Source organism: Ascidiella aspersa, chromosome 2, assembly GCF_963924565.1.
Source record: "Ascidiella aspersa chromosome 2, kaAscAspe10.2, whole genome shotgun sequence".
In the NCBI taxonomy this organism is placed as follows: domain Eukaryota; kingdom Metazoa; phylum Chordata; class Ascidiacea; order Phlebobranchia; family Ascidiidae; genus Ascidiella; species Ascidiella aspersa.
The window spans coordinates 4,289,818-4,562,813 of record NC_139448.1 but is presented as its reverse complement, the minus strand read 5'-3'; the positions used below and the strand labels follow the sequence as shown (position 1 = coordinate 4,562,813).

The following is a 272,996-nucleotide window of genomic DNA, read 5'->3' as shown; positions in this document are numbered from 1 at the left end:
ACAGCTAAAAACGCACTTTTAATTTGTGTTGTATTATGCAATGGAGAGGTTTTTGTTGTTTCATTTCACCTGATACTTGCAATTTCAACCATGTTTGTCCTGTTACTTGTCAGTTTTCGGGCATATTCTGTCCAAGCTTATCTGTTGAATTGTCGAATTAAAAAAAAGAAATCAAATATGTGTTTAATCAGTGCAATTCGACATAGCTTCTGTTATCACAATTGAGATGAAGTCAGTCTGTTCTTGTTAGCAAATAATGTTTGTGTAAGTTAAACATCAAGTAATAGGGTTTAGTACTGTGGCCTAGTGTTCCGCCTAAGTGCACAGTCACTTAAATAAGCAGAAGCACCAAACCATTTGCGCAATTACGTTTAGTATGTGCATATCGCTAATTAAGAAAATATATATTTTAACAAGTAGGCTAAGAGGCCAAAACAATTGAGTTTCCGGCTGAATAGGAAATAAACATAATCTTTGCAACTTTTTGTGTGGCTATAAGTAAGGACTCGCCCCGAGCTTAGCGTTTATTTGTAGATAAATCCGTTTCTATACAAATTAATATATTAGGTCATTTGGTGTAATTTTATTATTCAATAGTAAATGTGCAAACATTCCTAGTCGGAAATCTAAATGAAAGGTTTTTTGGGTGACTGAAGCAATCATAAAACCCAAACAGGCCTATGATACTACCATGAACGGTAAAACCGCTTTATAAATAACGTGTAAGACAAGCGGGAACCAACGCTGACTATTGTGGAAGTTCGAAAATATCAGATCGGAGCCGATACCCGATGCCAAATGTAATTATCGATACCGTCCGATACTAGGGCGGTATCAGTGCCATCGGATACTAAATTAAAATAGCAATTTCAGCCACGATCTGCAATTCAGCGATTCTACCTTGAAAGTAAAGTTATGAAAAAATAGTAGTAGGCTCAAATTCAGAGGTACCGTAGCTCAACTTATTAACGCTAAAGCACATTGTGGCCTAATAACCTAGAAAATATTACCGTTTAATCTTTCAATTTCATTTCTTTGAGAATATAAATGACGTCATTTGGTATCGGATCGCGATACTTTTTGCCCAAAATATCGGGTATTGGTATCGGAACAAAATATCAAATACCGACTGGTGGCTATATGTGTAGGCCAGTGGTTCTTCTAAATTGCTATCAGCTAATTGAGGTGTGTTTATCACACTGGGGTTCCTCCCAGTGAAATGTTTCCATAGGGTTCCACTTCAGCAAAAAGGTTGAAAAGCACTGGTGTAGGCTAATAACTAGGACCTACTGGCTATACGTGTAATGTTGAAGGTGTTGGGACAGCTTGTCATTTTCCCACAACCTCTCTTAAATGACGTATGTTTAAATTGTATCGCAATCGGGTGATAAGAAGACCCGAGCTAATATTTGAACTAAGTTATACGACCGATAAAACGAGACTAGGTGCGGCCGTATGTGGGATCACACTTGTCCAAAGTAAAATAAATTAAGTATTGGGTTCGGTGTTAATAATATTTTGACGTGCTAGTCTCAAAAGTAAATCGAAGAAATTAAATCAAATTTCGAGTTCCTTGAACACATCAGGGATTAGTTATGGTTAAGAAAGCAAACCAAATTGGCAATTAAAAGGTGTATTTTGATGAAGGGAAAAGTGATTGACAGCATTTTTACTTGTTCCGCACACAAAACTCATAAAGTTAAAAACCTTGTAAATTGCAGGATCTTACTTTATTAACATATACGCCTAAACAGGATTTCGATTTTTTTTTAATTTTCAACTTATGTAAATTTAACTTAAATTCTAAAGCCAAAAAGGTCGAGTAAATGGACATTATATTGATTAAGACGTTTTAAAACCAACAGGTATTTTTGGCTTTTAAATTAATTTTCAAGCTACATTATATGGATCCGTGCATAGTGTACCTAATTTGAATTCATCTTCTATAATCTATAACCAAAACCAAAACCAAAACGAACGTCATCAAGAACTATTTATTTAAACTCCTTCATGAGCTCATTAAGCGCTCTCACAATACTGGGACCAAAAATCTTGAAATCATAACCGACCCCATCCCAGAAGCTGCAGTAATCCTTGAGGGGAACTTGCTCCATCGAGGGGTGTGGGGCGTCGAGGGAGGCGCTCACCCACTCACCAGGGGCGTACTGGGGCCAGTTTATGAAGGAACCCAGGGCCCCTTGGAGATCAGAGGGAATTCCCTGGTTGACGTTTCCACTGTGCACGAAGTTTCCTATGGAAAAAGATGTTAAAACCGTGTAAAATTTAATTGGCCGTAAATGTGTAAATAGTGTGGATCCAGTGATAAAATCAATTCAATCCTGGTCTTTTAAGTCTTTCAAACCATGAAAATTAATCCAAACTTTGGAATTAACTAAAAAAAAGTTAAATAAACTTGAAAGGTAATGTTCTGAAAGGATCAATGCTTATCCTGCATTTATTGCACCAAAATCCGGTGTTTGAGTTACTCACAGGTTGCACGATAACAATTTAAAGTGCTTGAGTTACCATTAGGCCTAGCATATCTGTTGGGTTATATTTATTCCCTTGCCACGAAAGGCAGCATGAAAATTTTGGTTAAGGAGGTCAAAAGCTACTGGTTTCCCAAGGACAGAACCGACATATATCATTGCTTTAGTTGACTTACTACAGTGGTTCTCAACAATTCATTAAGGCATTCTGTGGGAAACTTTACTCCGAAAAATCCCTGTTTCAAAAGATAGAAAATCAGTTGTAAACTCCAGTAAAAAATAGTAATGAAAACACGATTAGAATGTGGTAAAAAGCATTTGCTGGTATGTTAGAGGCTTTTCTATTTTGCTAGAACCGTATTCAGATCTTGCATCGCAGTTTGAAAAATATCTCACTAATTAATCGTAACTGTATTACCGATGTAGTGGGTCCAGGAGTTGACGTAAGTTACTTCTTCGTCGGTGTAAGTTTGTCCCACATGAGGCCCAGACCTCCACGAGTAAGACAACTCGGCTCCGTGGAACGAATAACCGCAGAGAGCCTAAAGTTGGAAACAAATTAAGAATACTGGGATTATATGAGAGGGCTGAAACATTCATACACAAAAGTTAAGTGTGTACAACTCTACCCTGCGTTTTTGACGTAAATAAGAATGTCTGGGACCTACTGTGGTATACGCGATGCGTCTTTAGCTTAGATTTAGAGTTACGTTTTTAGCAGTAGTGCGTCTTGCGCGCCAAATTCGCGATGCCTTTGTTTGTCAGTTGTATCTAAATTGTTTTACGTCGAACAAATCTTCCGGAAATATGTGCAGCCTATACTTTAGTTGAGTTATTGGTCATATTTGGAGAAATATTTCAATTTCATTAAGTATTATAATTTTATGTCAATGACCTCACTTGAAATTTACTTTCTTACTAGAATTTGACTTGGGCAACTGATGGCTTACAACGGGACGTGACGTAACAACTGGTTTTACCTTAAGAGGTCCCATTAAGGTGGGGCAGTCGGGTCCACTGAGTGGGTGATAGTTGGTGAAGTAGTAGACGTTGGTCGGGGCGTCCTTGGTGTTGGCTGCTGAGCGCGCAACCGAGCGTGACGAACAGGTAAAAGCGTAGTGGGAAAGCATATCACCATAAGCATCTCTGGGAGTAGATAACAAACGTAACTTTCGATATTTTTAACCTGTTTTTTTTTTTGCTGTTGTTCTGCTTCGTTGTTGTTTTGGTAATTCTTGCCGTATTTTGTTTATTCAAAGACTGCAGAAACCGTGTGAGGAAATAAATAGCGTAAAATGTTTTAAAAGGCCCATTGTTTAAGAATAATTTTAATAACCCATTTTTAAGTATGATTTTTGCCTACTCAACTGTTCATATGCATTGTTGTTTTGTCTTCAAGTATCAAATTTTTTATTATTTTTGGCAAAAGTGATTTATTAGGAAGTGACGAAGAAGTTCGTTGTGTTTTCAAAAAAATGTTGTTGCCGTTTCAACGTCAGCATAAAAAAACATTTTCACAAAAAGTAGCAACTTTTTCTACTTGTTTTAATATTTTTGAAGCGATGTTTTTATCAGTGCGAACTGACCTGAAATCAGTGACTGTTGGATCCGGGGCGTAAAGCTTGATGACGTCAGGTGATATCCCAGGCCACATCATGTCGCACAAACCAACGAAGCGCTGTGGAACGACACAAGTGTTTGTGCTTTGTTTAAAACGTGTCTAATTTCTGAACAGCCGGAAAGTGAATTAAAGCTTCTTTTTCTTTGATGATTAATATTGTTTGCGTCGAAAAGGTAAAAGGCGGTAAAAACATATTTCATTAGGTTAGGTATGCCCAAGACAAACATTTTATTATCCGACAACCAGGGGTGAACGCAAGTCGGGGTGGCAGTTAAGATATTTTTTGGGGGGCAGTTACGCCGTACCCCTAAAAATAGTTCTTTTTACCAGATTATGTCCCTGTTTCACCAATCCATTGCGCCATTTTCTTAAACGTATTTCAACTAAGATTTCAGTTGCATATTTGTGCACTAAATAGAACGATAACCTAAGTTTTCCAAAGGTTACTTGTTTCAGACGTCCCGTTATTTGTGACGTCATCTTTAAAAATTTTATGCGTTTCAAAAAGAAAATTCTCCGGCCTGCCGGTAATACACAATTATAAGATGTTTACCGTTGGTTTGCTACAACGCAGGAGGAAGTTTACAGGTCAAATTTTTTTGAAAGTTCTCGACCATGAACAAACATAAACCGACGTCATACACTTACGTCATAGTTGATTGGGATTGGAATCATTCCGGACACTAGGTAGAGCTCTTGAGCGTTTGTTCCGATCATAACATTCTTTTCAGTTTGCCATTGGCCAGCCTAGATTAATATTAAATTTTACAATCAAACAACAGAAAATGTTTTGTTTCTTCTCCGAGTATAAGGTTTGGAGGTTGTATAAGACGTGGTAAGAATATCAAAATCCATTTAAAAAAGCTAGATTTACTTAGTTTCATTTGTGTCACTATACTTCATTTTACACGAATAATGGGTTGGGAAGGAATTGAGAAGAAATGTTAATTTATTGTTCAGCCGCAGGTATCTCACTAACACATGGTTCAATAAAAAAACTGTTTTTAAAATATATTCTGTTGTTTGGTTGCAAACCTAATTTACCGTTTTGTTTTTCAAAAAAATGTATTGGGCCACATAATTCTTGTACAATGAAAATGAGCCACGAAAGAAAAAAGGTTGAGAACCGTTGGTCTAATATCATTCAACATTAAGTTGAGATTTATATCGTACAGCCAGTTATATACCGCGTAAGCGTCGGCTTGTTGCTGCGTAAACTCAACACCGTCGATGACTGGAGCAAAGGGTTCGATGAAACCGTAGAAGTCCCCGCTCGCCATGTTGCCCAGCATTACCATAACGAAAGCTCGCACGATTTCATCACTACTCTTCTGGCTGCCGGTTTAAAACAGGAATAACTTTAATAATTTTTTAAACAAAATTTATTTCAAAATATTTTTTTCTAAACAAGAAATTCTTGAGTTTGAATATTTTCAGGTTAAAAATATATAAAGATTTATTTAACCGTATGACGGCTACCTTTGTATGCGGTGTAATATTTATTAAACACCAAACACAGTCTCAATTCACTATGCTTCAAACAATGCTTCAAACAAACGGGGAGGAATTATGTAGGCATAAATATAACTTTTCATTTAAATTTATATGAGGGCTGCCAGAATCGGTTGAAAATAACAAGAGTGCGACTCCAACCAAATGAGAAATTTCGTCGAGTATCGATTCCGGCTCCGATTAGTATCGATTTCCGGCTCAGAGTCCCGAGTCAAGACTATAACACAAACTCCGTCCCGAGTCCGACTTCGACATCGCAGCCTTGGTTTATATTATACCAACTCACGCGCGGCAGTTGTAGCTTCCAGTGAGGCAGGCTGCTCTAACATTTATACAAGCGTGTACAACCGCGATTTAACCTTCAGAGGCTCTACTTCTTAAACGTATTTCATCAATGATAACGGCATATATACCTTTGTTCACCGGGAGTCATCGGAGACAAATGACTCGACTTGACAAGTCTTTTGAACAAATGACTTGGGTTGAAATAAAGCATTTCTTTAAGTATTTTTTTTTATAAAAGTGAGCTATTTGTCCAAATTTTTGCACAAATAACAAATTACTTGCTATATGTTTTCCCTATTTTTTAGTTCAGTTATTGTTCATATTCATGCGAGTTTAAAAATTCTAATAGTTGAACGTTTTATTTTTATGACAAGGATATGACTTGAAGTTGACTTGCTCTAATTATGACTTGAATGTGACTTGACTTGCGCAACTGATGACTTGGACTGGGACTTGAGTTGTTATTTATTCTAAAATACTTGACTTGGACTTAAGTTATTTTACAAATTACTTGACTGGGACTTAAGTCATTTTAAAATGACTTGTTTACAACACTGCCGTATTATATTTTGTATGACTGTAAACTGTTTAATGAAAGTTATAACGGACCCAAGCAAATTTTAAACTTTCGCAAATGGACCTTTGCTAAAAATAATTGAGTAGCCCTGCCCTGCCCTATACCTATACCTTCAAAACAAAGTCATGCCGCTAAGTAAATGAAAATCAATTATTTTAATTTTACTAAGGGTCATCTCAAATGGATTTGGTTTATTAATCACAAACAACTCACACTAGGCAGTTGTAGCTTCCAGTGAGGCATCCTGCCCTTCTTGCAAGTGTGGTTCCCTGTTCGCGTGCTTCTTCGATGCTTTTAAAGGTGAAGGCCACCGGGTTGCTTTGCATTATTCCTTGGCTGAAGAGAGGAGCACTCACACTCGACATTAGATGGAGACCGACCGATTGGGCTCCAGCGCTCTCGCCAAAGATCGTGACCTGGTGGAAATTTAATTAGTCGTTAAAAGTAATTTACCTAAAGAAGTGTAAACAAGCCAGTTGACGTTGGAGCTGATGTTTTTTTGAGTAGCGCAAATACTTTTTAAAAGGTTTTAACCACAAACTAGATAAAAGACATCTTTTTAAGGTCTTCATGTTGATACCGTGCGGATTTAAATGTTAAAGCATACAAACACTTTTACCAAGTCTAGGAGCGATTTCTAAACCATTAATAAGCTATTTATTTAGCACTTGTAGGTGTTTCAAAACGGTGGATAACTCTGTTCAAATTAATCTTTGTCGCATAAAAGTTGTTTTTTTTTAAAGCAAATAATATAATTTGCATTGTTGTGGCAGGCTCTTTGCTCTAAATTCATCATAGACGACTCTCCTTCAATTTGAAATAAATCATGGCATCTTGCACGTATTTATAGGAATGTTGTAAGTTTTTTGGGGGATTTTAAAAGTTTTTTAGAGTTCCTGGGTATATTTAGACTTTGATGTGGTCATTATTTCTTAAACTTACCCTGCTTGGGTCACCACCGAACATTGCGATGTTTTCCTGCACCCAACGCATCGCAAGCTGCTGATCCTTTAACCCCATGTTACCTGGGGCTTGGTCACCCATGGCGAGAAAACCAAATGGCACTAGACAAGACAAACTATAATATTTTCCAGTTTTCAAAACATGGTTCGATTTTTCAGCTGGGACCGTTTGATGTTTAATAAACTGAACCAAAATGTATAAAGAGTTTAATATTGGTGCCTCTGCCGGTGGCTATATATGCGTCCGGGATTCGTTCTTTTTTAAATTTAACCCTATTTTTGATCAAAACTTCTTTTAACAGAATCTAGGCCCAGGGCAGTGGTTCTCAACCTTTCGTGGCTTGCGACCCACCCTCAAAAATAAGAAATAAATTGTGGCACCCCTACATCATTTTTACGTAAGTAAATTGCTATAGAATGTCACAGAAAATAGAACTGGAACAACACACATCAACTCTACACAACATAGGAAGTTACAATTAGACTTATTCCAATTTCATCCTACATAAAATTTGTAGTTGAGCATAAATCGGATTCTTAAAAATTCTCAAATATCTTGTGGCACCCTTGGGCATTAGAAATAACACCCCAGGGTGCCGCGGCACCCCGGTTGAGAACCACTTCCCTAGGGGCTAACTTGGCTACAAACCTATCACTTTTACAATTTATTTGGCAAAACCTATAACGCCGAATATACAACAATTAAAGAAGGATGACGCCATACACTAATTTACTTAAAAGCGGTCGATTTTAATATTTTACCACAAAATGAAGAAAAATTAACAAAACAGAACAATTCTCACTGTATCTGTAGTTGAGAGTAACCACGATGGCGTCGGTGGCGCCAGAGAGGTACCTTCCTTCGTAAATAGGGGAAAGCCCGCTACCGAACCAGAATGCCCCTCCGTGAAACCAAATGATCACAGGGTGGTCAGCACTTGGGGGATTGCTGGGGTCAGTGAGGTCAACATCATTGGGGACGTAAACGTTCAAGTAAAGGCAATCTTCGCTTTCCTGTTATGAATTTGTTTGACATTAAATTGAATTTAAGCTTTAAATATTGGGAATTCCACAAACCATGCCAAGACCAAAACCACGTTTTGTAAAGCCAAAGCTAAACCTTAAAAAATAATTTAAAACAATACTAAAAAATCCAAAACTTTCGTTGAAAACAAAAACACCCAAATTAAATACAGAAAAAGCTACTAAAAATTAAACAACCTAAACACTAAAATTAAAACAGCGAGACTCTTTAAAGAAGTAAAACGACTAAAATTTAAACAATAAAACCCCACACGTATTAAATCGAAACAGCCAAAAAAACAGAAAAAAACAAAAAAAAATGGAACAACAACAACCAAAAATAATGAAATCATGAATAACCGAAATAAATTAAATGTTTGAAAAAAAATCAAAGCAATATTTAATCAAAACTATACGAAGCACCAGAGAACCAAAGCAACGGAATTAAAAAAACGTAACAAGAACGCACAAATTCTGCGCAGAGTCCTAGGGAGCACATCAGCCGCATCCCAATACATCCGACCATCGTGTTGTTGGTGGCGAAACGGTCGCCATGGAAACCAATCGGCTCCGGGTTCTGGAATCTTAGGTTTCCGACAGGAGGCTTGGCGAATGGAACGCTGGATAGAAATGTTTCGAAACGTTACGGTAAGAGTGAAGTAAAGCATAATGGTTGGAGGTTGTAGTAAGACGTAGTAAGAATATCAAAACCCTTAAAGAAAGATATCATTTTAAACACTTTATTCATATTACACCTTCATCTGCATGAGGTTTGATGTTCTTAGTACGCATTGTAAGAATATTTCAGGTTGTGCAAACTGGGGCCCATGGACATCTTAAGGGTACGTGAACTAGTTTTACGGTGTCCATAATGACCTAATTAAAATATTTGTAAATTATTTGAAAAGTTTTAAAAAAGAGTTAAAAAAAACGTTTTAGCACCGAATAAATTCTTTGGACTGAAAACCGTAGGTTTCCCAGGTCTACTATTTTTATAACGTCAATTAATAACGTCAGCTTTAAAAAGTTGTGTCGGTCCTGGTCCACGAAAAATAATTTAGGTTAAAACGTTTAAGAACCCCTGGTCTAATTGAATTTCAAGTTTAATTAACAAATTTACCACTTCAGAGTCAAGTCTTGGCGTATCATTTGTACACGAAATAACTAAAAATCGAAAACATAATTTCACCTTGTCAACTCATTTGTTAATATCTGACAGCAAACCTTTATTAACTTTCATGCGCATGACGCTTTTTCAGTCATTTACCTTCAACTGATACAAACCGCTGTTAGTTAAAGGCTGGCCAACTAAGTGAAACACTCTGCGGCAAAAAAATGCGCTTGCACTAGCAATTCATTTTCGGCGCCTAAAACGTTGAGTGAAGCACCGGCAAAAGCAATTAGGTTGTTTTTATTTGTCCGATGCAGCGTTGCGCCACTTTATTACTGAAGCAAGGAACTCCAACGTGTTTGCATTTTACGTGATCAAGTTCATTCGACAAATACACCCGCTGGAAATACTGATGGGCTTCCAGAAAGTGATAACAAACTTAAAAGTTAAAAAAAAATATATATAAAGTTATTTTACAAACTTTCAAAATCCATCTGTCATAAAACAAAATTTTTTTTCTTGGCCGGAGATACATATTTTTGTTATATTGAGGATTCGCGTAACATTCCAGGTTTTGGGTACGTACACCAGATTTAGAAAAGTGGTTCACATTACTAACTTTACGTATCGCGAATAGGCCTACGCCAATTTTGCACGAAATGTTACATCTATATAAATTCTACTTGACATATTTGTTATCTACCGCACGGTTTCCCAAACGTTTTTGGACCACGGACCACTATTTGTAAATCTGTTTTTTCGCGGACCGCAATATAAAGCCAAAAAATAAATAAAACCAAATTTTATATATTTCCAAAGCTGACAGCATGTTACAACAACTGTAAATCAGGCGGGCTTCGGATATGTTTTTGCACTTGAAATAATGTTTAGTTACTTTTAAGGAGGCAGTAAAGTTTTGGCGCAAAGCGAGACAAAAAGCGTTTGTTAGGTTTAAAATTCGAGTCCACACGTCGTTATTTATATTAAAAAGTGTAATATAACCACTTGGAGAAAACGCGATAACCTTAATGGTTAATCTAGTTCAGTGTTTGTCCACCTGGCGAGCTAAGCGAGCGCAAATTTTTCGGGGGTATACTGGCATTTCTTTCAAAGTTTTTACTACATTTCAAAAATAAAAATGTATGTCCGATATTTTTGAACACCTTTTCCGTTTGTTCGCGACGCATTTTGGCACTTGTCAGTCTTCCACAGCGCAAAAAGCGCTAATCTAGTTCAAATGACAGCATTATAACGTAAACAAACCTGATGTATGAAGATCGTTAACGCAAAGCGCGAACATTTTTCGCATTTACATAGTTAAAATAGTCAAAAATGGACTCGTGTCATAGTTCGTCAAAGAGACTGCGGGCCGGATAAATTCCATTCGCCGGTCGTAGGTTATCGACCCCTGCTGTACAACGTATACAGTATGTGTAACATTTTAATTTGTTGTCATATCGCCACGGACCACCGGTGCAGTCGTCGCGGACCACCAATGGTCCGCGGACCACAGTTTGGGAAACCCTGATCTACCGTATGTAAACTGTCTTAAAACTAAAGCAATACATAATCTCTTGGAGTTGCGCCTTAGTTCAACAAATCGTACCAAAAGACTACGAGAAATGTTCTCTTTATGATTGCAAAAAGTTTTAACAAATAATTAGGGTTCGCAGACCGAAAAATAGCCGTGATTCGATAAAGGATTGTTGAGTGTTTCTCATCTTATCGCAGCAACCCAAATTAAGAGTGCAAATATAACATTGAAGCTTTGTGACCCAATTCTCTTCACTGAACTTTTGTAAGTAAAAGAAACATATGAAATTAGTAAATATAAGTTCGAATTTAATTAATAAGAGCCATTTTAGTCTTGTTTTTAGTTCGGAGTCACGTCCAGGCACTTTGTCAGCTTAAGAGGTAAGTTGTTGTCACCAAGCTCTATTCGTATTTCTTCGAAATTTTCTCAAATTTTGTAGCAATCTTGCTTAGAACCGATTTATCAATAAATCGAACCATTCGAAATACCGCAGTCGGCGACCAAACCAAGTCAAACGGCGACACAAGTTTAGATCGCGACCCATAGGTTGAGATAAACTGAGATAGGTTTTCGAAACTTAATTCCAACAAAATGACCCACCTGTAAAAGACCTGGCTCTCAGCTTCTTGGAGTCCGGTCAGTTGTCCATTGTTGGTCTTCACAATAGGCTGGGCTGCCTGTGAGGCCGCGAGGACCGCTAGAAATATTGTCGCCACAAAAACTTGCTTCATACCTTCTCGCTTAATTGCCTTGTATAGTATGGTTCGTAAAATGTCGACCCGTATCTATTATAAGGGCGACTGTCCAGGGCCTTCTGTGTTGACTTTTAAGGGGCGTTTTTTTACAAAGCAGGTAAGTTGCATAACGCTCGTGAAACGAAAACGGGGCAAATAAACCATGCATTTGCGATGCTTTCCAAATTTCACAATATTCTTGATCAGAACTAATCTTAATCAATTAACCATTTGAAATACTGCGACGTCAGAAAATTACGCCAAAAGGTGACGTCATAATGAAGTTAAGAACGCCACACAGTTGGTTTAATTTTTATTAGGGTTAATATTGGAAGTTTCAGAATGAAGGCTATATAGATGTTTCCTTTAACAAACAAAAGTCAGATTACGCAAATTGAAAAAACATTTGTATCGTTTGAGATGCCAAAACTTTGTAATATTGATGGTTGAATAAGACGCATGATGTCTTTGGGCATAAGCGATTTTATCAAAATGGCCTAAAGACATTCTCTTAACATATAGTTTTTTGCATTCACTCAGTTAAAAAATAGGCAAATTATTGCATTTAAGTAATAAAAATGGACCAAAAATGCAGTTTGACGGGGCCACGTCCCCCTCAACCCGCCGTTATATAAGAAGCCGCCCCTGACCACGTTATATAAGAAGTCGCCCCTGACCACGTTATATAAGAAGTCGCCCCTGACCACGTTATATAAGAAGTCATCCCTGGTCACAGTATATAAGAATGTAATACCTTGAAGCGGTTATTTCTGTGTGTTTTTGAAACGTATAAGATAACACCCTTCTCCTACCCTCATCCTAATTTATGCCCCTGTGTGGCTAGTTATTTGTCCCACATTGTTTAAAGCGAATCGCGTGATCCTCTAATGTTTGAGTACCGATATAGAAGCAGTGTCGCGCCACGTCTATATTAGCTCTAGGAGCTTGTCGATTACTGTAAAAAGTTACCCAATATTTGGCTGTGGTTGCTGCCAGCTGTCGCGCGTTACGCACTTGGCCTTAAACTAAGTAAAGTTACCATTTTGGTGTTAGTGAGTCGATAGGGATGTCCAATACTCGACATTTTATTCTGATAACTATACCCGATATAAATACGTATATATATATATATACATATATAGCCGATATTTTATTGTTACTGCTACGCTCAAATAGGAAAAATTGATAAAAGCGAAACATTCAAAGGTAACTTTTGTTTGGTTATTAAAGCGAAATCTTCTTCAGTTTAAAGTGTAGCTGCCTTCAGTTCGTAAACTACAGTTTTTAGTAATTTTACTTTGTAAGTTAAAAATTATGCGTTTGCAAATCATGGTTAAAATTCCCATTAAAATGTTATTGCCCCAGATGCCACCGCTTGGCGTCGGGTATCGGCTTCAATCCGTTATTAATGGACATTTATACCCTGAATGTTTTCATAGCTATATTTAAATAGATTTATTAGAAAAAAGATGTGGTTCATTAAGAAACAAATACTGCTCCGGTACACCACCTAACGGAAAAGTATGCGTAACAACAGGTAGTGGTATTTTACTCCACAGTTTGGTAGGAAGCTAATTATAAATAATCGTAAGACTATTAATTCTCGCAAGATTCGCGACAAAGCTTTTTGGAAACAAATACCATTATTACGAGATGAGTGATTCCGCCAGGCGAATCAATTTTGGGCCAATGGACTAAAACAGGGGTCGGCAACCTACGGCCCGCGGGCCGGATCCGGCCCGCCGATGGAATTCATCCGGCCCGCCGCCTCTTTGACAAATTAGACACAAGTCTATTTCACAAACTTTTCTATTTCACAAACGACTATTTAAACTACCTAATTGCGAAAAATTTTCGCGCTTCGCGCGAGTGCTTATTCTACGTCCGGTTTGTTTACGCTTAGATGCTGCCTTTGTAACTAGACCAGCGATTTTTACCGTGTCGCGAAAAACCGAAAACGTATTAAAAAATATTGGACATTTTTAAACATTTTCTTATTTTTATTTTCTGCATTGTAATAAAAACTTGCTAGAAATTAAAAGAAATACCGGTGTAACCACCCAAAAAAATCGCGCTCGCTTCGCTCGCCAGGTTTGCCTAGACTTGAAAAGGTTAACAAACCCTGAGCTAAATTAACTTTAAATGTAATCGCGTTCCTCAAAATAGTTTTATTACACTTTTTATTAGTAGTATGGATGACGAACGTGTGAACTCAAATTTTAAACCAAACAAACGCTTTTTTCGCGCTTTGCGTCAACGCTTTACGGCCCCTGTAAATGTAATTAAGCACGTTTTTAAATACAAAAAACCCGAGCCCCACCTGATTCACAGTTGTTTTAACATTTCAATAATACAATTCTTAGTTATCATTTTGTGCGGCCCGCAAAGACCTTTCTGAGTTTAGTTTGGGCCCGCGACTAGAATAAGGTTGCCGACTCCTGGACTAAAACGAGGTTTTGCGATTCGTGCTCGAGTATTATGAAGGGTTTGCGTTAGAACCAATTTGATTAACAATCATAACGTAAATCAGGGCTATAAGACAATTCGAAACCGGCGGACGCAGTACCAAGATTTAAACCTAGAGGACGCAGCAAACTGTAAATTTGGAACAGCATATGGTGGAATACTTTCCATTCAATGTATTGTTGGCTGGTAAGTGAAAGACGCCTTCTTTGAGTGAATTGCTGTATATTTATAATAACCTTATTTTTAATAATAGTTCAAAGCCAAACTTTTTTGCAAAATGGCCTTTAAGTGTCAGTTATTACACACGCTGGTTTTCAAAAGTCCTAATACAACAACAGAGAGATGAGGGTTGAAATTTTATTGGCAATCAAACGAATCAACATTGCTCATCTTGGAGTTGCTGCTGTTTCATGCTTTTGCCTGCGACTTGCTTTGTCTTGGCTTGGGGGTCTGTCCCTCACGGAATCCGTTGCTGCAAATAATACATTTGAACATCACACAAAGACATAAAGAGAGAATATATATATTCTACTAAATTGCTCTAGACCAGGGGTTGTTAAAATTATTTTAACGCAGCTGCAATTAACATTTTTGTTGGTTCGCATGACTGTGGATCAGTGTTTGGAGATGACATAATTAAACGGGTAGACTAAAAAACTGCTGTTTTTAGTCCAACAAAAGAGAAATGAAGTAGTCTAAACTCTAAATACATCAAGGCGCCATAGAACTGTCAATTTGTTTTTTCTTGAAAATCAAATTACATTTTTCAATTTACACATTAAACGTTTTAATTGGTCCTTCATAGACCCTAATTAAACTTGTCCATGTACCCCAAAGGGTCTAGACCAGTGTTCTACATTTGAGCCAGACAAATTTTAGCTTTGGAGTTTTTGGAAAGCAGTCTTTTTGTCAACTGCGCAATTGTAAAACAGTTTACGATTAGGGAAATTTAATCTGCCGCTGTAAGACTTGCTATACTTGTAAGATAATGTGTTCCAAATTGCTATACCAAAAAAAATTAAAGGTAAGAAAAACATTGGAAATTGTAATATTTAATATTTAAGTAATAAATGTAATTTTTTTGCAGGGTTGAAGTACATAAGATAGTTACGCAATAGGAGAAAAATTGATTAAATAAATTCAATAGCAAGCTGCTACTTACTGGAATCGCCTGTTAACAAGTTTAAGATGACGCATTCTTCCGGTTCCAGTTGTACGTCTCCTCTTTGCCTTGCGAGACCAATTGACTGAAACAAGATTACAAGATTGTAGTGTATTGGTCAGACCTTTTAAATTCTAAACTATATTTTTTTCAATCTAACAGACGTACCCAACACATCTGCCAGTGCCACAAACTAACATACAAATGCATTATACAACCTGCAGCCGCTAGAGATTTGTGCCAACTTTTTTTTTGTCAAAATCCTACTTTTGTTTGGCCAAATATTCTACTAAACTTGATTGAAAAAGTCCTAAAATAGGACTACATATACATGCAAAAGACTGCTTATTTTTTATTGTAAATGCACATTTCCTGCCAAATGGTCTTAATGGCATAGTTTTGGGCAATCATTCCACTCCAAGATATATTTGGCAAAAGGGCTGTGGAATGCGATCCAAATCCCAAGCTACATTCAAAATGTGACTAGCATAGTTGAATATGCATTCCCAGTTTCTTCCCGTTAAATGTCTTGGTGTGGTTATCGCCTATGACCAAATTGGCGTAAAATATTGATGGAATGGCCTATTGAATTTACAATACTATTTTTGGAGTATACAATGGAACTACGAGCCACTTGCTACAAATAATGCCAATGAGCGCAACCACGATATCACAAGCCCTGTTGTATAAATTTGAACAAATGAACAGAATAACTTACATTCACTCATCTTGGCAGACTTTTTCTTTTGGATGTGGTAGTTTGATCTACCGGTGCGGCGACACAAGGTATGTGTCTTGTTATGCCGCTTTCCAAAACTCGATGTTCCCTTAGTCTGCACAAAAATGCATAACAAAGTTAAATGTGTGTTCACTTTGTAAAACAATATGTTTCGGCAATAATTTTAAAACTTATCATTTAAAAATAGTTCAGTGTATATTTATTGTTATAGCAACTTAGCTTCAGTTTTTGTAACTAAATAGGCAGAAACTCTAGCCAATACCCATTTTTATGACATATTTATATTACTTTAGTTTCACTACAGTATGCTATTTGTTAAAGCAAACAGCTATAAGTATTGCTTTTTACTCAACAATGTTTCCACATGCTATTTAGGTCTGCATTGCTTGTAACACCGCTCAACTCTTCTTAGAAATTAATACGTGACGTGACGGAATTGAAGTTTACTGTTTCTAGCCCTTTGTTTACATTTAAATAAATTTAATCTAAACTTTTTACCAATAATTACTGTAAATCTTTCTTTTGAGTATTAACTATGCATACAATATTTCAACAACATATCTAACAGTTGTGTTATTGTAAATCGAGCTACGAAGACATTTTTTTCGAATTGTCGATTTACAAACTAATACCTTTTAGATAAATTTTGTACGACTAGAACAAAAATTACTGCTACAACATATTGCTGAATAGCCTTACGAACTAAAAAACATAATAACGAACACACATCCGCCAACAATATTGGCTGAATCTTAGCTTATCGTAACGTAAAAAGCTGACACTTCCAAATAAAATTTCTCTACTTTTGCAAATATCCCTTCTGCTAATTTTCAACATTACTATCTTCCTTAATGCTTATGAACCAATTCTAAAGCATTTAAATACAGTTTTATCGTAATATAAGTAGGATTATTGCAGATTTTGTCCGAAATTACACAACGTACCATGTTTACTGGCCAGGATGAGAAAAAAAGAGAACAGAGAAGCAAGATTTCTATTTCTCGTCACCGGTTTACTGGTAACCGGTCTTAATACTAAATGTCATTTTTCTTGCACTCAAAAAACATATATTGGTTTACAGAAGTAAATTTAAGGCGCTTCTGTGTTTTGATATATTTATATTTAGCTATAAAACTTCTTCATAGTATTTATGTAGATAACTTTTATTACTGATAATATGTAAATCGGTTTCAGGTCATGTGTAGACCCATGATTTTTATTTGGCAAGAAGCCTTAAAGAAATACCGTCGCAAAATTAAGTCGTAACGAGTCGTCATACAGCATGTTAGTTTGCAACCTTAAAACCTTGTTGTTTTAGTTGAATTAATACAACACCATTGCAACTAAAACCGAGTATAAATACTTCCGGTAGATAGCGACAAAGAACAATTTTTTTTAGGTTTTAAATGACCAACTTTCAATTTACATGCAAACCCAACAGACAAAAAAAATTGCGCATTGCTTGATATATTGGAATATATAAACATGAGGATATTTGATAATAATTAAAACAAGTTTTCAGGGCGATAAAAAGCTGTTTTAGGTTGACAGGAACCACGTTAAACAATTCACGTAAACGAAAACGACATTCATTGCATTCATCTTGGTTTTCCTTCAAATATAATAGCCATGTTTCAAACAGTCTAGCCTACTGATTGCAAATAAATTAGATCAATTGATGTCTTTTAAAATAAGCAGGTAGGCCAGGATCGCAAGTAACGCAAGAATCAATCTCATAGATAGTTTTGCGCCAACCTAAGAATAAGCGAAAATGTTAGAAAAACAACACTTAAAATATTTGAAAAGGTGTTTTTAAAGTACTTTTAAAAAACAAAACAGTCATACAAAGAGTTTGTATTTATAGTGAATAAGCCCTTCTAAAGTCCTATGACTGAATTTAAGAGATCTCAATGTGCCAGCCCAAATATAAGAAAAGGTTTTTCAAATATAAAATTAGGATCGTCGAAAAGGTGCAAATAAACTACTTTAAAAAACCGAAATAACTTTACACAGAATGTGTATATTTGTGATCAACTTCCTCTGATGTCGTACAAATAAACGATAACGGTAGGCAGTAGGCTACACATTACGTCAGATGCCTTCCGAAAGGCTCATCGAAATCAATCAGCCTGGTCAGGATTATAGTGCAAGCAAAGCCAAGATCGGAAAAAAAACTAGCCTGCTGTGTAGTTCGAATTCACGTCCTCGGCCATCGCGGGACTTCGCTTTACCGACCCAAGTATGCAGGGTCTGTGTGAGTTGGCCGGGAAACGACAATACCACCGTTGCCTACTGCACCCTGTTCGTACACACAACATTATTTGAATAGCCGTATTTAGCAAAAATTCATATACACAATGTGTATATTCTGTGATTAAATCCCGGTAATCCTACAGTCTAAAAAAGATATGACGCTAGGCTACGCATTGTATAGTACGTCGAATGCCTTCGGAAAGGTTAACTAATCAGTCTATTTTTAAGAACCGCGATAAATTTTATCGTTTTTTAAATTAAGGTTGGGCAATTTTTAATTTTAGATGGTGCCCTGTACCGGTTTGCGCTTTAGGTTGAACGATTTTCAAAACGGAGTGATGCATGTCGTATTCAAAATGAACTATAAATCGCCCAAGGCGTAAAAAGTTGTGTAAAATTGCGCCGGGTTATGTAAAATTATCTTTTATTAGTTTTGATTTGTTGTATAAGTTGTTTTGATTTAGAAAAAACAGTGAATTCTTATGTGGTGGAAAGTTTTTTTTCTTTTAACTTGATATATTCCAGCTATGATTTAAATACATAGAAACTTTTACAAGTGAAAGTGGTGGGAATCTCGGTTGCTGTAGAAACGTATTCAAGGAGCGCAAGGATTGGTTTAAATTGTCACGTGACCACATAGTGGACACGCTTGATGAACTTTCACTACAAAATAAAATTGAATATGTGGCCTAAAAAATACAGTTCTTCTATCGATTTCTTGTTGAGTCAATTTGCGGATGAGTAGAGAATGTTATTGAGTTGAGAGCAAGTGAGATCGAATGATGAATTCCAGGTAAGTTAAATCAAAAAAACTAAATTTAGTGCAGTAAGAAGTTTAAAAAAAATTGGCTTGCGCGTTTGCGAAAAATTTAAAAAACGTATTAGCCTATTTTAAAATAGCTTTGCATTCAAGTCAGTTCGGCCGGTTTGTTTGAGATAAGAATTTCGTTTTTTTTTAAATGCAAGTGCAATTAATTCATTTATAACGTTTAAAATTGTCCCGTTTATTACAATCAGCACATTGCAAAAATACGTATTAAACCGGAGTTCGGAGTAAATATACATTTTCGTTCTGCGTTTAAAAAATTGCTACAGCATTTCACGCAGTTTCATGGTTGTGGTAACACTAGCGTCCCCCCACAGACTTGAGTTAGTGTAGTATCAGCATCAGGAGAGGTATTATTTAATTTTTAGTTCCTTATTTGTATTAAATTCCTGATTTAATCCCAGTCGACTTATGAAAGAGCAGGACAAAAAAATCCACCATGGCTAAGGCTAACAGAACAGAATTCCGCTTGGCAAATTAAATGTAAGCAAATTTCAAAATAAGTGACTTTTAAGGCTACTTTTTTATTTCAATCGACAAATATAGGTGTGGCCTGCTGCTGGTGCTATAGACATTTTACTTGTGCAATTTTTGGTTTTGTCCTGTCAAGCCACACACACACACACACACAGTCGCGTTTAATAGTCTAATAACCGAGAGCCTTCACCCGTTAGCAAGGCCCTGTGAATCCGATGTATTTGGCTTCTGCCCTGAAGCATATGCACATCGCCGATCAACAGCAGCCTACTGCAACCGAACTGTCGAATGCAAAGTACTCAATGAAGAGGGACGCCTTGGAAACCATCACCTCTGCCGCGCTCGCCAGAAGGGACAACCATACCTTCGGCAGCGATGACAGCGACTTAGTCAGCGCCGCTGAAGTTATTAAAGGTTGACATATATTGATGATTTTTCTGTTGGTTAATTCTTTATCTTTGAATTAAAATTAAAATTTTAGGTTATCTATGAAAGTGGTTTTAGCTTTATTTAAATAACTGTTAAAATATTTTTATAAGGGTATCAAAGCGTATGTGACGGTTGTACGAACACACATTTTTGTATATTTGGACTTGCTCTTTAGTTGTTGTCGAACTTAATACTTCTAGTTGGATAATTGGTTACATTTCAGCCAAATCCGGGGTTTGGAAATTTTATCTAAACTGCGTTTGAATCTATAGTAAAAGTGTGCAATTTTTAGCATAAAATTTCTGTTACCATGAAACCATTGTATTCTTCACCACACCATTTAGACATTTTAATAAGGGCTAAAGTTGTTTTTATAAATTTAAAGAAACAAGTGTTGTATGTAAATGTATGTACTTATTAAGCAATATTACTTGATTGCTAGATATGTATGATGTCACTTCTTTGCTTGGTTTATATGGCTAATCACTTGGTAATAAGATTATGATATTATACATTACATCATTAAGGTCATCTAAGGGTAGTCTGTGTTCAACTATATGATATCACATTATTATTATTATTATTGAACCATTAAGTACTCGGCTCAGATTGTTCACTCAAGTTCTTGATTGTTGTATTAAAATATTTTTAGTTGGGATTATGACTTTTAATTGTGCTTGTAAAATATTAGAAGCTGAGGAAATTTTTAGGCTCAATGAAAATTTTGATATGGCATTTTTAAATTTGTTTTTACTTGGATGAAATGTAAAAGTCTATCTGACAAAAGTTACAATTGTGGAAAGTTCAGTATAAATGAATACAATACTTTTCAGATCAATTTTACCTGGCCACCCTGAGAAACAAACCAAAGAGCACAACTCACACTCACTACTTCTCAGTCGATGATGAGCTCATTTATGAAAAGTAAGCTGCTGTATTGATCGTATACACTGTATGTGTGGAACTGTTATTGTACAAATTCTATAGGGTTGCCACAAAGTTTGGTTTGTGTATTTAAAAGTCTATAAAAAAACATATGTTCTGTGAATTTATTTTATGTTTAGCTTAAAGTTATGTATTCAGTAATTGTAGTTGAAAAAACAATGATAACTATTTTTTATTGTGTTGACCATGGTATTTTACTCTATTGTTTTCAAATTATATTAAAGATCCTTGCAAAATCTATAAATTTTCTTTAAAAAATCTTTTTTTTTAATGTCTTTTGATATTTTTCATAAAACTGTGTGACAACCCAGTTCCAACAGAATGTCTTCATTACATTGATCCCCTTGTTTAAGTCAATATTTTTCAAAATTCATTTTTTGTGTTAGTACCCAAAGTCATTATTTCACTATGGAAGCTTATCATTTTTTGTCACCAATGTTCTTCGGATCATTTTATGAGATTATGCAAATTTGGTTTATTAATTGTTTTAGCTTTTATGCTGACTTTGGACCTCTAAACCTTGCCCAATTACATCGATACTGCAGCAAAGTGAACCGAAAGTTGAAGGTAAGTATTATCTATAAATGTTCAAATTCATTTTTTTTTTATATGTAAGATTAGCAACAAATGCTAATCCTACATTTTGGTGGAATTTTTTCATTATGCTAACCTCAGAATTTGGTGTCATTTATAATTCACTGTGAAGTAAAGCAGCGAACTCTAAACAAAGTGATAAATGGAAGGACTCATGAATATTTAAACCCAAAATCAATTGTGCCAAGATTACTTTAAAAGTATCGATTTTGTCTTGCGCCGGCATTGTTCGGCAACTATATCACACACACACATACATACCAAAGTAATGCGCTAAACCCTGTTACAATTACTTCAAAACCAGTGGTAATTTTTTTTCCAGTGCCCCTTAACTCTACTTGTAGGCCCTCAGACCAGTCAGTTTGGCATTTAAAGTGCCTGTGGCCCTGAATTTTGTGGCTTTTGTGCTGATCAAAAGTGGATAAGACCTGCCCGGTTTTGTCCCATGTTAAGTGGTCTTGAGTTTGTAGTTGGAAGCAGGAGATCGATAACACACAAACTTCCTTCCCCTTTTTATGTTTAAAGGAAATCTAGGTTGTTTATCTTTCACTATTGGTAGTTTACTGGGAAACCTTTTTATACCCCCTCATTTATTTACGTTTATTATGTTTTTTAAAACAAGAAAAGTTTTTATTTATTCTTTGTCTACAAGTTTGGTGCAATGTTTATATAGCAAATTATATTGCTTTAGTTTATTTTTTTTGTTTTTATTTATAACAAAGCTGTTTTTGCTTAGAACAATCTAGATATATTTTAATTCCTTTAGTAAAAACTTATTCAACATAGCATGCTTAATTACAAATTTATCCAACATGGTACTATTCTGAAAATAAATTCGAAGAGGTGTTGTTTTCTTCAACTATAGTTTATGAGTTGCTTTCGAACAGAAATTCAGAAAAACAGCTTAGAGTAAAATTAATTATTGTTGTCATAGGGATAGGGATATGTATTTTTTACATCAATTGCAATTTAAATAAACCGGAGATAGATTTATAAAGTAATGATTTTCTTTAAAAAAATTTTAATAATGGTGTAACTGAATTTAAAATCTGTTTGGAAATGCTGGTTTGTTAAATTGCCCTGAAGTTTTTTTTAATCAAATACGAAGCAAGGTTTCCATATTAAGATTTGGACTATTTGCAGCCATGGCTATTTTCGGAGCATCGGTGGCATGCCAGAAACCATCTGTGGAGAATGCCTGGTATTGACGAAACAAAAGCAAATCAGATTGGATTTCATTTAAACATCGCGCCTGGTAGTTTGGCATATCATAGCCAATTTCGACTAGTGTTACAACAAAGCCGCAAATTGTTTCACTTCAGAACCGGGCAAATGAGCCGCCCATTCGTTTGTGAATGATGCCGACGGCTGGGGTTGTAACCTTGCCAAGTGTGCTGCCTTTGTTCGGTCCCAGTTTGTGCTTTGTTGGCCGACCAGGAGCGGGCTTTTGTTTGTTCTGTGTTCAGTTTGAGTGGAGGCTTTATTAGCGCCGCTAAAGGCAAGCAAACACACCAACCCGGCTCTCTCATGTTTCCCTGATTTTTTTATTTGCCCGACAACTCGATATGTGTATATGTGTGCAGAATATTGAGTTGTTACATTTTATATAATTCTGATACTCGCCGTCATACTTCTTTCTTTGACCCTTTGTGACAATATTTGTCACCGGAAAGTGACATTGCTGCCTTCAATGTAGCACCTGGTAATTGTGGACGCTCACACTTTCGCTCAATTATGTACCAACAAATGTACCACCCTCCTTACAACCTGACCATGTTGCATTGTCACTTGATTGTTTGATTTTGTTACATGGGGTTTACTATTTCATTTTTCAGTCAATATCGCTGGCCAAGAAGAAGATTGTTCACTACACGTCGTTTGATGCCAGGAAAAGGGCAAATGCTGCATTTCTTGTTGGCGCTTTCCAGGTTTGTTCAAGTTTTTTTACACAATGGTTGCTTAGTCCTGCTCTGGTATTGGACCACTTTATAACAATGTAAAACCACATTACTTTACTAATCTGATTTAATCAGGAATTTTTAATGTAAATCACATACTAAGACTCATGCTTTTAAATCATTTCAGTGCCTTATCAGTAGTTTTTTAGTCCGTTTAAGATGTGTTGCTCATATCACAGAAGTTGGTCAAGTATTTCTAATCTTCATATAAAATAAAATACAATTTTATTGGATATTCCAAATTTAAACTAAAATATTCTTCTATTTTCCTTGACACAAACATACATAAATTTGTTGTCCTTGATTTTACAACTGCAAAAGCTTATTGTTGAAATCTTGTTTTCTTCCAACAGATAATCCACTTAAAACGGACTCCGGAGGAGGCATATCGCCCTCTAGTGGCAGGGAGCAGTCCTCCGTACCTTCCGTTCAGGTTTGTAAAATAAGTAATAAATATTTATGAAAATAAACGTAAAACCCTGTAAACTTTGTTTTTGTTTAATTTTGTATTGTAATGTAACTAAATCTCCCTGACCGTTTGTACTAAAACTTAATGAATTAAAATATCCTTGACCTATTTAAATAAGTATTATTTTGGCTAAGCTTGGTTAATACACAACCTTAACATTTATTATCTAATTGGGGTATAGGGTTTGTTCACCATAGCATTCTTATGGTTTAGGGATGCATCGTTTGGCCCCTGCACCTACAACCTCACCCTGCTCGATTGTCTTCATGCGGTCGACCGGGCCCTGACCCATCGCTTCTACGACCCCGACACCTTTGACCCCGAGGAGTACGAGCATTATGAAAGGGTCGAAAATGGGGACTTTAACTGGATTTTGCCGAAAAAGTTTCTCGCCTTCAGCGGACCCCATCCCAAAAGCAAAATCGAAAACGGTAATTTGCCCAAAACCTTGTTGCTGATTGCCTGTTAAATTACAAGTAGTTGGGTCGTCGGTTCGAATCCCACCGTAGGACTTGTGCCTTATTTATCTTTTTTAATGTCAAAAGCAAAGCTAGAAGTTGTTTATTTCTTGATAAGTAACTTTCAGGGGACCCCCAAGTGCAAAATCGAAAACTGTAATTTGCACGCCGAGGCCTTGTGGGATTCGTTGCTAATTGCCTGTTGAATAATTCAAGCCCCAAGTTAGTTCAGTGACTCAACTCATTTTGCTGTCATGATATAAATAATTAGCTTCCTTGTAAAGGTAGCTCGCGAGTGACACCATTTATGCAAACATTTTTTTTACAATTTCTGTTTTCTCAAAAGTTTAACTTAATCTTGTGGCAAGGTTGTCTAAAGGTTGTGTTTATGGTGCTCGTTAAAATACGAACTAAAGCCTGTCTTAAATTTTTCACATTTTCCACTCCACTTCCCGGCTCAATGTGGATTTAAACTAATAAGGGTTTGTGTCCTTTTTAACAAGCACAGGCCGATGTAAACCTTTACGTGTATGATGGTTTGGCTTATTAGGCTTAAATGTATTTTGACAAATTAAAAATATGAAACCGGTTTGCACTACCAGGTTAAAATTGGTTCTTACCAAAATAGGCACACACATCTATTATATGAACGTCCATAGAGTATTTGGGCAAATATTAAACTTATTTGAGGGAAAAGTTTCATTTGTATGCAGAGGAAACCAACAAAACGGTTCCTGTGCGTAGCCCTTCTAACTAAAAAGGTGACAACTTTCCTAGAAATGGACACAACGTGAACTTTAACCGTAGAATTACCGTTTAAAGCCCAGTCATCCTGCCTTTTTAGAAACGATGTAATTTATCCATCAGCGCAGAAAACCCCGTTTGCGTCGCTATGACGTCACAATAAAAAACGTCAAACTTTTTGTAATCCCTTCAAATAGATTTTTAATGAGGTTCGCCTGAGAACAATTGATCTATTAATTTCCTATTATTAATTAAAACGTTTATTTTCACGGAACATTTACAGCAATGGCGGCGAAGTTGCACAAAGTACCTTAACCAGGTTTTAAGTTTTGCTCATTGCTATATAACTTAGTTGGAGAGCGCTAATCACTGATATGTAAAAACCTTTAGTACAAAAAAAGCCTAAACATATAACTATAAAAACCTGATAGTGAAACGTGTACAAACAAAAGCTTTACAACGACGCAGTAACAAAATGATACTTTCATTACTAAAAGCAAAAAATGATACTTTTATTTACGAAATGACGTCATTACTATAGTCAAAGAGACGAACTTGATAAAAAGTTTTCTCGTTAATTATAAATAAAAAAATGCTTTTGCGTTAAGCAATTTAGTGGCCTACGAATATTGATTCACAATTTTATGAGAAATTTACCTTTCAAGGTAGAAAAGCGTTCTGTTGAATCGCAAGTCATGATTTAAATGCCTTTATCAGTTTGGGATCCTACTATCGTACGAGTACTGACATTTTTTATAAGTATCGGCGCCGATCTGATATTATTGGACACCCCTAGTTTAACTTCACCCCTTTGTTGCCCCACCAGGTTACCCCCTGCACGCCCCAGAAGCATACTTTCCCTACTTTCGCAAACACGGGATCGGATGCATTGTGCGACTCAACAAGAAGATGTATGACGCGAGGAGGTTTCAGGTAAGAAGGGACAGACAACACTGCAACTATAGTTGTTGCTTTATGGGAAGATTTTTTCAATGAACATGCCCACACATATGTGTGTTTACAACTGTGACCTGGCCCTTCTGAAGCTGCTTTTTGACCAACGATTACGGCTTACGTATAATTAGTACACCGAAAGCCATCGCAGACTCACCGAATTTGTTGATCAATGATGCAAGCAGTGCGGGCTAGAAATACAATAGCCTGCAGTGAGGTTAGAACTCACGGCCTCCGGTCACACCGGGACCGTCGCTCTACCAACTGAGCTACACGGGCTCAGAGTGCTTGCATCATGATCAACAGATTCGGTGAGTCTGCGATGGCTTTCGGTGTACGAGATTTTTTCATTTATGTGTTTAATCTGCTACTAATGAATCATGATACATCTTTGACATAAGGAGCCAATACTTTGAAAATAAACGTCAAGCCAAATAGGTCGAGTATATGGACGTTCCAATACGCACTTGTATCATCATCACTTAAAGTACAAGCGCGTACCAAAACGTATTTTTAAAGATCATGTCGATTTACCGGACCTATTTGGCTTTGAAATTCATTTTTTACCTACAATACAGATCCGCGCATGGTCGCCATTGCCTACACAAAAAGCTTGTGAACGTGCAACCCAAATGCAATTGTCACATAACGCGCTTTATGTGGCTTGTACGACTTTTTATCGCTTGTATATCTGGCTTTTACTCAACGGCATTCAAGCAAAGCAGTAAATATGTTGAAAACTAGTGCTTAAACTGGACTCTTGCATTAGTCAGTTAGAAAGAAAATGCGGTCATGTGCAAACGATTATAAGCTTAGATATGAAAAAAATTCTCAGATGCTTATACTCTACAATGACCACACCACACAAAATACCTTGTCAATGGTAATCGCTGGCCAAATTAATACAACAAAACAAAGTATATATTATAAAGCCTACTATTTGAAACCTCTCTAAAGAGTGTTTTACGGGCCTGATAATGACTCTAAAATGTGCCTATTCAATAGCACTTGTTAGTTATATAACAGAAAAGCCTTTTCATTTAAAACGATTGCAAGTTCCAATATCCAAGGGTGAGTAAAAAAAATCACCTAAGAATTACAGTGTTCACACCACTAGACCAAATAAACAATAATCACCGATCAAACAAGATAAAATAGCCAAGTATTCATTTAATATGACCTGTGACTTTAAATCCAGCTAAAGTGTTTTTTTAGGGCAGATAACCACCCTGAAATGTGCCTATTTAATGGTACAGTCAACACTAAACGGAATAAACGTGCCGTAATATTGCAAACGCCGACCAAAATCAGGAAAGCAATGCAAAGTATCCCCATATTGTAAGTGATGTGGTTTCATATCGCCTTCAAGATTAAAGCAGTCCTCGTGCTATCACAACAAAGCCCTAAGTAGGGCGCCTTCGTACAACCTGGTTAATATTTACCTTGCCTGGTGCCGACTACGGGCGAATATTTAAAAGGCAACGGATTTAGGCGAGAATGCAATCCACGTTTTATGTTTGCTTTGTTGGGAACATGCGTTTCTGCGATTCAGTTGTTGACACCAACTCGTTTGCGATGAGATAATTATTTTAACGCTGTTTCTAGCTTAAATTTTTTTTTTTATATTTAAGCTATTTGCCTTGTTTTCATTTTTCGCCTATATAGTCCGTATACGATCAATTGAAGTTGAGAACAAAACTTATTTATTCACCGCAGTTTCATTATTAAGTTTTATTTCTATAAATAAGCAAGGAAAAAAGGAATAAAAGTCAAAATCAGGTTACACTCTTAAACGACAAACTGTAAAATTAACAAGATTTATTCTTTTACCTCATTAAGTATACGATTGTGTGAAATCTTGTCACCATTACAATACAATGGGTCGTTTAACAGTGCCACCTGACTTAACATAAACAGTGTCCAAGACTCCAAGGCCAACACCTTTTTGACCAGCAACAGCCAAGCCTTGTATTTACTCGCCTAACCCCGTATTTTCTTCCTCGACCAGGATGCGGGGTTCGACCACCACGACCTCTTTTTCGTGGACGGGAGCACTCCATCAGATGCCATCCTCAAACGCTTCCTGGACATTTGCGAGAGTAACGACTGCGGTGTAGCCGTGCATTGCAAAGGTACGTTTAGTCCAAGTCTATGCTAGAGTATTTACTGAGTTTTGTAAGCCAACTAATACGTAAAAAGTCCTGCTGTATGTTTTAGTAAACCCATGCATTGCGAAGGTACGTTTCTTTTAAGTTTAAGGCAAAACTTTTGCAAACCGTTGGTGACTAGAAAAAGTACAGTTCCCGATTAAAAAAAATTGACCCAGCTTATAAAAATAGATATAATTCATTCAACAATACCACACGTAGTTTTTGTGCATGATTGAAATTTAAAGTTGTGCTACACTCAGATTCTTATACAGAGCGAAGTGGTGTGGACATACCTTTTCAATTCGCACCCGCAACTGTTTGTCCACTTCTAATAGTAGAAAAAACGCCCTTTGAAATGTCACGTTCCTCTATTTCCGCTTTCATCCCACGCACTTAGTTACAATTGTTTAATTCCAGTGAAACTTTTCTTGCGCCGTTTTTTCAATAGTGCGAGCCTTGAGTATATTTGTTGATCCCCAACTCAGAAGCCTTTGTATCAGTTCCTTTAATTTTACTGTGTGTGTGTGCTTGTGTTCGTGTACTCAGTTTAACGCAACAAAACTAACAGATTTCAATAGCCTTAATAAGAGCGATGGGTTAGCTGTTGTATGCACATGATGTTAAATTCACTGTTAAAAATATGTGTTTTTCAAATTGTTTTAACATGGCTTAATATATTTGCACATAATAAATATGACACACTGACCACTAAAAGAATATATTTTTTCGTATATTTAACGTTGTATAGCCTTTGTAATATTTATACAATGCGGTATTAAATAATAGAGAAAATTAAACCAGCTTTCCTTAACCTTAGAAGAAACGTATTATCAATGTCTTATTTGTAAAACCATACAATCCAAAAGCTAGTCCGCACTTCAATTTAAAATCAAAGAAATAGTCGAAAAAGGTCATAATTTTGTTTTAATGATGATTGCGTGGGCCTTATGCAAGCCTGATTTAACAAAAATAAACCGCAATCTTTTTCCAAGTTTAATACTGAAGGGAGGCACATATACAATGATAAATACATCCTACTATTGTTTGAAATGGAAAAAAATTTAACAGTATAAAGCATCGTCGTTTACATTTTACTGCTTAACCGCCAAAACAATTGGCAAGGGCATTTCTAACGGTCTAAAACGCACGAACCGAAATGAATTTTTTACTCAAAGTGCCGATACGAGGTACAGGTTTAATAGAGCAGCGGTTTGGTTTTGTACGCCACAAATTGCATCTTTCGATTTCCTATCGTAACCCCGTCATTTAAAGCGATAGCGGCATGAGCTTAACGAACAAAAGCCGAAACGCGCCATATAATCCCCATGTTTTCGGGAATATACGGGGAGACTTACGCTCTGCATCTTAACCGTTTTTTAGTCGCGACTTACTTTACAGACTGTTTAACCTAGCAGCCCAGTTTTAATCTGAACTAAACTAACGAATGCTATTTTATCCGATATGGAAAACCGTTTCATGTTTAGCATGGACAATGTATGCGGTGTTCAGGAATTAGCAAAAACGTCAACTCCTGTACCAATCACTTTGCAGCTTAATTGTTGGAGATTGTAGTAAAGTAATACGTAGTAAGAATATCAAAAGCCTAAAAGTTAAAAGTTTAAACCAACTTCTCTATAGGCTTTGATATTTTTACTTCGTTATACCAATTCACGTAAATCAAAATTGTACTTTCAAACAGGTTATGGCTTCGAAACAAATGGTGCTTAGTTGCCACTTGAGAAGCGCTGGCCTAGCGCAGGTGACAACGTAAAATCGACCTCAACACATACTCCAGTATTCCAGATAGAGGCGCCGCAAAATCCTGATTTGTTTGGCTTTAAAACGCGCCGATACTCGCGTTAATAATTGCCATCGCCGACGCCGCGTCGCTTTTGTCACACTAGCACCGCTGTGACGTCACCAAGGCGATTGTTGCGCGCGCTTAAACAAACAGAGGGGCTTTGAAGGCCAGGGGGACAGGTTAGGGCACGGCGGGACCGGCTCCGGGCCGCCAACCCCTGGCGAAACACCGATAATCACTTTCTCAAAATCGCCAATATATGACGATGTTTTCACCACAGGGCGCCTAGAGTTTTGTAGGAAGGGAATAATAATTGGTCATTTCTCGGCCCCTTTAAAATCAGCAGGGTTCCTATTTTACAACCTGTTTGTGCTAGTTTGGCAACAGTAAACTGCAAATTGTATAGGAGGGAATTAGTTCTGTTTCAGTGACTTATCATCTTAAAATATATACTGTTTTCTGCTCAGCACAACAAGTGTAAATCCCACCCTAACGGTTGATATACGTGGTTGTAGTTTACCCTTGTTATTCCACCCTAACAATAAAGTGTTTTCTTTGTGGTTTGTCCACGCCATTATTTAAGCAATCCCGAATTCGTTCGAGATCTACCCTAAGATAATAATGTAACCTAAAGCCTTCCAAGGTTTAACAAAAAAAGTTAAGTAAGGATTGCTGTGTAAGAATGACAAGGCGAGTAAAAATGTAGTCGATTTTTACATGCGTTTAATCATTTTGTTTTACCTGAACGAGTTTTACTGCAGTAAAGCAAACTAATAATGCAATAGCCTACGGATGAAAAAGAACTTATAAGGACACAGTAAATAAACGGGCCATGCGGTTGTTGAAATGGGCCAATAAAGGCATTTTCTTTCGACCTATGTTTGCACGCTCATTACTCTGTGACGCGTGTTTTTGGACGAGGAGTAATATTTTGGCTTGTACGAACGTGTAACTACATCCGTTCTGACGTCACACTTGCCGCTTGTTGTTTATTGGCACAGCGGGTGCATTTCTGGTGCCCATGGCAACCGCATCTGAGGTTGGAAATGTGACGCAAAACGAACAAAATTGTGCTTTGTAAAGCGAAAGATATCCCCGTGTAAATCGTACTTTGGGAAAATTGGTGGAAGAAGATAGACCCTATAAAAACAACCGGCCTACTTTTTTTCCACTTTCACAATTTGGAAATCAATTTATTTATCAGCAAATCACGATTAGATATTTGTTTTTTAATGTGTGTTTATTTCGCCCTATTTTTTCGTCTTCATTACATTTTCCCTTACTTTGGAAAAATAGGAGATTTTTTAAAAACACATCAATTTTAAAGCCCATACGGAAGAAGGTATCATTTTGAACGTTTCGGAGATCTTTTTATGAACTTTCAACATAGTAAGAATTTTATATTGTTACTACGTCTTACTACAACCTACAACCATTATGCTCCACATCAATTTGAGTATTCTAGGTTTTCCCTTAGTTTTTAAAAAGATTTTAAATTTCACGAAAATAAAATTGTACTTTCGTTTTTTACCTGAATTTCTCTCATTATCGCAATAGAGAGATGTAAAAACGAAGTAAAATTGCCTTTGATGAGCTGGTCGAAAATTCCGCCGAGCGTTGCTTATTCGCAAAGGCACGCTCGTATTGTTGTAGCCCTCCCCAAAATCGTGATGTGTGTTTGTACGAGAGCTGATGGCAACGCTGTGAAAGTTTCAGCGCGATAAGACCGCATTGGGTTGTTATCTATTTGACGTTCCATTGTATTGCTGAGTGACCAAGCGTCACTGGAATTCCAAAAACTTTATTTATTTTTTGCGTTGAAAAATTTCGTCAACTTTGAACACATTCCTAGAATGCTAAACATTTTACAAATGGTTTTTCGTGTAATTGAAATATCTGGAAAAGTGGTTGAAAGTTTGTGTGTGTGTGTGTTTTACATGAGTATTCGCAGTGGATGATATCACGTAAAAGTTCTGTTTATATAATCCCTAAACTAGCATAATAATTGATGAATTTGGCTTTTTTTGCAGGCTGCTTTGTTATGGGACTTTATGTATTATTGGCGGAAAAGATGAAACATTTTGACCCTTTTTTCTCCTTTACATAAATAATTTATCTTTATTCAGTATAAAAAGAAATATTAGCTTCATAGAAAAATATATAATTTCATCAAACAATCAATGTGGTATGGTTCCACTTTTAAATACGAAACAATGCATTGAATCGATTTAACTATAGTCCCCGTAATGCTGTCCAAGCTCAAGATATGCTCAGTTGTGACAGACACAGTAGGGTGATTGTTATTAAAACACACCTATCTCATATATCGAGGTGCAGTGAGATTAACTTCCATGCCAAACCCTTCCTTGGCGAAATGCGGTTTCGAATCCTTGAAAGTAAATGCGACCCACCAAGGCTGTTTGGGTTTGTCCAACACTAGGCGATGTTTTTTATACATAAAACCTGTCTAGTTCCCAAAACATTTAGTGTTTGTTTTTTCAAGTTTCGTTACCTTTGAGATGGACTTTTTCACCCTTTAAAAAGCAAATTTTATCGGCTACGATCAACAATACATATAAATATTAAAATTGAAAATGAATTAATTAGCTGCATTTTTCAACGAATAATGCAAAACCGTAGGGCTTCTACTACCTTTTTCTGGTCTTAACGTCACAGTCACTTCCCTAAAAACGCCAAATTATCCTTTTGTTGATATTATTAACCACAATTTACAAACTACTGCACTAGATAATAATTTGAAGTCCTATAAAAATAGCTTTGTTTCGAGTCAATTCGTGGTGTTTTATTTTAGTTAAATGTATTAAACGGAAATATAAAATGACTTGATTTTTGTAAGCCATCGACCATCGTGCTATAGTGGGCAATCGGCGTATTAGGGCATTTAATCAAATAGGGTTTACTATCGTGTAAGATAGCACCTGCTGTTGTGCCAGCTGTAAGAGATATTTTAGCTTGCTACCCGCTGTTTAACGTTTCCTTGTGTTCTGTGTTCAGCTTCGCCTAAAGCATTCTTCTTTGATTATATTTGAATTTTACGATGTTTTATGGATCCACAATGTCAAAAAAGCTTGCAATAAATATGCTGACGTACCAGACAGACATGGTATGCTAAAAAATAAAGCTATTCCGGCACTTTATTGTTTAATCCAACGTTTTGGCTAGCTAAACAGGTTGCCTTCATCAGGGAATGCAACAGCACCACGTTAAATAGTTTGCTAGTGGTTGTTTATTTGACCGTGGTGTTGTTGCATTCCCTAAGTTTATACAGCCCTTTCAAACTGAGAACCGCGTTTTTGACGAGGTTTTGGTATCTTCCCCCCCCCTACTTTAGGCAATGCATAGCACTTTAAAAAAAATACAGTTAACCATGAAATTATGATCAATTCTCGATTTTTTTAACGCCACTTTATTATTTGTAAACTTCTGTGTGATACCGAAATGATCGCTTAAAGACAGCAGGCGTTTTTTACCATGTTTACGTCTTTTTACTGCCCATCAGCCGGATAAAATACCCAGTAAACACCAGTCTGTTGTTGCTGTTTTTGTCTATTGACCACAGTCAAAGGCGAATACAGTGTTAACTATTTTGCCATATACATGAGTATATATCTCGCCACACCAGTAAACAACGTCTTACATTTGTAGCGCTTGTATTACACACCTAAGTTCAAATACGTTTACAAAAGTTTCAAAAATTTCACAAGAACAGGAAGGAACAAGGTTAAACGACCTGAACGTGTTGATCTAGATTTCTCCAGACCAGGCGTCATCTAACTTTTTACAAAAGGCTGAATAACTGTAAGGATTGACAATAGCGGGCTGGATATACATTTTATTGTACCAGTAAAGGGCCTATTCAGAAACCTGCATCTAGACTGCAAAAAAAAGAAACTGTTTATAACAACCACTTGCTCCGTTGACAAGTAACTAAGTGGATAGTAAAAAAAAACAGCATAAAAGTTATCGCTTTCTCAATAACGAAAAAATATGTCAACCGCCTTTGGTTGCCACATCTATTTATGGTTTAGTTAAACGCCATAAATATTATCGATTATCAAAAACGAAAATAATACTTAATAAATTTTCCTGTGGCCTCCGTTAAAATGTTATCATTTTTGAGAAAGCTTTAACAACTATGGGTTGCGACCTAAGTATGCCAATAGTATAGTCGCTAAAACCGTGTGTTAACGCTTGTTTCCATCCACAGCTGGCCTGGGTCGCACCGGTACCTTGATAGCTTGCTACATGATGAAGCACTACCGCTTCACGGCAGCAGAGTGCATCGCATGGATTCGCATCTCAAGACCAGGTTCCATCATCGGACCTCAGCAGCACTACCTCGAAGAGTAAGTGGCAGTTTTTGTTGTTGGTGTGGTAAGCTTTGCTGTTTACTAATTTTGTATTTATACTTGATACTCTGCGTTTCGTTGTGCCAATTCAATGCTTACACCCACACCCCCCCGAAAAATAACCGATTTGGTCCCCCTAAATCCATCAAACATTTGCTTGCACTCCCTAAACCCGATTTTCCCCGTGCGATTTATTTCTAGTTTTATTTCAGAGTGATTTTTTTCATCTATCAACAAGTTACGTTGGACTTGCTTTAAAAACCTATAAAGCAGATGTCTGACGAATTGCTTTCAAGCTTCCAACGCTCTTTACCTCACAATTGCCTGCTTATTTCTTGCACCCCCAAAATTTACTATTTTCTCCCCTCTCTCCCCCTATAAACAGGAAGCAGCACAGCATGTGGGTTCAGGGCGACATCCAGCGGGCCGAACTCAACCAGAACCGTATCCGTGGCAACGGGCACCGCTCGTCGGCCATGCGACGCGTGACGTCAGACATCGATGACATCACGATCCGCGATCGCAACAATAACAGTGATGACGTAGGTGCCGGTGACGACAGAACCGAGAATGGATCCACTTTGTTTTCGATTGTTGACAAACAAAAGGTAACAATGGTGGTTGATTTAAATTTGTAAAAATATTTTTTTTCAGAAAATCCGAACTGTTTGGTTAACGAACGTTTTGTGGTGTAAGAAATTAAAAAAATATATATATATAAAAAAACTTTTAAATAAATTCTTATCGTGGCGTCTTTCGTAGTCGCGGATAGTTTTTTTTTTTTTTAATTGACCTTGGTGACTGCCAAGAAATTTTTAAGACCAAAACTATTTTCATAAGTGTGTAAGAATAACAATAGCTGTTTAATATAGATGGGTGAATTTTTGAGAGACCACTAAAATGTTAAGACCATTTTAGTCACTGGTTGAAAGTATTTTCAAAAATTGGGACTATTGCTTTTATTTTGCGGCCTACTCTTGGTATTTTGATTGAGAAGCACTCTTGCAAGACGATTGTACTTTTTTCTGATACCGCAGTGTTGTCAAAGTCCCATTGTGTTGGCCTTTAAATTTTCTTATGTCGATATTTCAACGTGACATCAAGTTAAAATGTAGCTCAAGTCCAGTAGCACATGCCAGGCTTTTGTCATCATTACAAGGCGTTGTAGGTATGCGACCTTTTCAGATCGCAGCACAAATGTCCTTTTATAAACAGCGCTTGTAGCAACAATTCACGATGAACTGCTGCCTTTAAACTTGCCAAATGGCCCACAGAAAGCTTTGTATACTTAAGCGTTTTGATTGACGCCTAATTCCGCCTTAACCGTGACCTGTTGTCGACGGGTTTAAATGGGCTTCGTTAGTCCTATACATTTATGGAAGTTAAGGGAATAAACGAGCATACTAAGAGTTTAGAATATCGCGTTTTTATCGTTGGTGTTTTTTGATTATTTTTTTCATTAAAGCTGCACATAGCACAAGTTCACCACATTTCAATAATGTTTTTATGACACCGATAAATATTCACGCTTAGTATATTCGCCATATTGGTCTTCTTAAGTTGGATGTCGATTCGAAAATAACTGTGTACCAAAACTCATTTTCCAGGTTAAGCATTTTAAACGTTGGAACTAATAGTTTTTAAACAAGTAATAGTAAAACTAGACTAATACGGCCACCACCAAAACGTAATGTTCTATTTTAATTGACAGGATCATGGAGTAACAACTCGTAGTCGATCTGGGACTACTGGTTTGTCGCAAGGAGACCGACTAAGGATGGCCAAAGCAAGAAGGCACCCCAGGTCGGCTACTACAGGAGTGCTAAAGTAAGTGAACATGGAGTTGTGTCCCGTTTTATATTTTAATTTCACAAAAACCTTAAAAACATCTGCTGGTAAAATGTGTATATAACAAATCTCTAGTGTCACTCGTAATTTAAAAGATAATTTTTTGGCTTGATGATAAGTGTAGAACTGTAAATTGTTATACCGTCATACTATTTACCTCGCTGTGTAATTATTTTACATCGTCATTGAAAAAAAGTTTATATACCTTGTCGTTAATATGCTGAGTTTCATTTCCTACTCTCTAAACTACGTTCCCGAATAATAAAAAAAAACCTTGGCAGTTTTTGGTTACAGAGTCGCTATTTTCGTCCTCTAATAGTTTTAATTCCTTTTAAAAGTGTAACAATTTAAAAGAAGTTTAAAATATTTAAATAATTAAATGGCAAAATTTTAATTAACATTAAAAAAAAGTTGAAATCTCATAATTGTCGAACAAAAACAAAATTAATATTTTTACTGCCAGACATAAATGCCAAATTTCTAATATTTTCCAGAAACATTTTTTTTTTGAGAAATAAACGTTCAATATTAGAAAAGAGGAAATAATTCTGGTGTTTTTTACTAAAAAAATTAGGCTCGTATTAACGACAAAGCACCAACACACAATCATCGAATATAACCGATAACATTCAATCATTATGACGTAAACAATCGATATTTCCCCCCAGGGTTGACGACCCCCGAGCCCACTCTCGCTCACCCTCCCAACCCGCGACGCGCACCAACAGATATTCATCCGCGTCCAACTACACCAGCGGAGCTCTCCGCGCATCGCACGACGCCCTGGCTGACCCACAGGGGATGGCGGCCCCCCTTAAAACCTCAAAGTACGCGACGACCCACGGGGGGAGCGGTCAGGGGGTGCAGACCCGCAGTAGGACTAGGTCGAACAGCGCAAGCCTGAACGCCAAGAGGTGAGTTTTTTAAGGTTTAAATCCGTTATTTTGGAAAAAATAGGTTAAAAATGGCACTTGGGTGCTCAATTACAAAGTACATTGTGTACATGTCGTTTATACTTGTTTTGCATGTTTTAACACGTTCCTTGTTAACCTAACTTATATGCACGTATTTACCTAACTTATATGCACGTATTTACCTAACTTATATGCACGTATTTACTGCGCACGATAAACGCATGTTTGCATGTTGATTTATGCCGTAGATTGCACGTTTTTACGTCAAAAATGGGCAAAAAGCCCAACAGCTCCTTTTACGATAACTTTATAGGTTTTATTAAACCTTTAAACAGTGGAGCATCTTTTAGATAACGTTTTATGGTTTTGCTACCACACAGTATATACTGAAAATAAGTTTGTTGAAAAATAAATACCAGAATAACTCATTTTCAGTAATAATGTTTTATTCGTAGCTTCTCAGCTTTAATTTGATTTTTTTAACCCGGGCATTTCAAATCCATCAACTTAGGTCGGAAATAGGTTGCACTTCCATGTAGTACACCACCATCCAGTAGCTCAACATTAAAACCTTTTGCTTGTTTGCAAATCACACACCTAAAAACTATATCCAAGTTCAATTTGGACCGATCTCAACCATTCAAATTTAATCCTTTACCGAAATATTGTCACGTAAAACTAATTGGAGCCAGTGTGGAAATCTAGTGTACCGTAATACCTTGGTTTCCACCACTGTTATTACACGTTTGATTTGCACTGAATAGTTTTTGTTCACAAATCACAAACACAGGCTAATTCAACACTCAAAGTGTAAAACCGGTAGAGACACACAAACCTAATCGTTAGCTAAATAAATAAAACGCAAAACTTACATCTTAATTGCTTTATTCGAACCCAAGCGTTATTCAATATCTTTAAAACAACCTACTTGCAGTTAAAATCAAGCATAAAAAGTAAAATCCCTTCACCGTTTAACCCTGTGTCTATAGGCCTTATCCTTGGCCACTTAAAAGTCTGGTAGCTATAGAAGCTAAACTCGGCGAGAAAGCGCGGTCGGATAATTATAAATTTTTACAACAAAAAATTACAAAGCTTTCAATAATTAACCAAACGTACGTCGAATCCTTTCACATTTCACCATAACCCAATAAGTCCTTAATAGCCATCATTCGAATTCCCTTTTCAAAGTATGCTCAGTCGCCAAATACTAAACGACAGAAGCGTCTCTCTATTCATCCAAATCCAACGCTTAAACCCACAATTACCTTAAAAAAACGACCCTACTCTGACCCTGGCGCCTTCCCAGCTACCCAACGCTCAACAGCTTGCTCGACTCTTCCTCCTCCGAAAGGAGCAGCGGAGTGGGAGGCTCCTCGGCGCGCCACGACCGACATAACATTCCCGCCGGCTCGTCGGCGTACTCCTTCCGGCAGCGCGCCCGCGACAACAACGAGTACACTGTTACGTCATACTCGGCCAAGTCACGCCCCGGTGAGCAGCGTGACGTCACTGCGGGTCACTTTGCGTACCGGCACGAGGAGAGACCGAGGTACCAAGCTGTTGGCGCGTCCGCGAGGGAACAGCTCAGCTTGCAGGGATCAAGTCTCAAGTACATGACGCGGTCGCAGCCTGTGAGTCCCACCGCTAGACGGCGCCGTGAAGTGTAGTTACATATTTTATCGTCTTTTATTGCGTTTGACTTTTGAACTTTTTACAGACAGGTGGGATTTGTGTTTTTTTGCCTAAGTTTTGATTTTTTTGAGCTGTTAGTAGGTTAAGAGTTGTGGGTTTTTCTTAGCGATTTTTTTGTTTTGCAAAGGAAAGTAGTTCTGTCAAACTGAAGAATACAGTTTCTAGTTGGAAAAATCGCAGTCAATGTGTGAGTGCTTCAGTGGGTTAAAGTTTTCTAGTGTGTTTTACTAAAAGAGGTTTAAATAACTCCGTTGAAAATGCGTAAAAGTTTTGCCGTTTCCTTTTTAAAACTACCATTTAAGGTATAAAACCGATCGAAAGATGTGCCTGTAGAAAGACCCAAAGCAAGGTTTAGAGGCGTGTATTATTTTACACGAACTCGTACAACACATACTGAGATGCTCGTTCAGGGATTTGTCAGTTTGCTCATTGTACTGTTTGGTTATTCCACAGAATTATTGTTTGCTTTTGCTGCATGCTTTTTATTTTGCTTGGTTTGGTTTGGATGTAGCTTTATTTTTACGTGATTTGTTGATTTTTGCATGACGACTTTAACCGTTATTGGTGTGATTGAAATTCCAAGCTTATAGAAATCAATGTTGAATTTTTTTTTGATTTTTGACTGATAACGAACCCAACTGTTTTGTTATTAACTAATAACCGAACCTTATTCCGCACAAAACCCAAAGGTCCACGTTTATCTATAAAAATAAATGTCTGCGTTTCTCGCAGAAGAGTTGTGCAAAAACAATCCTGGTTGCCATTACCTTATTGTCAATTAAAATTATTACAAGGCAAAATTATTTATCTTATTTAGTTAGTTTTAAACCGTGACAAACTTTTAAAAGTAGTAATATTTGTCAGCATTCCAGACAGCATCGACAATCCTTAACGCTTTGATTTTTGATTTTTTTCAGTCACTCTAGCCCCAGAGTGTACGGAACCCGCTCCAGCCCAAAGAACTACACCTGAGATGGCGTTAAGAGCGGGAAACTCCCCAGGGGAACCACCATTTCCGCGACCCCGCCTCCAAAAAAAGTAGTGAAGTAGAAAAAAAAAAGACAAACGGTTTCGTTTTGTTTCTTCCCGTGGATTTTCAAGTGCTCGTCGGTTGATTTTACCCTTTGAATCCAGCTCTGTGATGGCCAACTGTTTTATACGCATATCGTATTTTATTAATCTGGTTTAGCAGCAAAATTGTGCGATTTTCGCTTTACGGACCAACATACTGATAAAAGTCCGCGTACTTTGTTGAGATTAACGGCGTTTTTTTGCTTTTTTATCTCGGTGTTTTCTCCACCAGTATTTTACTTCGAACTCTGCCCCGCGCTCCGATTGAGGGCGCTATGTAGCGTATATTTTTGCTGAAATTGGGGAGCGAGAAAGATCGAATATTTTTCGAAAGTCTTATTGCGAATTTTTTTCACACGCCTAAATGGCATTAGAGCTTTAAAAAAATAAAATCTATTTTTGAATTGTCTTGTACGTTTTTCTGTCGTTTCCGCGAAAATTCCAATTTGCATGTGAACGATTTGCACTATATAGCTCTGTTACAGGGCTGCTATACTTTGAACCACCAATCCCACATTGTTTTTTACACCCTTGTTTAAAATGTGTACTATAACGTGTAGTGCCTTGGCGAAAAAATTCGTGACAAGTAACTGTTTGTGTTATGACCGGTTTAACAACGGTCTGTTGTTTTGCCAAATCTGTTTGTTTTTTTCGAAAGTACTCGATACATTTGGTGCACTCTTTAGAGCTAAAAACCTTGTCTCGTCGTGTTTAATTAGCTCGAAAAACTTTCGTATCCGAAACCTATTCATTGTTTGTCGCCGCACATTTTACGTTCTGCGCGTGTTTAGACTATTATTGTTCAATTTTTTTTCCGCTGGTTGACGCGCGATTTTTTTAAACCACGCTTGAAAGCGGCAGAGCTTTTACTTTTATGATTTTGTACGTTTTGTCTGCTGTATATTCCTATGGTGCCAGATAATCCGGTCTTTGCGTTTTTATTTGCCCCGGCGCTTTTGTTTTTACATTTTTCACCCGGTGGCAGAAACAAGATTTTACAAGTTTTAAGTTTTAGCTTTCAATTTTTCCACAAGGATTGTGTCAACATAGAAAACGGGTTCTGTGTGTCTAAAATGACAGTGATTCGTGAGTTACCACGTGTGTCTCCGGCTACATTTCCATACGTTTAATTTGCTACTGCCAGAGCCGTGTAATTTGCGGCGCTGATATGCGACTATTGCGTGGTTCTATTTTAATGCGGTGACGTTTTTTATGTTTAGAATGCTTTTACGGTTGAAAAAAAATGGCAGCACAAACGATTTGTTATCTTTTTTTTTTTCTTTTTTTTTCGACAGCATCCATATTAAAGTTTAGAAAAAAGCTACCTGGTGGTATAATGCGCAGTGCGTTTATATCTGATAGTTTAATTACTATTTGTGGAACGCCTACCCCTAACAGCAACTTAGTCGTCACTAGCGTGTATTTTTGAATTTCCCTTCATTTCTACTCCTCAAATTGCAGCAAAAAAGAAATTGTGATTATTGCGCGCCAAACTTCTGCGGAAAGACCAAAGTGATTGTTGTATTTATTCATGCGGCGTTCACTCCCATACCCGCGATTTGTAAATTTACTTTGTCGTGCGGGAATCCTACACAAACATGTATCTTATATAGTACAGCGGTTATTATGCTGTGGTAGAACTGTAGACGCAATCACACAAGGCCAACGAAAATACTACAACACACTCATAAATTTTTGAACAATGATTGTTTACGCCTTTTTTATGTTTAAATTGAAATATATTTTAAATTTGAGACAGCATTTCACTTCACTGCTGAACCAAAGTAAGATTGAATTGTTCGTTCACTGATTTTGATTCCAGTCGTTTTTTTAGTGCATCCTGATATAGCGTTTAATTGTGCGCTTTCGTTTCTCACCAACTTACGTCGAATACAATATATACAACAAATCGGCTTTGCACTATTTGTGTCAGGTTATTGTTAGAAAAGATGTTATACAATCGCCCTTCTTTGTCAATATGAAATATGGCTTTTGCTGATATAGGCGACGGCCGGGAGAGTGCCGAAATTTGGACAGACTTTTAATCATTTGTCGAGCAATACTGAGATTGTTTTCGAAGTTAATTAGCCGTACATTTTCATAAAGAAATACAAAACTATTGCCGTTATTCATGGCAAATAAGTTAATATGAGTTTTTCACCTACCGGTACTGTACTTTTGTCCAAAATCTGTGTAGTAATTTCTATGAACTTTGGTAACGTCGATATTCTTGCGCCAATTACATCATCATTTACGGGATATGAAACTCTTCTAATTTTTTTAATTTGACCAGGTATTGATTTGTTGTTAACGGTGACGTTACCTATTATATTTATATTAAAACAAGTACAGACAAAAACTCATAATTTTATCTATTTTATTGTTATTTTTAAGAAGAAAAAAAATAAAAGCAAACCTTTGCGCCTGACGTTCTTAAGTTATAGTAAAATCACAAGAAGCTGACTTCGCACATTTTGCTTTTCAACAAGCGGTGAGTATATCCAAGCTTAAATTAAGTATCCAAGCTTAAACAAAACTATGGAATCAGAAACTGTAACCACAACTACAAGGCAACCCGTTGAAGATGACAAAACCCGACCTTACAAACTCTTCAGGTAAACTTTAGAAACTTATACCTTGAATGTCTAACGCTTTTAGTAAATAATATTGAGACTATATGCAGTGTGTTTGTATGACTCCGATTTTATTTTAATTCTCGCAATAAACGAATGATACAGACCGTATAAAGTTAGTTTTATGCTAAATATTGTGAACAATTGGATTTACCTGCTGCCGAAAGTCGATCAATCACTTTCACACCAAAAGACGAGTTCCATCTATTTCTCAGCAGTGTTTAATATTTCGTTAAACAATATTTTGTTAAACACTTTCGTATATTTATTTTATGTTTGATTGCTAACTTACTAACCCTAAGTTCTAAAGGTGCAATAAATAACTTTAATATGTAAACAAACCAGATTGGAAACCTAAATGGGGCGGGGGAGATGTTTAGGTATATAGCCTAAATTACCGCAGGAGTAATAAAGTTTCTGCTAAAATTTGTTAGGCTATAATAATGTTTTTCTATATGTTCACTGTTAAAAATGAAGTATTGAACTGAAAATCATATGCGCAATGGAACTTTTGTGCACCTTTATTTGACTTTTCGCGGCTTAAGAGTTTTTACAGATATGCAGTGTTACTGGCACCGATGTGAGTTTCAACTGGTCAAATTTTTCCAACCTCGCACAAAACTTCATCTTCAAAAAATTGGCAATAATAATACCTGGACAAAAGTTTGCATGACATGCAGACCAGGCAAAAAAATCTTATGTTTCATAATTTATTTTATTTTTATTTAGATACAAGCCAAAGCAAGTTAGTGGAGGCGAAGACCCAGTTCCAGATTACATGAATTTACTGGCCATGATATTCAGCATGTGTGGACTTATGCTGAAGGTTAGGATATATAATAGTAACTTATGTTGTTGCAGTAAATTATGTGTGTTTAAGAATTGTGTTGTGTTGTAGCAAAATAATTATTGATCTACATAAATTTTCCTGATATACGCATAGAATTATTATGTTAAATTTATTTCTAGGGTTGAGCAGGAGTTCAATCAATAAAAAAGAAGTAAATTTTAGCAGTTAGTGATCAACCAAATAGAGTTTTTTTGCCATGCAATAAACTCATATGACAAACAAATTATATAATTAGTTCAAGCATATATGTATAATTCTTGTGACTGAACTTTTGTTCATAGATCAAATGGTGCGCTTGGGGAGCTGTGTTCTGTTCTCTGGTCAGTTTTGCTAATTCCCGATCATCTGAAGACAGTCGCCAAGTTTTAAGCAGCTTTATGTAAGTGTAAAATCTTTTTTTCATAGTGTAAATACAATTTACTGCAAAAATACAACTATTTTTTTAAAAAAACATTATTTTGTTATAACAAGTTCCACTTAAATATCTGCACTTCGATCATTAAAACCAAAGGTGTAAATGAGGTTTGTGGAGTCAGTTAAAAAAACATTCAGAGCCCTTCATCTTAGCTTGTATTTCACCCAATAAAGTTTTAAAAATAAAGTGGATCTACAGGATCGTAAAACACACAATATGTGGTTGGAAAAAATTCTACTATGTGCTATTTCAGCTGTACAATTTACAGTTTAAAATCTTATCGGTTTCAAATTTGGTACTGCGCATGTTGGATTCGGGACATCAATAGTTTTACTGACAACAGTGAAATGAAGTGACTCTATTGAGTTCTGACTACGCAGCCCAGCGAGAAGTGCATATTTTGTTGCATATTACTTAATTCATTTTGTTTTCCAGGTTATCTGTTTCTGCGGTTGTGATGACCTACCTTCAAAATCCTGCACCCATGCCTACACCTTGGTAGCACCGGCTTACGCTAAACAGCAAAACACAATTTCTTTGCATTGGTGCAATTCTATTATCTTGCTCGGGCAATTGTTTGAGGACAAGCAGAAGTTTTAGCTTTTATTAATGTGTTACAGAATTTTTGTTGTATTTGTCGTATTGTGATATTTTACGATTGCAACCATATTAACTAATTTGCGTGTTAGCTACTCAGCTAGCCAATTTATTGAAGTAGATTTTTTTTGTTAAAGTAGTAAATTGCCTCATCAATTTGTTTTGTGTTATGATTTTCTTGTTTGTCGAGTACCAATAAAAAACCAAGATGAAATTTTAGATGGTATGTTTTCTGCATAGGTTAGTTTTGAAAAACAAACCGAAAAAATAATTTAAAAATTGAACCAAATAAACGTTTAAGTTGTCAAATCGACATGTGATGTACTGAAAAGCAGTGCTCCGCATATAGTTCGCTATAACACACACAATGCTTAAAAAAAACAATTAATATATTGTTAAAGTCAGGGAGTCGAACCGGAACTTTATGAAATTGCTCAAAACCGAATCCAGAACTGAACCGGATTCCGAAAAAATCCTTGAACCCGAACCGAACCTGAACCGAAAAAGTCAAACGGTTCGACTCTCTGGTTAAAGTACTGCCATGTAACAAAAACAACCATCTTTCCACTAACGCTCAGGATATTTTGAAGAGTACTACTCTGGTGCTGCGGAACAAGCTTACATGTTTTCGTAGTAAAAACGTAAATAGTCGAATTTGTAAAATTTCGGAAAGCTAAAATGGTGAGTTTAGACATTTTTATTCGGCCGTAGAACCCACAGAACTGTTAGAACAGGTTCTTTGTATTAACTTTAAGTATGTTTGTTTTTAGCTTCCCCTTTCGCTTTTGAAAACGGCGGTCAACCATCCTATGGTAAGTTTCAAATTTTCGTACTTAGATTGTTTATCTTGACAATTTCATTTTATAACTTGGCATATTGGTAAAACGTAGTAGCATTATTATTAAAAAAGGTAGCATAGATTAGACAGTGTTGCCTATTTAAATGTTTTAGATTAAATACATTTCTATGAAATTAAAAAAAATCAATTCTAATAGTTTTATGTCTGTGTCTTTCGCTAACTAACCAGGTTTATCAGGCTAAATTGTTTCGTTTTGGGCCCTGTCTTATGTCTATGAAAATGTTATTACTCACAGCTGGTGGAATTGAAGAATGGTGAAACATACAATGGACATTTAGTTAGTTGTGACAACTGGATGAACATAAACCTGCGTGAAGTCATTTGCACATCTAGGGTAAGCTCCTGTGCTGATTTTTCAGTGGTTGCTTCAAGATGTTCTTTGTTGTTGTTAAATTATGACGCTTTAGAATTAAAATTGACATCAACCATTCACATTTGTTGCATTTTTATACTACTTGATTTTTAAACCAAAAATGACTAAGTGTAAATCAAATGGCTAGATTGTAAAAGCGAATGTATTAGAAAAACTTTGTATGTTGGTAACCACTTCACAGAATTTTATATGTATAGCTTTTAATCATTCTTCATTTAAGTTTACCTATATTTTTATAGATATAGAATTCCTTTTTATTTAGTCAATGCACAAATATAACTTCATTGGATTTTTCATTCTCAATATATTAAGTTTCAACTTTTACTGAATAACATATGTTCACTCAGGATGGCGACCACTTTTGGAGGATGCCTGAGTGTTACATCAGGGGAAGCACCATCAAGTACCTTCGCATCCCCGATGAGGTGATCGATATGGTCAAGGAGGATTCCAGGGATAAAGGTCGGGGAAGGGGCGGACCTGGACGTGGCAGGGGAAAAGGTGAGGCACTATTGGCAAAAACTCCACTTTATGGGGTTTTCCACCCATGTGTCACAACCCCAAAAGTGGGTTGACAGTAGGAATGTCTGATGCTTGACTTTTTGTTATGATACCGATGACTGATATTTTTGGACAAAAAGTAATATGATACCGAATGACGTAGTTACTAAGTCCAATTCGAGAGGAATATGGACTTGATTAAATTGTCAACTTACCGCGTTGGATTTCAAATCATGGCAGAAATTCTTATTTTAATGTGGTCTTGATTCAAGACTCTTGAATTAGCACCGATTACCACTTGGCATCGGGTATCGGCTTAGATCCGATATTATCGGACATCCCTAGTTGACAGCTAAAATGATTGGGTTACCAGACTGTTGAACATCACATGGGTAGACTAATTATTTGAGATTGGTTCTGACTTCTGACCAAAAGAAAATTAATGAAGCAATGCAAACACATGAATTATACTAACTCAATTTAAACTTGGTAATGCAAAAGTTTTCTTGCAAAAAGTTTAAGATAACTCGGTTGTCTAAGCTTTGCTGGGTCGTTATTCAAAACGGTTAAAAGCACAGGCTCTGAGATATAATAGGGGAAATAATTGAACAGCAGATTTTTTTGTGTCCAAAATTTAATATTGTGACAATTGGTCAGCGGGTGGTCCTAGTTTTATTGTATTGGGTAACTTTTTTCTTGTCGCAGGCCAAAACCAAACTCAAAGAGGCCACCGCCCGCCGTCAAATTTTAACTGTGTAGACTTTACCCATCTTATTATAACAACTGCAACGACTAAAAGGATATAACTACATGTTTCAATCAATGCAGGAACACGATTTGCACAAAGTAGAAAACAAAAATTGCCTGGTTCTGGTTGGCTGGCTGTAGGTTGCCCAGTGCCCACCCATGTATTATAACCTAGGGCGAATATTTTTTAACTTGTCAAAAAAAGTCAAAATTTTGTCAAAATTTTTTAAGTCGAAATCGAATAAAATTGCACATAAATCGCTTACAAAATTAAAAAAAACTATAGTCACTTTTGAAATTGGTCGTTCGGTTATTTTGAAATTTATCTTTCATGTTATCAAAAAAAAATTAGTTTTGATATAAGTTCAATTTTAACCATATTATATCTTTATTAGAGCAACTTACGGTATAAAAAACGCGTGATTAACGACGCCTAGGTAATTTAAATCAATGTATTACTAACAGGTCAAGATTTTATCAAAATAAATTATTTTCAGGCCAAAAAATATTCGCCCTAATTATAACATTTTCGATATAATGTGTGGTATACTGAGCTCTACCCAAGAATAAGTCATTAAAAAGTTGCTCAATTAACAACTTTTGTTTTTCAGGTGTGTTCGGAGCGAGGGGTCGAGGAGCTCATGGAGGTGGTGATGGTGGAAGAGGAAAAGGTCCTCCGGGCAAAAAGTCCGGGAGAGGTAGACCCAGGGAGTGAGATGCTGCAGTTGATGCGCTGCTTTGGCGCTATTGCAACATTTGTAGCTCCACGGAGGTTGAACATCAATGGCTCGCTTGAAAAACCCAACAGCTCTCTTTTAGTTTATAGAAGCCTATTCTTGTTTCTGTTAAAAATTGTAAAACTTAATTGCCATAAAGTTTATTGGACCCAGGTTTGGTTTAATATTGTGTTAACATAAAAGTTTCAATTTTGAGCCGATTGTGTCAGCGTATTCAGTTCATTCGCATTTTCTTTTATATTTCGTAATAAATTGTCCGTAATAGCCGGATTCGCAAGTGCTTTTAATTATTAAAAACTTGGCGCTTGATAAGCAGACACAAAACTCCACCAAAACGTGCATTTGGAAACTAAATGAAAAACAGAAGTCGAAGCACTTGAAAACCACACGTTTTTTTACATTTCACGCAATAAAAACCTAAATGGCAGTCTGCTTTGCCATAGTATATACAGCCACACAAATAAAGTCCACACATTGACGTAGTTAAGATTTTGTTTTAGCCTATAATGCTATTTGTTTATTAGGGTACACAAACAGCGTAAATGAAGAAAGAAAATGATCTAGTAGACATTTACAATATAACACGTTTTAAATACATCACATTCGGGTTTAGAAGGAAACGTCTGCAAAGCACCTTATGATAACAAAAGTGGCACAACCACTAGTTGCAGTGGGTTTTCCATAACATTACCAATCATACAGAATGAGAAGAATTTTGAACAAACCAGTAATTGTTCGACCATGTATCTTATGTTTATTCAACAAGAAAGCAATATGTTGTATGTTAAAGCAAACTGCAACAGCACATTGCAATTTCCCTATATAAAAGCAAATTTGTTTTTAAAAGGCGTTTTTTGGGATTATATACCATTTTTGCTGAGTTTGGTGTTGTGCAACACAGTACAGTATCTTTGTAAGGTGTAATTAGTTCACTGTAAACATGTAAACAAACAAATCAAAATGGAGTATTTCAATACCAAAAATGTTTCCTAGGAATCATTTTGCTCAAATCGTTGTAAAATTATACACGATAAAATTTGTGGAGTAAACAGCGAATTAGCTGTCAACGTAAATGTACAGGTCTTGACAAAAATCGACTTTAATAAAGTGTTCGAGTATATATCCGTAACTGTATTTGAAAATATATTTTCATACCTTTCCGCAGACATGACATTAAATTGGCAACAAGCAATGCTACCTTCCCATACACAATATGTCAAAGTGTGAAGCAGTTTTGTTTCACATAACGATTCTATAAACACGCATACATTTTTACTAAGGGAAACAGAAAAGAAAGATTAAAATATTGCACGCAGAACTAAATTTGGTCTTTAGCTACAAACTAACGTATATTCATAACAAGGCCAGCTCATACGGCGAGCATTAGACCAGAATAAATTTGATTTCTGGGAATGTTTTTAAAGTTGAAGACAAAGCTTTTTACCTAAATGCTTTAGTTGAAGGGCTTACCAAATTTAATCAATTCACACAAAGTCTCCCCTTATTTAAAACTAGTTTAACACAATTCCCTTCATATTACTTTAACCAATGCGAGTAAACATCAGATTTTTTTTGTTTGACAGTCAAGGGTCGCGGAAAGCGTTATTTTTAGCAAAATACAATTAGGTTTACAAAAATACATTTTAAAACAGCAAGCCAGCGCAATTAGTCGAAGTAAATGATCCAAACAGGAGAAGTTACACTTACAGGTATGCGTGCATTGTAGGGATAAGCGCGTTGCTAAAATTGAATTGAGCGATTTTTCGTGTGTTTGGAGAGCTCCAGTTGACCAAACGTTGATAAAGCATATAGATTGACCTAGCTTTCTCGCTAAATGTTTAACCCACCAAGAATAACATAAAATGTTGCCTGATAGTTTAGCTTAGGGATTGCGTAAAAAGTAAATTTTTTTAGACATGTTATCGTAGCTCAATTAATTGTTTCCTTCGATGTACATCATACCAAAACCAAAGTTGTACAACACACCAACTTGGTGTTGGATTCCATAAAGATACGCCCTTTTATGTATATTAAAGTAGAACACTAACATGCCTTTCGGCCGGTCGGACGCAACGACTAAACTAAAGTGCACAGAGCATAGCAGGACTAGAACTAACGAAACGCCTCATTAAAGAACAAGCATTCCTAGCTAATAAATAGAGAATTATAATTTAAAAGAAACGAGTGAAAACAGCATTAAAACATGCATAACATCACCCTGGAAAACAATGTTTCATTTGTTTGGAGGGAGGGGGTCTGGCAGAAATTCTAGTTAAGTAACTGTAAAAAAATAGACTTGTATCATTCGTGGAATTTTTTCTTTTTGAAAACCTAGTGCCCCAATGGTTTAAAAAGAAGGAAATGCTTTCTTCCGTTAAAAATAAAGAAAAACCTTAGGGCGCTGGACATTAAATTTCAAGAGGAGAAAAGCTGAAATAAGACTCACACTTTTATCTAAAAAATCAGCGGAATATAGCAAAAACGACTCTCAAGTCGCAAAAGAGGAGGAGAGATGAGGAGATAGTTGGAAGATCAGGATGAAGATTAATCAGAAGAGCGCCTGGCTGCCTTTCTCCTCAAACTCTGCCCAAGCGTCACTGAGCTCCATGAAGATGAGTTTGGCGTATTCCTCGTGCGGTTTGCCGGTCGCTTTGTCAGGATGGACGACCAGGCACGCCTTGCGGTAGTACTTCTTCACCTATCAGCAAGAAAACTTTTAAGGTATTTACGGCCTTTATAAAGATACAGTCTTTTATATACAAAAAACCTTATTTATATGAAAGTACAAAAAATATGGATATATATTTAACTATTTTTATATAAAAAATTAATAGCCTTAATAAATCCCAATTTATATAGTCCTGGTAAATGAGCGTGGTACATTTTGGAGCCTGATAAACATCCGTGACGGTGCCCAACACGTTTTAAGCCCTATTTAAAAAATAAACTAGTTAGGCCAGGTATATTTCGATACTTGTGCAAAAAGACACGTACGGAGGCGGTGTAACACTCGCATCGCTTTTTTTTAAGCTATAAGTCTTAATCGCCGTCGCAACAGCACAGTACTCACATCGTTGGGTTGAATGAGCTGGTGCATTCCACAGGGTTGCCATTTATTCTCTCCTTCCCATAGAACTGTGTGTAGAGTCGATATGAGAGCTCGTACATTACGTTCCTTGCCTTCGATCCAGTCTAAAATCTAAACCACAAACCAAACAACAATATTTAAAAGTGTTTTTACATCAGAATTTTGATCTGTCGATTCAGTAGTCCAGAAACTTTTAAAAGCAATTACCTCAATCTTAAAACCAATACCTTTGAACTAGCCACACAATTTTACACTCGTAATTCAGTAATTTTTTTATTTAAAGGTGAAGTAGTGTTTTTTAACACAGCAGCTAGAACTACTAGTAAGAACCAAAGATATTCTGCTTCAAGTTCATTTATATTTATAGCAAACTCAGATTCCGAATCGAAATGGTTTCGCTGTTAAGATTTTATAAAAAAAAACATTCTTCGGAAACCTTGTCACTCACAGTACAGAGGAGCGCCTATACGTTGTATCATTTAAACAAATATGTTTCGATTTTCAAGCTAAGAACTTGGAAAGGGAAATAGAGTGAGGATATTACCTTTAGTTTCTCAGGATCTACTTCGGAGGTTTGCGCCTCCCTCTTGAGATCCGCCATCTTCCTCCTCGCATCATCCTTGGTGGCTGTGAATCCGCTTCCGGCCAGAAGATCGTCAAACGCTCCCTCCTTCATCTGAGGCTTCACATCTGCGAATAAAGAAGGTCCGGGTGACTCATTCAAACTAATACGAGCTTCGCGGGAACGAAACTTGGAGAACGGCGAAAAAAGATAACAATAATATATATTTCGCCCGACAATTTGCCACTTCATTTGAGGTTTAACATCTGAGTAGTTAGAAAAAACACCGAAAGTTACGTGAGGAACTTGGCGCAAAAGATAAGCATTGATTATGCGAGAATTCTGCAAGAAGTCAGAAAAAAAGATTTCGGAGCTAGATTCGAACTCATATCCGTTGGAAAACGTGACCACTACTCCATTATAGGGTCGCCATTACCCACCAATTCCTGCAGTATTAGTGATTTATTTGCGCCTGTGCTTTAAACGAGCGCAATGAGTATATAAAAAAGCTAAAACAAATGAAACATAATCTGGAATTGTGTATAATTTAAGCATAATAAATCGCTTGTGTTACGTAATTTAAACATAACTTATCTAAAAACAAACCGGGGTCGCATGTAAATTTTGATTTCAGTTTAATTAAATTGGGGTCGGATAATAAACAGGTTGGAGACCAAGAGCTTCACGGAAACGAAATTTAAAGAAGGGCAAAAAAAGATGACAAGAGTATGTATTATGTATGTCGTCCGACAACTGAGCAACCAGTCATAAAAAGTGCTGAGGGGATGGATTCGAACTCATGGCCAGGGGGAAACGCGACCATTGCTCTAACGACTAACCTATCAAGCACAAACTTAGTTGTTGCATTGTCCAACAAATATATTAGTAACATATTGTCAGTGAGCAATTATTCGCAAAGAAAATTGCGCAAAAAGTGATGAGACTGGAATTGAATACAGCAGGTAAATGTACTATTTCTAGTGTCCATGTTAATAAAGCGGACGCATTTTACAGAAATCACTTACTTGCTTTCCAGTTCTGTCCGCTCGACGCAAAGTTGCCGCCGAAATAGTTGGGCTGGGATTTCTGAGGCGCAACATTTGGGGGTGCTTTGGCCGCGTGGGCGCCTCCTCTGGCCATTCCGGCGCCGCTGGGGCGCGCGTGGTTCGTTTGGCCGCCCATGGGGGCCTTGGCGCCGGCGTACTGGCCCTGGTTGAGCGTTTTAGGCGGTGCTTTACCGAAATTGGCCAGGCCAGCAAAAGGGTCAGCGGTGGTCGGTTGCTTTTGTCCGTTTGTCATCGGCGAATGGCGACCTTGGCCCGTCATGGGTGACTGGCGACCTCCAACGACGCTAGACGCTGATTGGCTGCCACGGGCGGCGGCTCCACCGGTCGGAGCGAAGGGATCAAAGAGGTCTTGTTGTGGTGCTGGTTTTGGTTCGGGTTTGGCTTTAAGCGGCTCCTGAGCTTTGCTGGAAGCACTGGGGTTGCCAAAAGGATCAAAACTTGCAAAATCGCCAAAAGTGCTGGAAGCTGCTGCTGGAGCTGCTGTTTTTGGAGGTACAGTTGAAGGCTGGCGACTCTGCCGTGTGAAAGACGAAAACGGGTCAAAACTGCCACCGTCTTTTTCGCTTTTCGGCGTTTCGTCATCAAGACCCCCCAACAAGTCAGGGGTCTGGCCCTGTGGCTGCGACGCCCCTTGGGGAACCCCCGATAGCAGGTTGAAGTTGGAACCGCCCGAGGGGGCCACGTTGGCGGGTTGTTTGGGGGGTGGGGAGGAGGAAAGGCCAAGGAGGTCAACATCTGCCGGGGGATCTGGTTGACTGGGAAGGTTTTCTTCGAAGTTGGCTTTGAAAGACGGGGTTTCGGCTGGAGAAAAAGTTTGTGTTACAGTGTTGTAATGAATTAGGTTAATCAGTGCACTTAAGTCACTGTTTTCAAATTACTTAGCTTGACGTAGGTCTTTTCGTCAAAATGACTTGACTTAAGTTGTTTGGCAAATAACTTTACTTAGACTTAGGTCATTGTGTCAAATAACAAGGGTTTAAATGAAGTGATGGAATCGACTGTTGGGTCTATAGATACGGAGCCACAGGCAGTCAGGCAGCTTAACAACACATTTTTTGTTGCAATTTAGTATTGGATTAAAATCCTAATAATTTCCTAATCAAAACAACCGGCAATAAACCATCCGTCATATGAAATTTGAGCTTAAATATATTCTGCCCCAATATAACAGGTTAGAAATTGACAAGCGACAGTGCAAATAACAGTATTTTTAGAATAAAAACTTAATTTAAAGTAAGTGTAAAATGTCATTCGTCGAGGTGTTTCAATAAATATGGGATTGTGGCTTGAATTGTTCATAGAGGCAAACTTTTTTTTATAGACATTCAATTGTCCGAAAGCGCATAAAAGTACCTTAATTACATGTTTATTGTTTATTTAGCACTATAATCATCATAGTTGTAGTAATGGAAAGATACACACACATATGTGTTTAACAACTGTGATCTAGCCCTTCCAGTCTGCGGTGGCTTTCGGGTAATTATAATAAAATTTCAAAAAAAGAGAAACTTGTGAAGTTGTGATATGTGTTATTGTGATATTTGAATAAAATCGGGAAAAATAAACTCACTTTTGGTTGCTGGTGCATTGGATTGTGGTGGTTTATTGTTGGTGTCTTCCCAATCCAAGGTGGAAAAGAAATTGCCCTCCGGAACCGCGGGCTCAGAGGCTGGTTCTGCTGCCGGCCGACCGGGGGCCACAGCGGGCGGGTCAGGGCGTTTTGGTGCCGACCTGGCGCCTCCCTTGACCTTGTATGAGATGGAGGGTTTGGCGTGATCCTCGGCGTGGCCTGAAACGCGAAATTATGTGAAAATAAAATTATATTAAAATCGCATAGAAGTACGTATTTAGGTATTTAGAAAATAAAATAAGTATATGGAAATGCGAGTCTAACTTATACTGGAACAGTGGTCCCAACCGCGGCTCCGAGAGCCACATGTGAATCCTAACTCTCTTTTTAGTGGCTCTTAGGGTTCAAAAAATAAAATGATTTTCCAGAAGCTCATTTTCGCACGAGTTCGCCCGACAACAGCAGGTGTTTTTAGATTGGTTGTTTGATCACGTAACTTTGTGACGTTATACCTAAAACTTTTCATGCCCCCTGAACAAAAATACTGGATCCACCCATGAACATAACATAACGCCATGTCAAAACAACTTTCGAAGAAAGCTTGTCTTCTTTAGTAAGAAAATAGGACGTTTTAGAGTAAATGAGAAGAGAAAAACTTTGCCTTCTTTGATATATTTTCTGTTATTAATTTAAGTTTATTTTTAATAAATTGCTTGCTCTTTGGTTCTTTTTTTAAAATCGATGGTTCAAATTTGGCTCACATGCTTTCAAAGGTCAAGAAACACGGTACTGGGAGCTATAAAGTCTACAGCCTCATGCTCTAGAAACAGTGTTATATTGGCCAAAGTATTTTGGGCAAATGACTTGGGTTGAAATGAATTGTTTTCATTAAGCACTTTTCACTGCCATCATCCATGTGCAATTTCATTCACTATGCTTTGTGTAAAAATAACACCTCCCAAAAAATGACTTAAAAAATGTTTATTATTATAACACAATTATTAAGAAAACCCTAAATTTCATTAGAGAATAGCTTTCGGCTGATTTAGAAAAATAAAACGGTTTGAAATACCAATCGTCGCCCAAACCAGAACATGGCTCAGTAAATGTACAGAAAGAAAAATAACGTCGCATTTTTGTCACGAACTAATTTCCCCACTCACCGAACTTGTTGAGTATCTCCTGTTGTTCCTCTCTGCTACTGAACAATAGCTTGGGATTGAGTCCCTTGGTGTTGAACCCGGACCAAAGGTCAACCGGGTTCGACTGGCGCTCGTCGCTGTGAACCTCAACACTCAAGGTCACCTTGAAACCGTCCGGGTACTTTTCCTGGATATCACGTGCGTCAAGGTCGTAGCTGGAGAAGAACAGAATGTTTTTTTTTCTTTTAAAAGGATCGTCTTATAATCGTATGTGATCATCTAATAAATGTATGAATACGACGTTACCACCAGTGGATTAAGTAAGCCGAAACGGCGGAAACAGTGTTCCGTAAAAAGGTCTTTTTTCACAAAGCCATGTCCTCCATTTATGTTTGCTTACTTTAGTTGCAATTTGATCATTCTACTTTCGTCCCTGGATGGTAGGATCATCTCTAACAAATTTACGTTTTTGTCCTGGTTTTATCTTAAATCACAATTTTAGATAGGAAGTGAGTTAGTCGTTGCCCGAGTCAAGGTTTGGTTTCACGAGAGTTAAGGTAACATTTTACTTTTTTATTCGAATAATTTAGAATTGTTTAGTTACTTAACTCTTTGTCGACCTAGTAACATCTCTATTTCTACAGTAATCTTTAAAACGTAAAATTTAACTTTTTTAAAGGCTCACATGGTGATCTGACCAGAATATAAAACAAATGCTCTTAACACAGCCCCCAATTCTAGACAGGTCTTAAAATTCAAAACGTAAAATTTAACAATTTTTAGTTGTTATCAACATTTTTGCTCAAATTTTATCAAAAAGTTTTAAATTTTTCACACTTTACTCTAAATTCAAAACACTTAAAACTTAAAACGAGGAATTCTTATTTGTCTTAAAACGTAAAAAATTTAGTCTCTGGCATGTTAAATTGTACTTTTGTTAATTTGTTTAAAATTATTACTAATTACACTTTACCGTAAATTCAAAACACTTTAAACTCAAAACGAGAAATACTCATTCAAAACGTATATTTAACTATGTTTATTCCCTTACATGTTAAACTGCACGGCTGTGGCATTGGGCGGCACAAAGCTGGTGTTGAACTGCAGCTGGAACATCCTGATGCCACTCTGCTTGCCTTGAAGCTGTAGCTTGCCTCCCAGGATCTGACGAGCGTGGAATAGTGTGACGGCGACGTCGGCCGACGAATCGCCGCCGACGCGGGCGTTAACGTCGATGATAGCGCGGTCGTCTTCAACTGTGAAAGGCCTGGAAATAGGAAAAGTTGTGCTGGTTTAGTACAAATTTTAACAGATTCTCGGGTCTGCATCTCGGTGGATTTGATTTTGTAGAAGTTCTAATGGATTTTTTGTCTGAAGTAAAGTGCCAAGTTGTTTAGAATTAGATATTAGTTTTTTATGGTTTGACTTTAATTGTTTTTATAAAAATACGCCGCGTATACTGCTCTCCTCGTAATAAAATGAGTAAAAGACAGACGACATTTAGTTCTTACGACAAAAGACTCTCTTCAAACGAAATAAGTTTGGAAATTGTAAAACTAATACAATCAAACTTAATTATTAAAAATCATAATAAAAGAGGTTATGGGAGTTTGTGTTTAATTGCAGCTAACGATTTGGCAATTCATCGCCTTACCTTCAAATGGGCGATAGATACGTACGGTCGTTTAAAATACCGAGAAACACCATTAGAAAAAAATAAAATGACAAAAAATGAAACAATTAAAAGGGGTACTTTAAAGTAATAATTTGTCTTAACTATTATTGAATAAGTTACTTATTGATAATATTTAACAGTAAACTATGCACGGATCTGTAATATAGCTTGATAATGAATTGCAAAGCCAATCCATTTTTGCAATTCATCATCAATTTTAACTTTCCAACAAAAAAGCCCCATACAAAAATCATTGGGTTATACTGCTCGTAGTACGAAATGAGTACTGATAATACGGGCCTGGTAAACTGTATTAAGTGTTCACTGTTCACCCAACATTTATCAGCCAGTTACGTCACAATGGGTCGCGATGCACAATCACCTCATCGCCTTTACATTTTTTTAATTTTATCTATTTTGCTTGTAAGACCATTAACACCACAATCGTCGGACAGTAGTATTTTTGTCTGAAACATCGACTTTCGGTATCGCAATAAAACGCCAAGCATCGGACATCGCTCCTAATGACGTCACAATGATTGCGTCACGATCGACAATCACCTCATCGCCTCGTAGTCGGCCGATGTTGAAGTCACACGCGTATCTCCGACGTGGACCTCGCAGAAAGGTCGACAACCGTTCCTCTGTCGGTTGAACAGCGGCACAGGGGACATTTCGATCTGCTTGATTGTGACGTGATAATGGTGCGGGGTCCGGGGGGCAGCGGCGCCGGGGGCCAGGGGCTTCTCGGGCCCGGTCAGGTCGCAGATGTACTCGATGTACCTGGAAAGAAACGACGTTTAAGTGTTTTTTTAAGGCGGAGACCACTTAATAATTCTGATTGTCTGTCTAATTCAGGGGTTCTTAAACTTTTTTTATCGCGGACCCCTAAAATTTCTTTTTGATTCGCGTGGACCACGGTAGGCAACAAATTTTCAAGGTTGACGTCATAAATTGACGTCACAATCATATATACTTTTAAAAATATGCTCATGATTTAAGTATAATAGAATCTAAATACATTCAATTCTAAAGCGTTTTATTTTTAATTGAAGACTGATTTACTTTTTAAATATAGACCTACACTAATACTTCTATTTGGCCTTGATGGACCCCTTAAATTAGTTCACGGGCCCCTAAGGGGTGCATGGGCCCCAGTTTAAGAACAGCTGGTTTAATTAGACGAATTAGTACATTTTTTTTAAGTACAAATAACTTTAAGCCATGTAGCTGAACTTTATAGGCAGAAAGTGCCAATCTTGGTGTACGAATATTCAGCATTCACATATTTAGAAGAAAAAATACAATTTCATTTAAATTGATTGTTATTGATTTAAGCAAATTCTTGTTCGGATTTTAGATTAATTTCGTTTTCGCAAATTCGGAAATCTAATTATAATCTATTAGGTGAAATTGAAAAGCTTGATTTCTAATCTAACTTGAAGCCGGTTTCAATTCATGGGGGTCACAATTAAAAATTCACTGTTTCAGTTTAAAAAATAGACATTGCCTTCAATAATAACTTTTTGCTTGTCAAGTTCAACTTTAACAAAGATTCGCTATTAACACAGATTAGCTAGAACATTGATCGCTATTTAATCAACATAATCTTTGAAAAAAGCAGAATTGGGTTCTGTTATAAACAGGGTAGTTTAAGAGTGGCTTATAGTAGGTACTCGACCTAATTTAATATCACTTAAACGCAAATATAAGTAATATGGTACAAGTATGGGTAATATGCTAGGTACTGTACCATGTGTACCACGGGCATATATTTTAGGCACTGCACTTGTTGTAAATTTGTTTATATTCTGGGTAGTGTACCTTCTGTACGACGGACTTATTCCGGGAGGACCTCTCTTGATGCTGAACATGAACAACGCCGACTCAGCAGTGGTGAAAAGTCCACAAAGCACGAGAACCGAGCACAACACAACGGCACTCTGGGACTTGCCGTCCTATCAATTTATAAAGTAGTTGCTTATAACAAGATTTTGACGAAAAGTAAGTCAAAACAGCTTTAACACAGTATTATAATCAATAGTAATATATGGAAGTTCGCAAATATTGAAGAATAAAACTATGCTATATCGTAGTATCGATTCTTGTATTATACTACGGTTGTATCATTGTAGATTAGATAGCTAGTTTAGTTTTAAGACGAACGTTTTATATCTAAGATAGTTTTCTCTTTTTTAATGGAAGTAAATAAAAATGGCGGCATACACGAGTCGAAAAAAGCATGTCGTTTTTCTGGAAGGAAAAATGGAATGACTAAAAATCAGAGAGTTATAATTTTGCCTAAAATTTTTGGTATATAGGAATTGCAATAAAATACACAATGCCGGATATCCATAGCCAGTAAGCAGGGACATGGTTCCCAAACTGTTAAAAAAAATGGCTGTTCTCATTATTTTTCTTGTTAAATTTCTGAACACGAATTGAACACAGCCAGGGGGCAGCTGACTAGATGGCTTAACGGTCTTTTGCCGCCCCCTGGAAACTACGACGCTTCTTTTTCATTCCAATTTTTTGCATGTATAAAACCCTTGTTCCGAAACAAATTTAAATCTACCTGGTGGATTCATTGCACTTAAAAATAGATCAAAAAAGAGCAACGTCACTACATAATAGTAATTTAATTAATTGACATTTGTTTAGCTCCAATCAAACTTTTTATTCTGGGTCAGGTTTAGGGCTAAGATTTATTAATTGCGGTCAATTGCGGCTCTTTTTTAAGATTTATTATTTGCGTACCACTATTTCCTTGGTGATCATTAGGGAACCACTGACCTAATCAACCATGGAACGGCCAGAACGTTGCACTCCCTAAGTCCTAATTATCTCTACACTCACAACGCAGTGTATGACGGCGATGTTGTTGGCATCTTTCCGCAGCCACTGAACGATGTGCTTGCAAGCTGTGATGAGGACCTTGAGCGATGGAGCGGAACGAGAGTTCCAACCGACGTTCACCACTCGGTGGTGGAACCTGAACAAGTATAAAATAATGACAACTGTCTGATAACATACCAATTTAAGATGCAGGGTGTTTACCGTTAATAGTGACACGCCTTATAGAATATTTGTCTGGCCTAACAAAAAAAATCTTATTTGGTGTTGACTTTTTAAAACGGATGAATATAATTTTTTTCCATTTTCTGAAAGATTTCACCAGAGGTACAAGGTTACTGAGTTCAAATTAAATATCGAATTCATATTTTTACTGAAATTACCCTTGATATTAAACTCTACCAATGTATGTAAAAACAGAGCAAAAAATAATTTATTTGTATTTTTTTTTAACTTGTATGCTACTTGCTGGCTCAGGATATTTTTGAGTACCCAAATCAAACCTAAGTCATAAATGTAAAAAACAATTTAGCCAAACAAAGGCAGCAGCCAATTTTCGCTGCCTCTCCATACTAGGTGTTTAACACATAAGCAATGAGAAAATGATTTATAGTAGTGAACATTTTTCAAATTGTTCCTTTCCCAGGTATGACAAAGGCACACATGCACAAAAAAGCCCTGAATTTAAATCCATTCATACTTTTATTGAATGCGTACATACTTGGCAGAATTGTATTGCCGAGTTGACAAGTTGAACACTGCATAATGATCTTTGTGTCTTGCATCGAAGTAAGCACAAACATCGTCAATGTTGTTCTTGTATGTTGCCTCCATACCATCAGCAGGGAACGACATAACTGCAAAGTAAGCATATTAGAAGTGAAGGCACGAAGAAAATTAAGGGATTTTAAAAGCAAATGTTGTTTAAATTTCTAAACACGGGCCTATGTTTAATCACAGGCTGACAACAAAACATTTTTGAGGGGTAAGAAACACTTAAATAGAAACTAGTAACACTTATATCACTTAGAAAAACACCAAAACAGTTTTCAGTTAAAAAAATACAAAAATGGTTTCAACACTTAAAAGAAAGTGGTTTCAACTAAAATACAACAATCTGTCATGTGAAATAGTTAAAATGCTTATTTATGGCCACTATCTCATTCAAAATGGCAGACATGTTCGATAATGGTCATGAATAATTTATCAAGTCTTCCACGGATTTCAAAAAACATGTGTTGTTGTCATGTTAAGATTGTGGCAGCTTACCGGCCAGTTTTGATGTGACATAAGTAACGTCTAGATCTCCTTTGGTGTAGTTGGCAACGGTGTCACGAAGGTTGGTAAAGAGCTTGCCCGCTCCACCTTTAACCATACTGAAGATGCCTGCTGCATCTGCATTGCTGCCTGCAAAATAACAGCATTGTAAATTGTTTACATAGCTTCAAAGCCATTATTTTAGGGTAGCTTAAAAATAAATATGTGTAATAGGCATAGTTAAAAAGTTGCCTTAAATATTTCATTGAGTCTATTAGTAAAAAAACTATTAGGGGACCTGTATAAAACAAAAAGGTTTCATATTAATAGTATGACTCTCTTTAAAATTAAGAAGCATATTATGCATTAATATTACTATTGAACTTCCCAACAAACACATTAAACCCGGCAAATCGAAAAATTCTCCCAAAAAATAAAAACTTAAAAGATTTGAAACAAGCATTAAAACCAACTAAACGATAACCACCATATTCATCATTTGGCGAGTTTAAAATGCATTCATCGTCATCATTTGCATCAATAACATCTTGTGACGTTTCCACAGCATTATTAACATCCGACGATTCCCACAAGTTCATTGATTCTTCCTCATCGCTCGGAGCACACTTGTTGTACTTGCACTGGCCGAAAGACCAGCTCGGCTTTTGTATGCTCATTTCATTCCATGGCCTTGACACGTTCAAGTCCAAAATGAATTTTTTTCCTTTCACTTCTCGGATGTTGGACTTCTTCGGCGAGGGCGACGAACCAACAGAACTGGCGTACTGCGAAGAGGCTTGATTTTGGATCTGATTCTGGTTTATAACGGCCTTGTTGATAAAGCTGGTGAACATTATTATGTCCTGGTTGATTGTGTGAAGATTCACAAAAGATATTCCATGTCAAATTTTGCTTTGAGATAAAGCCTTGGCTTACACAGATTTCTATCGGATGATGCTTTTGTATTTTTTAAGTTACAGCTAAAACAGTAAATTTTCGTACACGTCTGTAACTAAATAAACTTAATAAACAAATAGTTCTTAAACTGTGTGTTGCTACACCATGGTGGCTCGTTTTAGTTTTGAAGAGTGTCGGACAATGTTTCCTTTTTGTTTAAACTCAATTGCTATAATAAAATCCTTTAAAAAAATGTTTTACACCAACAAGTGCCTTTTAAATATTTGTTAAGAAAAACTGCAGCAATTAATTTTTATTTTGTGTTATTACCAAACAACTAAATAAAAATTATTTCCTATTACTCAGTTATTCAGAAGCCCAACAAATTCTTCTAAAGTTGTCGCACGGAAACAGCATTATAAACAGTTTAAATGCCTATATAAATACAAGCCTCAGACAAACCTCGTTTACATGTCTGAGATCATATTCAAATAAAGTTATCAACAACACTGCACTGTAGACGCATCAGAAACAAACTTAGCGCAAACAGTTATGAAACAACATTTCCTGTAATTTACCTTTTCAGAAAAAGAGCGACACACACAAGTTGTGCAATGCTGGTGGCAAAACCGCTAAAACACTCTCACTAATACAAAGCCCAAAGCAGCAACTCAGTGCTATTTTAACTACTCAGGGTAAAATTACCAGGATTTTCTGTTAATAACTCTCAGAGCTTTGGTTTAAACAGTTTTATATTTGTGGTAAAAGGTTCTAAATTACTTCAAAACACCTTCTGAAAGAGATTGCTAAGGTAGACAATTGTAAGATATGGCAAATCGCGGACAACTTAATTCAATTCAATTCAATCCAAAACGCAGAACAACTAGTTGGCATCACTATTCACCAGAAAAAATTAAATGATGTAACAACTTATTTCTTTGCCGCAGTGATATTTAGTTTTTGGGTTCGAATAGAACAATCAACGACTATCAACCAATCAGTGCTTTCCAACTATGTTTAAAATGATAACTACTTCTGCATGGGCTTTGAAATTCTTACTAACTACGGCCATCAACCAAGTTTATAAAAAATCAAGTGCGTCGTGTGTCAACAGCATGTGCCAATCGTTTGCAGCTGTAAAAAACGTCGAACTACTTATCAAGCAACGCTAACACCCCTCTACGCGATTGCGACTGTGTACTACTGCCTTTCTGTAGCGCCGATAGTTTAAGAAAAGTGTTTAAAATCAATGCGAGCGCAAAATAAGCCCGTTCCAGTTACGAAGCGGGTCGATAAAACGTCGGAATCGAATTGGAGCTGTACAAGTGGACGAATCTCTCTGCCTTCTGAGTGCCAATTGAGACGCGTGCAAAATACACGGGCCTTTAGTGGCTTCTGCTTTTTTTTGTTCTTGACTTCCAACTGGGTGGAACTATGGAGCAACTTGGCATTCGTTCAGCGGGTCGTAAAAAGTGAGTCTGGATACGGCAACACTACAAGTCTGGGTTTCCAACAGTTTTCAGTCTGCGACGTATTTTAGTTTGAACTAAAAAAACGCGACCTTTTAGGTTCAATTGCAAAAAAACAGAACATTAGCCGTTATCTACTTCTGAAAGCATTTGTTAAATCAGTGTTTCTCAACTTTTTTCGCGGTGACTTAAACTAAATCTAAATACTGAGCTTAAGTTTAAGAGCGAAACTTTAACGACCCCATTCTCTTAACTGAACTTTTTGTAACTTAAAGTGAACTTAATTATTATTTGCTAATACTTCCGCAATTTCCGTAAATTGTGGAGAGTCTTGCTAAAAACTTGGTTTGCAAATTAACAGTAAATTTGCGTTTTGAAAGGTAGAAAACCTCTCAAAATCTGACACTTGCCAAACTTTTCAGTCTGCGACGCAGTGCAGTTTATTTAATTTTTTCTCAACGCTTTTTAGGGTAAAAAATGTTAAGGTTAACTTATAATCCAATACATAAAAAAATACCAAGAACGTTTTTTTTCTTTTATCATCCCTAGTAAAATTTACAAGTCACTTCTTATTTAAAGTTACTCATTATTTCAGCTGCAAAACTTTTTTTTACTAGGACAAAAACAATAAGAGGACTATTTTTATAGGACACAAACCGGTTTATGATAGACAGCGAAGAATTTTTTTCGTTTCTTTCGACTTGGGCGAAAGGCCGGCGTAGTTTGAGAGCACGTGGCATTAAAAATTCACTAGTTCGGTCGTTGTCTGTCTGGCAGCTGGCATGCTTAAGGTGGACCAACAAGTACAAAGTATACATGAGAGAAAGTGTTTAAAACTTTCTCTGGGGTTTAAAACTTTCTAAGGGGTGGATTGCCAATGAAACCAATGTGGAAGGTAAATCAAATTATTTAAAGTCCAATAGCCACCAAATGGACTTTTTTAATTAGCACAATTTTTTTATTTTTTTTTTCTGTTTAGTGTCATGTTACTGATCCACAAGTACAAAGTATGCATGGCCCATGGGATAGAAGGCGTTTAGCAAGAGTAATTTGCTGAACAAACTTTCAGTAGCAGAAATTTTAAAAAGCACAATTAATTTATTAGCAGAGCGCGATTTAATATAACCTACAATTGTATCTTCGACAAATGTTTTGTTTTTTTGTAGACTTGCTACTAAGATTGTGAGTCTACATGTTTCAGCATATTATTCTGATCGTAACCCCGTTTTAATATAAGCTCTCAGGTTTTAATTTCCCTGTGGGGTCTGTTAAAATGTAACGCAAGGTACAGATACAGTAGTAGTTCGTATATGCTAAGCCAATAGCTACGCTAATCAATTATAAGTTTTAACATCTAGCCATTTAGACTAAGTAACACCTTTCTATAGTAAAAAATCGAAACGCTAATTAAAGTCGAAGCTCTGTTTTCATCCCAGTTTTATTGGCCGACGAACAGCAATAACTGTGTGTGTGGCGCACTTAATGTGATTGTTCCCAAACGCTTCCTGACAAGTATAAAAGTTTGTTTCCGCCCCGGCAATAAACAAGACAAAACACTGTATCTTCGGTCGGTAACAATAGGCTAAAGATGTTACGAAAGCTGGCGTATTTTCACGACTGTTTTACGCAATTAAAAGATTTTTGCTTGACCGTAAGAAAAACACGCGGGACGGTAAAGTTTGCTGACGAGATTAATTCGCAACATATTGTTGGAATTACTGCGATAACTGCTTTTCTTCGACGCCAAAAGCCGACTAATTTCCTCCAAAGAAAGTTCACGCAAGTTCAGTCCGCTATGAGAAGTGCTTGTCGTCGTCGTGCACGCTTATTGAGTGAGTTAGGCTTAGGTCTTAATGCACGTTAAATTGCGAGTTGGTGTGAATTAAATGAATATATGATTAGCTACAACAAGAACTAATACAGAATGAAAATCGAAATAAAAAAGTGATTGGAATTCGATCTTGCGTGATAATTTACTAAACACAAAACACAATCTGATTTGCACATTACCTAAACCAATTGGTTGAGAAGCACACAAACCGAGGTGTTTATCATTGCTAAACCTGTAGAGTCGCAAAAAGTTTTTTAGAAATTAAAAGCGACGAACAAGTAAAAGTTTGGAGATGCCATGTGTACGTCATAATAGTAGGTCCGCAATGCAAATTTAAACCCTCAACTAAGTAACATTGCACACAGTTATAAACACAGCGACCGTCACTCGTAAAATAGTACAGCTGGTCAGTGTTTTTTTGACCAACAATATACCTGCGGGACGAGGCAATAAATCACTGAAAGTCGTAAACCGGTTGAACTAATTGGAAATAAACCCGAGGGAAATCATACGAGGCGACACATTTTCGCGCAGAGATAAAACGTCAATAGTAAGGGATGTCCGATAATGATTCCCGATACCTGATATTTTAAAAATATAAACAATCGCTCATCCGACACCAACTTAATGACGTCATTATTTACGTGAAATAAAAAACTGATTAAATTAAAGGGTGTAAACGCAATGTTTTAAGAGTTGTGAGATAATAATTTGCTTAAGCGCTCAAAAACTTGATACTTTTACTGGTAATATCCTATTTTACAAAACAATTATCTCTTAAAATGGAAATCGCTCAGTTAGATCCCAAATTATTACCGAAAAGCTTAAATTAATTATGGGCAGCGATACTACTCTGGTATCCTATCACTCGCCATTAGGTATCCCCTTCGATAAGATTTTAATTTTCGCACATCTTTAAAGTCAACACACTAAAACGACTTTTCAACATCAAGTGTTCAAAATATAAGGATAAAACCACTTGACTTTGAAGTACTTCAACAAGTTTTGAGCACACACACTTAAATATAAAGCGATCGACGAATTCACGAGTACGTTACGTAAACTGGTTCAAGAGCTACGCAAGTCCCTAATTTGTCTGGAGTGATGACCTAAGGCTTCCTGTTAATAATGACGTCATAAACTGTGTGACGCGAGTAATGTTTGTCCCGAATCACCCCTAAAACATAGATTGTTAAAAAACTGATACATCAATGGTAGAAACAGCATTATTTTATCTAAATAGAGAAAAATTTAATAAGTGAATTTCAATTGGGTCAAATTAGGACTTTAGAGACTTACGGAGAGTTAGAAGTTAAAAATCTTGTCGCTAATAGGTTTCTGGACTCGATAATTACTAGGCGGTCACCATTAGTCGCAACTACCTAGATTACCGCCATGTTACATCACAATTACAGGTTTGGTGATGTCACAAAGAACGGTAAACAGTGGCGAGTTTTTAATCAGGTTATATAGTTCTTTGCTACAAAAGTTGCACTGAAATACACTTTAACTGTAAGTGTAATTCGCATAGCACCAGAAAATCTGCTCGTTCATTTCGTTATTGAAACTACGATTGGTTTTACTGCGAAATTAGCACGATCCTTTTTCAGTATTTTGCGTTGATGCTATGGAACAACTTTCTGTTTTATTTATTCATTCTTACGAATGTGTGTATTTGTGGCGATAAATAAAACGTAACTAGTCGTAATACTTGCAATTTTTTCACGTAGTAGAAATATTAAAGCCCATTCAGAAGTAGGCAGCATTTTGAACGTTTTGATTATCTCTTTATTCATTTTCAACATCCGACATAAAAGATGTTTCCACTTCGTTGTCTATTTTAATAATTTTATACGTCTCACTATAACAACATGGTTCAAAAGAACAGACATGGCATTCTACAGATTCAGCAGCTTTAGACGATGTTAAATTGTCTGGCAGATTTAACAGCTTGCATCAAACGAAAGAACGAACAAATCTTTACAGTGTCGCCGTTTTGCGCGTGTGACTCACATAGGCGTATCCTGTCTATTTCTGAATACTGTAACACTGGGGTGAAACACAACGCAACAGACACCTCGTAAAAAATCATTTTAACAAATGACTTCCCCCAATGGCAGCAACTCTTATCAACAGCGTCTAAATAAACAGGAAAAAATCCAAACCTTGCGAAGTATAATTGAAAGGTTTAGGCAACTAGGACTTTTGAACAGTGGAAAAAAACCTTAGGCCAAGAAAAACTCAAAACACGGGACAGACCTGGTAAAGATACTGATGGATGTACAAAATTGACAAAGTTCATTGTAGCTCTAGCCATTGTCAAAACGTAGTAAGGAGGTCGGTCGTTTATCAATTTATAATGTCGATTCAATCTTAAATTTACATATCCTTGAACCATCTTTTACGTATGTCAAAACAGCATACAACCGGCCATCATATTTTGAATGAAAATAATTGAGTTCTACTTGCGTCAAAAAATTAATTGATATTGTAAACCTCGAAACACTTATAATGCCTTTGCATCTCTTTAGAAACCTTATCTTGCACTCAACTAACAACATAAAAAACTGTATCACTGAAATTTAACACAGCTATCTTTCCACTGTGTTACACTTTACAGTACAGTCTTACAACTAAGACTACTGTAGACATTTTACTATTGAAAAAGCCAAATCCGCTAAGATAAGTTCATTCTGTGGTCGAAGCCTTCTCTTCTTTCTTCGAGAGAAAAAGAAAAAGGCGCGAAGCTCTTTTCCGCCACGCAGCGGACACGTTTCGACGTCTTAATTTCCGACACTAAACAACTCCCTATTGGGAATTTTTCTGTTTACAAAATCTTTCGAGTGTTTGGAGTCAACAACTTTGTGTAGATGACAACAACCAATATGGAAAGCTGAAATCTCATACGACGTTTGGTAAAACTGTTTTGTTTTTTCTTTTTCATTCCATAAGAAGTTCACTGATGATGATACAATCGCGTGTCGAAACGTCTTATTTATGATGATGTCGATTTAGTTGACCTATATTGGGCTTTGACAATCATTTTCAGGTGGTTAAATTATTTTATTGAAAAATAATAATATTTTGCCAGTTAAAGCCATTATACAACAGATATGCCATAAACACTAAAATATATAAAAATCAGTTTAATTGCTAGGTTAAAAGTTTTTAAAAAACATGTTCGTTGTGAAGTTGACATTTGTGTCCTTTCAATAAGGGTTTAAACCACCACAAAGGGCAGTGCTTGTTTACTGAAATTGTTAACCTGGTTATCAGGTTATCGCCGGAATGCAAAAAGCAAACAAGGTAATTATCCGCAACAGACAATCTTCGCTTGGCAAATATTTAAAATAGGTTCGTCTGTCATATATTTCTTCAACCAACGTTTCGGCTTACTATACGGCAAGCCTTCGTCAGGGACTAACACACACAGCCAACAGGACGCAAAATAAAATGACACAAAGAAAAAAGGAAATTTATCGCTTGACTAATGTCTAGCACTATAAACACTTGGAAGTTCAGAAAGCCCATGCTGAGAATATGCATTCAAGTCAAAAGTGACCGGAGAAAAAAATGCGTTTGCCAACCATAGATAAGAAAATAAATAAACTGAATTGATCGCAAACTGAAAACAATTCGCCTTCGACGTACCGTACAATTGAAACTATCACTAACCATTAAGAAAAGGGGCCAGAAAAACGAAAAGCAGAGTGGTAACACTTTCTTACCGTTAGAGTTGGCGCTGTGCTGTGCTGGCGCAGATTCAGGGACTGCTTGTGCTTTTGGGGCTGCAACTTGACCAGAGGAAGACCGGCACTAAACAACAACACAGAAATTATAGGTTTGTGAGCAGGGATAACAAAGTTTCGCGTCGGAAATTAAGTGGGGAGGGGGATTTCAGTTAAAAGCGAGACAAATTTAAACCAGTTTACGTTCTACATGTGTTGGCGTGTCTTTTGGAGTTTATCTTGTTTCACTGAAACTTTCATCCATCTATAACCAGGGTCACCACATTACGTTCGGGCCATATCCGGCATGCAGAATTAACTGTGGCGGGCGTATATTTCCTCATGAAGATAAAGTTAAAAATGTTGCCGCATGGAATTTCAAAAAAAATCGTCGAAATTTTAAAATACACGATCAAATCACTCTAGTTTTCGATGAATAGTTATTTATATCTGACTGCAACTTATGGCTGGTCTGGCACTTGACCTGTTATTTTTTGCTTGGGGCCATTTGACTTTAAGTTCAGTAATTTTACAAATGACTTGACTCTGACTTGGATCATTTCAAAATGGCTTGTTTACAACACTGGTTTAATAGTTATTTACCAATAACCAAGGTAATAATAAGCTCGAAACAAATTATTATAACCGGCCCCCGATTACCAGGCCTTAAGAAAAAGAGTTTGTAACCACAGCTTTATATAGGTTAAGGCGTCATTGCCATTTAAAAACAAACGTTTTGGATACTTGAGTTCGAAACTAGGTCTGTCTAAAAAATTACAGAGCAAGGCGCTGATACTTCTGTCGATTAATCAATGTACTTCAAGAACAGTCCAGTAAAGTAAGTTCCAATCTCTTTGTGTCAAAATCAAACGATGACAGACTAGGGCGTGATGCACAAAGCGGGACAGCCAAACAGCATAATACACTTGTGGGGGTCACCAAACTTTTTCTTTAAGGGTCTGAATAACTGTAGGGACCGACGATTGCGGACAGGAAATTAACTTTGTGTTGAACAAAATTGACTTGATTAATGGCACTAAACAAAGAAAAAGAAAAATTACATTATAAAGTATAATAGTGAAATTTTTAAAATTTTCGTTCATTTGAAATGTCGACAAAAATACCTTTTTTTACTTTTGACAAGTTTAATTTAGCTGCTTAAAGGAAATATGCTGTTAGCCGAAATAATTACCCACGCGGTTTGTAGTTTGGTTAAAAAACAAAGTTTGGATCTGGAGTTAAAACTAAACCTAGTTCTAAAATATAGAAATTGTTTGAACCAAATACATTTTTTTTCCTTGCGGAATCCGTTATTGGATTTTTTTAAATCGGTGCAACTGTGTCAACGATAAAAAAAGAAAATCCCCCCATCTGCAGCAAAAAGTATTACGCACTCGCTAATTGACTGGCCCATAATTTAGCAGGTATTTATCAATTTAGGAAATAAATTGATGCCCCATTAGCAAATATTTGGATTTTGGCGAAAAACGGTGTTCGTAATATTTAGGGGGCAATTTTTAAAATGTGTGTTCTCTTTTTTTAGCCTCTTGTCACAAAAATATAGTATCAGACTTTCTATTATGCACAATTTTTTCTCCAACCAAATCGTTATCTCTAACCAACCAAATGGTTAAGTCAACTGGTCCACTTTCACTGAAGTTCACATTCGTGGTAATATTGTAGTCATAAAAGTGGGAAAGCAAAACGAATACATTTTACACCTAGAAATTTTCGAGGTATTTTTAATCTAGTTTATAATTTCGAATAAACTGTTTTGTGGTTTGGCCTTTACCTAGCAAAAAAACAAATGACATTAAAACACAAAATACACAAAACAAAGCTCTATAAGGCAAGTAAATTTTGTTGCCTCATTGACCGTGCTAGTCGTGTTAATGAGGGCAAGTCTCGATGCTGATTGGACAATCGATGTACAACACAGCACGAATTGCACAAATGGCGATCATGTAGAGCCCTGTAGCACTCATACAAGCACTCAATCAAGCAATTAGCATTGCAATATGCATCCAATTGATTGGCTGCCGTAAATTTTCACTACTGCAAGGACGTTTATAATTGTACACACAGCGTCCAATGTAAATGGTATGACTGCTACTAAAATTCATTATCAATCTGAATTTTTTTTAACTTCTTTAAATCGTGATAATATATAAATGTGAGCATTTGGTACGACTCCTATATTTTGTTGGTCTGGAAATAACAAACTGAATGTTTGACAATTATTGCCTATAAATAAGCTCTACTTTTACGTGTTTAACAGATATTTCTGCTACTCTGAAAGCAAAAACTTTTATTTGCAGTTCATTTAAAAAATCATGATAAATCAAAGAGAGCATTTCCTACCGAATCAATTCCTGTTCTCGGGTTAATATTTTTCGAGACAGCGAACTCTGAGACTTGCTCGCAAATCACAGCTGCAGGTGGACGATGGTTCGGGTTTATCTGAAGAATCGCCCCTTCAAAAAATAATTTAAAGTTTGAAAAACATCTTCAGAAATAAACAAACTTTATTGTAAACAAAATGGCCCAGGGTAAAGGGTTTAGCAAATTCAGTATGCCAATGAACATTTGAAAAGAACATGACTTTCACATTCTTAATATAATTTTGTTGTTTAAACCAGCATTTCTCGACTGTCACCTAGAAGTCCGAGGAACAGTCTTTGTACAAACATATAATATTTTAATTATTATAAACCTAGTAAAACTCAAATTTGTAGTTTTTATTGACAAAACACACAACAATTGTATAAAACGTTTACTCATGAACTTACTAATCAGTGGATGAAAGATCGTGTAGATCTTGTCGTTTGTCGGAATGTTAAAGTTTGCATTGACGATTGCCAGCCTCGCCGAATCCTCAAACGGGTGTTTCATAAAACACAACAAGTACAGAATGCAGCCGAGTGCCTAGGAATGGGAAAGTACTGGTAAACTTTGTAATGCACATTGGTTTCATGGTAATAATACTTGAGACAAATATACACAATATTTTTTTTAGATTTTATGACAAATTCCATCAAAAATTTAATACAATTTGACTTACGTGGTGCCATCTGATTTTAAAATTTAGAACTAAACAACTACAGTAACCAAAAAAGATTGTAATACTATACACCAACTTGAGACAAAAATACACCAATTTGTAAACACGATAAGCTGATTTGAAAGTCACAATGCATAATTATACAGGCTCCATATCATTAAAGTCATTAATAGCTGTTGAAAAAATTCCTGTTTAGGCATACATACAATCGATCTTAGTAATATTATATAACTGATTTGGTGTATTTCCTGATTGAATTTTATTTGTGCATTGGTATTTGTGTCGCCGAAATGTCACGGATAAAATCAATTGACCAAGTCAAAAATGTGTTAAGTGATACATCTTTAAAATAAATACAGTAAGAAATTACATACAAGTGCAGTGTTTTTTTTAAGGTGTTTTGGGGGATTTCTCCAGCGGTTTCCCAAAATTTGGACTTGCAACTACAGTGGCTATTTTTTGGTATTTAAATGAAACACTTGCGGTCTTTTAAAACTAATTAGCGGTCACCCAAACCGAACCTTAAAAAAAAAACCTGTACAAGTGTCTTACCCACACATCCTGCATCTCATTAATAGGGTAGTTGCTGTACATATCAATCATCTCAGGCGTCCTGTACATTGGCGTTGTGTTACGCAAAATCTCATCTTCAACCTGTGACAAAAAAAGTTTAAATCAGATTTTGAGAGGACAAACCATAAAATATTATATCAGAATAGTAGTGAAACTGAATAAATTAGGCATTTGACAAAAATTTAAAACTTTTAACCTAGAAATGATACATTTTGTTTTCTTATGAGCAATGACAGTTCCCATATAAATACATTATATTTGAAAACACTGTTAAAACCTTTTTTTATTACAAACAACAAAACTACAACATCAAGATTGTTGGAAGGTTTAAATATATACAGAGTGGGCCAAAAAAGTAGGTTTACAGTTATAAAAAGTAGGGTTTGGGTCGAAAAGTAAATTTATTGTTTTGGGGTTTTTCCCATACACCTTGTTCTTTGCAACACCCCAAAAAGAAATCCATTGGTGTCAGGTGAGCGTGGTGGCCATTTAATGCTACCTCTTCTTCCAAGCCAACGCTGTGGAATAACTGTAAGCCTACTTTTGGCCCACCTGGTATATATACATATATATACTGGAAAATCCTAAAATTATAGTTCCAAAAAAATATATATATATTCAACAATGTGATTTGAACACAGTCACTTCAATGATAAAATACAAATTTACCTCAGCTCTCATAGCTGCTGTCCAGCTGTGATCAGGGCAATGAGTCTGTGTTGTGGCACTTCCAAAATCACACAACTTCACAATCCCCTCCATCGTTATAAGCAAGTTTTCAACCTGATAACAAGATAAATATTGCTGGCTAGTTGTACAGCAATTGTATGCTTAAAATTGATGTAACTTAGAGATATAAAAGCCGAAAGGTTTTGTAACTGATTATTATTAATTGAAAATTGTTACCCATAACTGTATACATCTCAATATAGCTATGCTTAAATAAGAAAAAAACAGTGGTTTTCATTTCTATCAAACTAATGTTAGGCCAAAAAAATCAAACTTTGAAATAAGCACAAACCTTTAAATCCCTGTGGATGACAGGGGGCTGTTGTTTGTGCAAATGTTGAACTGCTGAGCAGGTTTGGTAGTAAGCTCGCATAATGTCGTTCAATGGCATGGGGCCTCCCCTTCTCCGCATTACATCGACAAGCTGACCACCTGAACATAAAACTTTAAGGTTTACACAAGGGGTTCTTGAACTGGGGGATAAAGGCCCCTTGGGGGTACGCGGACTAGTTTTAGGGGGTACATGAATGCCCAGTTAAACTATTAGCGTAAAGTTTATAAAATGATTTTTCTTAGAAAACAGATACATTTGAAAACGGTTTGGCGACTTTGTTTTAAGTGTATTTAGACCGGATGCACTGTTATATTTAGGCAGGAGTTTGACCGAAAATTGAAGTTTTTTTCTTATTGGTTGGAATTTTATATTGCCATCTAGAAAAGGTTTATGATGAACATAATCCATGCGGACCAAACATTTTTTAAGTCCGCATTAAGAAACGTTTAAGAACCTGTGGTTGAAACAAGAAAAAGTTATTAAATGTAAATATTGCTGTTTACAGTATTTAAAGTTACTTGCTAAGATAGGAAAATGGCTTGTGACAACAAATCCAGATGTCTTTTGAATACCACCCTGCTATTAGCTACTAACATATTTATTAGTAAATTTAATCTATTTCAAAATTTATTTTAAAGAATATGAAATAAAATTTTTAAAAATATTTCCCACACAAGACCAATTATAAACACGTCAAAGGTAAAATCATTTTTTTTAAAACTACATAAAATTTAGTCGTAATGTTTCAAACATAATTCTGTTGGTTAAAAAATATATTTTGTCAAAAACAATCAGAATTTTTTAAAACCTTTTAGCTGTATAGATGTACCTACTATTACAAAGGTATTTAAGATTAACAACGTAACCAAATTTGCTAAATTATTCATGTACAACCTTGACAAAGCTCTGTACATAAGAGATATTCCTCCTGGCCATGACCCGATTCCGCCTTTGATATCGAGGCAGCGGAAATGTACTTGACGATGTTTGGATGACCCGATAGTTTCTTGAAGAACTGAATCTCGCGAATTATTTCTTTACTCTTGCTATCTTCGTGGGATAGTAAACGCTGCACAACAATAAATGATTTCTAAATACAGGTATTTGTTTTAGATTTGCTTTAAACTTAAAAGCCAGCAAATTATATATTTTATTATTAGCACAGTGTAAGCATAATTAAGGGTTGCGAACAATTTGACAATAAAGTAAGACAAAGCAATTAATGTTAAACTTAACTTGGTCATACAAAAGTATGCATTATTTGATGCCTATTGATTAATCTGAACCTCTAGTTAAATCTTTTTTTATGCAATTAAATTAACAAAACCTTTAGAGCAAATGACTTTCCACTTGAATCACTTGCTTCATAAACAACAGCGAATCCACCTGAAATAAAAAAGGCAATTTAAATTTGTATGACATTACACAACAACAACACACAATAAAAATTAAAACAAGTATATACATACTAAACATGAACTATAGACATATACCTTCTGCAATAATTCGGTTCACATAGAGTTTGTATTTTCCGAGCTCAACATTTGACCCGACAAAGTCATTATCTGACGAACCCCCAACACCAACCAAGTCCAAGGCTGCTTGGAAGAATGACATTTTAAAAATAATTTAAACCTGAATTCAGAAAACAAAGAGGTTAAGTATCTACGAGGAATTAGAAGTAAACTAGACATTTTAAAACAAGTGTCATTGACCTTAACATTTGTTTAAAAACCTGTATAACAACAGACTAAAGCTTTTGTATAGAACATGTTGAAATAGTTAAGTAAGGTTAAACAGAAAGTATATTTATTTCTGGCGCTAGTCCAGAATCCTACCACAGTTCTAAAATCAAGGCACAAAATTTGAGTTAAAATGCGGGTTAGCGGTAGGGTTTGGGTGGAGCAAGTATTATTATATTCTTTATTTAATAATAATACTTGACCCACCTTAACCCAAACGCTAACCCGCACCCTAACCCAAATGGTGTTTTGTTGTGGTAGGATTGTAGACCAGCGCCTTATTTCTTGGTATTTTATATAATTAAATCACTTAAAATAGATTATAACATAGGCCTTTAAAACCCAAAATTGTTTAAAAAAGGGTTTAATATGCCGTTAACAACCTATATTTCTTTCTAAAACTTTTATTCATAATGTCATATTACAAAAGCACAACAAAAATAAAAATTGAGAAATAAAATGTTTGATCAAAGTAGTAACATCAGTCATTAAAGTATACAAATCATTTTCCTTTCCCGTGCTACACTGACTGATACGTCAACTATAGGACGGCAAAGCGAATCCTATGATACCGGAACTGGAAATTCGATACTATGGCAGTTGAAATGCACATGGCGAAACTCTCGTTGCGACACGCAACATGAATACAAACATCTCACACGTTTTAGTCCTATTATTTTTAGGCTTGGGCGTTGAGCGAACGAGTTTTCACACTTTCATGTTCATTTGTCATACCTCAAATTTTTTCAATGACGTTCACTTTTTACGAACGTCATGTATCAAATGCAATGATGCGTGTCGTAACGTCACCAGACCGTAACAGGTACAATGAAGGTACGGTATCATTTATAAATTTCAATAAAAATACTGTTTTATTGTCTTTTATATACTTCAATGGAAGCATCTATTGAATGTCTTGGTTCGTTTACAAATGCTCTATGTTGTATTTGGGTTCGTTAGACTTTTAAGAAGAAGCAAGTTTTTTAGAAGATTGTATTTGATTTATACAGTACCTGCAGTTTTTCTTGAAAAGGCGTCAAGAAAGAAAAAAGTAAACCTTCTGTTTTTTTCTTATCACTTCCAGTTGAAGTTTAACGTTGCGTGTAAAAACGAAATACGGGTTAAAAGGGTTTGTTTATGAAAAACTAAAACTACCGTAATAGGAAAAAGCAAATCTCTTACCCTGCAATAATAATACTACTTTGTGTGATGCGTTTATTGCGTAATATTTTGTTTCAATTGATAAAAAGTGTCTTATCTGGCTTATCTGTGTTTTGTTTTGCAACGAATGCCAATTTGTAGAGCTAAACCTTCATATATACTGTTTTCCTTGGATTACTTAGCATATATTGTTTGTCCTGAAATTCAAATCCTAAAAAGCTATAACCATACAAACTAAATGGGAATTTAAAAAATATCACCCAGCTTTGAAGCTGTGTGTAGGGGTATGATAAAGCAGCCTGTTATAAAGTTCCATCTTGCTTTTGTGCATTGGTTAAAGTAGTACTACTATAAATGGCCCTAATCTACAATCCTCCCACAACACACGTTATTTGGGTTAGCGTTTGGCTTAGGTTGGGTCAAGTAATATTAATTAAAAAGGAATATAATAATACTTGACCCACCCTCATCCAAACTCGCATCCTATTCCAAGTACTGTGCGTTGATTTAATAATTGTGGTAGGATTCCAGACCAGCGTCCTATAAACAACTGAAATTTTGCCTGTTAGATTTTTAGTCTCTTTTCCACAATCATACGACCTTGTTTTGCAAAATACAGTTAGGAAATCAGTCAGTCACCAAAATTGAAAACTGGGGGAATAAATATAATAATACTTGACCCACCTTAACTCAAACGCTAACCTGCACCCCAACCCAAATAATGTGCAGCGATTTAATAATTGAAACGTTTTAGTAAGATTCTAGACCAGCCCTATTGTTTTCAAAAGTTTTGTACGTTTTATTGACATTTCGAGGTTAAGCAAATTTTAAAACTTTCCAATCTGGTTTCAGATGGCTTTAAGATCAAAACTACACCCTGTGTTAATGAAAAATATTCAACATGCTATTCCACCTTTATAGCTTTTTCATATTACTAATTACAAAATTTTAAATTAAAAATGGTTGAATAAGGTGTTTATTCAGTTGTGATGTTATTCAGTGATTTTTGCATCCTAACGTTTCCCATTTAGAACCAAACGCCGTCAACCAAACAATTGCAACAATGTTTCTTTTAAATTCTCACTTGAATGTTTGTAGCTAACTTTAAAAGTAGGGTAAATGATGTTGTGTGTGGCTGTTATGAACTTGATGTCTCCTCTTAAAATGTTGGACCAGTCCCATCATGTTTAACCTTTCTCCATATTTTGTGGCATGAAGAACTATAAGCGACAAAACTCAACGGATACAATTGTTGTGTACAGACACGATTCTATTACTAAGACGAAGCAAAAAATGAAAGATCCGGTAATAAATTTGATGTAACAGGCCCACATTTTGTACACTGCAGCTTTTTGCTCGACCTGTAGGGTTTTTAAGTTGGTTTGTGCAGTTTACATTGTTTAGGTACACTATGCACAGATCTGTAATGTACCTCAATATATAATGAAGTTACAAAGCAAAAGAGATTGAGTAAACTCATCTTGATGAAGACGTTTTAATACTCTATTGTATCATTAACTGATGATGATACATACAAATGCGTATTGAAACATCTTTATTAAAATGATGTCAAGTTTACTCAGCCATTTTGGCTTTGACATTTATTATTAAGCTATATTGTTGAAATTATTTAACTTGATTTATTCACAACAAAAGTATTTTTTTCAGATGCCTGGATTTGGCAAACCGAGTGTGTATCATGCGGTTATCGTCATATTTCTCGAGTTCTTTGCTTGGGGTTTGCTCACGACTCCTATGATGGATGTAAGTCAATTGTTTTCACTTTGTTAACTGTATCCAAAATTAAAATTTAATGTGTTAAGAATAGTTGTAGTAAAATCTACATAATTAAAAGTTTATCTGTGAGAGTAAGCATTTAATAGTAAAATTTTTTTATTTTTTAACAATATGAATTTTACTGTTTAGTTTTTGTAATGAACTGTGTTGTATTTCTAATAAATTAATATCTTGTTTTTGCTCAGGTGTTACGAGATACTTTTCAAGAGCAAACTTTTCTTATCAATGGATTAATTCAAGGAATCAAGGTGATTGTGCAATACTTATATACTTCTAGTTCTGTGTAAAATTATAATAATATTGATACTATAACATATGTCAAACTCAACAGTATCAGACCTATGGCCAAAGTGTTTCTCTAGTGTTTCATTCATACCCTCATTTGTTTTTTCAGGGTATTCTTTCCTTCTTGAGTGCCCCACTTTTGGGGGCGCTATCTGATGTGTGGGGTCGCAAGTCATTTCTTCTTGTCACTGTTTTATTTACCTGTTGTCCCATACCACTCATGTTAATTAGTCCATGGTAAGTTTTACTTACATCTGATGTCAATTATAACCTATTACTGGAGACACCACAGATGCAATAAATATAAACTATAGATAATAAGAATGTCACGCCAAGTCCTTTAACCTCTAACATGAAATTTGTAAGCCCTGTTGGAGCTCACTGTGTCCTAATGTAAACCAGTGGTTTGTTTTTTAGTGGTATGTATCTCAGGTATTTTGTTTAATTTGTATATCCTTGTGTTTCAAATGTATGATGTGTAATGACTAAAACTCAACTGAAATTTTGAGTTAAGATTTTTAAATTCAGGTGGTTCTTTGCTATGATATCCATATCAGGAGCTTTTGCAGTCACCTTTTCAATTGTGTTCGCGTATGTGGCCGACATTACAGATGAAGCAAATAGAAGCACAGCTTACGGACTTGTAAGTAGTACTTCTAATGCTAAAATGCAATAAAAGAAAAACATAAATGTCGCTTCTAAAGTTTTTCTTGATTTGCTTTTGCACACCATTATCTAGTGGATAAAAAGATTGCTAAAGCATCAAAAAAGAATAGAAATGTTGTTTACAGAGGCAGATATGTGTAATAATGTTGAAACTTTTAGATTGCAGAATTTATTTAATCACTATCATGTTTTTTACTCACTTTAACATGTTTTTATCAAACTTAAAAACTGATTGTTTTACAAATTTGTGTACACACTTATTAGCTGTTCTAATCAATATTTTGTTCAGTAGGCTTGCTAATTTTAGCTGGCTACTGATTATAAATGTGGCCTAATTTTAGAAAACGTATTGATTACAATGTAATTTGGCCAACTGCCATATTGTTTTCTAATTGGTTTCAAGGTGGTTTTTCAAACACCAATTTTTATCGAATAAGTAAAAGGCCTTATCTTCGCAACAAAATAAATCAGCTATTACTTTTACAGCAGATCATTTTGTCTTTGTGAGATGAAACAAGTGTTTTAGTCATTAGTGGTTACTTTGCCTACTAAGGCAAACTTTTAAACCTAGATAGAGAAAACCAGTACAACACAGACAGTGAAACCTAACACCTAAATATAGCTCAAAATCTTTTGCGACACAAACTGAAAAGCCTTTATCAAACATGTGTCATTTTCTGGCAGGTTTCTGCCACTTTTGCCGCCAGTTTGGTTACGAGCCCGGCAATCGGAGCTTACATCAACCACGTCTACGGGCCCGGAGCAGTTGTCATCCTTGCAACTGCCATAGCTGCCCTGGATGTGTGCTTCATTCTGGTTGCTGTTCCTGAGTCGCTACCCAGCCCCAAAATGGGACCCCTGTCTTGGGAGCATGCAGACCCTTTTGCTGTAAGTTATTTCAAAATAACAGCTTTATAACTTATTTGTGTTCTGTAGGTTTTGACATTTGAGATGATTTAGCAACAACTTAACACTAGTTATTTTCTGTAAGTGTATTTCAAGTTATACCTTTTAACCTTAACTCTCTTCTGTGATTTCTGCGTTCAAAATGATACCTACTTTTTTTGTAAAGTACTGCTTTTTTTACATTTTACTAATCAAGTAAAAAAACCTTACCTTTTTTCTCTCAATAGTCTTGTCCTCAAGTGGAAATTTAAAAGTACAGGTAGTTTTGGACGCGTTAATAATCAACTGGTAGATGTTTTAAACCAATTTTTTGTTTTCTTTAAGATTATATTCAATTTTATGCAGAAAAATGTTTAAAAAACAAACAACAAAAAGTGTTGCTCTTTTTTAGCACTTAATGCTCTTTTTAGGCAATTTAAAGAAATCCTATTTGATTTGGCCCACGTTTTGAAAAATGTTCCTCATTGACAGCCATTGTTTGCAGATCAGCTAATATAATGACTGTACTTCCTTCCCGTTATTAATGCGAGCAGTACATATGCATTGCGGGAAAAATTACAATTTAAAAAATTATATTCGCCATGTTGAATTGACCATATTGAACAAAATAATAAAGAATTGTTTAAAATTTCACAAAATGCCACCCACTTCAGTGTGGGATTTTATAATATTTAAAAAAAAAAATATTCACATATGAAACAAATAAAAATTACAACATAAATAATTGAATTTGTTTAAATAAAACTTATATATTCAGTCAGATAACTTAATAAATAACCTACTTTGACATACACACATACCCATGTAAATTAATATCTAGTAGTTTTTTTAAGAAAAAAAAACATATCAATTATTTTTTTTAAGAAAAAAAACAGAATTAAATTTAAAATCCGAAATAAGCTGTTAAACTAAAATGAGAAAAACAGCTCAATGTTTTTTCCATTTAACCCTTCACCATTATAAAAAATATAAAATAACTATTGAAAAAACTAGTACAACGAAAGTAGTCGGCCCGTCACTCCACTAACTGAACTACATAGACTCAGAGAGGAGTGAGTTGAGTAACAACCACACCCCAATGCTTGCTACATTCTGTTAGTACAAGCAACCTCACATTGAAGGGGATCTACAGTATCATATCATTATTCAATGAAACATGCACACACAATTTCAACAACTGTGATTTAGCACTTTTCCTCCTTGAAAGAACTATATACAATTCATCTCAGCCCCTTTACCCATTAAAAAATAAAAAAAAAAGACGTTTTAAAGAAAATATTTGCAACCTATCAAAGGCCTCAACTGTGACCAATTAATATATGAAAAACTAAAGGAAGTAAACCAGATCTAAGCCCTCTTAATAACATTCCTAAATTAACAAAAAACTCCACAAAAATTCTAAAATTAGTTTGTTGCAAAGACCTTTTTTATTGAAGTAATAATTTTGCTTTGCTTTTTCCGCAGGCTCTCAAGAAACTTGGCCAGGAGGATACCCTCTTGCTCCTTTGTGTCACTGTGTTCCTCTCCTATCTTCCAGAAGCAGGAGAATATTCCTGCATCTTCGTCTACCTTCGTCACGTAAGTAAAAAAACATTTCTTGTCACTAGTAGAAAAATACGTTGAAAGGTATTTAAGTCTTGTGCCCCAGTAAAAACTTTAAACAACTTTTAAGCAGGAAATAATATTTTTTTTAGGTTTGGGCTTCATTGTTTGATAGATGTGTAGAACAACTAGTGCTGCATATATTTATTTATAAATGGTGGTTATGTAATAGTACGGACAATAATACATTTCCTATGTCTATTTTTGTATACATTAACTAAACCAGTCTCGTATCATGCTTGGCTAGATCCTAACGTTACATTTTTCCAATTCAGCTGTGCTAAACATATAACAACACTAACACAGCAATTATGTTTGAAAGGAAGCATAATAATTGTGTGATTGGTCTTTAGGCTATAAAACACCCACTGTTAGTTTTCTTAATATATATTATACACCTACTGTTTGCAAAACTGAACAAGAGCTACATTTAAGGAATCATTTACTAATGGTGGGCTGTTTAATTGTCAAGTATTTAGGTATTGTGTTTTTAACTCAATTGATCCAAGATTTAGATAAATGTTCTGATCGTTAAAAGCCAATATCATTTTATGCATGTGGTAAATCGCACGAGCTAGCATTATATACCTAAGCTAAGCTGACGCATATACTGATTTCCTTCCATTGTTAAATTGTGGGTACCGTCGCCTGTAACAGTAAACAAAAACAGCTGTTGCTGGTAAGGGTTTAAGAAAATTGGCACTAATGGCCGATGACAAATGACTTCATAATAACACCCTTGGCTGTTTTGTGTGATGTTCAAGTGATTTAATTGTCCAACTAATTTGGCCCTTAAATTGGTAAAACTTATACAGATTGATAAAACACGTACCAGTAGGTAATAACCTATGCCCTGATTTTGTTTAAATTCACATCATCTATAATAAAATTTTAAAATTTGCTTTTTTATATTAATATCATTGTTTGCTGCTGTGAAACAGCCTTTTTTCTCTGTCTGCAATAGCGAACCTAGGACTGATGGTTGCTGACATGATTTAGATAATTTAAACATTACAGTCTTTATTTGGCATAAAACTCTTGTGTTTTCTAAAAAAAAGTTTTTTTTTAGAAAGTACCAATCAAACAATCATGGTGAAAAATATCGGATACTGTCGTAAAAACCAAGTATGGGATATCATCCCCCTAGCATTCCAAGTTTAAATATTGTTATTTCAAAGCTATGGCTTAGATCTGTGCAAGCATGACAGCAGTATAATTTCATTATTTTTCGTTTTACATTTTTAGGTAATCGGTTTTGGTGATGAAAAAGTGGCCACCTACATTGCAGTGGTCGGTATACTTTCCATAGTGGCGCAAACGGCCATTCTAACCCTACTATTTCAAGCAGTAGGAAACAGGAACACAATTCTGATCGGGCTGACCGCACAAATTGGACAACTTTTATGCTTTGGCTTCGGAAAAATGGAATGGTGAGTAGGAAAGTTGTAGTTTGTTTTTTATCGTTTGGCTTTGGTGACAAATGAGAAATTTGAAGAGACCGCCAGTCTTGTAAACCGCCAGTCTTTGTAAAAGTCATTTTTAAATTACTTATAATTCCCAGTTAAGCCATTTGTGAAGCAAGTTAAGTTCAAGTCTTAAGTCAAAGGCAGGGTATTTAAAAAATAACTTACAGTATAATTAAACCGATCAATAACTAAGAATAGTGTAACTGTATTTGTAACCAACTCAACTGTTATGTTAACCCGTTAAGCAAGAAATCCTAATTTAGTTTTGAGTCAAATTGATGTTTTTTGTGTTTTCAAGTCCTAACATAACAATTTTTTCAAAGTTTCAAGTTATAACATGTGTTGACGACCTAAACCAAACTCGTTTCTTTTATGTGTTTGTTTGTGCATTGTGACGTGTGCTGTGTGCACATTGGCCACACTAACACACACAGAGTGGCACAGACAAGAGATAACTCCCTTATGTTGGCAAATGATTGACCTATGAACATCATGACTTGTAAAATACCATGTGGGGTTACTATATTTCATTGACACTTTGCTGCCTTTCAACATGAATATGATTTCAGTTTCCAAAGAAAAATATTAGTTAAATTTGCCACATTCGTTGTGTCGAGATTAACAACTTGAATTTGTTATTTTTTTAGTCGCTACCAAATGCTTTCTGTTTAATTAAACTGTAAATATATCACATTTTGTAAGCCAAAATCTTTATCCATCAAATATCACTTAACTTTAAGTCTTGTTTTTTTAAATCCACTTACAAAAAATATGGTTTTCTGTAAATTAATGAGTTGAATTTTAAATTTTATTAGTCATTGTCCCAATTAAGTGCTATTTTTTGGTTAAAATGTAAATTTATCAGATTTTTGCCTCTAAATCTATATCCATCTAAATACCCTCTTTTTATTTGATCCATCTAACAGCACTTATTTTTAGGCTTAATTGGAAAAATGTAAAACCAAAAATAAGGTGGTCAAAATTGTTTTTATTGTTAACAGTTCACTGGTTGTTTTTTTTTCTTCTCAGTCTGTCAGTAAAACATCAGGTGATAGACAAAGGCAAGACACTAATGCAGTACTTCATGAAAAACAATATTTTTAGGTCAAAAAAATAGTCGCCATAGTTATCAGTTGATGAATATAAAAGATGTTGAGCAGACACCTTATAACTACCTCTTCTAGTGGTTTTTGAAAACCACTAGGTTGGAACTTACAGAAGTTTTTCAAATAATATATTATTGTCTTCTCAGGACGATGTGGCTTGCAGGTCTACTAGCCGCCTTATCCAGTATAAACTACCCTTCTCTCAATGCCTTAGTATCGAAACTTTCCAGTCGGGACCAACAAGGTAAACTACTGACCTTATTTAAAAATAAAGTGTAGATCATTTTTATTTAAAAAAAAAAACTTTATAAAAAAATGCAAATGCATCTTGAGAGAACTTATTGTTTTTAAACCAAAATTTCATTTCAGAACCCAGTACAACATAATCAGTTTTAAATAGAAAAAACCCTTGTTCCGAGAAGGGACTTCTATCATAATTGTTTTTCCAGGTGTTGTGCAAGGAATGGTGACCGGAATAAGGGGTCTTTGCAATGGGCTGGGACCAGCCTTGTTTGGAATCACATTCCATATTTTCAACGTTAAACTCGACAAGGAAGAAACCAACCCACCTCCTGTGACGGGAAACAAATCGACGGCTGATAACCTCTTGTCTGTAAATGAGGCAAGCAAAGTTTTAAGCTTCTGTTTTACTTGAAATCTGTTTGGTGACAAATTTTTGTAAAAGCTTGATAAGCATTTGTACAATCATATTTCATTAGGTTTTTTTTTTTATTGATTTAACGACAATCAGGTGGCAGTCTTACGACTGAAGAAAACCTTTTGTCGCGACACCAATTACAGCGAGTAACAAACAATTTTAAGGAACAACACGTAATAAATTAATACTGGACACTGGAAAGAAATTGTATCAAAATCTACGAGAAGCTAACAAAAAGTCATGTACAGCGTTAAATAAAATGAGAGATTCAGAGCAAATTAAATCAGGATGTCCAAACAGAATGTAATTCAACAAAGTAGTATTAGACAAGGAAAACAACGCAGTCGGTGACTTCATTAGGTTCTGATTGTCGTTACACAGTGCCATCTGATAAGCAGCCTGTGTTATTATCAAGTCATTTTAAAATCACTAAAGTCCCAGTCATGTCATTTTTTTGTGAATGAGGGCAAGTTGATTTTTTTTCAAAAATTTTAAGTCAAAGTACTAGTCCAAAGTCATGAGTAGCCCAAATGTGAAATACCAGTCAAGTCATTATTAAACCCAACTCCAAGTCAAATCACTTCATATAAAAATAAAGTCCAGTTATTTTCCCGAAATGACTTAAGTTCACTTTAGTCAAGTCATTTAGCACTGTAAGCAACCTTAGAGATTACTTTGAAAAACCTGACTATTTCATCATTATTTCATTGTTTAAATGTATGCAATGAAAATCTATACAAAATAAACTTTGCATTTTGTGTGATTGATTTAACTCACAATTAGTTTTCTACATGCGTAAAACAAGATCCATTTATTTTGCCTTATTTTAATTATTTTTTATCTCATGTAGATTGTAGTTCCAGGGCCTCCATTTCTATTCGGAGCTTTTGCTGTCATCCTGGCAATGATGATAGCTCTGTTTATCCCCAAGCATTTCCAGAATGTGTACAGGGGTCTTCCCACCAGGGACCCCAAGAAAGACTCCAGCTCTTCGCTGAACTCTCATTTTAAAACTTCTCAATTGACTGCGCGTAGTTTTAATCACAAGAAAGATCCGGGCAAAGCGTCCGATTCCGAAGATCAAGTCTCTTTGCTTCCGGCAAACGAAGACAACATTTTATAGCTCATTTTTATTTTTCGAATGCTTCAAAAGTTTTGTTTTTGTTGGGTTTTTGCGCTTTACAGTCAATGGCAAGTCTACTTCTAGTTCAGACAACCACAAAATTATGCGACACTAAAACATTTTTCACCTAAGCATTCCATGGGGATTACAATGAAGGCCAGCAAACCTGATCTTTTAACATAATCACACTTCTAAGATCTGTTTTAACATATTAACCATACTTCTAGTAATTGGGGCATAAATTAGTTTAAATTGCTGTGTTATCAACAATTGTAAACTTAAAAAAAACTCGTTGGGCTACCTAAACACCCCCCAAGTTGCACATTTAAGCTAATTTCCCCTGCTGTGTTGTATACCCGGGTGTTGTCTGCTGCTATGGGTGGTTAAAAAGGAGTTGGCAAATCTGATGATATTTAATTATGCAAGTCTGTGCATTCTGGCTGTCAGCAAGCTAGACCTGTGCTGCCTATATTTGCCATATTACTAGGTTGACAAAAGGAGGTTGTTGAAATTAAATTTCAAAGAACAAGGAAATAATATTTATTATGCATTACGATTATGTTTATTGGAATAAAATTAAATCTTCACAAAACATTGCAAATTGCATCGCTATGTTTTTTTCATTAATCCAATTTAGCAACATACAAATTTGGTTTCCTTTGTAAAAGCATATGTTATCTGGCATATTCAGAAGACATTCAAGGTGCTTACAAAACCTCAAATAGCCAGTCTACTGTAGATTCTTTGGACTTAATTGTGTTTTTGCACTGTTGTCGGTGGCCCTGGAATGAATGTTGATTCTCTGATGTTAAAAACTGTTATTGCTGATTGCTTTTTCTGTTTCAATGTTCTGATTGCTTTTTGTTTTTTTTGTTTCAGTCAACATTAACAATGTTCCCTGACGGAAATGTTCTATCGTGAATTAATATACGGATTATTAAACTTATTTTTTTCAATAAACATCCCATTATATTTTCCAAAGTTGCCAACGCCTAACTACCATGATTTGTTATCTTTTTCAAATAGCTTCATTATTTCAAGAATTAATTTCTTGATTATAAGTGGTGGAATTTATTTTCCTGGTGTTCCTATTACTTCTGAATAGTATTTTGCATTTTTGTTTTGTTTAGACAAACTACCTTCCTTCAGCTTTCTTAGGATTTTCTTTGAAAGTGTTGTTATCAAGTTATTTCTGGTACGTTTTGTTTATTTCAATGTAAACCGCAAAGGGAAAATTCGAACCAACACTGTCACTGTTTCATTCGACCAAACATAGGTGTAAAATAACAAGTTTCAAACATTGAAATTCTTCCCTATTAAACTTAATTGGGTTACAGTTTTAACAATGTCATGTTAATGTGGTGTCCAAGAACTCACTTCACTTTTATGCCATGGCCACGTTTTCAGCATGGTATTAGGCTTAAGAAAGCATTTTTTGTGTGTTTTAAGTGTTGGAAGGAACCCTGGTATTTTAAATTGTGTTCTTGTGCAATAAAACTGAATAACACACCTCGCTGTGACTTACTCAGAAAGATATAAATAAATTTATTCACAGTTTTAACACAACAACATTAAGTGAACCAAGTAGAAAAAAATATGAGATAAAATCAAAATATTTAGTTGGGAACACATGAAGACCTGCAAAGTTACAATATGTTCAGCAGAATAATCTATTAAATCATAGTATTAAGACCATTGACATTATAAAGACTTTTCATGGATGGGGTTACAACTTACAAATTGAGTTAGGGTTGAAATTTTCAGGAGAGTCAGTAATGAAGTTAGTTTGGGATACGGTAACGATTGTATAAGCCTGATTCTAGACAGGTCTTGTTTCAATTCAGACACTAGTACGACTGTTCGGTATTACTCATTCCGAACTGTGTTTTATTCTAACATTGATTTTGGTATTTTGGCCAGAGTCCATCAAGTTGTCATTTATAGTATTTTGTTCAGGCAGAAATACTTTTTAGTGAATCCAGTTGTTACACGAGTGCAGCAACCACTCATTTTTTGAACAGTTATTCCTTTATACTTTTTAGCTCACTTCATCCAATGGAATAGGAATGGTTTTAAATATACTCTTGGGGTCGTCTTCAGCTGCATCTGGTACAGTTCTTGTTAAAATAGAAATTCTTCTTGTCTTTGGAACATGTTGTTGATTTATAAACGAATCTTCGGTTTTCATTATTTCATGTGTGAACTTGTAACGGACGCTAGCAAAAATAATGCAAGTTAAAGATATGCAATTGGGAAAGTGGAGCCTTGGTTTTTAAACAAACCTGTCTTTCATGACGTATAATGATCTTGCTGGCAACAGTAGCTTAAACCAACTTTCCGGATTACTTTCATCTACAAACTTCATCACAGAAGAAGAAAGCAAGCTTAATCCTGCAATGCTGTCCCCACAAAACTGTCGAAAAATATTAAATCAAAGGTTTTCAAACAAATCGTTATTTAGACAACATATGTTAATTTGTTAAACATGAAAATATACAGCAAAAAAATAAAATTCCAGTTGGAATTATTCCATTCCATTTATTTAGACAATTGTAAAAATAAAGTTCACCTTGACAGAATCAACATGTGGCTTTATAAAACCATCCTCAGCCAAATCAAGGATGTGGATTATGTTTCTTACAGCTTGGTTTGGAGCAAACGCTTGTGACTTGATTCGTTCGAGAACATCCAAGTTGGCTTCAGACCAAGAAGAAATTTCAATTTCCCGGTAGTTTTGTATTGCCTACCAAACATTATGGCCAAAATATTATAGCTTTAAATGGTTATCTTGCATAAAAAATACTAATCATAGTATAGCCAAATCTACTGCCAAAAAAAGTTTTAATATTCAATATTCACACCTACAACAAAAATTAAAATGCAACATTTGCAATTTACAAATCAAGAAGGATATTTTCGACCCTGGTCTAGAATCCCACCTCATTTTCGTCCGGGGTTTTATATTGCTAACTTTGTTCAAGTTAGGGTACAAGTTAGCATTTGGCTTAAGGTGGGCCACGTATTGTTATTATTATACTTATTACCCCATATGTATTTGCTTTTTGCAGTTTTATTTTTGACAAGTCGGTTCGTAACTTTAAAATAAAAGTGGTATAGGATTCAGACTAGCGCGGTATTTTTTCTAATGCTAGTTAAAACCTTATAAAATGTAAAAACACACCTACATTATCCCAATGCCCCTGTTGATAACGGAGTCTTCCCCATTTTGTATCAATTTCCTGCAGCAAGGCTTGCTCTTCTGTCTTGCTTATAAAGTTAGGGGTCACCACAAATCCTTTCCTGGCGATGGCTTTTGTTTCGGGGGAGGAATATTCCGATTGCAAGCTGTTAACGTCTTGGGGTACGTTGCTGAATTCTTTAGCGTGACAAATAGTCACAAAATCTCTCAACTTCAAACGCAACAAACGAACTAGTGGACAAAACAATACATTTGCTCCGGCAACCATAATTTAAAAATCCGCACTAAAATATTTTCTTTAAACTTTTATAAAATTTACTAAGTGTAAAGCAGACGCAGAATGGGTAAATAACCTAAGCTGGCCTTCCAATAATTGTCAGCAAGCAAATATAAAACTTTAAAATCCTATCAGAAAAAGTTTAAAGCAAATTGCTTGCAATAGAAGCAAATTTATATTTCTTTCGAAATACATGTCGATATTTACGTATATTTTCTTTTACAATTTGTCCCTTAATGAAATATATTTCGCGCCATATGGAAATTATACGCATGATTTGATATGGAAACCAAAGCCTTCGACCGTGAAAAAATATTTTTTTATTGTTTGCCAAAAAAAAATTTGAAGCTTTTTCGTTCAATTTTTTTCTGATTAATACAGTTGTAGAACAGATAAAATATGTAAACAACGTTTTAAGCAAACGCAGTTCAAGATGGAGGTTAAGGTATGTATAACGCCACAGACAACAGCGTAAACCCAAATATTTTGTTAAAACCATTCATTTATACTTCAATTGCCATAAGATATTGTTTGAACAAACGCCTCAGACAACTAAAATTCTTTCTTTTAAAGAACCTTTAGTCAGACCAAAATATCCTTTATTTACAGTAAGGGTACAAATTGTATTAAAGGATAGTTTTATCAAAAAGAAAATTGAATCTAGAGTTTTAAAAACATTATAAACATATATATAAATGTTGAACAACTACAACATTTGGCACTGGTCAAGAATCCTACCAGCGTTGAAACTATTGTTAAAGCGACATATGATATTTGGGTTACAGTGTGGGTAATTTTATTATTATATTTATTCTCCCAGTTCGCAAATCAATTTTTACCACAGGTTGTATGTGGTATGATTCTAGACCAGCGCCAAAATAAGTTGTCACCAATATTGATATATTTTTTAATATTGCTTCGACTTTTATGCACAGATGATGTAAATGTATCGGCATGTCGTTCTTGTAATCTTTCCACAATGAAGAAACTTTCGTTCGGACAACAAGCATCTTCTGAATCCGAACAAAACGGAAGAGTCTTTGTGTGTCCCAGTTGTAATGCTCAGTTTGATTCCTTCGCAAAATTTAACGTCCACAGAAAAGGTTAATTACTAATTTTGATGTTTGTCTGTTCATGAAAAAAGCTAGTTTTTAATTTGTCTTGAAATAAGGTTTTTTTAGACAATTTTTATTTATCATCTCACAACACCCAATTGATTGATCTTGGTAAAGTTATGATAATGTTTGTCTAAACTGGATAACCAAAATCCTAATTTCTAAAGCTTGTTTTAATATTTCTAGGTTTGCTAAACAATGTGACTTTACACTAACAAAATAAATATTTGATTAAAATCAGCAAATCTTTAAATGATTCCATGAATGAATAAACTTTACCTCAAATATTTTTTGGATTTTTAAGTGTTTGTTTGTATTTTTCAGCTCCGTGTAAATCTCCCGATGAGAGTTTAGGTCTGCGAGTCATTCCACCTGGCAACAGCAAGCTTAGTGGAGGGGCAGCAAGTTTCACTATAACCGTTGAAGATTTTTATTATGGAAACAAGGCAGGAAGAAGGTAAATGCTAAACTTTAGCTCTTAACCAGATATCTAGAAATTGATGAGAAACTGTGTTTGGAAAATATTATCCAAAGTTAAGTTTTTATGTAAGCGAAACGTAGATAGATTAAGTGCTGTTTAAAAACAATTTGTATTTTATGCTTGGACACCTTCACTTACAAATTAGATTTGTGTATAATATGGCCATCATGTTCTAACGCTTTTAATTTACAGTCATTTTGTTTTAGACTAAAAGAAAAAAAGACAAATAAGCGAATGAAATGCTACAGTTGTTCCAAGGTCCTACACAACAATATCAGGTTTTTATTGTGTTCTTATTTATTTAGTTACATTGGTTACAAACATTTTTGCTATTGCTGTTAAAGAATTGCCATAGACAATTTATAAACAGCAACCAGATAGTTAATACTGGTGATGAATTGAACTCATGCCTACATAACCACTGCTGTTCCGTCCAATACAAAAATCTAGCGTTGTTTTTTTGCCACCACTAATTTTATTCTTAGATTTATGGGCCACGTTCGGCATAAAATAGAGAACAGTTGGAAACAAAACGACAGCGTCAACGACTTCAACATCTGCAGTCACTGTTACCGTCACTATGAATCTCCATTCCATTTGCAATGTCACTTAGAAACTGTTCATACTGCTGTACCTGCTGATTGTAAGTATAGATTAACCTTGTTACATTAGGCTTACCTGGGCATAACTGACAAACAACAAAAGTATTTACATACACTATGCACGGATCTGTAATGTAGCTATGAATTGCAAAAAGTTGAATAAATCAACATCATCTTGATTAAGACATTTCAGTACAGAATTGTTAATGTCATTACCTGAAGATTATACAAGCTCTTATCGAAACGTCTTAATCAACATGATGTCGATCTATTCAAACTTTTTGGTATTGCAATTCAGAATCAAGCAACAAAGACATTTTAGTAGCAATCCAAATTTCTGAAAAGAATGGCATTGCATTGACCGTATATTATCAACATTAAAAATATGTCTATTGAGTTTTATTTTCTTTTTAAATTAAAGTTTTTTTTTAAAGTAAGTGATCCGGGTTTTTTTAAGGTTTGGTTTGGGTGACCGCTAAGTAGTTTTAAGAGACCGCAAGTGTTTCATTCAAATACCAAAAAGTTGCAAGTCCAAATTTTGGTGGACCGTTTCGGTCCACCAAAACACCTTAAAAAAACACTGTAAGTAATTATGAAGCTCAGTTTTACAAATCCTGATTGTAAACTTTAAAAAATTGTAGTTTTGTTCTCAAAGATCTATTCTTTCATCTAATTCCAACTTTTATGATTGTAGCGTCTTGCCGAATCTGCGAATTAAATTTTGAGAACGAACTGATGCTCTTAAATCACATGCGAAGTGAACATCATCGCAATGAGATGCCATACGTTTGCAAACTCTGCAATTTCCGTTCGTCGTTTCACGCCAGTTTGATGCTGCACTTCAGGTCGGATAGTTTGTATAAATATAAGCTTTTTAATTGATAAATAGGTGTACCAAAATCAGTAAACGAGTAAACTACTGATTTTAACTACTGTTAAATACTGTATTTTAATATTATAACTTCCAGACATCTTTATAACTTTCAAAAAAAACTTCAAATAGTTGTACATTACCAAGAAGAAAACGATTGATTGATTACAGAACTTTTTAAAATATTGCAGAAACATTTGCTTTATAAATCTCTAGACTTTAATTAATGCTGAGTACTGAGCATAATTTTTCGGTTTGCTTTTCTTACTTTTAAGCAATATATATATATATTGCACAATTTTTGACACATTGTTTGATTGGAGGGGTCTGATTGTTTTTTATTCTATGTTTACAGACAAACGCACGACAATGGAAATTCTTTACTTTGTCCATTTTGTCTTCATGTTGTTAACTCGTCAAATGCTTATCTGAAGCATGTTTTATTCCACAGGGTAAATTCATATATGTGTGTTTTAATTTAATTTTTTATTGTTTCACGTGCAAACTACATGTTATTTCTGTATAAAACTTAAATCAATTAGTTTTTTCCATTATCTCAAAGGTTTTACCAGACAGGTAATTCACTAAATTTGAAATTTAAATGTTTGTATATGTTTTAAAAGTATTATTGACATTTGTTTTCTGCTTCTAAATTTAGTCTGCATTAAAAGAATAATTCTTACTTTAAAAATATAATAACAAAATAAATTGTAAGTAGCCTACTTAAGTAACACTTCTTTTTTTTGCTGTTCAGAAGAAAAAAATTCGCTGCACAAAATGTCGACTTCAATTTTTGTCGGCCAGCGATCGCAATAAACATTTATCTGAAGACCATGTGACTATCTCATCGCCTGACAACAAAAAACATCAACCCAAGAACATCGACGAATGCCAAGTGAGACAAAAGTTGTCACCAATGCTTTCGATTTCATTATATTCTTATTCTTGTAAATTTTTTTATATGGCATATCTCGGTATTTTACACCACTAATTATTTGCTTTTTTGCTGAAATTTATCCTAAACGCAGTTTTAAGTGTTGTCTTTTTTTGCATTTAAAAAAATGGTTTTGAGTATATTTTTAAAGTTGCCTATTTTTGGTTGTTGTTGTTAATTGTATAACTATTGCATATTATCATTTTTCATTTACAATAGACTAGTGAACGGCCGATTCCGTTTTTTTACGATTCTGTCAATCGTTACCGATTTTTTTATATACCTGGTAAATGTTCAAAACCTGAATTAATGGAAAATAAAATTCAAATAAAGTTTGAGTTTGTATACTTTTATTAATTCTTAAACTATTATTTTGCACATAACTTGGCGTGATGCTAAACCCAATTTTTTTTTTTTAAAGCAAAAATGTTATCATATTTTCAAAATAAAATATCGGCCAATATTATCGGTAAACCGATATATCAGTCTATCTCCACAATAGACACCTTATTGTAATAATCAGTTATGAAAGTATGGCAATAGATAGTCATTTTAATAATTTAAATTTTGAACAGTAGTTATTTGATAAGACAGATTTTTTCAAACGTGGCAAATAGTGTTATTCTTCGTGTACTTTCATTGTAAAACGTTTTTTTTTTACTTTCATTGTAAATCCTTTTTCATTTAAAATAAATCAGCTATATTTCACAAATGTGCACTGGGAAGGAATATACCCGAGCACTGCATCAAAAAATTCAACTTCATATCTTTAAGCTTACACTTTTGTTGCCAGGTGGTTATAAACTTTCCCCGGCCACAAACTCCAAAAAAAGAAAGATCCAGTCCAGCGTTGTCAAAATCTCCTAATGTGGTTTTGAGCGCCAGTCTCCCAGATCATCAGTCACCATCAGCTAGCAACTCAAACCATCTTGGTAATAATTATTAACATACCAGGACATTTAATTTTGAAAGACGCATGAAAAACACTCTTGAGTGGTTTCTAAGCTTATGTGTTTTAGCAAGTAACAATATTTTTTTGATTTGTTTGTGAACTAAAAATGGTAAAATGTCTCTGTTTATTTTAAAGGAAATAAGGGTTTATCAAATAAATAGCAAGCTCTATTTACCTATATACTTTTTGGCAACTGTTATCAGAATTTTTTTACCCATTTTTAACCATGAAGTTTTTTAAACACTGTTTGTCATTACTTTTTCCACTTTTCTACCATTTTTAACTCATAAATCTTATTTTAAACACTGTTTAGGTGGTTCCACAGCAACCGTGAACGACATGATTCAGTTTCACAACTTAGGAGATTTACTGCGGCCGATTGTCAAAGAACTTACCATCTACGTGAGGTTTCTATGCATTTATACTTTGCAAACACTTTCTTTATTGATTCTCACCTCGGGCATGTTTTCTGCATGCATGGTAATTTTAAAAAAAACTGGCAAATTCCTTAGTGTCATAAATGTTCTGTAACAATGGTCACGAACTATGGCCTGTGGGCCAGACCTGGCCTAATTTTTTACATGCCACGCACTGGGCTGCAGAGTCCGACATGCGCAGACGCAGTACCGAATTTTAAAATTGATATGGCCGCCAAATGGAAATTGTATAGGTGAAATATTATGTGTCGGAATATTTTCTAACCATGTATTGTGAGTGAATGAATTATACAACACCCCTGTAAGTGGTTTGCTGAATATCTGCATCATTTTAGTTACGTAAATTGGCAAAATATAGGCTGAGTCAGGGCAGGACTCAAGACTCGACAAAATCTCACATTTGACCGGAGTCGCACTCCGGACTCGGACTCTGGTTATTTTTAACCGACTCCACAGCACTGGCCCCGCAGCAGATTTCCCTAATAATGATAAAGCACAGTTGAAATGTTGTCTGATGCAATTCCACACTAATTTTTTTTTAAATGTTTAACTAAACGACAGTTTATTGAGGCTCACTACTGTTTTAGTTGCATAGTTATTTGTATTTTTTCGTTTAACAATTTTCAGGGTAATAAAGTTCGAAACAAATTGTAATCCCAACAGTAATCCGGCTCATGGTTGGTTTTCTTTATAGCTATCCAAACCTTTATGGAAAAAGTTTGGTGACTTCTTGTTAGAAGTTCTTATTGTTCTGTGCAACTTTAGAAGATTAATCAAAGTTATACTGATGTCTCTTCCAAAATATAATTTTGATTGCAAAATGTGGTAATTGTAAATTTACTGAAATATTTTCAGTTCTCTGACTAATTCGTTTAACAAAGCTGTTTTGAATTGTTTACATCTTAAACCTCATTCTCATTGGTGCCTAAAGCTTTTTTTGCAAAATAGTGTTCATAACATGAGAAAAAAACATACTACTTTATTTTCATATTTTTTACCCACACTAGTGTATTTCTTTAATTGTATTTTTTTTCAATTTTGGATACCTTTGATGAAGAATTTATTCGCAAGATACATTTTTTTAGAGGATTACTTAACTTTTTGGTAAATTTGAAATTGTAAATTTGTAATTATTTGTTAACGACATTCTACTTGATGCTAAATATGTCACTTTTTTCAGGCTTACACAAGACTGTAACAATTCCAAGTGCATCGAATGCGGTCAAGTCTTGGGCTTCTACGCTTTTAACTACAACAAACACTTCCGCAAGGAATACAAATGCAGGTTTTGCAACTTTGTGTCGCATTGCCTCAGCGCCTCAGTAAAGCACATTCTCAAGTAAGTAAATATAATTTATAGCAAAAATGTAGGATGTCCAAAATTTGACAGTTTTTTTTGCGGTACAATACAAATATTTCCAAAACTTTGGAAAAAAAAGTTCTGATATCAGATCTGATGGCAAATGGCTCTTGTTGCTCAAACATGCAAAATAGATGACATTAGAGAGTTCAAAGGTTTTTAGGAATTTAGCCACCTAACATTTAAAAAAAAAATCTTTTAAGGTGTAAATCGCTGTGTTAGAAAATCATGGTAAAAATAGTTATATTAGTTTGGTATCTGTGCCCAACCTAGTAACGGATTAGTATCGATATTATCAGACATCCATAAAAAAATAAATAAATATCTGTTTATTACCTTGTGAACATTAAGTTCTTAGCACAGTCATGTCAATATAATGGTTGCGTGTCTAATTTGGAGGTTATGACTGTATTGTATGTCCTACTTAAAAAATGTTGGGTTCTTTTCATAAAATGTACAAAGGGGTAATATAAATGTTAAACCAGGAAAATTTTCTTATATTAATATCAAACTCAAATTACAACTATACCAATATATAACGGTTGCATGTATAATTTGAAGATGGTGTGTATATCTTACTTTAAAAATGGCGTCAGTTCATAAACTATACATTGATTACAAATTACAATCAAAGAAAAAGTGTGAGTATGGTAAAACACTTGTTTGATATAAGAGTAACCTGAGATCAAGTAAAATAATTGGGGGACCACTTTTATCAGTCTTTTTAATCTTTTTTCTGAAATTTTTAGATGGCTCATTTTTATCTAAAGTAAAAAAAAACTATATTACTTTGAAAGTTGAATTACTGGCAAACTATGGGCATAGAGTGCTTTGCATTTTTTATTGTTTTTGTCACAAGAACGTTAATATGTTTCTATTCTTAACGTGCTTTGTGCAAAGGTTTCATGACAATACAAAAAAAGAGTTAACGAAATCTCCTGCCAACACCACCAATCAAAAATCTCCTGCCAACACCACCAATCAACAATCTCCTGCTAACACGGCCACCGGAAAATCATCTTCTAACAACGCAAACCGAAAATCACCTGTCAACAGCCCAACGACAGTGGAGGTGGCCCCCGTTCCATCCAAATATGCGATGCTTGCACCAAGAAAGCATATGGGAAAAGTTAAACCAAGTACACCCAAACTACCTCAGCACACAGCACCACGAAAACACACTGGGAAAATTGTCGCGGTATGTATTTTGCTTAGAAAAGTAGTGTATTTTTTGACCAATTTATCATAACAGTTGTAAATACTTAACATTTTATTCCGATACCGATATTTTTGCACAAAATATCACAGATACCACACTTTTCATGTAAAGACATTAATACAAATGATGAACAAACGCAAGTAACAAACAATTTATGTTTGTATGATTGTAAAACATTTCATTCTTTGACCTATTATTAGTTATGCTGAATTATTGTTTCGTGAAAAACAGTACATAAATTCTCAGCACACACATACACATGTTGCTGTTTAATGACTTCATTTAACTTAAGTTCTGGTCACTTTACTTGACTTAAGTCATTTGAACAAATGCTTGACTTCGCTTAGAGTCAATGTATTAAATCAATTGGGTTGAAATTTAACTGGTTTCATTAATTGAGCTTTTTATCCTAATTTTTGCAATAAAACTATTAGATTGCTACATGTTGACTTATACATAAGTTATTTTACAAATGACTTATTGTTTACATCACTGCAAAATAGAGATAATCCTGGAAATGGTTAATAAAAGTGAAAATTTGAACCCATAAAAAATGATTGTAAATACATACAAAGCTTCTTCTTGGTTACACTATGCACGGATCTGTAATGTGTAGCTTGATAATGAATTTCAAAGCCAAAATGAAAAAAAAGCTGCTTGATAATGGACATCATCCTGAGTATGTCAAAACTACTCAACCTTTTTGATTTTTTTAATTCATAATCAGGCAGTTTCTTGTTATCAGAAATCGACATCAAGGCCTCATTCACCAGCCAAGCACAGTTCTAGGATATCAGCAAGAAAGAGGTAAGCAATAGGTTTGCACATCAAGAAGATATAGGTCACATATCAACGCTGTGATACCTAAATCCTGCCGTTAGATAAACGGGCGGTAAAACTTTTGGTGGGCCAAAATATCTTCGCGATTCCTCCCTGGGAAAGTCATCGATTTCTCTTTTTGTGTCATCTGTTTTTAAAATTTTCCCTTTTGAGATTGTTTTTGAAGTCTTTGCTCTGCTAGACTCCACTTGTATTGAAGCGAGCGTTTCTTTGGTTTCGTCCGTGAGCATTTTTAGTTTGTTTTTGATCCTTTTCATTTCTTTGCCTTGGCCAATGTCTGAATTTTCCTCTGTAAGATCAGGCAAACTTATCGACATCCTTCTGCCCCTGTTGAGGTTGGTTGGTGTTTCCATACCTTTTTTTGTTTTTTCTACAAACAACCTGAAGTTTGGGCTATTTTTATTATATCTAAAAAAAGAAATCATGAAATACACAAGCTTTTAAATACAAAAGTTAAGTTCTAACAAACTTCAATATACTATTCTTAATTCTGGCGGTATATTTTTTTAAATCTCACCCTGGATTAGTTCATTTTAATATATTTTGCGTCTTACACTGTTGTAGAGCTAGGTGGACTGTTTCTGTGTATAAATATATTTGCTATGCAAAATTTTATAATTAAACGCACAACTTGACTAGATCTTTGTGAAGTCTAATACTGAAAGTGTGTCAGTCGATACAGAACTAATTGGTAAACTGTCCTTCCTTTACTCGCAAGGTATAAAAGCGTGTATTGAAATGTGATATGGGGCACAATGTTCTGTGTGAACCCTTTAACCGCATCGCCTATGTTTATCTATAATCTAGAAACAAGACACCATTCTGTCAAAACTGTTATGCCAATTGTGAATAGTACGTTTCAAAGCATTTCACCCAAACTGTTGCTCAAAAATTCCCATAAAAAATACAAATGTCTGTTCATCTGTTGTTATTAATCAAAATAGATCCTCTTATAATTAATTTTTTGTTTAACTTTTGGTGTCATTGTCACTGAAGAAGGCCATTAAAAAGGTTATAAAATAATTACAAGGGCGGCTATTTTCAATATTTTATGCCTGGAAGCTTCCGTTTGTTTCTATGTTTAAAAATAAACGTATGCCAACGAAAATAAAATTGTACTCAAAAGCTGAACCACGCATCCTGTTGTTTAAAATTTATTTTTCGCTTAAAATAATTGTCAGATCCAAATAAATCAAGTAAATCGACATCATCTTAAAAAATACATTTATATACGAACTTGTACATTAACTGATGATCTTACAAGTGCTTATCAAAACGTATTTTTTTAAGATGCTGTCGATTTACTCGACCGTTTTGGCTTTGACAATTAATTTCAAGCTACATTACAGATCCGTGCATAGCGTGCCCTCTTTATGTAAAACCTTTTAACTTTAGGTCGATACGAAGTTTGTCACCTAACAATAATGAAGAAGACAAACCGCCTGCCTCTCGTCGACCCAAACTCGACATAAACTCCATGTTGGAAAAAGCCACGCAAATGGTGTCTCCAGATAACTACAACATGTAAATTCTTTTTATAATACTTTTCTAGTTGATATCACTCAGTTAGTTACTTTACATGAGGCTGTTTAAGGCCTTCTTGTAAAATAGATCCCAAAACGAAAATTTGTTGATACTATTTGCAATGTGTTAAAAAATAAGAACAAAATAGTTTTTTAATAACAAAATCCTTCAATTTTGGATGATTGTCTTACAGCACTGCCCTTTTTCTTTCCTACAGTTCATTTTGAATACCGTTATAAACAGCTCTTTCAAGCCAAAAATCAAAAGGAAATGATTCAATATTTATCATAACGAACGCAAACCAGGAATTTAAATCAAAGTTTACTTTTTGAATTATGCAGACTGTTTGATTTATGCAGACTAAAGCTGCAGGAAAACGGAACGATCAAACATTCTCGCAAACAGTCTGCCCCGAAAAAGCTGGACGTTAACTTTGACAGCATCGCAACTGGTAAGAAGAATTAGATTTAAACAATTAACAGATTCGAAAGGCAGTAATGTCAATTCTAAAATAAAACTAACTTTTATATAAATGAACGAATATATTTTTCACCGGTTGCCTTTGGAAGGCTCACCGGAATCAGGAAGCATGATCAGTGTTATAGTGCAAGCAATTATAGTCTAGAAAAGCAACTAGCCTGTGGTGAGGTTCGATCTCACGACCTCCAGCATACCGAGACCCTCGCTCTACCAACTGAGCTACACAGGATCAGAGGGAAGCGAGTCGAGAAACAACCACAAATTAAATATCAAACTTCCGCAGCAACAAAAAGTAGCTGTTAACACTAACAAAGTAACGTTTGAAATGAAGAACACGAAGGAGACATGTTTTTGCTCGAATCAAAGCGCACCACTAGGAGCAGTGTTTACTAAAATAGAACACTAGGTTAACCCTTACCATTGTTGGCCCTTCCTCCGTGGCGGCACCTGCCCCCTAGTGGAGACAGGTTGTCAGAGGACTGGGCTCAGACCTCCGACCATTACTGACTTTGCTCAGAAATTCCCGGCCTCTTGGCCAATAGGAAGCCCTTTCCTACTTTCGTTATTTTTTCTTATTTTCTTTTAGATAAAAAAACACTAACGATTGATTTTTTTTAACCAACAACGCAGGCACTTCGCAAACCAAAGAGTTGGCTTACAGCACGGCCGGTTCTTCAGCGGTCCAAGCTCCTTCTCCGATTCTCAAGGGCTGCAGCGTGGAAGCCGACGAAACGAAATCGGAAGCCAAGGGCAGACAAGCCTTGCGGCAATCCCGTCGTCGAAAAAACGCGCGGAAAACGACCTCGCCAAGAGCGGAGCGGCTCTCGGAAGACGACCAAAGCGAAGAGAGCAGAAACAGTCGCTTCACCACCGCGCTCGGCCTTCGACCGGTCAAAGGGGGCGTGTTCAAGAAGAGCACACACCCCCCGTCCATGTTCAACCCGTACATCTTCTCGCCGCTTAACAAAGACAAGCTTCCATCGTCGTCGAACGAAGACCTCAAATCCGTTAAAAAGGCGACTGGCAAAAACCTGAAATCAAGCGAAAAAACGAAAACTTTACCTGCCACGAAGCCACCGCCATTAAAAAACACATCTCCGCAAGCTAAAAAGGCAGAAATCGAACCTAAGGCCGTACCTAAGGAACCAGCGACGCTGCCGACTGAAAGCCCGGCTTCTCCGAGTGTTAATTCCCCAGCTACGGAACCAGCCGTGCCTAGTCCTGTTAAGGATCTCGCTTTGGGTAAAACTGCGTCGCCCAAGAAACCCGTAAGAAGGAAATTGTCATCGCCAACTCGTGAGTAAAATTAAAAAAACTTGCAAACCAAGTAAAATGAATAAAAATTCATTCGCAAATTCTTCGTATTCCGACGTTTTTGTAAAAGTAGTGCGAAAACTCTATTGTGTGAATCGTTCTGTAATATTTTGCCAATGCAATATATTAGTGGTTGTCACATTTTTTTACCTGATGGACTCATTTTCGTCCCTCGGAATAAATTATTATCCTACCAATCTTTAAAGCTAGATTGAAAAAATCCTGTTTAAATTAGTACTCGTGCGAACTACTTAGTCTGTACAAGCTAACAAATTATTTATTATCACTGAAACTCAATAAAGATGTAAGCTAAAGGTAATAAGATTGATCAGTCAATCAATTTTCAAGATGTGACGCGTTCAACTTTTTCGTGTACCCCAGCAACCAATGATATATAATTGTAAAATTGTTCTTACGATAAAATTTTAATTACTAACGTTACGACCACCTATTTTGTACTTAAAAACATCTAGCCGGAAGAAAAATTTTACAATTGAAACAAAGCCTGGAAGCAACAGTATATTCAACCAATAGTATCACTAATTGAATTGCCTAATGATCTTTTTTTTTGTTTATTTTTTCAGCGCCAAAAGAGCACCCAGTGGCGGAAGACCTTTGTTTCGTAACAAACGACAAAGGAAGTGTAAGCCTCGTCCCGAAAAAATCTAGAAAATGTAAGCTTCCGTGTTTAGTGAACTTTTAACTTCATCAAATTTAGCAATTCAAAGCAGTAATCATGATTGTTTTAAACGCAAAAAAACGAATTATTTACTAGATTATTTGTTCAAACTTTGTAGCGCGTCCTGAAGAACCGAAAAACCTTTGGTTCACTGACGTCACAAGCAGTTCTTTTATTGTTCACTGGAAAGCCCCTAAAGTCCCGGTGTCGCATTACAAGCTTTCCTTCCAGGGTAAGTTAAACAGCTGTAGCTATATATTACTAAGTAGTATAATTTGTATCTTTTTCTGGGTATACTTTTCGGTAAAATATGAAAACAGTCAGGAAAATTAGATTTTTGATTGAAACGTAGTTAGAATATCAAAGCTCATACTGAATTAGGTAGCATTTTGATTCAAAAATGATGTTGAAAATTAATAAAGAAAGCGTTCACAAAAATGCTACCTACTTTAATACGAGCTTTAATATTCTTATTACGTCTTACTACAACCTCCAATCATTATGCTCCATATAAATTTATTATTTTTTATCATTCATCCTAAAAGGCCCTAGGTCAAGGTATTAAATTGGTAAGGCTGAGCACGCAAAAAAATGTTTCTTAACTGACGGTAAAGTAAAAAAAACGTGTCAAGTTTTGCAATTTTGTATCCATCTTTAAAAATTCCGGAAATTAAATTTTTTTTTAAAACGTTTTTGTTTTCATCGAACATAAGGCCTACAATTCCAGTGTTTATTCTGTTTAATAGAAAAATGTTTTTCATTTTTTTAATCTATCTATTTTTAATGTTTTTTTAATTGTAGCTGCTTAATAATCAATTTTAAAGTCGAAAAAGGTCGAGTAGATCGACATCATCTTGATAAAGGCATTTCTATACGCATTTATATCATCATCCGGTAATGTGACTTAACCCCTTACCTGATGATGATACAAATGCTTATAAAACGTCATTATAAAAAAGATGTCGATTTACTCGACCTTATTTCTATCCACATTAAAAATATCTGAATTTTTTTTTCATTGCAGGCAGTGGACTTCCGACCACCCAGGAGCTTCCATCTGAGCAGACCTCGGTTCGACTTGTGGGTCTCCGCTCCAGCACGGATTACGTGGTTCGTGTGTCGGCTCTTTACGCCAACAAGCAGAGCCTTGAAATCACAGGAAAGCAGATGACGCGTAAGCCGTGCTTGAAAAATGTGTGGAAATCAGTTGATTCCCCATTTGCTTAAAACATGGGTCGTCAAGTGTTTTTGGGAAGGATCGTTTATTTTTTAATTGGAACGACTAGCGACGTTTGGCCGAATACAGTATTTTCATGTGTGATTTTATTGACTTTAAGATTATGTTTTAATAAAAAAACATATGATTATGTTTCAATTTAAGATCCGCAAACAATTGGCCTCAACCTACTTTAACTTTTTTATACCATCCATTTTTACTTGTAACTCGGTGTAAAAGCTTGGAAACCACTACGTTGTTTTTAATCTATCTTTAGTGAGGCAAAGTACCAAAATTGTTTTTTACCGATCTATATATTTAACACAAAAAACGTGGACATTGGAGAGAAACTAAATTGCTTTCAGAATATGGCGTCGGGGCTTTTTATTCTATCAAACACCGGTGATTTTATCATAATAGATTCAATTAAATAAAAAAAAACCGATGTGCGTATTGATTTTGTGTTAACACTGACAACTGTTAGTATTAAATTTAACAAGCTTTTTTTTCTTTTTCAGTGACCTTGAGACAGCCAAACAAGACATCCAAGGTAATCGAGGTCATTGACCTTTCCGACGATGATGATGACGACACCGATGACGAGGACTGTACCCTTGTCGACGTCACAAAGCCACCAGAAGGCGACACGTCAAAGTTCGGCGTACCCACCCAAGAAATAGACCTCCTCCAAAAAGCGCCCAGCGACAGTTTAAAGAAAAAGGTTTCAGTCCCGGGAAGCACATCGATTGAAATGAACGCGTTCGACGGCGATACTGATCAGAAGCTAAACCTTCACAAGATTCCGGTTAAAAGCAACATCAACCCTATTGTCTTGCAGCAGAGTCCCTTGCCAAGCGGTCCGTCGCATTTAAGGCCGCTAGCAAAACGCCCTTTGAGCTCTAACGAAGCCGTTCAGCTGCAACGGACCAAGGAAGCGATTTTAAGTCGCGTTTCAATTTCGGCCAAAGCGAGATCGGTCGGGTCTGTGCAATCCAAACAACCCGTGATCGGTTCACCTTTGGGATCCAAAGCTAAAGCACCCCCGCTTAATTTGAAGAGGCCTTTGAAACAGACGGGGGCAAAATCAAGCCCGAAAGCTCAAGACAAGGACCCTGTTTTGAACGCCTTTCTCCGATTAAAAGACGACATTTTGAGCAAGGTTTTGAGCAATTCGTTAAACAAAAAGGAGGCCAAATTAAACGATAAAGTATCTGGCGAAGTCACAGCTGTGGAAAACGACATTTCTTCGCAGGAGGAAATACTCCCGGAAGCGACAGCTGTTACAAAGAACAAGGCGAGTCAGGAGGAGACTGCTGTTTCCAGCAAGAAAGATCTTCCAGGGGAGAAAACCACCTCTAAGGATAAAGTCCATGAGAAGGTACCTCTTCCAGATGAAAACTCTCTTCAGAAGGATAAGGTTCAACTGGAGGATAACATTCTTACTCAAGAGGGAGATTCTCTTCAGGATCAAGTTCATTTTGAAAGTGAGGATTCTCTCACTAAAGATGACCATCTTCTCGATGAAAGATCTAAAGATGACAGTTTCCTCTCTAACGGGAAAAATTCGACTGATGGATTGGATTCCCCTGTCAACGAGGATTCACTCTTGGAATCGCAACCTAATTCAGAAGAACTTGATCTTCCTGCAAACAGCGACTCTCATTCACCTGAGAAATCTCTTCCAGTGGATGTTGGTTCTCTTGTAAACAAAGTATCGATTCCAGATGAATTCAATCCTCCTACAAATGAGCAATCTCTTCCGATGGAAATTGATCCTCAAACAAACGAAGAATCTCTTCAAATGGAGGTGGATTCATTGTCAAACGAAGATTCTACTCAAATGGAGGTGGATTCGCTTCCAATAGAAGAATCTCTTCCATTTGATAAATCTCCTCCTCCTGGTATCGATCTTACTTCGGACAGCGACGAAGTTGACATCTCGCAATTTGCTCCAACCTCCGCAGGACGCCAAGACCTTCCCGAACCTCCCTTCAGCGACGTCACAAACGCTTGTCTGTCGCCCAACAATGACGCCATCGTGTCAGAGGCAAATTCAAAAGACGCGCCAGAGACATTTACCGGGGATTTGGCCCACCTCATATCTCTGACGTCAGTTGGTGACGCGTCAGACACCGACAACGAAAGTAATCTTTCCTGCGCCGATAAAAGTCTCAGTGAGGAAATTGAGCTTCCGTCGATCGAAAAAAGGACAAACTTGAAACACGATGTTAGCTTGAGAATCCCTGCCGAAACATCTGTCGGTGATGATTCAGCTGATGCGCAAAACTTAAAAGTTTTTTCTAGTCCTGGTGGCTCAGTTTTAGGGGGCTTGACTGCTGCTGGCTCCCGCGGGTCTGGTTTAGCCAAATTGCCGACTGACTCTATCATCATAAACACTGGCAAGGTTTCAGCAGTTAGCGGGGCAACCAGTTCAAATTCACCTTCAACAATAAAAGGCAATAACTTACAGGGTGCGACTGAAAAAGTGAATTCTTTATCAGCAGCTTGCACACATAGCTCCACCTCACACGATACAAACAGTGTCGGTATGAAAATCCAGCCGCAAAAAGACTGCGCAAAACCCGCAATAGCAAAAGATTCAAGCAGAAACACAGGCGTTACGGAAAACGCCGCAAAAACTGTCGCAAAGTCCGGCCAGAGTGCTCCGGTGGCCGAAATAAACCCAGATGAAAGCGTTCCAGTCGAGATAATAATCCTGGATTCAGAGGAACCGCTATCATCAATGGAAACCATCGAAAAAACGCTGCAATCGGACTTCACTGACCCTTCGCTTTCGACTGCCGACAGCCTTTTGGCCGCCGAAGATTTCTTTAACGAGCTAGACCAGCGGGGAAGCACCGTTACCACGAACTCGCAGCAATCGCTTGACGAGAGCCTCCGAGACTTGGAACAGGTGCTTTCCCTGCTGAGCGATTCGGAATAACGTAAGGTAGATATTTCGAACTGCTGTTGTCAAACTGCTCGTTCGGATACTACACAATTTTTTTGTTTTTTGGAATAGTAGCACTAAAAATGCCCCTATTCCGATTTTCTATTTCCAGGGGATTTTCCGAAATGTGCCAATTTATTTTAAACTTTTACCTGAAAGTTGTAAATCAATTAGCCCAGTTTTATATATTAGGACAGTGGTTCTTAGCCAGTAGACCTGCCACTAAGAGTATGCGGGCAGCATTTTGGTCTCATGCCGAGTTTTGAAAATAATTGTTTTTTTTATTATTTTTCAAGCTACCATTATATCAAAAAATTCACCTATTAATTAAAACAGTGTTTCTCGACCCATGCAGTCGTTTTATATAGTTAGATTTATTGGAATTGACTTTGGGCTTCAAGATTTCTTCAATATTTGTTAGAATTGCGGAAACAATACGAAGGCATGGATCATATTAATTAAATTCTTATTTATGTTAATGTCATTTATTTTTCTTGAGAAAGCGTTCCTGATATGCTTACTCTTAGTATTTGGATGGCCACAAAAAAAGTTTTAGAAACACTGATTTAAAATCTGCTCCTGAGACTAGGATACAGGATTTTTAAATAAACTTTTGGCTTTAATAAACATACCTGTAATAAGTGAATTTTGGCAGATGTGTTTTTAAAAGGTGTTATGCAACGACAGTCAAAAAGCCGCCAAGCCTTACGCGGTCAGAATAGGTCGAGAACCTTATAGTACAGAAAATGGCCCTGATGTCTTTTTGCCGACTTTTTTGCAAGTGCAAAAATTGGCGAGTGCAAAATGCATCGATTCGTCGCAAACTTTTACCCGAAGACTGTTTATCATTGACGCCATTTTCATTTATTACACGAAATCCGTTACGTGTTTTTATCGCTATTGAAGATTTTAAACTTTTGGTCGTTTTGTGATGTATTTCTTGTGCGATAAGGTTTACAAAAATCCCTTTATCTTTCTTGCTGCCATTGGGTATTGACCAGTGTCTATAAGCGTATGTTCGGCACACATTCTATCGACCCAATACCGGTGGAATTATTGCTAAAGTCCATTGTATTAAGAGTTATGAAATTAAATTACACCCATACAGAAGTAGGTTGCATTTTGAACGTTTCAAATATCTCTTTATTCATTTTTAACATGATTTTAAAAATAAATAGAGATATTCGAAACGTTCAAAGCGCTACCTTTGCACTGTGTTGTAGCACCAACAAAAAAATTCAAACGATAAAACTTTCCTGAATTACCTATATTACTTTTTGGTGGTATCGCATCGTTATTAAAAGCTGTTATTGTATTAGCCGAGTACTATACGGCTTAGAATATACACAGTATAACACTGCTATCAACCCAATGTATGTATGGATGTCATCGTACGTTAAGCATTGTAGTTAACCTTGAAACATGGATTGTGGTTGCGGAAAGTTTAACTATTTTTATTTTTCCTTCACTTCGGCACTGTTTTCGACGCAAAGTCTAGGCCATTAATCGTTTTTTATTTAAATACTATGCTGCTTTTACGAGTGGGAGACGTTTACTGCGACAGTATACAATTTATTTTCGTTAAGGTGCTGACAGGTTGTACTTTAAACAAACATAGTAGTAGCAATATACGTGACGCTCCTCCACTTTTTGTACTATATCAGGGGTTCTTAACTTGGGTCCGTAGAAGTACGTGGACTAACTTTAGGGGTCCATAAAGGCCTAATTGAAATCTTGCTGTATAACTTGAAAAATGGAATAAATTTTAAAAAAGAAAGTAGTTTTGTAAAACAAAAGTGCTTTACCGCCTTGCTTTTGGACCTCATTTCAGTTTCACATTTGTCGGCCTGAATACAGCCGCTTTCTTCAGTCCAGTCTACTTCTACATGTTTTATGATTTCATCCGAAGATTCCTTTATGACCATGGTCCAAGCAAATCAAAAATAGTTTTTAGGGAAATCCTAAAAATCCCTGTACCACATGCTGTCAAATATTCAAAAAATAGACCCAGGACAAAATTGTGTACTAAAACTGCACTGCGCCGTAGGACCTAAAGCTATTGTTGTCGTTGTTGTTATTATATGTTGTTCAGTTTCTGGTCTCGTTTAAACCTATTTGCGTTCCCTTATTACATTTCGCGGCGTGCTTGGGAAAATGCCGCAGTCCTCACCGTTGTTTTTTCGCCAGTTTGACGTTATTTGCGTTTCTATTAAATTCCTGCCACTCAAGGTCGGCCGCTTGTGTTTGCTTTTGTCAGGCAATGAGTTCTACAGATAAGCATGTCGGCCTGATATTAGCGAATTGCTAAGTCGTGCAAAGCACGCTGTATCCAAAGTCAGTCATGTTTTTAAATTAGTTCAATACTCCGGTGTTTGTTTGTTTCTAATTTTATTTGTCTGCTTCCACAAACGTTTGCTGAAGTAATATTCAACTCGCAGTAGGAAAATCAAAGCTCATAAGGAAGTAGGTAGCCCTTTGACGTTTTAGTTGAAATCGATGTAACCCTACTCGTCACTCGCAGAGTCATGATTGGTGGCCCACAGTTCATGAAGCTTCAGTCTAGGCTCTAGGGCCTAGAGCCAGGGCTACTCAACTGACGGACCGCGGTCCGAATGCGGACCTTTTCAATGTTGAATCCGGACCTTATCTGTCTCAGTATTTACTTGGCAATGTGATTTGATTAATTTTTTTCTTACCAAACAATTGCTGCTTGTCATCGAAAACCCCTTTCTAGTGACGGACAATCAATAATTCTCAGTTGAAGCGAAGGACATATGTAAATTATACCGTATTACATTTTGTATGACTGAAAATTATTTCATGGGAGTTATAACGGACCTAAGCAAACTTTAAACTTTCGCAACTGGACCTTTGCTAAAAATAGAGTAGCCCTGCTCTAGGGTAAATGACATCCAAGAATGCCATCTGGTTCTGCATCGATTGACTGGAGTGTCTTATCTCTCTTCTGGCAAAACTATTTACCGCAAAGTGGGTAAGGTAGGGGGGCTGGTTACATAGTGTGTTTTAACTTGCAAAACACAATGTCAATGTTGCCATCGTTATCAACACCGGTTAAGAGTATTATAGCCATTCCTGATTTTGTGAAATATTTTCCGAGGCATAAATAATGTGTGCTGTTATTGTCGGTTAGCACTACTTCTAAAGGGCTAAGATCGCAGTATATATACCAATACGCATAGCGAATGTTTGGGCCACAGAAATTTATGAAATACACATAGATTTTGCAGGGCCACGAAATAGCATTTCCTTACAAGCCACTGTGCCACTTGACAAACAGCCTCGTCCGCGTGAAATTTAACGACTTCCTACTTAATTTAAGGAAATGAATAAACAGCAGTCTGCTCTACGTGTTCAAGCGTCTACGTCTAAAGACACTTGTTCTACAAATGGCGCGTTTGTGTTTTCTTTTTATAACCAGCTCACCACCGAATGGCTGGCGCATTGTCTAAATCTGAAAACTATTAAAATAAGCACGGTTGAGTTTTATGTTTTGACGCCGTTTAGGTATGGGGAAAATGTGAGGAAATATTTGTTAGAATCTTATCCTACGGTAATCGATCCATTGAACCATAAGGATACCCGTTCTTAGTAGTTGAACGACTGATTGTCGTCCCTTTGTAATTAGCCTAATGCTTAAATCAGCTGCTCTATTCTATTTCTATTGCAAACGAAATCAGGCATGAAAATTAGAGGTTGTCGAATTTTACTTTTTCGGATCTGGAATTTGGTCCACGAATTTTTGTAACTGGTATATAAAGGTCCAATAAAATTACAACATATTTGAGGTCCTATTTTCGGATAACAGTTCTGTTTCGAAATTAATCAGATTTATAACGTTTTGCATAACGACAGTGTTACTTAAGGGTCGCGATCAAAAATTGTGTCGCCATATGATTTGGGTGGGTCGCAGACTGCAGTAGTCCACAATTCACATGGTAAGATTGGTTCTCGGCAAGATTTCTTCATAACTTTCAAAAGCAAAACGATGACACGGCTCATAATAATTAATTTAAATTTAGCTTAATAATAAATTTTGACCTTTTTGGCTTTGAAATTTATTATTAAGCTGCATTACAGATCCGTGCATAGTGTACCTAATTTAAATTTATTTTTGCTAATATCTTCTTTTTCACAAAGTTCAGTAAAAATATTTAGGTCGCCAAAGCTTAACTGTTACACTAACGCCTGGTCTTTCAGTCACACCGAAATAGATTGAGAAGCAACATTGCACTACCGGAAAATGACAACTGACGTACAACTTTAAAACGATAGGTGTTGGTTTTCTTTTATTATCAACATTACTACAACATCGCCCACACACTTTACAACATGTTTAATTGCACACACGCACAAGTTCAGTACCAAAATAAAGGCAAGCGTTTGAACGGCGTATAGTATCTTTAAATTAGAACGGCAAAGCAGAATAGGTACCCCTAATAAACAAAGTTTATCTCAACTAGAATATATTTTTCAAAGACCTAAAAATTATAAAATTAATTTATGAATTGAGGTAAGTTTTAAATTTAACGTTAGTAACTACCACTGCCAACCATGTGAACACAGTTTAATAGAATAATTGAGTTACAAAACCGGCTATTTATAAACAGTCAGTTGCATAACATCGAAAAGCAATATCATTGTCAACATGAGCCAAAATGGAAGCACTTGTATCATTTGCAAAACTCTCGAAATGTTCTGCGTTTTGCTTCTAAATTACCCTCGCACAAAATAGACACATTCGGAAATAAGATTTCAAATAAATATATACATCTTTTTGCATCACTACAAACACTCAAAAGAAAAGAAACAGTAAAACCACTCCAGCACCCCTGGCATATTTAACTAGTGGCGGCTGAAAAATACAAGAGTTTTTTTTATGTGGGAAGAGAAAACTTAGAACTGAAGTGTGGCGATACATTCCACCGCTTGCAAGCAAAGTTGAGAAGTTCACGCTTGAAATATGACACAAATGAATAGGTGGAACAGCAGGATGCAACACTTGAACTTAATTGGTTCGTCACAGCAATTGCGGCGAATGACAACACAGCTACAATAAATTTATGCTATCTATGAATTTCAATAATAAATAATGGACATGGAACAAACAGTTTCAATTTTCGCACACTAAGCTTATGAAACCAGAACTCGTAAAGTTTTACTTTGATAAATTATGTGTATAGAATTCCATTTAGTTGTAGTAGCACAAATTCCATTATCACAGTGACAAATTGTCAGCTAGTCATGGTGCAACACCGATTCCTTTCAAATTAAACCACCTAGTAGATGTCGTTGCCAGTCCAAGCAAACTGACAACACCTTGCAAATTGCATCAGTTTCGGTGCAAGGAAATATATAAATTACTCTTAAAATAGTTAAACTTGCATTATTTATAATATGAACTGGAATGGCAATGCATCAAGATTTGTAAAAGTTTAGTTTGTCTTAGCTTTGGTGATATGCCGCAGGGCCTGCTGGCCAAGCTGCTGAGTGCCCTGATCAATTGCTTCTTTATAGGAACTCTCCATGAAACTTTTGAGCAGCAGGTCGGCTGCGACGTCGATTGACTGGCCGAGCTGCTGATGCTCACCAGTGAAGCGCACATAACCCCAAACGCTGATGGCGATGAAGCATCCGATGAGGCCGAGGTTAAAGATTTGTGCCACCGCTGTGAGGTACAGGAACCCGAAGAGCCCGGAAAGCAGGTAGCACAAGAGCATAAGTCCGACAAACACTCCGGGCGTTTTAAAGTTGCGGAAGATGTTCTTCGCCTCGTTGGTTTTCTTAAAGTTTTCAAAGGCGTCGGTGATTGAAACTTCCAGATCGGTTCGGTAGCTTGCGCTGAAATCAATCCCTCCCATTTTTCTTGTGTTGTCAAATGTTTCCAGGGCCTTTTCTTGCAATTCAAGGTGCTTGTCTTGTAGCGTGGTTGGGTTGAGGAACGCAGATGAACCGCCGCAAAGTTCCTCCATTGGTATCATGTAAGCATCCTTAGATTTAGCAACAGCGGCCAAATTGTTGGCTTCGGCGGTTGCCTGCAACATTGACTTTGGCTCTGGCAGTTTTTCTCCACAGTAGATCTTGATATAGGAGCGGAAATACTCGACTAGCTCAGAGCAAGTGATTTCAACGCCGTTAATTTTCTTCACTTGGAGGTTTTCCACAGAGAGCAGTCGTGGCGCCAACATCAGCATGCAATCTTTAAACTCAGGAGTTATGTCTTTGAGGGAACCCTTAAAGTGGGGGTTTGTAGCCACAGAAAGACCAGGGTGCGGCATAAGAAAACAGGACAAGTCGGTGAAGCAAGATCGGATGTGGCCTCTGACTCTTTGTAGCTCCTCGTGCTGCTTTTCGTTGATCTCTAGTCTTTTGTTCAGCAGATTGATTCCGCCTTCTTCTCCGTATTGGTGTTCATATGGAAAGCTCCAGTCCCGAATCAAAAACTGCAACGACTGGAATGGCTTTTCAGTGAACTCTTCCATCGCCAGTCTTCCGTACTCGGTGAAGAGCTCAAGATGCTGCAAGTCATCTTCCTGGATGTTTTGCGAGATGTTGTAGATCTGCAAGGAGCTGGTCATGGTGCTCAGGGCAAAGATGGTGGCGCAATCCTTCACCGTTGAAGTAGAGTCGAAAGCCCCCTGCGTGTCCATCAAGACAACTGCGGTTTCTCTCCCATCCTTGATTTTAACATGGAAGACTTTGCTCCACATCATTATGCCAGTTGTGTCACGGTCTGAACCCCCTCTCCACGAGAATCCCGATAAAACATCCCCCGAGTTCCCGATCCAGTTTTCTTCACCCCCAGTCGAAAGGTAACGAAGCAGAAAATTTAGGAGAAACGATTTTCCTTTGCGGAAAGCTCCAGCAACGGAGATCACAGTCACCGGAAGATTAGCGATGTCTTTTTCCACCAGGATCTTTGATATCGCTTCCTCATCCAGGCGGAAGCTGTGGTCCTCTCCGACCACTACAATTGGAACCGGGTGACCCAAGTCTGGTGCACCTTGGTCGTCTGATTCAGACATTATTGTCACAATGAAAAAGGAATATTTAACTTAAAATTTGCGCTAAAATTAAAAACCATCCAAATAGAAATAATAATGAAAATTGGTGGTTTTATTTTTAAACCCTATATGCTATATATATGTCAGTTACAAAGTTAAACTAGTAAGTTTTAGAGAAGCATTTACCATTTTAGTAGAAAATATTCTTAACGATGCATAGCATGAAAACTTTTACTTGTTTTTATGAACAATGTTTTGTGCCCGATACAAAAATACACATGTCTTTGCAGGCATGTGCTTGTGGATAAGTTATACTTCATCGTTCTTATCGTGTTTTACTCTCACTTATACTTCATGCTTTTTAATTGCTTTAATTTCTACTTTGACCTGATGAAGCACAGTTGTGCATAAGCTTGTCGAGAATAGAATACAATTTGTCATTTTATAGGGCCACCTGATAACCCCATTTAGAACTAAATACATATGGTCATTTACAAAGATTAAATTATAAACAGTGTTTTTATTGTCCTGTTCGTATTTTACATTTGTAAAGTCATTCTGGTCCAATAATAAAACAGTAGAAAACATTAAGAAACACAATTTGCCACTAATAATCCACCCGCCACACTTCTAAGGTATACTAAGGGCATAAATGATTTGACCAGTATCAGTAATTTTTGAAGCAAACTTATTCACACTGAGAATCATTTTTAGAGTTTTGGTTAAAAAAAAAAAAACATAAAATCAAAAGGCGACAACAGTTATTTAGGAAGAGCATCTATAAATTCATAAATGAATACACATTTATCATGTAAAGCAGGGGTGTCCAACTCAAATCTTCCTGTGCCAAAGTTTCGTAACCGAACCAATTCTTTTTAATCATAAAAGCGCTTTTTTACCAAAAATAAGAACGTTTATTTAAACTTGAAAAAAACTGTGTAGCACAAATGCGCATCACTACATCAAAGTGTCTCTCGGTGAGCTGACTTTTGTTTGTTCACACCAATCTATATAATATTATGTGAATGCTAGCCTCCACACAGTTACTATATCAGAAGTAATTGTTGGTTGTCGTGATTGCAGCGATTGTTTTATATTGTGAACAAACAATGACAATTGGCTGTATACCAAACTTAGTATTTTTTGACAATTGGTTGAACAACAAATTGAGCTTTTTTGGCAATTGACTAAATAACAATTTTAGGGTTTTTTGGAGGGCTTGCGTGCCATTTTTTATTATGTCGCGTGCCACATTTGGCACGCGTGCCGCTTGTTGGACACCCCTGATGTAGTGGTTGAAGCAACGTTAAAATATACCAAAAAGCAGTTTTCGTTTTAAACCTATTTTCAGTCCTTCACTGTATTTTGCTATGCTTGTTTGATGCTGTTTAATATAGTTTAATATAATTTAATATAGCAAACACAAATAATTTGGCACACTTAGGATACAAAAATAGAAAAAACGTGCCGTAATTTACGTGACAATTTCTACGACTGTCCAGAAATTTTCAATTTTTGCAGAGTAAAAAAATTATTACACACACACTGAAATGAACACAAAGCAATTTATTTTGAAAATCTATTGCAATTTTTGTGATTTTTATACGAAGAACCGAATACAATCACGAATTTACAGTCTGTAAAGTTTTTATATATAACATTAAAATAAATTAGCGTCAGAGATTAAGAAATTCAGGACTGAGTCATACAATCAATGTCATTTAAATTCCAGCGGTATGTGTAGTTACTGTGTAGGATTTTTAAATTTTGCGCTTACCTTGCTTTGTTGAGCAATTTCTGCTTAGTTCTTAGTCAATTATTTCGCCCCCATAATCAACACCATAATATACTACGGGGACGTACTTGCGCCATTAATTGCACTTTAATTGGTAACTTATTTTGTAAGTCCAATTTTTACCAAAAACAATCTCGCCCGCACTCACTATGACATGGAGTAAAACTGTCCGATAATGTTATATGGTATAACTATTACGCAAGCTTTAGTGACGTCATACAAGGTAGTCGAAATAAACCACGTGATCAACATCATAGCGTGATTGTTTTTATTTGTGATCGACGTTTGTTTGTCTGTTGTAGTCGTTCTAAAAAGTGCAGTCGCGCTGTAATTTGTACGGGAATTTAGGCAAACTTGTTTGATCCGTACTTGCCTGCAACATGTCTGCCTACAAATACGAAGAAAGATAAACGCAAAGAAGATGTTTAAGCTGTACAAAGGATTTGCAAGTAAGTACCTATTTTTTTTAGAGCCAATTTCTTTGGTATTTAGTCTAAAATGTTTTAGTTCTGACAGTTGCGAAAACATAGGTCTAGAATCACACCATTTATTTTTCATAAGGTCTAGAATCACACCATTTATCTTTCACAGTAACGAATAGAGTAGAAGTAGAGTTTCCACAATTGAAATTGCAAGGAAGAAACAAATATGTGAAAATAAAAATATTAGGCGCTGGTCTAGAATCCTACCACAGTTCTAAAATCAACGCACAAAATTTGAGTTAGCATGCGGGTTAGCGTTTGGGTGTGGGTGGGTCAAGTATTATTATATTCTTTATTTAATAATAATACTTGACCCACCTTTACCCAAACGCTAACCTGTACCCTAACCCAAATGGTGTTTCGTTGTGGTAGGATTCTAGACCAGCGCCAAATATTAATTTAATACTTGACCCACCCTAACCCAAAGGCTAACTTGCACCCTAATCCAAATATTTAACATACTTTTGTGTTCAGGGTTCACCACCCGGACTCCTGTGGCTCAAGCCCAGAATGCAATTAAGGATGAAAATGAACAAGCTGTGCATGAAATTCTTGAGGCCACTCCTTTTGAATCAGGCTTGGGTCATAATGAAGCTAAGCCTGCAAAGTGAGTTGTTGTTATGTATTAGTTACAAAAGCTTTTCTTTAAATATAAAATATGTTCATAGTATAAGATGTGGTAGCCTCATAAATTGCAAAAAGCACAGATTGATCTATTTCAAAAAGGTTAAATGTTTATGAAATAATTTATTGTTTAAAGAGTTCCTACATGAAACCCCAAATGTCTTTAAAGTTAAAACATAATAAGACTGGCTGTTATGTTCAACGACAGAGTTGCATATGACATTATTAATATTATAAACAGCCAAAACATTAAGCTCTTGAATATCTATTCAAGAGTAATGCATTTTAACTGCATTGAATACTTCATTTATGTGACACTTGTTTTTAAAAAAGTATCCCTGAATTGCTAAATAAAAACTTTTTTTCAATTGTTGGTTCAGTTTAGTATGGTTTCATAATTCCATTTTGGTCTGCTACTTAGTGGTATTAAGTTAAGTGAGTTGTTGTAATTGTTCCCTTGTCCCATCCTGCATGTATGTTCGACTGTTTTATTGCAAACTTGATTATTCTAGGAACACTGTTTTCTGTACATTGAAATTGCCAAAGAATGATCAAGAACATAATCATGGCAACTACAGAGATTACCAATTTGATCCAAAAGTATATCGCCGTTCAATGTGGGAAAACCTTGTGTTTGTAAGTATCAAATGTCTTTGACTTTCTATCAACAAAATATACAAACAAGTATATGGGAGTTTATAGCTTATTTTCAATGTGTGGTCTATCAAAAATACATACATGATGTTATATTCTCAAATGCCATCAAACTTTGCCCACTTTGGTTTATGTTTGTTAATGTTTTAATTTACTTAAAATCACAAATATGGTTATTGGTTTCACTGTCGGCATAGTTCTAGGAATAACCATGGTTGCCAGTTAGGATTTTTTAAAGCCAAATTTGAAAATTTAGGCTTTTTTCGTTTTATTCCAAAATGTCATGAGTGTTATGTTAAGAAGAGATCAAACTAACACAAAAAGAGAAAAATTGCTAAGAAAAATTTGCAAAAACAAAAAAAATTGCCAATAAAAAATTCCAAAAAGAGAAAAAAATTAAGAAAATTTGCCAAAAAAAGAGAAATTCAATGTACCAGCATGGCCATTTATTGCATTTTTTATTTAATTAAGGAAAAACATAAGGTTGTTAGAGTGTGTAGTAGATTTGGCTTTTTTTGGCCTTTTTTAGAGTAAGTTTGGCTTTTTTTATTTTTTTCATCTGGCAACCCTAGGAATAACAGTATTGGTGTCTTAAATATATTTTTGTAATGATTTTTGAAATGTGTGCTACCAAACAGGATTGGTGTTTTAAATATATTTTTGTAATGATTTTTTAAATGTGTGCTACCAAAAAAGGTTAATTCAATATTATCCTATGTTGTTAAGGGTTCTGCTTCAGTGTTGGCCATCGCCCGTTACCTAAACCTTCGACTTGACGAACGCCGCAGAAGGGCTGCGTTGGGTCAGAAGCCGCCATCCTATTGCATTTGGACTTACCTGAAGCAGCATTCTCTGTCCTCGGTAAATATTAACTTTAATGCCAAACAGAATATTTTACTAATTTATTATTGCCCCAGGAATACAATACTTGAACAATAATCTGTAAAAAACAATTTTTTTTAAGTCTTAACTTTAACTGCCAAACAGAATATTTTCCTAGTTTACAATTTCTAAAGAAATACAATTCTCAAACAAAATTCTGCCGAAAATAAAATTTGTCAATAAAAAAAAAAACAGAGCATAATTGGATATATTTTTTTATACAAACTTCTATTGCCAACATTTGGGTACTATTTAGTACTATAAATGCATTGCAGAGAATAAATGGTTTGTGTTCTTCTGTGAGTTCATTGGCAATTCTTCCAATCAACAGCGCTCTGCCTCGACTTTCTGGGTAAATATTCTCGTAAAAATGAGTACAACTTTTTGATTTTTGTTATTATGCCCATTTTCTAGCTTTGCAATATAGTGAAGCAATCTTGAAGCCAATTTTGTCCGAAATTTAAAAAATATAAATGTTTAAATATTTAAGGAGTTTGTTGTTAAATCATGTTGTAATACTTGGTGCTTAGATGCTGTAACACGGCACTGGCTGCTGGATTTGATGAAGACAGTCAACAATCCAATCTAAGTTCTTCAAACTCTTCTGCTTTCAACGAAGAAAAACCTCTCGGAACCAAACCTGCATTAAAGGTATCTATTTTTTGATGGAGGTATTATTTCAAAATTAAACACATTCAGAATTTTATAGGCTTAATTTTTTTTTACTTTTTAGTTCAGATTAGTTGCCAAAAACCTTGCCAGTGATGTCAACTGGTGTGAAATATAGGTGACATAATGCCAATAAAATGAAATATTCCTTTCTAAGATGTAAAAGAAATAAGATTAAAAATATGATTTTTTTTCAATATATTTAATTCTTAGTTTAGTATAAACCAGTGCAAATAGATTAAACGAAATATAATATGTATAGTAGTTTATATATTTCCGTGTTTTATTTGCAGAAACGTGTTTCTATCGATCCAAAGTTTATCAAAGAGGAATCATCAACTTCTTCATCAGAATCAACACTCAATGTGTCGAGTGAAGATTTGGATAAATTTGTTTCCTCCACCCAACAATGCATTGGCAGAACATTTGCTATTAAAGGTGACTACTACAAAAAATTTAATTTGCCTAAAAATGGTAGCATTGCAAAAGCTAAAAAATTCTATATTTTTAAATAGTTAGCCTATACAGTTCAATATCTATTTTGTATTCAACATCTAGCCAGTTAATCGTTTAAAAGTTGACAACCTGTAAAATTTGTTACTTTGAAATTTAATCATATAATTTGATAAAAACCAGAAAAAAAATTGTTTTATAGACCTTTGTATAAATAAGTGTAAACTTTTGGGTCCAATTTCCCTAAAAAGAATTGCACTTTTAATCGCAGGTTTGGCAGAGTATGAAGCGGGCAAACTTCGACAAGCAGTTGAGAGCTTTACTCTTGCCAGTAACGAAGGATACTCACAGGCGCAATACAACCTCGCGCTGTGCTATGAATCTGGGCAGGGAACGCAAGTCAACATTGAACGGGTAAATATAGATTTGTGAGATTATAATACCCTGGTAATGCTTTACTACTCTTAATGCAATTGAGAGCCGGCCATGATTGTATCCATTTTTCTTCCAGCTAAACTTTTCATCACACATTTATTAGATTGAAAAACCTGCCATTTTCTCAACCAAAAATGACTTTTTAGAAGTTGTTTTATGTTATTTATTTTGAAATACGTAGAAGCATTGGCCTTATTTAACCATGTTTGACCTAAATGGTTCCATTTATGCTACCACATATGTTTATTTCATTTCTTTTCTTTTATAAATCAAACTATAATTGTTATCTTTTAAACTGTTTTTTTTTTCAAGCCTCAATATTTGTCTCATTTAATTGTTTTCTTTTAAATTTTTAAAGGCAAAATTGGAGTACAAGAAAGCAAGTTTACAAGGCCACAAGGAGGCGCAATACAACTTGGCGCTGCTTTATCTCGACGAGGAAAGTGAAGTTTCGACCATACACGCTCTCTATCTCCTCGAGCGAGCAGCCCTTCAGGGAATGGTCGAGGTAAAAACCTATGTTCATTGATGTGTGTTTTGTTGGCTGCTAATGTACACTTGTGTACCTCAAAAATGTAGTAATGTACACTTTGACTTATGTACCTCAAAAAATTGGAGAATGATATGTACACATGATAGTTAAGATTGCAATGTGGTCTTTCAATGTCTAACCTTATAAAAAAAAAATTTTTCTCCGTATTAACATTTTTTTATTTAAATGGTTGTTGTGAAACTTTTAATATTAAATTTAAAATAAAATTATGAGGTTTTTTACTGCCTCCAAGATGGTTGTACATTTGTACAATGTACATGATTGCCTTATGCTGTATTTTGATTAAGATTTGTATGACAATACGAATCATAAAAAAACATTATTTAAAAATTATTCTGCTTTGTGATCACTAGTTCAGAAACATTGTGCAACAGCCAACATGCCTGGATTTTTTAAATGGTCTGCAATCTCATCACCTTTGTATTGCAGGCCCAGTCTTTACTTGGCAGCCGGCTTGCCCAACCCAATGAACATCAAAACATGAAGAAGGCTGTTGAGATGTTCACCTTGGCTGCTGAGCAAGAGGTGGGTAAACTTCGCTTCACTTCAATAAATAGTACCATAAATAGTATGTTTCTTAATACACGATGCATACCTGTCATGTAGCATGTTAGTGAGTCGTGAAGCCAAAAAAGTTAAGAAAATTGACACCATCTTGATAAAGACGATTCAATTTACACTTGTATCACCATCAGTTAATGGTTTTGGAACTGATGATGATGCAAGTACGTACGTCTATTAAGATTGAATAGATTTACTTCCTTTTTAGCTTTGAGATTCTTTATCGAGCTGCGTGGTTTCTCCTCTTTTAGGGTAAATATGTTTTAGAAAAATATTGCATAGTTTCTTAAAATCATTCCAATATACTGCAATTTTAATGCTTTTTATATTTGAATTTTGACTGTCGAAAAACTGTTACTTATTTTATATTGTAAGCTGCTCCAAAAACACTGGATGTTATATTGGCCGCTAAATGTGCTTTCACAAGATTAGCCTTTTGTTATGTAAAAAAAACTATTTTTTATTATTTCAACTCATTATAACATTTTTCCTAAGGACACCCTATCAACATATCACCTGGCTGAATGTTACGAGCATGGATTAGGAGGGCTTACAGTTGACTCCAGTCATGCATATCAACTTTACGCTTCAGCTGCTCATCAAGGTCACCTTGAAGCCCAATTCAAGATGGCGTCCATATTATTAAATGGATGTGAAGGTTAGTTAATTGTTTGTGCTAATTATGTAGTTTACTTTTTTGTGCAGTTGATGTAATACAGGTATAGTTACTGCGCAGACTACTTTGAACAGATATTAGCTTAAAAGTTATTTTTTTTTACCTTTTCAGTCATCCTTAAACAAGTCATTTTCTGTCATATATATATATCCAGAAAACTCACAAAATTTGTATACTATTTTGTCACATCATTCAATTTTATTTACATCCTGTAACAAACTGTATTTTGTGGTGCTAAGGATACTAGAATTGCATAACGGCAGATCTTGAAAGAATTTAAAATTCATTCCATCGGATTCTAACCACATTATACCTGATAAAATCTAAAATATTTACGGATTTTTTTGTAAAGTTGAACGTTTTCTCTGATTTGCGACAGACTAATGAATACCTTTGCCTTTATAATGTTTTATCAGAAATCATACTTTATTGAGTCTAACATCTATTTACCCCTTTTATATAGTTCCTGTCCTTAAACACAATGATGTAAATTTACACACAAATTGTGATTTATTGAACAATGTTACATAACAGCAATTAGGGATGCCCAATACTTGACATTTCATTTCAATACAAATACCTTACATTTATTACTATGCACAAACAAGCAATAAATATATAAAACATCCCTCACAGCAAGGAACTTTAAACAAACAGACACAGTAAGTTAAAAATCACAGCGTAATACACACTACATGCTATTTACTTTGTTGTGAAGAAACAAAATTGCAGTTGTATTTACTGGATGGACATGTTCCTATTAACAATGATCTAAATCAGAAATCACCAAACTTTGGTTCATAAAAATTATGGTTAGATAACTATAAGGCCAATTACTGTTATGGATTGCGATAGCATGCAGGATTTTAAAATTTGTGTCTAGCTTTAATAACTTGAATATGGGCAATGAAGGAATTATAAACTACTCTGCAACAAAAACTGTAGTGAGCTTTAGTAATTGGTTGTTCATTTTAACTGTTCTTTATTTTAGTTTAAAAAAATGATCGCACCGGTAAAATTAACTTGGTAGACCGAGTTTGGCAGCCCCTGGTCTAAATAAGAAATCATAAAATATCTCAATCATTCATAATTGAGCCAGTAATTTTTAAAATGTCTTAGCTGGTTGCCCTGGCCTCCTTCAAAATAGTTTATGACCTTATAAATTTTGTACTCAACGAAAAAATGTTCCACCGACAGTTATCACAGACCACCTATTGTACCTGGGCTCTAGTTTGGGAACCATTAAAAGTTGTTGTTTTCATTGACACCCATATTTAATGTTTGTCTTTTTGTCATTAGTTTTTTGGAAACTCTTAACCGTCACTCTCAATGCATTCACGCCCAACAAACTGCTATTAGGTTGGAAATCTTTTTCAGATTTAACTGGAAAAAATGCGAAGTTCTAAATGCTTTCAGAGGTCGCTTATCAACTAAATTGTCAGATCGTTTTTTTATAGCAATTCACTGATCACGAATTTTAAACAGTTGTATTTTCATGGCAATCCTCTGGTTTGTAAGTTGGGTTCACTCTATCAAGAGTTTGAACTCCACTTGTCTGGCCTCCAGGCGTCATCGTTTTGTTTCTTGTGTGAAGCGACGTTAGCTTTGTTGTGTTTTGTGTGCGGGCGCTCTGTTGTTCCATTAGCATTGACCTGAATGCATAAAACAGAGAGATTTAAAGCAGGGCTGGGTCCAGGAGTTTCGGAGCCAAACAATTTTGCCCAGAGCCATATATATAAAGCTGGAGTAATTTTTAAATTTTATGAGCTGGAGCCGGAACGATTTTTTTTAATTTGAGAGCTGACGCTATAAAATTTTTATCCCAAAGAGATTTTAAACTGCACAAATGAAAAATACTAAACAGTTTAGTGTTGCAAATATAACTTAACTCAGCCTGTGTTAATGAAACTTAAACAAAAATTACTGCTATGGTTCCGGAGAACTTTGAAACCGCAGCTATTGAATATGTGTTTGTCGGCTTTAGGATCTGGAACCAGGGCCAATTCTGTTTTACTGTAGCTCTCTAGCCCTTGTTTAAAGGTGTTAGTACTTGTGTTGCATTGCTTTAATCAATAACTATTTTCTTCTCAAATTTTGTATTTATTTGTGAAAATTTTGGAAAAGGTTGGTAGAACAATTTTTTTTCCAGAAACGTTTGTCATCTAATCCAGTTTTGATTAACAATACACTAAAAATACATAAAAAATATTTTCAGACACAAAATTATTGATTGCAATTTTGGCCACCTAACAAAACTGCTTCTTTCCAAATACAACCTGTTTAAATCAATTTTCTCTAAATTTTCTGCATGAAAATGCAAGCCTAATGTATGGATCAAGTACGGTAGTGCTTTATTGCCCAGTACCGATAGACAAAAAAGAGAAGCGCGGAGAAAAAGTGGGAGGAGTAGGAGAAAGAGCGGAGCGGTTTACCAGGCGGCTGAAGTCTCGGTTTTTTGTGGAGGTCTCGGCATGCTTTTACGCCCGGGCGATTTGGATAAATTGATCGTGCGCCTTATGTATGAACAAAAATCAAATCACAGCAATTTATTGACAGTGCGCCTTATGGTCCGTAAAATATGGTAACAGTAATTTAGTTGACTTACCGCTGGTAGCCAAATCTCATGTATCGCCAACACTTGACCGCTTTGTGTCTGAAACGCTGACTGGACAGCGAATAAAGTATCGGGTTAAGGGCGCTGTTTGACCAGGCCATTAACTCCGTAACCGACCGCACAACGTCGCATTCACCCCAATAGTTTGGCTGCAAAATTAAAGTTGGTTTAGAATCTTTACCAAAAAATTAATTTTTTGAATCTTAAAAAAAAATTATTTTTATTGTCATCTCGCAATAAAGTGTGTTCAGAGTCCTCAACAAGATATTGAAATATACAATTGCACCTTAACAAAATTGCTGCTTGTATAATTATTAAATATCTGCGTAAGGCATCAAACAATTACCGAATAGGGGGCACTGTAAAATAATCATTAAGAACCACTGTTTCAATGGTTAATTGCCCAAATTTTTGGCATATGGCTGTTAATTTTTAACATGACAAAAAGTGCTGTTTGGTTGCTTAAAATTTTCACAGTCGTATACTCTTTATAATGCAGCATTTTCTGCTTTATACAAGATTGTTTTAACATGAAGTTTCAGTGTTATTTCCAAAAATGTTCTGGGCCTCATTCCAATTTGCTTTAAAGGTTACTTACCTCTATTCTGGAAAGTTTTATTAGCTGCCAAACTTGAAAAGGAGTCCAACATATCACAAAAGCCAAAACTAGAATCCCAACCATTACTGCCACGTGATATTGCTTGGCTGAAAAATACATAATGTTGAAATATTGTATTTAAGGATTTAAACAATTTATAAAATAGTTGTATGTTTAAAGTAATTGTGCAAAAAGCAGAAGGTCTTAAAGTAAACTTTTTATTTCTCATACAACAAAATCTAAGTTTGGTATGGAACATTACATGAAGTATTTTAGCTCAAACTTGAAATTGATACCCGGTGTTTATTTAAACCAGTGGTTCTCAACCTTCTGAGTGGTTTACCTTTTTCTCTTAATAATTTGTCCCCCCACCCTTGCTTAAAATCTATGTCAAGGAATGTCAGATCCCCTAAGTCAGTGGTTCTCAAACTGGGGTCCGCGAGACAATTTTCTGGGACCGCGAAGCACCGAATAAAAATCAACACGATGCTCCTGAAGAAGAAAATTTTTTGTGCAATAAAGCTTTCAGGCAACTTGCTTTTCCAAATCAAGTACATTAGTTGTTTATTCACATGATTGCACGCTTGAAGTTGAATTGTCCACTGTGACGTCATAGTGTTGCGTTGTGCTATTGAGAATTACGTTTTTGCAGCTTGCTGCGCTGCCACTGTGGTCTATACAGACACGGTTTTAAAACTTATCGCGATTGCTTCACTTTTTTATTTGTGTATATTTTTTAAGGACCGTGAGCAATTAAAAAAATTGCTGTGGGACCGTCCGTATTTTTTAGAAAATTTTGAGAACCACTGCCCTAAGTCATAATAAAACAGCAAATTTCAGTTTTACTGACAATTGGTTTATTGCTCTTAAAAGTTTGTGCCCGTCTCCCCAAAAATCTACTTCAAAAAATGTCATATACCATAGTAATAATGAATACAGAGAACTTAAGCTTTACTGGCAAATAGTTAAAATATCTTATGCTCATGACCCCTTTAAGACGCTCTGTGGGGGTCAGAGGGTCACAGTTGAGAAACCCTGGTTTAAGCCGTCTACTTGCAAATTTGCCTGAATATTCTATGTTTTTACCACTATTTCCTACATTTTTATTAATTTGTTTACACTTACTCTTTGAGTTAGAGTCGATTTGTCTTGAGATTGTCACCTTGACAATTGAAATGTAACAAAAGAGGGTTATCAAGACAGGAACCACAAAAAACAAAGAAAATGTTGAATAAACCCATGCTGTATTGGCAGTTGAGTTGGCAGTATTTTCCGAAAAACAAGTGTATGCTTATAAGAAAACAAATATTTTGTTACATGAGTATTGTTCTGTTTTACATTAAAATTAAGTTTAAACCTGAATTTGCTGTACATTAGGCTTACAATCACAAAAAGAACAAATTTTGTTTTTAAACTAAAGATGTAATATATCTTTGTATAAAATTACCAAGAAATAATGATGAAATTTACCACCAGGCAACATATCGAGTGATATAAAACACCAACGAACAAATTAAACTTTAAGGTGTACTTACGTTTAATAGTATTGTTTTCTGGTGTGGAATCTCCATTGTAAGTAATTCCTTCCAAATCCAAGGCTTCACCACTGCCAAGATCGTAAATAAAATCATACAAAACGTCCGCTTTGACTACGTCGTTTTGGTAACCCGGAAACATCACCGTACATTTGGGAGAGAGCTCCTCATTTTCGATATCGGCATATATAACAACTGGAACTGATGATGCTACACTGAGTAGCCACAGCGCAACACAGATTTTTATTGTTGCTCTTCTTGTTCTGAACATTCGCGATTCCAGCGTGTAAACAATGGCAAGGTAGCGGTCCATACTCATTGTCAATAAAAACAGAATCGAAGCTCTGAAGTTGATGTACTTTATAGCTGAACACAAAAAAATTAAACGCATAACAAGTTTTAATTTTGCACTGAAAGATGTTTTATACACTTAAAATTCTCCTTTTTTTAAGAAATTGTTGTAGTACCTTAAAAAAATTTCGGGGTTTCTTTTCTAATGCTAACCAAAATTTTCTAATGGTAAACACCCAGAGTTTCTATTCCCCATGAACTTCTCATAAAAATATTATCATTAGTTGATTCAATACCAAATTATACAGATAGAATTGAAATGTTGAAAGGTTATTTTTTTCTCTTTATTCATCCAGAATTTGCCATAGCATTACAAAGTTAGGTTACCTCCAGTTTTAACCTTACTATTATTTGTTAAAATTACCTTCCAAAGTAAAATCACAGCGTTGGATTACAAGGATAAAATTCCTATATAATTAGGTATAGCATTGGCACCAATACCACCCTAGTATCATACTAGTACCGGTACAGCGATTCTCCCTCTAGGCATCAAGTATTGGCTACGATTTGATCCGTTATTATCATACATACACAATCCCAACAATGCATAACATAGCCAATTAAAAAATATTTTCCTTAAAATAATAAGGCCTACCTTGCATAAGTTTGCACATCACTGGTCCAAGAGTCCATCCATTTGTGTCGAGCATAGCCGGCATATTAAGGGGAAGTATGACCAGAAAAATTAAATCTGCTACTGCCAAGTTTGCTGTAAAAAGGTTTGCAACTGTGCGATTCGCACGATACCTTTCCCATATTGTGATGACAAGAAAAACAATTATATTTGCAATGATTCCGATACCTTTCATAAACATTCATTAGATGTTTTTTTGTTAATAAATATATATATGTTATAAAGGGGTAAAAAGTATGTTCAAAAAGCTGTGTTGCCTTTTTTTACACTTTTTGTAATCAACACTTGAATTTATTTTATTGCAAAATATTTATTTTGGAAAACTTACCAGATATGAGGGAATATAAAACATTCTCAACTTGGGCTAGGGTTAACAATAGTTGTTCAGCAGACATTCCAACTTTCAAGTTGTTGACAAAATGTATTTAGTTTTGTAAACAGACTAGACAAAGATTTCAACTTTTTCCATTTTAAAACAAATATTTTAATCTTTGTTAAAATCTAATAAAAAGTGATTTAAATAAATTAACTTAATTTAGGTATCTATTACACGATTCTTATAAAGATAGTAAAACCATTTTGCCTTATCTCATGCTACATTTTCCATGGATTAAATGATTATATCTTAATTCTGAATTTATTTTTAACATTAAAAATAAAATTAGGATATCAAAAAATGTTATCTAATTTTGTATGAACTTTGATGTTCCTACTTCGTCTAACTAAAACCTACAACCTACATGCTTTAAAGTTTCTGGATGTTAATAAGGAATGTTTTATTATTTGCAGTCAAACTTATATAAATCTGCTTATTTCTGTGCTATTTCTTTTCCAAAACTGTTTTTTTTTATTTATTATTTCACTTTCTATTTAGGTTATATCAAAATAACCCTTGTATTATTCATACAAGTTTATTTTTCTTGAAAAAAACCTCTAATCTTTCTTGAAAAAGTCTAAATTCGCAATTACCATTGGTGCAGCACTGTCGTCTGTAGCCACTTTTGACATGCATAAATATACAATTGATGGAAGCTACGTAAGCAATTCGTCTACCCATTCATGCTCATGTTAGTCAGGATACTACTGCTCTTCGTACAATGTGGCCACAGACTTCGCCACTTGCACTTAAAGGGCTGTCATTTCTAGACGCTCTTGTGGTTTGGTATTTTGGCCTTGGGTGTTAACCTCTTCTTATTCATTACGGGGTTGTAATTTGTAAAGGTAACAATTTGTTGTGATTGTTCACTATATCTTGACTCTCACACTCAAAAAAATTATAACAAATTTTTTTTTTGGATCATAATGTTAATCATATAAATTTAAATAGACAAACTGCTATGTGTATTAAAAATTAAATAGGGCAAGTAGTTTCACCTTTAACATTTAAATTTACTAATTTTATGTCAAAAGTTTAATTATGCTGCAAAATAAATGTATTATTATTGTGGTAAAAAATTATTCTGTCACTTCTTTTGTTACATCTGGATTTTTTCTCATTTACATTCCTTCCATAATACTGTCAACATGTGGCATTTCACTCCTAACCACTGTGTGCCTAAGGACCTCTGTAAAACCTTCCTAAGCGAGTATCTTGGATCACTTCCAACTCACTTATGCTGTCATATGCTGTGCATGTAAATTTAGATTCAACATCAATGCTTACCAATGTCTCTAAAGGTTGCAGTTGGCCACACACTTTGGGTCCCTAGAGCATTGCATTAAAATGCTGTCGTTTAAGATTGAATGTCAAAATGTGTAAATGTTGTGTCAATGTTCCAAGCGGTGTACGATTTTTTCCACTAGATTGAATATAACTAAAGGATTTTTTTAATATTTTTCTGGCCAAACATGTTTTATTAGTTCATTTGATGATAATAAAACACTGTTCCAATAACTTTTCAAATAACCAATATTTATAGTATTTTTGTTGATGAAGAAATCAGTCTGAAATCAGTTCTGTTAAAGGTGCCTTTCCAATCTTTTATACCATCTTAATAAGATTATGCTCAGTATCATTTTTAAAGTGTGTTAAAGAGATCAAGCTATTGCTGCATAAAATAAAGTAGGCTGAATGTTCTCAAACTGCTGTTGAGATTTAAAAAAACTATTTGTGTTGCTGTTACGGTTAATCTTGACCCTTTTTATTGTCAAATCTTTATATTCAGTTAAATATTGATACCACCTAGGAGCCTTCGTATTTTTTTAACACTAAGTAGTATTGCCTGACCTATACATTTCCAATGGTATTTGTTTCTTTGTGTTTTATTGCTTTTATCTTTTTCCACTGATGATGCCATGAGGTATTATCAAAACGTGTTTGAACAACAAAATGTCAATTTATCGAACTATAAGGCTTAGATATTTTTATTAGAACTGCATATTCAGTTTTACACCATCTTCATAGATGAGCATACGTTAGCATGAAACTTGTGTATAACTAAAAGTAGAAAACCTAAAGTATTCAACTCCAAAGTGTGTCGAGGCATAAAATTAAGTGATTTAATGGTTAAATGTTTACTAATCTGATATAACTTGCTAGCTTGTGATGTAATTTCTATCTTTTTATTGCTTTTTACATTGTGTTTTTTTCAGGTGTTGAACGAAACGAGAAGCAGGCATTGCAACTTTTTGAGAAAGGTGCCGACCTTGGGCACAAAGCTTCCGCCAAAAAGTATGCAGAACTCATCAAGAAGCAAAGATCCAAGAGGAGACTCCTCATCAATCCACAAGCGGAAGAGGATAAAAGAGAAAACGAGATGAAACTCACCTCCAGCACATCCGAGCTCCTAAAACTCCTGATGCCGGAGATCATGCAGAACATCCGGATGGATTTGATGAGTGAGAACTTCATCGCTCCTCCTTCTATTAAACCTGATCTTTTTTCTCCTCCGCTCATCGACGGATTTTCTTCGCTGTCCATTGTTCCGAGCCTCCATAGAGTCACAACCTGGCCGGGATCTTTAGCTGGGCGAAAGTGATTTGGAAAGTGGTGATTCTGCTCTTGCAGTTTAAACGTTTTGTATTAATAGTTCCACTAATTGCAGATGTGCATTTTACTTAAGGTGTGTATTGCAAAAAATATTTTTTATTTCAGATCAAAACGGGTTCATTAAGCCATAAATTTTATAAATTCTTATCACACTCACCACCTGTCAATTTTCTTTCGTTGACAGTAAAATTTACGATGATTTTAGAATACTTAGTTGAAAAACGTCTGTTTTCAAATTATTTATGTTCAGGTAAAACAAATGATAGCCGAATGTAAATATATGCAAAATGCCTGCGGAAATATATGCAAAATGCCTGCGGAACATTTATTATCGTTCTCTGTCGCAAGTTAATTCATTCAGTTTTAAAAAAACATTTATAGATGTGGTATATAAAAATATAAAACATCAAACGAAACTTTTAATTTCTAGGGCCGCCTATAAACAATACTATTTCTTCTTTGTTACATTAGCATCCTATGCTTTGAAACAATCAAGCTTTTTTCAAACAACCTTTTTGCAAACCTTTCAACCTTTTTTCATCTTACTTGCACCACACACAACTTACTGCCTGATTATTGCCACTTTGTCATAATTTTTCTGTAAAACTTCTTGCAAACGTATAACCGTTAAGTGAAACCTCAATATAACATCGGTGATTTATTTCTTGCTGTATGTCAACGCTTATCTTCCCAACAGATACTTTAAACTTTACCAATCGCATTTATTTTACTCTGTGTTAGCTTCTCATTATAAAATGCAAACTTGAGATTGTATCGGGAAAACCACCTTGCTCAGTCTTAAACCCCATACAACTTTTAAAAAGACTAGTTTTTGATCTATCCAGTAATTCAATAACAATTGATTGCCCCGAAAGTAATGTACTCTACTGTGGGTTTAAGTGTAGGTTGATCAATAATTCACTTAACTACACTCTGGCTTTAAAAACAAAAAAGTTTTCTTGTTCGGGTAATTCCAATTTCACCCGTACAAAATATTTGAAGGACGTTTATGTGTTTATTGCCATATTGAACATGCGTTTGTCATTAGACTACTTTCTCTATTTCATACCGTCATAAACTCAAAAACCACGAAAGTTTGTGAAATTGGTGTTTTAGCGTTCCCCTTTGTTTGGGAGTAGAATAGTGCGTTTTTTTATTTGTTTCTTTACCTGTGGAACAAAACTCTTGCGAAAAAATAGAACCAAAATCATGATCAAGTTTCGTCAAAATAAAATATGGTTCGTTTTGATTATTTTGTGCATTTTTCCCCCGCATTTCATTGTCTTGAATTTTGTATGCTGTTATATTATTTATTTTATGAAATTCAAAATCAGATAAAACGAGGTTCCAGCAACGAAAAAAATTCGCAATAGGTAAATAAAAAGTTCCACTTTAATGTTTCGCTTAGTATGTTTGTTGTTTTTTATTTTATTGCTGTAAAATAAAGCTTGCAAGTTTGCACATGTTGGTCTTATCTATTTAAAACTAGTCGGTAAACTGTTTCTGCAGCTGTAACTTTTTTAATTTCACTTTACGGCCAATAATAATTAAACGGCAAGGTTTTATTCAATGATTTTATTAGACAGTTTTTAGATTTGTAATTGAGTTACTCCAGCAATTTTTATATAATGGTAGAGGTAACCACCGAATAAGCTTAGCAGTCGCTCTTGTGCTTCAGGAGTTTAGCGGCTGCTGGAAATATATCCTACTCAGCCAGACACAACTTTTATGTTGCAACACTTTCAAGGCGTGTTTTGCTGAGATGCAAACTGTAGTGAAGGCGCAGTTATGCTGGGTTTTCCGAATGTGAAAGACATTTGTAGTTTGACGATTTGTTAGTTTCGATGCAATGGAGTCCTATAGTACGGTGGTCATTGTTTTCCCTTGTTGAAAGTTTTAGTTACCCCCGACTTGGTATGAACACGCGATAAACCCTTCTAAATTGCATTTAATGCATATTGTCAAACTTCGCTTAGCAGAAAAGGAGACTTTCCATCACTGATTTCTACGAAAGGTTTTATACTAATCAGGTTTTCCGAATGCCGTTTTAAAGCCCCCGCTGTCAATAGTGACTCTCTATCGCAAGGGAGTAGGCCTACATAGATAATAGATATGTTAGGAGGACCGAAAACCGCAAATATAAAAGATAAATGATTGTTATAGGTAATTGTTTTTAAATTATTACATGCTGTCGCTATATTATTTGTTCATGTGTCTTTCGTAGATTGATATATTTTGTTGGTGTTCCGCCAACTTTTCCTAGCTCAGTTAGTGTGCCGCAAGTGAATAAGGTTGCTGAACACTGATTTAAAGGAAGCTTCTGTTTAAAATCATTCTTCCACGTTTTTTCCTGTAGGTTTATGTGTCCTGCTTGTCATAGTCGGTAGCAAGCCAGCTAATCCGAAACGCAGTCGTTTCTCGTTATAGTATGTTTACTCCGCGTGATACTTTTACAAAGTGTTTTGCTTCGCAGTGAGCTGTATTTATTGTAAGCGCAGTAATATTGGATTTTTGAATGTTAAATAAACCTTGCAGGCTGACAATGTGCACTTTAAAATGCCGTGGCAGACTAGCAACGAATTTTTGTTCACTATTTTGTTCAATTAATTTATATTAGTAGAGTTTGATAGTACGGTTTTCAATCTCCTCTTGTTGGAATATACACAACATCCATTTATCTCTGGTTAATAACAAGGTTGTTGTTGTTTGTTAGGAATTAAACGCCTTACAAAGACGCTGTTGAGGTTTTTAATCTGCAACGTAAAACATACTAAATAGTTTTCGCGTGCGTGTGTAAAAGTCGTCAAGAGGCTAAATACGCTTGACTAGTTTCGCGCGAAAAAAAATCTCACGCGCAAAATCACGTTTTGTATAATCTGTTAATTTTAAGACAAGGTTTTGTATATTTTGCCTCGTTTTTTGTGTCATCTTAAAGTTGCTACGATGCCGTGTGTAGAAAACTGGAAATCTAACCCACTGCATGTCATTGAAAACATTTACGGTAAGGCACTCAACCTAGGTATTTTACAATTTTCGGCGCTCTTTCACTATTGTACGTAAAAATTAACAAAAAATTTTTTTTCTTTAAATGCCGCATACCACAACACATATTGTTTGGGTTAGGGTGCGGGTTAGCGTTTGGTTGAGGGTGGGTCAAGTTATTATTAATAATAAACATAATATTACTTGACCTACCCTCACCCAAACGCTAACCCGCACCCTAACCCAAACAATATGCGTTGTGGTATGCGGTATTATTATTAATTTTTTTTTGCATAACTTTTCACGTACAATAGTGAAAGAGCGCCCAATTTTCTTATTTGTACTATTAATTACATAACAATGCTTATTATAAGCCAAGCTAACGTTTTATATCACTCTATATCAGTGGTTTTCAACCAGGGTTCCGCGATACCTTAGGGTTCCGCTAGTACAGTCCAAGGGTTCAGCAATTTTTAAATTGTTTAGCTAAAATGAGGTGTGTTTATTACACTGGGGTTCCTCGAGCCAGTGGAATGTTTCCATAGTGTTCCAATCCAGCAAAAAGGTTGAAAAGCACTGCTCTATATTTTTGAATGAATTGATTTGAAAATATGTCTGTTCTCGAAATTGCAGTTCATGGGTTAAGTGTTTCTAGTTTTAGCTTTTTATTTTAAACATATCTTTGGGTTTTTGTTGTTGTTTAACTTGGGGTAGCAATATTAAATCTTTCTAAGTTGTATTATTTTATGCTTTAACCGCTTACGTCGTACATGTGTTCTTCAATGACAATACCGGTGTGCTACTTTTATGTACAAAATAATTACAAATAAAGAACTAGTTATTTTAAGGTTTTGTTGTTAGATGAATCTTTTTGAATGGTATATATATATATTTGCCTTCTTGGTTTATCTTACTATGTTATTATTCCTTGATTTGTATTATTATTCAGAAAATCGCAAGGAGGGAAGAAATTGGAAAGATGATGTCGCAAAATACTTCAGTGATAAGTTTAGCAAGCTACCAATTCTGAAATCTGTGAGTGTTAACACATTCTTACCGACACTGGCATTTCAGAATAGTTGGTGCCGCTCTAGAATCCTACCACAACGCACATTATTTGGGTTAGGGTCTGGTGAAGTATTTTTATTAACTTATGAATATAATAATAATTGACCCACCCACACCCAAACGCTAACTCGCACCCTAACCCAAATATTGTGCGTTGATTTAATAACTGTGGTGGGATTCTAGACAAGTGCCGAATAATTTTATGTGGATGAAAACAAATATCCTTTAAGTAGTTTAGCAGTTTTATTTAAAGTATTCCATTTTGATTTATGTATTTTCAGCGGTATAAGAGACATGACTTTTTTTGAGGTGTTTATTCTCTGGGTAATTTACTGTTTTAGACATATTCAGTAAATATTTAATATTTTAGACCTGTAAAAATTGCTTAATAATTTTGTTTACCGGTTTTAAATTGGTATTTGATCAGAACGTTTTAAAAGTTTTGAAAAAAATGTGTTTTTTTATTCAACTCTTTAGATTCCTTCTTTAAACGATGATCCATTACATGAGTTACATTCCGGTTGCCTTGTGCGATTTCGTTGCATGATTCAAGATACTTATGAACCAGAATATTTCCTTGAAACTTATGAGGTGGTCAACAAAACAAGCAAAAAGCAGGTTGTTGTTTAATTTTGTGTTTTCGTTTTAAATTACTTTGTATTTTAGTGTTTTATGTGTATGTAACCTATACCTAATCTTACTTTTGAAAAAAGTAATAAATAAAGTTTAAAAAGTGAAATTAAAAAACTGCAACTTTTCTGCTATTCAACCTATTTATATTGATAAAATATATAAAAGAACCTTACAATTTTATTAATTTATTATATTTATTTTTATTTATCTATTTTATTTTTGTAGTGGGTGCAGACAAGCAGATACAGGGATATTGTCCATTGCCCGGTAAGCTATTTAAAAAATTATATTTTGTTGACAAATTCATGCCATTACTGTATAATTTTTTACCTTATAACTTAGTTTGTGATTTTTATGTCTGTTGATATGGTTTTTGAAACGCTGTTCTTATTGTCATTACAAAGGTTTATTTACTTTTTTACAGGAAAACTGCGAGGTGGTTATTGATTCTCCGAAGAGCGAAACTGGATGCAGACAAGTTGTTTATTGTGTCAGAATCCCAGGAGAAACACAATGGGTAAAAGAGGTAAGTTTTAAATAAATTTTATCCTGGTTGTTTAAAATATTAAATATTTGTTTATTTATAACTGTCAAGTTTTGTAAAAGGAATATTTTTTTCAAATGTATCGATTAGTCTTTTAATTTATTTTAATGCAACTTCAAGTTATCGGTTAAGAAAGTGTGAAAAAACCTTTTTTTTTCAGCTATTTTAGAATGTGTTGACCGTGACTTTTTTACTCTTTTGTTTTCAAATTATATTACAAAAACATTATGCATTACAATTTTAAGTCTTTAAAACGCTATTAATTTTCTGTAAAAAATCATGAAATGTGTTTTCACAAAACTATGTTGTAACCCTGTTCTTATAACTGTCAAATTTTAAAAAACTAATATATGTTTGGTTTACAACATATAAATTATAATAAGCTAAAACAGAAATTATCTAGTTTTTCTTATTGCACCATATTTTTTAGTTTGATCTGGTTCACAATGCACATTTTGTATTTACAGAAATTCCGTACAGTTAATAGCCAACCAAGCAGTAGTACTGCCTCCAGTGGTCAAAAACGCTCGCTTGAGGATGAAGGAATTGAAGAATCAATGGAAGCCGGTTAGTGAAAATATATTTTTTCAAAAAATTAGTTTCCTAAGAAAACATTGTACAAGAAAAGAATGTTGAATTTTTTCTTAGTGGAGGATTTTTTAGGGTAGCGCAACATAAGGCTTCTACTGTAAAGTAGATTGTTTCACTATATGGTGCAAGTGTTCATTCATGCAATATGGTTGACCATTAGTTTTTTCAAACTTTAAGTTTTTCTCTCATAATTTAAGATGATTTTATTTTTGTTAGACACTTCAGATGCCGGTAGCCAAGCTTCGTCAAAGCGTATCAGGCAATCCAACAACAATCTAGGTAACTTTAACCATAAACAGTATATAAATGAATATGCTGTGATAAAAACTTAAGTTTGAATCTGTAAAGTATGCCATCTTACTGAGAACCTCAATTGTACTAACAATCTTGGTTGTATGTTTTACTGTTTTGTTGCAACCAATTTTAGTCTGATCATAGCTAATTTTATACAAGACTTTGGGACAAGCAACTTCATATTCATAAGTTCAAAATATTGAAACTAATATAGTTTTTGGAGTAAGCCTCAGTATTTGGGTGATAAGCATCTTATTATTTTGTTAATTTTTCCATGTATTTTAAGGATCCAAACAATCCAAGGAACCATTAAAGAAGAATCATCCATTACCTGGTGAAGATGGTCCAGTGTGTATCGTGAAAATATATGACGAATCTGTTGAACTCAAGGTGTGTTCTTCTGCATTTGAAATTTTAAACTACTTGAATTTTAAACTGTAACTTAACTCAATCGCGGTAAAAACCGCTCAAAAATAACTTTTAAGATTATACTACACATAAGGTCGTTTAACTATAGCCTGCATATTCTTTTTGATGCTATACTTTTTTTAATGTGTTTGATTAAACTTTTGAAGGTAAATGAAATGTACGAATTTGTTGGTGTCCTGTCAGCGGATCCAGAATTGTCTGCCACATTTGATGCCACAATGGATGAAAATAAAGCAGGTTTATGATAGTAAAACATCTAAATATTATACCGCTTGCTAAATGCTATTATTTATGTGTTGGAAATTTAAAAGGAAAAATTCAATTCTTCTTTTGTCAATATAACATTTATGACTGAAATATTTTATCAATGGATATATCGCCTATGGAAATACAACTATTAAGAATAACAACCATATCTGCAAAGCTGTGGATTGAGTGTCAGTCTGTAGAACAGTGATCACATGTACTGTTGTGCCTTACACATTATTCAGCCTTTTTGTGTTAATAGATGTTTTGTTTTTTAATATCATATGTTTAATTGTGAAATGTGTATGTTATGTAATATTCAGGATTTTTTCATTAATGGACTATTTGTTTTTTTTAAAAGATATGTGCTCCTGATTATTATTCAAGTGCCACATCAAAGCCTCACTTGTACTGTTCTGCCTTCCACATTATTCCGTCTCTTTCCGTTCAATGGACGTTTTGTTTTTAATATCATATGTGTGCCTTGCATAATGTTCAGTCTTTTTCCATTGATGGACAATTGTTTTTTTAATAATTTGATATATGATCCTAATTATAAATTAGGTGCCTCATCAAAGCAATAAGCTTTGTTTCATTTGTTTCAGTAAATGGAAACGGCATCGGTCAGGAGGCAATGGAAGAACAGAAAGCTCATTCCCCTCCCGCCTCGCTCGTTCCACGATTACACTGCGTGGAAATGTTTAAACTACAGCACAACAATCCCCTACTGCCCTTCAATCAACCTGTCAAGTCAGGTAAAAAATTTTACCATAAAAGTGATGTCAGATACGTAGTGACTTATTCTGTTACCTGATATTTTGGGCAAAAGTCTGTCTGTCTCTATAACAAATCTCTTCATTATTATAGTTAAATAAGTAAAACTGATTAAATCCCTCTACTGCCCTTTAACCAACTCCACAAGTCAGGTAATTGAAAGTTGATCATATTAATAAAAGTAAAACTTGTAAGTATGTCAAATACAGCAATTTATTCTGAAACCCCATATTTTACGCAAAAGTTGATGTGCGTCTGATCCCACGAGCCAAAATTTGCTCAAGTTCTAGGAAACTTAGTTGGCCATTTGTTTAACAATCATTTTAACAACATAAAGTACAATTTTTTTGTCAGTATTTTTAATATAATTTTTTGTATTAAAGTTCAAGAAGATTTCTGTCAAAATGCTGCCACTATCAGAAATGAATTGCTGCAGTTTTTCAAGCAAGTTACCTTTGGTGACGAGTTTGCGGCAGAGTATTTGCTATCGCATCTTGTGTCCAGGTTGGTTTTGAATAGAAACAACTTGGTTATATGTTATTTTAACAGCAACAGCTGGAAATATTGCTTTAATTTTTATATTTTATGTACATAATGACGGTTAAAAATAATCCTTTTTATAAGTAACAGGGTAACCTAATACTTGTGTATAAATAAATGTGCCCTTGTTTGTCTTGCAAACAAGAGCCTAATTTTTTGATTAGGTAATCAGAGTCGTATCATCCTATATGTATATTAATAAGCTGTACTTCTGTATAAACAGTTTTGGTATACTCTGTGTTTATTTAAAACTTTTGTTTTAAATTTGATTTTTAGGGTCTATACCAGAACTGGTGTTCTTGCTGTAGGCAAAATGTCCTTAAACATTTCTAAAATTGCTCCAAACTCCAAATATCCAAAACTTTTGGCAGAATTACTTGGCAATTTGCTAACAAAGGTAAAATATAACAAAACTTTGTAATTTTGTACAAAATTTAAAATATCTGCATTTGTAAAAATCCCCAAATTTTGACAGAAGTTATTTGTTATTAATTAATTTTCTTTTTAACAAATATTTTCCTCTTTAATTAAATATCTCAGTACAATAACTGTTTATTTTCTATTAGGCCATGTTCTCTAACACCTACTTATTCTTCCTAAACAAGTATTAACTATTCCATCATCAAAATACCATTTTATGAAAAGTGTATCAATATCTAGGCACATTTTCTTCCGATGACCTTGGAAAACATGAACAAGCTTTCGTTTATTCCGACAAAAAATTATGCGACAAATCGTTTGGACACTGGTCTTTTACAACTTCCAACTGGACTTGAACTTACAATTGACGAAAGTGCACTTCAGCCTGGACAGTTGGACCAAAACGGGGTGAAAAATATTCAGGTAACTGAGAAAGATTTTTTTGTTCATTAGGTCTTAGGGGTATTTATTAACGCTAGATTCAAATAACAAAGTGTGAATTTTAAGTGTAATTACGAACTTCTGTTGAAATTAAGTGTTGTCATTACAATTAGTTCATTATCTTAAATTGTGTACAACAATTAGCTTAAAATATGCTTTTTTGTTATTTTTAGTTGAAGCATTGTGCATATCGGAAGACTATACCAATTTTAATAGAAACGTTTTATTTTTGTATCAAATGCTTGACTTGAAGTTGCTCTAATAATGACTTGACTGGAAATTGTAAAAATAAACTACTTAAAATTGCCAATTAGGTTAAACCACATTTAATGCAACTTCATTTTGGCAACGAATTACAGCGCGGTTTTCACCCTAGGGTTTAAACACACTCCCATAGGCAGCGACAAAGGAAAATTGAATGTAGTCCTATTTGTCCAATTTTACGATGGACACTCGGCGCTAACCATCAAAGGTAGATTCAACTAATTGCTTGCAGCCAGACTTGGACAACTGGATTTATTTTAGCTTTTTAAAATTAGATTAGAGTTAAAATTAGAGCATTTTAGTTTTTCTAAATTAGATTAGAATTAGATTGTTTTAAGTTTTTTCAAATTAGATTAGAATTAGAATTAACGAATTCCTAAAAAAACAATTTCAACCAATTTAATTTAATCGCAAAGTATTCTTATAAGAATGTGAATGGTAAATATGTGTGTGCTAATTTTTAAGCCTTTTTAGACTGTAAAAATTACATACAAGCCGTTCCAACCAAAGAGTTTTAATTGAAATTCTGTGTTTTAACTGAGTCACTAAAAATGCCGTTGGACAAAGTAGCAGTTTTGGAAAAATCCGAATTAGATTAGAACTAGTATTAGAGCACACAAGCAATTCACAAATTAGATTAGAATTAGAATTAGCCTCATTTTGCTCTAATTCAATTAATTAGAAAACTAGAATTATCTAGTTGCCCAAGTCTGCTTGAAAGCGGGAGGGGTTTTACATGGTTATAGTTTTTCAATTTAATAATTTGGAGAAAATGGAGGCAATTTTAATTCTAACCTAATAAATTGTTTGTGTGGTTAAATTCTAGTTCTAGTCTAATTCAGATTCTACCAAATGTGCTACTTCGTCCAACGGCAGTTTTAGTCTGGGAAAACATGACTTAAAAAGCTAAAATACTTGTTTTTGCAATCTGAACCCTAGAATTAAAAAAAAATAGAGCTAAAATAATTAAAAAAAAAAATAAGTCATGAATGAAAACTACAAAAACAGTGAATCAAATTTATAATTTTGATAAAAATATTTGAATTTGATTTAAAAAAAAAATATTTGCTTTGTAGGCACTTGCAACTCTGCTCAACTTACAGAAAGTTGATTACAACTTCCAGTTTCATCCAGTGATTTTCCATCACGACACTTCGGTGCTTGTGCTCTCTGAAGGAAAGTCTATTCTGCCCTGTGATTGTCAGGTGAGCTATAAAAAATAATGAGATTTAAAAATCAATTCTCTAATTAATCCCATGTTTTTCTAATTTTGTTTGGAACTATGTTAATAAATTAGTAGATATAACTCGGTTAAGAAGGCTTGCTATGTGAAAAATGATTTTTTTGTTTTATTAGTAGAATCTATGTTCTACAATATATTTATCCAAAAGCAAAACAGTAGCAGATAGTATTTTATCCTAAATTTAAAGCAATAAAGGTTTTTATATTTGTGTTTCTCCGAGTTATTTCATACTAAGGAAAATGAATTGTTTAAAAATTCAATTTTGAGAAATATATATATTTAATATACATATTTTTCTATCAAGTTCATCAAGTTTTATTTTTTTTTTAGATCCCCCTAAAGCCGGAATTGGCAGTTCCGTCAGATCTTGAATCATACTTCAACAAGCTTTCATTACCGACCCATCTAATCGAAAAGTTCCGATCGTACTTGACTGTGGCGAGACTTGGTGACTATGAACTGGACCAAGATATCATGAAGGTTAAAAACAAGCTGCTAACTAAAAGCCCGCTATCCCATTTTTGCACTTTGTTGATATTTGTTTTTTTACTTCAAATTGTCATTTATTTTTTACCATAAAGAGTAAAATGATTTTGACACTAAAATTTAGAGCCTAAGGGTTGGAGGTTGTAGTTAGAATGATTATTAGCCCATACAGAAGTAGTTAGCATTTTGAACGTTTCCATTTTCATTTTTCATTTTTAATAGCTTCAAGAAAGCATGAAAGATTTGTTTAGGTTTTTCATATTTTGCCATTTCTAAATTTGAGGTACGATTCTTTTTATTCAATTCCACACAACCTGGCATATTTTGTAAATTAGTTTGATATTATTTTTACAACTACATGATCATTTAAACTTAAATCTTTTTTACAGACGATTGAAAACGACTTCGTGAGCGCACGTCAAGAAAACGCCGACAACATGACCGCCGATGACCTTCACGCCCACCTCGTGCTTGCAAGGTCAATGTGCATCAGTATGGGTGAAAATAAGCTTTCCCTCGAACTGTGGAACAGAGTGCGAAGACTTGAAGAGGAGCGAAAAGCAAGGCTGCGTTCTTGAACAAGATTTGTTGAATAAACTTTAAAATAAAGTTGTAAAGAAGCTGCTGGCCCAGAATAAAATGTAAACTTGGGGTCGTTTTGCGGCGTTTTAAAATGACTCTATAGTATAAGGCGAAATACACGATTTCATGGACAACCGACAAGGGCGGAAATGGTCTGGAAATATTTGGTGTAACTTGTAAATTATTGCTACACTGCCAATGTTCCTTTTAATGTTATTTTATTTAGTTGCTTCGTTAAACTACAGATTGTAAACCGTTATTTTTGTTGAAATAGTCTACTCTGAAAAAGACAATCAAATGGAAAATTCGTGGTGGCAGATCCGCGTTCATACACAACTATTTACGGATGGTGATATTTACCCTTACCCCTCAAAAGTGTAATTTCTAAACAAGACCTATGCGAGGTTACACCTTCACTGAACCAGTGACCAAATTTGTTTTGAGTTGATTTAGAAATGGTTGATATTGTCTTGTTATGATAAAAGTATGTTTAAACTTTATTGGTCAAGTGTCCTGTTTATTGTTGCAATTCTCAAGTAAATTAGCCTGTTTTTTGTTTGTTGTGCAGGTTAAAAGTTACAAAGCGCCATTTGTGTTTAGAATAACGATTTTACTAAAATTGTCATTATCAGTTCATTTTTGCGGGACCTGTCTCCATGTTGCTTGTTTGGTTGACACACAGTTATTTTGTTCCAAGTCGTACAGCTGAGGTAAAGTAGAAGATGCTTGTGTGGAAAGATATGTCTTCTTAAAGGTACAGCTAACAGATCATGACCAGACTTCTCCACACTTAAAGCCTGTCCCAGCTATGTTGAAAATGAATAAGAGTTATTCGAACGTACTTCTGTATGGGCTTTGATATTCTTATTACGTCTTACTACAACCTCCAACCATTATGCTCCAAAGCCTGTTTGTTTGGCGAATATCAATCACATGTAAAATAAATTGGTAATCGTTTTCCTAGTAGGCGTACAACATTCGCATCTTTCGATTAAATGTTATATAAGTGCCCATATTGATACCAATAAGGACCACAGTCTAAAAATCTGCCTTGGCAATCGTAGACGACAATTATGAAAGAAGTGAATTCAAAAGTAAGTTCTATGGAGCGGAAACAAAACTTTCAACTTCTAAAAAAAATAGGCGTAGCATTTTAGTACCATAAGCCGGCGAGTTTAAAACATAAGATTGATACAGCTAACTACCATCTACAAATTAATACAGCTACTTATTTACCGACGCGTATCCTTCAAAATTCCTGCCTTGATGACGTAATACGGGCAAGCCCCGCAAAACGGTTCTCGTTTTTCGAGAGAGGCGCGAGATTCATTCGCCCTGAACTCAAAGTGTCGCGGCAGCAGGGTTCAGGTTAAATCCGGTTTGCGCTGGTTCTTGCTCTATCAACAACCTAGGCCCGTGATTTTCGCGACAACATAGGTTAAATACGACAGTCGCGTAGCTTTAAAACTTCTGAGAAAAGTAATGGGTGCTAGTAGTGCAGCTTTAAAACTAACGAGTTAGTTTGTTTTTGCTTTTACGATAAACGCAAAGTTTGCTTTCTGAAGTAACACAACAGCTACAAGCGTTGCTTACGCTTCACCGTCAGAATAATAAACAACACACTGTTTTTATTGAGAAGAAAATACGTAGTTCAGCGTTACTTTTGCTACTATTACAGACAGGCGATTTAATTAAACTGGTGATATATATTGCTGTTACTTCTCCTAAACCAATCCAAATTATAACCTGTGTTTAGGCAGTACCCGCACTTAAAGTTAATTACCCTATTTAGGACTAAACTACCCCTTTCAAAATTTGTGGTAAAAATTGGTCAAAGACTCTGTCCACAGCCCACTGAAAAATGTTTAGTAAGTTACTATAAAGCAGCAGGGGTGGAGAATGTTGTCAGCATATACATGTGTCACGGCTGTTTGCGAACAACTTAAGAGGCAACAAGGTTTTGTCGCCTTCTCATTGAATGTATTTATGCTAGATTTCTGTTGCATATTTGTGTACCAGACTAATTTTGTTTACGATTTCACCGTCCCCCCAAAACAAAAAATTGTGGGATCCACCTGTACTAAGATCCTATTCCAGTTTGTCAAGTCAACAGACTTTAGAAACTTAGATATACAGTGCAAAGGTTTTTATATAAGTCCTGCAGTGTGAATATAAAATTCGCCTAAAAGTTTCCTACAAAATATTTTTAATGTGCAATATCTAGAATAAATCTAGCTACGTAAAGGTATGTGTGGAAGAGAGAAAGAGACAGGGAGGTATTTATCACTGGCCATGTTTAAGGTGTGGCTCTTTGCGGTCAACCAAGTAAGAAATGTGGCTCTTTGTTTCTGACTGATGGCCATGTCTGCTATACAGAGTTACTCTCAACATTAAATCACCCACACTTTGTGTTTGTTTGCATAGTTTATTGTGGTAGTTTAGACTGTGTGCTTATAAAAATGGTAGTTGTTGCATTTACCGAAAGCAATAGTGTCATAGTTGTTTCTCGACTCACTACCTTCTGTGCCTTTATAGAACAGTCCTGGTATGACCTAAGGTCTTACATTTGAACAGTTGTTTTTCTAGCCTGCTTTGCTTCATCATTGTTCGAAAGATTTGATTAGTCTGTAATGGCTTCTGGTGTAAGGTTGGCTAATATTACTTCCAACTATCTTTGTACTTTTTGCAGCAAAACATTTTAGCCCTATTTCCAATATAAGGTTACATTCCCTCATAAAAGTGATTACATTCCAGGCTTAATGTTAGGTAATTAACTAACTTATTGTCTTGCAGACATATTAAATTTATAGCTGCTTTATGAACTGTTATGGAAGAAACTTAGTAGCGCTGATTTTGACATCCATGAAAAAGTGGTATGTCTGAGAGCGTCGAATTGGACGCAATGCTTGAAGACAAACGCAACGAGGATTCCGAAAGCAACGAATACATGGGCCAGCTGAAAACCAAAGTGCAGAAGCTGTCAAAACTTGCCAGGAGGAAAATCGACGACTTCTCCGATGTCACGACAACCAAACACGAACACGATGACATGTGCGGAGTAGTTGAGGGATTTTACGGGAGACCATGGACTTTTGAACAGAGGAAAGAACTATTTGGAAGGTAATTTTTTTAAAATAAATTTGGAACTTTAAAATTTTCAAAGAAAGAATTAAATCATTCTGACGTTTTTCTTAATTGTTACGTAATGTTTAGTCTATTCTCCTTTTTCATATAACAGCTTTTATTCTGTTTTATAGAATGCAAGATATAGGCCTGAACACTTACTTGTACGCTCCCAAGGACGACTACAAACACCGACTGTTCTGGAGAGAAAAGTATTCTCCAGATGAAGCAGGTAAAAATGCTTTTTCATAAATCTTTGAATACACATATTTTTTTTGTTATCTATTTATTTTCTTATATAAATTCCTCATGTATTTTCCTGTTAAATTGCATTTAATCTGTTATGTATACAACAACACAACAAAATATGTGTTGTTGATGTTCTTTATGTCTGTAGTAAAATTTCTTACACATAGCAGGGTTGATATTAAATCACAGTTGTCTGCTAATTTCTGTCAAAGCTAATTGTTTTTCACAAGTAATTTAACATTTTTTTTCTTTAATTTGATTACATAGTTAAGTATGGCCTGCCTAGTTTGTTTACTTCGTCATAGTTGCGCAAACGTGTATCATAAGCGATTTATGTAATATTTTACCTTCACTCTTGGCATTTAAAACAATTAGTCCAGTAGGTCTGCTAAGAACAACCAATTTTTGCTTAACGACACCCAGTCAAGCGGGTTGTTATCAATCAGCACTCTCCGGTGGTGAATTGTTCTCAAAATTTGGTGAGCGGACGAGTGTACAATCCCAATCCTGGATATAATACGTCATTTTGCTGAGATGCTACAACTGTAAATGTAGTGCATACAACAATCAATTATATAAACTCCACTCTTTTTACTACAGAGCTGTTGAAAGGCCTCATAGATGCTGCAGCAGAGCACGACGTCACTTTTGTTTACGCAATTTCACCCGGCCTGGATATGGTCTATGGAGCAGAAAAAGAAGTCAATTGTTTAAAAAACAAGCTGCTACAGGTTAAAATGAAAGTAATATTGTAGTATTTAGCACTGTTTGCTTATTTTGGACCAAATTTTATTGTTCTTAAAATCTGAGCAAAATTGATATGAAGAAAGTTATTGCTATTTGCCTTATAATTTGTTCACTTACAAAAAGTTCAGTAAGGGGTGGCCAAATCTTTGTTGTTATACTCACGCTTAATATTTAATTTATTGCAAAACAGGTTGACAAACATTTTTAATATATTTAGAACTTGGAGACTTGTACCCAGTGTTATTTTTATTTATCTGACCATAAATGTTTAAAAAAGCTCTTTCATATAACGATTTTTTTGTTGTGTACTGACTCCAGGTTAAATCCCTTGGTTGCAAGGCATTTGCAATTTTATTCGACGACATCGACCCAGTGCTAACCACCTCCGATCTGGATGAATTTGAATCATCTGCACACGCTCAATCCTCTATTACTAACATGATGTTTAGGGCATTAGACCAACCACGATTCCTCTTCTGCCCTACAGGTAGGTTAATAATTTGAATACTCATGCAAAAAACATAAATACACATATGTGTTCATACACTGTGATGTAGCGATCCAGAAGTCGTTTTTTGATCAACAAGCTTACGTTTCCTTATTCAATGACTCTTGCACTAAATATACTCTTGATGTAGGTGTTTTATTTATAATTTACTAGTGAATAACTACTTGGCTGAGGCAAAGTTTTAAACCTTTTATTGTAAACTATATATATATATTACATATGTGATTAATAATCTTATTATTGGTTGGTTCATTCTGTACAACTCTTTATTCTATAAAAAACATTAGTGCTATTTTACAGATGTACAAGTTTATCATGGTTATTGGTTAAGCCTCCCTCAAAAAATTAATATATTTGTCCTGATACTGGAATGTAAGATTTCAGCAATATCCCTATTCTTTTTTATGCAGAGTACTGTTCCAACATGGCCATACCAAGTGTGAGCAGTTCCACATATCTGAGAACTTTGGGTAAAGCTCTCCACCCTCACATATCAATCATGTGGACAGGTTTGTTGCCTGTATATTTTCACAAGATTTAGCTGGCATTACAAAAACATCAGAATTGCTGTTTTCCAATTTTTGCCACCACCAGAGTTAAGTGTTTTCATACAGTTGGTTTATGCCTGACATATGACATATGCTTTTGCTGTATATTTTTTTTAAGTCCAAAACCGATTGTTGGTAGTTTTTTTAAAGAAACGTTTTTGCTGTTATAATACACTAAACAATAATGTTTTGATTATAAGCTACAGTCATTGCAGCTGATTATTTTTAACGACAATTCAAGATGGAATGACTTTCCCAATACAATATAAAGCATAATGCAGTGAATATATTTTTAAGTAAGTACTACTTTTTGTTTTATTATGAAGGGCCAAAAGTTGTGTCGAACGTCATCTCCGTTGAATCAATCCAACTCCTGACTTCGGTACTTCAAAGAAAAGTTGTGATTTGGGACAACATCCACGCTAATGACTATGACCCAAAACGAGTCTTTCTTGGACCCTATAAGGGTATTTTAAATCTATTTTTATGTTTATAAATCAGCTTACAGTAAAATTGCTCTTGCTGATATATTTTATGATTGTTTTTAGTTGTAACCTGTTACATATTATTATGCATTTTAACAACAAGCTTATCAGTTTTGAGTTTGTTTGGCCACAAATGTAAGGAAGATCATGCATCTTAAGCTAAATGTGTCCAATTTGTAGTACGTGATTTGCTTTATGTAAATTTGAAAATAATTGAGATCTGAATTTTCTTTCAGTATATGTGTTGCGTTGTTTTTAACTAGGCATGGCAACTTTAAAACAGGCCAGAATTTTGTCAAAATTTACAGGCCAGTTAAAATATGAAAAATTGTTTTCAAGTCAAAATGGCTTACAAAATGAAAACAATTACAATTATAAAGTTAAAAAAGGACTGTAGTGAGATTTTTTAATATTGTTAGTCAGTTTAAAATATATAAACAGTTTCAAATTACATGTGACAACATATTAATTAAATGATATCCTCTATAAAGCAATGTATACACTAGCCGGCAGAATTAACCATACATATCAAATTTATTTTTGCTTTAGATAGTTGTGTAACGATAGTTGTGTAACTATATGTCTTCGTTAATTTTTCGCAATTATTTTTACCTTGTGTTTTAACTAGACTTTTTTTTTCTTTTTTGAAATGTCAAAAATATAAACTAAGCATTTTAAGAGCTTTGCATAAACCCGAAAAAATAACTGATTCGTGTTCAACTGGTCATTAGTATAAATAAACTATAAGTGACTGACAAGGCGACAATAAGACACTTTTGCGGTACTTCAAACAGCAATGCGTTGTTTAAATCAGTGTTTCCCTGCTAGGTCAAAATAATTTTTTTTAGGTAAAAAAATAATCACCCTGCTATGACACTTTTCTCGTTTAGCCATTGTTGGTGTTTCTACAAATTGATTTTCCTTATTATTCCCTTTAAACTGTATCTGTTGTGTAGGTCGTTCAAGCAACCTGGTTCCCCACTTGGCCGGCGCACTGACAAACCCCAACTGTGAGTTTGAAGCCAACTTTATTGCAATGCACACGCTCGCCACCTGGTGGAAGAGCTTCAAGAAACTTGACGAACCGAATACCACAGCGGCCGAAAGCAATAGCACAGGTAAAAACACAAGATAAAATGGATTATCAGCAGTTTTATGTGAGATTTAATCATTCTATACTTACTTAAAGGTGGTCCTGTGCTATTGCTTCCTTCTATTCGCTATCATTCTATCTTTCCCTTGGCTAACACCGTTTTTATTGGCAGTCAATACTCAAAATTGGGTGACATTTATACTGAAACTGAAAGTCACCAGCACCTAAAAGTTAACTGATTGTCTGAGTAATGTGTCCAAACAAATACTGACATTTCAGATATTCCTGCCTTTTGGCCAATGGGAAGACTGCCACTTAACATTCACTCCTTTGTATTTTACTTTCTTTAAGTTAGTGAAAACAAATCTTTTGCGAGCTGATTTCATGTTCAAAATTAGCGATTTTTTGTAATTAGTGTGTTTTAACCCACTTTATTACAACTCACAACACACAGTAAATTGAATATAATTGTGGGAAAAGTGTTTTACGTTTGTCAGTTGCTATTTGGTTTAGGAGCAGAAACCAGCCTAAAAAAGAAAAAAATACTAAATTTTTTTGTTCCAGAACACTCAGCTTCTAGGGAAAGTCCCCCACCCCCAAATCCTCCGACGACCCCTGTACGAAACTCACCCTCCTCTGTCAGTAGCAGTATCAGCAGCGGACGTGCCAGTGACGACAGTGACACAGACAGCGATTACTCGTCACATGATGGCAGCATCTATCCACGGATTGCAAATTTTGACCATGGGATGTACAACCCTGACGAAGCACTAATGCTGGTTAGATGTTTGAACAAAATAATTTGTAGTCTGATATTCTAAAGCTAATTAATCATAAAGATATATAATGGCTGTTAATGTGTTGCTAATCCCATTTTAGCATATTTAACACCTAATGGTTGTAGAAAAAAGGACCAGGACTCATAATATTGTTTTTGAACACAATTGGAAATATTAGGGCAATTCTTATTAAAAGGAGCAGCTTATCTTTAAAACTATTATAGACTTTGAATGTGTTAGCTGCAGCTACCATTAATAGATATACTGTATACATGTTTTTTTTATTAGTTGCAACTGGAACATGATTTATAAAATGTGAATAACTATGTGAAAAGGTTATTTAATGATTTAAAAATGTTAATCTTTTTCCAGTTATACATATGTTGTTCTATTAAATAATAGCTGACATAAATATAATTTGTATAGGCCATCCAAGACTGGCTCCCTGTTTTCTCCTGCGTTCGTTACCCGGTGCGCAAGCCTATCCCCCGAAGCGGGACAGCCCCTTCCTTACCCATGTTGCCCGTTCACCCAATCATCACAAAGCCCCCATCAACATCAACCTGCGTAACAAGTACAGTTGTTGTCGAACCCATGATAAGCGCCCGACTCAGTGTGGGGTCGCGACCTCAATCTCCCTTCATACCCGAAGCCGAATCAAAATTAGACCCTGCGGATTTGGCGTCGAGTTTGGAATCGCAAACGAATGACCCTAAACCGACCACGGACTCTTTGGTTAACGACGTTGACATGTCGTCCTCTAAAGATCCAGACTCTGTCGATAAGGATGCTTCCGATAAAGTTACGACTGATTCTTCGAGCACAGGTGAAATGAGTGTCGAGATAACTCCGTGTCCCGTCGAAGCGGGTGAATCGCTTGGAAAAGATGATGTGGAAATGAAAGAGTCCGGAGGGGAGGAAAAAAGCAGTGAAGTGATGCAGACCGACACAAATCCGTCGCCGAAACCTCTTTCAGCATCACTGCAGGTAAAACAGAAATGTAACACAGTTACAGACGTTGTTACCTGTTTTAACAAATTATAAAAAAAATATTACTATCGGTTTTGATAAAGAAAAAATCGCTGAGAGCACTGGCTCTCATCTTTTTTAGTAAAGACCTATTATAAAACTTTGTTAAGCTTTTGGGGTCCTTTTTTAATTCTTGTCCTATCCAATATTTTTTGGAAAGCCAATAAATTACATTTTTTATTACAAGTGGAAATGACAATGAAATGTTTTAGTTGAATTATATAAAAATGCCCCCTAGTTAAAAATAAAATTGCGTTTAAAAAACATTTCCCATAACTGCAATTAGTTTTATGTGTATCCCAGTTAATTTAAAAAATAAAAAATAAAAAAATGGTTTAAATAAAGTATATGTAATTTGTAGAAATAAAAGCTTTTGGGCAAAATAGAACCTATTTTAGGCCATGAAGATACATACACAAACGTCTGCAACAACTGTGATCTAGCACTTGTGACGTCGCTTGTTGACCCAACGATAAATGCTTACATATCATAAGTACACCTGGGGCCTTCAATAGACTAACCGAATCTGTCAATCAATGATGTGTGTCCTTGTAGTGTACACCATGTTCGAATTAAGTATGTTGCTACCATTATGGCTTCTATAAATCCAGATGGAAACTGAAGAAGCTCAGATCCTCATGCAAACCGACGAGGTGGACAGCGACGTTTCCATGGCAACCGCCCAGAGCGGAAGCGTAATTCCGCTGGACATTGACGATCTCGGAAGTCCGTACGTAGCACCAGAAGAAGAAGAAGGCAAATCAGAGGAAAAGTCGAAAACCGACAACGATAGCTCCTTGGTTACTCCGACAATGACGACCGCAGAAAAATCCGCCGAAGTAAAAGAAGAAGTTGGTGTTTTTGAGCCGCTTACGGTGGAGGCCTTGCACATCTTGGTCCAGTGCTTTTACCTCCCTTACGAACACGGACTGGTTGGGAGGGAAATGGTGGCAAAGTTCAGGTGGCTAAAAGAAAACGCCTTCAAACTGTCGAAGATCGATGACAAAAAGTCGGAAAAGTATTTAGACAAGGTGAGGCATTGCTGACAATAGCAATGGTGCTTTTTATATCTCTGTTATGTTTTAGAATAACACGCGGTAGACTTTCAGCTTTAACTAATTTCCTAGAGCTAATGTCAATTGTGGATTAAAAAGCCTGAAAACGTCACGTTTGCTATTTAAGTTTCGCTTCTTTAATGATATTAATGGTGTTATTTGGTGGCGGAAGAGATCCCTAGTTGCTGGTGTTATCTGTTATTCGTACGTGAAAATGTAACCAACTGGACTTAAAAAAAAAAAAAAATTGTATCACGCTTTTGTTAAAAAAAACTTGCAGCATTTATTCAGCTGTACCGATTACAAATTTGCGCCTTAAAAACACCGACCTTAAAGTAAAAAAGTCAATATGAACTTGAGTATTTTTTTATAAGGCCTTGGTCTGGTCGGAAAAGGCCCTCGCTTTTGAAGAGAGCAGTCGAAGCATCCTGAAAGTCTTCAACCAGATCTGCGCTTGTCCCAACCGAGCCCTACTCTTCGATTTGTTCCCGTACTTGTGGGACATGAAGGGAGTTGTTACCATGCTGAGGTCATACGTCAAATGGCTGGGTGAGGAAGATTTACTTGAGTTGTTTAAAGCTTTTAGGTCCATTGTTAAATGGAGAAACACTATAATGTTTAAATTGCAGTACATAGAATAAAATTGCAGAATTTTGTTTGAACGACAACGAAAATAGCATTATATAGGTAAAGTAAAAGTAACATATTTTGTTTCACACAAACTTCTCCAAAATGGAAAAAATACCTCTCGTTGAGAGAATTTTTCTTATCATATCAAGAAGTAGTGATCTAGAAATAAAATAGAATAAAACATTTTTGGGACCATTTTTATGTGCAAGATTTGAAATCCACACCATTCAAGTTTGTGATTCACAGAATTAGTGCAATTTGTATGCCTCGAAAGTCATCTTAACTTGCTACTGCTAAAATAATGTGTTGCTGATACCGCCCAAAAAACTACAAATACATAGACGACACAGTTACACTTCAGCAACAGGTTTATGCAATGTTTTTTCGTTAAACCAATATATCTCCTTTTCTTTGTAGGAATGATTGAAGTTCGTCCAGATTCCGAAAAACACGACGGCGACAAAAGTGCTTCATCTTCGTCACCTACTGCTTCAATACCACGTTCGTTACGAACTTGTGATTTCACTTTGAAACAGAATTTAGTCACTATTAGGTCGTGTGGACTTTTGTTGACCATTTACAGTCTTCGGTAAAACTTAATGCCAACCATCTGTCCCGTTTTTTTATCTGTAAAAACAAAATTAAGGATTTGGAATTTTTAAATTAGCTGAATCATGGTCCTAAATATTGAACTAAATTTTAACAAGGGTGAACACTGAACAGCTATTTAAAAAAATCGAAGGCCTACAAAGTTGTTTTCTACACGTAATTTTGGACAAAACAGATGTTTAACACTGCTTTTTTCACACCTTGGAAACATTAAATATATACGTTTGTGTCCTTTTTAACGTATTTTCGCAATGTTTTGCAGCATTCAAATGTGGTTGGATCGGTGCAGACCCGGAACCCTGGGTTTTCCGCGGTGGTTTATCCGGAGAATTTCAGGTATTACATTTTGCTCACAGTCGTAATCACTTGATGTCGTATTCTGCAAAATTGGCTCTTAAAATTACATATAGAATAAATTTATGGGGCCCGAAATGAATATATAGTAAATTGTTAACCTTTTGTTTAGAGAAAGACCGATATATCGATTTGCAGATATAATGTACGCCGTTATTTCACTTCTAACGATATATTGATTGGGTAAATTAGAACCGATGTTTTACTTACAAAATATTACACAGCGCTTTCTTTAAAATAAACAAATTTCCCAATTTTTGGAACTTCCTAAATTGTCATTTGGTTTGCCATAATATTCGGTTAACTGCACATCATGGAAAGTCAATATCCCAAAACAGAGTTGTATAATTATTGAATAGGTAGATAAACCGAATGTAATTTGTATTATATGTTCGATTAAATAAAGTTACTACTGTATCTCAGGTATATCATGCATAGGGTTTTTACATCTAAGTAAGTTATCATTTCTCCGTAACCTCGAAGTACTAACAGCTCGCAACAGTTTCGCTTAGGTAAACTGAATTGGAGAACAGCATTGTCGAAAGCCACTTTTTCCACAATATGTTCGACAGTTAGTCAATTATTTTTTATAATTTAAAGTACAACGGCCAACGTATCGATTAGTAGAAAACAAATGAAAAGGTGATATCGGTCGACCCCAACTTTCGTTTGTAATATCTAACAACAAAACCAAAATGCTTTCATGGCCTTTTAAAGACACGCTATGACTTTTGTACTTAACTGATAACATTGGAGGTTGTTTATTTGTAAATTTTCGTCTTCATTCCAGCGTCTTCTTCCCGTTGCTTCGTCGTTTGATTTGTTTTGTCAAACTCTTCCCCTTACCCCTGAAGTTTGCACCTACATTGTCAGGCCTTACACTCCGACAGATGAGGTAATTACCTGCTTGTAAATCGGCGAAATGGATATAGGCACTAATGATGTAATTTACATAACACAAAAAATATTTCGTATAAACATATATTTATGTTTCTGGTAGCAATTTTTCACTATTTTAATTTAAGAAATATTTTTCAAGATTGATGATAGTTTCTTAAAACGTTTTTCTTTCTTGGCTTTTATGTGCGTCTTTTCATGCGTATAATGGAGTCTCAGTTGCACCTAATTATATTTTTGTACAGGCGGCGGTTTTCAACATCTGCTACACAACGCATAATGACGGAATGGAATGCTCGAATACTTTCGAACAACATAAAGACCTTCCAGCAGACAAGTACAAGATTGTTCTTTTAAACCAGTGGTTCTCAAACTTTTGCTAAAAAATTACGCAACGGTCACCCAGCATTTTTTTTAATTGCTCACGGTCCTTAAAAATATACACAAATAAACTCAAAATAACACGTTGTTTTTAATTGTATCAATGGGACGGTTGCACTTGCTTCTTTGCTATCAGTTATGTTAACCTCTAATTAACGAATCACTTTATGTTAGTCTAGCAATCACGAACAGTTTTAAATCCGTGCCCACAGTGGCAGCGCAGCAAGCTGTAAAAACGTAATTCTCACTAGCACAACGCAACACTATGACGTCACAATGGACAATTTAACTTCAAGCATGCAATATCGGTAACAAACAACTAATGAGCTTGGTTCGAAAAAGTATGTTGCCTGAAAATTTTATTGCACAAAAAATTATCTTCTTTAGGAGAGTCGTGTTGATTTTTTTGGTAGGTGCTTCGCGGTCCCAGAAAATTGTCTCGCGGACCCCAAATGGACACAAACAAATTTATTGTTAGCCATTTTCGAGTTGTGCCGGTCTTCGCTATTGTCACACCTAGCATTGTTTGTTTTAGGTTGGTGGGAGCGCTGCTGACCTTAAGCCCCGACTACTGCTTTGTTGTGGAGGACGAGGACGGATTGTGTGGTTACCTGGCTGCTTGCTTGAACGCAAAGGACTTCTGGACCAAGTACGAGCTGGCCTACTTGCCCGAGATGAGGGAAAAATACGATAGACCGTCGGGCGAGGGAAGCAGTATGTCAGAAGTCGAGGTGAATTTTAAGTTTTCGGTTTACATTGGAAATAGATGCTTTACTTGATATTGCTGTTTTTTTACTCGCTGTTATTTTCCTTAAATTGTAAACGAAAATTTCAGCTTGCAGTCTTACGATGTAAAATTAAAAAAAAATTACTATGTAAATTTAAAAAAAGATTTGTGTTTTACTAAAATAAATGAACTACTCAATAATTTTCGAAACCTTTTTAAGCGGAAAAATAATAATTAATTTCTGTTTTGTGGATTAAATAAATATTATCAGTTGATGAGTTTAAAAGATGTTGTGCAGCCACTTGAAACTTTCTCACAGGCCTTTGAGGTTTACGGACACCATTTTAGAATTACTGATTTTAAAGTATCAATCATTTTTGTTGCATCAGCCAACCACACACAAAAAAATTAGTTTAAAAAATAATTTTCAGCTAAATTCGACTGTAATATCCATAGAAAATGATCGTGGATTTGCACAGCGCCGAGGACCGGTTCAACTACGCTGACAGCGACCTGTCGTCGTCCTATCCTTCAATGATGTGCATCGCAGTCAAGCAATCAACCAACACCAGCATCGCCAAAAGCATGACTGTTTGTCTCTTGTCTGCCCTAAAGTCCCATAGTAAGTCAAGAATATTCTGGAGAGTCAAATGACTGCCAGGCGGTTAGCCTGTGCATCGCGCTAATATTGTAAAAGTGCGTCGTAAAACGACAAGTAAGGTAAATTGCAATCCTTTATCGTTGTATTTCATTATTACTGATTTGTTCTTCAAGCTTAAATAACGTATTGGTATTTAGGTGGGTAAGCCAGTAAACAAAAAAATTAAAAAATAAATATTCAATTTGAATACTGATATTTATAACACTGACATCTGCGTGGGTGACGCCGTTTGGTTTGTTTGGTTGGCCGACTGCAATGGTTCTCAATAGATTTTTAAAGATTGGTTCTGGTGAAGATTACTACTGAATTTGAGAAAAGTGAAGAAGCAATTTAAAGACAAGGCATATTAATTAAATTCCAACTTATTTATTGGAATTGCCTTAATTGTGTTTTGTCTACCCCTGGCAAAGAATTCATTGAAGAGAATTAGGTCACCAAAGCTTCGCAGGAGTATCACTCTTTAAGTATTTGGGTTGCCGCGCAAAAAAATAAGGCACTGCTCTATGTAAACACTGTGATACACTATTGCATTAAATTAAAGACACAGCTTCGTGACTTTAGATTTGATGGTAATTATTTTTGCTAGATTCTTGTGGAGTCCATGCTTTGATATCTGAGGACTCCATACAGCTTCTTGACCTTTACACACAACTTGGATTTTCTCCAATCGTTGCTAACGAAGCCCTGGAACAAGACACTTACAAAATAGTTGGAAGGACATTTTGATCGGATCCGACCTTCACCACTTTTTGCCATTCTTGTAAACCTTAAGGATGAAAATGTTAATGGAATTTAATTCCAAACAACCTCCAACTTCTAATTTCTAGTTTTCCTAAAAAATACTTGCATCTACATAAATTGTCATAGAGAGGCCAACAGTATAACAAACCATTTTTTCTAACGTTATCAAGTGAGGTTTAACTTTTCTTATGAGCTTGTTGTAAGTTGAAATGTTTTATTGTATTACACCTAAAGAAATTGCAGAAAAGTCTAAATACTAAGTGTTTGTGTTGAATGGAACAAAATCCTAAACATGTTTATGTGACCAATCGTTTTTTTGGCAATTGCACTATTGGTGAAATTGCAGAAATGTTGTTCTGTGCAATGTGCCAGCAATAACATTATATTTAAATATTTATCTTGCTTGTGGGCAAAAAAAGCAATTCACTTACTGCAACTTTTCAAATGATAAATATACGTGTGTATACTTCAGGGTGCCACAAATAAGAACAGATGCTAATTCTTCAACTGTTTGTTTTAAAATTGTATAAACTTTATAACTGGACAAAAAAATTACATGGTTTACCACTTTATATCCTGAATGCTAGACCTTTATAGCAGAAGAATTTCGTTTATTCATGTTCGTTATTCCTGTGCTTTAAAAACAAACAAATATCTTTATGAAAATTATTTTGTTTCTGCTAGTTTCTCATCATGCAAACTGCATTTTTACAATGGCGATAACATATTGACTTTATTTTGTAATGATGTTTTATTTCTATATGTTACTTTATCGCCCAACACTGTCCCAAATAAAGCCAAGGGTTCCAACTTAAGTGAATATGCATATTATACAAGTACTATTGTAATTATAAAACTCTTACAAAGTTTGAAAACATATTTAAATAGTAATTTAAGGTTTAAAACTTTGAGTTTGATCAGATAAAATATTTGCAAGGTACGATTTTTACTAGGTACTGCAGTTATTGAAATAAAGGTAGAATAAGAGATTAATGTTCGCAAAGTTTGGATAAACATCATTTAAATATCAGTCAAAATAGCTAAGAAATCCAACAAAGGTGTGCAGTATGCTGTCAAACATCGTAGTTAACAATTGACCTCGTTTTATATTTCATTGGTATATCAAAACAAGATCTCAGGAAACGCGAGCCCAGCACGTATTGACAATGAAACTATTGTTTCCAAGCGAGTTCTTCACGTGAAAAAGCTGCCGTAGGTAGCCAGAGTTCAGTTAAAACATAACGCTAATAACATTTTACGGAAATACTTTGCAAGTTAGAACGAGGCCCGCGTTTTCGGCACACATTTTACTTTTTCACAATTTGGCTTCGTGCAAAACCCGAGTCCAACGTCAAATGACTGCCAGTCGGTTAGCCTATGCATCGCGTTAATATCATAAAAGTGCGCCGTAAAACGCTGACTGAGATAATTTTCAGTCCTTAATTACTGTATTGCCGTATTACAGGTTTGTTTTTTAAGCCTAAATTACGTTTTGATATTTCGGTGGTTTCCCCTTTTTTTCTATATTAAAGATATATTGAATTGTTTTGTTGGGCATTGATTTTTAGTTTTTCAGTTTTAAATACCAATATGTCCCATATTTAATTGTAAATCAAATGGCAATCCATTATTTCACATGTATTTCTGACTGAAACAAGCCGAAACACTTTTATAGTTTCTAACAAAGGCTTCTGACAAAAAAACTGAAAATAGCCAATAATATTCATGTAAAAACACAATTAAGAAGCCTTCAAAAACATAACAAATATATTTGTTTTTGAAAAATATTAATTGTTAGTCAAAATCACACTGATTAAATTATTTTGTTTAAAAGTCTTTGTTGCCTAATAAAAAGTGTTTTTCCCAACAAAAAGTTAACTCTTTGCAATTTTTAAATAAAGAAAATGTAGGGAAAAATTAGTTGATCTTTTATCTTTCATGCAAGCCAATTTTTAATTTTTTGTTATGTAAATAAACTTAAGTATATTTTGCTTTCCCATTTTAAAGACAAAATGTATATTATATTATTTATAGATATGGCATATATTAACGCAAGCATTCTTTAATTAAGTAAGAAACAGTAAACCAAATCCAAGCAAAATATATTTAGTGTTATGTTTAGCACTAAAGATGCCTGCGAAACGTAAAACACGACAAAACTTGAAAAAAGGTGATAATGTTGTTGCCAATATTGAAGATATTATCAATGACTGTCTTATTGTATCGTTCATCTACCAAAACCGTAAATTTTGTGGGGCTCTCATGGATACAACCAAAAGGTATTTTAAATAAATATATGTGAATTGTGCAAATTCAGTAAAAAAAATTAGCAAATTTTTTGTTTTTAGCATTGGACCATTTGGAATTCCATCACCACCAGAAGTAAAAGCGGAAAATGAAAATGAAGAGCTTTCAGAAAAATATCAAGCCAAAGCACCCTTTCCTGCCCCATTAACTTTAAGACAGACCTACAACTTGGATGTCCCGCAACCCCCTTTGAATAATATTTTCCGACGGATGAGGCGTTCAAGAAGGCGTGTTAAACTACAAAGAAACTTGGCAGCGAAAGATAAAACAAACTCAAGTCATGCTACTTCTTGTGCATGTAAGCAATGTTCAAAACCCTCAACCTCAACCCTTGCTAAACGCAAACACAAAGAACTAACGCCAGCAGAAATCATAGACAATAAATTAAAAAGGGTTAAATTTAATGACGACACACCCTCTACCAGTTCAGATGAAGAACAGCGAAGTAAAATTCACGAAGAAATTGCTTCACCGATAAAATCTTTAATGCCAAGAACAATCCAATCCCGAACAAAAGAAGTTCAGTCTCAAAAAGAAGAAATTCAGCGAAGTCCTATTATCAAAATTACCTTTAACACACCAGGTGGTAAAGGTAAGATTTTAAAAATTCCTTCGCGTTTACATGGTTCGCCTGTAAAGTCAAATTCTGACACTGTGTCCGGTCAGCCTGTTGAAACGCCAGATCCTGTGGTTGCACCAATACGAAAAAAGCGCCCGTACATCCGCAGAAAATATCTGGTGCCTGAAACAGACCCTGGTATACATGATTCAAGCGAGAAGATCAAATTAATCAAGAAAAGGCAATATATGAGCAGAAAGACTGGCGGTCAAAATTTCCCTGTCATGCCTGAGAGTATGCCATATTCAACTAAGATGTACCTAAAACAAGATCAGGCAATGAAGGTTTTAAAAAGAGTAAAACTATCATCAGTGAATGGCAGCCCTTCTGCACTACACAAAACTAAGAAATTTAATCATTTCCCTAATTCAAAACTCTCAAAAACTAATAGCAGTTTAGCTGCAATGGGTGCCACATTAAAACTGCCCTCCCCACAAAGAAAAAGTGGCAAGTACGATAAAGATTTAAGAGTGATTCTAAAGCCACTTGATGACAAAAATGGCTACATTTTACCACCACAAAGCTGCAGACTAAGTGAGGTGGTTGGGGAGGTTTCTGACATTGCAGAACTGGAAGAGCAACCAGGTGTGGAGCTGGCGAGTAAACTAAAAAATTCACAGGGACCACCGAAACGACACATCATGACAGTTTCAAGCTGTAAAACGCCACACGGTGTTATCACCCAGGGTGATGTGGTTTGGGGAAAGCTTATGGGATATCCGTGGTGGCCTAGTAGGGTCATAAAAATCATAGTCACAAAGACTGATGGTAAAATACTGCAACAGGAAGCAGTCGTCGGTTGGTTTCAATCTAGAACTACTTCAACCATTTCAGTTTTGTCTGTAGAATCATTTCGAAAATCGTTTGATATTCGGTAAGTTTCTGTTTATTTCTTCTCTATCTTTAAAAATTTCACCCTCTAACAAGGTTTCTTGTTTTTTGTTTTATACCCAAGCTGCAATTTGTGGGGTTTAAATATGAGTAATTAACAAGTGTGCTAAATTTGATTTAAAGCCATTGAATGGACATTGTGTTACATTTCAATATTTTTTTTGCAGATTTCAGAAAAAACGGAAGGGTGTGAAATATCAGAGAGCGGTTGAAGATGCTAAGAACGCTCTTAAAGAAATGACCCCAGAAGTGCGAAAGCTAATCTCACAATTTGAGACATGAGCTGTTGTGCTTTGGATTTCTTTTACCTCTTTCTGCACAATAAGGAATTGAGTCCTCAATGTGTGATTCTTAACTTGTACCATATTTCCATTTAAATCTAATGTTTTTGCTTGGAAATACAAGTTTGCTGTACCTAGGCCTAAGGCCATTCTATTAATTTTTGTTTGTTTTCAGAACACATATCTTCATGTCGAATTTAGGGTCATATTTGCACCCGTTTATTTTGCGTTGCTGTTATTTTGTTTTTTCTAGTGCATCATAAACAGATGTAAACAATTTGTATCTCTTGTATTTTTTCTTGGTGCCTGTCACATTCAGTTCAATTTAGCTTCCATTGGTGGACAATTATGGCCATTTTTGTAGCCTAATTTTATTGGTTAACTAATGCAGTTCTCTGGTATCGTAGCATATCACATTTGTTTCTATGTTTTTTTGTAACGCTAACTGCCAAGAATTTCACTTTTTTTCCTTATTGGTGTGTTAAATATAGAGCAGCGCTCACTGTCAAAGACAAACAGTTTGTTAAATGTTCTATATACAGGAGTATTTTCATCTCATGAGATCCACTTCTGTGGGTAGAAACTGCCCCGAATATTTCAAACTCAAATTAATTTGTTTTTATGTTTACTGCAATTTTTCATTGCAATTCAATAAATATACTCATTTTGACAATTTTTGAGTAAATAGTTTAAAAGCAAACAAATGGAAAATGTTACTTTTAATGTTAGACAATGGTAATGGGTGTTAGATGGTTGCATGGTCAGCATTTTGTTTTAACTACCAATATTGAAATGTATTCTGCCGATACTTTGATAGCTGGTTTGCCTATTTTAAAAGTTCATTATATTTATATGACCATTAAAATGAAAACAGATTCATGCCAGTATGGGCTTTAAATACAGCAAAGGGGGTATTTTAAATAAGGTATTTATGTGACATTTGTTCTTCAGGTTGAAGATCCAATGTTCAATATATAAAATATCGTGAGAATTCTGATTAGGTCAGTCACTGTGCTGACAACAAAGGTCAGCAGTTTTCTTCTTTTAAGTAATTGCTTTTACTTTGTTATATTCCACAAACTGCTAGTGGATTCTCGTTTGATATTAGTTTAAACACCATGATCATGAAATATAAAACTGGATCATTCTATATTCTTAACAGTAAGTTTGGTACAGATTGCCCAGGTTGTGAATCAAACTAGGTCTTGGGCTTTGTGTAATCTGTGTGCAGTTCTTACTATTATTCTTCATTCTTTGGTTATAACAATTATATTGCGTAAAATGAATGTTTATTAGGTTTAATGTGACAAACAGTTGAAAATCTAGTTTAAAACATATAATTAATGTAGCAAAGACAAATATAATAAAAAGGTTGCTATACTGTTGTTAACTTTTTTAACCATCTGGTGTGACCAACAAACCAATAATGTAATGAATAATAATAATATATAGGCTTGATCAACATATAATAGTGTGATTTTCAACAGTTAAAGAATCTGGAATTAAGTTCTTGTATGTAGTTAAAACCATACTACAAATAATTGGTGTGTTATTATTTTACTTTTTAATACACTAGGTCTCTCAAGCAAATAAAAATGCTGTCTGTAAAGCAATAAAATATGTTTAAAAATGTGTGTTCGGTAAAACAACACATAAATATTTGACAAAAAACTTCAGAACAAATTATCTAAATGTTCAGTTTATGATGGGATAATCTGTATATACAAGGAAGAGAAATGTTCTAAAGCTAGATTTTTGCTGCTAAACAATAGATGTAGAAAAGCTAGTTTTACGAGTTGCTCGTTATATTGTGTGGGTTGGCCTTTGTCTCCTACAGTCCTCTCTTGGAAGGTAATTAGTTTTCTGCGTAATAAAACTAGGATTTTCTGAATCCATCCGGAGGAGCCACGTTCCATGAAAGACACAAGAAAATTATGGTAGTTTATTCACCAGTGAAATGTGAATCTACACAGAGATTGCATTGCGGAAAATAATTAGCAAGGACACCTGCTGAGTAAAGATTTGCGTCAAGGCAAGAACGTGTTGTCAAGCACACAAAAACGAACATCAGGAGAGTAGCAGGATGAATGAAACAAGTACACCAATTGACATACACATAAATATATATATATAGATATATAGTCTTGCATATAAATATATACATACATTTTGTTTGAACCCATTGACAGCAAAATAAGTGTAACAAATGCTTCGTTATTGGCAACAGATGTCGGTTGTACACTGATAACAAAACTTCTCAGTATTACAAACACCACAAATCATAGGCGGCACTGTTTTAACGAGCAACAACTATCGCTCGGAGATTTTTATCAAGTTTTTTCTTGCAGTGGCCGAGAAAAACAACTAAGACAATATTTTGTATATGGCCGCATGCGGACGGTACAAAAGGCCATGATTGGTTTTGACAGCTCTTTTAAACATGTCAGCATCTACAGGTGGCCTGCAGTCAGCAACAGTGGGACAAAAACAATGCACTTATAATTACAGCAAGCTAAAGTGATGCCTTAATCAGGCTTCGCTGCGTTACTCTAACACATGAATATTATGGTAAAGGTAGTAAAATAACATGCAACTACCTAAGAATTAACATGTATATACATATGCTTGTTATGAGAATGTATAAAAAAGAAAAGTCTTATAAAAAACTAAGTTCATGACAGAACAACATCTAAAATAAGTAGAGAGATTGCTTCCGGGATAAAAGAGCACAAAAAACACATAAAACTAATCGTCCGATTCATCGTCTTCTTCTGCTGTGTAAAGGATTTCGGTTGATCGCCACATTCGCTGACTTGGCATCGCTGATAGGCGTTCTTCGAGTTTTTCGGTGGCGGGAGTTGAATGGCTGTTGCGGTTAGCCATCGGACTCTCGTCTACTCTTCCATACTCGGTGTTATAGTCGACTGCTGTCTCGTGAGGCATCTGGTTAAATGCAAAAAGGGGAACTTGACAAGTAACTAGAAAAATGGCAGAGATTTACAGTTAATTTTATAAGGAATCTAAACGCCACGGTTTATATATATTTAGGTCAAACAGCTTAGGTGTTTATCAAACAAAACATTTGTAAAAACGTTCTAATAGTTGGGTAAAAGTATTCAACTGAAGCTACTGATTACAAAAGTTCAGCTCTTGGGCCAACCTGTCTGTGTACAGCACACATCTCTCTTTCTCTCTCTCCAAATAATAAACAAATTTATATTTGTTATATAAATATATATACATATATATATATATATATATATTGATAACTTAGTTTAGCATTATAAAAACCTGTAAAATAGATATACCAAGAAAACATATACATAAAACTGGCCAACATGTAACTTTAAAAACAGTTTTTCACCCTTATCATGACACTAATGCCTGCACAAATTACAACAAAATAATCTATATAAACTTGTGTTGTTTTGCTTTTGGGTACTTTTAATAAAACATTGCCAATTTACAACTTACAAGAACTGCAGGTGCACGGAAAAAGTAACAAAATGGATAGTAGAGAAGGTTGATGAAAGAGGATGCGTAAATGTCAGCATATCTGGAAACCTGGTAAAATAATGTTGGTAAATATTTAACTTTAAACCATGTGGTAACATTCTTCTAACCATTCGGTTTTCACAAAATGACATGACATAGTATACTAAAATATGTTTTTAGAAGTTTATAGACTAAAGAGGTAGCATTGTACTGGTTTTGTGCTATTTTTGAAGTATCAATCAAATATTCTTGTGGATCTTTTTGGGACTCAAAACTCAAACTTTACTTAAAATAAAAAAACTCCTCAACAGTATCACTTTTTGTCAATAACTGTGCATATATCAGTTGACTAAAGAAACTAGAAAAACTTCTACAAACATAGTAATCCAGTTTTAAAGCAGTAAGTAAGAGTACATCAAGATAAATCTCAAAAGTGATTTCTGTATCAAAAAAGTGATTTTCTGTAATCAAAGTGATTTCTGTACTTTCAACCAAAATGTGTTATATTTTGTATTGTATCATTTTACCTGGCTTGCGAAGAAGGTTTGTCTGGATCCACTTCTGAACAAGCTTCCGAAAGTGCCGAAAGCCATGTCCATTTCGTGGACCACTGAGCGCACTTTGTCTTGCAAACTGTGAATGCTTGGACGCTCACTCGAAGCGCTGTCCAAGTTTCTGTAACATTTAGAAAACATCAAAAGTTAGGAGGGAATAATGTAAGCTTGACATTGTTTAATATAAAAGAGTAAAACGCCTTGCAAGCCGGCCTTTAATATGTTTATGCATATCTAATTAAAAATGAAATCATCAAATCCTAACTAATGCATTCACTAACCATTACTTAAAATAACAATTCTTTAAAATTTCTAAATAGAAAATAGTAAGAGAAAGTGAAACATGGTAAACACACTTATTTATTCTAAAAATATAAACATATTTTCCCTTCCTAAGCCTTAAAAGTTTTACACAAAAATGTTTATGGTTCAAACCAGGGCACACTAAAACAAATCCAGCTCTGACTCCCCAGCCCTGGATGAAAAACTGTAAAACGCAACTCATTTGATAAGAAACCTTCAACATTAGTGCTCAAAACTATAATTCAAGTGGTCTTACTTGTACTTGTCGCCGATTAGCGCATCAAGGTGATTCAGTTGATGATAAAGTTCTCGCTTGTCGAACCAGATCGAGAGTTCGTGTGAAATTTCCGGAACGACGAGAAAGGTTCTCCACCCCCGCCTTTTCTTGGACTTGAGGATGTCGCCGAAAATGTGATCACCTGAATCATTAATCCAAAGTTACAAGATGTCACTATTAAGCTCTGAAGAAAAAGTAGACATGATGCATAATGTAATGCATTTCTTTTTTTTTTCCAAGCCGAAACATCTTTGAATATATAAGGAATCTCACGGAGACAATAAAATGTAAAGAGAAGATTCTTGCTTTTAAATCGGATGATATTTTGTCTGCTTGTTAAAAAAATAGTTTGTAAAAAATTTTTATACCTTACATTTTTTTTTTATTCCAGTCCAAATCAAACTTTGATAAAATTTTATACTGAATGACAATTCTATAGAGCCAGGTATTTTTTTAACTCATGTTTTAGGTATACTCACGTTAATTTAGTTTATGAAAATTAAAATTATGTTATGTTGCTTCGCTTTATGTTAATAATACAATATCACCCACTTGGTTTAAAAGATGTAGACAATAATTCCAAACATGTATATTAACTGTTTCGTACTGTGGCACTCATCATGTTGGCATTGGTTGTAATTCGATTTTGCTTTAGTGCTTTGTATTAATTTATCACAATAAAAGTTGCAAATTAAAACATTATTTATTGATAAACAATTAATGAGCGTAATAAAGTAAGGCACAAAATTGTATAAGCTTATGATCACCAGTTCATGAGCCCCTCTTATGACAAATATTGGTGGGTCCTGGCTTAAAATTTTAGAAAAAGTTTATAACCTTACCAATGTAAAGAATCTCTTTTCCCTTGGCTCCCATCATGTCACACAGGACATCCGAGGATCCACCAGAATAAATCGCCCCTTTTTCCAGGGATCCCATGTATGAACCGATGTGTAGATTACCAGTGTCCTAAAATATTAAAAAAAATGGATTTTATAAAATATAAAAGGAATAAAGAATATTACTAATTAAGGTATAATGAGAGGAAAAAGGTTGTTCGTGAGCTAATTAATATGGCTATTAAGTTACACATGGGGTGAATAGATACTGTTAATCTTACGTAAAGCTGTGATAATATTAAATTCAAATTAATTCTACTCCAAATACATTTTTTTTAGTTTTTGGTTTTAGCGACGGCCCCGGCTTGAACGGAGGTCATGAGTTCAAACCTCACTGCAGGCTAGTTGTTTTTCTAGTCTGCTCTGCTTGCATCATAGATCAACAGATTCAGTGAGTCTGCAATGGCTAGAATAATTTACAGTTTTGCTCATCTCACCAGGTCAACTTGTCGTAGAACAGTTCCTTCAGCAAAGAAACCAGGTTTTTGGGCGGCTACGATCACAAAGTCAAAGTAGCTTCTCCAAGGTCTGTGCTCCGTCCCCGGCTAAACAAAAGTAACAACAAAATTAGAACCAAACTTGTCAGCATCAATTACAGGAAAAGAAAAATTGTTCTTTTAATCATGCTAGTAATACAGATTTTGGTGTCAGGGTATTACCAAAAACTCTGTAACGAATTTAGCTCATGATTTAGACCAACATAGCTAAAAATTAAGAACTCAAAAAAATACAGTACTGTTATTATTGCTACAAAAGTCCAACTTTGTTTTGTTCATTTAAAAACTTAGTTTTGCCTGAAGTATTTTCGAAATATACTATTTTTTGTTCCTCTAGGTACCAAATTGAAATTCTAAAGTGTTACATATTCCTAATTTATTAACAGTAAGTACAGAGCAATTTATTTGTCACATACAGTACTACGAAAAATAATCTCTGTTAAAATCGACACTGTTGTTGTTGTTGTATATTTAAACAGGACAAATTCAGGTCAGACATTTTAGCACAATATTGTTTCCCATTGTTACTGGACATTGTTTGTAATACAACAACAGAATCTTTGTAAATTGATACCTTTTTACTTTTTTATATTGACTGTGTCAGAAATTAATATAGTGTCTGTATCTCTGTGTTTGCCGTTTTACTACAGATAACAAAAATAAACCCAAACAATAATCGTGTGTTGATTGATCTTTGAAGGAAACACATTGTGCCGGGTTTATTCAACTTATCATGCAACAATACAGTAATGTTTTCGACCAACAGAAAAAGCGTGAAGATATATATACCTGGGTGCCCTGGTGTTTTGCAATGGTGACATCACAAAGCACATAGCAAGTTGTCATGGTGACGAACAGCAAATCAAGCAAAAATGAGCAGAAAAAACAGCAAAACAGTTGAGGTTAGTATAACTATGAATTTTACTACATCATGTGCATATAAACATTGACAGGCTTCCAAAATCTCTTTATTCTAAATCTGTCATTATTTAAATAGTAAATACTGAGCACAGGCTAATTTAATATGATTTTTGAAGCCTGTATGTTATATGGTCAACCAATGATAGTTAGCACTAGATGAACAATTATATTTATAAAAACAACTAAAAAAAAGTACCATTTAGTTGTATAGAAAAGGGTTATGGCGATTTAAGCAGCACTCAATTAGCAATGTCTGATTTCAAAACACACACATTTTAAAAGTTTTTAGCATTTGTAAAAATAACCAAACACATGTGTGTAGCAATAACTAACAACACCCGGTTATTGCTCAACATGTAACTTTGTCTAAAAATGTCCAATGCCGTGCTGCTAGTTAAGCACTATTACTATTGTTGAAATTTATTTAAAAATCCACTGCAAGTTGTGTTGCAAAAATACACTCAACCAAGGCTTGTGATTTTACCAAACGCTCACCTCTGGTCCATGCGGAAAGTCAAAAAGATAGGTCATGATTTTCTGCAAATAAAAAAAGGTAATACAATTCTATGACCTGAACAAATCTAATCAAAACTCACAGTTCTAACTAGAAATACGAGCATATATATATTGCTAATTTGGGGTATATTTTTAGAAGTGATTGGCCCCGTTCCATAGAGAAAAACTAAGTACAAATTTATGTTTACTGACCTTAAGAGGTATGTTTTATACCTGATTTTAAACACTTTGTTATAACTGTTTTCACAAATTTACTACATTACAAGCAACTATAGCATGTGTTCACTTGTGCTGTGACAGTATGTCAGGAATTCTGGATCAAATTAACATAAGAGAACTTATTTACCAAGAGACTATGATGGATTAACTTTCCATTGTTAACTTTACAAGTAAAAAAAATGATCAATAGTTAAAGTCTAAAATCAAATTATTTAATTGTTTTAAAAAAGGAGTACTGACGTTTGTGTATGTGAAGTCGCTGTTGGTGACGAGAAAAACTTTTCCGTGTTTTTGCATTCTGTCCAAGAGCAAGGGAAGCTTTGGTTCTTTCACCACATACTTGTCAAGGTTCTCGACTGTCTTGCTTTTCAAGTCGCCCTAAAAACAAAACAAAAAAACAAATATTACATTTGTGTAGTGAGTTTTCCAAATGGTCATTACATAACCTCCTAAATAAAAGTGATTTATTCATCATACCTTAAACTAATTAAACTCAAATAAGGATACAAACCTACAAATTAAAGCTACCTACTTTATTCCCAAATACAACAAATCACTTAAATACTGTTTACTGCTCATAACATCTACAACCAGTGTCTAAAGTAAATAATTTGATATTGTTTTGCACTCTCTTGGTTAGATTTCTGTTTCGAATTTTGCAATATATAACTCACAAGAATTTGGAATTGGCAGCTTTTCTGTTGCACACAGGAAATGTGAAAATGCTTTGAATTACATTGTCAAATGAAGTACACATGTTTAAAACAATTTGCCACAAATCAAACAAAGTGTTACACATGTAACTTTATGCTTTTTGTGCCAGCCACAGGAAATTGATATGCTTTAACATATATAAGAATTGTAGGAAATATTGCAGTGCTCTGACTTTATAACTTAAGAGTGATGAATCAAAACAAAAATACGTAGACAATCAATACAGGCTTTCTCCCAATCTAGTACGTAGGCAAATAGGTCATACAGTGTTGTTCCCCAATTCTAAATAGGCTAATAGTCATTACTATTATTAGAAAGCTCAACTGTATATTTAGGTAATACGCGATACAAGTACGTCTTAGGCAAATATAGCCAATCCCCCAGTGTAAATGGGTTGGTGTTTGCGCAACATTCAATTCAGCTAATTGCGATGGCTTAGTGTTTGTCAAATTGCCGATGAACAGGTTTCAGCATATTGATCTTTTTTTACACTTTGCCTGAATTGACATTTTTCAAAAAATTTTGCTGATTTTAATCTTAGGGTGAATGAAAAACTATAGGGGGGACAGATAAACAACAAATTTTTTAATATATAACAAAGCTTGTGCAAATGAATAGTGTTTTTGCTGACACTTAAAGGCCCATACAAGCCAGCTATATCAGGATATAAATGATCAACAGAACATGGCGCTGAGTATATTTGTTTATGAATAGAGGCTTAAAAAGAAATATATTTTCTGGCTTTTTAACTACAAGGTTATCAATAACTTTTCCCTTAAGCTTTAATGAATCTACCAGAGTCAATGCCATTTTTAACATACAGTATCAACCTATTTAAAATTATGCGTTAACTAGCAACCAAATACAATTTAACAAAATGCCTACATGGAAATGAACAAAGTCGATCGCTTTTCTTATGTCTGTGTGGATTGTGACATAAGTCATCATAAGGTTGTCTTTCTGGATTCCATTCTTTTTCTGAATAAACAAATCAATAATATAGATTTAGTGAACTTTGGAGACAAATTAAATAACCATGAACTACTCAACTGAGCAGAAAATCATTTCTTCAACCAAATTAAAATAAACATTTACAACTAAAAATTTCATAGTAAAATTTATAATGCATTTATGGAGAATAAAATATTTTAAGTAAACATAGCACAGTAACTAAAATACACAATTTTGTCTGAGTTGCAATTCTTAGTTAATTGTAAAAACAACAATAAAGCTAACAGTAAAACAGTTATATAATTAATTACAGCAATAATATTAACTATACAAACATAGTTAAGCAACATGGTATCAAGAATAATAAAATAAAACACTTCCATAAAAAATAAATAAATCTGAAAAGGTTTTAAAAAAAAATGCAAATTGTCCAAGAACTGTAAATGCAAAACTTAGTGAAATTACCAGGGTTTCAACTTACCTGTTCATAACCTTTTGTGTTGCAGAAGTAATTTACGACACAAGCCTGAAGGTAAATTTCTGGCAGGTTAAAAAGAGTGTTGGAAATGAAGAACCTTTGTGTGTCACTTATCGAGATAAACTTGTTTGGGTAGTCTGCTATTACTTCATGCCTACAGAAAACAGAAAACACTTATGTTGGCATCAAGTGCTTTAGGTTGTGGTATGGAATTCCTACATTTAATGTACTTCATTTTTTATGAGGCAGGTGAAGGTATGCAACCTCTAGCACACTGTATGTTGCCAAACCTGTAACTTGATAGCCACTCACAACTGGTAGGTTGACTCAGTTTCATTAAAGTCAGTTTTGCCATTAATTATTAAACATGGCATGAAAGAAACATCCACTTAACTAAATAACCAATATTTGGGGGGTTAATTAAAATAGGATAGTTCAAAGGGATTCCTTGATTACTGCAAATGCGGCAAAGCAGAGAGAAGCAATTGAGACACTGAGGGCAGCTTTACAATTATCATGATGATCAATCACTTCCTGCCAGGACTGCAGGGCATGAACTGACAACAGGGCATGTTTACAAATAAAGGGAAACTGCAAAGTGCTAGCAAGGCAAGTAAACAGCCAGCTAGTCGATTAGAACTTGCTGACAGGCTGCGTAAATAAACACTCACGTGTTGAGAAATCGAAATCCGTGCGTGCACACAAGGATATTTCCGTAGGTGTCAACCTGAAATAAAACCATGGATCTTTAATGCTTTGCCACCAAGATGTGGTGTAGTGTACAGTACAGTTTTTAGAGCTGCTATACAAGTATGTATGACATATATAAAACTATTTAATTAAGAAAAAAACACAAACAGAAAAAACTTTGTTTTGATTTTTAAAATGCATTCAAAAATCCTTTGTAGATGCATATTTTAAGATAATATCAAGTTGCCATCATGCCTTTACAAGATAACAACAAACACAGTAGCTATAATGCATAGAATAAAGGTGGTGTTAAATATGGCACAGAACTACCATATACCGTGTTGAGTGTTGCCGCGACAACAAGGCAAGCTAACTGGCCTCTCTGGGGTCGTGACCTCGAGCAAACGGGATCCTTACTGTAATGAGTATTGTCGGTTTTGGACGATAAAAAACACTTTAACCTAATTAGTACAGAGATGTCACACCACAACTGACTCGACAAGAGTGACTAAATCAAATAAAATATAATTACAATCACACTATAGTTTATAAGTTTGAAATCTTTTAATAAAAAAAGTAGCATTTTTAGAATTTATAACTAATATGAAATATGCATAGAAATTAAAACAATTATTTGGCGAGGGAATTTTTTTATATCGGAGTTAAAATATTTATACCATAGCACATATTTTCAATATATAACATTGTTACAATGTATGCAAAAGAAAATACTAATGTAATTTTATCCATACTAAATTAATATCCATACTTGATTAACCCAAGGTAAATGGCAAATAAAGTGTACACAGTGATCAAAAGTGCATTTATCTTACCTTCAACATATGGCCCAACTCCCGGTCAAAAATTAACCCACGGAGTACAAAGGATGGGTCGTAAACATAGTTTCGCAACTCTGGTGGGTAACCATACTTAATTAACCTGCAAGAATAAACAAGCTTTTGAAAGGATCAAAAGGTTGATAATGCAGATCCAGAAATTTGTATTTAATTATTTTTTCATACTCAAAAATAACTACAAAATATTGTATAACTATGCTTTGTTGAGTAAATGTGTAAAAAAGCTACAAACATACACTCATATAAATAAATCATTATACAAAGAACTTAAAGTCAAAAAATGCAGGATGAAAACATTATGATTAGAAGAAGGGTGTGACCTTTCTCTTGCAAGGTCAAAGCCAAGCTCTTCATATTGTGGCGATTTGTAGACGGCAAGAGTGTAGTCCATGTCGAATCCGAAGAACTTTATTTTCTCCATGCTAAGACTTCGATTCACAAACACTCTGGGAGAGTTAAACTGCATTTTTCTTGTGAACTTAAAAGCCTACTAGATGGTAGATACACATGGTTGATCATCTAACGCCTAAATTATGCCTATATCACGAAAATCATGCACAAAGTGACACGAAAATAGATTTCAAACTCATTTCCTGTCATTAAACTTTACCGAATGTGTTGGACAATAAAATGAAATTTGTGCAAGGGCAGAAATGCTCAAGTTATTAATAAAAAACTAAACATGCCATGTGGCCATTTCAACTTAAAAAAATCTGCAAACAAAAACAAATACCTTGTGCTTGGGCCTCTTCGATCTGCGCTAAGCACACTCTTGTCTGTGTAGCTTTCTTCACAGCAAGGGCCTTTGCTACTTACCATTTCCTATGCGCAAAGTTAGTGTAAGTTACAAACAGAAACCCAAAAGCAAATAAACAAGCATACATACCATGTTTATGGATTGCAGTGCTTACAGATGTTAGTACAGTATTTGTTTTTTAAGGAACGAACAAAAAGTACAATGCTTAAGCTGAAAAATAATTGATTTGCTTGCATATAAGAAAAACTAAAAAAGCATTTGAACTGTGTGGCCTATAGATAATTGTTTTTTAATTTTTTTAATAAAATCACTTAATATATATAAATTAGTTATACTAAAGGGAAGAGTTTAAAGTAACATCATTTGCAATAATATGCAATACTATTGACTATTGTCAAAAGATAAATTAAGTCAAATATTTTTTTAAATTTTACTTGATACTCTGTTTACAAGTAAACTAAGAACTTTCATAAACATCATTTGCCATACTGTGAGATTAACTAATAACTATTTATTGAAGATGATTGTGAAATGGAAACTTATGCCAATTTTGGTCAATGAGTTACAAAGTACAAAACAAATATAAGGCACAAACATCCGCCCACTAAAGTAAATAATTACTGGGTTTAAAGGTTAGCTTTGCAAACATTTAAGTCATCAACTATGGAATTTCAAGGCCATTGGATGCAACAATAAAACAAAGTCCACAGAGTTAAATAATAACGATTGTCGTATATTAAAGATAATCTTTATTTTAAAAATAACCAAGCCATAATTGCAAATTAAAGAGCTAAAGTGAAGAAAAAACGAAATTTTAACCTAAAACTTTTTGGCATTTAATTTGGAGGCGTTGGGAACAGCTAATTTACAACAGGAAAAAATATTTGCTTGCGCAAAGCAGTAACTCCTACGCATAATTTTAAGTAACTGTCGATTTATTTCAGTTCAAATTCTAGAGACATAGCACCACAGTTTAAATATATTAGGGGAATCACTTTTGCACTGGGACAAAGTCTGTCTTGCGTCAATAATCCACAAAATGCAGTCTGGTTGGACTGAAGTCTCAAAAGCGACCTGCTACGAAACTTCTTTGTCGAGATTGAGTGTTTACATATTTCGATCAGCTGATCACGCTAACTCGTCCGTGACCAAAGCTTCTGTGATCGAACAATTGTAAACACATTGCGTAACAACGATTAGCCAACTGTGGAAAAACTATATTTTTTTAAAAGAGGGGGCTGCGACAGGAAACAAAACTTGGATATTCTAGTTTTGATCCGTATTTTTAATTAAAATGAGGAGCTAGTTTGCGATTACACTTTCTCCTGCTTTCCTATGAGATGCCAAAAAAACTTTTAAACAAAAAGTCGGTGATTTCCGCATGTTTATAATTTTTAAGGTGAAATGCGTGCAAATATACAACAGGCACCCGGTCCGTCAATGCCAATGTTTACATTTAGGCTGGATCGAAAACTTACATGCAAAGTGCCTAGTTGGCATACAAACTAGTTTAGGTGTGCATGAAACGCCGAATGTAAATTACAATCGAAAAATAGGTGGGCAAGTAACGAAACATTTCGTTTGCTTTAAGATTTGTTTTTCTTATCAACAGCCAGTGTTGTAATGACTTAAGTCTCTGTATTTAAATGACTTGACTTGACTTAAGTCTTTGGGACAAATGACTTGACTTGGACTTAAGTCATTTTGTCAAATAACCTTAGTTTTATTAAATTTGAGTGTTTTTCATTGAAATTTATCTTAAGTTTTGCATATTAAACACTTTTATTGCTGTATATTGTGTTTGTGTTATTATTTTAGTTAAATTGTTCCTTATAATCGGACAAGTTTAACAATTTTAATAGTTTAACAGTTTACTCTGATGTCAATGACATGACTTAAAATTAGCTTTAATCCAGTGGCCAAACTGTGGTACGCGAGAGTCTTTCAGGTGGTGCGCGGCTTAATTCAGCATAAGTATAAATTTGCGAAAACTCCCAACTTTTAAAACTTTCAGATTGGGTAATTTGCCATGTTGCGTTATAGTTACCTTTAATTTGAGGTTTCGCACGTTTATGACGTAACACTTATCTTGTTCAAGATAATAAAACGCCAATTGTTAGCTGATTTAACATATGAGCAGTAAATCGTTTACAAATTAACCACCCAGGCCTCTCTGATTTGGACAAACGGCTTGAACAGTATTTGTTGTCTTTCTTTGCTTGTGATTTGCAATTAATCCATTTCCTATTTCAATAACTAAGTCTTTGTTAATTTTCTGCAATTATTTTTACGTTGCATTTCAACCGTTTACATCACATTTTTTTTTTCTAAAATAACCATTGTCTTGTTTTCTTTGACATTTTTATAGTTGTTGTAAGAATTTTTTTGAGTTTTGCTTAAACCCGAAAAATATACTGATTTGTGTTGGAAATCATGTGGTTAAAGACGCCAAGACACTAATGCAGTACTTCAAACAACAATAAGCTATTTAAATCAATGTATTTCTAACCGGGTCTTCGGTGGTACATGAACACTGTGCAAAAGCTGAAAATGGTACGCGAGAAAAAAAGTTTGGAAATCACTGCTTTAATCGAATAACATGATTTATATCTTCTCTTCTTCTTCAGGTTAGACTGAAGGTTGTATTTCAGCTAGGTGCGAAATTGACCCGGTTGGTTGTCTATTGCACCAAATAAACCCAAACAAACAAACAATGCCTTGACTTGCGCAACCGATGACTTGGACTGGGACTTGACTTGTTATTTTTGCAAAAGACTTGACTTGGACTTAAGTTATTTTTTAAATTACTTGACTGGGACTTAAGTCATTTCAAAATGATCTGTGTACAACACTGTCGACAGCATTGTAGTTAAGAGTGGTGAATAAAAGCGATGGACTAAATGTAAACAATCGTACAAGCGCATTTTTGCTGACCACATTTTACTGATTGTTAAATACATATTTACAGAAAAAATTAAGTTCACTTGTATTACTGAAGCAAGAAACATACATTCTGAATGGAAATGGGAGCCAAAAGCAATGAAGTTCGTCCAGAAATCCAGCGATTTCCATCCTGCATTGTTTGGACGCCTATTCCACTTATCACGTAAGTTAAAATTTCATTGTTTATTCCACAAAAAAAAGGTTTCAATAAATGTTTATATGTTAAATATATTAGTCTGGTGCTTCAATATGTTGTGATGCATAAAATACTTTAGATGTGCATGAAATGCTGAATGAACAGTAGTAAAGATTTTTGGGGGCTGTACACCTAAAAACTTACTTTGCAAAAACTGATATGAAATACATACATATATGTGTGTAAAACAGTGCTCTTCGACCATTTTTTTGTGGTATACCTCACTAATAACAATGTAAAACAAATAGACTAAACTGATAATTAGTTGTTAGGTAAATTGACCTTGCAAGGATCTTATATCTTGCCTATACAGAGTCATTTCACATATAGGTTGGGGGACTGTATTTTACTGACGGCATTCACATAAAAAGTTAGGATGAATCAAAATGGTATTCTGTCACTGACATGCACTGATCATGACCTAATCTGTATACCCTTTGTATACATTGTCAGTTCTACACTGACAAAATTTGGTTCTGTATACACTTGGGAATACAGTATACCCCGGTAAAGAGCACTGGTGTGTATTACTGGGTTTGTTTTTTTCCCAGTTTTTGCAATTAAAACATTTTTTCGGCAATATGTTAAGTGTTTGTGTTTGGAAATTAAGATATAACTCTTTATTCTGGACCAGTTTACCAATTTTAATAATTTATATTTATTTTAATGAAAATGACTTGAATTGCTTTGACAATGAATCGGACATATATTTTGCCACTTAACTAGCTGGAACTTCAATCATTTTAAAATGACTTGTTTATAACACTGATGCACCAAATTAACTACTATATATATGGTTTGGGTTGTGTACAGTAGAATATTTTTTATTTTTAAAGCAAACTATAGCTACAAACTGCTATTACCACAACGTTCTGTTTTAGAGGTTGGATATTGACTTAATGCACTGTGGAAATGTTGTGAGCAGTAAAAAATGATATTATTTTTTGATAATAATAAAAAAAAATTAAAATTGATATTTTAACAGATGGTGTGTTTTTTGTCACTCAGGTGGTTACTTCCTGTGATTGGCCACATGGGAATCTGCACGACAGTTGGGATAATTCGTGACTTCGCCGGCCCTTACTACGTTTCTGAGGATGACATGGGTTTCGGACGACCGACCAAGTATTGGCAACTTCACCCTGAAAAAATCCGCTTCTCAACCTGGGATCAGGCTGTGCATGAAGCCTCAGAAGAATACAAGCAAAGAATGGTAAGAAAAATGTATGTCTTGTAAAAAAAGGTGTAATGTTTGAAACTATTTGCAAAGTGCCAATGTCAGCCTTAGAGCGTATGGACATCTAACATGCCTTATCTTTTCTGTTTATTCATTGAAGGATGCTTTCAAGTAATTTTACTTCATATTTACCTTTTGATTAGCTATTTTCGTTTTCAATTTATTGAATTTTTTTTTTAATAAGTTTTTTTAATGTTTAAATTAGCTACAACCCTCTGAACAACAATCTATGCATTTAATGTTTGCTTGATGTTAAATGTACTTCCGACTTTATTTTAATCTAATTTTTTTATGCTATTTTTTATAGTAAATTGTTATTTTGATAAATCTTATACGAACAAATTCACTAAATGCAACCAAATTTTGGCTGTTTTTTGCTTTTCATAAGTTGTTATTTAATATGTTTCAACTAGTTGCAAATTCTATTTACAGCACAATCTATGCTGTGACAATTGTCACTCGCATGTTGCATATGCCCTGAACCTGATGCAATACAACGGTTCCAGCAAGTGGAACATGGTAAAGCTGTGGTTCCTTATGCTAATCTATGGAAAATATGTCAGGTAAGCAGACCACAGGTTGCTATAAATATTGCTCATGTTAATTCTGATTGCTAAGGAAGTTGAAGAGACATATTATTAGCATAAATGTTTTCCTTAATTAAAAAACAATTTCTGCAAATGCTATAATAAAGAAGGTATATATATTTAGATTAGAAGCAGAATTACACTCATTACACAATAACAAAAAATACTTACACATTTTCTAAAAAATAAATGCAAATTTTACACAAACATATAAAATTTAACACTTTTAATGCTTTTAACACTTTTAATGCTTTTAAAAAATATGTATTTGGTTGTTTTTTAGCATTGGCGCCTTTCTAAAAACGTGGCTTCCATTTCTTGTGATCTCAACAATCATCATTCTGCTGGCTGTCCTGATATGAGAAGAAATGCCAGGAACACAACAATCGATTGTGTACAGAGGCATGTTGTGTTCATGAAGCGATGCAGACCAGTGCCCAACCCTCATTGTAGAAACCAGCACTTATTGAAGTCCAGCCAGTTGGCTTTTTCCCCTATTTTTGATATTTTTTTTACATTTTTGGTTTTAATTCCTTGTTTGTGCAGTGAAATACAGCCTTGTGTATACACCTGGGACAAGCTTCAATTAAGAATCAGTATACTATAAACACCCGCCTCTTAAGTTAATTTTTATGTTGCGTGACACAAGCCTGAATCATGAAAACCATTAACGCCAAATGTATATATTCAATATAGATTGTAAGCATCTAATCCTAGATAGTTTTACGAGATTTCGTTATTCTACCTTGCAACTACATAACTGTGTGTAGGCTGTTTTGTACGATTTTATAATTACGTACTCTGGTTAGACAATCTTGCATATACTTTAGATTTCTGTTTTGACGAAATATCAAGGTTTATTTGAAAAGTGGTGTACATTTTATCTGTTTTAAAAATAAGGAAAACTTGAAAAGTGTCAGGATGTTCCAAAATTTACCTGTGAAACTAGTATGTAGTATCTTACAGCTGCGTGCCTCCATTAGTGAAGCATGATGTATATTTTGGCATGCAGAGCATTGAGAAAGTCACTAAATATTAACGGCGGCACACTTGGGACAAACTTCCTACTTTCATACCATTATACCTTGACAATCGCTTGTAATACACGGCAAGGCAGTAGTTAATGATAGTGTATTTTTATATGGATAGTGTGCATCCAGTGTCGCATACCTAACTGTAGTCAGAAAAAAAGTTTCGCGTCACCCTTGACTTGCAAATGTGCGATGTAGTCCGGAATCCAGCTTCGACGTTTTAGACTTTATTTCACTCATATACGAAACTATAGAAGGTTCATATTCAGCAATCCACCAATAGAGGTGTGAGGTGCAATATAACTCATCCACCCAAAATATTCCACCTTTATGATTTACAGTTTAACAGTTTCAAAATTTGGTGCTGCGCATTCGCACGTCGGACCCGAGCTGTATTACGTTGGTTAGCAGGAGTACACTCTCCATAGCGGTAATTTAAATTGACGAAAATTGACTATCGGATTTCTAGCAAAAACTAATGTTGTATAAACTTTGTATTTTCAAGTCGTTTATTTGAACGTTTTGAAAACACCTTAATAAAACACTGCCATATATAAAGATAAGGCGTTTATTGTGCCATCCATATTAAGAATTCAAAAATCGCGGAAACACGTCGTAATAAAAGGTGTACAGCAAAATTCACTTTTTACAGATAAAACTCACACTTACAGCGATCTATTTGTGATTCAACGAAATAATATAATCCGTCAAATAACACAGCCTCGAAAAATGCACCAAATTACCCTGCATAAATAAGTAATCATTGTTTCTACGTGAATCGTCGATTTATTAACATGACGTCACACATAGCATATTTTTACATGGTGACGTCAACTTATTAGCAATTTGACCAAGATGAATGCTTGAAATATCGCAAAAGTTGTGAAGCAGCGCAGGCCAAGTTATAGCTAATGTAAACCAAGATAGCCGTAACTACACTGTAGGTGTCATATTTTAATAGCATTTAAAAAGGAGATGTTACTGCTTTCCGGTTTGGCAAAACAAAATTGAACAAGGAAATGGGTAAAGGTAATACAGGGTTGTGACACAATTTAACATAGGTTTTTAAAAACCTAAACAGGTTGAAATACCTAAAATTGGATCGCTGGACGATTAAAGAAACATAGGCTTCCGGCAACCCTGTAATATAGGCTTTGCAGCTGGCAACGTACGTTTTCGTTCATTTTTAAAGAGCAATTAAAACGCACTGTTTTAATTATAGTTTCTACTTTACGATCGCGCGTTACAGTATACAAAACCCACCAAAAAAACAAATAATATAAAGCCCAGAGGTGTAATGATTGAACAAAGAAAAATTGAAAAAACATAGTATCTATGTACCACACTTTATCGAACGTCCCCGAGATTGATCAAACAGCAATTAAAAACAAATAGAATTGCGACTGAAATTTAAAAGCCAGCAAAAAAAAAATGTTTGGGGTTACATCTGGAGCCGAAAACAGCATTAATTGTTTCCATTTAGGAAATAAAATCAATAATAACAACGGCTAGCAAGCTTATGTTTTGCTAACTTATCAACAAAGTGTGTTTTCATAGGGGCTGATTAATCGCTCACCAATCACCACGATTTGGTGTCTGGGATGATAAAAGAAATGCGATTTGAAAAAGCTCGAAGTAAAAAATACGTAACTTCAAGAAGTGACAAAAACTGACATCTTGTTGCAAATGAAATGCGCAACATATGCTTGTGGTTCCAACCAAAATAAGGTACAGAGAAGAAAAAGGCGGTTAAAAGCTGTGAGGTGACAAACTGAACAAAAAAGCAAGACAAATAATTCTCCTAAAACGAGCACGAAAAAGAAGGAAAGTGCACTACATCTTAGAAAGCCAAATACGTCCAGTCGGCTACCTTTACAATTTATTGCATGCATTGTAAACAAAACAAAAGTGTTTTAAAGATGTCATTTTTATCGATAACGACACGAGGTGGCAGTTTCGGTCCCACGACTGATACGATGATAGAAAATTTGTCACAAAATTTAAAGTTTTTAATGGAACTTGACGACAAAGTGCTTCATAGCGTTAAACCTAATTAATATGGCCTTTGCACTATATAACACTTTTGCCTATTTTGAACATAGTAATGAATAATGATATCATTGGTACCAAAAGGGTCGCACTTTTTGCCGAAAACGTCATATATCGTTATCAGACCTCCCTATTCAATGGTAAAGGGCCTTTAATCTTAACAGGGTCTAAAAACGACTAAAACGCAGTGAAATTTTGAACTACTCCGGTGTTTACTCGTCTTTGTCTTCGTCTGTTGCGTCACAAACGGTGTTGACAATCTCCTGGAATAGGTCGGGTCTATCTGCGTACACGTGGTGTCCGGCTCCCTTCACCGACTGCAAAGTTAAAGTAGCGATTAAAACTATGGAGTACAATGATTGGAGGTTGTAGTAAGAATATCAAAGCCCATGCAGAAGTAGACCACATTTTAAGAACGTGACGACATGTGGGGGTTTTGATGACGGAATTTTGCCTGCAGATAAAGTTAAGCTATCATTCTAGCATCATGATATGGATCAAACTGCACGCGGCCATAGCCCCTTTCCAAAACTGTTTTCATTTTTTTTAAACAAGACTATTAGCAATTTTTTCGACGCTTCGCGAAAATACTATTTGTCTGCTGGTGACGATTAGTGCGTTTGACAGAATCTCCCATTGATTAAACCAGTGGTTCTCAAACTGGGGTCCGCGGTCCTTTTGGGGTCCGCGAGACAATTGTCTGGGACCTCGAAGCACCTAACAAAAAATCAAAACGACGCTCCTGAAGAAGAAAACCTCTTGTGCAAAAAAAAATCAGGAAATATTTTTCCAAAGCAAGCTGATTAGTTGTTCATTCACGTTATTGTACACTTTGAGTTGAATTGTCCATTGTGACGTCATAGTATTGTATTGTGCTAATGAGAGTTACGTTTTTGCAGCTTGCTACGCTGCCACTGTGGGCTGTACGGTCACGGTTTTAAAACTGTTCGTGATTACTTCACACACAAAAAGTGATTTGTTAGAGGTTAACATAGCCGAGCTGATAGCAAAGAAGCAAGTGCACCCGACCCTTTTATACCATTAAAAACAAATGTTATTTTGTGTATATGTTTGAGGGACCGTGAGCGATTTAAAAAGTTGCTGAGGGACCGTTGCGCAATTTTTCTAAAAAAGTTTGAGAACCACTGCCTTAAAAGGTCATACATGTCAAATGACTCTCATCGAAATACAACCAAAAGTAATTCGCTTTTATGGTTCCCTTTGGTAAAAAGGTTCCCGACCCCTGCTCTAGCGCATGTGACAACAGTAGCACACTAAAGATAACACAGGAAAAGGCATACTGCTCGTGAAGAAAATTAAAAATTAAATTCTAGAAAACTGCACAACAGGAATTTTAGTAACAAACAGCTAGAACCTAGAAGTGGGGTTTACTCAGATTAATTTAAATCTAAACACAGTACATAAAGCCGTCACGTATTCTCTCGTCGCCAGGTGACATTAGTTTATAAAGAGGGACATATCAATGTTTTTTTGAATCATTAAAAATTTGTGCATGTACATTTTTTTACGTTTAGAAACCTTTGCTCTGAATAATTTGTTTCGTTAATTTATGAAATTTTGGACTTGTTTTCACGCTTTAGCGACAAACGACCAAAAATCACATTTTTTTTATTTCTCATTGCCTTTGGTGATCATTTATTTATTTACAAGGGTGTAACCATAAATTACCAATAGTTTTCCCCCTATAACAATCTAACTTTTGATTTGCTCTTTTGCAGTCCAAATACCAAACTAATACTGTAAAATCGTTTCTACTAAATATACATTAAGCGCCCTCCAATTATGTTTCTGGCTAAGTTCTGTCAACAACCATATAATAAAAAAAACTATAACAGGACCACTTACATAAACTTCTACGTGGTTGTTAGGGAGAATATTTTGTGTTTGGTGTCCAGACGAGATATCCATCCATGACCGTGCTCCGTAAACGAAGGTCACAGGAACACGACTTTCAAGGTCACCTTTAAACAAATTTTACCTGGTCAGTTGAAATTCAGGTTTTTAACAATTTAAAAGTAGTTTCGTACTTTGATGATAATTACGGTAAGATCTCAAACACAAAATTTAATTAATCTAAGTAAAAAAAACTGTTGTAAAAAAAATAGATGAAGCTAATATCTGAAAATTAAAATCCACTGGAAATTTATCAATCAAAAGGCATGTACAATTATTATCTTAATAAAATTAGTTTGATTTTAAATGTATTAGAAAAAGTAGTACAGACATAAATTAATTTGTGCTGAATTTAATTTTTTTGTAGATCTTTAAAATTAAAGAATACAGACTTTAATGTTTCAACTAAGACCCAACTTTACATGGTTAAGAACATTTTTGTCTCACCAATTCTATTAAGCATTGGCCTGTAAGCATATCCTAGGTTCTCATTCATCTGTTTGAAAGCACATTCACCGCTGTAATAAACAAAACAGTGACAAGTTCTGTTAAATATCACTGGCAAAAGCACTGTTTTTACAACTCAATTAAAAAAATATACATTATTTTGTTTTCTTTTTGGGCTTGAATTGGCCAAACGATGTTATTTATGCAAACAAGTAAAGCTAAAAATTTATTTTCTTACCTTGGACTTGCAGCATTACAGTGATAAATATATTCAAAAACTGTGTTTTCATCTTTGGCCGTAACCTCAGGGTAGCGCAATTTGAAATCTGCCCGGAATCGCTTTATTAGTCCAGGACCTACAAAGTATATGATTGAATTGCTAAGTAAAACAAAATCCCTAGATTGAATGACCATAATTTACAACGGTAAACCACACAGAAAAATATTGATTGTTTTACATAAAACTATTAGAAACATGACCTAAGATGTCGGGAAATTTTTAGTTAAATCAATTTACATTCCAAAAAGCAGAGATGGGTTCAAAATAAGGCTTATTTTGACGGATCTTACCCCATGGCCCAGCAGCCCTTACAGCAGAAAGTGGATTGAATGGTCGGAGAACGCGAACCAAACCACGGATCCAAAGTGGAATTCGGCGTGCGCTCTCAGGATCTGGATTTTGTTCTGGAAATCCCCAAGGATCAGCAAGAATTAAACTTCTGACCCTAAAAAACATTATTGCTTTGTGAAAAATTTTAAGTAAAAATTTAAAAAAATTGGGTTTTACCATATTAGTAATATTAATGAAAGAGTCATATTACTAGAATAGAAAAACAAGTAGAAAAGTTCTAATGAGAGCAAAATCATTTTGGAAGCGGAAAAACACTATTAATTGCCAATTATATAGATTGAAGCTGTCTCTCAGATCCCAGTGAAGTACAATTGTTTTAAAATGAATCAAGGTGTGTTGTCAACGTCAACCTTTCCTAGATATAGACTAAAGTCTAACTTAGAGAGGCCTTGGCTAGTTTAAATAAAATTTAACTGACCATTTTGTTAAATATTTATTTAAGCATTTTATGTTTTCAGAACTGTTGATGAATAATACACCTCTGATTTTTCGATTGTTGATGCTGCCAAGGTATGCAAGTCACCTTTAGGCTAAATAAATTGCCTTAAAATGCAAATTTAGATGTATAAACAAGATTCGCAATATGGTAAAAAAATTGCATTTACTTGGCTAAAATAGCCAAAAAATTGAAGGAATTGACTTGAGCCTAGTTGTAGAAAACCGGATGATTTACATTAGCGGGCCATAGGTTGCAGACTCCTGTTATAGACGGTAAGCAAACGAGAATGTCCAAGAAATCTTACCGATCAGGATATTTAAGGGCATAACAGCTGACGAGGTATCCACCAAAACTATGTCCAAGTAGAATCATTTTATCAATCTTAACAGATTCCCGCCATTCTTCTATCGACTCAACAAACGTTTCCTCCGCCACTTTTGGGTCAGTGTCGAACTCTGGCCGACTGCTCCGTCCAAAACCAAGCAGGTCGAAAGCGTACAAAGGTCTCCTTTTACTTAGACCATCATAGTTTAAAGCCTGAAGAAAATAATTGGTTATATTGTCTTTATCAGAATTATATGCAATAAAAATGCATTTTAGACTTTGTAGTGAACAAACATAGCCAGAATATAAATTCTACTTTTTGTTTGCATTTGTGGCAACACTATATTATTGTACTATTTAACTTAGTGTACATGCGTTTAAAATTTTTTATAATAGTTTCCGCTTATTATAATTTAAACTAGTACCCATGCTTGGCATATCCATATGGTTAATAAATTCTTATTCTAAATACAAATAGTCATAGACATTTTTTTTATATTATTCACTGTATATTCTAATTAATTATATTTATTAACCAGCATAAAGTACATAGGCACACTATGCACGGATCTCTTATGTAGCTTATAATGAATGTTGAATCCGGAAAGGTTGAGTATATCAACATAATCTTAAAAAAGACCTTTTGATATGCATTTGTATCATTATCAGTTAATGACACTATTTAGCTTTAACATTTTATTTTTTATATTTAAGTATAAAATTAAAAGTTATAAACTTATATAAAGCAACACAATTTACCCAAAGTCCAACTCCGCCAGCAAAGCCATGAACCATGACCAGTGGGGTCCGAGTAGAAACTCCTTTATTCGCAATAAGTGTCCATAACTTTTGGCCACTAGTTAGCGCCACAAACATCTTTTGCAGCGAACACTTCACAACTGGTGAAATTTTAAAACAAACATTTTTAGGAATGACATTTTATATCTTCAAGTGGTTTGTTTAGTTGAAATGATATTGCTTTACGCAAAAATAAATAAAATGAAAAATATTTCTTTATACAAAACATATAATAATTGTTGTTCAAAGGTTTTAGGCTTAAAATTAAATATTAGTGGAACATCAAATAACACTTACATTCAAGCATTTTAGACTCTGCATTGATGAGATGGTTTTCCGATGTTGGTTTCCAGTGACACCAACTTCTTAACCAACCTTCATTTGTGCTACAACTATAAAAAAGTAATGATAAAAAGTGATGTATACAAAAATATGTTTTATTATTATATATTTAAAAAATACCTTTCCAATTCTCCGGCGTAGACACCTCCATCAGGGTTTTCTGGACTTTGAGTTTCCATAAATCTGGTACTTGTGTTTAAAACAATAATTTGAAGGTTTATAAAACTAATAGTCTGATGGTTTATTTGGCACGCGCCGCACGCCTACTGCCTACACAACCTTTAAAAATAAAATGCTTGCTTTGATTTAAACATACCGTAAGCTGATAAATAATAATAAACGAATGGTGTGCTTGCCAAATAATTAGTTTGACCTTAAGCACCTGGCACCCTTGAAGATTTGTAAAAACTTCAGTTTGGCGAAAAGCTATTAGCTACCTAAACTGGCAACATAATGAAGAAAAAACATGAAAATAACTCAAATATGTGCTTAGTCATCATTGTATGGCAGGATTGTTACCTAACGTTCATTATGTAACGACAAACTTCTTTCCCGGCTGACGAAATGTCCAGACATTTTCGCCCTTCTTTTGTTTTTTTTATAAATAATCACAAGCATACACACATTTTACAAAGTTTATTTAACATGTTCAACGCGAATGTTAGGTCGCAAATTAAAATAAATCAAACCAATGTATATTCTGAACAAGATGACTATACTGCATGTAAGTAAAAGTTGTTTCAAGGTTAAAAAAAAAAAAATTAACGTACGACATATGCTGTCCATTTATTTGTTGACGACTAATATTGCAAACCCGGTGATTCTTTATTTTGTTTGTTTTGTTTTTTACAAAAATCACCGAAGCGTGAGATTAAATACGTTTTCAACTTCTTCAAGTCCATGTTGTATTTTTTGTTGTTGAATACAAATTGTCATAAATTACCTAGCTATCAACATGTCATTTTTTGGCGGAGTCGAGGGGTAAGTAGTCTTGTGTGCCATTTGCTTATCATTTTTAACGTAAACCACAATAATCAGAGAGATGTAAAACAGTTACTTTTGGCGCTGGTCTACCCAATAGAACCTCTGAGCACCTTTTATACAGTAACTGAAGGTATGGTAAAAGAAACGAGCTGTCAAATATGAAATTGCATGAAATAAACTATATGGTAGAATAAACAAAATAATAATACTTGACCCACCCAAACCTAAACGCGCACCCTAATCCAAATAAAATGCTATAAAAAACCCCTATGAAAAACTTCAACTGATACATCTAAGGTTTGTGAATTGTGTATTTTTACACTTCAAACTGTTATTTTCTAATTCTTCTCATTGCAGAGGTGGTTCGCATTCTAAAGCAGTGATTATTGATGAAAATTGCAAAGCTGTCAGCTGGGCAGAAGGACCCGATACCAATGTTTGGGTAGGACACTTTTGTTTCACATGACATCAAGACAATAGCCAAAATAAACTTGAGTTAATAATTTTAAACCTAAAGGCAAAAATAAATTGGTTTGTTGTAACATTTATACATACATGTAATGTGTGCACTAAGTTATGATTATAGCTCTTCTAAGGTTGTAATGATCAATGATAAAGTAAACAATTTCCTGTTCACAAATTGTCTTAATGGCAGTGGTTATTAACTTTTTTAGGCTGGTGGCACACTAAAAAAATAAAAACAAATTCAAATCACACTTTTGACCAAACTGTACAAATATAAATTAGGAAGCACCCTAACCGCAAGGCAGTTAAATACTATATTGGTATAAGCAATCTCATGGCTATTGTACATCCAACTCAGGCCCACTAAATGGCATGCCTATTTGTAATTTACAAACAGCTTATTTTGCAAAATTATTATTTCAGTTTCCCAACACAATTAGGAATTTGTCGAGATAAACTAGTGTGCTGAAGCATATAGTTTGAGAATCACTATACTAGGTCTTTGTGTTTATTTTCTAATGCAAATTGGAGTTAAGGAAGTTTGTACTATAATATTATAAGCTATCTCATGGATAAGTGTCAAGTGTCCTGTACCTAAATAGATGCCTCAAATACAAATAGGTTATTTTGCAAAATTGTAAAAAGTTTCCTGGTACACTTGGGATTCTTTTGAAGTCACTAAACTTGGAAATTCCTATAAGGAATCACTACTTTAAGGTCTTAATAAGAAATGAATTCTTGCACAGAAATGTTGTTACATAGGGTTATTTCCGTTCCTTCCGTTGTTAAGTTATTTGTGTTTATTTTTGTAGCAAATTGGAGTTGAGGAAGTTTGCAAACGCATCTCTGTCATGATTGAGGAGGCAAAGGTTGCAGCAGGAATAAGCAAAGATTGCAAGCTTAAGTCACTGGTATGTTTTTCTTATGCTACTCGGTCTGTGTATGATTCATCCTGGATGTGACAATTTTTTTGTTTATGTTATTGAGCTCATTATGTCATGGGTTTCCCCTGTGCGACATTTTTGTACAGGAAGTTCTCTTAACCTCATATTGACTTTACCATTGCCTTCTCTTGTTTTTGGCGATTTATTAAAACTTTTATTTTAACTGTTTTGGTTTACTTAATAGACTTTCCAGTATTTCATGGTTGATAAATTTATTTGCTTTTTGCATAACAGATTTACCAAAAAAATAATTTGTAAGGGTTGAACAAAACGCTTTTACAGATCAAAATTGCTTGCACTATTCAAGATCATAACAGGTTCCTAAATATTAGATTAAGATATCTTACCAGTAGGTACAACATTACATGTTATTAGCTCTTGTGTCTGTGTCATATGAATTACCTGAATTGCCATCGACTAAATGTTTTTCAATTAATATTTTGGAATTTTTATGCCTGCATTTTTCAAGGGAATGTGCTTAAGTGGTGGTGAACAAGAAACGCAAAACAAAAAGATGACTGCATGCTTCAAGGAAAACTACTCACACCTGAGCGAACACTTTGTAATCAAGTCTGACACATTTGGATCGATTGCAACTGCCTGCAAAAAAGGTTAGTAGGCTGTAAGTTGTCCCATTTCAATTCAATAGTATGTGTTATACACTACAGCCTGAAATATAAATAAAAGCCAATTGGTTACATTTATTTGATCAATGGATGCGCTAACTTATTTTTGAACTTTTTAGATAAGATTTTTTTCATAAAAAACTTTTGGGTTTTCTCACAAAAAGCCAACCTGCCTGTCCAAATAAAAGTGAAATTGATGCAAAAAGTCAAAATCATTTTGATAAAAAACTAGTAATTCCATGTCCAAGTATTTACTTTCTCAAGTCCCAGTCCAACTCATTAGCATTTACCATACATGTTTTAACTAATAAAGTTTATTAGTTATTGTATTGTGAGCATTGTACCACATTACAGTCAAAACTAACATAGCTCTAAACCAGTGGTTCCCAAAGTGGGGTCTGCGGACCAACTGGAGCCCGTACAGCAGTTTCAGCAATGCGAATTAGTGTTTAAAGCTTTAAACATTAGGTTAGCAAAGTTTCTAAACATTAGTCTATGTTTTAAATATTATCTTTTCATCATTATTGTCTTTAGTTATGCTTTAGTATTTGATAATATAGCGTGTTTTGTGGTGCATATTACAAAGCAATCATTTTAGTGCACATGTCAAGTGTTTTTAAACAGGAACAAGTGTTTTGTTAGTTGTTTTAATAGTTAAAATACATGTAAAAACGTGCATGCGAGTTAGCTCAGCACTGTTTTCATGCTCTAATTGAAATAAAGTCATAATTATGTTGTTCTAAATATATATATAAAGAAATAAAATCATATCTTACGCTATTTTAGGTAATCAAAACTTATAACAGAAGCAAGACTTAATTCAAAGCTGTGTCATTGACTTAAGCCGTTAAAACACTTGTTTCAGGTGGTGTCGTCCTTATTTCCGGCACTGGGACCAACTGTCAGCTGCTGAACCCTGATGGGTCGACCCTGAAATGTGGGGGCTGGGGTCATATGATGGGTGACGAGGGTAGTGCTTACTGGATCTCACATCGAGCTGTCAAGTATGTGTTTGACGATATGGACGGCATGCAGAAGGCACCTCATGATATTGCATTTGTCAAGAAGGCAATGTTTGAATTTTTCAAGGTCAGTTAATTAATGTAGCAGGTTGTCTAATAGAATTTGATGGCTAGATACTTGTTATACTTGTTTTACTCTGATACCTGATTCATCATACCCAATACTTTTGAAACTAGATCCAGAAAGTACAGCTATGATTAATTTATCTAAAATTGCAAAGAAATGTTTTTTGACTGTAATATGAAATTTGCCTTAGTTATAGGAAACCTACTTGCCTTTGTTTGTTAGTGTATTTTGTGTAGAAAAGTTATTTTCAAAACATGGCTTAAGTAGCTATGTCACTTTAGTGTCTTGGGTCACCGATTTTTTCTAGGAATAGGTATCCAAGTGGAATACCAATTTAAATACATCTGTGAAATGATTAAATTTGAACTTTCATAATTACGACCTATGCTAGTTAACTACTTCAAACCACTGCAATAAAACAAGTAAAATAATGAAAAAATACATTAAGCAAGAATAAAATTTTAAGTATCAACATATGGTTCAGAATAATGAGAATAAAATAAGTAAGAAGAAATAACTAACAAAGATCAGACTTAAAAGTAGTAAAAAATAGGTAACAACAAATACTTTTTCACAGTGTATTGACTAATATACTATAAAATTATAAAGAAAATGTTACAACAAACATGGACTCTACACAATGTAGTAAATTGTGTTTTGATTTATTTCACTCAACTCATACATAAACAATTGTATCAAGTGGCTTACCCAAGCAAAATTGAAATTTTAAAAATCTAAAATATGTTTAGGCACCCTTGAGCTTGATAATAATTTCCACCCATTGTCTCACCGAGCCCCTGTTGGAAACCACTGATTTAGCGTACCTAATTTAAAAAAAATGAGAATATATTCTTGTCACAATTTTGTGCAAAAATTGTTGTTTTTATCAGATAAGCAACCGCAACGACCTTCTTGATTATCTCTACACAAACTTCAAGAAATCTTTTATCGGTGGATTTTGTAAAGTGCTTGCATTGGAGGGTAGGTGTTCATCTTCAGTTGTGCTATAAACCTAAACTGTAATGTTCTACGCATTTAATTGAATAATTCTATAACACTAAGAAAGCATCGTTAAAAACTATTTTCATAGTTTAAGTATTTATTTTTACCTTAGCACAGGTCGGCATGAATTTTGCTGAATAAAAAGTAAATAGTGTTTTTAGTTAATATTGGTTTGCTGATTCCAAAACTGAACACCAGTTTATTATTTTGATAATAAAGGGGAAATAATTGTAGTCCTACGTCATTTTGCAGATGTGTAATAGACGTAAATCATGTTTTAAGGTGCTGATTCCAAAAATGCTATCACTTTGCATTGAGCTTGCCAAAAAGTCTATTTTTGTAAAGATCATGAAACAAAATTTGCAAACCACCGTTATTTTGTAAAAGTTCAAATTTCTATCTAAATTTTAACCCCTGTGAAATCTGTAATTGTCAACGATTTGTTAAATATAAAATGCCGTTTAGGTGCCAATGAAGTGAAAGACCCTCTTTGTGTTCACATATTCAACGAGGCAGGAAGATTGCTTGCTCAACATGTCGTGGCTTTGTACTCTTCTGTTGACGAGGTAAGGCCTTGCATGATGATCGTCGTTGTCGATGAAGCTTTTGTTACAGTCGTCCAAATAAGATTTAGAGCACTCTTGCTTTAACCGCTTTGGTTTATAGCTTCCAGTGTTTGAAACAAGTCCTTTTCAAATAACTGACCAAGTCAAGTATTTTGCAAAAAAGAAGTCCCAGTCATTATAAGAGCAAGTTAACTCCTAACTTGATTATGAGTAAGAACTAAACTACAAATAACAAAAACACGCAATACATAGCAAGGCAATTGTTTTACGTGCTAAAAAGAGATAAATAATCTTATTTTATTGAAAAATGTTTTACCGAAAACGCTTTATTTAAACCCAAGTTATTTGACAAAATGATTAAAGTGTCAAAACCTAAGTCGAATCAAGTCATTTTAAAAGAGTGAATTAAGTTCACAGTAATTCACTTTTCGGTCTTTAGCGCACTGATAGTTTCACAATTTTGTTTTCATGTCTTTTAGAGTGGATGTATCCGTTGTTTGAGTTCGCAGTAGAGTGTGTGCCACCAAAATAGTTTAAAAGGTGTGAAACGTAATTTCGGAAAATAGCGGATATTTATTACGAATGCAGATAATATACACAATATTTACTCATTACCTTGAGTGTAGTCAGGGTAGTTTTACAGTCATAACAGTTTTCAAGAATTTTTGCTTTCAATATGTCATCACTTTGCAAAACGGGACATTTTTAGGCATTGGCTTACAATATGTAATCGACTTGTATATTGGAACATTACTTTATCCGATAGGTGGTGCTGTGGTGCTACGTAAAGTATCTGTGTTTTTTTCTGTAGTCGCTCAAATCGCAGGAAGGCGGTTTACAAGTGGTCTGTGTCGGGTCCGTCTTCAAAAGCTGGAATCTGCTAAAGCAAGGTGAGAGTTCGCTTGATCATTTTTAACCGAACCCGGCTCGAAACCACTTTTCTACACCTTCCATTTCAAACAGATATGAGTCATGAGTGTTGTAGTGACTTGACTTAAACTGTTTTCAAATGACATTACTTAAGTCTTTATGGCAACATTTCTTGACATTAGTTTGTGGTAAACCTTATTTTTTATGCAAATGACCGTTACTGGAAATAGAAATGACACTGAAATTTAACGATTTGTTGAAGATGACTTGAGTTGGACTTCAGTTATTTTACAAATGGCTTGGCTGGAACTTATATCAGTTTGAAATCACTTGTTTGCCACCCTAAGCATAGCCTCTCCTATATTGCCAATGGACAACAGCGACAATATAATGCATGATTGTGACGTCACAGGCTTCGTCGAGCGCCTGAAAGAATCGGACCTAAAGCGGTTGACGTTGGTTGAGCTGGTTGAGAGCAGCGCAGTGGGGTCAGCGCTCATTGGGGTCAGTGACGTAGGCGTCCAACTGCCGGTCGATTTCGAGAAGAACTACAAAGTTCTCGAGAAGATTCAGCTCTGAGCAAACTTCAGTTAATCTTTCCATGACGTTTATCTGATGTACAGAAACCAACGCTTTGCTACGGTGGCTTTATGATCTGCCCTTGGATTTATCCAACCTCGTGCACTGGCCATTACTAGGGCAATTAGTTTTTGACCCAAAAAATAAGAAATATTGACCTAAAAATATTGATTTTATTAGAAATAGGTTGATTTGCAACATATTGTTGTTTGAAGAAGTGTGTTAGTGATTCGGGCATATGCAAAACTCTTAAAAATGCTTAGGTTATAATTTTGTCATTACAAAATGACACACAACTTTAAAAAATACTGATAAAAAATGTTTTTTTTGTTAACTATTTATGTGCATTTTTAATCGATTTTGACTTGAAACAATTTTGACAAATTTTGACCTAACGTGAAAACTTTCACAAAATTTTGACTTTATTGACAAGTCAAAAACTAATCGACCTGGCCAGTACACATTGTCTGATCAACTCAATACTGCGTGCTTCCTATCCCAAATACTAGAAATGTCCGGTAATATCGGACAAAGGTCTTGAACTTATCTTGTTGTCTTTAACCATCCACGCTAAACGGATTATGGCAGCAAACCAATGCAGTACGTGTGTGTGTTTTTAAATTAAATTGATTTGGTACCGTAATTTTTATAGGTATTTTTTGCAAGATTATAAGTTATGAATTTGTAAATTTTACGTAAGACGATTTCTTGCGTTTTACATTGTCCGATCTGCTGTTTCATATATTGAAAAAGGACCTGTGCTTTTCCTAATGTTGCCAATTGACACAAAACGAATCCGAATTCGGAAAAAAAAATCAAAAATCAACTTCGTAAAAATATAATTACTAGTTTATGTGCTTCACCAATGTTTTTCGTAAAAATCCGAATTAAGCTGAAGTTTTTTTAAGGAAGCATAGATATTTGTTCAGATATGGCCTTGCAAGTAAGTACTTCGAATGACGTCTTATGACTTTCAAAAATGTTTGGTTTTCTGTAATTTCTTACATCTTCACCCCCAAAACATTGCATTGTACTCGTACATCTACAATCTACATTATCATACCCATGTTCCCGCAGTGGTATCATGACATTTTTATAATATACTTTACCGTATGATTATAAAAGGACTTATTTGCTTCATCGCCTTGTGTTTACAAATATGCAGTATATACTGAAGCCCTTACTTAAGGTAAAGTTAAAGCGTTTCAGAATGTTATTTAATATTTCTTTGTCAAATTACACGTATTTTGGGCCAAAACGATCTTTTAACTTTTCATCTCGTCTTTCATATCTTTTTCATAATTTGTTTTAAATATTGACCAAATGTTTCGAGATATAAACACTTCGTCATGTCGTTCCTACGTGCAAATATGTGTTTTGTCAAATTCATTACATTAACTCTCGTTGTGCAATTTATCGCTGAATCTTCGCCTTTGAAAATATAATTGTCATTTAAAAAAAAGTGTTAAACTTTGGGCTAAAAAGCAACAATATTTTTAATTTTTTCCACGCAAGCAAAACGTTTCAAATTTAGAACAGTGTTTTTTTTTTTGTTTTGGTTCCTGTAGACCAGTGGTTCTTAAACTTTTGGAGACACGTCCCCCTTTTACAATTTTAACAAAACTCGCGCCCCACCTTGTTTCAAAATAAAAAAACTTAAAGCAGAACAGAAAATTATTTCCGGGTAAGTTGCATTAATGCGAAGGATGTAACTGTTTTTTTGGATACCAAATGTTTAATTCGAGTATTGGCAGCAGGGAAATATCACTACGCCTTAATGTTTAGTCATAATTCATACAGTGTTTGTCAATTTCTCGCGCCGCCCTTGTGAATCTCACACGACCCCCGGTTTAAGAAGCACTGCTGTAGACCATGGTCGGCGTGGAACATTCAGAGATGACGTCATAACTCACGTGATAAAACAGGTGATCTCAGGAAACCTGCAGTTTTTGGTCCATCGATGTGATACTGTGATGTAATACTTTAATATATTCTAAATACATTTGAGAAGAAAGCGCAAAAGGTTATAAAATTTATTTTATTTTTTATATTTATTTCCCGAGATTTCAGCCTTCATGGCCCCCTAAAACTAGTCCACTTACCCCAAATTGGTCGACGTTGTTATTTATCCCAGTCCTTTTCTGTAAACAGAAACTTTAGTTTTGCCCTCTTAATTGTGTTTACCGATGTGTACGTGCACATTTCAGCGACCAACAATCGGATGCAGACGAAACGAGTTTCTCTCGTTAAGTTTCCTGATTCCCTGATACTTAAATTATCCACGCGGTTTGCTCGGCACGCCAGTTGCTCGTTGGTTAAATGGCAATAAACTTGCTTTCATATAAAAAAAAAAAGCTGGTGATTTAGCATCGCGTTTGCTTTTGGAACGAGGAGCTGCAATTCACTTTTTTTTAGGCTCGTTTTGCAAAACGCAATGAAACGTGATGCCTCAACCCCTATATCCTTAATTGCGCAAATATTTGCACGACGTACGTGAGCCCCCCCAAACCCCCCCCCCCAAAAAAAAAAAGTGTATCCATCGGCGGGCGGTGCGTGGTTTTTAGCGCGTTCCATGTTTTATCCACTCTGGTCACGTGGCCAAACCTAATATAACATCCGTGAACCCGAAAAAAATACACTTTTTACTTGAAGTTAAGTGAAGGAGAACTCAGAATGAAATCGACTTTCGTCTTTTCCTTAGTCTTACTGGTCATCGGGCTCTTTTGCGATTCTGGTAAGTTAGACAAGAGATGCTGCTTTACCATTGGTCCTGTTCGATAATATCAGGTCGGAACTAATATCTGATGCTAAATAGCCCGCGAACGGGATGTATTCATACGATACCAAATTAATTCGTAACTGTCACTAATATTTTGTGATCTAACTAGCCGTTTTCAACTTTAAAAGGGCATTTTTTTGGAAAATAATATCTTAACGATTTGAGCTATGGTTATTATTACTGGGCAGATAAAACGCGGGATTCGTTTCTGACAACTGTATGTCAATGCACTTGAAACTTTTGCCATTACTAATGCTAAGTTTCACGTTTATAAACGTACCCTTTTGCCATTACTTGTGTTATAACACTAAAGTTCTGGACACTTCTGTAAAGTAAAATGCGTGACTTGCAGTTAACAAAAGTAGAATATGTTTGAGTCCAGGTCAATTTTGCGAATTTGTTTTTAGCTTCCGCGCTCCAGTGTTATAGTTGTACCACCATTAACGGGCCCAACCCAGGATGTACCACCAACCTCGACCAATCGTACCTCGGACCTTGCAATGTGGCGTGCGCTACAGCGACGGGCACGTTGACCAGTAAGTTTTTGATGTGTTTTCGCGTGAATCAAAACGCACCATAAACCAGTTAAGGCAAGGTTTGGCCCTTTTGTACCTGAATGACAAAATAAATCTTTCAGTGGCATCAAAAGTTATAATTGCCATTTTCTTAAAAATCTGCTTCGTATAACCCTTGGATAACGTCTAGCTTAAAAACCCATATTATAGAATTTACAACCAATACTATTCATATTCGTCACAATCAGAGGTAATACCCCCACCCCAAAACAGTACGAGTTGTTTACTTAACGACGTTAATGCAAAAATAAAATTTTAGCAACCTAAATGTTCGAAAAACGCTTTTTCGCTTTGCGCGAATCGATAACATCTTTGTGATGTAGTTAGTGTATTGCAAGGATCAGATCTCTAAACTAAGATTTTCAAAAATAAAAATTTAGCCTACAAGTAACTTCAAGCTTACAAGAGCGATTTTAAGTTTACTGTAGAATTTGACAGGCATTTTTATTTTTTCAGGGCCAGGCGAAAGCAGTAGCAATTTCGTGCAAAGAGGCTGCCTCGACATCCTGTTAAATACAAAATCGGGTAAATGTTCTTGCACTGACAGCAACATCGGAAAGTTAGACCTGGACTATACCGCTTGTAAAACTGGTAAGCGCTACAGCTTTGTCACGTGTTGTATATAACCTATTGCGGTGTTTTTCAACCTTTTTTGTCTTGCGGCGCCCTACACAAATTGTAAACAGTTCGCGGCACCCTCTGGCTCGTATTTTTTCTCAATGGTTAATTGTAGCGTTACAATAAAAAACATTTTAATTTTTGGCACTTTTATCGTACACAAAAAAATGTTTCAAGAAGCTTACCAAAAGAGCAAAACTTCTAAAAAAAATTGTAATATCTCTCGACAACCTTGAGTGTCAAATATGGCACCCTAAAGTCACGCAGCACCACGGTTGAGAACCACTGTCCTATTGTGATGCCAACAGACTGATTGTATTATTTTTAAGTTTACGCTTCGATTTATATTGGTATGGTTTTTAGAGCTTTTTGACACAAAAAACCTTTCAACAGGTTTTATGCTGTTTTTGGGTTTATAAAGTTATAATCAGTAGGTAATCTTTTATTCAATTATTGTTTTTTAATTTTCTTATCACCTAAAAATCTCATATCGCCCAAATTACTTGGAAGTGCTTAATACACAAAAATCACCTTGGGGAGTAAATGTCCCTTTGTTTTGATTAACGTAAATCTGAAGAAAACAAGAAATAACGAATTAAGTAACTCTCCTCCTTTCATTACAAAATGTCTTCACTTTTAGCAAATCGTTAAAACATTAGGCCTACTTTGGAATTTCTTTACAAACCGCTCAATTAGTCAAAATCGTTAATTTAATTTTTGTACACAGACGGCTGCAACGATGCAAGCGGATCTACAACTGGTTTCAACCACAGCTCCATTCAACTTGGCAAGAAACCAAAAGCAACAGGTTTGTAAAAATAATTCACATCATAGCCCCACATAAAACAAATGCCAAAAAGGTCTATACGTTTATGTTTAATCCAGGGGTTATCCATGCCCTCCACCGAATTCCAAATTATTATCTTCCTTATATGATTTGGCCCTTTTGTTGAAAAATGTTAAGCCTGAAGTCGCTTTGTGTTTTGCTCCCTTTGTGCAACCTAAACTATTCAAAGGCATTTTTTGCATTTTCCGTCTTTTCAATTAAATAGTATGTCCATTTGTGACGTTCTTCCTGAACATGTTTTATGTCGCATTTAGTGTTTAATTCAATTTGCAATTGTCCATTTCTCTTAGACACGACCTGCTACGTCTGTACTTCGGTATCGGGGACAGATTACGACGCTGGATGTGAAGGACCAGACCTGGACGACAAATACCTGGATACCTGCAAATTTGGGTGCACAAACGCCATTGGAACATATACACGTAAGCACTGCAAATACGAATACACAATTTTAACCGAGCAAGTGGACAGGAATATAAGTGATGGCTGTGGTCATTGATTTTCTGTTTTGTCAAGAGTATTATATACTTTTCTCTAAATCATAACCTATTTAAAAAACAGTGTTTTTCATATATGTATACAGGGTTTTTTTTAAGGTTCGGTTTGGGTGACCGCTAAGTAGTTTTAAGAGACCACAAGTGTTTCATTTAAATACCAAAAAGTTGCAATTCCAAAATTTGGGAAACCGCTGAAGAAATTTGAAAAAACACCTTAAAAAAAACACTGCATTTATATATAATTTTTTTGTCGGTGTACAATGACAAATAGCAATATTACGGATGTCCAATAATTTACTTTTTATTTGGATAGCGATGCCCGAAATTATGGAATTAAAGTATCGCAATCCGTGAAGGATGCCAAATGACGTCATCACTGTGCTCAAACAAGCAAAAAAGATGAAATTGAAACGTTGAACAGTGTTTTCAGTTATTTGGCCTAACTTTCTTCAACCTAAGTAAATTTAGTAACCTCCGGTTGTTGACTTATTTTGTTTGTAAACTAGCCAGACTGAAGTCAGTGACATAAACGAAAACGTCAAACATTAAAATAGTTAAGCACGAGCCCAAGTTTGAGCAACTTCAACCCAAGTCATTTGACTCAAATACTTAAGTCAAAGTCAAGTAATTTTTCCAAAAGACTTTATTTTGCCCAAAAAGGCTTGGCTTAAATCTTTAAAAACAGTCACTCAAGTCATTACAGCACTGGAGTGTAGCATACGGAAACTTTGATATGCTCCAGAAAACGTCATTCAGGGCGATAATCTCGCAAGCCCAAACTGAAATCAAGTCAAAACGGTACAAGGCGAATCTTTGGTTTTTTGTGCACCACAGCGGCTAATAAGACAAGTAGTTGTTTTTAACATTTCGGTTGTACGTATATCGACGCCAAAAATGGTGAAAGCTCGGACAATTTTTGCGTTTTCAAATATATACGAACAGCGTCGAAACAATTTCCAGTTTTAATCAATCGTTAGAAAAATTCGAGGGAAATCATTTTGTTGTGGTTTAGCAGCAAACTACCGCAATTTTCAGTTTTTTTCGAGATAAATTATTATTATTGTTTTCTTTACAGTCGCCAATGGCGGTGAAAGTCACAAGGTGGTACGAAGAGGTTGCCAACCGGATACCAGGATAGAGAATGGGAATTGCAACTGTGAAGACCCGGCTTTGATCACGATCGACTTCAACTACGAAACCTGCTTTACTGGTGAGTAGTATGTCCGATAATGGACATTTAATTCCGATACCGATACCCGATATTTTGGACAAAAAGTATCGCGATCCGATACCAAATGACGTCATTTATATTCTCAAACAAGCAAAGTGATTAATATTAAAACTTTCGCAAGCCTTGTAGAGCTATTATCGGAAATCAAAAAGTTGGTAAAGCAAACTCGCAAGACAGTTTCTTTGTTTAAACTGGAAAAAAATCGCATAAAACGTTAAAACGACAAACCGATTTGCTTAACTGGTTTCCAGAAGATGAATATACTTACTGTATTTTTATGTTTTAGACAAATGCAACGGGTCCCCGTCGGTTGCCGTTTTTTCATCGAAGTTGGCCATTCTGTCTCTTCTTTTGTGCTTAATGCTTCGCTGATCATCGAAAGTTACACTTAGAATATGCTTGCTAATAAAGTAGACTCTTTCGCTTGCAAATGTATGCTGTGCTTTTTAAAGTAACTTGGGGAACCAAAACGGTCTCTTAACATATAGCCTTCTTAAAATAAATATTTTTTTACAACAATTTTTACAACAATATTATATATTCAAATAGTTCCTTTTAATAAAATTGTTTATAAATTATAATATATATGAATACGCCGCGTCGCGTGATTTGCTTGAAAGCACACCTGTATCTCTTGCTTAACTTTTGTGTCCGAGTTTGCTTATGTGTTATTTGTGTGAAATGACAGAAATTAAGTTCGTGCTATTTTGAGGATTAGCGATTGTTAATACTTGCTTCTTTGTGGGAATATTTTTGATCAATATGTATTTTACAAATCAATTTGGTGATTCCGTTATTGTACAAATTAAAATCAAGTTGTTCCACAAGTCGCATTAAACAGTTGCGTGTAATCTGAATGGCGTACAATAAAACAATTTAGCTGCATCAATCCTGTTGTTATACTTAACGTACCATTCACCCAATTAGTTCATATCAAATTATAAAAGCAAGCACTTAAATATTTTTCAGCATAATGGTTGGACGTATAGTAAGAATATTAAAGCCCATACTGAAGTAGGTAGAATTTTGTTAACGTTTCAAATATCTCATTATCTATTTTCAACATAGTGAGAAGGCACTGACCCTAAGTTTGAGTCTCACTGTGTTAAAAATGAATAAGATGTATTTAAACGGGCTTTGACATTCTTACTTCGTTTAAAAAATCGATTTATTAAGGCTGCTTTCTACAATCCGTATTGCGCTCAACGGGCTTTGACATTCTTACTTCGTTTTAAAAATCGATTTATTAAGGCTGCTTTCTACAATCCGTATTGCGCTCAACGGGCTTTGACATTCTTACTTCGTTTTAAAAATCGATTTATTAAGGCTGCTTTCTACAATCCGTATTGCGCTCAACGGGCTTTGACATTCTTACTTCGTTTTAAAAATCGATTTATTAAGGCTGCTTCTACAATCCGTATTGCCTTCCAGAGTTTACACACACTTCTGTAACTTATGTCCTTTATAAAAGGTACACAAAATGCGAGCGAAGTGTTCGACGTGGTGAGCAAGTTCGCAACAAACACAGATAAAGTACTAAAACAAATATTGTTTAAGGGGCGTGATGTTATGTCGACGTGTCGTCTAGACTTGGCCTTGCCAACTGGGGATCGGCCAACGAGTTTAAAATATCGCGAGTAAGGAAAAGGGCCATGTCCCCCCCAAAATCAAGAGGGCCATGTCCCCCCCCCAAAAAAATGTATTTTTTGCTAACTTTTACTACAGTAAATAAATGCCAAAAAAAGTACAGTTTTGATTTGTCAAGTATGATTTGTCCATTTCAGTGAGTGTATTCAGCTGCTATATGTAATCCTGACCTAAACATACGCTATTGAAATAAACAAAAGATTGTATCGCTATTTAACACTTCACACAAAATATAAAGTCAAACTATAGTACCGGTAGACGTTTATAAATTTGTTTGATTTTTCAAAATAAAATATTTTCGAAAAAAGCGCAAATAAAATTCTAGGAGGATTTACTATGCTGGTAGCAGTTGCAAAATAGTTGAAATCGGTCAAAAATTAGGGCCTGATTAACTGTGTTAAATGTATCCCTCGTGGAACTGGCGTGCCGTTATACGCGCTTGTATCTGTTTAATCTCAAGGATAAAGTAATGTGAATACAACATTGTGTGGATTCGAAAACAAGTAGCTCATGTTTTCGGTTTTCGGCATTTCTGTCCGATTTATTGTTGCACATTGGAATGAGATCAAGCTTTGTCAAAACAATGATTTTCTGGTAATTATTAACCCCAAAACAACATTTTTAGATTCCGAACGCTAAACAGATAATTGATAATTGTTCTTTCGACTTTTACCGATAAATACATTTCCTATAATTTTACACGCAAAAAAGGATTGTTTATTATATGAGAGGTATTAAAGGCCTTTAATTCACATCTGAACAGACTCGCTTTCGGCTAGTTTTTTCCGGACGTGTGTAGCCAACGCCGTATATCAAACCTGCAATAAATGCCAACTTAACAGCCATGCTGTCGCCCAGCACCGACGTAAACGTGCTGCTGTTAGGCGGATTCTAGTTTCGCGCACACAAAACTCGAGTTTTGCATTCCATTGTCAAGGTAAAACAAACAGTGCTATCAACGCGATTTAAGGTAGATAGTAAAAAAGCCTTCTCTATTTTCAATTACCAGCGCGCCGTACAATGTGTTTAACTGTAAACTTCAGTTTTTCCGCTGCTATAAACCCGATTTCGTACCTAACCGTACCTACCGTGTCCATGTTCGTCGGCTTGAAAAACATTCAAGTAAAGGAATGCGACGTTATCCTAACAAAAATTGTTTATAAACGTTTCAAAGACATTCCGCCTTTATAGGCACTTTTATACTTAACTGTTATAAGGACATAGCCTTCAGCTTCAAACCTTAAAAAATAATATTGCGATTGATTTTTTTTGCGTTAGAATTTAACCTATCCAACTAAAGTTAAAATGAACTTTGATATCGATAAATCTTAGATCATTGACACGAAAGGTTAAAAAACTACGATTTGGTTTCCGTCAAACAAATCTGAAATAGGTCAGATTTTTACTGGTAATGTTATTTAACAAGCTTGCAACTTAAATAGTTAGCCTGCTTAACTAACTAGTTAAACATGTCTATATTGTTTGCTTTTCCCACGAGTTACCTATAGGCAAAACACAGCATAGGTCCCGTACCTTTTGAATACCATTTACGTATCACCGCGTACGGTACATATTTTTTTACCATAATCAGTCACAATTTCTCTGATTAACTAGGCACAGCACACCAGGCATGGGCGCCCGCAGGGGGAGGGGGCAAGGGGGGACACTTGCCCCCCTGGAATTTCAAAATGCGATTAATAGTATTATTTATAAGTGTAATATGTATTACTTATGAAGGTTAAAAATATTATACATTATCCATTGCCCCCAGTGGCGTATCCAGGGGGCGGGAGTTCTTACCCCCTTTTTGTAAGTGATATTATCGTTTTTTGTTCGTTTTTGTCATGGTTTAACAAACTGTTCGAAGCGGCGTGCCTTTTAAATAATTGGCGCGTCTTAATCTAATGCGAAACCAAAATCGAGTGCAAAACGCCGTTTTCGCCTTTAGGTTGGTCGACCGTAAACGCTGGAAGTTTTTCTCTTTCGTTATTTGTTTAGGTTGACTGATTAGCAAGCGTGTATTCAACAATTGACAACGCGCAGTCAAACCTTCTTTCTTTTTTTCTCGCTGTAAAACGTCGAGTTATACGCAGTATCAGTAGGCTATGTTCCTCGCTGTTCGGTCTCTGCGCTAATATCCGATGTTGGTGTAACATCGACGAATTATGTGTGATTCTACCACAATTAATCACACATATTTCACGGTCGTGGCTTGTTTTTTTGCCTGAAGTTAACGATTGCACCAGGATTGCCAGATGGCCTAAAATTCGGACAAAAACGATAAATTGTTCTAATTTTACCTGCTGTGTCCGACGGTTTGCAAATCATTAGGACAGTAAGTTTTCTGTCCTAATTTGGCCGAATTTATTTGGAACATTGAATAAAGTAAAACCACGGGCTCACGAGGCCTACAAACTTTATTTATGTCCACTTTAACCACGTAAATCCAAAAAATGTTCGCGCTTCGCGCGATTTAATGCGTATTTTTACAATAATTCTGTGCAGCACAAAAGTGTCAGGTGCAGTATAGGGCGCTCAAATTGAAATTTAAGCCAACTTAAATTGAAATTTAGGCCAACTTAAAATAAAATTTGTGCTAGGTTTACACAGGCAGAGTATTTCTACCTTTTAGTGATATCATAACTTTTTACGTACGTAGCCTTTTCCAAAACATCTACAGAATTCCGGTAATACAATTGTGGTGTTGCGGTTTTGGTAAAAGGAAATCGAATTTACAGAAAGCTTTATTGTTGCACTGCTGTTAACGACTAACCGTTTTGTAATTTTGTAAGAAATTTTGGCAGCTCAGTAAGAACAGTTACCTCCATTGATTTCCATTAGTCTCGCACTAGGTCCATGCTAAATTATTATTTGTCCTAAAATGTCCGAATTTCACACCAACAATGTCCTTATCCTAAACCAAGCATCTGGCCACCCTGGATTGCACACCGTGATTTCGCAGCTGGCGCCTGACAGGATTGTCGACCACGCGCGTGGTCGCTTTGGCTGGACGTATTTCGCTGTTTCTGATTATTTATCACGTCTTGCAATCACCATTCTATGACGTCATACTGTCACTGTTTTATGACGTCATTATCCATTAACGTCAGACGAAAAATAGGGAAATAACCCCAAGTTGAAAATTCAAGATCCCCCTTTTTGATTTTCTGGTTACGCCCCTGGTTACGCCCCTGGTTGCCCCCGCCTGGAATTTTTTTTGCGGGCGCCCCTGACACGAGGTAATGTACAAGTAGCCTATCATAACCACAGCATCTCGGGATATTGATCAGCTGTAGGCTCCTATCCATTTCATTAATTGTTTCCCATACTTACTCTCTGAATGGACCGTTTTGGTAAAATTAAAACTGTCAAAAACGCAGTCGTTCATGTAGATTCCCCAGTTCGGTATTTATTTTAGTTCCATAATACGTGGTTGATTTCTATATAAAAATATATGTCGACTCTACTCTAATGTAGGTCGTCTCCATGGCCTTATAAAAAACGATTTTTTTACAGGTAGAGCGCATATACATGATAGTTCTAACCAATGTAATAATTTAGTTAGTTTTGTTGCCTAATTAATTTATAAATGTTTATGAATAATAAATTAATTTTTTTTTTTACTATAAAATAGTATTAAATCAGGGGAAACCCTATTGTAAAAATTTGTTTACAAAAAATTATTTCGTGCTAAAAATACGTTTCAGCTATTATATTAAATTGTTGCCTAATGCAGGCAAAACGTTGTTTGAAAATTAAACTAATGTGAAAATCACCAGAGATAAAACAAGGCGCTGCTCTAGAATCCTACCACTCTTTCGTCCGGAGGTTTATCAACAATATTTGAATTACCGTAGGGTTATTTTTATTTTTTTTTAAATATTTTTTTTCTAGATGCTGAATAAATATGTTTATTTTGCCTTTGAAATTGTAGGATGAGATAGGGCTAGATTTTGTAGGTTGGCTAGCTCTTGGTGGGTAAGAGTTAGTGTTTTCGTTTGTTTGAGTGAGTGAATCAAGTATAATTATTATATTTATTCATACATATTTATGTTTTCCTTAAAATTTTAACTTTAACAACTCGTTTCGTTAGGGTTAAAATAAATGAATAGCAAAACAAGTTGTCAAAATTGAAATTGCAAAGAAAAAATATGTAAAAGCAAATTATAATACACTATTAATGCTTGACCCAAAGAAAATGTAGTAGGATTCTAAACCAACGCTGAATTGCAGACAGTTTATGGAATTCAAATTTATAACTAAGACTTTGATTTTGTGTTATTTTTAAATATTTATTAGTGGTGGAATTCTAAACCAGCCCTCCCTATTCAGCTGCTGTGACAGTTAGCCTACTTTTACGTCACTGAGCACGTGACCGTTGTTCACTAACGCGTGACCTAACGCCGAATCTGCGCTTTGATCGTTTCGCATTCATTCTATCTTATACGTCTTACTAATAGCGGCTTGAATCACCGCTCTGTTTATCGCTGTATTTCTGAGATTTGTGAATATACTCTAAGAGCAACATCTACTGAGTGGATTGTCTTTGCCTAGAGTACAAGAAGTTAAGGACAGGTATTCTAGCGGCCTGCTCCTTTGGAGTCGGATTAAGAATTTGTAAGAGACTTAGGCAGCCGTCGACCCTCGTCTACAGGGTCAGCAGCCTTCTTATAGCTCCCTACGAACTCTCCACGCTTCACTGGTGACCTCCTTGTTCTTCGGAAGATATCTGAAGACACAACATTGCAATCAAAAGCAGGCAAGTCTCAGAAAACAAACGAACTAAAAATCTCGACAACTAGAGAGACGACAGTCAATCGTCTCTCCTCGAAGAAGATACATCGCCCTTTCAACGGCCCCCGGGAAGATCCTCTCGTACAAACAGCCCAAGATTCCTTCACACTCCCCGCACCGGCAGCGTGCGACCTTAAAGACGACCTAGCGTCAAAGGATTATTTTGGAGGAGCGGAACCGGCATCGTGTGCGATCTCGTCCCCAGGGAACTTCAGAAGGACGTGCGATTTTCTTCACATCACAACTATAAAATTAGTAAGATAGACAAGGGATTTTCGTTCGAAAATAACTGACAGTTCGCTAGTCGAATTTTCAAATAAAAATCGCCGAATTTTCCTGCAAAATAATTGTCTTAATTAATTGAATAATTTGCATTAATAAGTTTACGCCCATTGAGTGTTGTGTGTTGTGCTGAATGACTGTTGGATTGGCATTTTTATATTTCGAGTAAACTGCTTAATATAAAGCACTAAACCGTTACGGCAGGCACAGCGAACTTTGGCTAACACCAAAATAGCATCCGGTTCTCGCGCTCTAAACCGCGCTTATCTGAGACCGGCGTAAAAGCTTGTTTACGCTATAGCTAACTGAAAAGACCTCTGTTTTCTGTCAGAAATCGAACTCCACCCTTAAAAATAAATAAACCTTACTAACCCCTCCCCCCTACTAACCACACAAACATAATGCCAAAACAAAAGCCCGCTACTGCTGAAGTTGAAGAGCAAGAGGCCTTACAGGCAAAGGTTCAATCACTTGAAAAGAATCTTCAAGCAACAAAGGTATTTGAACAGCAGACACAAGATCGCCAAGCAGAAGTGGAAGCTACATTGAAAAGACAAGATCATAAATTGGAAATGAACCAAAAGAAGCTGCAAGCCGAACATCTTGAAAAAACTCGCTTGCTGGAAGAAAAAATTGAACAACTCCAAAGAGAAAAGGAAACCGAAGAATTATCACAAAAGATGAACAAACTGCTGCTACTACAGGAAAAGTTACAATTTCCTGAACACAAGACAAATTCCTGAACACAAAGACCTCAAATTCCTGAACACAAGACCTCGTACAATAGTGCTAAAAGACATACCAAACTGCCTGGTATATTTGGACGACATCCTAGTATTTTCAACAAACAACGAACAGCACGAAACTGACTTACGCCGTGTGCTTGGCAGACTCGCCAAATATAATCTCTATGTCAACACGGAGAAATGTGAACTCGCAAGACGGGAATTGCAATTTCTCGGACATGTGATTTCAGGCAGAGGAGTTCGACCGCCAGAACGCAGAATCCAGGCGCTGCAAGAAGTTCAACTCCCAAAGACCCAAAGGCAACTGCGACAGCACTAAGGAAGCCTAAACTACTTTAACCGTTTCCTACCGAAGTGCGCGGAAACCCTAGCACCCTTGTATGCAATGCTAAAACGCAAGGGGACAAGACAAGCTCTGACCTGGACCGAAGAACAGAAACAGGCCTTTCAAGCTTCAAAGGACAAATTATCAGACGCCGTCGCACTTTGTCATCCGTTGTTAGATGCACCACTGTCAATAACGAGCGACGCTTCAAACCTTGGATGCGGCGCGGTTCTACAACAACGTGTAGACCAAAAATGGGAACCTTTGGCATTTTTCTCTAAAGCCTTCAACAAAACTCAACAAAAGTATTCCGCATTTGGACGCGAATTACTTGGCATTTACCTTGCGGTGAAACACTTCATATATTACATCGGAGAGAGAGAAACAACGATTTTCACCGATCATCTTGCTCTCGTTCACGCCTTTACATCAAATGCGGATCGCATAAAGCGAGACACTTGGCCTTCATCGCCGAATTCGCCACATCCATGGAACATGTAGCAGGAAAGGATAACGTCGTAGCCGATCACTTGTCTCGAAACGCACTCAATCACATACAACTCAACACGGAAGCGATCGACTGGAAAGCCATCGCACAAGCGCAAGAAGAAGACCCAGAATTGAAAGCCCTATTGGAAAACGGAACTGGCATGTCACTACAAAAACTCACTCCACCAACCATGAAGACGGAATTGTGGTGTGACACTTCAAGCTCTGTGCCAAGAATATACATTCCGCAAGGGTTTAGACATCACGTCTTCCGGATTCTACATTCCGTGACCCACCCAGGAATCAAACCCACCATCGAACTGATCGCAAAACGCTATGTATGGCCACATATGAAGAAGCATGTTCGCATCTGGACCAAACAATGCCACGAATGCGCGACTTGCAAAGTAACACGACACAATTTCACTCCAATTGGACGATTCCAACCAGTTGAGAGGAGATTTGAATGTGTGCACGCAGACATAGTGGGACCGTTAAACAACAGCAACGGTTACAGGTACATTCTAACCATGACTGATCGTTTTTCTCGTTATACCGAAGTTTCACCTCTAAAAGACATAACAACCGAAACTGTGTTAGAAGCTTTTCTATACACCTGGATTTCAAGATATGGAATATGCAACGCTTTGACCACAGACCGTGGATCTCAGTTCACATCAAACCAGTGAAAGGAAATGATGGAATATTTGGGGATACAACACATTACAACCACCTCATTTCATCCACAAAGCAACGGCCAAATCGAAAGATTTCACAGACAGCTAAAATCGTGTCTAAGAGCAACCTGCCGCTCATTATGCTGCAATTACGATCAACGTGGAAAGAGGATTTACAGTGCTCGCCAGCAGAACTTCTCTACGGACAAACACTAAAATTGCCCAATGATGTTTTTGCCACTACACCGCCACAAAGCGAGGCAACAGCAGGAAGCATTCTTTGCAAAATTCGCTCCTACATGGACAAACAGCGATACAAGCCGACACGGCCGCGAAATAAAAGGCCCAACTACGTCGACAAGGCATTGATGACCTGCAAACACGTCTACGTGAGGAACGACGCTTCAAAACCAAGTCTGGCCCCGCTCTATGACGGGTTATACAAAGTTCTTGACAGAAGCGACAAGTACTTCAAGCTTGACAAAAATGGAAAACCTGATAACGTTTCCATTGACCGCTTGAAAACCGCCTACGCTATTCTACCTGTTCAAAGACAGCCGTCCAATAACGACGACGTTCTAACAGATATTACCGAGGATGAAGACAACTGCCCACCACAGATGGAGCAGACCACATCGAGAGGACGGAACGTTCGCCTCCCAGCCAGATATCGTGATTAGTTAATGTCACAGGACATCAGACTACGATTTCACGACCTATTTTTTGTTTGTGTTTCAAATGTTTTCAATTTTTGCCGTAAGCAATTTCTGAAAAGCCAACAAATCTACACCATTGTGGCAAGGCACACTTTTCGCAAACTAACATCATCAAGACACCGGAGCCCTTCTATTATGAAGCAGGACCGATCAACAGGTGTTTTCTACAATGTCTCAATGCAACGACATTTGTTTGCGACCTGGTGGACTAACTTTAGCTTCACCAAAACATTAATCTCCCCTGGAGATTCACACCCCACGCTGCATCGACTTCCCTTGTAGGACGAGATCTCAATAACCTACAGGCCAAAGTCGAAATTTAGCTCACTGCAATACAGCTGAGCGTCAACGCAACACAAGTGCAACTTTGACAACGCAAGCGTTTTTACGCGTCAACCCTGCAGCGAAATTCTTCCTAATTTTAAAGAAACCATTTTCGCTGAACTCTTGACTTTTGGATGACAAATCGAGTGAAATATCTTATCGCTGGCGATAAGATATTCGAGACACACCCATCAGGTGACGATCTGATGGACGTCCTTGAGAAGAATATCCCAAGCTAAGTCTACCTATTTTCACGGCGTTTCCTATACACAATATATATACCAGTTGGAATTATAGATTACTCCAACGACGCCGCTTACAATGCACTTGGTAAACATTCCTCTAAACTTCAAAGCACAAGCTGATGTGAATGTTCTTCACACATAAACTGCAACGAAGTAAAATATACCGCAGTATCCAGTGAATTCAATTTCAGATTCACGTCATTTTACTGAAAAATCATTATACCGCATGGGGCGCAAACTTAAAACAATTCTGGAAAATTCTTCCAGCAAAAAGTCGACTACACATATTTGCTAGACAACTCACTCCTATGCCTTCACAAACACAAACAACCTTATTCTCTCTAACGAACCCCCCAGCCCTTACTAACAAACTAACACCTGCAGCGTTACTGCTGACAGAGTCGGTTTTTGACAGCGCAAAGAGCGACACAGAGGCCCAAATTATATGTTTGCTAAATACTTTAAAGCCAAACGCTAAACTTACCGAATTGTGCATGAAATGTCTTGCCATGCATCTTATTCGAAGTATCGCATTTCATCAATGCACTTCATAACTTTATTTGTGTCATAAAGGGTTCGAACAACCAAGAATTCATTACTTACAAAACAGACAGCCATTAGCTGTCCATTTAAGTTTCTGTGGTCATAGAATCCACAGCCGATTATTGATTGTTTCCTGTATTGTATTTTTAAATCGTTTTTGCACATATATATCACGGAAAAAAATCTTTTACCAAATCGCCCCCCAAAAAATTATAAAACCACCCATAAAAACGTTGCTTTCTTCAGTTATATATATATTGTTTTCTTGTGGCGCCACGCCTGTTTCTCGCTCGCCACTTTTGCGTGCTATTTCTCTTCATGTCCCACAGCTTTCGGACATGCACCCAAACCAAATCCTAATATCAATCTTCCAGATCTCTTTTCAAATTAATGAACAACCCTTCCTACGTCTGACTTGTTCATTGGAAGGGGGATTGTGTAGCAGTTAGCCTACTTTGACGTCACTATACACGTGGCGGTTGTTCACTGACGCGTGACCTAACGTCGAATCGTGCGCTTTGATCATTTCGCATTCATTCTATCTTATACGTCTTACTAATAGCGGCTTGAATCACCGCTCTGTTTATCGCTGTGTTTCTGAGATTTGTGAATATACTCAAAGAGCAACTATCTACTGAGTGGATTGTCTTTGCCTAGAGTACAAGAAGTTAAGGACAGGTATTCTAGCGGCCTGCTCCTTTGGAGTCGGATTAAGAATTTGTAAGAGACTTAGGCAGCCGTACCAAAGGGAAGTTGGCAGCTCGAAACTCTTTGCGTAATTTCTCCGGAAGTAAGCAAGATATCGATTAGAAATTTTTACACATTACTTAAAGCAACCTAAGCTAGCCAGCAATTAGACTTTAAAAAAATATTTATGAATATTAATATTCAGTAATATTCGGCCCTTAAATTAAAATGTGCCCTAAGTGACTTTCATAGGGTGATAGGTACGAGTCTACTCTTCAAAATGAAATATGACTCGACCGCCAATTATTCGGGGATAAGTTATTAATATTCCTTCAAAAATTCATAACCGTCGAAAGTTCCAAATTTTGTCAAAAAGTTTATAGGCTGCATCACTTAAGCAACCTGGCCGATCCTTCAACCAGGCTTTATCAAAATCTGGCAAGTTGTTATCAGGTTTAAGTTGGTTTTGCGCGGTCCGACAGGGGTGCGATCATTTTATACACAATGTGTGAGGTAGAGTTAAAGTTTAGCAAAATAGTCAGAATTAGTTGAAGAGCTGATGGAATTAGAGTTAGAGTTAAAATGATTCTTCTTTCTTTGGGACATTTTTTACTCCCCAGTTTTGCATGTCTGGGCAGTTTTCAACCAGCCAGCGTTTTGTTTCACAGTCCAGAAGGATCAGACCGTTCATCCCGTTGGGAGGTTGATAGATAGGGCATTTCAAAATAATGTGATAAGCGGTCCGTTCCTCCGCGCCACACTCGCACGCCGCAGAAGAAGCAAGGCCCCATTTGTGCATGGATGACTTGAAGCGACCGACCCCAGATCGCAGTCTGTTCAGGCGAACCCATGCTATCCGCTTTCAAAAGCCGAACGGCTTTGCAGTAGGACGGGGGATGTATGAATGGAGAGGGGTGGTTCTGCGTTCCCACTCCTCTTCCCACTTCGTGGCCATCCACTCGGCCACACTTTTGTCCCCACTGTCTTGCAGCAGTTTAAGAGAGGCCGGTACAAATGGATGTCTTGACCTCACTCTAGGCCGGTCAACCGACCCTAGTAGTTGTGAGTGTAGCAGGTGGCGTTCGTCCAGGGCGCGGTGACCGATCGATAGAGGGCTGCTTTTCGACGTAGATCTGCGGGTTGGATGCCTGATAGTAGCGGTAGTTGTTCTGCTGGGGTTTGGCGCAGGCTTCCCGAGATGATGCGCATGGCGTCATTGAGGCACTTGTCGATAAGGTGTGCATTGGCGCTTCTGCCCCACACAGGAGCGCAATATTCTGAGGGGTCATCTACGAGGGCTAGGGTTGAGATGCGCAGGACGTCTGCGCCAGCTCCCCATCCAGTGCCCGTCAGCTTTCTGACTAGCGCAACTCGCGATGTTAGCTTTTTTCGCGTTGTCTCTAGTGTTGGCGGTACGTTAGTGATCTGTCTAGCTGTACGCCGAGGTATTTAGGAACGGTGTGACAGTCCAGTGTTCTTCCGTTAATGTGGACACTCAGCTGGCGATGGGCCTCCGAGTTGTTTGGTGAAAGGCCCCCGACACAGTTTTCCCCTCGCTAAGCTTACGTCTCCAAGTTTGGAGGTAGTCACACAGAAGCGACAGTTCTCGGCTGAAGGTCATCTCCAGGCGCTGCCATTCTACGTCAGCATGTAGAATAGCTAGATCGTCCGCGTATGCATATTTCTTAGAGACTGTGGCAGGTAGGTCGTGGATATAAACATTAAAAAGGATTGGCGCCAGGACTGATCGTTGGGGAAACGCCGTTTTTTTGTCCAGAGTTCGTCTTAAGGACGAAGCTACGGTTGTGTACAAGTTCCAAGATGATGCGAACAATGTGCTTGTCTGGAAGCATGCGCAGCAGTTTGCAGACGAGGCCGCGGTGCCACACCGTATCGTATTCCGCCGTGAGGTCAATGAATACGGCACCGGCCTTTGTTTTGGCCTCAAAACAATCTTCGATGTCTTTCTTGAGCTTAGTGGCTTGATCCACAGTAGATCGTCCGCGTTGTGGATCGATGACTGGCTCGACGCGGGAGTGGATAAGGCGCTCGATGATCTTAAAAGGGACGCAGAGAAGAGTGATGGGCGGTAGCTCTTTGGATCGTCTGCGGGCTAGTTAGGCTTTGGGGTCGCAATTACTATTGCCTTTTTCCAGATTTTTGAAATTCTGAGGTGTCGCAGACAGAAATGAAAAACGGCGCGTAGCCAGTCCTTCAGTTCACTTCCGGCATTTAGTATAAACTCTGGATAGATATTGTTTGGCCGCGCTTATTAGGAGGTTGAACGTGTATTGGTATGCCTGATTTATGTTGGACATGTCTGGGGATGGAAGGTCCTTCGCTTCTTCATTGGTAATGCGGTAATATCGTTTCCAGTCGGCTTTACGAAAGTTCCATCTTTTTACAGGCTTGCATGTTACTGTTTCCAAAAGGTTTGTTGAAGTTATCAGAGATGGTCGATGTTGTGGTCGTGGAAACTTTTCAAGCACGCGTCGTTATGGCAGTGGAAAGTTACCGGCGGTCGCTGCAAATGCCAAGTCTGGATTTGTGCCAGTGTTCCAGCGAGCAGAGTGGAAGCTGCAGTTATCTTCAGGGTTGTGCAGCAGACAGGCCACTGTGAGAGGCCCAGTTGACTAAGCATTCCCCATCTCAGTCACTTAGGGCACATTTTAATTTTAGGGCCGAATATGACTGAATATTAAAGGCCCGTTTACACTACAGCTGCACTGAGCTGAGCAAAGCGTAATTTGCATTTAAATTCTATTGTGGCGAACGTTTCAAGCTTTGCTAAACTCAAGCCCCGTGCAGCAGCTGCAGCTAGCTTAAAAATACGCTTTGGAGCGATTTTCACGCTTTGCTAAACTCAAGCCCAGTGCAGCTATGGAAACACATTACGTTTGGAGCGATTTTTACGCCCAGCGCAGCTCACTGCAGCTGAAGTGAAAACAATTTCACGCCCAGTGCAGCTCAGTGCAGCTGTAGTGTAAACGGGCCTTAATGGTCGTAAATATAAATATTAATATTCGTAAATATGAAAATTAATATCTTTTTTTTTAAGTCTGATTGCCGGCTAAGTTAGGTTGCTTTGAGTAATGTGTAAATATATTGACTGAAAATCTTCTTTATTTCTCGAGTTATGGGACTTTTGCTTTTTTGCCCGATTTGAAATTATCGACGTTTATGAATTTTTGAAGGAATATTAATAACTTATCCCCGAATAATTGGCGGTCGAGTCATATCTCATTTTAAAGAGTAGACTCGTAGCTATCAGTCTATGAAAGTCACTTAGGGCACATTTTAATTTTAGGGCCGAACATGACTGAATATTAATGTTCGTAAATATGAATATTAATATTCGAAAATATGAAAATTAATATCTTTTTTTTTAAAGTCTGATTGCTAGCTAAGTTAGGTTGCTTTGAGTAATGTGTAAAAATTTTGACTGAAAACCTTCTTTATTTCTCGAGTTATGGGACTTTTGCTTTTTTGTCCGATTTGAAATTATCGACGTTTATGAATTTTTGAAGGAATATTAATAACTTATCCCCGAATAATTGGCGGTCGAGTCATATCTCATTTTGAAGAGCAGACTCGTAGCTATCACCCTATGGAAGTCACCTAGGGCACATTTTAATTTTAGGGCCGAATATGACTGAATATTAATCGTCGTAAATATGAATATGAATATTCGAAAATGTGAAATTAATATCTTTTTTTTTAAAGTCTGATTGCTAGCTAAGTTAGGTTGCTTTAAGTAATGTGTAAAAATTTCTAATCGATATCTTGTTTACTTCCGGAGATATTACGCAAAGAGTTTCGAGCTGCCAACTTCCCTTTGGTTCGTCTACAGCAGAGGCGTGCTCCATACGGCCCGCGGGCCACAGACCTATTTACGTGGCCGAAACAGACTTCGTCAAGTAGTCCATTGTTTTTTTAAAATTTTCACTGTTTAAGAAGTTATTTGTAATGGAATCATTGGCATTTATCAATTTCTATTACGTCACACTGTCCGAACTTCCAGTATTGCGTCATAGTGTGCATTGTAGTAAAACTGCCTTGTTTACCTTGCAAAAAAGAAAGGTTGATTATGAAAGGTGGAAATTTAACAAGCAATAAAAAAAAAAAAAAAAAACTCACAGATGAGCACTTGTTAAGTGTACTTTGAGTTGGCACTTCTGCTAAAACTAACAAGATCTCTGGTGAGAGAAGATATCACACATCTCATTAATCGCATAATGAGTAACTTAATTGATTCTACACGGTTTTCCAATAAAAAATTTGTTTAAAAATATATCTGTTGTTCGATTGTCCGGCCCGCACCACCATCATAATTATACAGTATAGCCCGCTGCGATAAACAGTTGCACGCCCCTGGTCTACAGGGTCAGCAGCCTTCTTATAGCTCCCTACGAACTCTCCACGCTTCAGCTGCATACAGCTAAATTGTCAAGTACTTCATCAAATTATTTAAAATATATGACTTATCTTACAAAGTATATTTACTTAACCAGTTTGAGTCTATTTTTCTGCAATATGGACAAAACATTCTTGAGGTTCAAGGGTTCAATAATGGGTGCTTTGCTTGGTGATTGTCTCGGGGCACCGTTTGAAGCTGCCTGGAAGCCGGTTTCCCTAAAACAGTTGAAGGATCTCATCAAAGAAGTGGAAAAAATTAAACCATCAAAAGGTTTGCTAAAGAGTTTTTCTGGCCCTAGCTTATAATCCTACCACATTTTTGTCTGTGGGTTTATATTGCTAACATTATTTGGGTTAGGGTTTATTCTTCCATATTTACTTTTTTCTTGCAAATTAAATTTTGACTATGGAGCATAATGGTTGGAGGTTGTAGTAAGACGTAATAAGAATATCAAAGCCCATACAGAAGCAGGTATCATTTTGAACGTTTCGAATAACTCTTTATTCATTTTCAACATAGTAAATTTTGACTACTTGTTTCGTTTCTTTGAAGCAAATGTGGTAGCATTGTAGACCAGCCCCTTTTTGTTTTGCGATTTATTTTCTATAAAAAATATTATTGACTAAGTTTTTATGTATTTAAATATAATTGTAAAAGCAATGATGTATGCTTCAGGAAATTTATTCTGTCGGCATGTTTTGTTTAAGAATTACAAACCGAAACTATTTTAAACCAAAGATAATGTTAATCCAAATTTATCCACAGTTACAACAAGCTATGTTGGCATTGTTCAAAGAAAACACCTTCTCAACAATATAGCTTCATTTTAAATTGAAATCATGAATTGCTACTGGTAAAACTATATAAAACCAAATAGATTAATATAAGCAGTAGAAAAGGCACAATAAGTGGCATCAAAATAGTCTTATGACATTTAAAATGTTATGTATGTTATTGATTTCAGATGATTCATTTTTCCTGAACTATACCGATGACACTGAAATGGCCCATGTTCTAATGCAGTCTTATATAGAGAAAAAAACATTCCACCCATTGGATGTTGCAAAGAAGTAAGAAATAAATATTGATTGACATTTTGGTAACCTGTATATTGTATTTTTAGTGTGATTCTGAAAACTTATTTCAGTATAAATTAAAATGATGAGTGGTTTGGCTTTAACTTTGAAAAATGCTATGTCACGAATTGTAAAATGATAAAGTGTTCACACACAAACTAAAGGGTAAAAATTTAAGTTATATGTTGGTATTATATCCTTTGTCTTAAATAAAATTTGAGAAGTAATGGTTGAGTGCCTTAACATATCTCAGTACTGGCAGTTTTTATAAATGTGGTATTTTACTAAGACAATAAATTATGACCACTTATATGTTGTGTATTTAACAGATGGTCCCAGAAATATTTTGAGTATACTGGTCCACGGGCTTATGGATCTAACGTTCCCCAAGTGTTTGTTAAGCTAAAGGCTTATAATTATGAATGCGATCCGTATCAGCCGGGTAGCGAACAATTTGATGGGAGTGGTTCATATGGAAATGGTTCTGGCATGAGAGTTTTCCCTGTAGGATTGGTGTGCCATTCTGACATGGAAAAACTGAAAGAGGTTTGCTAAAATGTTTCTGTATTGGTTTAACAAGAATAACCTTGGTTTAAAAATGGTTTGCTTTGCAAAACAAATGACCTAGTAAAAGGAGGTATATCATAGCTTATATTTTGAATGGCTATTATTTTTTTTAATTTCCATATACTATTCATTCTATGGTCTAACGTTAAGCTATTTGTTTCCATACTTGTTTTTTTGTAAATTTTTATTAATGTTAAGTGAAATAAATCCGGTTTGTTCAAGAAACAAATTTTTTACCTTAAATGATTTGTCATTGCTTACAATGATGCCATCCAATGTTATCAGATCCCTGGTATTTTTTTAAACAGATGGCAAAACACAGTGCTAGAATTACACATTCGCACATCGAAGCTATAAACGGAGCAATATTGCAAGCGGCCGCTGTTTCAATTGCCCTTTCTGCGCAAAGTAATCTGACTTGGAGAGAGATGTGGGACCAGCTTGACAAAGTGTGCAGAGAAATCGAAGACCAACAGAATGGGTTAGCATGAAATTTGCAATTGAACATGACTAGTATATCCAGTAAACTGCAGTATATTACTGAACTGAACGCAACATTTGTAGATTATAGCAGGGTAATCAACTGTCATACTGTCAGCCATAACTGGACGTTTTGAATTTTTCAATTTGGCTCTCAGATTATAACCAGTTTATAGAATAGTTAATCAAAAGCTTTTAAAAAAAATTTTGAATAAATAACGGTTTATGCCCTGATCTGGCTACTAGTCAATGAATGGTTTTCTGTTTACATGGCATGTTGCATTTTAATTTTTTAAATATTCGATTGTAGCTTCTGACCCTTAACCAATTTTGTAAACAGCCCTCTGCTAAAACAGTAGTCCTTGACCTCATATGAAAAGCCTCTAAATAAAAAAGCATTTTAAGAAGCTTGAATCTCATATGAAAAAGTTGACATGTTTAGCCTGAGTATTTTTATTTAAACAAAACAGGCCGGGAATTTATGCGTCCAAACTACAACATATGAAGGACTTTTTGCAAAATGACACAAAGTTTAAAAGTAAAGACGTTGTGGAAAAGATTGGTAAGTTGACCTTCTATCTTAAAGTAAAATACTACTTGTTGAAATTGAGTAAAGAGTTATTCGAAACGTTCAAAATATTACCATTTGAATTTTCCAGTTTTAATTCAACGTTTTTTTTAACTTAATTAAATTGGTGGAATGGAGTAAAATAAAAACTTTCTGAGATCTAGCTATTTGCCTGTGGTTCATAGGAACTGTTATAATTTGTTATTTTACAGAGTCAGATATACTTTACGCTGAACGCTGATGAAAGGCTTTGTAACCCTTAAACAAGAACAGACTAGGTTTAGTTCAAGACGTTCTTTCAGGCAAACATTGCATCGTGTTAATCACCAAAGTAAACGCCTCCATATGCCTGAATCATTTCACACTGTTTCCTGTTATGTTCTGACTTGGCTGTTATGCGCAGCTGCGGTATATTACTGGATCCCGTTAACGTAGCTAGGGTGGAAGTTTAGTTGACAAAACATGTCTCACAACTCCAATCTTAGCGCCTCTGATCGCGTATACAACAAGTAAAAGAAAAGCAAGCAATCATGTGGCTGGGGTGCATCAATCACAGCTCCGTTTTATAAAACAATAGCAGTAAAATGACATATCTAGAGTAGAATATATACCACAGTTAAAAAAGAATTATATAGTTCAAAACAAAAGGAGTTTTATACATACACTTCACTTCTACTTTTTACCATTATATTTAAATGTTTTGTGAACCTACCGTAAACTTATATCATAAGTCGTTGTGCTAACGTGTGTGACCATAAGCTTGAAATATCTTAATAGAGTCGCACAACTCGAGTTAGTCGTCATTAACGCACCTTTTAACTTTTAATTTAGGTAACTAACTGGTGCAATGTACCAATCATAGTGTGGTTGATGTATACATTTTTATGCAAGTTTGTGCCTGCCAGTGTTCAAAATATGTCATTTCAAATACCTTCTAACGCAAGATTCGAGTCATTAACTGCACGAAATTTGTTTTTAAATCAAACACTGCTATTTGCAAGGTCATCAAAAAATAGTAGGTAATTAACTGATAATAATTAAGCTTAACACTAAAAGACAATTTTGGCCACATAACCCGGGATAATTTATCTTTGAACGTTTTAGTTTAATTTATTTTGTTTGTATGAGAATACTAATGACGTCATAGATTTGGATCGCGATACTTTTTGTTTGAAATATCGGATATCGGCATTGGATTAAAATGTTAATTATTATCGGACATTACTCGAACTAATTTAACAAACCTGTAACAACTGTCCTGTTTAACACAATCAAAAAGTATTTATTAACATGTTCAAAGCTAATGTCAGTTTTTTAAATGAACTTATTTACAACAAAGAAATCAGGTGGCACTGTATAACGAAAGAGTGCCACCTGATTCTTCTATTTAGAATTAGACCAGGGGTTCTTAAACTGGGGTCCGTGGGCCTATTAGGGGTACGTGAACTTGTTTTAGGGAGTCCATGAAGGTCTAATTGAAGTATTACTGTATACCAAAATTAGCAAATTTATGAAGTCTGTTTGTACTGTGACGTCAATTTTTCAATTTTTTGCCTACAGTGGTCCACGCGAGATAAAAGAAAATTTTGGGGGTCCGCGGTAAAACATATCCAAATATGAATTACAACAGTGTTTCTACTTCTAGGAGTTGGAATCAAAGCCACCGAAGCAATTTCTGCCGCGATCTTCGCCTTCCTCTGTTCCCTTGCCAAACGCCAGCCGAAAGAGTTCGCGTATCTCCCGCTTTTTGAGCGGTCGGTGTTTTACGCGATTTCGCTCGGGGGTGACACTGACACCATCGGTACCATGACTGGGGCTATAGCGGGGGCTTTTTGTGGGGCCGAGGCGGTCCCGCAAAAGTGGCTGTGCACCTGCGAGGGTTACAAGGTCGCCGAAGAGCTGGCCGACTCGCTGTATAAAGTTGTCAAGCAGGAAAAATAAATGACTTTTAAGATCTTTTAATAATGTCTGACCTGAATTGCTAGTTTTGTTACGAATATTCTGCCGTTTTATTTTTGTAAAGATGTTTATTGATGACCCCTTGCCGATGTGAAATAATATAATACGATGTGTAAAAATGAAAATGAATTACAAGATCGTTTGCGTTAAGAATATCTATTTTAAATTTATATCAATTGACAGCGTAGGATGTGAATTACAGGCAAATTAAATGATAAAGAAGTATTGTTTGGCTGTAGTAAATAAAATATTGATGTTATACTTCAAGGACGAAATTCATGTATATTTTAACTTATTTATATTCGCATAAGCGTATATTTTTTTTTGATGGTATCAGATTCTTGTAAAGAGATACTTAATATTATGTGAAAAAAAATAATTTAGTTGCGTGTTCTCGTTTGCCTTTACCAATTTCAAAAACATTTCTCTAGTACTAGTACTTTGATGTTTCCGTTGATTAAATACCCGGTTTCCTTTTCTGTCGCTGAATACTTTTTCGTAAAGGTTTAATGTTGTAAAAATCACTGTAACGGCTTAGTTTGATTTTTAAAACAGTGTTTTATTACAAAAGTTGCGCGACATATGGGCGACACCCTCTAAATGGCGTTACTGCTTACTAAATCAAAAATCTTTCGCAACTAATGTCAAATTTCGTTATATCCGCCTTTCCCATTAAGTCAAACAAAACAATTCGTGGTTTTGCGTGTTTCGTGCATTTTGTGCACAAACGTGTTAACTGCAGTAACTGGAATTAATGCGCCTCGTTTATTTGTATAATGTGGAAATGTAGCACTTTATTCATTTTTTTTTTTTATTCAATTTGACACAGTATATATTTATTTTTAGTTATTGCACCTAAATCAATTTCAAACGCCTTATAGTTCATCATATGAACGGTTCTTCGTGTCATTCTTAGAACAGTTTTTATTAAAGGCTGTTAATATAGTACGGCTATCTAAACAACCATTACAGCATGGAATCCATACTATTATGTTTGACGAAAATTGATTTTTTTTTCACTGTACTATACCATATGTGTTTTTTTTAATTATGAACATCTATATTGCATTCGGTAGTGTCGTAAAAACATTTTTTCGCTTTAAGCCATGGCATTTATTTTTCGTTGTATGCATTTTGACACGCCCAGAAATGCCCTGACAGAAGTCCACGTTAAGTTACGCCAATTCATTTCCTTTTTCGTGTATTTTTTTATTGTGTACAGTATGTTTTGTATAAGAATAAGTAACAAGCAGTGGTGAAAGTTCCGGCAAGACATTTTTTTAGGCACACCATACCGAAAAAATATTTTCTTTTTTTACAAGACCATCCTGTCATGTCTTAAATGGATTTAAATTATGATTTCAGTTACACATTTGTGCTCTACGTCAAACGAAAACCGATGGAGTCGTACTCGGGACTCGAGTAAGACCACGTAAAACTACCCGAGTCGCGAGTCCGACATGCGCATGCGCAGTACTGTATTTTAAAACTGATATGGCCGCCAAATGAAAATTGTAGAGGTGGAATGTTATATGGCGGAATATTTTCCAACCATGTATTGTGAGTGAATGAATCGTACGACCCCCCATAAGTGAATTGCTGAATATCCACGTTATTTCAACTACTTATTTACTCACCCAAAATGAAACTACTCGTTTACCCACCCTTTAGTCAACTACTCATATACTCGCTTATTTACCGAAAAATAAAACTACTCGTTTACCCGGTTTCTTAAGCTTACTTTTTTTAGGACGTCCTGTTATAATAGAACTTTGTAACGTCACCTCTAAGCATTTTCATGCGTTCTGCTAAAATAAAAAAATGTTACAGTAAGATAATTATTCTAGTTTCAACCCTGGTTACAACTTATTCTACATCTGCGTTTACGCGTCTGTGCAAAACGTGTTTCCCATATTTACATTAAAATAAAGATTATCCAGTAAGGTAACAAGTCGTAACTGACTTAAGTCCAAGAGGAATCATTTGCAAAGGAACATCATTTTTTCTAAAATAAAAATTTAAGTCGGGTCGTTTTCAGCAAATTACAAATCAAGATAAAAAGTTGTTAGTTAAATTACCCAAGTCAAGTTCAAGCTATTGCCATAACAAGTAAACAACAGTTACGTCGTTTGCATCAAAAATAGTTGCGTAAAAAGTTGGTTTCCGAGCAACATTTCGCACAGAAACATATAAAAAAAAAAAGAAATAGCAAGTTAACATTTTACATATGTTCATTTAAGTCACGTCATTTGTGTAAATGCTCTGAGTTCAATTAAGCTAGTTTAGTCAAATGATTTAAGTCAATGCAAGTCATTTAAAAACAATGACTGATGTCATTGCAGTTCACAGACATCACGATGGCAACGATTCAAGTATATTTGAGTATAAAGTATAATGATCTTAAGAATAAAACTGCCAGTCGTTACAAACTCACAAATAAGTGGCTGGAAAAAATAAATATAAGCTGCCTTGAAGAAAGTTGGCATGCGGCACTATGTGCTATGTGCTTGTTCGATTTGGGGCGTGTTCTTGGAATAGGGGCGTAATCTTGACACACCTCTTTTTCCGTCACGTGATCATAATGGTCTTGTTAAAGCGTTCAGGCGAAATTTGCAGCAGATTGTTTTAACGCGCTGCTTAAAGTTTAGCCTGGATTAAAATATGAAAATTGACATTCACAACCACATACTTCCTAAAGCCTGGCCAGATCTGGACAAGGTTAGTAAGCTCTAACAAAATTATCGCTCTAAGTAACGTTTCAGATTTTTGGAAACACACTTCTGTTTTTTTATACAGCATTTCGTGCTGCTAATTAACTACAGTTAGTTAGATATGGGAATGAAAGATACACACACATGCGTGTGCAGCAACTGTGCCCCTGAAGTCACGTTTTGGTCCAAAACGTTAATTATGTTACATGTGGCAAATCATTAATTAGTTATTAATATATATAACGTTTATGTTGTTCCCACTAATGTCATAATATGTATTGAATAAAGTAAATTTAAACAATAAAAAAGGCAAATTTGCCAACACAACCCAACAGCCAACACCAGTCAGCATTCTGTGGCAGGTGCACACCAAATATTTTTTAAAGAATTTTGTTTGAATTTACTGATTAGATAAATGTATCTGGTGATGGGTTACTTTGTTAGTACTCATTTAACATAAAATGCCTTTGCTAAACTGATGTTTTTTGTTTAAAGAAATATGGATACAGTGGATTTCTTACAATGTGTCCGAAATGTGATGTAAGTATTCAATGAATTTTTTTTGTTTTTAAATGTAGAACCATTGTCTTGTTTTTTCTGTCTGTTCAAAATAACAACAAAGAATAATTTATTAATTTTTGCGTTTTTGTCGCATCAGGGAAACATAGAACTGCGAAAAGATGGCCAACATTTTCGCGATGTCGAACAAAACACTTTTGATCCAGAGGCCAGAATCCGAGATATGGATAAAACAGGTTGACTTTTTAATAGTTTATATTTTTGTATGTTTATACTACCAATTGCTTTGCAATACTGAAAATAAAACTCATTTGTTTGTCATGCAGTTCAGTAAAGACTAGTTGAGTTACATATTTTAACATAAAAATTGCAAAGATTAAAAATATTTTGTTTGAGCCAAAGCAGTTGTAAGGAGGAAGGGGTTTGGAAGTTCTTGGGGCTTGGTTATTTAGAGTTTATGTTTTTTTGTTTAGTTATTTGAAGTTTATGCTATCCTATGCTTCCAGTAAGTGTTTATTGTGTATACAGGGGTGGAACATTAGCCCATTTTCCCCAACTATATTTTCTGCTAACTTTAGCAATGTGCACACAAAAAGTTGAGGACCAAACTTGAGCTGCATATTTGCACAGAAGTTACTCAAAAGCACAATGTTTCAAAAAAATATTTTTTTATCATAACACTTAACTAAATGCCTTTGAAAATAATCCAAAATACTAGATCCCAACACAAAAACACCATTGGTATAACACTTAAAAAAAAAGTAAGAACCAATAACATACTTATATCTGATCACTGCATTTGTATACTTGTGTTTATAATTGCTAAATTTGGTTTCAGGAGTGAGTATTCAGGCCCTTTCAACTGTGCCAGTGATGTTTAGTTATTGGGCCAAGCCAGAAGATACATTGGACTTGTGTCAGATACTCAATGATGATATGGCAGCTACAGTTAACAAGTAGGACCATATATAACTTATATAAGCCTTAATCAACAACATTGGGCATGTCTACAAGCTTTCAAACAATTTTGCACTTATTAGTATTAGTAAATGGATTATGGAACAATTGCAAATAAAAACAGAAATAAGATATTTGTGGAAGATTGCTTTTTTTATATTTAACCTTTTTTTAATAAAATAAATTTGAGATTTATATAAATCTTTTGTACTTAGTATTAAGTAGGTATATTATCATTTGATGAGTTTTTGCATTTCCAAATTAAAATAGGAATAACCATGTCATAAAAAACTTTTGCAAAATAACAGTTTTGATTTATTAAGACTTTTAGTATGTAATGTTTTTACCTGTGACTTTGTTAATATTTGGTATAAGTTTACGCAAAATTTTAATTTGCATTTTGAATGTGCTCGTATGTCACATGAAAAGGCTGGAATCTTTACCAACCTAACACTTTTACGAGTTAGAATGTACCGATAGTGTATAAAACATTCTCACAAGTTAACTTAACACATAATATGAAAACATTACAGGTACCCGACAAGGTTTGTAGGTCTTGGCACCGTGCCAATGCAGGCGCCAGAGTTGGCCGTAAAAGAAATGCGTCGCTGTGTGAATGAACTCAAGTTTCCTGGCATCCAGATTGGCTCACATATCAACGATTGGAACCTCGATGCAAAGGAGCTTGACGTTTTTTGGAAGGTAGGGCATTTTCCAAATTGAAATGTTGCTAAATCTTAGTGTCATCTCACTTTTTAATTTATCGGTTGCTCTGCTTGAATTTACTGTTTATAAGTAGTGTAACAAATTTGTGATTTTGATAATCAATTTCAGATCCGTGCATAGTGTGGCTGTGTAGTGATAAGTTTTTCCACTAAATTGTCAAATTTAAATAAAATTTGGAAAATATAAATTTGGTAAACAATGCAGTTTTTCTAATAATTTATCTCTGTTTGATTTATTCACTTTTTCGTATTTGAGTGAACTGGTTTATAATTCCATAACCTTATATAATTTTTTTAGTGTGCTTTTTCTAACCACACATTTGTTTACAGACTGCTGAGGAAATCAACTGCTCGGTTTTTGTTCATCCTTGGGACATGGAATTAAAAGGCAGAATGTCAAAGTTTTGGGCCCCATGGCTCATAGGTAAGTTAGTAAAGTGTTTGAACTTACGACTTACACCTGTTAACTCCATAGACATGTAATTCAGTGCAGGACCAGAAATAGTGTTACAAACGTGTTGAAAATGTTCAGTCCAATGTATTACTTGATGTAGTTTTTCCATGACATGCTGATCACTGAATTTTTTTGTGTACTAGTATAACACCTTAAGTTTCTCCCAGACCGGTGCTACGCTTTATACCAAATGATATGTAAGTACAATATATAAAATTTAAATATCTCAAACAGTGTTTGCCAATCCTTTGGAATCCAAGGGCCTTATTTATTAAATTCAAACTTATCTATGTTTTGATGGCTGTTGCCAAAATCTTGGCTGTTATGCTTTGTTGTTAGTCATTAGGTTCTTTGCAGAGTAAAAAAGGTATAAAAGCACTGATTTACAACAAACTAGTTGTATCGTGGCCCCAGACAACTTGACAAGCTGTTTAATGAAATACTTTGTTACCTAATATGACTGTAATACTGATACCTTACCAACAATTAAATGAGTTAACAAATATTGACAGATTTTTTTATTATAAAAAGTTAGGGTGTAAGGATATTACTATTACTCAACTTGTAAGTATTTTTTTATTGTAGGTTAACTTTTGAGTATTTTTTATTGTAATTGGACAATAATTTTAATTTTAAAGTTAGGAGGTGTTTACATATGTAGGTGTAGTTTTTCAAAATTATTTCATGGTAGCAGTGTTGAACAATATTTTGAAATAAAAAGTTTTAAATTTAGCTTATCATTTATTAAAAAAGATGATTTTTTGTTATGCAGGGATGCCCATGGAAACCACACTTGCAATTCAGAGTATTCTGTTTGGAGGGGTGCTGGAAAAATACCCAAACCTTAAGGTGAGTCATCTGTCTCTTGCATTAGATATATATGATACATTATACTCTTACTTATAGTAAACAAACTACCTATTTATCAAAATAGCTTTTTTTATAAAAGCACCCCCCCCCCCCTGTATAGATTACTGACAATGTAAGAAACATGTCATTTACTTTGGGTAACGGATCAAAAGATTTAGGCGCCGGATACATAAACATGAAAAAACACAGTTGATTTATACACTGTTAATTCCAAATGTTTTATAATGTGAAGATTATAGGAAGAATTTAAACATAGAAATTATTTTTCTTTATCTCTTTTAAGCATTGATATTCAGTCTACGTATAACTAAAACGACCAGCCATTTTGCTTGAAAAAATTGAAACTTAAAGTAGTTTTTGTCGCAGATATCCATATACCAATGTACCTGTACCTTATGCGTGATGAACCTAAAATCTTACTCCTTTTTTTAGTTTGTTAAGTGTGTTATAAGCCGAAATCAAACAAATTAAATTCTTAAATTTTGGAAAAGCAGTAAAACTAATTACTCTACAAATATTTTTTCACCTAAAAAGCACGTGTATATTTTTAATCGAGAATTCCACCAAAGTTGTAATTTTTGCCGCAGATTTGTTTTGCTCACGGCGGCGGGGCTTTCCCTTACACGGTTGGCCGACTCCAGCACGGATTCGACACGAGGCCTGACCTTTGTGCCACCGACACCAAAGTACCACCCATGGCTCAGCTGGGAAAGTTCTTTACTGACTCGCTTGTGCACGATGAGAGGGCGCTTAAACTGCTGGTGGATGTTATTGGCGAGGTGGGAAAATGGCCTTATACCTGTCCGGACTTATTTATTTTACCTTTTCAAAATTAGAATAGAATTTAAATGAAGTGTTTTACTTTTTTATTTCCCCGAATTAGATTACAATTGGAATTAGATTCTTTACGTTTTCTCAAATATTTATTATATTAGAATTAGAATTGCAGAATTTTTGAAAAAAAAAACAGAATTTCAACTGGAATTGCATTAAATAATTCACAACTAATTTAGTTTAAATCGCAAGTTATTCCCAAAGGAATGTAAATGGCAAATATTCCTGTGAATATTATTGATGTACGCTTTAGCATAGCGCATACATTTAGGGCTATAAAATTTACCTACCTAATCGTTCCCATCAATTCAATTTCTTTGTTTCGTGATGGTAAAATCCGAATTAGATGAGAACTTGAATTAAGCACACCAGAAATTCTCAAATAAGATTAGAATTAGCCCTAAATTAAAAAACTAGAATTATCCGGTTGTGTAATTCTACCACCGGTAGTTCTTAACAGCCGTTCCGCGATAAATTTTTGCTGGTCGTCAAAATATTGGCTACATTTGTGCAGTTGGCAATCCATCTTTTTCTGCCTACTTTACCTGTGCAATCAGGGTTACAATCTGCTCTGACAAAAACCAAGTATACACTGCTCTTTGATGATGAGATTAAAAAAGCCCGGATTTAAACCAGGGACCTGAGGGTGAATAGTTTGTAATTCAACGACTACGGGATTTTTTTACGTTGTTTCTGCCGTGCAAAATCATTTTCCTAAGCATGTAATATATTCCAATTTTATTGACCGGAGCGACGTGATAATATTTGTCTGTAAAACAAAATTTTTACTTAATGAAAAATATTTTAAGTTTTTGTTTCATTGATTTGCCCTAATTGCTAAATAAGTCATTGTTTCATTTACATGGAGAAACTCTTTTTTGTGTGATTAGGACAACGTTATGATCGGATCGGACTATCCGTTTGTACTCGGCGAAAGTCATCCCGGAAAACTCGTCGAATCTTCCTCTCTTGACGCTCACGTAAAGGTGAGAAATCGGGTAGAATAACTTTTTTAATTATTCTTAAAGATATTAGCAGTCTCATTAAAACACCGAAAGCCGTCCAAAACTTAGCGAATCTGTCGATCTATGTTGCAAGCAAGGCAGGCGAGAAGTACAATCAGAGTAGTCATTGATCGACTGATTCGGTGAGTCTGCCTTGGCTTTCGGTGCATTATTGATACGTAAGCCGTAATCGTTGGTCAAAAGGCGACATCATAAGGGCTAGATAGATCATGTTTTTTTTTTTTTCTTTTATTCAGTCTTACTAAAGTCTTATTAAAAACTGTAAATAGTTAACATAGAAAAAACGATTAAATAAGGATTTTCTGCTTTCCAGCCACACTGTTTATTCGGTATTTGAAATCATTTTTAGAAAAATATATGCAAAAATTTCGATTGATTTGTATTGACTTAACCTTGACCATAATGTACAGGTTACTGGTGCATTTTAAATTGGTAATTAAGGCACCAATGTATTTGGATTTGTTGAAATGTTTTCCATAAATTAAAAGAGAACCAACATAAAAATCGCAACTTTGCGGTTATCGTGCGACACCTGGCGGTAATCGGTTTTCGCATAGTTAACTTAGAACTATTACAATAAAAATAAAACTTATAAAAAATATCTTTATTAGTCCAAATGTTGTTTTCCTACTCTACAATCTTTCCAAAAACTAAACTTTAAAACAAAACGTTAAAACAAATGTAATGAAAATAATACAAATAGCACAATTGAATACAATGTATTGAAGGTCGAATCGTATATCTTTGTCTTTTAATTCACCCCTTCAAGTCATATGCTCTACACAAGCTAACGCTTTATCGCAAATCTTTGACATACATTTTGTGGCTACTGATCTAAGTGGTTATTATGCGACACTTTTGAACATTAATTGACCAAGCTTCTTTTGAAAAGGCCTCGAGCCCTACATTTTCGTGTTTTCTTCGCAGCAAAAGATTTTCTCCACCAACGCCTTACGATTTCTTGGCCTAAGCGAAGACCAGTTTAAAACTTAAAGAATCGTCGCTATTTGTTTTAGTTTAGCTTTTCTGCATTATGCAAGTCAGATTGGTTGAGGCTTAGTTATTTGGTACAGGAGCAAAAACATTTTTTTCACGCAATTGTAATTTTTTATAATAATTCTTAAATCAAAAAAGGGAGTAAATCTACACCCTCTTGATAAAGACGTTTTGATACGCACTTGTATATTCATCAGTTATTGTGACTGAAACAATTAGACCCAAAACGATAAGAATTGCGTTCCACCTTTTGTAGGTGAGGTTTGAATATATTTCAGTCAAATTAACTGAAGATAATACAGTTTACCTTATCGAAACGTTTTTATCAAGAGGATGGCAATTTAATTGACTCTTTTTTAATTTCATTATTATACTGCATTACAGATCCGTTCATTGTGCACCCATGTTTTTTATTGTAAGGTGGGATAGTAAGAAATTAAAAAAAAATACTTTTGCCGGTTTTAGAAAATAACCAAAGGCCACTTAATTGTGGTGCATTTTTTTGTAAAATAGAAGTTTCTTCACAATTTTTGAATAAAAAGGCACTGTTCAAAATCTTCAAAATGCTTGTGCCTTAGTAACAACTCGGATTTTTTTAAATGTATGTTTTTTTACAGTAAGTGTTTTTAAAAATTTAAGTGCAATGCGTTTTCTAACGTATGCGCGTATGGTAAACTTTGTTTACATTTTTAAGTTTTCAAAACAGCTTATCAACCATAAACACCTTAAAGGCAGTTTTTTGCATAGGTATTTTTTGTTGCTTGTTGCTTTCAATCTAACATACACAATTATTATGCTCTATACTGCGTTGAACCGCTACAATAATTTTTTTAACGTGAATTTACCTAAGACGGAATATAACAATTAAATAATAATTACAGTGTTTATTAGTTTATAGATGGGCACTAAGGTTTTATAATTTGTTAGCGAGTGCTAGATCAAAGTGTTTTGATCGAATGAGTTATTTTACGATCGAATCATGCGTTTTTCTTATTCGTGTTATGTATTGGGTGATGTTTAATAAGTCAGGCTGTCGTTAAATATATTTTTAGCTCATCTAAAAAGTTAAGTTTGTGCACATTTTTGCCTAAATTACCAAAACGCTTCGTACATGATGACCATTAACCATAACATAAAAGCAATCAATTGTCGTTTGTGCAATTCATTTTAATAAACGTCGCCGGCACCATTTTGTTTGTATAGTAATTCCTACAAAGATATTTTGTTCTCAACCTTGTAAACATGCAGAATAGGTGTCAGAACCAGCACATCTTTTTTCAATTGCACCTTATATATTATAACAAAACTGCATTTTTCGGCATTGCAGAATACGGTTGAAAAATGAACTTATAAACAGCGCTAATGTTTCGTAATGCAAAATTAGGATGAAGAAATTAATTTAGTTAAAGCAGCACAATTCTAAAGGTTGAACATTGATCATCAATGGCTAAAGCGAATATCAAAGTCTGTACAAAAGTAGTCAGCCTATTTTGACGGTTTGAATAAATCTTTAAGCGTTTATTTACATGTTGGAGAAACTACTGGTATTCTTACCCATATAAAAAATAAAAGTGGTATTTCGAAAAGTTTAAATATGTTACCTTATTTGGGCTTTGAAATTCGTTCCACGTTTTGCGTGATTGTTTTGAATACTACTTCTAAAGTTAGAAAAACAACAATTAAACAGCTAGATTTCATTTTGTCAGGAGTTTGCCATACAACTTTATTCATAATTCAAAACGCTTGAAACTCCGACCGCGATATGTACAAAAATACGCGATTCTAGCTGCCATTTCATCCATAAAAATGTCCCAAAAGTTACTGTGTACAAGTTTTCTTCCGTTCCGCCTTGAATCACTCGTCATGCATGAGTTCTCCGGTTCGCTTCTTCCTTGCAAGAATCATCTCTTTCGACACTGAACGACGATCGCTGGCAAGTCCGATCAATGCCATGAGGTCGATGAAGGCAGTTGAGAAGTTGTATTTGTAGCCCCACTCGCTTGACGAGTAATCTTGCGGGAAAGAGTGATGGAAGTTGTGGAAGCCCTCGCCTGCAAGTAAAGCGCCACTTTTACTGTCGGGAGCGACACTTTAGGTTTAGTAGCGACAAAATTATTACAAGTAGCGACACTTTTGCCTGGGAAGCAATACTTTAACCTTCGCAGCGACACTTCTACTTCAGTAGAGACAAATTTATCACAAGTAGAGACACTTGTCCCTCGCAAAGCGACACTTTCACTTAAGGCAGGGGTGTCCAACTCAAACATGCCGGCGTGCCAATTTTTTATCTTATAACTTCTTCCGGTGCCAAAGTTTTGTAACCGAACCAGTTCTTTTTAATCATAAAAGCGATTTTTTACCAAAAATAAAAGCGTTTATTTAAACTTGAAAAAAAAACTGTCTAGTAGAACTGCGCATCACTACATCAAAGTGTCTCTCGGTGAGCTGACCTTTGTTTCCTCACACCAAGCTATATAATATTATGTGAATGCTAGCCTTCACATAGTATAATATTACTATACAGGGCTGTCACTCTAAATTTTAATTTTTCTCTATCACACTTGCCAATTTTACCCTACGTTTTCCCTACGTTGTGGCGGGTTGATCTGGGGGCCCTATAACGCCCTATTGACGTAAGTGGGCTAAAAATCAACATCGGAAGAGGCAATTTGCCAACCCCCTGCCGTACTTCACATTTCTAAGTTATTTTCTTTAATTATTTATTTTAGAAGAATGAGCTGGTATCCAAAGTTTGAAATTTAAAGTTCGGTAAACGGCTAGTGACTTCTTCTCCAGTAAAATATTTTCACGTTGTGGTAAGACTAAGACCAGCGCCGAAAACCAACAAGAAAAATCAATAACAAGTTGTATAATGTAATGTTATTTGACGAACAACTCCATTGCACGTATCTAAACCACAGAATTTTATTTTTTACGAAAATACCCTACTTTCCCCAACAAAGTACACTTTTCCCCGTAGGTATTCCCTACCCCCTACTTTAGGCGAAAATACCCTACCGTAGGGTAATATCCCTATGAGTGACAGCCTTGTTAGTATATCAAAAGTAATTGTTGGATGTCGTGATTGCCGCAATTGTTTTATATTGTGAACAAACAATGGCAATTGGCTGTATAACAAACTTAGTATTTTCTGACAATTGGCTAAGTAACAAATTGAGCTTTTTGTCAATTGGCTAAATAACAATTTTAGTATTTTGGGGGGAGGGCTTTCGTGCCATTTTTCATTAGGTCGCGTGCCACATTTGGCACGCGTGTCGCTTGTTGGACACCCCTGACCTAAGGCAATGAGTATTTCCGTATAAATAGCGACATTTTTATTTTAAAAGCTACGCTTTTCTGCGAAAAGTTACATTTGTGCTTTGGATAGCGAAAAAAAATTTGTCGCAATAAACGATACCTTTACCTCCGGCTGTAGTTTTTACCTCGCATTCCGACATTTTACCTTAACAAGCAAAACTAATTGTCGACTTATTTAACTCGGAAAGCAACACTTCAACTTCAATTCGTATCACTACTGCTTTGTGAACAATAACAATATCGTTTGAGGCACATGAGCGGCCTGATCCAGCAGAGAGACGTAAAAAGAGACGATTGAAACTGATTTTAGAGCATAATGGTTGGATGTTGCAGTGAGACTAAGCAAGAATACCAAGCCAATACACAAGTAGGTAGCACCTTACACGTTTGGAATATATCTCTGTTAAAATTTTATAAACAGATCTTCGTTCATATAAAAATATATTTAAATATTTCTTGATATTACTTCGAACTGATTGGATTATAGTCGGCCCGTCGACAAAACTGTTTTAATCGAAAACTGCACTTGACAATACGAAGCCTCACCTGTTGCCACAAGTGCTACGAATATGTTTTCAGACGGCCTCATTTCCAGGTCGTAGGGCTTGTTTCCCCAGAAGTGGGCTGCGCTGTTGACAAGCCAGGTGAAGTTGAGCACTGTGCAGATGCGGAGAAGACACATGAGGAAGGAATATGTGGGATCCTCGCCCCAGAGAAGCGGCAACGCTGGGTAATAAAAGCACGTATTGTGGCCATTGGGTAAAACTTTGACAAAGAGCAACTTAAAATCGGTAATCACTTTTCAATCGTAGTTATAATTTTAAAGCCTATACAGAAGTAGGTAGCATTTTGCTGCGGAATAAGATAAGTATACGGGTTAAATAGGTTGTGCCATGCCTCTATACACCGATTCCATCGAAAACGCTTATTGAAATCAACCAGCCTGATCAGGATTACAAGACAAGCAGGGCCGGGCTTCAAAATAACTAGCCTATAGTGAGGTTCCAACTCACGAATTTGGTTATACCGGGAACGTCGCTCAACGACGGAGCTACGCAGGCTTAGAGGGGAGCGAGGGATACGCGATTAAATAGTTTTGGCAAATCCTTAAAAGTATAATTGTTGTTTTTATTTTCATTCACCGAGTATTGTAAGAAGGGTCTCATATGACAATAGAGTTTGACGAATCAGCATTCGGTTAACCACAGTATGCATTGCGGCCAACCGACTGTTGATGTTGGTTTTCGACAACAAAGTACATAGTAACAGTAGGCGTGTGATGTGTGTCGTTTAAACAGTGGTGGGAAACATAACTCATGTGTTTTCTCGTCGTATTATCGAGTTCGAGTAAAAGCAACTAAAATAAAGCGGAGGTCAGCAAACGTGGCTCGCATATCGTCAAACATCTCGCTGCTGGCGTGTCTCTGCAAATATAACGCTATAAATGCACGGCGCTTGCTGTTATCTAACAAGGCATACAAATGACCTTATCGCCTTGTTCTGCTAATTGCGGTATTTAAAAACACTTTTAGATTAAACAGTGTTTCACTAATGTGCGCCGAGCGATTGTTTTCCACAAGGAGCAATAGAATTACTTTTTTATTGGACATTCGTTAAAGAAAATGTCCCAATGGCCGCTTTTTATTAAATGCTTTTAGAAAATTTGCTGGTTTATTGCTGTGAGAAAATGTAAAACAGACAATTCATCATACCTGTTGGAATACCGAAGCAAAACAGGATAACGCTGGCGGCGTAGTGTCTGAAAATTACAAAAATAAAGATTTATTTTACTATATAGCCAATTTTCTTATACAACACCAGCTCAAAAAAATTATACAACACCAGCTCAAAATCGACGATCAGCCTTTCGGCGAACTTCTTGGTTTAATAAATGTTCCGCCCAAGATTAAGGGTTGTAACATAAATCGTTATTTATGGTTTGCTGAATTCAAAGCACTGTTTGGAAAACAGGAAGGCGTACCACTAATGGAAAATAAATCTTGAACTGGTTAACAGGATAAAAAACGAAAATCAAAAAGAAAGAATATAGAAAGGAAAACATATTTTGTTTGTAAACCACGGTTAATATTTAAAAAAATGATTTCCTTCACCCTAAAAGAGTTAATGTTTTTTAAAAAGTGCCAAAGAAAGGAAATACAAAACCGATAAAAAATCAATAAGTCTCTTTTATCGAATGCACTGAATTTGTTTTGCTTGAGCCCGTATATTGTGGCCTATAATTTAAAGTTTATTTATCTTTTCAAAATGAATTACTCACCTTTTCTGGAACATGACCACCGGATCTTCATAGAGGTCAGTAAGGTCAATCCCTTTGCCCTTCTCGATGACCTCTGGCCGTTTTCGCACCAGCAACCAACCGATGTGACAATAAAAGAACCCCCTATTTGCGTTGTGTGGGTCAGCCACTGTGTCCGAGTACTTGTGGTGGGTGCGGTGGTCACGAGCCCACTCAAAAATGGACATCTGCAAGACAATCAATTAATCTTCACCATGCGAACATGTGGGTTGTTAATTGTTGCGGGCAGGCTTGCAGAGTCGGTTAAAAATAACCCGAGCCCGACTCCGGCCAAATGTGAAATTTCGTTGGGTCCCGAGTTTGGCTACTATTCCACCCCCTGTATTTCACCCATTTACGTAATTAAAACACTAGTGTTCAAACTATGCATGAGTACCAAACATATTATATATAAAGACGTACTAATAGGTGATGTTAGTAATTAAGTTTCCTAAGCCTGTATTTTACCCATGTACTTAACTAAAATAAGTTGTTTATTCAGCACAATACATGGTTGGAAAAAGTTCCACCATATGCCATTCCACCTTTACAGTACGTCGGACTCAGTACTCGGGTATGCGTACTCAAGTCGCGACGCCGACTCCGTAGCCTGATACCAGTAGCAAAGAGGAAACTTTTAATTGCAATAAAAATGGCGCTACAACAGTTAACCCAGGACTCAATGCGTTGTAACGCGGTACTCATTGCTTATCAAAACCGAGTATCTAGAAAAAGAATCTCATTTCATATTTCCCACCTCGAATGACATTGAGTTGAACACGGCCAAAAGTATACGAAGCGGCAATTTTGCTTTGTAAGCTCTGTGCGACCAGAGACGGTGCACTCCCGCCGTGATACCGAGCGCCGACATCAGGTAGCATCCCACACCTGTAAAGATCATATGAATCATGATAAACCTGTAGTAATCATAAGAATCATGATAAACCTGTAATGATCATATGAATCGTGATAAACCTGTAATAATAATATGAATTGTAATATACCTGTAATGGTCATATGAATCGTAATATACCTGTAATGATCATATGAATCGTGATATACCTGTAATGATCATATGAATCATGATAAACGTACAATAATTACATAAACCGCGATGTACTTGATATACCATCGCGGGTTATTGTTTCTCTATAGATTTGATTATTTGGCAAACTCCATTTGGATTATACGACCATCAGTTGTCCATTTTTGAGAATATACCTTTTATGGTAGTAATTACAGCATTTGGTGATAAATCATGTTTGAAATACGTATATTAATTTAGCATCCGATCGGCGCCGATACACGTTAGTATCGCATAAGTATCGATACTACCACTTGTCATCGGGTATCGGCTGTTCTCCAATACTATCGGACATACCGAATCCCCAATAAATACACAACCACTTACTCCAGGCTAGCGTCTTTCGGTTGACGTACGGGATTAAGGTGATTGCATATAAGCTGAGCGCATGCAGTATTATGTGCGAGACTACATTGAGCCACACGATGTCCTGCTTCACATCAGGCACTGGCTTCTCTTCTTTGGCTTTCTTTCTATATCGAAATAATTAGTGCGTTTTGCAACATTGAAATTGAAATCTATAAAAAACTAAAAGTTTGAAACAGCGTTCAGATTTCGAGCGCCGTGGTATTGTAAAGAAACTTGAGGTAATGTCTGCAGTAAAAATAACTTGAGGTAATGTCTGCAGTAAAAATATAAATGTCAACAAAGTCACGAACTAATAGTGGCGTGAATCACCTAAAGCTAACAAATACACAATAATATCCCAGGCATCAAACTATGTCGACTTCAATTTCTGATCAGTAACAGCAGAATATTCAGGCCAGACTATATTTATAGATGTTAAAATATGTTATATATATATATTAGGGTTGTTCAAAAAAACACTTTTTTGTCAAAATTTCAGTGGGGACCCCCTGGAATTGTTAGGTTGCGTCTAAAAACCCCACAAAACAAATCTGAGCACGTTTGGTTCAGTATTGACCGTGCTACGTCAATTTGAAAATTCAGATTTGGGCTAAAATTTTGAAAAAAATTGATTGTCCTCCCACTAAAAAAATTTTTTTTTCTCTTTTTTTTTTGCATTGCTTTGCAATGGAATAGCCATAAATTAAAGAAAGTGCTAAATGCTTTCAAAAAGTCGTCTAAAACCAAATTAAATTGACACTTTTAGAAAATTTAATTTTTAAACACAGCTTTTGTCTATTTTTGCCTAAAAAATACTTACGTGGCAACAGCTGCTTTTCCCATGTTGGCTTTGCGGATTACAATTTCGAAAAAACTATATTTCCACCTAAACCTTGTATGAAGAACAAATACAACGTTTGCCTATGTAATTTATTGATTAGTTAAAATATTTTAGTGGATTCTATCACAATTATTCAATTACTACTATAAACAAAACTTTATTTTTTGTACTTTCAAGATACAAAGTCTTTTAAACCGGCAGAACTTTAAGTCATTTTACCGCCGGCTCAAAGTGGCACAGACTGTTAAGTAGATGTCGGACGGGAGTTTATATAGAGTTCGCCAGACGAGTTGTTTTAATAGCGATTCTAGTTAACGTTAGCGCTATAAAGACCTTGGAATTATCTAAAGTGAACTATGATTACCAGAAGGTGCACTGGATATTAGGAAAGAACACACATTTCCAAAAACGTTTAAAGGTCTGCAGGAAACCTGGCGACAAACTTATTGGAAAGAATCGTTCTGTGTAACTTAACGGCCTGTTCAACCAACACCTGCTGTTTCTTGTGTAATTTCAAGGTCACCCAGGGGTCAAAGTGAAATAATATTTTTACCTGAACGCATAAACATGTCTAGAAATAAAAATCGTACGTTATTGTTCGAACCTGAGCTAGAATCTTGGTCTAAATGCATTCAACTAGCGATAAAAGTAAATCGTATTGGCGTTTCGCTAAAACAATTAATTTTTTTTTATTTTTGTTGCTAGGCCAACCCGCCATGTCCTTAAAAGCATTTAAATTAAGATTAAATTAAGATATACCGCTATTTTCTTCTAATCTATTTAAACTAATGTTTCAGTTGTATATTTGCGCGCTACATCGAACGATAACCTCAGGTTACCTAAGATTTGTTTTGGACGTCCCATTATGACGTATTTTTGTGACGTCATCTCTGAAAGTTGTTCATGCGTATTTGTAGAACAAGTTTTCATCGTGCCGGTAAAAAAAATGTTCCGCTTTCACCACTGCATTCAACGATGCCAAACGCGTATTGGCGAGGCGAGCAAATTTGGTCGTTCCGCACCTATCGGCTCACCTTCACCACTATGGTTAAGGCTGCCAGAGGTGTTTGCTTTTAAAAATAGCATTTTTGTACGTTGTGTTTTGTTTCTTTTATCTGTGGGTTTATTTTTTCTTGGTACACAGATGACCTTTAAAACGCCTAGATTGGCTACACAATCGTGAGTCTTTTACCTATTCCTGCAGTTCGGTTACGACTAGAAAGAAAGCTTACTACTAACATTAAACGAATAAAACAACGAAATTAACTACCCTCCCCACTTTTACAGTGATTTTTTATCACAATTACTTGTGGACACATCTTGATTACTTTCAAACGTACTGCGTTTTCGACGCTTGTACTTGTTACTCCTGGATATGTGTAAATGTACATTCGACGCAACAATAGCGAGTGACTGGAGTTAATATATTTGACAAACTTTTTCCAAATATTTATAACAAACAACAGAAATAATGTGAGCATCAATATACACTTCTGAACAACTCAAACTGTTATTTTAGGATTGGAAACCACTTTAAATGATACAATATTACTACTAATATCCTAATCACATATGGCGTGCAAGGTTTATAGCATATGTTTTGTGTCAGTAGGCCCCGGAAAAGCTTCTTTTTAGTAATATAAAATAATAAAGGTCTGAACAATTTAAAAACAAAACTAGCTGGCCTTATAGAAGACGTTTACTTTAGTAAAAATAAGTTTTAGAATCGGTTGAGGTCTACATTTTTATCTTGAGGTAATGTAAATATTAGAAAATTGTTGGAAAATGCTCTCTCTAAAATAAACACCTCTAGTAGCTTTGGAGGCTTTTGCGCAAACATTTTTATCACAGGAATCCATTTAATGAGCGCTGATACACAATTAACAAAACCATCGCAAACTCACAATGAACATAATTCCTACTAGATCTAAAAAAAGGATTTGAGAAATTTGTTTTGCTTTTTGTAAACTATTTTAGATATTTCATTACGAATAACTTATTGCTCTTTCCAGAAACCTAATGAAAATTTTAATTATTACAAGCATTGCACTGAGTCCTATTGAATAAGGTTAGCAAGCTTAATAAATCATTACAAATGTTTCAATATAAGAATAGATTGGATTTCCAGTTTAACTGTAAATTCCCGTTTTCTCTTTGCGAGCCTGAATGCTCTCTGGCGACGCCTGGCGGAGGTCATAGGCCTGTCCGATGTAGGACATAAACTTTATGATGTGCGCTGGAAAGTTGATTCCTGTTGAGAACTCGTTCATCTGATAATCGTACGGGAACGTGTGGTGGAAGTTGTGGTAGCCCTCGCCTGTGACGTAATAATAAGTAAATTATTTGATTTTAAATTGAACCAAAACAAAAATCTGTATTTCAAACCAAAGCTTTTTATCAACAAAAAAGTAATGGTTAAAGAATGACTGATAACTCATCCTAACAGTATTTTTATTATTTCTTGTCCCTGACCTTAAACAACCAGGCTAAAGAGTTTATTAAAATGCCTTGACAGTATTATTATACTACTGTACCCTTAAATTTCAGCTATAAGGTAGCAGGGCACATTCATAATTAAAGCAAGTCAAGTCATTTATATCAAAATAAAACGATAAACTTTTTAAAATTGGTAAAAAATATGAATAATATCTTTACTAGTTATCTACTTGCCAAAAATTAGACGAATAACCATAGGCGTAGCCAGGGGGGGGGCTGAGGGGCCATGGCCCCCCCAAAATTTATAAATATTTTGCTCTTAATAATTTTTTTTTGTAGCATTTGTGAGCAGTACCACAACATTTGATCACAGGCATGCCACACTTTCAATTGTCATGCATTGTTACGTCACAAACGATGTACTTAATATAACATTTACTATACATTAATGTAGTTTTACTACTTTCAGACAGTTTTTGCTCATTGACTGTTTTTTGAGTATTGCGTTAACACTCAAGTCAGTTGCTGCTCGAAACGGTTTGCTAGCATTGTTACTTGTGTACGTTACGGCAGTTGATACAATGCTAAGAGCTAAACAAAACATTCCAACTTTTTGGCCCCCCCCCCCAAAATTTTCGGCTGGCTACGCCACTGCGAATAACCCAATTTTACAGAATGTTAAACGAAAACACTTAATTTCAACCGTATCAATTTGACTAAATACCTTATGTCGAAGTTAAGTCATTTGTCTAAAAGATTCAAGTCAAAAAAATTTCCTGAAATGACTAAAGTCAAGTCAAGTTCTTTGAAAACAATTACCTCAGTACTCTAAAGCCAAATCAAAGTCATTACAACACTGGACAGGCATACCTGAGAGGCCAGGAGCGACCACCCATACGTTGTTTGCTGGTTTAATGTTCTTGTCGTAATCCTTCATTCCCCAGAGATGAGCAGCGCTGTTCACAGCCCAAATGCAATGGACCACGTAACAGAAGCGGAAGAAGTTGATGATGAAAGAATAGAAAAGGTCTTCTCCCCAAAGAAGGGGAATTGCTGATGATTTGGTTTTATAACATGATAAAGGTGTCACAAAATGAGGTGTAAGAATTAAGAACTGTTTTACAAATAGGCTACTAAGTTTTACAAAATGACTAGCACTTAACAATAGAAAGGCGAATTGACAATGACTAGTTTTTTTGGACTATAGTTTTGTTTGATTAATTTTGAAAATGCAACAAACATGAACGGTTGTAAAATGCTAAATTGTTTTTTTTTAACCAAAATAAAAGTTACTAAATTCCACTGGACTTGTAGCTCCCTATTAATTTAAACCACATAAAACTTTGCCCGATATCTCCCCAGTAGACCCTCGCACAGCTTAACAATTTAAAACATATAGCGCGCCTAATTCGTTTCTAAAAATGAAACCCACCTGTTTGTAGGGCCCACATCACGACCACCAACTTGAGGTAATGTCTGCAGTAAAAATATAAATGTCAACAAAGTCACGAACTAATAGTGGCGTGAATCACCTAAAGCTAACAAATACACAATAATATCCCAGGCATCAAACTATGTCGACTTCAATTTCTGATCAGTAACAGCAGAATATTCAGGCCAGACTCTATTTATAGATGTTATATATATATATATTTCTCCGTCAAAGGCATCGTCAAAATATCTTGATTCGAATGAATTCACCTAGTGTCTGATCTTAATTGGGCCTGCTAGCTTTGCTGGACTATTCTGCTGTTATTCCTTGTTTTTCAAACGTTTCGATTATTTTCTTTTAAAAAAAAAATATTTTTACACACATGAGTTCTTTTGAATCATTTGCTTCACAAAGACTGACCTCTTCTGGAACATGACCACCGGGTCGTTGTAGATGTCGCTTAAGTCAATCATCTTGCCCTTGGCGGTGACCTCTGGGTGTTTTCTCACGAAGAGCCATCCCACGTGCGAATAGAAGAAACCGTGACTGGCGTTGTGTGGGTCAGCCACTGTGTCTGAGTACTTGTGGTGAGTTCGGTGGTCGCGTACCCAGGTCACTATCGGCGTCTGCACGGTGGTCAAAGTCATCATAAGATTATGTTCTGCTGTATAAGGTTAGGGGTATGTCTCGATCAATATTAGGACCACAATTAAGTAATGCCACAAATAATATAACAAGTTGGTAAGGCCATATATACAGTGGTGTTATAATGAAAAATTGCTGCAACCGCATTAGCGCAAGCCTGACTGTATTCCATAATTTGTGTCCGCCAAAAGCTCGCTTTAAAATTTTTTTCGGATGAAATTCTACGCCAAAATTGGACGATATATATAAGCGCAAAACGACCCTTTCGTAGTTTAAATTTGGGACAATTTTTCGCGCCAAATGACATTACTGGTGTGGTTTTGCATTCCACACCAAAGGTCTTTGGGGGGGGGGTTGGCACTGGAATACAATCTGAACTGCAAGTGCAATATGTTTTTTTGCCAAGGTTTATATCAGGGGTGACGAACCTATTTGCTGTCGCGGGCCACTTTGTCAGTTACCGCTGAGTAAGCGTTTTTAGTATATTTTATTTCACAACAATGAATAAACAGTTGAATTCTGAATTGATGGTTACTGTATGGATTTACAGAACAGTTTCTACGATCCCTGCATGATATACGCCAGTGGTTCTTAACCTTTTTTTAGCCGCGCCCCCTTTTGTAATTTATCTATTCCCCATACGAAAAGCAATTCGGCATTTTATGATTAATATCAGTGAGACAATATGAAAATAGTTAAGCGTATTGCTGGTCGCGCGAAGCGCGAAAAAATTGGGGTTTGATTTCATTGAATTGGCTAAATTGCAAAATAGGAGGATTTTAGCATTAGGCACACAACAAATTGCTGTGCTCGACACATTGATTTTTATCGAGCTGATTTTAAAAAACGTGTTGTAAGGAAATTGACTCCACAAGTTGTAAGGCTGTGATGTGGAGCGCAAAAAAGTTAAGCGCAAATATTAAACATTACGTTCTTGTTTTTTAAAAGATGTGACGACACACAATACAACGGCAATATTATAAAGAACGTTATAGATTTGCGCAAAAAAGAGTCCCCCTGTTACTAGCCTGTTATCATATATAAAATATGGAACAAAAATAGTTCGAAAAGGATAACTTTATCATTTATCTATTAGTTAGCAAAACTGAAATTAAATAGGGCCGTTATTTATTCGATGATATATGTATAACGTATAGACAGAAAATATGCAATGGCACTCCAAGAGAATTTGTACTTAAAAAGAAAAAAAAATAGATAATGGAAATTACGTGCGTGGCGCGACAATTTTGGGCAGTTTCAAAGGTAAAGTTGGGAAAAAAACAGAGTTTGTACATCTGTAGGAGTGGTGCCTAACCTAAACGAAATCATTAAAATCACTGAAGAAAATTAAATAATTAAGTAAAGCTCGCGCCCCCCCAGAATTGCTTGGCCAGGGAGGCGCGCCCCCCGGGTTTAGAACCGCTGATATACGCGTTATTTAATTCGGCTATCAGCTTTTGATATCGCATCGCAAAGAGTAGAAGCGGGTCAAAGAAACTTTAAGACTGCCTTGTCCTCACCCGAATGCTTCGCGGGCCACTTGTGGCTCCTCACCCGAATGCTTCGCGGGCCACACAAAATTCCTTTGCGGGCCACGTGTTCGTCACCCCTGGTTTACATCAAGCCGGTTTACCAATTGTACACCAATAGTTACTAATGAAATTGGACTTCGGTAGCTTGACATGCTATTAATAATACGCATGACAAAGATACGTGTGGATTTGTTATAATAAGTGTGGTTTTACAACCAAGTTTTGTTATAATCAAGATTACGCAACAAAAAGGTTACATAATTGTGGTGACTTCACTCTTGAAATGACGACATAATGCTGACAATGTAACAATTAGGGCGACGTCACGATAAAAAACTAACAGCATAGCACGTGGGGTCGTGGGAGGTTAAGAAAAAACGAACTTCACACGCAATGCTGACTATGGAGCATTATAGTTGGAGCTGGAGGTTGTAGTAAGACGCAGTAAAAATATAAAAGCCTATACAGACGTAGGCTAGATGGCGTTTTGAACGTTTCGGAGTGAGGTAATCGAAGCCGTCAAAATGCTACCTATCTTCTGTATGGGCTTTGATATTCTTACTAATGCTGACTTTAACAATGATGCCTCACCACATAGGCCTGGCTCTGTAGCATCATAAGAACGATCCTGAATGGAAGCCTTGCTTTGAACGATCTGTGGCACCACAGGCGATGAGACCCAACTGTCACTCCTGCCCCTGATGCCTGGATCATCACAAACACTGCAAGCAATTGGTTAATTTCACAACTTTCTTAGAGCGGAGTCCGCAGAACCATTCGTGGTATATTTTGGAGATCTAATGAGGCCGACATTTGCAAATTGTAGATGTAAAATAGCATGCGGTAGAAAATTTGCCAACCGCCTATTGTGGGCAAATTAATTATGCCCCTGTGAGTGGATTGCTGAAATAGATTGTATTCTATTATATGCGTCTTCTTCTTGTGCCTGCTTATATGCTCTTCGAAATGTCTCTCGGTCAGCCACAACAGCCATCTCTACTCCCCTTCCTTCCCTCTACTCTGCCATCTTATGTGATGGAATAAACTAAACAAGCTAACAGTGTAAACAGGAGTCTGTTATACCTTTAAAATGCCACACAGCCTCATGCTCCAGAATGGCAGTGTTTGAAAAATGAGCGATTTAGGATCTTTTGTGGCTATTTTTCCGTTTCGTTCTTGCCCGCTATATATAGCAAAACAACTTGATAAAAAAACATTGAGAAACATTCTATTAAAGGTCTATAAAAAGGGCGTACAATAACTTTATACACGTCACGCCGAGCTCAGTCAGGATAAAGCACCGGAGGTAGTTTCTTGGCAGCGCCCGGAAGCCTAGTCTTATGTTACTCGGCGCTGTCGTGCTGTTTACACACTAACACACCCCTCGCTAAACGAAAGAAAGTTTCTTTTTAGGAGTAGTCTTCTACCTTTTGATGTATTTCTTTTTTGATGTATCAAAAACAGGCAACTTTTCTGGGGTCACCGGTTGCCTGTTTTTGAGTCCTTTTTAAATAATAACTATATTTATTTTCTCTCGAGTAATTTGGTGAGCATCGATATTTAAACTCAACTGTAGCAAAAACCAAAACATAATTTTGCGAAAAATGGATTGTTACTATTATTAAATTAAAGTGAACTTCAACTTGATATAAATCTCTATTGGCTGCTTACCAAAAAACACTGTCTTCCACATAACTTTGTTCATCAGCACCGTGAGTCCATAGAAACCCAATATGTGTAGACTTGTAAGAAGGACAACGTTCTTCCAGACTATTTCGCGATAGAAGAGAGGGTACGTCTCGGTAACTTGACGTAATCTAAAAATTATTTACAATTTTATAAATAAAATTATTTTCAATGTGTGTATTTTATATAGAAAAACGAGTGAAACCAAGATCAGACAATTTTCTTAAAGGAATACATATTTTGCCTACACTGGCATCGCCAGTTCCTATAAGTAGGGCAAAATACATGTACATAGCAAAGTAATAAAAAAATATATATTCACGTCATTGTTATTTGGAGTAGGCTTAATCTAAGCTGAGAGGTAATAGTAACCAAGGCAGATCCAACCAATTGGATTATGAAAGATATGACTCAAACCTCACGTCAAGTACCATGCTTATTATTTAAAGCCTATTTAAAGTTTTAATTGATTACCATAAATTTTCAACGCAAGAAATTTTCTTTGTACCTTGTAAGTTCGGTTTCCAACGATTTCGTCGAACCTTCTTCGCACGAAGGCTCAGCAGTTTCCCTGATAATCAAAACAACTATTAAAAGTTTAGTTAAACCAGTGGTCGGCAAACTGTGGGCCGCGGCCCAAATGGGCCTTTCAGCAATTTTTAGTTGGCCGAAGGCTAATTTAATGTTTTAGTTTTGTCATGTAGTGGTGGGCCGCGTGAAAGCAATACATTCACTGTATTGTATTTTAAGAAGGTGTGACAAAAAGTTTTTCATTGTTACATCATAGGGTCTCACCTCCCGAAACTATACTTTATTAAATTGTCTAGGCCAGGGATGGCGAAACGCTGTCCCGCGGGATTTCAATGACCCACTTGTCTCTCTAGAAATACCGAAATGTTTTCATAAAAGGATAAATGTAAAACAAATAGTTGTTCGTTAGATAGTACTATATACTATTTAAATCGGGGCTGGCAAATCCTGGGGGTCGTGCAAAAGGGTTTTAGGATGACTAGTAGGCCTACATTAACGGCACTTCAACAAATGCGTGCAGAAAAGCTAAAAGCATTTTGTTGATCGCTGTAAAACGTGAAGGGTGGCGATCCTATAAGGGAAATTAAGAGTTCGCAGACTAAAAGTTGTAAAAACCCTGGTTAAATCAATAAACCATGCTAAGCAACTTTCTGCTGAACTCCTGTAACCACATAAAAAATGCTGCAGTATTTGTTAACTATTTAGTTTCTTAACATTTGTGGGAATCCGAATGTGGAAATCATTCAAAAACGTTAAACAACCGAACCCAAAAATTGACATTTAAAACGACGCAGCAGAGTTTCGCATAAAATTAGCAAAGAATTAAATATATGACCCACTTGTGCATTTTGTAAGGATTAAGGCCATGTTTGTGACCCGCGCGTTAAAACGGTTCGCCAACCCTGGTTTAGTCCAAAAGACGCTATGCATATATTTGATACATATACTTTGACATATTGCGCCGTGTAACTTATAAACGCTACAAAGAGGTAAATTTTTATTAAATGAGACCAAATTTTTTTCGCAATACACGCAATATATTTTCAGGGTAGTTTTTTATGACGTAACTTTGACGCCATTTGTTATACGTAGTGTGCCTTCAACAGCTCTTGAAAAAACATTTTGGGCTGCGACAAAAATTTTGCCGACCACTGAATTACACCAACATGTTGCACAATACGAAAGAAAACAAATTCAGCGGCAACGTTGACAAAACTTTTATCTAATTAAACGTAGAATAAATATCGGAAAAAATGGTAAACGTTTCAAATAATTCTTCGTTTATTTTAACATTAGGCACATTCACAAAACGCTATAGCTACTTCTTTATTCGACGCTTAATTTAATCTCCATCCATTTATGCTTCAAAGTATTTTAGATTGAAATACAATTTGTCAACTGTGTCACCTGAATTTCTTGTTTAGACTGAGTTAAATACGGCTAACTAAGATTAAAATTTGTAGCTTATATACCACATTTTATAACCCTAACTTGTAAGTTTAGCCATGTTAAACTTATATTTCAAATCAAATTTAGCAAATACATTCTGAACAACTAATCCTTATCTATCAAATTTACGAATTATTTCTATTTCGATATGCACGCTCATATAATGTAGTATATAACTGTTTATTTTTTTTAGATAAATGTCCACTTGCCTTTTATTGAGGTCCACCATTTTTGTGTTCGACACGATAACAAAAAGATCCGCCCCCTACTAACGTTGAAAGTAAGTAAATACGGTTCGTAAAATCTTGTTAGCTCAAAGCTGTTTTAAAGCGTGCCGGAGTAGCGGGGCAATATGCGTTCGCTCATGACTCTGATTTCGGCCGGAAAATGTTTGTTGTGATATGCAGCGAATTTTGCAGCCAACCCTGAGCGACCTATATGTCTTGATAGGTAGCCTTAGTGTTGTTTCGATAATCGTGATAGGAAGTACCTCGGTGTTTTAGGGTGACTTTAAGACCAATGCTTTATCAATATCGCCTTCTTTTTTTACATAGAGTTTTGTGGTTGACTGTTATAAGACAAAAGCAATTTTTGGCTTAATATCCAGAAAAACAATTGCCCTTGAGTGTTTCAATACCACATATTTATCTTTAATGAGATTAGTAATGACGTCATGCAGTATCGGATCGGATCGCCCAAATTATCGCTATCGGTATCGGACTAAAGCATCGAACACCCCTAGTGAAAACGGTCAGTTGTGGCTTGTGTTAGGGACGTCCGACGCACGTTTGGTATAACAATACCCAATATTTTGAACAAAAAACATCGCGACTTGATCCGATGATGAATGACGTCATCACCAAGCTCAAAGATGTGCAATAGATGGAATTGTCACCGGTACTAGCACTTGGCATCAGTCACCGGCTCCGATTCGATAATATCGGGCATTCTCACTTGTGATTTCGAATCTTTAAATAATTGGGAACACACATAACCATGTTACTATCTAAGGTAAGTTTTGTTTTAAAAAGAGCTGTAATACAAATATACAATATGGTGTAAGAGCCGCACCTATATAATTAGTAAAATAGCAATAGCTTGTCCCCACTGGTCGCTGGTATACAATAACCATGGTTTTAACTGCTAGTAAAAATTATAGTTTAGTTAGAGTAACCTTACTTTTTTCGCGCAAACTATTTTAGATGCGTGTGTTTTCATTCCGGTTTTGGTAAATAAAATGCTTGTTTACGGCCAGAGTGCAATGAGATATGGAATTTTCTATGTTGCGCGAATTGTGGATGTTTGTTGCTTTAATATTAGTTTATTTTAAAGTTACAACTCATCATCGACAGTTAAGGTGCCTTTAGCCAAACAAGTTGGCAATAACTGACTTAAAGAAATACTATTCGTCTTTAGGAAAATTGATAACATTTCCTGTACGTTTAAAGTATATTTTTCCCAAAAATAGAAATACAAAAGTTGCCATATAACTTTGTCAAGCTCCTTTTATAATATGTCATATGTTGGATATTTAACATAATCTTTCTCTACAATTAAACTTAATTATTAGTTTTTACACTTATAAACAATTAAAATAATCGCATTTTGAAATTCCAGGGGGGACAAGTGCCCCCCTTGCCCCCTCGTGGTGACAAAGGGTGACATTTCCAAGCCAAAGTGAATTTTTATATTGACAAACTTTGGCAAAACCACGAGTCCCCACGCAAGACAAGGTGCAACGAACAAGGCTTTTGTCGGCAAAATTATTATATATATCAAGATATTTAACAGCGATTGATTGCATTGGCTAGATAGCAGACAGATTTGTTTAGGGGGCGTGGAAATGTACAACATATTTATTTGGTACAACAGAAGAAAATGCAATGTAAAATCTAAAACTGTTTTACGAATCGAAAGAATAACTTAATAAATCCGAATACATCCAAAAAAACAGTAAAGTAGTATATATAAATGCATTGAGTTTAAAACTGTTTCTTGACTATAGCGAAAACGATTGTAATAATAATACAGTATAATAACTTTAGGTTGATTTACTAAAAAGATTTGCATGATCGTTATTAGTGCTCTTAAAAAAATAAAAAATAATAAAAAATAAGGTATTAATTTTCGGCAAAGCTGTTAAATGACGAATCGGAAACCTATGCAATATGCGGCACCGATAAGTAAATAGTTTAAAACAACCATAAACAAAACTACGGCATATGTTTAGAATAAGTTGAACAACACGTATTTAATATTAATTACAAACTCTATTAGTGTTGCAACTATCCAACGTACTCGTAAACAGAAATAAAAGTATTAAAGCTAATTGTAATTTGAAATAGTTTGAAACAGTTCATATGTTGGGCGCATTCTCCAAAAGCGTTTCGTTTAGGCATTACGACAAATGGGCCTAAATTTTTTATGTAATTTCTCCTTGTCTTTAACTGTAAATTCCTGTTTTCTCTTTACGAGCCTGAATGCTCTCTGGCGACGCCTGACGGAGGTCGTAGGCCTGTCCAATGTAGGACATAAACTTTATGATGTGAGCTGCAAAGTTGAGCCCTGTTGAGAACTCGTTCATCTGATAATCGTACGGGAACGTGTGGTGGAAGTTGTGGTAGCCCTCGCCTGTGACGTAATAATAAGTAAATTATTTGATTTTAAATTGAACTAAAACAAAAATCTGTAATTTCAAACCAAAGCTTTTTATCAACAAAAAAGTATGGTTAAAGAATGACTGATAACTCATCCAAACAGTATTTTTATTATTTCTTGTCCCTGACCTTAAACAACCACGCTAAAGAGTTTATTAAAATGCCTTGACAGTATTATTATACTACTGTACCCTTAAATTTCAGCTATAAGGTAGCAGGGCACATTCATAATTAAAGCAAGTCAAGTCATTTATATCAAAATAAAACGATAAACTTTTTAAAATTGGTAAAAAATATGAATAATATCTTTACTAGTTATCTACTTGCCAAAAATTAGACGAATAACCATAGGCGTAGCCAGGGGGGGGCTGAGGGGCCATGGCCCCCCCCAAAATTTATAAATATTTTGCTCTTAATAATTTGTTTTGTAGCATTTGTGAGCAGTACCACAACATTTGATCACAGGCATGCCACACCTTCAATTGTCATGCATTGTTACGTCACAAACGATGTACTTAATATAACATTTACTATACATTAATGTAGTTTTACTACTTTCAGACAGTTTTTGCTCATTGACTGTTTTTTGAGTATTGCGTTAACACTCAAGTCAGTTGCTGCTCGAAACGGTTTGCTAGCATTGTTACTTGTGTACGTTACGGCAGTTGATACAATGCTAAAGCTAAACAAAACATTCCAACTTTTTGGCCCCCCCCAAAAAATTTTTTTACAGAATGTTAAACGAAAACACTTAATTTCAACCGTATCAATTTGACTAAATACCTGTAGAAGCCATTTTGTCATATTGTGTTTACACAGAGAATTTTTGTTTTTTAATCGATGTGTCGTAACGGAAAATTTTCAGTAAAAATCTATGGCCTAAATTCTTTGTAACCATATTCTAATGTTTACGTTACTCCTTGCAGCCAATGTGCAAACGATAAGCGGAAAGTTTTCGGTAAAATTCCGTTACGTAGATTTCTTGCAACCACATAATATTTGCAGCGAATTTGCAAAATTCAAATTGTTGACACCAATTTTTATGCGTCAGAGCTGAATGTGATGTTACGTATATCCGTTTAATGTGAGCGCTTTGTTTTGAAATTCGCCTTATTGTCAACAATCCATTATTTTAGAATCGAACGCCAGTTACGTCGCAATGTAGATCGAAGCGCTTTTGTTCAAGCCATATTTGGACAAAAATATTATTTCCGTCTATAAGAGTCGAGAGAAAAAGGTTTAGACCACGCCTTGTTATCACGTGATATTTTGTTAAGTATTATAAGAATTAATGACGTAAATCTTTCTTTATCGCAGAAATTTTCTTAACTGATTCTCGTCTATAAATAGCGTGTTCAATCAATATAAACCAAAAAGAGAGGGAGAGAGATAGAGGCTTTTATAGCTTCTACTCAGACAGCAAAATTGACTGTTCATGTATCTGAACTAAAGGAAAGAATTGGACCTGAATGGCCTCACGAAGACAGGCCATCTCAAATCTTGTAGGAGTGTGGTTGATTCATCTTGGCAATTATATAAATGAAGACTCATTAATCCGACCCACACCCTCCACATACCTTACGTCGAAGTTAAGTCATTTGTCTAAAAGATTCAAGTCAAAAAAATTTCCTGAAATGACTAAAGTCAAGTCAAGTTCTTTGAAAACAATTACCTCAGTACTCTAAAGCCAAATCAAAGTCATTACAACACTGGACAGGCATACCTGAGAGGCCAGGAGCGACCACCCATACGTTGTTTGCTGGTTTAATGTTCTTGTCGTAATCCTTCATTCCCCAGAGATGAGCAGCGCTGTTCACAGCCCAAATGCAATGGACCACGTAACAGAAGCGGAAGAAGTTGATGATGAAAGAATAGAAAAGGTCTTCTCCCCAAAGAAGGGGAATTGCTGATGATTTGGTTTTATAACATGATAAAGGTGTCACAAAATGAGGTGTAAGAATTAAGAACTGTTTTACAAATAGGCTACTAAGTTTTACAAAATGACTAGCACTTAACAATAGAAAGGCGAATTGACAATGACTAGTTTTTTTGGACTATAGTTTTGTTTGATTAATTTTGAAAATGCAACAAACATGAACGGTTGTAAAATGCTAAATTGTTTTTTTTTAACCAAAATAAAAGTTACTAAATTCCACTGGACTTGTAGCTCCCTATTAATTTAACCACAGAAAACTTTGCCCGATATCTCCCCAGTAGACCCTCGCACAGCTTAACAATTTAAAACATATAGCGCGCCTAATTCGTTTCTAAAAATGAAACCCACCTGTTTGTAGGGCCCACATCACGACCACCAACTTGAGGTAATGTCTGCAGTAAAAATATAAATGTCAACAAAGTCACGAACTAATAGTGGCGTGAATCACCTAAAGCTAACAAATACACAATAATATCCCAGCCATCAAACTATGTCGACTTCAATTTCTGATCAGTAACAGCAGAATATTCAGGCCAGACTCTATTTATAGATGTTATATATATATATATTTCTCCGTCAAAGGCATCGTCAAAATATCTTGATTCGAATGAATTCACCTAGTGTCTGATCTTAATTAGGCCTGCTAGCTTTGCTGGACTATTCTGCTGTTATTCCTTGTTTTTCAAACGTTTCGATTATTTTCTTTTAAAAAAAAAATATTTTTACACACATGAGTTCTTTTGAATCATTTGCTTCACAAAGACTGACCTCTTCTGGAACATGACCACCGGGTCGTTGTAGATGTCGCTTAAGTCAATCATCTTGCCCTTGGCGGTGACCTCTGGGTGTTTTCTCACGAAGAGCCATCCCACGTGCGAATAGAAGAAACCGTGACTGGCGTTGTGTGGGTCAGCCACTGTGTCTGAGTACTTGTGGTGAGTTCGGTGGTCGCGGACCCAGGTCACTATCGGCGTCTGCACGGTGGTCAAAGTCATCATAAGATTATGTTCTGCTGTATAAGGTTAGGGGTATGTCTCGATCAATATTAGGACCACAATTAAGTAATGCCACAAATAATATAACAAGTTGGTAAGGCCATATATACAGTGGTGTTATAATGAAAAATTGCTGCAACCGCATTAGCGCAAGCCTGACTGTATTCCATAATTTGTGTCCGCCAAAAGCTCGCTTTAAAATTTTTTTCGGATGAAATTCTACGCCAAAATTGGACGATATATATAAGCGCAAAACGACCCTTTCGTAGTTTAAATTTGGTGTGGTTTTGCATTCCACACCAAAGGTCTTTGGGGGGGGGGGGGGGTTGGCACTGGAATACAATCTGAACTGCAAGTGCAATATGTTTTTTTGCCAAGGTTTATATCAGGGGTGACGAACCTATTTGCTGTCGCGGGCCACTTTGTCAGTTACCGCTGAGTAAGCGTTTTTAGTATATTTTATTTCACAACAATGAATAAACAGTTGAATTCTGAATTGATGGTTACTGTATGGATTTACAGAACAGTTTCTACGATCCCTGCATGATATACGCCAGCGGTTCTTAACCTTTTTTTAGCCGCGCCCCCTTTTGTAATTTATCTATTCCCCATACGAAAAGCAATTCGGCATTTTATGATTAATATCAGTGAGACAATATGAAAATAGTTAAGCGTATTGCTGGTCGCGCGAAGCGCGAAAAAATTGGGGTTTGATTTCATTGAATTGGCTAAATTGCAAAATAGGAGGATTTTAGCATTAGGCACACAACAAATTGCTGTGCTCGACACATTGATTTTTATCGAGCTGATTTTAAAAAACGTGTTGTAAGGAAATTGACTCCACAAGTTGTAAGGCTGTGATGCGGAGCGCAAAAAAGTTAAGCGCAAAAATTAAACATTACGTTATGTTTTTTAAAAGATGTGACGACACACAATACAACGGCAATATTACAAAGAACGTTATAGATTTGCGCAAAAAAGAGTCCCCCTGTTACTAGCCAGTTATCATATATAAAATATGGAACAAAAATAGTTCGAAAAGGATAACTTTTATCATTTATCTATTAGTTAGCAAAACTGAAATTAAATAGGGCCGTTATTTATTCGATGATATATGTATAACGTATAGACAGAAAATATGCAATGGCACTCCAAGAGAATTTGTACTTAAAAAGAAAAAAAAATAGATAATGGAAATTACGTGCGTAGCGCGACAATTTTGGGCAGTTTCAAAGGTAAAGTTGGGAAAAAAACAGAGTTTGTACATCTGTAGGAGTGGTGCCTAACCTAAACGAAATCATTAAAATCACTGAAGAAAATTAAATAATTAAGTAAAGCTCGCGCCCCCCCAGAATTGCTTGGCCAGGGAGGCGCGCCCCCCGGGTTTAGAACCGCTGATATACGCGTTATTTAATTCGGCTATCAGCTTTTGATATCGCATCGCAAAGAGTAGAAGCGGGTCAAAGAAACTTTAAGACTGCCTTGTCCTCACCCGAATGCTTCGCGGGCCACACAAAATTCCTTTGCGGGCCACTTAAAAATTCCTTTGCGGGCCGCGGGCCACGTGTTCGTCACCCCTGGTTTACATCAAGCCGGTTTACCAATTGCACACCAATAGTTACTAATGAAATTGGACTTCGGTAGCTTGACATGCTATTAATAATACGCATGACAAAGATACGTGTGGATTTGTTATAATAAGTGTGGCTTTACAACCAAGTTTTGTTATAATCAAGATTACGCAACAAAAAGGTTACATAATTGTGGTGACTTCACTCTTGAAAAGACGACATAATGCTGACAATGTAACAATTAGGGTGACGTCACGATAAAAAACTAACAGCATAGCACGTGGGGTCGTGGGAGGTTAAGAAAAAACGAACTTCACACGCAATGCTGACTATGGAGCATTATAGTTGGAGCTGGAGGTTGTAGTAAGACGCAGTAAAAATATAAAAGCCCATACAGACGTAGGCTAGATGGCGTTTTGAACGTTTCGGAGTGAGATAATCGAAACCGTCAAAATGCTACCTATCTTCTGTATGGGCTTTGATATTCTTACTAATGCTGACTTTAACAATGATGCCTCACCACATAGGCCTGGCTCTGTAGCATCATAAGAACGATCCTGAATGGAAGCCTTGCTTTGAACGATCTGTGGCACCACAGGCGATGAGACCCAACTGTCACTCCTGCCCCTGATGCCTGGATCATCACAAACACTGCAAGCAATTGGTTAATTTCACAACTTTCTTAGAGCGGAGTCCGCAGAACCATTCGTGGTATATTTTGGAGATCTAATGAGGCCGACATTTGCAAATTGTAGATGTAAAATAGCATGCGGTAGAAAATTTGCCAACCGCCTATTGTGGGCAAATTAATTATGCCCCTGTGAGTGGATTGCTGAAATAGATTGTATTCTATTATATGCGTCTTCTTCTTGTGCCTGCTTATATGCTCTCTTCGAAATGCCTCTCGGTCAGCCACAACAGCCATCTCTACTCCCCTTCCTTCCCTCTACTCTGCCATCTTATGTGATGGAATAAACTAAACAAGCTAACAGTGCAAACAGGAGTCGGTTATACCTTTAAAATGCCACACAGCCTCATGCTCCAGAATGGCAGTGTTTGGAAAATGAGCGATTTAGGATCTTTTGTGGCTATTTTTCCGTTTCGTTCTTGCCCCCTATATATAGCAAAACAACTTGATAAAAAAACATTGGGAAACATTCTATTAAAGATCTATAAAAGGGCGTACAATAACTTTATACACGTCACGTCAAGCTCAGTCAAGATAAAGCACCGGAGGTAGTTTCTTGGCAGCGCCCGGAAGCCTAGTCTTATGTTACTCGGCGCTGTCGTGCTGTTTACACACTAACACACCCCTCGCTAAACGAAAGAAAGTTTCTTTTTAGGAGTAGTCTTCTACCTTTTGATGTATTTCTGCAACTTTTCTGGGGTCACCGGTTGCCTTTTTTTGAGTCCTTTTTAAATAATAACTATATTTATTTTCTCTCGAGTAATTTGGTGAGCATCGATATTTGAACAATCAACTGTAGCAAAAACCAAAACATAATTTTGCGAAAAATGGATTGTTACTTTGGAGCATAATGGTTGGAGGTTGTAGTAAGACGTAATAAGAATATCAAAGCCCATACAGAAGTAGGTATCATTTTGGACGTTTCGAATAACTCTTTATTCATTTTCAACATCCTTGTTACTATTATTAAATTAAAGTGGATTGTTACTATTATTAAATTAAAGTGAACTTCAACTTGATATAAATCTCTATTGGCTGCTTACCAAAAAACACTGTCTTCCACATGACTTTGTTCATCAGCACCGTGAGTCCATAGAAGCCCAATATGTGTAGACTTGTAAGAAGGACAACGTTTTTCCAGACTATTTCGCGATAGAAGAGAGGGTACGTCTCGGTAACTTGACGTAATCTAAAAATTATTTACAATTTTATAAATAAAATTATTTTCAATGTGTGTATTTTATATAGAAAAACGAGTGAAACCAAGATCAGACAATTTTCTTAAAGGAATACATATTTTGCCTACACTGGCATCGCCAGTTCCTATAAGTAGGGCAAAATACATACATAGAAAAGTAATAAAAAAATATATATTCACGTCATTGTTATTTGGAGTAATCTAAGCTGAGAGGTAATAGTAACCAAGGCAGATCATTGGCTTATGAAAGATATGACTCTAACCTCACGTCAAGTACCATGCTTATTATTTAAAGCCTATTTAAAGATTTAATTGATTACTATAAATTTTCAACGCAAGAAATTTTCTTTGTACCTTGTAAGTTCGGTTTCCAACGATTTCGTCGAACCTTCTTCGCACGAAGGCTCAGCAGTTTCCCTGATAATCAAAACAACTATTAAAAGTTTAGTTAAACCAGTGGTCGGCAAACTGTGGGCCGCGGCCCAAATGTGGGCCTTTAAGCAATTTTTAGTTGGCCGAAGGCTAATTTATTGTTTCAGTTTTGTCATGTAGTGGCGGGCCGCGTAAAAGCAGTACATTCACTGTACTGTGTTTTAAGAAGGTGTGACAAAAAGTTTTTCATTGTTACATCATAGGGTCACACCTCCCGAAACTATACTTTATTAAATTGTTTAGGCCAGGGATGGCGAACCACTGTACCGCGGAATTTTAATGACCTGCTTGTCTCTCTAGAAATACCGAAATGCTTTCATAAAAGGTTAAATATAAAAAAAAAAATAGTTGTTCGTTAGATAGTACTATATACTATTTAAATCGGGGCTGGCAAATCTGGGGGTCGTGCAAAAGGGTTTTAGGATGACTAGTAGGCCTACATTAACAGCACTTCAAAAATGCATGCAGAAAAGCTAAAAGCATAAAAGTTGTAAAAACCCTGGTTAAATCAATAAACCATGCTAAACAACTTTCTGCTGAACTCCTGTAACCACATAAAAAATGCTGCAGTATTTGTTAACTATTTAGTTTCTTAACATTTGTGGGAATCCGAATGTGGAAATCATTCAAAAACGTTAAACAACCGAACCCAAAAATTAACATTTAAAACGACGCAGCAGAGTTTCGCATAAAATTAGCAAAGAATTAAATATATGACCCACTTGTGCATTTTGTAAGGATTAAGGCCATGTTTGTGACCGGCGCGTTAAAACGGTTCGCCAACCCTGGTTTAGGCCAAAAGACGCTATGCATATATTTGATATATATACTTTGACATATTGCGCCGTGTAACTTATAAACGCTACAAAGAGGTAAATTTTTTTTAAATGAGACCAAATTTTTTTCGCAATGCACGCAATATATATTCAGGGTAGTTTTTTATGACGTAACTTTGACGCCATTTGTTATACGTAGTGTGCCTTCAACAGCTCTTGAAAAAACATTTTGGGCTGCGACAAAAATTTTGCCGACCACTGAATTACACCAACATGTTGCACAATACGAAAGAAAACAAATTCAGCGGCACCGTTGACAAAACTTTTATCTAATTTAACGTAGAATAAATATCGGAAAAAATGGTAAACGTTTCAAATAATTCTTCGTTTATTTTAACATTAGGCACATTCACAAAACGCTATAGCTACTTCTTTATTCGACGCTTAATTTAATCTCCATCCATTTATGCTTCAAAGTATTTTAGATTGAAATACAATTTGTCAACTGTGTCACCTGAATTTCTTGTTTAGACTGAGTTAAATACGGCTAACTAAGATTAAAATTTGTAGCTTATATACCACATTTTATAACCCTAACTTGTAAGTTTAGCCATGTTAAACTTATATTTCAAATCAAATTTAGGAAATACATTCTGAACAACTAATCCCTATCTATCAAATTTACGAATTATTTCTATTTCGATATGCACGCTCATATAATGTAGTATATAACTGTTTATTTTTTTTAGATAAATGTCCACTTGCCTTTTATTGAGGTCCACCATTTTTGTGTTCGACACGATTACAAAAAGATCCGCCCCTTACTAACGTTGAAAGTAAGTAAATACGGTTCGTAAAATCTTGTTAGCTCAAAGCTGTTTTAAAGCGTGCCTTAGTAGCGGGGCAATATGCGTTCGCTCATGACTCGGCCGGAAAATGTTTGTTGTGATATGCAGCGAATTTTGCAGCCAACCCTGAGCGACCTATATGTCTTGATAGGTAGCCTTAGTGTTGTTTCGATAATCGTGATAGGAAGTACCTCGGTGTTTTAGGGTAACTTTAAGACCAATGCTTTATCAATATCGCCTTCTTATTTTACATAAGAGTTTTGTGGTTGACTGTTATAAGACAAAAGCAATTTTTGGCTTAATATCCAGAAAAACAATTGCCCTTGAGTGTTTCAATACCACATATTTATCTTTAATGAGATTAGTAATGACGTCATGCAGTATCGGATCGCCCAAATTATCGCTATCGGTATCGGACTAAAGCATCGAACACCCCTAGTGAAAACGGTCAGTTGTGGCTTGTGTTAGGGACGTCCGACGCACGTTTGGTATAACAATACCCAATATTTTGAACAAAAAACATCTTTGAGCTTGATCCGATGATGAATGACGTCATCACCAAGCTCAAGCTCAAAGATGTGCAATAAATGGAATTGTCACCGGTACTAGCACTTGGCATCAGTTATCGGCTCCGATTCGATAATATCGGGCATTCTCACTTGTGATTTCGAATCTTTAAATAATTGGGAACACATAACCATGCTACTATCTAAGGTAAGTTTTGTTTTAAAAAGAGCTGTAATACAAATATACAATATGGTGTAAGAGCCGCACCTATATAATTAGTAAAATAGCAATAGCTTGTCCCCACTGGTCGCTGGTATACAATAACCATGGTTTTAACTGCTAGTAAAAATTATAGTTTAGTTAGATGAACCTTACTTTTTTCGCGCAAACTATTTTCGATGCGTGTGTTTTCATTCCGGTTTTGGTAAATAAAATGCTTGTTTACGGCCAGAGTGCAATGAGATATGGAATTTTCTACGTTGCGCGAATTGTGGATGTTTGTTGCTTTAATATTAGTTTATTTTAAAGTTACAACTCATCATCGACAGTTAAGGTGCCTTTAGCCAAACAAGTTGGCAATAACTGACTTAAAGAAATACTATTCGTCTTTAGGAAAATTGGTAACATTTCCTGCACGTTTAAAGTGTATTTTTCCCAAAAGTAGAAATACAAAAGTTGCCATATAACTTTGTCAAGCTCCCTTTTATAATATGTCATATGTTGGATATTTAACATAACCTTTCTCTACAATTAAACTTAATTATTAGTTTTTACACTTATAAACAATTAAAATAATCGCATTTTGAAATTCCAGGGGGGACAAGTGCCCCCCCTTGCCCCCTCGTGGTGACAAAGGGTGACATTTCCAACGCAAAGTGAATTTTTATATTGACAAACTTTGGCAAAACCACGAGTCCCCACGCAAGACAAGGTGCAACGAACAAGGCTTTTGTCGGCAAAATTATTATATATATCAAGATATTTAACAGCGATTGATTGCATTGGCTAGATAGCAGACAGATTTGTTTAGGGGGCGTGGAAATGTACAACATATTTATTTGGTACAACAGAAGAAAATGCAATGTAAAATCTAAAACTGTTTTACGAATCGAAAGAATAACTTAATAAATCCGAATACATCCAAAAAAACAGTAAAGTAGTATATATAAATATATAAGTGCATTGAGTTTAAAACTGTTTCTTGACTATCGCGAAAACGATTGTAATAATAATACAGTATAATAACTTTAGGTTGATTTACTAAAAAGATTTGCATGATCGTTATTAGTGCTCTTAAAAAAATAAAAAATAATAAAAAATAAGGTATTAATTTTCGGCAAAGCTGTTAAATGACGAATCGGACACCTATGCAATATGCGGCACCGATAAGTAAATAGTTTAAAACAACCAAAAACAAAACTACGGCATATGTTTAGAATAAGTTGAACAACACGTATTTAATATTAATTACAAACTCTATTAGTGTTGCAACTATCCAACGTACTCGTAAACAGAAATAAAAGTAGTAAAGCTTATTGTAATTTGAAATAGTTTGAAACAGTTCATATGTTGGGCGCATTCTCCAAAAGCGTTTCGTTTAGGCATTACGACAAATGGACCTAAATTTTTTATGTAATTTCTCCTTGTCTTTAACTGTAAATTCCTGTTTTCTCTTTACGAGCCTGAATGCTCTCTGGCGACGCCTGACGGAGGTCGTAGGCCTGTCCAATGTAGGACATAAACTTTATGATGTGAGCTGCAAAGTTGAGCCCTGTTGAGAACTCGTTCATCTGATAATCGTACGGGAACGTGTGGTGGAAGTTGTGGTAGCCTTCGCCTGTGACGTAATAATAGTGGCATTAACTCTTAATAAACACCAAGTTTACTTAAGTTCGTTGCGTTCTATCTAATAATTATAATGCCAGGAAAACATTCCTATCACTATTAGGAATTGGATGATTCCCAGTATTATATGTCGCCCTAAAAATACAACTTGACCTAATGGTGTTGTCCCGGCCATGAAAAGTGATTACCCTGTAGTAAACGCGATATTTTGCCAGTGAAACAAAATGTAAGAAGCCATGGCATTGTGGCTTTTTTTGAAAACATCCAAAACTCCTAATTTTAACCGAATCCATTTGACTAAATGACTTAAGTCGAAGTCATTTGTCTAAAAGAATCAAGTCAAGTAATTTTTCTGAAATGACTTTTAACTTAGGTCATTACAACACTGGATAGGCGCACCTGTACAGCCAGGAGCGACGACCCACACGTTGTTTGCAGGTTTAATGTTCTTGTCGTAGTCCTTCATTCCCCAGAGATGAGCAGCGCTGTTCACAGCCCAAGTGCAGTGTATCACGTAACAGAAGCGACAGAAGTTCATGGCAAACGAATAAATGAGATTTTCTCCCCACAAAAGTGGAATTGCTGCAAGCAAGGCGTTTCAAAAAGCGACAGCTAGGTTATGTTTGTGTTCTTTTTGCCAGAGCCCAAATGCTTCTGTACGGTTTGCGTGCTAGTGCTTATAAATGCTTCCATAGGGTTCTGAATTCATTCAGGTATGTTTTTTTCTTTTGTTTAGTTTCAAAGGGTCTTTACATATGTTTTTAATTGCTGGTAATAACAGGTTACATTTTATAACTTTTGAAAGATTAAGTTAATTTAAATAACGTCTAGCTACATTAAAAATGTTTTTTTTCATTAAACTCCTAGTTTCAAAAGGCATTCCATTTTTTAAATTATAAATTTCAATTTACGTACGTTTTTACGGACCCCAACTAGCCCACAAAGTAGTCCACAGACCCCAGTTTAATAAGTATTGACCTAAACGCTAGAGACCAATCGAGTATTAATATTAGTTAGCAGAGTTTTAGCTAGCATGAAGTTTACGAGTAAAAACTTGCCGGAACGATAAATTGACTTTAATTGTCGTCAATGGTGTGAAACTGGTTAAATAACAAAGAGATATCAGGTAAAAATAACATTATGTCACAGCATGTCTAGATAATAAAAACAAAGTGTAACCCACCGGCTTGTATTCCCCACATCATCAGAACCAACTTGAGGTAATGTCTGCAATCATAACTCCAGCATTACTGTAAATTCTTTAATCATACAGCTAAAACAAGATCAGATGGCAAAGAATTACGTATCAAAAATACACTTGTAATTTTTAGAAGCTTAACTTTTTAGTCTTTCTAACAGACTAAGATAAGAGCGTAGAGAAAGTTGGAGAACTCTCTTATATGCACACTCGCAATATCGTTTCGAGGTACAATACAGTCCGTTATTTGAACACAACGAAACACAAATAAAATATATTTATGATTACTTGTTAAGACTTAAAAAACATTTAGCACTGTAAATTGTACTTTACGATTGACAAGCTTTTGCAGGGTTGTGCGACTACGACTAAGAAGTGTGATAACCAGCCAAGACGCTCAAGCCCACAGATTATTTCAACTTTAAAATACATTTGTCTAGGGTTGTTTTTCAGTTCCTTATAAAAAGACCCAGTATGAAACAACGGACCTCTTCTGAAACATGACCACCGGATCGTTGTACATGTCGCTTATGTCAATCCTCTTGCCCTTGGCGGTGACCTCTGGGTGTTTTCTAACGAAGAGCCATCCCACGTGCGAATAGAAGAAACCGTGACTGGCGTTGTGTGGGTCAGCCACTGTGTCCGAGTACTTGTGATGGGTTCGGTGGTCGCGTACCCAGGTCATTATCGGCGTCTGGAAGCAATGAGATCGTCAAGGATAGCTAACCGACTTTTCATCTCGAAAAGTACCTGTTGACGCTTGTTTGTTAGTTGCCATTTTCTATGCTCCCTTCCTAACGCAGCGCTACGCTTGGGGTAATAAAGCAGTCAACATGCAGTTTTATTTAAAGCGCATCAAGCACAACTAAAGTTACATGATGTTACAGGTAACGTTACAGCAAAAGGTCCTCAGAATCGACAGAAAAAAAAACAATCGCAATGACGTCACTCAACACAATGAGGTGATCAGGGATGTCCAATATGAGTAAATAATATGAATTTTAATCTGATGAGTATTAATCCGATAACTTGTCATGATGTATCAACCCCGATCCGAGTTTATCAGAACCCGTTTAGATGTCAATGGAGGATACCTACACATATGTGTTCAACAACTGCGATCATAGTTCTTCTGAAGCTACCATTTGGTCAAACAATACGGATTATGCGTAACATAGTAAATCGAAAGCCAATCTGTCGATCAATAATGACGCAAGCAAGGCGTGCTAGAAAACAAAACTAGCCTGCAGTGAGGTTCTCACGACCAGACCGTCGCTTTACCAACTAGGCTACACAGGCTCAGAGAGGAGCGAGTCTAGAAACAACTGCAAACTGGTTGACGCGATGATGACTCACAACGAAGGCGAGACAGTTGAAGAGCATCAGCGCGATTCGTAGCGGGAGCTTGGCCTTGTAGGAACGGTGGGTCCAGAGCCGATGGGCCCCAGCTGTTATCCCAGCACCCGACGCATGGCTAAAAAGGATTACTGCGAGGAAAAAACAAGGCTTAAATCTTTTGGCAGCTGCTGGATTATTTCGGTGCTTATTTCTTGGCTCAGCTTTTGTTAGGTATTTTTTACGAAGCCGAAATGGCCTCTCGAAATTTTGCCAAGCTTCTTTTAAAATGTAAATAATTCCGTCACTATCTAATGTTTTGCAAATCGCAATCATTTTGAATAGTTAGGAACCCTTTACATTTCTCAGTGGCCACGAAAGCCAAGCCTTAAGAAAATCATGGTTGATTAAATGCCATGTGATATGATGGAAAAGTTAATATAATTGTGCAAGTCTTTTTTAAAGTATCAAGCAGAAGTAAGGCACACTAATGTCGCCTTGTTCCTTAAAGTTTATCAAGCTTTTAAATCTCCTTTGTAAACATTTTTAGTTTTACACTTTCTAACGAAATGGTTTAATTAGTAGTAAACACTTACGAAGTATCGCTGTCTTCCACATAATCTTGTTAAGCACCAAAAGTCCATAAAGGCCCATGATGTGTAGACTTGTGATAATAAAAACATTTTTCCAGACTATTTCGCGGTAAAATAAGGGATATTTTTCTGTCACCTGGCGCAGTCTAAAAATAAAAACACACATTATTAGTTAAATGTTTTAAACTTAAGTGCAATGCATCTGCCCTGTTCGTAATAATACCTCATTCAAGTAATAAAAAAGAAACCATACGTCCTAATGGAAGCAAATGTCATACACATCTGAAATTATGTTTAAAATCTATATTTAAAAGTCTTCAAGTTGACCAAACAATGCAATATGCTCATGTTTATATTGGTTATTTAGCTAAGTAGTAATGACCAAAGATAACACATTACTAATCGTACTGAAACATCGATAACACAATACTACTGGTACATCGATTGCCTTTAAAAGGGCTACTTAGTCAATTCTATTGACTTTCGTTTTGATTAAATATATGCAGCAACTCATTGCTTTTCAACGTTATTTTAGCCACGGAATACTTATGCTTTGAAATAATTTCGCGGTGTTTTAAATGAAAGCGTGTAACAATGCTTTAAGATAAACAACACAACAAAAGATTTTACCTAGATTTCAAAATTGATCAAAAAGAAAGCTTTTAAATATAACCACACTGACCTTGTAAGTTCTGTTTCTAGTGTTTCCGACGTTTCTTCTTCGCACAAATTCGTTTTCGTGACACCAGTCTCCCTAAAAAACATATGTATTTTCAAAGTGATCTACTGGTTTATAAAAGGTACATTTCCTACTAAATGGTTTACGTTTAATGATGAGCTAAGTAACTTGTTTCTTTATTTTATGCTTGTAGATTTTACCCATACATTTTTGGTTCAAAGTACCAACCTTTTGCTTAATTCAGTCATCTTTGGATTCGGTCAGACTCCAAGTAATGCGGAACGTCTTTATAAAACAATACACAACGCACTCTGAATAGATAAACTATAGTATCTAGAGCGGTTGATATGCGCTTTACGGGGTAATATTGGTAATATTATACGTTTCCGTTCTCGTTCGATGCATTTCGAAACAGGAAAATACTTGTTATGAAATAAAACGTTGGGTTATCAAAACTAGATATAACGAATGCTCGATTCTTTAAAAGTGAAACCGGGTATTTTTTTAAACAAATTTGACAAACATTGATGCTATACAACTTGATTGTTTCTTAAACTACAAAGATGTTTTTTGGCCGTTTAAAAGCTCAATTTCCTAAAAACTTAACAGTAAACAACGGTTGGCTATTCGTATAGATATATTTATTTCGGCTTGGAAATTTACAAAATATTTACATTCCACTTAGCAGCAACAAAAGAAATTTAAAATCCGTCCTGCACAAATTTCGACTGTGCGTAAATATTGTACATACACAGTAAATTGGTCTATTGCAACAGGGAAACTACAATCATGGAAAGGGGTACATTTAACACATACATCAAGTGTTTTATAATCATGGAGGTTTAAAAACACCACAAACAAGCGAAGCTAATTGACTTGGATGGTTGATTTAATGAAAGGAAAATTTTAGACGATGTTAAGGTACGTTAATTCTTGTATGCTAACTCAGTGAAACAATTATGTTGTTGCAGTGCTCCAACAATATAAAACAATAAACAGGAATCCCATGAATAATGTGTTTTCAACTGAAAGAAACGGCAAACTGGACGGTTTAGCTTCCTGAAAAGCACTATAAGGCGAAACAGGTATAGTAGACCACAAGCCACAATTCTACAAATGCATCGTTGTACGTCATGAAATCATCGGTGAAGATGCATTAGTAGAAGTTAATGACTTTTTGGTCATTTTATGTGGAAGTAAAGTCATCATTTCCGAACTTATATTATTGAGCTCGGTTTAATCCAGTAAGAAGCGTTTGAAGTCATAAAGCTAAGTTAATTTCGTTACGTCAGGAAAAAAAATATTTTCAGAATTAAGAGAGGTGATGCTTTTGTGACAGGTTAGTTTATGATATAAAAGAGAAAAAAGAGAAATTTATTTTATATTTTAACACGCTCTTTATTGTTAAAATATTGTGTGTCTGATAAAAGGGTAGCCAGCCAAAAGAAAAATATATGGATTTTTTCTGATTATTTTATGAAGTTTATACGCATGATGCAACGTATATATTGGTTCAATTTGGGCATGATAACAGAAGTCTTCAATTTCCTAAAATCTTTCCAAATCCGACTGGGCTTTAACTGTAAATTCCTGTTTTCTCTTTGCGAGCCTGAATGCTCTCTGGCGACGCCTGGCGGAGGTCATAGGCCTGTCCGATGTAGGACATAAACTTTATGATGTGAGCTGGAAAGTTGATTCCTGTTGAGAACTCGTTCATCTGATAATCGTACGGGAACGTGTGGTGGAAGTTGTGGTAGCCCTCGCCTGTGACGTAATAACCGTGGCATTAACTTTTAATAAACACCAAGTTTACTTCAGTTCCTATCGTTATATCTAATGACATCATTGTTCAAGTTAAATAGGATGATTACCAGTCATGTATGTCGCCCTTAAAATACAACTCGACCTAGTGGTATTGCCCTGGCCGTGAAAAGTGATTGTAGTAACAAAATGTAAGAAGCCATGAAACTGTGGCCTTTTATTTACGATTAACTATTATACTGTGCCATCCCCGTGTAATTAAGTATGCGAAAGTCTTGTGTTTTAACCAAACATATTGAAAATATAATTGTCGCAGTATAATTTTAACCACAATGTAATGTTATGTATGGCGCTTCTTCTATGATAAAGACCTATTCTTGTGTTTAGAAACGATTGATTAGCCACATAGTTTTATATCAAGAGCAACAGTTTGTTTTATATTGTTAAAGCGTGCCAGTAGTAGGGAGTGACTTTTGTTATAACTGTTAAACGTTCATAACAAAAAATATGTGATTACTTAAGATTTGTTTTTTAAGAATTTCGTAAATGCTGGGCGTAAAATCAGTTTCAATTCAAATGTCGAAGTAGACCTTTTGTGTGGTATAAAGTTTTATTGAGGGTAAACTAAATTTAATGTACAAATAAGTTATTGTATGTGACATTACCTTTACAGTTGTTATTAATGGGTTAAAACGTCGAATTCGCACTTTCGTCCACGGCTGAGTAAAATTATCATTATCAGTCAATTAATAAGCGCGAGTAGATTGCCACGGCTTTATCAAGGAGATTAGCTATCTACGGCTCATCTTCAATGCACAAAAAGTAAGATTTTAACCCGACTTAAAGACATCCAAAGATCGGGTTTTCGGTACGTGTTGTCTACACCCTTATTTTATTCGGAAAATTAAGGTTTACTGTATGGAAGACTATGCAGCTCGTTCCAGCAGAATGAACTTAACAGCGCAATCAACAGAACTAAAAGTAACGTGTATAAAATGTATTGAAGGAACACCAGGCATTTATAGGATGTTTTTTAATTTTACGCCCAGATTCTAGTATTTTTAGTTGGACCTGAGTCAATTTTATCTTACTGGTATTTACTAGATGAGCATCCGTAACGGAGCACATTAACAGAATATACAATAATAAAAGGATGGGCGACTGAGCTAACCTGAAAGGCCAGGAGCGACCACCCATACGTTGTTTCCTGGTTTAATGTTCTTGTCGTAGTCCTTCATTCCCCAGAGATGAGCAGCGCTGTTCACAGCCCAAATGCAGTTGACAACATAACAGAAGCGAAAGAAGTTGATGGCAAACGAATAGACGAGATCTTCTCCCCACAGAAGTGGAATGGCTGCAAGCAAGGCGGTTAAAGGAAGCGACAGTTAGGCTATGTTTGTGTCTTTTATGTTAGAGCATAGATGCTTCCATAGGTTTTTAGTGCAATGTTGTTTTTAGTGCAATGTTGAAGTGGTTCTTTTTTCTATTTGAATATGTTTTTTTCTTGTGATTAAATTTGTTCTTTTGTTTCAAAATCTCTTAAAATTTTGCTGGTAATAACATAGTGTTACATCTCCACGTTCACGTTATGCCAAGGACTCTTAAACTTGGGGGTCCGTGAACTAGCTCTAGGGTGTCCATGAAAGCTTAATTGAACTATAAAGTGTATATTTAAGAAGCAATCAATTTTTCGAAGAAAACAGTTTAATTAAAAATAATAAAACGGGTTTGAACTGAATCCTATTTAGACTGCATTTCACTTACACATTTTTAGACCGTAATCAGCAGATACATGAAGTGTATTTGTATTGTAACATCAATTTATGACGTCGTTTTTTTAATTTTTATGCCTACCTTGGTCCACGCAAGCAAAAAAAAAATTAGGGGTCCGCAGTAAAAAAAAGTTTACCAAAGTTGTAATTTACAAGCCTACGTATCAATAAACCAACGTAACAATGGTTTTGGAATTTTCTTTGTTTTCTCAATTGCTATTTGCTATGTTTGCCGTTCATTTGCTAAATAAGTTTGAGAAGTAAGCTATGATGTGGGCTACCTTGCTAAGTAACTAATTGTTGGAATTTATGTTTAGCAAAACTTGGACAAATAAGCATACTGTGAAAACCTAAGTGTACTTGAATAGACCTGCGTCGCAAAAATATTTGGTAAGTTTTAACAACTCTGTGAATACTTTTATGTTCATTGTTTAGCAGTTGACTTTCTTGTTTAGAAACCGTGCTTACTGCTTAGTCCTATCGTTCTGTTATCGTGCTACTTTAAAGGGCGCTGGTCTAGAATCCTACCACATTTATTTTAACACTAACGAAACGAGTTGTTAAAGTTGAAATTGCAAGGAAGACATAAATATGTAAGAATAAATACAATTATAATCCGTGACCCACCCAAACCCAAACGCTAACTCTCACCCTAACCCAAATAATGTTAGCAATATAAGCCCCGGGCGAAAATGTGGTAGGATTCTAGACCAGCGCCCTTGGAAGTACTTGGTTGCCGTGTTACGTGCTTCGCTGCTACTCATGTGTACTGTGTGAATTTGACGTCATTACATCAGGATTTGGAGACTGCCGTCATTGTAGGTGAGGGCAAGGTGCGCGTTTCAACGTGACAACCCCCTTTGTGTGACTTAGCCTGCAGGTTGGCGGCCGTTTAGAGTGCACAATAGGTTACATATTTTGTCGTCAATAATGTGAAACTGGTTAAATAACAAAGAGATATCAGGTAAAATTAAAGTGATGTTAGACGGGGAATTGAACCAACAACATTTGGTTTACCACAGCTTTTCTAGATGATACAAACAAAGTGTAACCCACCAGTTTGTATTCCCCACATCATCAGCACCAACGTGATGTAATGCCTGCAATAAAAACTCCAGTATTACTTTAATTTCCTTAATCATACGGCTAAAACATATATCAGATTGCGCAGAAATTTGGTACAAATACGCTGCTGTAATATTTAGCAGCCTTAATTTTAGTCTTGACTTAAAAACTGAAATGTCAGCCTAGAAAAAATTCGAAAACTACGCACAATCGCACAGCCTTTATTGTTTAAAGGTACAATACTTGATTCCGTCATTTCAACACCCCAAAAACAAATAAAGACATTTATAAATGCTTATTAAGACTAAAAAAACAATTGGCATTGCAGACTGTATTTTAAAGTTGACAAACTTTCGCACAACCGTTCAAGTAAGAATAAGAACTGTAAAAACACTCCTTAAGGTTCATGGTAATGGATTCAGTTAACTTCAATATATAGTTTGTCTACACTGCCACTTGTGTTTCAGTTCATAAGAAGACGCTGTTTGTAATAACGACTGACCTCTTCTGGAACATGACTACTGGGTCGTTGTAGATGTCGCTCATGTCAATCCTTTTGCCCTTGGCGGTGACCTCTGGGTGTTTTCTCACGAAGAGCCATCCCACGTGTGAATAAAAGAAGCCGTGGTTGATGTTGTGTGGGTCAGCCACTGTGTCTGAGTACTTGTGGTGGGTTCGGTGGTCGCGGACCCAGTTCACTATCGGAGTCTGGAAGCAATGAGAACGAAGATTTTGTAATCTTTGCTCTTTATTTTTGATGAAAAAGTGCACGTTTATGAAGAAGGAGACTTAACCGACAGTAGACGAGTTTAATGTTGACGCTTATTCAATATATGCGTGTTTTGACTTACAACAAAGGCGAGGCAGTTGAAGAGCATCAGCGCGATTCGGAGCGGGAGCTTGGCCTTGTAGGAACGGTGGGTCCAGAGCCGATGGGCCCCAGCTGTTACCCCGGCACCCGACGCCAGGCTTATAAGGATTACTGCGAGGAAAACAAGGCTTAAATATTCGGGTGGTATATATAGGCTCATAAGCCGATTTAAGGTAATTTTTTTTACCTATAGCTAAAAAAAGACACCTTTGCAATTTTTGTCCCCTGGGTAAAAATATAAAACCACTCGGTTTTGTGTTTCGTTGCTCTTTAAAAAAAACTTGTCTAAAACCGAAGTTCTCTCACATCAGCCACGAACTATTAATCTGGTTTATATTTATCCACTTCCTTTGTCGAATTCACGTTGTTGTCTCGTTTGCTGGTGTTATTTGGCAGCAGAGCCATCGCGTTATGCGCAATGTTTACATTTCGGTTTAGTTGCATATTGTTGGTATTATGCTAAACCAATGCTGAACGTTGTTCTGAACTAAATTAATGTAAACATGAAAGAGAAAAATATAAAAGTCCGGGTAAAAAGTGGTTTTAAAACTATTTTACCGGCGAGATCATTTTACCTTTTGAAATAATCAAACACCTCATAATTGTTTTTAGAAAACTTGAAAGTTAATGTAGGCCTACTTAATTAATCCAAGGTACAAATCTATGAGACAGATATGCTTTACATAATGAAATTTATCAGAAAAAAATATGTCGTTTAGTTGTTTCTCAAATGTTGAAAAAATTAATATTTACCAACTTATGTAACTTAAGCCTTCTTGTGAGAAGTCTCGCATAACGTAGGTCGTAAAAACTTAAACATCACTTTTCGAAATACCTATCCTCAAAATATATCAATTGTGAAATTGTTCTTCCTGATATTTTACAATTTAAACAATGTATCCAAAAAAACTGTTTTATAAGAGCGAAATATGAAAATTAAAATAAATAGAGAAACGCAATTTTAAAGCGCAAAGCAGAAGTAAGTCACACTAATGCTCAGTAACGTTTATCAAGCTTTTACATCTCCTTTGTAAACATTTAAATTTCCACTTGCTAACGAAATGGTTTAATTAGTAGTAAACACTTACGAAATATCAATGTCTTCCACATAATCTTGTTAAGCACCGAAAGTCCATAAAGGCCCATGATGTGCAGACTTGTGATAATAAAAACATTTTTCCAGACTATTTCGCGGTAAAATAAGGGGTATTTTTCTGTCACTTGGCGCAGTCTAAAAATAAAAAAGCACATTATTAGTTAAAGGGTTTTGATTCAAGCCGTTTGCCCTGCTCGTAATAATAACTCATCTTAGTAATAAAAAGCAGAAATCACAAGCCCTGATGGACGCAAATATCATGCATATATCTTAGGTTTAAATTTTATATTTGGAAAGTCCTGGTGTATGCATTAGGATAAGGTACATGTCTATATTGGTTATTAAGCTAAGTATTAATGACCAAAGATATCACGTTACAACTGGTACATTGATTGCCTTATCAGTCCATTTCTTTGGCTTTCGCGCTTAAATATAAGCAGTGGTAAATGTCGTGCTTAAATATAAGCAGTAAGGCAGTGTTTTTCAACCTTATTTAAACACTTATGCATTGATAAAAATTTGCGTAACAACAAACGAAAGTTTAAAATAATAATGCCTTGCGATAAACAACACAACAACAATTTATACACTTGAAGTTTAACTATTAAAGATTTTTGGCTAGATTCAACACTAATGTGCAATGTTTACATTTTGGTTTAGTTTCATATTGTTGGTATTATACTAAATAAACCAACGTTGAACGTATTGTTCTGAACTAAATTAATGTAAACACGAATGGAAAAAAGATCCGGGTATAAAGTGGTTTTAAAACTATTTTATCTAATCAGGAAAAAAGATTTTTAATATAACCACACTGACCTTGTTAGTTCTGTTTCTAGTGTTTTCGATGTTTCTTCTTCGCAAGAATGCGGTTGCGTGACAGCAGTCGTCCTTAAAAAAACATTTGTATATTCAGAGCACGGCTGCGGAGTCCGAGTTGGACTCGGGACTCGGGACTCGACGGAGTCGGTTTGTTTTGCTGAGTAGGGCTTGAGACTCAGGACTAGAGTAAGACTACGTAAGACCACTCGAGTCCTGGCGTGCGCATGCGCAGTACCTAATTTCAAAGCGAATAATGCCGCCAACTGTACATCGTACAGGTGGAATAGCATACTGGGGTATTTCATATCACATATTGTGGGTGGATGAGATATATCACACCCCTATAAGTGGTTTGCTGAACATCCACTTTGAATTAGTTACGTAAATGGATGTAATACAAGCTGTAGAGTCGTAGTCGGACTAGGAACTCGACAAAATCGCACATTTGATTGGGGTCGGACTCGGGTTATTTTTAACCGACTCCGCGGCCTGATTCAAAGTATATTTATTGCTTCCAAATAGTTGACGTTTAATGATGAACAAATATCAAAGTATCTTCATTATTTTTCACCAAATTTCTTGCTTCTAAGTTTCATGCTTGTAGATTTTACCAATTCATTTTAGTGTCAAGGTACCAAATGTAAAAAAGGGTTTTTTGTTCATAAATTGCGCATGATAAGCCACTTTTTGGTTTCGGTTTTATAATGAACCAAATATCGTTTTTTTCTACATACAGATGTATTAAGTTCTAATACTACATGTTTATTTTTGTTTTAAAGTACTAACCTTTTGTTTAGGTCAACCATCCTTGGATTTCGGCAAACTTAAATTAACGTCACACCCCTAGAAAGGAAAAGTAAATACTCTAATAAGATAAAACAAGTATCTACAGCGGCCGTTACAAATTTAGTTTAAGAGGCAAATTATTAAAATTAGTTCTCACACGATGCATTATTGCAAACAGGAAAATAATTGTTTTGACATATCACGACAAATTAGGTCAACCAAGGATGTGTGATAGCCTACTTAGTGTTAAAAAATTGATACCCTATGTTTTGGCGGAAGCGTATGTTATCGCCCCATTTCATTATCGTGCAGCAAAACAATAAAGATTACTGAGTCCATGTGAGCAATGTTAAAAGCCTTTAGTTTAATATGTTCGCCAAAAATTCTTGGAAAAACTTAATTTGAATTTTAAATAACTTGAACGTGATGTGAAATTCATTGTTTTTGAAATCGCTAGAAACAACAGACTACTCTTAATGGCCGTTTTGGTTTAACAGAGGCTTTTACTTGCAAAATGCTGTTACAATAAAAATATACAAACGGTTGGTTTGCTGAAATCCGCCAAACCATATTTACACTTTTCATGTAAAACGAAAATAAGTTTGTGGCTATTTGTTTTTTTTTTAGCTTGCACACATCCACATAAAAAATGTTGTTCAACTGACCTTACTAAAATCAACCTAAAAATATAACTTATATGCTGAACATTTATTTATACGGTGTTGCCTACTTCTGTATGTGCTTTTAGCAATACTGTTACGTTTTGCTACAGCTCAAACCATTATGCTCAATTTGTATCCATTTTAACTGAATTATTTGCTAAATTGTACAAACTTTTGTACAGACTTTATCATTTGGTTACAACGTACTTATCTTACAACGTACTGTGTCTTACTAAAACCACCAAAAAACTCAAAAGGCGTTTATTAGCCTCTACAGTCCACACAGTTATCAGTATGACGTGTCACGGTCAGTGTGTCATGACAGTCGAGCATTCACTGTATTCGCAGGAAACAGCTTGTTAGGCCTTTGCGGATTTGTCAAGTTCGAATTTAAGCGTTAAAATCAGCAGCCTATTTTATATCAAAGTGGCTTATACCTAGGCTACACGGTTGAAGGATAAAGTATGGCTGAGTAAAA

General features: G+C 35.6%; 27 protein-coding genes across 31 annotated transcripts; 14 read left to right on the top strand and 13 right to left on the bottom strand.

Moving 5' to 3' along the window:
- Nucleotides 1–1,994: 1,994 nt before the first annotated feature.
- On the bottom strand, nt 1,995–11,845 carry LOC146163245 (acetylcholinesterase 1-like). Its single transcript, XM_083383024.1, has 11 exons — nt 11,715–11,845; nt 8,939–9,089; nt 8,250–8,460; nt 7,427–7,548; nt 6,698–6,900; nt 5,298–5,445; nt 4,759–4,857; nt 4,076–4,167; nt 3,470–3,635; nt 2,908–3,031; nt 1,995–2,251 (listed from the first exon to the last, which is right to left on the bottom strand). Exons 1-11 carry the CDS (start codon nt 11,843–11,845, stop codon nt 1,995–1,997), a joined length of 1,704 nt encoding a protein of 567 aa, XP_083239150.1.
- A 2,812-nt stretch (nt 11,846–14,657) lies between these two features.
- On the bottom strand, nt 14,658–17,209 carry LOC146163244 (large ribosomal subunit protein eL37A-like). The gene is made up of 4 exons (XM_083381741.1): nt 17,160–17,209; nt 16,195–16,309; nt 15,477–15,561; nt 14,658–14,786 (listed from the first exon to the last, which is right to left on the bottom strand). Exons 1-4 carry the CDS (start codon nt 17,160–17,162, stop codon nt 14,723–14,725), a joined length of 267 nt encoding a protein of 88 aa, XP_083237867.1. The 5' UTR covers nt 17,163–17,209; the 3' UTR covers nt 14,658–14,722.
- A 2,547-nt stretch (nt 17,210–19,756) lies between these two features.
- Nucleotides 19,757–42,065, top strand: LOC146163243 (dual specificity protein phosphatase CDC14A-like). Its single transcript, XM_083382962.1, has 14 exons — nt 19,757–20,185; nt 21,034–21,124; nt 21,637–21,712; nt 23,575–23,667; nt 24,051–24,130; nt 24,380–24,597; nt 26,195–26,301; nt 28,331–28,454; nt 34,502–34,640; nt 35,029–35,251; nt 36,355–36,470; nt 37,160–37,405; nt 38,712–39,036; nt 40,015–42,065. The coding sequence occupies exons 1-14, from the start codon at nt 19,987–19,989 to the stop codon at nt 40,021–40,023; spliced, it is 2,046 nt and encodes a 681-aa protein (XP_083239088.1). The 5' UTR covers nt 19,757–19,986; the 3' UTR covers nt 40,024–42,065.
- Nucleotides 42,066–42,643: 578 nt separating this feature from the next.
- On the top strand, nt 42,644–44,877 carry LOC146163242 (PAT complex subunit Asterix-like). The gene is made up of 4 exons (XM_083382220.1): nt 42,644–42,783; nt 43,531–43,627; nt 43,933–44,030; nt 44,502–44,877. The coding sequence occupies exons 1-4, from the start codon at nt 42,707–42,709 to the stop codon at nt 44,566–44,568; spliced, it is 339 nt and encodes a 112-aa protein (XP_083238346.1). The 5' UTR covers nt 42,644–42,706; the 3' UTR covers nt 44,569–44,877.
- Nucleotides 44,878–45,269: 392 nt separating this feature from the next.
- On the top strand, nt 45,270–48,150 carry LOC146163241 (U6 snRNA-associated Sm-like protein LSm4). The gene is made up of 5 exons (XM_083380408.1): nt 45,270–45,344; nt 45,434–45,475; nt 45,758–45,856; nt 46,243–46,396; nt 47,755–48,150. The coding sequence occupies exons 1-5, from the start codon at nt 45,342–45,344 to the stop codon at nt 47,856–47,858; spliced, it is 402 nt and encodes a 133-aa protein (XP_083236534.1). The 5' UTR covers nt 45,270–45,341; the 3' UTR covers nt 47,859–48,150.
- A 2,014-nt stretch (nt 48,151–50,164) lies between these two features.
- LOC146163240 (cyclin-G-associated kinase-like) lies at nt 50,165–75,336 on the bottom strand. The gene is made up of 21 exons (XM_083383016.1): nt 75,210–75,336; nt 75,044–75,102; nt 74,611–74,785; nt 73,675–73,814; nt 73,323–73,436; nt 72,633–72,734; nt 71,809–71,944; nt 71,381–71,493; nt 61,582–61,957; nt 61,107–61,244; nt 60,559–60,694; nt 59,841–59,976; nt 58,809–58,942; nt 57,546–57,767; nt 56,361–56,576; nt 55,331–55,524; nt 54,168–54,386; nt 52,556–53,398; nt 51,513–51,658; nt 50,951–51,079; nt 50,165–50,578 (listed from the first exon to the last, which is right to left on the bottom strand). Exons 1-21 carry the CDS (start codon nt 75,331–75,333, stop codon nt 50,429–50,431), a joined length of 4,002 nt encoding a protein of 1,333 aa, XP_083239142.1. The 5' UTR covers nt 75,334–75,336; the 3' UTR covers nt 50,165–50,428.
- Nucleotides 75,337–77,721: 2,385 nt separating this feature from the next.
- On the top strand, nt 77,722–87,731 carry LOC146163239 (solute carrier family 71 member 1-like). Of its 2 annotated transcripts, none has more exons than XM_083382816.1 (11): nt 77,722–77,924; nt 78,288–78,383; nt 78,602–78,664; nt 78,811–78,938; nt 79,230–79,344; nt 80,052–80,255; nt 81,738–81,851; nt 83,121–83,305; nt 84,594–84,691; nt 84,897–85,060; nt 85,956–87,731. In XM_083382816.1, the coding sequence occupies exons 1-11, from the start codon at nt 77,832–77,834 to the stop codon at nt 86,226–86,228; spliced, it is 1,533 nt and encodes a 510-aa protein (XP_083238942.1). In that variant the 5' UTR covers nt 77,722–77,831; the 3' UTR covers nt 86,229–87,731. The 2 variants fall into 2 exon arrangements, with proteins under 2 accessions (XP_083238942.1, XP_083238941.1); XM_083382815.1 differs by having other exon boundaries at nt 84,897–85,069.
- On the bottom strand, nt 87,530–89,715 carry LOC146163238 (RNA demethylase ALKBH7, mitochondrial-like). The gene is made up of 4 exons (XM_083382817.1): nt 89,414–89,715; nt 88,798–88,971; nt 88,511–88,641; nt 87,530–88,444 (listed from the first exon to the last, which is right to left on the bottom strand). Exons 1-4 carry the CDS (start codon nt 89,693–89,695, stop codon nt 88,267–88,269), a joined length of 765 nt encoding a protein of 254 aa, XP_083238943.1. The 5' UTR covers nt 89,696–89,715; the 3' UTR covers nt 87,530–88,266.
- A 324-nt stretch (nt 89,716–90,039) lies between these two features.
- On the top strand, nt 90,040–108,859 carry LOC146163237 (uncharacterized). Its single transcript, XM_083383015.1, has 20 exons — nt 90,040–90,149; nt 90,640–90,807; nt 91,144–91,276; nt 91,507–91,578; nt 91,786–91,943; nt 92,597–92,747; nt 93,129–93,225; nt 93,528–93,668; nt 94,501–94,639; nt 94,973–95,066; nt 96,277–96,435; nt 97,357–97,654; nt 98,421–98,482; nt 99,911–100,039; nt 100,399–100,490; nt 101,150–101,815; nt 102,418–102,507; nt 102,631–102,744; nt 103,537–103,686; nt 104,247–108,859. Exons 2-20 carry the CDS (start codon nt 90,684–90,686, stop codon nt 106,670–106,672), a joined length of 5,295 nt encoding a protein of 1,764 aa, XP_083239141.1. The 5' UTR covers nt 90,040–90,149; nt 90,640–90,683; the 3' UTR covers nt 106,673–108,859.
- A 2,122-nt stretch (nt 108,860–110,981) lies between these two features.
- LOC146163236 (atlastin-3-like) lies at nt 110,982–113,806 on the bottom strand. The gene has a single exon (XM_083383008.1). It carries the CDS (start codon nt 113,719–113,721, stop codon nt 112,132–112,134), a length of 1,590 nt encoding a protein of 529 aa, XP_083239134.1. The 5' UTR covers nt 113,722–113,806; the 3' UTR covers nt 110,982–112,131.
- Nucleotides 113,807–115,765: 1,959 nt separating this feature from the next.
- LOC146163234 (uncharacterized) lies at nt 115,766–130,498 on the top strand. The gene is made up of 12 exons (XM_083381531.1): nt 115,766–115,944; nt 116,452–116,584; nt 117,114–117,237; nt 117,982–118,116; nt 118,413–118,489; nt 118,668–118,788; nt 119,100–119,244; nt 119,531–119,673; nt 120,053–120,202; nt 120,677–120,772; nt 121,304–121,466; nt 129,809–130,498. The coding sequence occupies exons 1-12, from the start codon at nt 115,917–115,919 to the stop codon at nt 130,192–130,194; spliced, it is 1,701 nt and encodes a 566-aa protein (XP_083237657.1). The 5' UTR covers nt 115,766–115,916; the 3' UTR covers nt 130,195–130,498.
- On the bottom strand, nt 122,036–127,373 carry LOC146163235 (C-X-C chemokine receptor type 2-like). The gene is made up of 6 exons (XM_083381532.1): nt 127,178–127,373; nt 126,232–126,597; nt 125,822–125,986; nt 124,697–124,803; nt 124,090–124,247; nt 122,036–123,136 (listed from the first exon to the last, which is right to left on the bottom strand). Exons 1-6 carry the CDS (start codon nt 127,239–127,241, stop codon nt 122,962–122,964), a joined length of 1,035 nt encoding a protein of 344 aa, XP_083237658.1. The 5' UTR covers nt 127,242–127,373; the 3' UTR covers nt 122,036–122,961.
- A 2,650-nt stretch (nt 130,499–133,148) lies between the features above and the next one.
- LOC146163233 (mini-chromosome maintenance complex-binding protein-like) lies at nt 133,149–142,021 on the top strand. The gene is made up of 16 exons (XM_083383012.1): nt 133,149–133,206; nt 134,137–134,222; nt 134,733–134,873; nt 135,114–135,155; nt 135,313–135,414; nt 135,900–135,999; nt 136,240–136,302; nt 136,604–136,707; nt 136,893–136,983; nt 137,598–137,747; nt 138,150–138,270; nt 138,583–138,703; nt 138,967–139,149; nt 140,508–140,636; nt 141,005–141,154; nt 141,550–142,021. The coding sequence occupies exons 1-16, from the start codon at nt 133,149–133,151 to the stop codon at nt 141,736–141,738; spliced, it is 1,830 nt and encodes a 609-aa protein (XP_083239138.1). The 3' UTR covers nt 141,739–142,021.
- A 2,525-nt stretch (nt 142,022–144,546) lies between these two features.
- Nucleotides 144,547–157,161, top strand: LOC146163232 (protein O-GlcNAcase-like). Its single transcript, XM_083381165.1, has 18 exons — nt 144,547–144,862; nt 145,000–145,097; nt 145,715–145,845; nt 146,180–146,348; nt 146,780–146,878; nt 147,244–147,384; nt 148,359–148,520; nt 149,060–149,274; nt 149,701–150,261; nt 150,915–151,334; nt 151,733–151,907; nt 152,406–152,489; nt 152,860–152,933; nt 153,742–153,846; nt 154,094–154,185; nt 154,765–154,960; nt 155,413–155,578; nt 156,204–157,161. Exons 1-18 carry the CDS (start codon nt 144,618–144,620, stop codon nt 156,341–156,343), a joined length of 3,273 nt encoding a protein of 1,090 aa, XP_083237291.1. The 5' UTR covers nt 144,547–144,617; the 3' UTR covers nt 156,344–157,161.
- Nucleotides 157,162–158,454: 1,293 nt separating this feature from the next.
- Nucleotides 158,455–161,041, top strand: LOC146163231 (PWWP domain-containing protein 2A-like). Its single transcript, XM_083382089.1, has 3 exons — nt 158,455–158,637; nt 158,707–160,158; nt 160,343–161,041. The coding sequence occupies exons 1-3, from the start codon at nt 158,489–158,491 to the stop codon at nt 160,455–160,457; spliced, it is 1,716 nt and encodes a 571-aa protein (XP_083238215.1). The 5' UTR covers nt 158,455–158,488; the 3' UTR covers nt 160,458–161,041.
- A 1,351-nt stretch (nt 161,042–162,392) lies between these two features.
- On the bottom strand, nt 162,393–173,666 carry LOC146163230 (cytosolic purine 5'-nucleotidase-like). Its single transcript, XM_083383207.1, has 15 exons — nt 172,714–173,666; nt 172,561–172,649; nt 172,148–172,273; nt 171,804–171,909; nt 170,952–171,007; nt 170,284–170,434; nt 169,737–169,829; nt 168,378–168,515; nt 167,898–167,939; nt 166,422–166,529; nt 165,928–166,054; nt 165,065–165,227; nt 164,479–164,626; nt 163,931–164,020; nt 162,393–163,399 (listed from the first exon to the last, which is right to left on the bottom strand). The coding sequence occupies exons 1-15, from the start codon at nt 172,714–172,716 to the stop codon at nt 163,202–163,204; spliced, it is 1,638 nt and encodes a 545-aa protein (XP_083239333.1). The 5' UTR covers nt 172,717–173,666; the 3' UTR covers nt 162,393–163,201.
- Nucleotides 173,667–175,551: 1,885 nt separating this feature from the next.
- LOC146163229 (transmembrane protein 222-like) lies at nt 175,552–178,866 on the top strand. The gene is made up of 4 exons (XM_083382012.1): nt 175,552–175,690; nt 176,732–176,936; nt 177,393–177,523; nt 177,831–178,866. The coding sequence occupies exons 1-4, from the start codon at nt 175,602–175,604 to the stop codon at nt 177,907–177,909; spliced, it is 504 nt and encodes a 167-aa protein (XP_083238138.1). The 5' UTR covers nt 175,552–175,601; the 3' UTR covers nt 177,910–178,866.
- A 1,764-nt stretch (nt 178,867–180,630) lies between these two features.
- On the bottom strand, nt 180,631–185,903 carry LOC146163228 ((Lyso)-N-acylphosphatidylethanolamine lipase-like). Its single transcript, XM_083381709.1, has 9 exons — nt 185,643–185,903; nt 185,478–185,572; nt 185,142–185,281; nt 184,363–184,595; nt 183,559–183,713; nt 183,227–183,344; nt 182,989–183,059; nt 182,494–182,609; nt 180,631–180,944 (listed from the first exon to the last, which is right to left on the bottom strand). Exons 1-9 carry the CDS (start codon nt 185,699–185,701, stop codon nt 180,840–180,842), a joined length of 1,092 nt encoding a protein of 363 aa, XP_083237835.1. The 5' UTR covers nt 185,702–185,903; the 3' UTR covers nt 180,631–180,839.
- A 532-nt stretch (nt 185,904–186,435) lies between these two features.
- Nucleotides 186,436–194,098, top strand: LOC146163227 (N-acetyl-D-glucosamine kinase-like). The gene is made up of 9 exons (XM_083382063.1): nt 186,436–186,503; nt 186,864–186,948; nt 187,784–187,882; nt 188,385–188,526; nt 189,407–189,630; nt 190,521–190,611; nt 191,098–191,198; nt 192,010–192,088; nt 192,481–194,098. The coding sequence occupies exons 1-9, from the start codon at nt 186,478–186,480 to the stop codon at nt 192,645–192,647; spliced, it is 1,014 nt and encodes a 337-aa protein (XP_083238189.1). The 5' UTR covers nt 186,436–186,477; the 3' UTR covers nt 192,648–194,098.
- A 13,378-nt stretch (nt 194,099–207,476) lies between these two features.
- On the top strand, nt 207,477–208,834 carry LOC146163226 (uncharacterized). The gene is made up of 2 exons (XM_083383011.1): nt 207,477–207,994; nt 208,135–208,834. Exons 1-2 carry the CDS (start codon nt 207,477–207,479, stop codon nt 208,832–208,834), a joined length of 1,218 nt encoding a protein of 405 aa, XP_083239137.1.
- Nucleotides 208,835–210,531: 1,697 nt separating this feature from the next.
- LOC146163225 (ADP-ribosylhydrolase ARH3-like) lies at nt 210,532–221,458 on the top strand. Of its 4 annotated transcripts, none has more exons than XM_083382044.1 (7): nt 210,532–210,660; nt 215,181–215,356; nt 216,051–216,156; nt 216,492–216,708; nt 217,038–217,210; nt 217,680–217,771; nt 219,423–221,458. In XM_083382044.1, the coding sequence occupies exons 2-7, from the start codon at nt 215,203–215,205 to the stop codon at nt 219,716–219,718; spliced, it is 1,038 nt and encodes a 345-aa protein (XP_083238170.1). In that variant the 5' UTR covers nt 210,532–210,660; nt 215,181–215,202; the 3' UTR covers nt 219,719–221,458. The 4 variants fall into 4 exon arrangements, with proteins under 4 accessions (XP_083238170.1, XP_083238172.1, XP_083238173.1 ...); XM_083382046.1 differs by having other exon boundaries at nt 210,581–210,702; XM_083382047.1 differs by lacking the exon at nt 210,532–210,660 and adding an exon at nt 212,374–214,868.
- A 939-nt stretch (nt 221,459–222,397) lies between these two features.
- On the top strand, nt 222,398–229,621 carry LOC146163224 (2-amino-3-carboxymuconate-6-semialdehyde decarboxylase-like). The gene is made up of 10 exons (XM_083381821.1): nt 222,398–222,454; nt 222,943–222,987; nt 223,106–223,202; nt 223,805–223,922; nt 224,457–224,625; nt 224,979–225,072; nt 225,875–225,951; nt 226,560–226,751; nt 227,697–227,792; nt 228,759–229,621. Exons 1-10 carry the CDS (start codon nt 222,398–222,400, stop codon nt 228,822–228,824), a joined length of 1,011 nt encoding a protein of 336 aa, XP_083237947.1. The 3' UTR covers nt 228,825–229,621.
- Nucleotides 229,622–230,681: 1,060 nt separating this feature from the next.
- LOC146163223 (stearoyl-CoA desaturase 5-like) lies at nt 230,682–236,716 on the bottom strand. Its single transcript, XM_083383009.1, has 7 exons — nt 236,694–236,716; nt 235,853–235,998; nt 235,199–235,329; nt 234,424–234,629; nt 233,858–233,904; nt 232,692–232,871; nt 230,682–230,878 (listed from the first exon to the last, which is right to left on the bottom strand). The coding sequence occupies exons 1-7, from the start codon at nt 236,714–236,716 to the stop codon at nt 230,682–230,684; spliced, it is 930 nt and encodes a 309-aa protein (XP_083239135.1).
- Nucleotides 236,717–238,843: 2,127 nt separating this feature from the next.
- On the bottom strand, nt 238,844–244,879 carry LOC146163222 (acyl-CoA Delta(11) desaturase-like). Its single transcript, XM_083383007.1, has 7 exons — nt 244,863–244,879; nt 244,431–244,576; nt 243,351–243,481; nt 241,003–241,208; nt 240,583–240,626; nt 240,021–240,203; nt 238,844–239,031 (listed from the first exon to the last, which is right to left on the bottom strand). Exons 1-7 carry the CDS (start codon nt 244,877–244,879, stop codon nt 238,844–238,846), a joined length of 915 nt encoding a protein of 304 aa, XP_083239133.1.
- A 3,989-nt stretch (nt 244,880–248,868) lies between these two features.
- Nucleotides 248,869–256,632, bottom strand: LOC146163221 (acyl-CoA Delta(11) desaturase-like). The gene is made up of 8 exons (XM_083383006.1): nt 256,625–256,632; nt 255,825–255,887; nt 255,316–255,461; nt 254,105–254,235; nt 251,787–251,992; nt 251,367–251,410; nt 250,806–250,988; nt 248,869–249,056 (listed from the first exon to the last, which is right to left on the bottom strand). The coding sequence occupies exons 1-8, from the start codon at nt 256,630–256,632 to the stop codon at nt 248,869–248,871; spliced, it is 969 nt and encodes a 322-aa protein (XP_083239132.1).
- Nucleotides 256,633–259,682: 3,050 nt separating this feature from the next.
- Nucleotides 259,683–263,931, bottom strand: LOC146163220 (acyl-CoA Delta(11) desaturase-like). The gene is made up of 9 exons (XM_083383001.1): nt 263,912–263,931; nt 263,687–263,758; nt 263,008–263,150; nt 262,433–262,563; nt 261,565–261,770; nt 261,079–261,105; nt 260,933–260,952; nt 260,278–260,460; nt 259,683–259,870 (listed from the first exon to the last, which is right to left on the bottom strand). The coding sequence occupies exons 1-9, from the start codon at nt 263,929–263,931 to the stop codon at nt 259,683–259,685; spliced, it is 990 nt and encodes a 329-aa protein (XP_083239127.1).
- Nucleotides 263,932–264,337: 406 nt separating this feature from the next.
- On the bottom strand, nt 264,338–272,031 carry LOC146163219 (acyl-CoA desaturase 1-like). The gene is made up of 8 exons (XM_083381730.1): nt 271,857–272,031; nt 271,068–271,139; nt 270,241–270,383; nt 269,133–269,263; nt 268,784–268,989; nt 268,273–268,316; nt 266,616–266,798; nt 264,338–265,447 (listed from the first exon to the last, which is right to left on the bottom strand). The coding sequence occupies exons 1-8, from the start codon at nt 271,874–271,876 to the stop codon at nt 265,260–265,262; spliced, it is 987 nt and encodes a 328-aa protein (XP_083237856.1). The 5' UTR covers nt 271,877–272,031; the 3' UTR covers nt 264,338–265,259.
- Between the last annotated feature and the right edge of the window lie 965 nt (nt 272,032–272,996).

Coding starts and splice junctions, on each gene's coding strand:
- LOC146163220 (XM_083383001.1), bottom strand. CDS start 263,931: ATGACTGAATTAAGCAAAAG. Junction 260,953..261,078: donor CTCAAGTTGGTTCTGATGAT/GTGGGGAATACA, acceptor CGACAATTAAAG/TCAATTTATCGTTCCGGCAA. Junction 260,461..260,932: donor TCAATTTATCGTTCCGGCAA/GTTTTTACTCGT, acceptor CCTTGCTTGCAG/CAATTCCACTTTTGTGGGGA.
- LOC146163230 (XM_083383207.1), bottom strand. Junction 168,516..169,736: donor TCGACTTTGTTCATTTCCAT/GTAGGCATTTTG, acceptor TTTTGTTTTTAG/GGCGACTTGAAAAGCAAGAC. Junction 167,940..168,377: donor GCGACTTCACATACACAAAC/GTCAGTACTCCT, acceptor TTTTATTTGCAG/AAAATCATGACCTATCTTTT.
- LOC146163235 (XM_083381532.1), bottom strand. CDS start 127,241: ATGCCGGCTATGCTCGACACAAATGGATGGACTCTTGGACCAGTGATG. Junction 126,598..127,177: donor GATGTGCAAACTTATGCAAG/GTAGGCCTTATT, acceptor TTTTGTGTTCAG/CTATAAAGTACATCAACTTC. Junction 124,804..125,821: donor AATCGACTCTAACTCAAAGA/GTAAGTGTAAAC, acceptor TGTATTTTTCAG/CCAAGCAATATCACGTGGCA.
- LOC146163219 (XM_083381730.1), bottom strand. CDS start 271,876: ATGGTTGACCTAAACAAAAG. Junction 266,799..268,272: donor GATGTGGGGAATACAAACTG/GTGGGTTACACT, acceptor CCTTGCTTGCAG/CCATTCCACTTCTGTGGGGA. Junction 265,448..266,615: donor GGTCGCTCCTGGCCTTTCAG/GTTAGCTCAGTC, acceptor ATTACGTCACAG/GCGAGGGCTACCACAACTTC.
- LOC146163245 (XM_083383024.1), bottom strand. CDS start 11,845: ATGAAGCAAGTTTTTGTGGCGACAATATTTCTAGCGGTCCTCGCGGCC. Junction 8,461..8,938: donor TAGGACTCTGCGCAGAATTT/GTGCGTTCTTGT, acceptor AATTCATAACAG/GAAAGCGAAGATTGCCTTTA. Junction 2,252..2,907: donor CTCCTGGACCCACTACATCG/GTAATACAGTTA, acceptor CTTTTTCCATAG/GAAACTTCGTGCACAGTGGA.
- LOC146163232 (XM_083381165.1), top strand. CDS start 144,618: ATGTCTGAGAGCGTCGAATTGGACGCAATGCTTGAAGACAAACGCAAC. Junction 145,098..145,714: donor GTATTCTCCAGATGAAGCAG/GTAAAAATGCTT, acceptor TTTTTACTACAG/AGCTGTTGAAAGGCCTCATA. Junction 151,335..151,732: donor CGGAAAAGTATTTAGACAAG/GTGAGGCATTGC, acceptor TTTTTTTATAAG/GCCTTGGTCTGGTCGGAAAA.
- LOC146163226 (XM_083383011.1), top strand. CDS start 207,477: ATGGAACATGTAGCAGGAAAGGATAACGTCGTAGCCGATCACTTGTCT. Junction 207,995..208,134: donor AACAACAGCAACGGTTACAG/GTACATTCTAAC, acceptor CTTTGACCACAG/ACCGTGGATCTCAGTTCACA.
- LOC146163227 (XM_083382063.1), top strand. CDS start 186,478: ATGTCATTTTTTGGCGGAGTCGAGGG. Junction 187,883..188,384: donor ATTGCAAGCTTAAGTCACTG/GTATGTTTTTCT, acceptor GCATTTTTCAAG/GGAATGTGCTTAAGTGGTGG. Junction 189,631..190,520: donor CAATGTTTGAATTTTTCAAG/GTCAGTTAATTA, acceptor TGTTTTTATCAG/ATAAGCAACCGCAACGACCT.
- LOC146163234 (XM_083381531.1), top strand. CDS start 115,917: ATGTTTAAGCTGTACAAAGGATTTGCAA. Junction 120,773..121,303: donor CCTTGGCTGCTGAGCAAGAG/GTGGGTAAACTT, acceptor ATTTTTCCTAAG/GACACCCTATCAACATATCA. Junction 121,467..129,808: donor ATTATTAAATGGATGTGAAG/GTTAGTTAATTG, acceptor TGTTTTTTTCAG/GTGTTGAACGAAACGAGAAG.
- LOC146163238 (XM_083382817.1), bottom strand. CDS start 89,695: ATGGTTGCCGGAGCAAATGTATTGTTTTGTCCACTAGTTCGTTTGTTG. Junction 88,642..88,797: donor CACATGTTGATTCTGTCAAG/GTGAACTTTATT, acceptor ATTTTTCGACAG/TTTTGTGGGGACAGCATTGC. Junction 88,445..88,510: donor TTATACGTCATGAAAGACAG/GTTTGTTTAAAA, acceptor TATTTTTGCTAG/CGTCCGTTACAAGTTCACAC.
- LOC146163225 (XM_083382043.1), top strand. CDS start 215,146: ATGACTTATCTTACAAAGTATATTTACTTAACCAGTTTGAGTCTATTT. Junction 215,357..216,050: donor AAAAATTAAACCATCAAAAG/GTTTGCTAAAGA, acceptor TATTGATTTCAG/ATGATTCATTTTTCCTGAAC. Junction 217,211..217,679: donor ATCGAAGACCAACAGAATGG/GTTAGCATGAAA, acceptor TAAACAAAACAG/GCCGGGAATTTATGCGTCCA.
- LOC146163244 (XM_083381741.1), bottom strand. Junction 15,562..16,194: donor GTCTGCCAAGATGAGTGAAT/GTAAGTTATTCT, acceptor ATCTTGTTTCAG/TCAATTGGTCTCGCAAGGCA. Junction 14,787..15,476: donor CTTGTTAACAGGCGATTCCA/GTAAGTAGCAGC, acceptor TATTATTTGCAG/CAACGGATTCCGTGAGGGAC.
- LOC146163233 (XM_083383012.1), top strand. CDS start 133,149: ATGCCGTGTGTAGAAAACTGGAAATCTAACCCACTGCATGTCATTGAA. Junction 134,223..134,732: donor AGCTACCAATTCTGAAATCT/GTGAGTGTTAAC, acceptor TCAACTCTTTAG/ATTCCTTCTTTAAACGATGA. Junction 140,637..141,004: donor TTCTGCCCTGTGATTGTCAG/GTGAGCTATAAA, acceptor TTTTTTTTTTAG/ATCCCCCTAAAGCCGGAATT.
- LOC146163223 (XM_083383009.1), bottom strand. CDS start 236,716: ATGGGAAAAGCAGCTGTTGCCAC. Junction 235,999..236,693: donor GGAAAAGCAGCTGTTGCCAC/GTAAGTATTTTT, acceptor ATTTCGATATAG/AAAGAAAGCCAAAGAAGAGA. Junction 233,905..234,423: donor GTGGTCATGTTCCAGAAAAG/GTGAGTAATTCA, acceptor TGTAATTTTCAG/ACACTACGCCGCCAGCGTTA.
- LOC146163243 (XM_083382962.1), top strand. CDS start 19,987: ATGTATTTGGCTTCTGCCCTGAAGCATATGCACATCGCCGATCAACAG. Junction 20,186..21,033: donor CGCCGCTGAAGTTATTAAAG/GTTGACATATAT, acceptor AATACTTTTCAG/ATCAATTTTACCTGGCCACC. Junction 35,252..36,354: donor CGATTGTTGACAAACAAAAG/GTAACAATGGTG, acceptor TTTAATTGACAG/GATCATGGAGTAACAACTCG.
- LOC146163231 (XM_083382089.1), top strand. CDS start 158,489: ATGCCTGCGAAACGTAAAACACGACAAAACTTGAAAAAAGGTGATAAT. Junction 158,638..158,706: donor CTCATGGATACAACCAAAAG/GTATTTTAAATA, acceptor TTTTGTTTTTAG/CATTGGACCATTTGGAATTC. Junction 160,159..160,342: donor CGAAAATCGTTTGATATTCG/GTAAGTTTCTGT, acceptor TTTTTTTTGCAG/ATTTCAGAAAAAACGGAAGG.
- LOC146163229 (XM_083382012.1), top strand. CDS start 175,602: ATGGAAATGGGAGCCAAAAGCAATGAAGTTCGTCCAGAAATCCAGCGA. Junction 175,691..176,731: donor ACGCCTATTCCACTTATCAC/GTAAGTTAAAAT, acceptor TTTGTCACTCAG/GTGGTTACTTCCTGTGATTG. Junction 177,524..177,830: donor ATCTATGGAAAATATGTCAG/GTAAGCAGACCA, acceptor GTTGTTTTTTAG/CATTGGCGCCTTTCTAAAAA.
- LOC146163242 (XM_083382220.1), top strand. CDS start 42,707: ATGGAATCAGAAACTGTAACCACAACTACAAGGCAACCCGTTGAAGAT. Junction 42,784..43,530: donor CGACCTTACAAACTCTTCAG/GTAAACTTTAGA, acceptor ATTTTTATTTAG/ATACAAGCCAAAGCAAGTTA. Junction 43,628..43,932: donor TGTGTGGACTTATGCTGAAG/GTTAGGATATAT, acceptor TTTTGTTCATAG/ATCAAATGGTGCGCTTGGGG.
- LOC146163239 (XM_083382815.1), top strand. CDS start 77,832: ATGAAGAACTATAAGCGACAAAACTCAACGGATACAATTGTTGTGTAC. Junction 78,384..78,601: donor TCACGACTCCTATGATGGAT/GTAAGTCAATTG, acceptor GTTTTTGCTCAG/GTGTTACGAGATACTTTTCA. Junction 81,852..83,120: donor TCTTCGTCTACCTTCGTCAC/GTAAGTAAAAAA, acceptor TTACATTTTTAG/GTAATCGGTTTTGGTGATGA.
- LOC146163222 (XM_083383007.1), bottom strand. Junction 241,209..243,350: donor TACAGAGCCAGGCCTATGTG/GTGAGGCATCAT, acceptor ACCACCGTGCAG/ACGCCGATAGTGACCTGGGT. Junction 239,032..240,020: donor GGTCGCTCCTGGCCTCTCAG/GTATGCCTGTCC, acceptor ATTACGTCACAG/GCGAGGGCTACCACAACTTC.
- LOC146163221 (XM_083383006.1), bottom strand. Junction 251,993..254,104: donor TACAGAGCCAGGCCTATGTG/GTGAGGCATCAT, acceptor ACCACCGTGCAG/ACGCCGATAGTGACCTGGGT. Junction 250,989..251,366: donor GATGTGGGCCCTACAAACAG/GTGGGTTTCATT, acceptor CCAAATCATCAG/CAATTCCCCTTCTTTGGGGA.
- LOC146163224 (XM_083381821.1), top strand. CDS start 222,398: ATGAAAATTGACATTCACAACCACATACTTCCTAAAGCCTGGCCAGAT. Junction 222,455..222,942: donor CCTGGCCAGATCTGGACAAG/GTTAGTAAGCTC, acceptor TTTTGTTTAAAG/AAATATGGATACAGTGGATT. Junction 224,626..224,978: donor AGCTTGACGTTTTTTGGAAG/GTAGGGCATTTT, acceptor ATTTGTTTACAG/ACTGCTGAGGAAATCAACTG.
- LOC146163241 (XM_083380408.1), top strand. Junction 45,476..45,757: donor CGGCGGTCAACCATCCTATG/GTAAGTTTCAAA, acceptor TATTACTCACAG/CTGGTGGAATTGAAGAATGG. Junction 45,857..46,242: donor AAGTCATTTGCACATCTAGG/GTAAGCTCCTGT, acceptor ATGTTCACTCAG/GATGGCGACCACTTTTGGAG.
- LOC146163228 (XM_083381709.1), bottom strand. CDS start 185,701: ATGGAAACTCAAAGTCCAGAAAACCCTGATGGAGGTGTCTACGCCGGA. Junction 185,282..185,477: donor AGAGTCTAAAATGCTTGAAT/GTAAGTGTTATT, acceptor AAATTTCACCAG/TTGTGAAGTGTTCGCTGCAA. Junction 183,060..183,226: donor TGTAATGCTGCAAGTCCAAG/GTAAGAAAATAA, acceptor TGTTTATTACAG/CGGTGAATGTGCTTTCAAAC.
- LOC146163240 (XM_083383016.1), bottom strand. CDS start 75,333: ATGTCATTCTTCCAAGCAGCCTTGGACTTGGTTGGTGTTGGGGGTTCG. Junction 61,958..71,380: donor CGAGAACAGGAATTGATTCG/GTAGGAAATGCT, acceptor ACAATCAACCAG/GACATAATAATGTTCACCAG. Junction 53,399..54,167: donor CAATGCACCAGCAACCAAAA/GTGAGTTTATTT, acceptor CTTTTTCTCCAG/CCGAAACCCCGTCTTTCAAA.
- LOC146163236 (XM_083383008.1), bottom strand. CDS start 113,721: ATGTCTGAATCAGACGACCAAGGTGCACCAGACTTGGGTCACCCGGTT.
- LOC146163237 (XM_083383015.1), top strand. CDS start 90,684: ATGAAGAAACTTTCGTTCGGACAACAAGCATCTTCTGAATCCGAACAA. Junction 91,277..91,506: donor GGAAACAAGGCAGGAAGAAG/GTAAATGCTAAA, acceptor ATTTTGTTTTAG/ACTAAAAGAAAAAAAGACAA. Junction 102,508..102,630: donor CCCGAAAAAATCTAGAAAAT/GTAAGCTTCCGT, acceptor CAAACTTTGTAG/CGCGTCCTGAAGAACCGAAA.